Source organism: Podarcis tiliguerta (genome assembly GCF_965153285.1).
Source record: "Podarcis tiliguerta genome assembly, chromosome: 14".
Classification (NCBI taxonomy): Eukaryota; Metazoa; Chordata; class Lepidosauria; order Squamata; family Lacertidae; genus Podarcis; species Podarcis tiliguerta.
In genome coordinates this window covers 42,538,719-42,806,735 of record NC_139547.1, presented here as the reverse complement: position 1 = coordinate 42,806,735, position 268,017 = coordinate 42,538,719, and the positions used below count along the sequence as shown (strand labels likewise).

The window sequence follows — 268,017 nt, the reverse complement described above, 5'->3', positions numbered from 1 at the left end:
TAAGATGTCCAAGAAAAACCCAAAGGAAAATGATAGCAGTGACTCCACTTAAGATCTTAGTGGAGCAGGTCCCTTTGAAAGAGAGCTGTCCTTTAGATCTGTGGGGGCCTGTCCTTTGGGGCAACTGGGGTGCTGACCCATGAAACTCAATCACTGAGGTCCAGCTTTGAGGACCTTCTGGCGGTTCCCTCACTGTGAGAAGTGAGGTTACAGGGAACCAGGCAGAGGGCCTTCTCGGTAGTGGCGCACTCTCCCATCAGATATCAAGGAAATGAACAACTCTCTGACTTTTAGAAGACATCTGAAGGCAGCCCTGTTTAGGGAAGTTTTCACTGTTTGATGTTTTATTGCATTTTTAATATTCTGTTGGGAGCCGCCCAGAGTGGCTGGGGAAACCTAGCCAGATGGGTGGGGTATAAAATAATAATAATAATAATAATAATAATAATAATAATAATAATAAGCCTTCAAGTGGGACGTGGTTGGTGCAGTGGGACTCGGGTGGCGCTGTGGGTTAAACCACAGAGCCTAGGACTTGCCGATCGGAAGGTCGGCGGTTCGAATCCCCACGACGGGGTGAGTTCCCGTTGCTCGGTCCCTGCTCCTGCCAACCTAGCAGTTCGAAAGCACGTCAAAGTGCAAGTAGATAAATAGGTACCGCTCCGGTGGGAAGGTAAACGGCGTTTCCGTGCACTGCTCTGGTTCGCCAGAAGGGGCTTAGTCATGCTGGCCACATGACCCAGAAGCTGTACACCAGCTCCCTCGCCTATAGAGCGAGATGAGCACCGTAATCCCAGAGTCGGTCACGACTGGACCTAATGGTCAGGGGTCCTTTAATAAGCCTCCAGCCTGCCCTCATCCACCTGCCTTCTGGTCACTTTGAATCGGCCCCAATCCAGACCATTAGCCAGTGCAGCTGTTCTAACAAAGGAATCATATGCTGCAACAATATGGCTGCAGCTCTTTTGACCAGTTGACATTTCCGAGCTACTACTACTATGTGAGAGTCAAAACTAGTTAGAACTGCTAGTACCTGGGAAGAAAAATATAGACTAAAGGCAAAGCAATGCTCAAGTACCTGCTGGGAAGAGCATGCGGCAGAGGCCTTTTGTGATGAGATGACTCAGGCATTTCATGCTGAATCATTCCATCGCTGGGGTTTCTGGAGATTATGCACCAACCATCGCTTGAGGCCCCATCAAAAGCGGCAATGCAGCCTAAGTAATTGCGAAGGACTTGCAGCTGAGTCTGATACTCCTACAGCTTTTTCTTTCCTGACTTAACTAATGAAACTAATTGCCCCCAAACAACAAAAGTTCTTGTTCCCAAAAACTTGCGCTGCAATAATTATTTACTTTCATTTGCATTCTTTCATTTTTTAAAAAAAAAACCCTATGCTGTCAACATTAATTTTAAAATATAAATAGATGCTGACAGCGAAGCGCATAAAAAAATCAACAATACAGTTACATTAATTAAGCAAGCACAGAATACACCACAAATCAGTAGATTGGCTTAATACATTGTGCATAGCTGGATCACACCCACCCACCCACACCCACACACCCTAGAAAGCATGGCTGAACAGGTGAGTTTTAAACAGGGGGTCTACATGTCAGTAAACATAAAATGTGGAGCACGAAATATAAGACTGAAAAATAAAATAAGAAACTGAGAGAACCGGAATTGACAGATCCTTCCGTCCTTAACCTTGACATGCCGATCTGCTGCCCCAGCGATCAGCTTGACCTTTGCATCATTTGGAACAATGTGGGTTGAAACCAGATGGAACAAAAGGGGGCAGAAAGCCTCAGGAAACCAAATTGGCCTCTCTAGGTGTCCTTAGCAACTCTTTCCCAGGCTGCACACAACTGGAATCTGTCCTTGAGTTCTGATAATTTCTTTTGATTGCCTCGATATGGTGTCCCACTATATATTATTCACAAACTTTACTTGTGGATATTTCTTCAAAACAGAACAAAAAGCAGTAAATGATACATCCAAACAATTCCATATAATATCTTGTACTGTCCAGCACAGGCTCAGCATCTTAAAAATAAAATAAAATTCCAAACAGACCCAAATCAAAGGTCTCTCTCACAATCTCAATTTTCATAGAGCTGTTTTTCTGGACAGTCGTTTGCACATTCTTACTTTCACAGAGCTTGAGAACAAAGACTCAAGGCAATTCCCTTTCAGAATGGAGATTTGCAGCCAAACACCTTTGTCGCCTGATCTAAGGTTAAACACATGTTAGCTACTAGAGAACAACAGTAATAATTAACCCATAAAGGAAACCAGAGACCACTTCTTGTTGTTCTTTAGCTTCAGTGGAATCTTCCAGTTAAACCCTTTCAGCAATACACATAGGCATTCTTCATTTCAGTGTCAATTCAACAATTATACATAACAGATTGCGTGTCTAGAAACTAGCCTACTGTACAAAAGTAATATTTGCATTTGTTGCTCCACCCACTCCCACCCAACCTACCATTGGCTTGTGGCCCTCAGAAGGTTTTCCAGAAAGGAATGTGGCCCTTGGGCTGAGAAAGGCCCATTCCCACCCACCCCCAGGCCACCATGAAGAGAAATGAACTGGGGGGGGAGTGTATTCTGTGTCTACCTCTGATGGAAATAGTTGCCAATGCTGTTGACTGAACGTGAATCTTAATGAGTAATTGGGGTTGCTCTTGCTTATTGCTTTGATGTGTATTCCATCCCTGCGTCTCATCCTCCTTCTCCCTCCTGTTCTTTTATTGGAATTTAGCCCAGGAGTGGATTATGATGCTTTATCTATGTCTGGTCTTAAAAAAAATATTTTGATTTAAAGCTTTCAGAATACAAATTAATCTAGATGTACTCATAAATGGAGAAGCTGCGCCGACATCTATTTTTATGACACAAGAGAGAGTGGAGATGAAACGGTGATAATAGAAACCAAATATTTGCCTCCGTGAAAGGAAATTGCAACAGTAGAAAAGGGCATCTGTTTGCAGATGAGAGAGAGAGAGAGAAAGAGAGAGAGAGAGAGAGAAAGAGAGGGATTAATTTAGCCACCTCCATTTTCTCTAATTCTTCTGGAGAGCAGAGAAGGCACAGAGATAGAATAGAATTACATAATGATTTGGCCATAGCTGTCTTCCTGTTGGGGCTTCCTTGCTTTCATTTGGATGACACTTCATTCGAAGAGAAGAGGGACCCTCCCTTCTCCAGCTACAGTACTTGTTGGATCTGAGGAGTCAAGAACTCCCAGTAAGGACTTTGGGAGAGCAGCTGTCAACAGTGGTGGCTGGTGCCCATTGGCACTGATAGGGAGGAAGCCAGGGAGACCAACAGCTGGTGGCGCCAGAGACAGTGTTTTGCCCCCATCTACTTCCTCGCTGAGTTCTGTTGTTGTTTAGTCATTTAATCGTGTCCGACTCTTCATGACCCCATGGACCAGAGCACACCAGGCATTCCTGTCTTCCACTGCCTCCCGCAGTTTGGTCAAACTCATGCTGGTAGCTTCGAGAACACTGTCCAACCATCCCGTCCTCTGTCGTCCCCTTCTCCTTGTGCCCTCCATCTTTCCCAGCATCAGGGTCTTTTCCAGGGAGTCTTCTCTTCTCATGAGGTGGCCAAAGTATTGGAGCCTCAGCTTCAGGATCTGACCTTCCAGTGAGCACTCAGGGCTGATTTCCTTAAGAATGGAGAGGTTTGATCTTCTTGCAGTCCATGGGACTCTCAAGAGTCTCCTCCAGCACCATAATTCAAAAGCATCAATTCTTCAGCGATCAGCCTTTTTTATGGTCCAGCTCTCACTTCCATACATCACTACTGGGAAAACCATAGCTTTAACTATACGGACCTTTGTTGGCAAGGTGATGTCTCTGCTTTTTAAGATGCTGAGTTCTACAAAGGGTAATAATGAGGCTAAGGAAGAGGAAGCTGATAGCCAATGCTACAGGACGGCCTTTGGGCAAGCACCTTCCATGGGTCCGCCTTCCTTCAGTAAACCTACCTCTTCAACAGCATTACCACCAGCTTTTCCTCTACCACTACACAGATACCCCCTGTCTGCCAATGAGGAAGCAAGGAGAAACATCTGTTCCTCCTTCCTTTTGATTAATTTTGGCCCGTCCTCCTGCTGAGGTGTAGAAGAGGCAACCATGAGGCGAAGGAGGAAGAAGCTGATAGGCTGTGCCAGCCCCTTGCACTGGTTGTAAGAAAGAAGGCAAGCTGTTGGGGACAGAATGAGGTTGGTGGGGCAGCTCCCTATTCACTCTAATGGTCCAGCCTCCATGAACTGAGCCAGAGAAAGAGGCAGGTGATGAAGCAGCTGCAATGGTGCAGAGAAGCAGCAGGTCCATGGGGGCTGTTGTCAGCAGGTCCCTGTTGTGGTGCAGGCCCTTGGCAGATGCACAATTACCATATTTTTTGCTCTGTAAGACTCCTAAAAAGTACTTCCGGAGGCGGCGCGAAACCGTGATGGCGGACCTCTTCGAGCTCTGAAGAGGGGCACCGCAGAAAAGGGTTGTTTCGCTACGGCGCAGCGGCAACCCATCAAGAAAAACCACGGACAGAGAGAGTCCGTGGCCGTGGGACTCGGCGGGCACCTGGAGCGACCCCAAATTCGCGGAAGGGACCCCGTAAGGGGCTCCGGAGTGAAGGAGGGGGAGCGGTGCTGTGAGTTCATCGCTCTTTCTGCGGAGGCGAAGCCGCGCGGCTGTCACGGATGAGCGCTGACCTTTCTTCCAAAAAATACTATTCTGAAACAGCAAACCCGTGAGTAAGGACTTAAGATTTGTTACAATAACTTGAAGAAATTTGGCTGAAACCGGGAGACGAGAAAGAGGAAGTCCGTCTTCCGGCACTGCTTATAAGATCAAAGCAGACTGTTTAAAGAGCGGAAAGCGCTGTGAACAGGGAAGCTTTAAGGCTTTAAAGTGGGACTTTCGTGCACACTTGAAATTCTATTCTTAAAGGAAGAAAAAATACAGTTTAAATTGGACTTGGAGCGGTCCCCCATGGGGCGAGGGAAGACTCTAACCCCAAATCTTCGGGTGGCCGGGTGAAGTTGCTTGACTGCGGAACTGTTACAAACTTCCAGATACTTTTGTAACTGAAGTGCAACTTTTGGGCTTACTTAGTTTGAGTGGATACAATTGCAGGCACCTTGTTGGAACATTGTTAAACGTTTTAAAGTGCTCTGCAGGACTTTTTTCTTAGTGTTTTGGAACTAACTTGCTTTTAAAATTGTTTTTGAAAACGGAAACTTTAATGGCGGAAAAGTTACCTTCTTCTTACTAACTTTTGGTGGCACTCCCCCTAGAGGACATTGGATAACAAAGGCCTGGGAAAAGTTTTTTTGCTTACTTTCTTTCTCCAGACTGTTTATAAATTGGGACTTGTCTTTCCCATGGGATTACAACATCTGACCTTGAACATTGACTGATGAGTGGTACAGGAAAGACAAGAGCAGCCAAAGCTAAGGAAGCTAAGGAAAAAGAAAAAGCAAAAAAGCAGGCACAGCTTTTGCAAACAACTTTAACTCAGGGACGTAGACTATCAGTGCCTGCTGTGCTTGCAACACAAAAAGTAGAAAGTGAAAAGCCTGAAAAATCTGAAGAGGAAGATATGGCATCAGGAGGAGCAGAGGCAGCACTGAAACAAGTTTTGGAACAATTGTCAACATTAAATCAAAAAATTGATAACCAATCAACAAAAATTGACCAAGCTACATCCTCGATCCAGAAATTGACAGATCAGGTTTCCCAACACACCCAAGCAATTGAAAAATTGCAAGGAGCAACGGAAGAGAACCGTAAATTGGCAGGGGAAGCCGTTGAAATTGCAACATCAGCTAAAAAAGAGGTTGAGGAAGTTAAAGCAGAAGTCAAGCCTCTGCATAAACAGATAGGGGACCAACAAACCTATCTCTCTTTGGTGGAACTGAAAAACCGGGAGACTAATCTTAGGCTTAGGGCGGTCCCAGAAATCGAACAAGAAGATTTGATTGGATTTTTGACAACAGAATTTTCAAAGTTCTGGGGCTTAAAAGAAGAAAGTGATTTTAAAATAGTATCGGCTTTTCGACTGGGAAGATTGGTAAGAAAAGATAGATCTAGAGACTGTCTAATAGCTTTGAGATCAAGAGAGGAGAGAGACAAAATATTAGGCCTACACTTCAAAAACTCAATTGAGATACAAGAGAAAAGGGTGGAAATCTACCGAGATATTCCTAAACAGCTATTGGATCTGAGAGCCACCTATTCAGAATTGGCTAAGTTGTTGAGACTTAACTCAATCCCTTATAGGTGGGAGTTCCCACAAGGACTATCATTTACTTACAAACAGAAGAAGGTTAAAATAAGATTACCAGAGGATCTACAAAAGTTCCAGCACGACCACGGAGAAGATCTCCAAAAAGAAGCAGCAGCCCTTTGGCCTATACTTAAACCAGGACCCACTCTGCCAGCAGGCGGAGGGACGCCTAAACCCTCGGAATTAGAGGAAAAAGAAGATACACCGCTCTAGGTGTAACAGAATAGTTCAGGATGTCTCTGCAGCTACTCAGTTGGAATATAAATGGCGGAAATTCCCCGGAGAAAAGAAGGAAACTGTTTCATATATTGAAGAAAGAACAATTGGATATTATTTGTTTACAAGAAACCCATGTGACCAGGCTCCACAGGAAAGTTTTGGTCAACAAAAGACTAGGCCAAGAGTTTATTTCCTCAGACAAGGTAAAGAAAAGAGGAGTGGTGATTTATGCTAAGGAGAGCCTGATACCTAAATTTTTATTCAAAGATGAATATGGAAGAATTCTGGCAATTGAAATCCAGACCCAAGGAGAAAAAATATTGATACTAGGAATTTATGCTCCAAACGACGGGAAATCAGAATTTTTCAAGAAGCTGCATGAGACGCTGCTGGACTATCTGGACTATGCTAACATCATAATGATGGGAGACATGAATGGAGTGGTGTCTACACATATGGATAAGTCTTATAACCAAAATCTAACATCAGACGGCAGACTGCCTAAAACTTTTTTTGAAATGACTGACAATCTGGATTTGATTGATATATGGAGGACAAAGAACCCCCTAGGTAAAGAAGGAACTTTCTTCTCTGAGGCCCACCTGTCCTGGTCAAGGATCGACCAAATCTGGACCTCCAGGGGGCTGGCACCCAAGACTAAAAAGGTGGAAATCTGCCCAAAAACATGCTCCGACCACAACGCTCTGAAATTAGATCTCAGACTTACTCAAACCGGTTCCTTCAGATGGAGAATGAATGACACTCTTTTAAGAGATCAAGAGATTGTGAAAAAGGCCCAAAAAACATTAAAGGACTATTTTGAGATAAATTTGAATACTACAGTAGAAAAAAGAACGATCTGGGACGCAAGCAAAGCTGTCATGAGGGGGTTTCTGATACAACAGAATACAATTAAGAAGAAGCTCTGGAATGGAAAGAAAGATAAAATACTGGAGAAAATACATCAAGGAGAGAAAAAATTGAGAACTAAACCAAAGTCAAAGGATCTGTTGAGAGAAATTAAATTCCATCAAGCAGAATATTCAAAATTGATTAATCAGGAGATTGAATGGAAAATAAAACAGATGAAGCAAAGATCCTTTGAATCAGCAAATAAATGTGGAAAGCTGCTAGCTTGGCAGCTGAAAAAAAGACAAAAGTTGAATACAGTTACAAATCTAGAGATTGAAGGAAGAACGGTGCAGAAACCAGAGGAAATTAGGAAGTGCTTCCACAGATATTTTAAAGAACTTTATGTACAGGGGCCTCAGAAAGAATCAGAGATAGATCATTTTTTAAAGACAAATGGACTATCAAAAATAACTCAAGATAAAAGATCAATCTTGAACTCTACAATAACCACCCAGGAAATTGAAAGTGCCATTCAGAACATGCAACTAGGCAAATCTCCAGGCCCGGATGGGCTTACCTCCAAATACTACAAGACTTTGAAAGACTATTTAACACAACCCTTGTTGGAGGTATGCAACCAGATCATGGATGGGAAGAGGGCACCAGAAACGTGGAAAGAAGCGTTCATCACATTGATACCTAAGATAGAATCTGAAAAGACTCAACTCAAGAACTACCGCCCCATCTCACTCCTGAATGTGGATTACAAAATATTTGCAGACATTTTGGCAAGTAGACTTAAAAAAGTTTTAATTGAAGTAATTCACAAAGACCAAGCAGGCTTTCTCCCTGGTAGACATTTATATGAGAATACCAGAAACATCATCGATATTTTGGAACTTTTACAAACTAACAGGAACACAAGGGCGGTGTTAATTTTTGTTGATGCGGAGAAAGCATTTGACAATATATCTTGGATGTTCATGAAGAAAAACTTGGAAGGGATGGGAGTGGGGCGGGGGTTTGAAAATGGGTTACGAGCAATTTATTCAGAGCAAAAGGCCAAATTAATAGTGAACAATGTGGTGACGGAGGAGTTCAAAATTGAAAAAGGGACACGACAAGGGTGCCCTCTATCCCCTCTTTTATTCATTTCAGTCCTGGAGGTGCTATTGAACATGATAAGGGAGGACCGGCTGGTACAAGGGATAGAGGTCGGAGTGAAACAATATAAACTTAAAGCTTTTGCAGATGACCTAGTTTTGACATTGCAGGAGCCAGAATCCAGTACAAAAAGAGTTCTTGAACTTATATCTGAGTTTGGTCAGGTGGCGGGGTTTAAGTTGAACAAACAAAAAACCAAGGTTTTGACCAAGAATTTGACACTTACAGAAACAGAGGGGTTTCAGAGAGAAACAGAATTAAATGTGGTAAAGAAAGTGAAATACCTAGTGAAAAATGCTGGTTGGAAGTAAAGAAGGATTTAGAAATTTGGTCAAGATTGAAACTTTCCTTGTTGGGAAGGATTGCAGCAATTAAAATGAATGTATTGCCGAAAATGTTATTCTTGTTTCAAACCCTACAGATCGTGGACAGAGAGGAATGTTTTGGAAAATGGCAGAAGGATATATCTAAGTTTGTCTGGCAGGGCAAAAAGCCCCGAATAAAGTATAAAATATTAACTGATTCAAAAGAAAGAGGGGGGTTTGCCCTGCCGGATTTGAGGTTGTACTATGAAGCTGCAGCCTTCTGCTGGCTGAAAGATTGGTTTTTGCTAGAAAACACCGACGTCCTAGATCTGGAAGGTTTTGATAATGCATTTGGTTGGCATGCATATCTATGGTATGACAAGGTTAAAGTTCACAAATTGTTTAAAAGCCATATTGTCAGAAAAGCGATTTTTGCAGTCTGGATGAAATATAAAGACTTATTAGAGAGTAAAACACCGAGGTGGCTATCACCGGTGGAGGCCAAAGCTCGAAAAAGACCCAATATGGAGGCCTATTGGCCGAAATATTGGGAATTAATTGAAAAAATTGGAGACGGTTGGAAGTTGCAGAGCCAGGACAAATTAAAAAACAAGGTGCGAGATTGGTTACATTATGCTCAAATTCAAGAGGTTTTTAAAATGGATAAAAAGGTTGGTTTCCAGGAGGGGAAATCGAAACTAGAGACAGAATTGTTAGAACCAAAGACCAAGATTTTATCTAGAATGTATAACTTGCTGCTTATGTGGAACACACAGGATGAGACAGTTAAATCTGCTATGATAAAATGGGCACAGGATGTTGGACATAATATTATGTTTGAAGACTGGGAAAGGTTATGGAACACCGGAATGAAATTCACGGCATCTAGTGCCTTGAAGGAAAACATTATGAAAATGATATACCGGTGGTACATGACCCCAGTCAGGCTAGCCAAGATGCATCACCTGTCTGACAACAAATGTTGGAAGTGTAAGGAAGCAGAGGGGACTTTCTTCCATCTCTGGTGGACCTGCCCAAAAGTGAAGGCCTTCTGGGAAATGATTTATAATGAATTGAAAAAGGTATTTAGGTATACCTTTCCTAAGAAACCAGAGGCCTTCCTGTTGGGCATGGTGGACCAGAAAATGTCAAAGAAAGATAGAACTTTGTTTATGTACGCTAGCACAGCAGCAAGAATACTCATTGCAAAGAGTTGGAAGACACAAGATTTGCCCACGCTGGAGGACTGGCAGACGCAGTTGATGGACTACATGGAGATAGCTGAACTGACCGGCAGAATCCGAGATTTGGATAAAGAAACAATTGAGGAGGACTGGGGAAAATTTAAAGATTATCTGAAAAAATATTATAAGCTATATGAATCCTAAGAAAGTGCATGATTAGGAAACGTTAAGCTTCTGCGAATATGATTAAGTAAATGGTAAAATTAGTGACAAAAGAGAAAAGGAGACAATTTAAATTGAATATGTTATGTTTATTTTAAAGGTATTGAAATTGAGATATAATATATTGTATTTGGATACATAACATTCGAAAGTTACAACAAGGTATGAAATAAGGTAACAAAATGCTGACATTGTTAATGCAAAGAACGCAGAATCGGAAGGGGTGGGGAAGTCCAAGTTTTATTTTGTTTTTGTTGTTAAAAAAGAGAAAATTTGTTTCTTGTAACTACTTTATTTGTTTATAAATCTATAAAATTATGGAAAGAAACGCAATAAAAAAATTTATAAAAAAAAAAAAAAGACTCCTAAAAAGTAAGGGGAAATGTGTGTGCGTCTTATGGAGCGAATGCAGGCTGCACAGCTATCCCAGAAACCAGAACAGCAAGAGGGATTGCTGCTTTCACTGCGCAGCGATCCCTCTTGCTGTTCTGGCTTCTGAGATTCAGAATATTTTTTTCTTGTTTTCCTCCTCCAAAAACTAGGTGTGTCTTGTAGTCTGGTGCGTCTTATAGAGCGAAAAATATGGTACTCTGTTCCCTGACGCAGACACATGTCAGCAACTGAACGTACTGCAGGCAAAGTATGTGCTCTGCCGGTGAGTTATGGCATCATGGTAACAGAGACAATATTTTATTTATTTATATGAATATTGATAAATCTCTCTCTCTCTCTTACACACACACACACACACACACACAGAGAGAGAGAGAGAGAGAGAGAACGCTGTATACCATTCAATTGATATATGGTGAACTACAGTTCCTTGAAAAGTTCCTTGAGAAGAAGGATTGATTGTTAAACCACACTGTATAGGAATTGCATTTTTTCAACCCTCAAATGCTTGGCTGAACAGGAATGTGTCAGAAGAGAAGCGCCGAAAATTGTGTACAAAGCCCCATACAGCTCAGGAGCAGGTTAGCTGAAAGATTGTCTCACCCATTATATACCCAAATAATCACTGCATTCTGCAGGATAGGGGCTCCTGCAGGTATCATCTTATCACAAGGTCCATTACACACCATATAGGAACTGGGCCTTTGGTGTGGTGGCCCCTATCCTATGGAATTTCCTTTAAAAATTAAATATTACACAGCTGCTGTGTCTGTTGTCTTTTCGGCACCTGCTAAAGACCTTCCTTTTCTGACAAGCCTCTTAAGTAGTATGTATTGAAATGGTATTTAGCTGCTTTTACGTATTTCATTTGATTGTTGATATTCACATGTTTTTACACTTGTTTTATAGTTGTATACTTTATTCTCGAAAGTTGTCCTGGTGCTTTACCGTAAAGGGAGATCAAGAAATCTAATAATATAAATAAAAATAAAGGAGGGAGACAGATGCATCCTCACCAAGGAGGGCATTCCCCAAGTGGGGGAACACCACCAAGAAGGCCCTGTTGTGGGTCAGTCCAAGAGAGGCACCAACAGGGCCACTGGTTCAGGGGAGCATGGGGTTTCCATGGAATTTTGGACTGGGTCAAAACATGTCTTGGACTGGGTCAAAAGATTCTTCTGTTTCCCTGTTCTCTTTTGCTATGGTTATCCTAAAAAGTTAGCAGACGTTTAATTATGTATGATGAACTCTCCTTTTTCCACTTAGTGGCCTAAATTGTATTCCCCCCCCCCCCCATGGGCTTGTTTGTTTTGCCAGATGTCAGCCTCGCTCAATTTTTCTGTGCTGGAATGTTGCATTTGAGAGCAAACACATTGCTGTGTTAAATATATATATAGGCAGTGTTCTCCTTCCATGGATTCTTTTGCAGAACTTTTCACAGGATAGCCTCAGGAGAATGGGGTTAGCTTGGGCAGCTTTCGATCTCTGCGTGGTGGAGAGGCAAAAGGACTGGAAGAGAACTGAACTGCAAGAAGAGAATTGGGAAAATGAGAGAACGGCCCTCAAACAAAAAGTCAGGACAGAACGTAAGCAAAATGAGCCAGAAAACAGCAAACACGAACACAAATCTATAGAATTAATGGAGTTCTTCAAATCAAGGGTCTCAGCAACCATTATCAAGTTAACTACATCTTGAGGTAGTTTGACAATGTCAAAGGAACTTCTTTCCTAAAAGATCACTCTCAGTGGTGAACTTGAGGGTTAGTAAACTGCAGGCAGAAATTAAGTCAGTGGAGACTGGTCCATGAGAATAAGTCTGCACTTGCCTGGTTTCCTACTTGCAGTTAGTCCAGAGCATCGCCCTGCCTGCCAGATTAACTCTCCCTAGTCTTAGTCATTCCCTTGTAGACCTCAGAAGGGGGGAGGATGGGTGCAAAACTAGAGTGAGTTGGTTCTGTCTGTCATTGGCTTTGGCTCTGCCTACTGTTTGGGCTCCCTGCCTTTTGTTGGTTTCTGTTTGTGCCACTGTGCAGTGCTTGGAGTCACAAGACTGTTTACATTCCAGACTGTTGGAAGTCTCACGGGAGACGGGAGACAGATGTTGATATTACTGGTTTCCTGTTCCTTTGTTCCAGTTGCCTCTCTGCTTTCACAGAGAGAGGATGTATGTTTTAATTCTGTCTGCGTAGTTAGAAATAAAACCTTTAGCAATGTAGCTCATATTTCTCGTCCTCTTCTGCTGCTTGGACACTCTGTGTAATGGGAACATGCCTGGAGCCTCATCAAAGGCTCAGGTCATTAATCATCATTGGAGGACTCGACCAGAGGAGTAGCTCAGTTGAACGCAAGTTCCGATACCTTCTGCCCCTCCAGTCCAAACAAGCACTCCATCCCTGAATGAAGTCACAGCAAGAGGACCACTGAAATCACAAGAGGAAGGCACCTGCATGCTCAGGGGCACCCTGGAGTTTTGCAGGAATGCAAACCATTTTAAAAAAAATCCTAGAAGCAGCCACAAGTCAGTGTGGACTGAGCATGCTCAGTAGCCATAGACTCAATTTCCTGGTTTGCATATCATGCTAAACCAAACCATGGCTTAGCACAAGCGAATGGGCTCCCAGAGAAGAGCTTGCAGGCACTTGCCTCCTCAGTATTTTTGCTGCTGGGTTACTCTGAGCTAAGGGCTTGTCTGCACTTTAGTTTGTCCTGGCAAGCACAGGCCCAAGTGGCTATGCTCTTGTCCCACCACTTTCCCAGGGAAAACTCACTCTTTAGCACTAAATCAGAGCAAAGGCCAATCCATGGGGAAACTGAGGGATATTTGCTGGGGTTCAGCACTAGAGAGCGAGTTTTTGCTGGGGTTCAGCACTAGAGAGCGAGATATCAGGAGGATAAGCAGAGCTTTAAATAATGGTTAGCATCTGTTCTCCAAACTGAGATTCACTGTTTAGCTCTCCTGGATAAACCACGAGACACGGACCATACAAAAACCTTGTTAACAACTCATTAAGTAAACCCATCTCTGTGAGAATGTTCAGGGTGGCAGGAGAGGATATATTGTTTATTAATATCCTTCCTAACTTGCGCTAGAAAGTTCCTTTACTTAGCAGAGTTACATTCCCCTTTTTACATGCACAGCAGATAGCTGGTTGCAGGCTCGTGTGAGCCTCTCACTATTATACAATTCAGTCTGTCTCAGATTGAATTGTACGTTCCTGGTAAGTTCCCTTGAATCCCTCTTAAAAAAATAAAGATGTCACGATCTTATTCAAAGTCAATAAAAGAAGTTTACTCACATCAGTTCACAGTTGGATTCCTGAAGGCAGACTTAGTTACAAATATGTACACGTGGAGCTACCCCATATGGGGGAATAATCCCAGAGAGCTAGCGGAGCAGTCCTAGCTAAAAGCTGACAAAACAAAGAAGGAAGTCAAAAAGAAGGAAGGGTGCTGCGTGACTCGTCCTTTTGATATCTGGACAGGTTAGGTCACGCCCACCTTCTATCACATGCAAAAGGAAGGATGCTCCAGCCAGGAGGAACAGGAAGTTTCGACTGGCTGGCCAAACACTCCCTCGCATGTCTTCTCTAGCATTACAAGGAATGTTGTACTTGACTGCCTCTCATGGTTCACATCCCACAATCTCTACAGCTTCCACCCTGCCCCATGCAAGCCAGCAGGTTGTTGAAGACAGTGGCTGACCCACGCAACCCACTTAGGATGGCACTGTAAGAGAAATAAAGAAATTCATTGCAAGGTTCATTGGAGTTTGTAAGCAGACCTTCCTTTCCTTGAGATTCCTGCATTGCAGGGGTTGGACCAGAATGGCCCCCAGGGTCCCTTCTGACTCTACAATTCTATGATTCCATGAGTCTTTATAAAAGGGGCAAGAGGACAATGTCATGTCCTCCTAGTGTTTTGGACCACAGCTCCCATCAGCCTTGGCTAGAGCTTCATCATACAGTGGAAGTTCTTAGCCAGCGTTGCCAAAGGTCAGGGTTGATGGAAGGCACTGCATTCCGTCACAATGGATGTGCTTCTGGCACGACTAAAGTAAAACTGCTACAGGAGAAATCATTGTACACCTCATGTAAGTTATATAGAGAGAAGACGTAGCCAGAGAAAAAATATATAGGCATCTGTACTTTATTGGCATTTGTTCAGAAGCTCAAAAGGCTTCCACACAGGAATCCAACAAAAACCATGGTGATGATCTTTTAAAAAACAGTTTGCTGCACTTGGTGAGTAAGTTTCCACATTGTCATCGTCTCCTACATTTTATTAATCCCCTTCTGTTCAGATGTCTGCTTTTGGAGGCTTCCGAATTCTGTGCTATGCGTGACTTTGGCAGTGCATACAGTGACTAAAGAAGATCTTTATATAGGAATCCAGAGTCATTCGTTTCAGAGTGCGGAAGAAGCATTTGAACAGGAGGCGGGGACCTTTTTCATACACTTGTTAGCAATGCTTCTGGGTGCAGGGGGCATGCAGGCGAGTGGTGGGTGTGAGCAGCAGCAGAGGTGGTCAGGACAATGGAAACAATTCTTATCCTTCGTCTATTGGCTACATTACAGCTGCAAAGGAGTCAGAGGCAGGGATGGGGGAGAAATTTGCTTCAGTCAACCTTTAAAGCCGAACCCATCAAATCCTCACTTTCCAAAACCGGAACTCACCCATCGTTTGAAATTCAGACTTTTTTTGTGACGCAATTCCCCAGCCAACTAATATTTTTTTAAAATGCATACACTGGTGGAATGGGTGCATAAAATGAATATGTTTGGGGAAACAACACCCTAAAATGCACAAATTTGGGGTAAATTGCTTGAAAACATGTGTATGTTTGTCAAAACTACATACAAAAGTGTTTTAGTTAGGAGGGATTTGCACTAAAATCCTGAAGAAGTTTCATAAGTTTATTTCAGGTTGGTCCGATTTTTTGACTTATGTCAATATCCATGATCACCGTCACTCTCTGCCATTGGCTTTTAAACAGATCTGCTTAATTTGAAGTTTACTGATTTATTGCTTTTCTTTCTTTTTGTGTCTTCTCCCTTTCTCGTACCCTCATTCCCCTCCCCAAATTATTTTTATTGTTTTTCCAAAACAATACAAATCAAACCTATTTAATTTAATTAATACAGTTTTTTTTAAAATAAGGTTTCCCACTCCTGTTGCCAACATATGTCCATCTTTTCTGTTGTTGCCACATCCTTTTTTCTTGAAATCCACTTAAAATCTCCGTGAGATGCAATCCATTCTCACCGCTGCCAATATATCCTCTTTACAAACAGCATTCTTTTTAATTTCCATAGGTGTAAATTCATTTTCTTTTCACATGTGTAGTCATTCAAATCAATATTCTCAGACCTGTTGTGAAGGGATATTGGCTCACTGTTCCACATTTTTATAGTTTCCCACTGTTGGCTCTTTGTATTTCTTCTCTCTTAGTATGATATTATTATTTTTACTTGATTGTGTCCAGTGTTGTTATTAGGCATGCCACTCCATATGGCCAGGATTATTCAAGTGGCATTTCCTGACTTCATCCATGGTCTTCCATTTATTTATTTATTGCATTTTTATCCCACCTTTTCCTCCAAAGGAGCTCAAGGTGGCATACGTGGTTCTCCCCCTCCTTATTTAATCCTCACAACAACCCTGTGAGGTAGGTTAGGCTAAGAGGCTACAACAGCCCATGGTCACCCCAGTTTGTGGGGATTTGAACCCTGGCCTCCCGGGTCCTAATCTGACACTCCAACCACTGCAACACATTGGCTCACTAGGCATCAGGGCCCAGTCATGGCCTCTGAGGGAAGCAGGTGGGACTGAGCAGCTGGAGGGAAGTCTTTCATTTCTGGTAGCTGGAACCACAGACAAGAAACAGTCTCTGTGTGCCTGAATAAAGTTGTGTTTCACTCACCCATCAGTCTGTCCACGTGGTCTGTATGCACAGTTATTATTGCCTGCAGTTTCTGGCTGACAGCTCAGACTTAGATTTCAACCAAATTGACAGTTCAAAGGAGGCAGCGTTAAGACAGGAGGGTTTTGCTTTGAAATCCTCAGCCTTTTCTCGTACGTTGATGGAAAGCAGTGGTTCCAGGTGTGGTGGCTTCCAAGACGTCATTTCTCTGCATTTCTTGACAGCTGATAGGAAAATGTAGCTGACAACACCTGTGATTCCAGTCATTGTGACCCTGGAAGATCTACAGCTGGCCTGAACTGTCTGCCTCCTTCACTATTTGCTTAGGATACAAACAAACAATTGGTTTAGATATTCTTTGCATTTTGATTTTCATATAGTATATATGAAATGTGCATAGAAACACATAGTGAGGAAAACATACAAAAAGGCATTATATTAGGGGAAATTGACCTAACATGGGTGTATAATAATATATATCAGAGATTTGGGACTCAGCTACACAGCTGCAATTATAACGTTATAAGTGCATTATAAAAATGTGGCACCAGATGGCACTGTAGAGCTCAATGGCAAATTGCATATACATATACTATAGTGGTTTTTATATATGTGTAGATGTGCTGGCCCCGTGGGTAAACCCGAGCAATGCAGTCCAGGTCTGGTCCCGAATCCAAGGATTCTGCGAGGAGTCAGTCCAACAGGGCCAAGGCAAGTCACAAGGCAGGAAACCAGGCTAGGTCAGACACAGCAATGTTGCTCCCGCAACCTGGGGCGGGGTCCGACAGCCTTTTATCTCTGTCGGGGTAATGGCCGGTCCTGATCCCCCAGTGACTCACCTCCCTGTCTCGCCTGAAGGCGAGCACTCCTCCTGCGAGTACTCAGGTCTCTCCTTCTCTCAGACCTGAGTGTCTGCAGCTCGGGAGACGTTGGTGGGTTACTAGACCCAGAGGCTGCCTCAGCCTCTTCTGACCCAACTGGTAGTGGAGCATCTGTAAGTGATTGCCCAGCTGGAGGCAACGAGGTAATCCCCGCATCTGGAGCCAGGGCAGACTCAGGCCCCTGACTCGGCCCAGCTGGAGCTTGTTGCAGGGGAACCTGTGCAGACTGGGGCTCTTCAGAATCAGGCCCCAGGCTTGGTTCAGATGCCGCCTGAGGCAGAGGATCCAGTGCGGACTGAGACTCCTCCGGGTCCGAGCCCGAGCCTGAGTCCCAGGCCATCACAGTAGATCCAGCCCTGCCCTGGTTGCTCTTTTGGTACTGGGTCACATTCAAGGTATATAAAGCCTGTATCAGCTTGGGACCAGCTAACTTGCAAGCTTGCCATACATCAGTTATGCCAATTCAACCACTCCCATCTGTGGAACTGCCACTGTTACAGGTGCCACATAACACCCATTTGCACCTGGAAGAAATCCATCTTCAGCCACTACAGAGGCCCACCAAACTCCTTCTTGGCCGCTTGGAGACCTCTTCAGCAAAGTCCTCACTCTGGTGAATCCAGTGCCGACTGAGGCCAAGTGAGAGGCACAGCTGGCTTATATAGCCAGGGAGCAGACCAGAGGGCTTATATAGCCAGGGAGCAGACCAGAGCCACATCTCCAACTCACCTGTGATTGGCTGTAATCATGGGCAAGCACTAGCAGCCTAGTGCCAGAACTCAGCCTTGCACCATTGCGGCCACACCAGATCCCAGCCACTGCTTCGTTCCAGCAGCTGGTAAGTGGTCCTTGTTTATATCTGTATCTAGCTGACTTAAGCGATAGAGTTGTGTATATATATGGGTATGCATGTATGTATGTACATTGAGGTTATAGTCACCAGTCCAGACAAATCTAGAAATTAGGACCAGTATGAATTCATTTATGCTCCTGGTGTAAATAGGCAAAAGGGAAATATTTGATTTGGGTTATTAAGGCTGATGTTTAAATATGTAGTAAGGAGTGTTGCCAAATATGCTTACCGATCTAAAATAATATGTGTGCATTACTATATTCTGCTTTTGTACTATATGTATAAAATGTATCTTGGACTGAATTAAATAATATTAGGTTTCTTCTAAGTGTGTGTGTGTGTGTGTGAGAGAGAGAGAGAGAGAGAGAGAAGTTCAGTTGCATGGCTTAGCTTGTCTTAGTTGGCACGTGTCTGCAGAGGTCTGGAGTCCGATTTTTCACTCGCTGCAGGACTCCTGAGGAATTCGGAATAATTACCCAGCAGAAGAAACAAATGGAAATAGAAAATATGGTTACGGTTAGGCTGCCTTGTGCCAAATTTATTACAAACTCAGCGTAGCTTGCTACTTCAAAAGGGTCATTGATAGCTTTATTTTTTTATTTTTTGCCAATCAACAATATTCTAAGCTTTTCTAATGCAAGCCACACCTCCCTGCAAGACTGGGATCTCGAGAAATGTGTGTGCAGGGAGAGTAAATGGAACTATATGAATTTGACTGGAGAAAGAAAAGGCAGTTCTCAAGTTTGGGAACCAGTTTGTGGGAACCAAGGCAAAAAATGTCTTATACTGACTGTTGGAAGGAATTTTTTTTGGTTGGGGTTGGGGTTGTTTTTGCTCTCTTTTACTGCTTTTTGCTAGTTTTAATAATTAAATTTATATTTTTATTGTTTTGTTTCCATGCCACCCAGGAAAAATTTAATGATGAGTGGATATAGAAACGTAATGAACTGATAAAGGTGGCTGCTGTTGCTGCAAACTGACATTGCCCTGGGAGTAACACTGCTTTCCTTTGGGGCTACTCGGTTGCTACCTGCTCAGCCTATATATTGGCAATAAACAGATATTACAAACTTTTTTTTTATTTTTGTAGAAATGCATATCCCAGCTGTATGCATATTTCTTCAGATGCAAAATCCTCTTATCATCCCCAAGTACACTTGTTTGGGTCTGCAGCCCTAAGACTGCAATAGCTGCCAGATTACAAGGGAAAAGAACCAGATGAAATGTGTCCACGTTTGGCATGTTACATAACCTGGTCAAATACTCAGGGCAATTCATTGCAATGAAACTATAATTAAATGAAGCTTTGTATCCGTGAATGGAACAATGGTTTTGCAAATATTTAGAGCTGTTCGGCATCGTGAGCATTCACTGCAATAGCAACCAGCTTCGCACCAAAGGCTTTTGTCTTGTAAACTGACCTGTTCTTTTTAGCTCAAGCGCTTTTGCAATAACCTTTTTCCAGGCTTAGTAACATGCATTGAACTAGGGATTATAACTGCTGGTTGGCATTGCTTGAGTTGTATGTGCGTAAGCCAAGCTCTAGGTGCTTTTAACCCGAGGCAGAGTGGATTTGCTGACACCATGAGAGCCAGCGCACAGTGTGGCATGTGAGTCAGCGAAATCCAATTGTTTGAGCCGAGTCACATATTCAAGGGCATCCCTTGATGTCTCATCACACGCTGACTCATTGTTGGATGTGTCAAGTGCCTCCAGGAAGCAGAAGCGTGGAAAGGAGCCCCTGGTTTTAGAACTCATAATTTTGGGCAGCAAGAATATTACTGGCACAAAAATGGAAGCAATAAGAATCACCGATGAAAGAAGAATGGCAAATGAAATTAATGGACTATGCAGAATTAGATAAACTAACAGGAAGGATTCGAAAACTGCGGAATCAGAGATTCTTAGAAGACTGGAGTAAATATTTGAACTATTTGAAAAGCAGTTGTAATAAACAGATTATGCTAGTAGGATTGCAAGAAGTTCTGTATGGAGGACTTTGTAAAATATTGCAAGGAAGACTTTGAAAAGAATTATTAGTTAACGACAATTAAAAGTAATAGAGAGATTATGAAATGCAGAATAAGTGATAAAGAATGGAAAATCTTCAGAGGTTGTTGACGGAAGTCTAAAATATTGTATAAGATAAGAAGTTATGTTAAAAGACTGTTGGAAATGATGTGTGTGTGTGTGTGTATGTATAATCTCATAACTTTTGGTTCTCTGTGCCTTTGGTAGTGAGGAGTCAGGATTCTAGTTTGGAGCATCTTCCTGAGAGTGAAGAATTCTCTGCCTCTGAGAGGACCGCCCCCCCCCCCGGCTGGTCCCTGGTCACTGATAAACAGCAAGGGCTATAAGAGACTTCCTGTCTGGGGCGGGACTAGCCAATGATGGACAATTCAGTTCAGTCCATATTTAACAAAGAACCCACCTCATTTGCACTTTCTGAAATAATATGCAGACTGAAGCACAGTCATCCTTCAAAAATCACACTTCTCTGAATTTTGCAAGGCCAAGTAATGTGCACAGCAAAGCACATTCTAGGGCATGAGTAGGCAAACTAAGGCCCGGGGGCTGGATATGGCCCAATCGCCTTCTTAATCCGGCCCGCGGACGGTTTGGGAATCAGTGTGTTTTTACATGAGTAGAATGTGTCCTTTTTATTTAAAATGCATCTCTGGGTTATTTGTGGGGCATAAGAATTTGTTCATATATTTTTTTTTTCAAATTATAGTCTGGCCCCCACAAGGTCTGAAGGGCAGTGGACCGGCCCCCTGCTGAAAAGGTTTGCTGACCCCTGTACTAGGGCAAAGTGTATTGGTGAAAACAACACCAAAAATGTATTGTATCGCAGAATCAGAAGCGTAGAGTTGGAAGGGAGCACATTCAGATCTAAATTCCAATCTTGTTACTATGTCTTTTTATGGAGGGGGGGGGGAACTAATGTTAAACGACAACTCTTGCCATTTCTATTGCTGTGAAATCCACCTCCCAGGGCGCAATCCAATAATCTGCATGCATCTGGATCCATCAATACACATATAAGAAAGAAGCGAATGTTCAGAAGCAGGCAAGCTCCCCTCCCCCATTTTCTTTTGCCAAGGATGTGTCAGGAGAATTGCTGGATCTGTGTGCAGCTCCCCCATGTGGCAAATCACTGAATTGCAGAGGAAACTCAGTGAAGAACCTTCTGCATCGACTCCACCCATAAAGGATGGCTATGGGATGCCTCTTCAATTATACTTTTGGCTTTGTGAAAAATTCAGTTTTGGATATCAAAATGGTAGCCCACCTTCTGGCAGCTGTTGGTTTTTCACAAATTGGAAGGAAACAAGAACTCCAGCTACGGAAGAATGGATGTAGTATATATGGTTAACTTAAGCAAAGTATTAAGGATCGGAGAGGGTAGGAGATAGAATAACTTGTTTATGCAAAAGTGGAGTATGTTTGCTGTATGCTGGAGCAACAAAGTACAAGGAGATATACAGACTTTCATGTTATTGGGCTTATTGTAATACAGTGGTACCTTGGGTTAAGAACTTAATTCGTTCTGGAGGTCCGTTCTTAACCTGAAACTGTTCTTAACCTGAGGTACCACTTTAGCTAATGGAGCCTCCTGCCACTGCCGTGTGATTTCTGTTCTCATCCTGAGGTAAAGTTCTTAACCTGAGGTACTATTTCTGGGTTAGCGGAGTCTGTAACCTGAAGTGCCTGTAACCTGAAGCACCTGTAACTCGAGGTACCACTGTATATATTATTTCAAACCAGGGCTTTTTTTCCAGGGGGAACTCACCGGAACTCAGTTCCGGCACCTCTTAAGCGGGTGCCATTGCCATTCTAAGAGAACAAGGGAGGAGGTGTTCACGGTGAGTTCTGGAACCTCTTTCTCTAGAAAAACAGCCCTGCTTCAGACTCATGTATTTTATTGCTTCAGAACTTGTATGTTGTACAGTGGTACCTTGGTTTACAACCATAATCCGTTCCGAATTTGGTTGTAAACCAAAACAGGTTGTAATCCAAGGCACGCTTTCGCCAATGGGGCCTCCCTCCCCCCAAAAAGGGGTTGTAATCCCAAAAAAGGGGGACACACTTCATGGGACACACTTCCGGGTTTGACATGGTTGTAATCCAAAATGGTTGTAATCCAAAATGGTTGCAAACCAAGGTACCACTGTATATGTAAATGATGCTTAATCAACTTTTTTTAAAAAAAAATCCATTCTGAACACACAGATGCCTACAAAGAAAAAGAAATCGGCTCAACTATTTTATTTATGAACTGCCAATTCAATTTTTAAAAAACGACAGTATACAATGAAGCCACAAAAACATAAAATTATAAGATCATAAAGTATAGAGCAGATGATGAACACTATGTGTTTAGTAGCAGAGAGACAATGACTCTTCTGTCTAAATGTGAGTGGTGGATTTATGGAGGAAAAGGTCAAGTTATACCTCTGCGGTTGGAGGCAACCATACTTCTGAATACCAGATGCTGGGAATTGCAAGGATCTAGAATGTGCTTATGTTCTGCTTGCAGGCTTCCCGTGGGCGGGGTTGCCATATTCCCCAAAGTGGAAATCAGGACAAAGAAAACCCAGCCGTATGGCAGCCCTGTTAGGAGCTAGTCCTACACTCTAGTACGACCCTGGCAGAGACACATGCCCAACTGGCATGTTCTCTCCCTCCTGGTCGATCGTTCAGGAGATTCAAAAACTTTCTTCTGCCTGAGCATCGCAGCAACTGACGCCAACAGACATTGGCACACTTAGGGATCTGCAGTGTCTTCGCAGTTTGCGTAACAGAACTCAGCAACTCAGCATTTTGGCTAATCTACTTTATTTACATATAAACACACATGGAGCACTGCAACATGGCTCCCTCTCTCTCTAGCATCAGGCAGTAAACAGAAAGAACAAAGGACAATAGTCTCACTTCACGGAACAGAGTACACAAACATCCTGTCTCTGTCACATCCCACACTGTGGAGTCAAAATATACACCGTCGTGTGATAAACAAAAATCCCATGACTGCAATCATGGAGCAGGAACTGGCTGGCTAATGTGAGAACAGGATGCTGGGCTGGAAGGGCTTTTGGGCCTGATCCAGCTGAACTCATGTTTTTAAAGGCAAAAAAAAGTGGTAGCTTCCACAAAATGGCCTTAACTATGGCCTGCCATATATCACACACCTATATGCCGCTCTGGGGATTAGGACCCGAATCAATGGATTCAAATTGCAAGAAAGGAGATTCCAGCTAAACATCAGGAAGAACTTTCTGACGACAAATGCTATTTAACAGTGGAATAACCTCCCTCAGGAAGTGGTGGCCTCTCCCTCCTTGGAAGTTTTTTAAGCAGAGCTGGATGGCCATCTGCCATGGATGCTTTAGCTGAGATTCCTGCATCCCAGGGGGTTGGACTAGATGACCCTTGGGGTCCCTTCTAATGGTACAAATCTATGATTCTATATATTGATGAGAAAGTTTTGCTTTCATCCATAACTAGCTCAGGAATGGGGAATCTGTTGGCCCCCCAATATTGTGGGACTGCATCAACCATTATTATTATTTGGATGCCAACAGGTTCCCCATCCTTGCTTTGAATATATCAAGACCTTGAACACATATGGAGGAGGAGGAGGAGGAGGAGGAGGAGGAGGAGAAGAAGAAGAAGAAGAAGAAGAAGAAGAAGAAGAGTTTGGATTTGAAATCCCGCTTTATCACTACCCAAAGGAGTCTCAAAGCGGCTAACAATCTCCTTTCCCTTCCTCCCGCACAACAAACACTCTGTGAGGTGAGTGAGGCTGAGAGACTTCAGAGAAGTGTGACTAGCCCAGGGAAGTGAACCTGGTTCACCAGATTACGAGTCCACCGCTCTTAACCACTACACCACCCTGGCTTTAGGAGATATCTCCTAAAGCAAACTTGCCTATCTTTTGAAAACCAGCCCTTCCTCAATATAGTGTTATGAAACAACATACTACAATGAGCAGCCCTCTGTCCCCCCCCCCACCCTATTACAGGAGGCTACTTGAATGCAGGAACTATTTGAAATATGCCTCTGTCAATTGAAGACTTGAGCTTTAAAAGCTTCCTAAGTGGCCAGAGGGACAAGCCTGCATGCAATGAGATCAAAGCTTCCAGCCGGGAATCCACACAGGACCCTGCAGAAAGCTGAAGTTGGGGTTGGGCATGTGGTAAGCACACATTCTATGACATGGCCCAAGCATGAGTAGCTTGAGAATATGTCCTGTAAATGTGCCAGACACTCTGTCAAGAGTGAATTAGGAAAGAAGATGGTGATCAGGTCAGGAGATGTGACTGGGCTACACAGAGGAGAAAAACAACACTTGAGGCCAAAGGCATATCAGGGAACAGGCTGCATATGGTTCTGAAATGGTTTCTGTAGTTGTTTAAAATGAAACAACAACAACAACAACAACAACAACAACAACAACAACAACAACAACTGCATGCAGTTTCAGACTGCCAGGCATTCCATTTCCTTGCCAAGTATTTATTTGCCCATAGTGATTTCTCTCTAGTTGCTTTTTCATCTTCTGAAGAAACGATTCAAAGATGTTTGGGGAGAAAAGCATCTCAGAGGACACTTTTTTGGGAGGCCAAGTGTGAATCAGGAGAGGGATGCCAAATGGGCCTCAAAGATCCCATAGAAGTGAACCAAGCCAACTGACACTTCTTTACACTAATAACTTTCCTTGCATTCATTTCATAAGTGCTTTCAAAAATCCTATTTCTGTATCAATTTTCTTTTTGTAAAAAAACAAAACTGCATGAAAATGCACATTGTATGTCTTTCCCCATAAAATATGCCTTTCCCTCTAAACTAATACTTGCTTGTACACATAAGGGGTTATTTTTCTGAGCCAAGGAATTTCATCTCAGAGCTGGGAGAAATGCAAAAACGGAAGGGTCACAGGTTTGCTTCATCTTCTGTGTGAAAGCCCTTCAGATATTTGAAGGTTGCTGCCTTGTCTTCTGTCCTTAATCTTCTGTCCACTGGGGGTGGAAATATCCAGCTCTTTTAACTGTTCCTCATAAGTTTGGTTTCCAGACACCTCACTATTCTGGTCACTATTCTCTGGGCACACTCCAGTTTATCAACGCCTTTCTTAAAATGTTTCACTCATAACTCAGCACCGTGTTCCAGAGGCAGGCTTATACTTCTTTACTTTCCATGATTTGGGCACTATGATTATCTTCATGCAGTCTAAGAACAATTTCACCTTGCACTGCTGGCTTATGTCAAACAACTTCAGGCTTGTTCAATACTTGGATGAGGAAGCACCTGGGAGACCCATGTTAGGGATGGATGAAAAGGACTCCAATATTTTTTAACGCACGCTTTCCCCATATATTTTCAGTCTCAGTTCCTTGCAGTTTCTAATTTCTTAAACTCAATTCACATCTCTGGAACAGTTTTTGATCTTTATTTTAAAGTCCTGAGGCAAGAGAACAGCATCACAAGATGCGGAGAAGTGAAAATTCCGAAGGACAGCTGTGTTTCAGTTCACATGTTGTTTTGGGACGTGCAAATATAATACAACATTAAGTTTTGATCTGAACTGCTTCTCTATCTCTACCCCACGTATATCACCTTGACTTCGATGAAAGAGAATCTGGGATTCTTCCGTTTCTCTCATTATCCCCATCTTAAGCTCACCCTTTTTCTGCATCAGTTTGTGATTTTTTAATTATTAAAAAGCCAACATGAAATTTCACACACACTTTTGTGGTTCACTTCTTCAAATATACGGTACACAGTTCCTGATGCAATATTACCTCATGGATACACATTTTGAAAGCGATTTCTCCCAATATTTTTTGTACAGTGGTATCTCGAGTTACATATGCTTCAGGTTAAAGACGCTTCAGGTTACAGACGCTTCAGGTTACAGACTCCGCTAACCCAGAAATAGTACCTTGGGTTAAGAACTTTGCTTCAGGATGAGAACAGAAATCGTGCTCCGGCAGCGCGGTGGCAGCATGAGGCCCCATTAGCTAAAGTGGTGCTTCAGGTTAAGAACAGTTTCAGGTTAAGAATGGACCTCCGGAACAAATTAAGTTCTTAACCCGAGGTACCACTGTACTCTGTTTTCACTACTATAAGAATATTTGTGTGCCCTATTCACTGACATACACATTTTGGGTTGGAGAACTAACAGCTTTCAGAGCTTTCAGCTTTTGAAGGACAGCTCAGTTCACATATATGCCCTTCCCAACTATCCAGCTAGGATAGTTTTGCATTAAATGCAAACCAGGCGATTTTCTCTCACTCCCCATAAGAAAAGCTGGGGTGTAAATGTAATAAATAAATGCACATCTGTTCCATTCTCTCCTCTCTTCTCTACTTGGTCAGTGCCTTGTTTCCATACAAAACCAGGCCAAGCTTTTCGGGTCCTCCCCGAAGGATGCTAATATCTCTCTCTGCATCTCAAAGCTATCCTTGCATATCAGTGTCAAGGTTTGCTTTATGCTGTGCTGTGCCATCTTAGCTGAGTACCGTGTGCCATTTCCTTGACAAATTCTCCCAGGCTGCCGCAACCGTGATCACTCCCCAGCCTCAAAAGCCGCCCCGGTCTTTCGCTCTTGCTCCCCAGCTGCAAATTCTCAGATCCCGAGGTTTTGTGAGATTGTTTCTGATCTCCCCGTAGGGAATTTGCGGCTGCTCTGTCTCCAGGCTCTTTCCCCCTCTACTTTGTTCCATATTCATGATGGGAACATGAGAAGGTTAAAAAATAAAAAATCTGCTAGAGATTCTTCCTTTCTCTTTTCTTCTCTCCCTTCATCTTCATTTCTCCAATAAACTCATTATTATTTTGCCAGAGCAGTTTCTTTCCCTCCCCTAAAGCTTCCTACTTTTCTATTGGCCTGGGAATAATAATAATAATAAAACCCCACACTTTTATTGATAACAAAAGAAAGAGCATGTGTGTCATTCTGACAGTCCTTTCTTGAAATGTGTAAGAAGTTCTCTGTGGGGGGGGGGGGGGAACGATCAACAAATTGTTTGAGGCAATATGGAGAAGAAAAGAGGCCAAAGTTGCAGGTTGGGGAAATCTCATGCCATTACATAAATGCTGGGGCTTATCATAGAATCATAGAATCATAGAGTTGGAAGAGACCACAAGGGCCATCGAGTCCAACCCCCTGCCAAGCAGGAAACACCATCAGAGCACTCCTGACATATGGTTGTCAAGCCTCTGCTTAAAGACCTCCAAAGAAGGAGACTCCACCACACTCCTTGGCAGCAAATTCCACTGTCGAACAGCTCTTCCTGTCAGGAAGTTCTTCCTAATGTTTAGGTGGAATCTTCTTTCTTGTAGTTTGGATCCATTGCTCCGTGTCCGCTTCTCTGGAGCCGCAGAAATCAACCTTTCTCCCTCCTCCCTGTGACATCCTTTTATATATTTGAACATGGCTATCATATCACCCCTTAACCTCCTCTTCTCCAGGCTAAACATGCCCAGCTCCCTTAGCCGTTCCTCATAAGGCATCGTTTCCAGGCCTTATGCTTTTTCCAATACCATGTCTTCCAATCTAAAAGCTCTTTCTTCCTAATCATTGATGATAGGAGAGGATTGTGGCTATTGCATGCCGAACAGCACCCTGCACATGATCCAGAGACACATCCTCAGAAGCATTCCTCTTTGCTCTGCCTATCTATGCTAAAAGGCACTCTGCACATGCTGCAAAGGAGATCCTCAGTGGCATTGCTGATGGCTTTCAGTTTATTTAACAAAACTTGTATGCTGCTTAACCGTACATTAAATATCTAACCAGTCTTACCAAAAAGATGTGCGTTGAAATTGTCAGCGAAAATCAACATTTAAAGCAAGTTTATATAAAAAAGTAAAATCCATAAAACCAACAACTGAAGTATGCGTTAAAGCTAAAATTACAGATTTAAATGCATTGCAGCTTCATGTGTCTTGGTAGGTTTGCCTAAACCAAAAAGCTTTAGGCAGATACCAAAAAGAATACATTGACTATTGAATGTACATCTTGCTTTTCCTCTGAGGAGGAAATAAACAATTTCATTCTCATAACAAACCTCTGCGGTGGGGCAGACCAATGGCATGTTTCTCAACAACACCCAGTAAATTTGAGCTCATTTTCTCCATCAGGCACCATGATGTTGTGGTTACGACTGGTGAGGCTTGGGTTCAAATCCCCACTCAGCACAATCACTGCAGGTCTGCTTTTCCATTTTTTCCATTTTTGAGTATAAATTGTGTTAAGTTGTGGGTGAACATATCAGACGACACAGCGATTCTTCAAACAGCTCTTCTTTATTCAGAGGCCAGAACAGAACTGAGCTGAAGAGCTCAGTCAGCCTGCTTATATAGAGCTCCAGCACAACGAAACTGTAGCAACTTTCTAAAACTATCCAATCACTGAACGTCACTTTCGATCCTTCATTTGCATACAAACTATCCAATCACTGAACGTCACTTTCGATCCTTCATTTGCATAACTATCTACAGTATCCCCCTGCTGGCCCAGGGTGAGAACTTCTGTACATAACAAATTGTATATGGTTCCAGTTGTGCAGTGTCCCCATGTGAACTCTACTTTGGAGCAGCGAAGGTGGGTCCATTAGTGTGAATGGGGTGCTGCCCCACCAGCCTCAACCTGCCCTCTGCCTGCCTTCCTACCTACAACCTGTCCAGGGGTTGTCATTGCCAGTCAGCTTCTTTATCCTAGTAATGCCCTCATAGAACCAAGTGAAGAGGAACCAGAATTGGCTCTACCTAACATTGAGCTTGCTGCCTTCTGTCCTACCTGTCTCAATGAGCACCAGTTCCCACTGCTCGTGAGGAAGAATGGTGACCATATAGGTTTGGTCTGCATCAGGGGCCCATTAGTATTCTACACACCTAGGCTGAGAGTTTCCTGGTTGGGGCCAGTGTGGTGTAGTGGATAAGAGCTGGGGACTCATAATCTGGTGAACCGGGTTCGCTTCCCTGCTCCTCCACATGCAGCTGCTGGGTGACCTTGGGCTAGTCACACTTCTCTGAAGTCTCTCAGCCTCACTCACCTCACAGAGTGTTTGTTGTGGGTAAGGAAGGGAAAGGAGATTGTTAGCCGCTTTGAGACTCCTTAGGGTAGTGATGGGACGCGGGTGGCGCTGTGGGTTAAAGCCTCAGTGCCTAGGGCTTCCCGATCAAAAGGTCGGCGGTTCGAATCCCCGCGGCGGAGTGCGCTCCCGTTGTTCGGTCCCAGCGCCTGCCAACCTAGCAGTTCGAAAGCACTCTCGGGTGCAAGTAGATAAATAGGGACCGCTTACTAGCGGGAAGGTAAACGGTGTTTCCGTGTGCTGCGCTGGCTCGCCAGGTGCAGCTTGTCACGCTGGCCACGTGACCCGGAAGTGTCTTCGGACAGCGCTAGCCCCCGGCCTCTTGAGTGAGATGGGCGCACAACCCTAGAGTCTGTCAAGACTGGCCCGTACGGGCAGGGGTACCTTTACCTTTACCTTTTTAGGGTAGTGATAAAGCGGGATATCAAATCCAAACTCAAGTCAAGGTGCCTTCTGCCTCTTGTCAACTGCTCCTCAGCACTACAGTCATACCTCATGTTACGTTTGCTTCATGATACGTTTTTTCAGGTTGCGTCCTCCGGCGACCCAGAAAGGCCGGAAGGGTTGCTTCTGGGTTTCGCTGCTCATGCATGTGCAGATGCGCAAAATGATGTCACGCACATGCGCAGAAGCGGCGAATCACAACCCGCACTTGCGCAGACACACCGCTGCGGGTTGCGTTCTATTCATGTTGTGAACAGGCCTCTGGAATGGATCCCGTTCACAACCAGATGTACCACTGTAGTTCCTGAGACTGCTGGCCTGCTGGACAGCTCCGCTGCTGGGCTTGGGAGACAGGAATGCCTACTGCTTCCTCAGCTCATCTTCTGGAGGTTTACTCTTAAAATATTGCTTGCATGTCAACGCTGGAAAGACCACCCGGTGACTCAGTGTGCTGGAGAGACCTACCTGCCTACAACTTCTGCTGCAAAATGTTTCCGGGGCCCACGAGGCATTATAATTAATTAGCTAGTGGGCTGTGCTACTTGCAAAGCCACCACGAGCCACAATCTGTTCTGTTTGGGATTGTTGGTAGCGGCTACATTTGCACAGGCTTCCTCAGATCCGGCCATGTGGAGAAAGCATGGGTGCCGCTGAACTTTCGAGGGGAGAGGCGCATTTAAAAATGGAAGCTGAGGGAAGCATATTTCGCTCCGTGGCATCTTTAGATCCAGTAGATAAGATAGCTGTGGGCTGAAGTGCACTGCCTCCCTCAAGCATATGGCTGAGTGTGGGGTTTGCGCTCTCCAAAGGCAACATTGGGCATGAATACTCCTCCCTTCTCCACTCCAGAGCATGATGTGCATGGTTGTTCCAATTTAAAAATAACAATGACTCATGCCCACTCAAGGGATGACTAATTTGATGTAAAGTTTTCAATGTAACGAACAAACCAAATTACAAGAGGTGTATGTGTGTGCAATCAGACAGGATGAGTGTTGGTTGGGGGTGTATGATGGGCAGGGCTGGATTTAGGTTTGATGAGGCCCTAAGCTACTGAAGGGCCCTTTATATGTCCAGTTGTCCTTTGTCAACAACAAATTGCCACTGTTTTTTTGTTGTTGAATATATGCTATATGGTAATTTATGGACCTAGGAGTGCCTGGCGTGCTCTGGTCCATGGGGTCACGAAGAGTCGCCCATGACTAAATGACTAAACAACAACAACAACAATAGATATCTAAAGCCATTTTCACATAACAAAATATATATTTTATCAAAGTAATTGTTATTTCTCTTATATTTTGGAAATGTACATCCAGTTTTCCCCCCTTTAAATTTTTTTTGGGGGCCCCCAAGAGAATGGGGCCCTAAGCTATAGCTTGTTTAGCTTATACATAAATCCAGACTGATGGTGGGCCTTTCTGAGATATCTGGTTCAGGCTTCCACAATCAATGATTGATTAATCAGTCAATGGCCAATTGATTACTTAATTGCAATCCATTTTTTTTTTTTTTGCCTGCCACCTCTGCACACGATTTATGCCCCAGGTATAATCTGATTTCAACCGATCAGAAGAGAACGATTCAAGACAAGGCGAAGGAGACATAGCCAAGAAACTGAACCGCAACGTCTTATTTATTTAGACATTTCGAAAGTATAAAGCAAATGTTTCATTAGCAGTAATTCATCTCAACGATATTGCAGAACAGAGTGTCCAACAAGATGTCCCAAGTAGAGGCAGTTACTTGAATACCAGATGTAAAGCAGTAGGGACGGGGAGGGGGGACCTGTAGATAAATTGTAGATGTATCAAACCATGCCATCACAGCAGCCATGAAAAAAGGAATCACCAAAATCTTCCCCCTGCCCCTCAGGTGGAATCTCAGGGTATTTACTCTGTCAGGGCTGGGCTGAGGGCAGCAGTCTGGAGTGAGTCAGGACTGAAGAGCAATTAGGATCGGAGCCAGGCAGGAGCAAGGGCAGTGAAGAAGTCAGGACCAAAGAACATAGTCAGAGGCACAAGACACATCAGGATTCAGGTAGACTTGAAAGACCCTTCGAGACAGGAAGCCCTCTTAAAATCCTTCCTGCCCAGGGGTAGCCTGAGAGTCAGGTGACCACTGGTCCTGCTAGTTAGGGATGATGGGAGTTGTAGTACAACAACAGCTAGAGACCCAGGTTTGAGAAACTCTGGAGAATGCTGAACTAGACGGACCCATAACATCTGGTTCTGTATAAAGACGCTTCCTAGGTTTACCTCCGTGGATTTTAGCTGCTAGTCCGTTCCACATGCAGGGACAGGTGACTCAGTTCTGAGCTAGAAGACAACAACCCTCTTAGAGAAAGCACAAGGCTGTAGCTCTTAGACTCTCTCGCCGTTGGGTAAACAATGAAGTTAAAAGGTGGCAGCGTTGTTTCTGAAAGATGCCTCTAGCAGGTCGCTGGTGGAACAGATGACAAAGAAAGTACCCGCTCGTGCTTAAAAAGAAGGCCAGGATTGACGTGCGTCATCCTGAACAACAGCAGCGGCTTCTTTCATGCTTCCAGCATCCTACTCTCCACTTTGCCGGGGTTTGGATAGCTAGGAATCAATGTCTGCACCACTCATCTAACAGCATGTACGGCCTTTTAATAAGAGAGTTGAAACAGAAGGCAGCGCAGTATGGGCTGCTGCTTGAGTCACGGTTATTGAATTTGTCCAGGGTACAAAGGTTCTGTTTGCGGCGAGATGCAGCAAAGTGATGAAAGCGATGCCTGCAAAGAACAAAGAGGTGGGAGAGTGGCGTTCATCTTGTCCTGCTCTCAGCCAGCTTTTACTGCTCTGTATACCTTGCCGACAAAGGTCCGTACAGTTAAAGCTATAGTTTTCCCAGTAGTGATGTGTGAAAGTGAAAGCTGGACCATAAAGAAGGCTGATCGCCGAAGAATTGATGCTTTTGAATTATGGTGCTGGAGGAGACTCTTGAGAGTCCCATGGACTGCAAGAAGATCAAACCTATCCATTCTGAAGGAAATCAGCCCTGAGTGCTCACTGGAAGGACAGATTGTGAAGCTGAGGCTCCAAGACTTTGGCCACGTCATGAGAAGAGAAGACTCCCTGGAAAAGACCCTGATGCTGGGAAAGATTGAGGGCACAAGGAGAAGGGGATGACAGAGGACGAGATGGTTGGACAGTGTTCTCCAAGCTACCAGCATGAGTTTGACCAAACTGCGGGAGGCAGTGGAAGACAGGAGTGCCTGGCGTGCTCTGGTCCATGGGGTCACGAAGAGTCGGACACGACTAAACGACTAAACAACTACTACTACTACTACTACTACTACTACTACTAGTTTTACAGCTGCCCATCACTGCTTGATAGATGCAGGCTATGGGAAGGGCTAGTGGTGAGCTGCTGGGTGACCTTGGGCTGGTCACACTTCTCTGACGTCTCTCAGCCCCACTCACTTCACAGAGTGTTTGTTGTGGGGGAGGAAGGGAAAGGAGAATGTTAGCCGCTTTGAGACTCCTTCAGGTAGTGATAAAGCGGGATATCAAATCCAAACTCTACTTCTTCTTCTTCCCATTATTTCCCAACTTTCCCCCTCATCTGCCTCTGAGCTGTGACCTCCCACAAACCACTGTTGAAAACCTATAATGTCTTCCTCTTCCTCTTCCCTGGAAGGGTCAGGATGGGGAGGCGCTCTCCACCATTCCTCCTCTGCCCAGTCCCTGACATGCTGCCACCTTTTCCCCTTGGACAGCTCACAGCGACTGCCAGAGAGTGGGTGAGGAAGAGAGGCCACCACCGCCGAGGTATTCCACAGATATCTGACTGGCCACTGTGACAACAGGAAGCTGGACTAGCCTTGCCAATGGCCTGACCCAGCTCTCCTTCCGTTCTCACCAGGTGTGTTGTCAATTCATTAGCTTCTCTGTGTGAGGAAGAGCTGGAATCTGTACTCAGCTGCTCCATGTGGTGAACGGCAGGGTGGTGCCCTTCTTAGGGAAGAACCTTCCAAATTGACTTCGCCTACCTTGGCTCGCTATTGGACCTTTCTTGGCAGGAAGGCACGTAAAGAAGGTCTTGCTCCAGCTGAGCCCTTGCTTGAGCTACAAAGTGTTCCTGAACTCTCCAGTCTTCCCCGTGTTCTGGTTTGGTCTTTAGCCCTTTGCATCCAAAGTTTGCCCCTATTCAGATAAGCATATTGAAATCAATGGGCATGACTAACAGGTCTATTAATTTCAACAGGTCTACTCTTGAGTAAAAATTAGTTGGCGGCAACCCCACTGTCCCAGCTAAAAGGAAAGGCCAGGCAATGATTAAACTTCCCTAGGTCTCTCAACAGATCAATAAACCATCAGAAAGGAACGGTACCAATGAAGAGCAGAGATTAAGAACAATTACCTTTTTGTCTCTTGTAGAATCCCCTTTTGTGGCGAGAGTTGTCATCTCTCATTAAGGCACAGGTGGCTGCCTTTCTGCGCTGCCAGCCCTCTGTTGCCAAGGCTACATAATGGGATCCCATGCCTTTGAATGAAGGAAGGATAATATTTTTGTGGCCTGCTATTTAAGAGTCACTTTGGCTTATCGCTTCTCCCGTAGCTGCCAAATCCTATTTCCACCTTTGGTGTATTGTCTCTGATCACAAAAGTCCCGATCAGCTGGCTGTCAAATGGCGCTCAAGATTCATTCCATGAACAGAGAGTGATGGCAAAGATTGGGGAGGGGGGGGGGTCTGGGGATTAGCAGCAGGATCCTTGTAGGGATGTGGGCCCTGGCAGTTGCCTGGTGATGCCCAACTTGTAGCGCCATCCTTGGCAAGAACAGAACATGCACGGAATGCTTCAATTGATGGACGGCTAAGAGAGAAAGAAAAATCCTCCAAGTGGAGAGTTCTTATTAGCAGAACTGCCCACTGTCTCTGGTGGGGTCCCTCAGCAGTTGTATATGGTGTGGAGAAAAGGTATATTAACAAACACCCTTGCACTGGGTTGGTAGCATCAGAGTTTCTTCCTGCATAGGATCATAGGAAGCTGTCGGTTTGTTTCTGGGTCCAATTCAAGGTTGCTCATGCCAACATTAAAAGCCCTAAATGACTAAGACCCCAAATACGCAAGAGACTTCCTCCTTCCCTATAGACACTCCTGGGTGTTAATATAAAGAGAGGGGGCCCTTTGGGTAGTTGCTCCGACTTCAGAAGTTCAGAGTGCTGGTGACCCAGGAGAGGACATTGTCTGTGGAAACCCCTAAGTCATAAATTCAATAAATTTTCTTCATCAACATCTGACTTCCTGTTCATTGTACAGCTTTCATTGTATGCTGAAGACATGTCTCTTTACCTTTCAAGAGACCCTCTATTCCCATGAATGTAATTTGTTTTAACTGGTTTTAATTTCTGGGTTTTATACTGTTGTATTCCATCCTCTGATCTGCTGGAAAAGGAAGGGTAGGAAATTATAATGATGATAGCAAGCCAGACCAGTATCATCTACCCTGACTGGCAGTGGCAAGGGTCTCTTCCAGCCCCACCTGGAGATACCAGGGACTGGAACCGGGACTGTCTACATATACAGAGCCCTTCTAATGAATTATGCCTCTGCATTGCCACACTATTGCAAGAAGTCCCTGGGTGCATGTGAGGAGCTCTTCCCTACAGAGAAGGGTGACTAAGATAGGATGGGGGATCTGGAAACCAAGTCCTAGGAGGAATGCCTGAAGGAGCTGCATATGTTTAAGCCTGGCGTAGAGAAGATTAGGGGGAGGTATGCTAGCGCTCGTCAAATATCTGAAGGGCTGTCCTGCAGGCGACGGAGCAGACTAGTTCTCTGTTGCTCCAGAGGGCATGACTGGAACCAGTGGGTGGATGCTGCAAGGAAGCAGATTTTGACTCAGCAGAAGGAGGGACGTCTTAATGGAAAGAGCTGTTTAGCAATCAAAGGAGGTGGTTGCCATGAGCCCTGTATCCAGCAGTGAGCTGGACACAAAGTCGGAAGTTGCTGGGGTACCAGATGAAGAGCTGGGTCTGGGTTAGGCCTCAGATCTAACAACAGAAGAGAGGCAGACAATTGCAACTCAGGCAGTTGGACAAGAAGTCCTGGAGGAACCCCCAGAGCCTATAGGGTCAGATCCTGGACCCTCATGGGCACTTGAGCCTGAAGAACCAGATGCCTCTCACCAAATATCACCAGCCCAGCAGTGCTGGGTATGCACCAGGAGGTTGGCTATGGAACGGTGGAGAAGCACTCATCCTCAGGCCAGAGGGTTAGCCTTTTCAGGTTCTGAAGTTCTGTCAAGGGGCAGTTCTGCCTGCAGGAGGAAATCTGGAGGCATAAATGGCCTCAATCTGCTTCCAGCCTTTCTTGAAGCATGTTTCTCACTCGGAGCTGTCCATGGTCCAGCAACCTTTTACTAGCCTTGCTGTTTCCTACATGAGTTCTGGCATTGGACCAGAACACAACTGTGGTGGGCACACACAGCTGTAATGCGTACTGAAGGTGCTTAAACAGAGATTCAGCAGCCATTTGTCAGCCATTTGCTGTAGATGCAAGGTGCATTGGTTAGGATGATGTCCAAGGTTCTCTTCCAATGCTAAAGTTCTATGAGTCTAAATCAGTACAGTAAGCCTGCAACTTACATATGGATTACAATCTAAGGACAGTGGCTAAAGCCAATGTCGTTCTCCCCTCAGACACCCACCTCCTTTCTGCTCCCTTTTTAATTTCTTTTATTTTTTGCCAAGCACTTAAAGCTGAACGTGCACAAGTTAAATGCACGTAAATTTGCGAGTGTACTCTTTCATCCTTCTGGAAAGCAGGGTAATAATATTCCTGTGTAGGGGAAATGTAACACGAGACCCTTCACTGTGATCTGGGGCTTCTTTGTGCTACCTTGGTGGCATGGAGAAATGTTGTGTTGCAATATCTGATTAAACAAAGCCATTTGTGGATGTTGTTCGTGTAGGATAGATGCCAGAAAGTTCCTTGCCCTCATTACTGAAAGTTAGTTGTTGGAATTGTAGTAGCTTGCAGTCACATTTTAATTCTTGTAAACTTAAGGCGTTGAGCTGCTGTAAGAGCTCACAGAGGCAGAAGTGTGACATATTTTTTTGGTATAAATAATATTTTTTTTTTAAATGATGCTAGCATCCTGTGTGAAAGCAGGCTAGAAGAAGAAGAAGAGTTTGGATTTGATATCCCGCCTTTCACTCCCTTTAAGGAGTCTCAAAGCGGCTAACATCCTTCTTTCCCTTCCTCCCCCACAACAAACACTCTGTGAGGTGAGTGGGGCTGAGAGACTTCAGAGAAGTGTGACTGGCCCAAGGTCACCCAGCAGCTGCATGTGGAGGAGCGGAGACGCGAACCCGGTTCCCCAGATTACGAGTCTGCCGCCCTTAACCACTGCACCACACTGGCTAAGATCTGGCATACTTCTGGGGAGTGCCCATAGCACAGCAGGAGATCCATGCATGTAGCATGGAGAAGGCATGCCTCTATGGCGACCAACCACGGTGGCTATGTTCTGCATCCACTTTCAGATGCTGTATATCTGTGAATGAAAGTTTCTGAGAATCACAAATGGGGAGATCACTGTTGGCCTGTGTGAGAATAGGATGCTGAACTAGATGGCCTGATCCAGCAGCCTTTTCTTATGTTCTTAATGCTCCCAGTCTGCTCAGTGGAAGAGCGCATGCTCTCCGTTTTAGCAGTCCTACTGAATGTTGAGCAAAGATCTAAAAATTAATTGAATTCCTCCCACTCAAGACTGATGGCCGATCATTTATTTGGGGTTTCGAATGCCCTTGCTGTGAAATAGTTGGAGAGTGGGATTTTTTTTTACAGCTGCATTAGGGAGTTAATAAGTCTATTACTCACGGAAAATTTAATTTGCCTCAATAATCCCATCTGTAACCATATTTCTGTGCAGTTTCTGCGTAATTGCTTCTCCCAGTGACTGATGTCGTCCTGAGCAACTTGTCTGGGCAGTGAACACTTGGTTAACACAATCGGAGGTGCCAGAGTTGGATTTCAGGTTTACTCTTCTAAGTAATGATGGGTGAGGTTGCTCATGTGGGATTTGGAAGAGACTCACATGAAACAAGCTGAAACCGGATAGGATTGGCTGGCTTTAAATACTGCAACAAGGGGAAGGACTGCAACTCTTAAATGCAGGAGGTCCCACATTGAAATGCCAGAACCTTCAAGTAGGATTGGGAATGCCCTTAGTCTGAAATCCTGGAGTGCCCCTGCCAGGCAGTGTGGATAACACTGAGCCAGATGGTCCTGATTTGGGGGAAACTGCAGACAGTGAAGCAGATTAGATGACTTCAAAAGCATTTATAGTGAAAATAGTGCCCGTCTGGCAGAGCTGTGCCAAGTGGGTACAGGAGTTGTTAACAAACATATCTACTAATGGATTAAAAAGGTAAAGGGACCCCTGACCATTAGGTCCAGTCGCGGACGTCTCTGGGGTTGCGCCGCTCATCTCGCTTCATTGGCCGAGGGAGCCGGCGTACAGCTTCCGGGTCATGTGGCCAGCATGACTAAGCCGCTTCTGGCAAACCAGAGCAGCGCACGGTAACGCCGTTTACCTTCCCACCAGAGCGGTACCTATTTACCTACTTGCACTTTGACGTGCTTTTGAACTGCCAGGTTGGCAGGAGCAGGGACTGAACAACGGGAGCTCACCCTGTTGCGGAGATTTGAACTGCCGACCTTCTGATTGGCAAGTCCTAGGCTCTGTAGTTTAACCCACAGCACCACCCGTGTCCCTAATGGATAATTTGAGTTATATAGTGTCAGGAGTGAGCTAGCAATACATCATGTGCAGTAAGTGAAGTAAACTCTTTATTAGAAGAAATAGAATCTGCCCAGGAGTGTCAGATCTAATGAGCACAGCAGCTATTCTTTGGTAGGCCTTGTCCCGAAGTGAAAGGTGTGGGGACTGAAGACCTTCCCACAGCTGCCTGTCTCCTCCTCTCCGGGGGTTTTCCTAAGGAATCTGAGACTATGCTGCCATGCCTGCCTTTGCTCCTCTCACTTCATGCCTCTCCTGGTCCTGGGAGACCAGGGGGGAAGGGAAGCTTGTCATAGCAGGGGGATGAGAAACCATGCTTCTTCATTAACCTGACTCATCTCTGCTTCTTGGCCTCCCTCCTCTCCTGCTTTAGCTTCTGATTCTGGGCTCTCTGATTCACAGGCTCTCCCTGCTCACTAAACCTGGTTATCTCTTCAGTTTCCAACATCTCCTCTTCCCAGTCTTCTCCCGCTGACCACTCTTTGCCATTCCACCACCACTCCCCAGGCTCTGAGCCTTCTTCCCTGGTGGTTCACAAGCTGATTCCTCTCACCATTCCTCTGTTTCCAACCAGTCCATGACATATAGCTGAAGTGGTGCCACCTGTACATAGGAGGGAACTTAGCAGGAACCCCAGGATTTGAAAATGCAGCCCTGCTTCTGGATTCAGAAGTGCAATAATAATAATAATAATAATAATAATAATAATAATAATAATAATTTATACCCCACCCTCCCCAGCCAGAGCCGGGCTCAGGGCAGCTAACACCAGTAAAATTACAATAAAAACATAATGGGGGGGGGGAACACCCCAGTTTAAAATATGGGTTAAAATACAATTTAAAATGCAGCCTCGTTTTAATGGTAGCCCATAGATCAAAACCATAAGGGGAGGGAAACATAAAGATCAGACTGTGTCCAAACCAAAGGCCAGACAGAATAGCTCTGTCTTGCAGGTCCTGCAGAAAGATGTCAAGTCCCGCAGGGCCCTGGTCTCTTGTGACAGAGCGTTCCACCAAGTTGGGGCCAGTACTGAAAAGGCCCTGGGCCTAGTTGAGACCAGTCTAACCACCTTGAGACTTGGGCCCTCCAAAGTGTTGTTATTTTTGGACCTTAAGGTCCTCCGCGGGGCATACCAGGAGAGGCGGTCCCATAGGTATTCCTGTCTGGAGGACTGTGCCACACACTTCCCCTGAAAAACTTTGAACGGGTTCCTGGGGTGAGAGGCTAGAGTTCCTGCTCTGGGAAGAAACCCTGGTTTGAGGTCACATGGCTTGGATAGAAACTTTATCAAGAGCAATACAGCCGCACCGCTGTGTGTGTGGTTTCCTCTCATTACTATTCACAGGAGAATCTCGCATTCCTCCTTCCATTGCCTCACGGCAGGTGTCTCCCTTCCATTTTTATCCAGGAGGATTTTCCATTCAAGATGAAAGCGTCTTTATCACTCGGCGCAATGTGTGGAGCCTGCCAACATTTTAATTAGAGCATTCATTGTAGTGTTAACCAGCTTTCCAAGGAGGCATTTAACAACTTTAAAAAAGAGAAGAAGAAGAAAGAAAAGCTGCTCACTTTCGCCTTAATTGTATTAGCTGGGCCGGCTGATTAAAGTTAAATTAGCTCATATCTCCAGAGGCAAGTAACCCTTTTTGAAAGAATGATCCTGGAAGCTGCTTTTATTCCCTACTCACCCGCCCATAAGCTCAGTCGCCTTGGCAAGGCACAGGCAATCTCACACTGCCATCTCAGATAGCTAATATTGCATAGAGGCGGGAAAGCAAGTTCACAAAAAGCTGGCTTCTGAGGTTCTGAGCCAGTTTGGTGTAGGGGTTAGAGTGTTGGACTAGGAGCTGGGAGACCAGGGTTCAAATCCCCGCTCAGCCATGAAGCTCACTGGGCGATATTGGGTGGGACACTGCCTCTTAGCCTAATCTACCTCACAGGGTTATTGTGGGGATTAATTGAGGAAGGGGAGAACTATGTATACTACCCTGAGCTCCTAAAAAGATGGGGTAGAAATGGGATAACTAAATAAATAGTACTGCTGAGCACACAAAGGGTAGGACTCAGGAAAGAGTGTACAGGTCTGCCCCCTTGCTGATGTTTTTGTCACCTGACTTGGAAGGTGACTGTGCCGCCTCCTGGGGATCCTCCTATTTTAGAACCCTGGAAAATCCTCCATCTAGGCAAGGCCCATGGGCCACAACAGAGAATATTTGGTTTTGGTTGGCTTCTGGAATTTGCTGAAGGATATTTTCCTACGTGCATATTTTCAATTGTTGAATTGTTTCTTTAAATGTAAAGGTTCATCATTGTTTCACCCGATGTGTATATCTTTAAGGGGCCAGAGCAAAATAACAAGATCCAGCTTTACAGCTGTGAAACATAGCAGGTGCTGCTGAGTTGCATTGATTAAGCTGTGTCAGGAATTGGGTGTAGTATATAAGGAGCAGCACCTAGCTCTGCCATAACCCTGGGGGATGGGTTGGTGGTTGGGTCTGGTTTGTTGTTGATGTATTTAGTGTAAAAGGAGTTTTTGTTTTTGTAATTAAAGCTTTGTTTAAATTATTTTTGAGTCCCTTTTTAATGCATGGTCTCCCCAGCAAGCTCTCTGCAGCGCTACCATACTGCAAAAAGCCAACATGAACCACTTGAAAAGAACTTCCAGATTTATTGCATTGTATCAGCGTTGATGGGACGCGGGTGGCGCTGTGGGTTAAAGCCTCAGTGCCTAGGGCTTGCCGATCGAAAGGTCGGCGGTTCGAATCCCCGCGGCGGGGTGCGCTCCCGCTGTTCGGTCCCAGCGCCTGCCAACCTAGCAGTTCGAAAGCACCCCTGGGTGCAAGTAGATAAATAGGGACCGCTTACTAGCGGGAAGGTAAATGGCGTTTCCGTGTGCAGCTCTGGCTCGCCAGAGCAGCGATGTCACGCTGGCCACGTGACCCGGAAGTGTCTTCGGACAGCGCTGGCCCCCGGCCTCTTTGAGTGAGATGGGCGCACAACCCTAGAGTCTGTCAAGACTGGCCCGTACGGGCAGGGGTACCTTTACCTTTACCTTTATCAGCGTTGATGTGGTTTTTATTATAATGGGTGGTATCCAACGCACACATTGCATTATCACAAGGACTTTGGACTATTCAACAGGACTTCTTCCCCTCCCTCTTCTTCCCCTGCATGCTCCTATAACCTCTGTGTGAGTTCCCCTAATTCTCCATAGCAGATTTGGGGAGGGCATGGGGTGTGCATGCGGAAAGGAAAGGGGAGAGTTTTGTTGTGCAAACTGAAATTCTTGCAGCAATGGAGCGAGTGCATTGGACACATCCCCATGTATTTTATAAATATTATTATCATTTATTAAATTTGCATATCATCTGCATATCTCAGGGCAGCTCACAACACATTTTACTCATCCTTATGTTCTTCAACATGTTGCAAGTCAGCTAGAGATCCTTTTGAATAACAAGTGGCCAAGCAAATCATGACGATGGAAGAATGTGTTTCAGAATTGTTGGGTGCTGGCATACAGAAGACCACTTCTCCTTTTCCTTTTCTCCACCTTTGAGGTGCCCCCTGACACACACGCCCTTTTCTAGAGAGAAACTAAATTAGAAGCAGAGATGTTACAAAACTCCAGCAACTGAATGATTTACTTGACCCTGAATTTCTCTCTCTCCCTGTGTGTGTTTTGAAAAACATTGTTTCTGTTTGAACTCAAGATGCTAGACTTTGTATAGATTGGAGTATGCTGCCCTCCTTTTTCCCCAAGGGGAGGCAAAAGCATTGCCAGGAAAGAGAAAACCCAATTTGTGGATCTCTGCTGCAGGGAGATGAATGTGAATTGGTTCCTTCGCCACTTTTCCCTGTGTCCTGGAATTAAATGGACTGCTCTCACTGCTAGCTGAGAAAGACCCCCTGATTCAAAATTTCTGCAAACAGGAATGTGTTCTTCTGTGTGGAGAACAACTTGTTGGATCTCTGCTGCAGAAGTGACACACTTGTTCGGGTGTGGGTGTGTGTAATTCTATTTATATATTTCATTTAGATCCCTCCTTTTTCTCCAATAACTTCAAGGCGGCATATATGAACCATACCCTCCTCATTTAATCCCCGTAACAATCCTGTGAGGTAGGCTAGGGTGCCAATTTTGGGCCTTGCATAAGGTGCTGCTGAAATTCCAAAGACCAAAGTCCACCCCGATCCTGTTTCATGGGTCGGTGGGATGGGGGCAGATTGAGTTAGGTTACATTTTGCAGGTAAGATTGCAGCCCTAAACACATTTATTAGGTTGGTAGCCACATCGAAGACAGTAGGAGTTACTGCTGAGTAAACCTGCCCAAGATTACTACTGTAAATGCATTTATATGTTTTAAATTATTTTCTTTCCCCTTGTTGTGTGGTGCAGACTTGTTCCTTTTCCTTGAGCCTGGCAGGCTAGAACAGGTCATAAATAATAAGAATAATAAAAAGGAGCTATAAATAGATACTCTGCTCTGAATATTTGGCCCAGTATGCAAACACCTGTCTATGCAAAAACTGCCACAATGGCTGTTCCAGCCGGAAGCAATAAAAGTTTGGGAGGATCAAAATACATCTTTATTTCAGCAATGAAATGTGCTGCATTGCCCCTGGTCTCTTTCATCTGGAAAAGTCCAAACTACTTGCTGTAAAAACACTAATTAAATGCTGTAGCATCCTTGCAGTGATTCATAAATATGGTCAACAGATGGCCACACTGAAATACTCCAGGCCAAAAATTATTCAGCTGCGTTTTACCAAAATCACATCGGGGCCATTCAAATGTTACATTCAGTGAATGTACAAGCTGTGTATGCAAATATACCTGGGCTGTACACTCGTTCAGTTCTTCACATGCAGTGTTCAATGAGCGCACAATCCCTGAGCTGCACAAATTGATGAGTGCAACCTCTTTCACACAAACACACTTGTGTGTGCGCGCAGAGACAGCTTGTATCTGCATTTGGTGTAATGCGTGAAGAAGCACATGCCATGTTGTAAGGGGGTTGCTGCTAGATATTTAAAAGCCTGTAACGCAAATTTGCATACGGTAATTGATATGAATTTATGGATTAACTCATTCATTCCTAAAATGTATATAGCGCTAGACTGTTAAAAAACTCCAAAACAGTTTTTTTAAAAAAAAAAATATGATCAAATCATGGTGACTTTTTTTGTTTTCAGGGCGCACGTTGGGTTGTATCCAATGTTAGTTACATTCAGGAGTAGACCCATTGAAATTAATGGGCATGACTTACTTTGGTTCATTAATTTCAGTTGGGTCTGCTTGGAGTAAAACACAGTTGGTGACAACCCTGTGAGTGGGTTGGGCCCTCTGCCCCACCTGCCAGCTGTTGGCAGGAGCTGCAGCTTATGCACATTTTAAAACTAGCACAAGTCTTGCCCAACATCTGGAATGACCTCTCCCTCCCTCTCTTTATCCTATACACAAACACATCCTTCCTCACACAATGACATTGAGAAGAGGAGGTTAAGGGGTGATATGATAGCCATGTTCAAATATATAAAAGGATGTCACATAGAGGAGGGAGAAAGGTTGTTTTCTGCTGCTCCAGAGAAGCGGACATGGAGCAATGGATCCAAACTACAAGAAAGAAGATTCCACCTAAACATTAGGAAGAACTTCCTGACAGTAAGAGCTGTTCGACAGTGGAATTTGCTGCCAAGGAGTGTGGTGGAGTCTCCTTCTTTGGAGGTCTTTAAGCAGAGGCTTGACAACCATATGTCAGGAGTGCTCTGATGGTGTTTCCTGCTTGGCAGGGGGTTGGACTCGATGGCCCTTGTGGTCTCTTCCAACTCTATGATTCTATGATTCTATTCTATGATTCTATGATTTACCTCTATGCATATTAAATATAGTGGCTGGGTGGCTTTCACTGCACTCGTGTGTGTGTGTGTGTGTGTGTGTGTGTGTGTGTGTGTGTGTTTAAGTGTGTGTGTGTGTGTGTGTGTATAATTTTTTAATTTATTTTCCATTTAATATTATACATTCACAACATCATTATCCACTTTACCACTTTGGCTCCTTAGAGCCTATATCGACTTTCTCCCCGTCCCCCGCCACCTGCCTCATGGCTTTCAAAATTAACCTTTATATCATTGCATTGTGTACGCTTTCCCATTCTACTTACACTCATTACAAAATAGCTCAAAATTTAAATAAATATAGAAATATAGAAAATTTCTCATCACAAGTCTTCAGACAACCCTGCCAGTGATGTTAATTGCTTACAATAATCTTTCAGATGTTGTATAAATTTACTCCAGTCTTTTTGGAATACTTGATCATGCTGGTTTCAGATTTTTCCTGTCAGCTTCACCAGTTCTGCTAAGTCCATCATCTCCATCTGCCACTCTTCTTTCATTGGTACTTCTTGTTGTTTCCATTTTGGGGCTAAAAGAGTTCTTGCTGCCGTTGTTGCATACATGAACAGGCTTTTATCTTCCCTTGGTATCTCTTCACCCACTACACCCAGTAAAAAGGCTTCTGGTTTTTGCGTTTTTAAGTTTTAAAGCAGGAAGCAGGATGGTCCCAGTGTGAAAGACTCATGGTTCAGTCCCCACGGCCCACCCACTTAAAAGCATTCCTGTGTTTGGGAACTGTTATAAGAATATTAAGGTCAAAATGGGAAACCTCCCCATTGTCTCTTTCCTCACAAATTCAGGTAACTTGCCAGACAGGAGATAAACAACGCACTCAGATTTCTGTTGTAGACCGCCTTTTCTGTGATGTAGGTATGATGTATTGGGGGAGGTGGTCCTGGGCTACTACACCCCTTCTGTGATGTATGTAGGATGTTTCTGGGGGTGGTCTGGAGTTTGAGAGTAGGCAATTCCAAAAATCTATATAAGGGGGGCACCCCTTTGTTCTGGGTCCTCCTCCTCTCTCCTGCATGTGGGGGAGCACCCTGTTGCATCGGTTAATAAAGATCAGGCTTACTAGCTGCTTTGCTTCTCAATACAGTGGTACCTCAGGATGCGAACGGGATCTGTTCCGGAGCCCTGTTCACATCCTGAAGCAAACGCAACCCGCGACTGCGCATGCCGCGATTTGCCGCTTCCACGCATGCGCGTGACATCATTTTGAGCGTCTGCGCGAGTGGTGAAACCCGGAAGTAACGCGTTCCATTACTTCCACGTCGCCATGGAGCGCAACCCGAAAAGGCTTAACCTGAAGCGACTTCAACCCGAGGTATGACTGTATTCTCTGGTTGGTCTCTGTTATTTCCTCCTACCGATAGAGAACCTAAAAAGAGGACTCTATATGGGCTCTTGGGTACCTCCATAAGGGAAAAAGAGCAGGGTTTTTTTCTTATATCAGGAACTAGAAGCTACAATGTCCTCCTTTGCTAAAGCGTTTGGTCACTGACCTCTGCGTGACCTTGAGTAGCTCTTTGGTTCTCCTCCTTTTGGTCCTCTACTACATTACATCCCACATCAAAGCAGCCTTTCTGGATCAGACAAAGGGCCAGTTTTAATGCTACCTTGCTGTTTGGAGCTCCCAGTGTAATTAGGGAACAGGGGAAACTGGTAAAGGTTAGTGGCAGAGACCCCAATGTGGATGAGAGCTACAATATTGGGTTGGGCAGATGGTCTTTCCTCCATGCTGCAGCAGAGTAAGGGCTATACAGTGGTACCTCGGTTTACATACGCTTCAGGTTACATAAGCTTCAGGTTACAGGCTCCGCTAACCCAGAAATAGTACCTCGGGTTAAGAACTTTGCTTCAGGATGAGAACAGAAATCGTGCTCCGGCAGCACGGTGGCAGCGCGAGGCACCATTAGCTAAAGTGGTGCTTCAGGTTAAGAACAGTTTCAGGTTAAGAACAGACCTCTGGAACGAATTAAGTTCTTAACCCAAAGTACCACTGTAATTCAGTGGCACAAAATCTGCTTTGCATGCAGGAGGCCCCAGCTTCAATCGACAGCATATCCAGGGAACGTCTGCCAGTGTAAATACGGAGCGAAATGGCCCAATGGTCTGGCTAAGGTAGCTTCCTATGTCCTGTGTCTTCATGCATTCGTCCTCCGGGCTTGAGATTCCTCTTCCCTGCCTTAAATGCAGCTTGCAACCTCACTCCTTCGCCCCCCAAAATACAGGGCTTTAAATAGCTGCTACACTACAGTTCGGCCCGCTATCGCTGGCATCTTGACAGTTGCTGCTGTACAAACAACAACAGGAAATTAAAAGGCGGAGGAGATGACATTGAGCAAAACTGGCAAGAGGGGCAAAATCTAGCATAAAAAGCTCTCCAAAATGCCTCGTTTTCTGTTTTTCTGAGCAGCGTCGAAAGTTGCCAGCAGCTCTCTCTCTGCTCCCTGTTTCAGCCAAGGCTGAACTGGCAACTCCAGGCGCAGGGAGGTCTCCCTGGGACTCATTAACGTGGTGCGGCTGCTGCTGTAGCTAACGGTGGTGTCAGCCGCCGGGGTGAGGAAGTGTCAGCTAGCGACAATATCCATGCAGCAGCAGACCCTTGAAACAAACAAACAAACAGAAACCTGCAGCTTTGTATATGTATATGTGTGTGTAGGGGGGTCTAATCGGCAGCAAATGAGCCTTGTGAAGCCAAAGAACCCAATTTTTGTGCTGAGCGGTGGTTTCTTATAAAACGCCATTCAAACGCCCCTCGGGGAGTGTTATGATATTGAAGAGCAGTTGAAGAGGTGGAGGTTGGTCACATTTTCTAATAACCCTTAATGTCATTACAAGGCAGAGCGTTTCAAGGCAATTACATCTCTAATCCCTGGAATAAATGGATTAGGCAGAAGCTGTCTGCATGCAGGATTTGACTGTTGCCGGAAATGCAACTAATGTGCTTGGTTGTGTGTGTGTGTGTGTGTGTTCCCTTCTTAAGCACTATTGACATTTCTTACAGCTGCCTTACCCAACCTGGAGGTCTGGGGTTTCCTTTGCTTTCTATTTTATTACAGTTGAATTGTCGTTTATTATATTTCAGCACATTTGTTTTCTTAGCTGCTTTTGTGCACCGTTAAGTGAAGAGAGGTGATTTTGTTTATTTGGAGAATTTTATCCTTCCTTTTTCTCCCCCTGCCCCCCAAGCCTCCCCGAGTGGCTTATTTACATTCAAATCAGCCTCAGACAGCAGGTGAACAACCAAGAAGACATGATGAAAAGATTCCTGCATTGCAGGGGGTTGGACTAGATGACCCTCGTGCGCCTATGATTCTATGGCACAAAAGGAAAAAGGGATGAGGAGGGGAGAGGAGAAAAGCAGCCCCAGGTGTCCCTCCTCAAAGTTAAAGGATAGTTCTTACAATGACCAGCATGAATGACAAGAGGAGAAGCCTGATGGTGCTGGCCTTTCGCACCGGCAGGAGGCTGATTCGGACCTCCTTTCCCTCCACAGCAGCAGCAGCAGCAGCAGCAGAAGAAGAAGAAGAAGAGTTTGGATTTGATATCCCGCCTTTCACTCCCTTTAAGGAGTCTCAAAGCGGCTAACATTCTCCTTTCCCTTCCTCCCCCACAACAAACACTCTGTGAGGTGAGTGGGGCTGAGAGACTTCAAAGAAGTGTGAATGGCCCAAGGTCACCCAGCAGCTGCATGTGGAGGAGCGGAGACGCGAACCCGGTTCCCCAGATTACGAGACTACCGCTCTTAACCACTACACCACAGCAGGAGGAGGAGGAATCAGCCACTGGAGCCATGATGTGCTCAGCTCCTTGCTTTACCTTTATGGACATTGGGGGGGGGGAGGCACACCTACCCCAAAATATTCATGGCCCCCAAAAGGGCTTTGCCCCCAGGAGCTAGTGCCCTGGTCTCGTGAGATTCTTCGCCACTCCTTGAGTTCCTGCTATGCTGGCCAACATGTCCCCTGCCCAGATGGAGCTCAGAGCTGGACGTGAGCTAGATAAAGTTATAGTGACTTTTTAGTATTGGATCAGATTGTTGCCATTAATGTTAAATGTTTTATTATGTTTTTATATGTGTTGGAACACGGGTGGTGCTGTGGGTTAAAGCACAGAGCCTAGGACTTGCCGGTCAGAAGGTCGGCGGTTTGAATCCCCGCGACAGGGTGAGCTCCCGTTGCTCAGTCCCTGCTCCTGCTAACCTAGCAGTTCAAAAGCACGTCAAAGTGCAAGTAGATAAGTAGGTACCGCTCTGGCGGGAAGGTAAATGGCGTTTCCATTTGCTGCTGTGGTTCGCCAGAAGCGGCTTAGTCATGCTGGCCACATGTCCCAGAAGCTGTACGCCGGCTCCCTCGGCCAATAAAGCGAGCTGAGCACCGCAACCCCAGAGTCGGTGTCCACTGGACCTAATGGTCAGGGGTCTCTTTACCTATATATGTGTTGGAAGCTGCCCAGAGTGGCTGGGGCAATCCAGCCAGACGGGCAGAGTATAAATAAAAAAGTATTATTATTATTATTATTATTATTATTATTATTATTATTATTATTATTTATTACAGTCATACCTTGGATCCCAAATGCCTTGGTACTCAGACGTTTTGGCTCCTGAATGCAGCAAACCTGGAAGTGAGTGTTCCAGTTTGCAAACATTCTTTGGAATCTGAACGTCTGACAGGGTTCCGTTTGAATTCCGAGGTACAACTGTATTATTATTATTATTAGCCCTGCACCCTATCCTAACAACTATTTATGCTAGGCCCTCTTTTCCTGTGCATGCTGGTGTGTCTCAGGGTATGTGGACGTATTCTAGCAAGGATTGTGCTTACAGAAAAAATGGAACTGCCAGCTCTTCAGATGTCGAATTCACTTGACAGTCAAGTCTTGGTGCTGGCAGTGATTACGTTTTCTTTTGATCACATACACACATCTTCTTTGTGCTTGAGTGTCATCGAGGGTCAGACTCAGACTCTTGTAACTAATGTGAGTTTTTCTAGCTAATAAGCAAGATGTTAGATGTCTTTTCTGGGTTTTTTCTCGGTGCTCTTTGAAGTATTCCCCCCCCCCAATGAGTCTGACTTGCTTTCTAATGGCTTGGGAACTTAGGAGCTGCCCCCACCCTGTCAATAAATTGGTCTGCAAATCCATCCCTGGGGGGCACTGGACCCACCCACCATTGATTTGCAACAGCTGGCCTTGACACCAGACTTTTGGGTCAGTGGGGAGGTTAAATGGAAAAAATTGTTGGTTCAGTGTGAATGACTTTTGGACTAGGGGGAGATTGATGTTTTGTTTATTTTGCTCAATCAGTGGTTCAGAGCATTACTTCGTATATTACTTGAGTATTGTCATGATGTTACATTATATGAAATATTAATGTATTATATGAGTATATTTGAGTACAGTCGTACCTTGGAAGTTGAATGGAATCCGTTCCGGAAGTCCATTCGACTTCCAAAACATTTGGAAACCAAAGCGTGGCTTCTGATTGGCTGCAGGAAGTTCCTGCAGCTAATTGGAAGCCGCAGAAGTGCCGTCAGACGTTCAGGTTCCAAAAATAGTTTGCAGGCCGGAACAGTCACTTCCGGGTTTGCGGCGTTCAGGAGCCAAAACGTTTGAGAACTAGGCTGTTTGAAAACCAAGGTACAGTGGTACCTCGGGTTAAGAACTTAATTCGTTCTGGAGGCCCATTCTTAACCTGAAACTGTTCTTAACCTGAGGTACCACTTTAGCTAATGGGGCCTCCCGCTGCTGCCACGCCATTTCTGTTCTCATCCTGAAGCAAAGTTCTTAACCCGAGGTACTGTTTCTGGGTTAGTGAAGTCTGTAACCTGAAACGTCTGTAATCTGAAGCGTCTGTAATCTGAGGTACTACTGCACGACTATAAATGGCTGGTATGTTCCTTCCCCCCCCCCCCATAAGGGTTTTATGTCTTGCATATTTTCCTTTTCTGTAAGTCACCTGAACACATTAGACGAGACAAGCAACTAAGAAGTTAAATATATAAAACTAAACAATAAACCAGTCTTCACTTTGGAAAGCACCGAAGCAACTCCACATCCCCAGCTTTCATGGGGATGCTACCAAAAGCAGATACTCTGCCACTCTCCATCTCCAGTACAGTGGCACCTTGGTTGTCAAACTTAATCCGTTCGACTCCTGGAATGGTTCAAAAACCAAGACGCAGCTTCTGATTGGCTGCAGGAGCTTCCTGCACTCAATCGGAATCTGCTGAATCCGCGTCGGACTTTAGCTTTCCAAAAAACGTTCGCAAGCAGGAACACTCACTTTTGGTTTTGCGGCCTTCGGGAGCCAATTTTTTTGGGAACCAATCTGTTTGATAACCAAAGTACCTCTGTATATGGGAGTTGTGGAGCAGAGACGAACAGAGAAAGAGGTCAAGAGTTAGGTAGAGGGCTATAGTTCAGTAGTAGAGCATTTGCCACTCAGATGCCCTTGGACTGCTACTTCCGTCCTCTCTCACCACTGGAGCTCATGGGAGATGGAGCCCAAAACATCTGAAGGGCCACAAGTTCTGCCATCCCCTCATATCCAGTGGCGTAGCGTGGGGGGTGCAGGGGGGACCGGGCGCAACATCTGGGGGTTAGGGTTAGGGGGCGCAAATCCACGGGTTAGGGGGTGCAAATTACTTGCCTTGCCCCGGGTGCTGACAACCCACGCTACGCCACTGCTCATATCACAGACGCCGGCTTGGGCCCAAGATTGGGGGGAGGAGGCAATATTGCGTACCTGCAATGTCACATGTGCAATGCGTGTGCTTCTTCGGGAGAAGTCCAGGCACGGAGCCCAGCGCCACACTACTTCAATGTGCTCTTGCACTCTGGAGGAGCCCGTCGCTGATGCTGCACACAATCAGCTCTATGCTTGGCCCCCTCCTTCCCCCCCCTCAATATTGGGTGAACTGAGCCCCCTGCCAAAAAGTATTGAGGGAACTAAAGACACATCTGCTCTGGTGGACTTTTAAAAGGGTAAAAGAGTATTGGGAAATGATCCACAATGAATTGGGGGGGGATGTTTAAAAGTACTTTCCCAAAAAACCCAGAGTCCTTTCTGTTGAGGATAATTCAGACTGAAATTCCCAGGTGTCAAAAAAGGTTATTTATGTATGCCACTACTGCGGCCCGTGTTTTGTTAGCCTGAAAATGGAAAACGAGCGAGGTTCCAACCAAAGAAGAATGGCAACTTAAGTTGACATAATATGCGCAGCTTGCAGACTTGACATATAGAATGAGAGAACAATAAGAACATACGTTTAAAGAAGATTGGAAAACGTTTATTGAATATATGGGAAATAATCATGTACAGCTGAAAACGCTGGCAGCATTAAGATAAATTCAACAGTGTAAATGAGTTTTGAAGGATGCAATAATGGAATATTGAATGATATACGGTAGTTTAAAAAATAAATATGAAGGGATATATGATATGCAAAATGAACCATGGAAAGATAAGAAGGGAAGTCATTGATATCTTAAGGATGTAAAAATGAGTACCGTACTTTAAACTGTAAAACAGAAAATTTAATAAACATTATGTACAAAGAGAGAGAGAGAGAGAGAGAGAGAGAGAGAGACCTCTGCCCCAGGAGTTGGCGCCTATACCTCATCTATGGTATTAGGTCTTTAAAAGTGGATTTAATGTTCTCTATTGGAAAACCAAACACCCTGAGCTACCCTTCCCCCCCAAATGTCTGCTGACGATACATGATTCTCCCAATTTGGGGGCTCCTCTCATATGTGTAGGAGATACACACACACACACACACACACACACACACACACACACACACACAGAGTGATCTATTATTGATTGCAATCCTGATCCGTTCTCTTCCCACACCCTGCGATTACCATCCCCGAAGCCCCACCCCACTGTTCACTCCCTGCTCTTTTAATAGAGTAGCATCTTCAAGTGTGCAAACACCACATTAAACATGTATAAGATTGAATCAAATCGAAAACGCTTCCCTTCAAGCCGGGGCATGCCTGATAAGCATAAAAACAACGGTGCTCACCAGACTTTGGCACATTAACACGACACATCATGAAAGATGCATTTTCTTCCCCCAAAATAAGGCTAAGCACTAATTAATGAACATTTTTGAAACTTTTTTTTCTCCTTGCCTCTTGCCGCTATTGCTGCCCTCAAAGCTGCTGCTGTCTGGAGTGACAGGCGAGGGGGAATCTCCTTCGGCAGCAGCAGGCTGCCATAGACTGCCTCAAAGTCTGCAAACAGAGCCATCCCCTGTCTAGGGTGACATTTGCCAGCGAACGAGAGTCTCTGGTTGGCCGTGGCTGGCTGCATTTGAAATGCCAGCCAGGCAGGGATGCATTTGTCAATTACATCTGCATGTGAAATGAGCACAGGAAAAGGACCTGCCAAAAGTGTATTTGAGCCAAATATCTCAGAGCTGACTAGGGGAAGCGCGCGATACGCACACACAAGGTCCCAGATGGAAATCTCCAGCTATAAAGGATCAGATCAGGCCCCTGGGGAGAGGGGAGAAAGGGTTAAAGTGCCTTACCTCCCACAGGTAGGGGGTGTGCCAAATTTTAGTGTTGCACCCCTGAAATATGAGAGCCCAATGTCTGCCACTGCAATATTGCTGGGCTGAAGCTTGCAAGCTGCACACCAAGTCTTGTTAACAACAACAACAACAACAACAACAACAGCTTGCTTGCTTGCTTGCTTGCTTGCTTGTTTGTTTGTTTGTTTGTTTGTTTCTGGGTTTCTCCAGCCACTCTGGGTGGCTCCTAAGAGAAGATTAAAAACATGATAAAACACCAAACATTAGAAACTTCCCTAAACACGGTTGCCTTCAGATGTCTTCTAAAAGTCAGATAGTTGTTTATTTCCTTGACATCTGATGGGAGGGCATTCCATAGGGCGGGCGCCACCACTAAGAAGGCCCTCTGCCTGGCTCCCTGTAAACCTACTTCTCGCAGGGAGGGAACTGCCAGAAGACCCTCGGAGCTGGACCTCAGTGTCCGGGCAGAATGATGGGGGTGGAGATGCTCCTTCAATTATACTGGGCCGAGGCGATTTAGGGCTTTAGAGGTCAGCATCAACACTTTGAATTGTTCTTGGAAACGTACTGGGAGCCAATGTAGGTCTTTCAGGACCTGTGTTGTATGGTCCCAGTCACCAGTCTATCTGCCGCATTCTGGATTAATTGTAGTTTCAGATCACCTTCAAAGGTAGCCCCACTTACAGGGCATCTTAAAAATTAAAATTAAAGGGATTCTTGCCCACATTCAAGCCAACTTAGAGCCTTAAGGTCAGTCTTGGAGGTCTGGCTGCCCTAGGCCAAAGGATGAGGATCACAGTGGGGCACCAACCCTTTTGAGCCAATGGGCACATTCAGAATTTTGAGAGTACTGTGGGCACTGGCCACAAAATGGCCGCCATGGGTGTGCGGCCTAACCCAAAATGGCTGCTACCTATGTAAAAGAGACAGAACCACGTAAAGCTACAGGCATGCCCCAAATTATCCTCCCAGTTATGTGAGGGGAGACACCTACTGTGCTTGCTCACAGAGGGAAGATTATTGTGCCCCTCAGAATAAAAGTGATAGGGGTGTCCAGTCCTGCCACCCCATGAAATGTGGGCATGCTGAAGGGGATCTGTTCAGTGTAGGAGAGGCTGAACCAGTGCAAACAGGAACGGAGCAGCAAGAATCATAGAATCGTAGAGCTGGAAGAGACCACGAGGATCATCTAGTCCAACCCCCTGCAATGCAGGAATCTCTTGCCCAGTGTGGGGCTCAAACCCACAGCCCTGAGATTAAGAGTCTCAGGCTCCACCGACTGAAGAGCAGTCTCTTGTGCATTATGGATTTTTGAATGGGTATTTACTGAGCGCTTTCGTGAGTGCCAAAAGATTGACTGGTCGGCGCCATGTTGGTGTCTCCTGATAGTAGAAGTTGATCAAGAAAACTCTCTGCAAGAGCCCCTGGATTGCTGCTGCCAGTCAGAACAGGCACCACTGGCCTAAATAGATAAGTGAGCTGTTTAGGTTTAAGGCAGCTCTTTCTATTTCATATCCACCTGTCCCCTTTTGCTTTAAAGCATGGAGCTCTTTATACATAATTGGGTAAGATTCAGGCTTCAACAAATCAGGCTGATGCTGTTACATCTGCTTTCAGCCTTGCAGAAGTTGTTGATGGTTGCTATTTTCTAGACAGCATTTGTAAAATTCCTTGGAAAGCCGTTCATTCGCTCGGTGCGCGGAATCATTACTATGGTAACAAATGCAGAAATCTACTCAGAAGTGGCTGCCGTATGTGTAAGCCCCTGTGTGTGTTTGTGTCTCTCACATTATATCACGTGATGTTATCGCAGGGAAAAAAGTGGGTCATACATGACAAGCGCATATCAGGTAGGCTTGCAAAAGAATAAACAATGCAATAAAACCTTGGCACGCTGACTTCAGCTGACTCAGCACAGAAGGAAAATAGAAGGCAGCAATTAACGGAGGGCAAACCAGTGGCGTAGCGTGTGTTGTCAGCACCCGGGGCAAGGCAAGTAATTTGCGCCCCCTAACCCTTTGGATTTTAGTAGGGGCAGAGAGCTGCGAGTGCGAGCGCCCCCCCCCCAGATGTTGCGCCTGGTGCGGCCGGCCCCCCCTGCACCCCCCACGCTACGCCACTGGGGCAAACTCTTGCAAAAAATGCAAAAGCTTTTCATTTCATAGTGGAATTCTCCCTTTCCCCCTTTACTGGCAATGGATGCCAACCTAAGATTTGCAGAAAATAATCTATTTATCATCTATCTATCTAATGATCCTGTGTATGTTTACTCAGACATAGTTCATAGTGCATTTAGTGGACCTTTCTCCAAAGTGGGTATAGGATAGTCTCTGTGGAGATTCAGATATACAGTGGTACCTCGGGTTGCATACGCTTCAGGTTACATACGCTTCAGGTTACAGACTCCGCTAACCCAGAAATAGTACCTCAGGTTAAGAACTTTGCTTCAGGATGAGAAAGAAATCATGCTCCAACAGCGCGGCGGCAGCGGGAGGCCCCATTAGCTAAAGTGGTGCTTCAGGTTAAGAACAGTTTCAGGTTAAGAACAAACCTCCAGAACGAATTAAGTTCTTAACCCGAGGTACCACTGTATTTCTATACTAGGGGCTTGCCATCCCTGCCTATCCACTTACAGCTTTCCCCAAGTGCCACCCCCTTTTAAAGGAGCCTGGGAGGAGCTTCAGAGGGCAGTTTGGTAAAGCACTTTATGAAGCACCTCTCCCCTCTATAAAACAGCTCACCAGGGTTGCCTGCCACTCACGCTGCTTGCCTGCCTACCTGCTGCAAAGCCACCTATTGGCAGCCACACAAACTGCAGCGTGCTGACAACCTTACATTTTTATGTATATAGGAAGATGCACTAAAAATGTTGGCTCTGTAAGAATTTTACAAGAATAGGGGTTTTACAAGAATAGGGGTATTATGGTATTATCCATGGAGGCTTGTTGACAGATATGTAATATTTTTTATTGAGATAAAATATACAACAATCTTTTTAAAAGACATATTTCTGGAATATATAATCTTAAGTGTTATTTCACATGGGTTTTTTTTTTAAGCACCAGTAGCTATTTTGTGCTGGCAGCATTATCATTGCTTTAATTATGTTTTGTCAATAGCTCCTGAAGGAGATTTCTCCAAAATGCATTGAGCCTAATAAGCTGTGAATTACTGGAAGCACTGAAGCCTGCCTACTTTTTGGTTCTGTTTCCTCTGCCTACTGTGGTGCAGATGATGATTTATATGTATTAGTCACTGTACTCATGAAAACGACTCAAAGTGACTTAGCAACAGATGTAACGGCAGGAGCACCAGATTGGCTCTGCTGCTGCATTTGCACCGCACCAGCCTCTCTTCTCCCTCCCAATAAGCAGCCACCATGCATCTGCTGGGAAGCTGGTGGGAGGTATCTGCCCCACCCAGTTAGCTGCTTCTGCCTAAAATACACTTTCCTCCCTGAAGTTCTGAAAAAGTATTGCACACCTATTCTCTTCTGGGTCCCCAAAGGAGACAGGAAGTGCTGAAATGACTCTTAAAATTCTCAGGCTCATGACAATGTTCTGATAGATCCCACAAGCACCGAGGCAGCGTCTGAACTTTGAGCCTTGCTTTTTTCGCAGAAATTCCGAATCCTTTGAGTATTACCCATCAGGGTTTGATCTTTCGTAACTAGCCCCTGAAGGGGGAGGAGAGGAAGTTATAGATTTTATTCAGCAGGGGAATCCAGACCGAGTGGCAAACTTTTCTCTGCTGCAGTATTTTAGGATGCTCTTTTGTCTCTTTAGGGACGCGGGTGGCGCTGTGGGTAAAAGCCTCAGCGCCTAGGGCTTGCCGATCGAAAGGTCGGCAGTTCGAATCCCCGTGGCGGGGTGCGCGCCCGTTGCTCGGTCCCAGCGTCTGCCAACCTAGCAGTTCGAAAGCACCTCCGGGTGCAAGTAGATAAATAGGGACCGCTTACTAGCGGGAAGGTAAACGCCGTTTCCGTGTGCTGTGCTGGCTCGCCAGATGCAACTTGTCACACTGGCCACGTGACCCGGAAGTGTCTCCGGACAGCGCTGGCCCTCGGCCTCTTGAGTGAGATGGGCGCACAACCCTAGAGTCTGTCAAGACTGGCCCGTACGGGCAGGGGTACCTTTACCTTTACCTTTGTCTCTTTGACGTGCCCAAATGGCCTAATGTGAAGACTGAATCCTTTTGTCAGTGCTGGGCAGTGGGCAGCAGTTGGAGGTGAATTGGGAACAAAGCCAGCAGCCAGGGCCAAAGACCAAGGGCTGTATCCAGGTAAGTTTGACTCAGAGTAGACCCATTGAAATAAACAGACCAGATTTAGGCATGTCCATTCATTTCAATACTGGTACTCTGAGTAAAACTAATAAAAAAATTCCGAGCACAATTCAAAGTGTTGGTGCTGACCTTTAAAGCTCTAAACGGCCTCGGCCCAGTATACCTGAAGGAGCGTCTCCACCCCCATCATTCTGCTCGGACACTGAGGTCAGGCGCCGAGGGCCTTCTGGCGGTTCCCTCACTGTGAGAAATGAGGTTACAGGGAACCAGGCAGAAGGCCTTCTCAGTAGTGGCACCCTCCTGTGGAACGCCCTCCCGTCTGATGTCAAGGAAATAAACAACTATCTGACTTTTAGAAGACACCTGAAGGCAGCCCTGTATAGAGAAGTTTCTAAAGTTTGACATTTTATTATGTTTTTAATCTTCTGTTGGGAACCGCGCAGAGTGGCTGAGGAAACCCAGCCAGATGGGCGGTGTGTGTGTATATTGCTTGTTACAACTCTAGTGTACAAATCCATAAATAGCTTGGGACCCAAGTATCTAAAGGAGCAACTCGTCCAGTATCTACCAGCCTAAGCACTACAATCAAAAGTGGAGGCCAGCTGGTGCTGACCTATGACAGGGCCTTCTCAGTGGTAGTCCCATTTGTGGCATGTCCTCTCTGGTGAGGCACGTCTATCTTCCTCACTATTGAGGTGAAGGAGAAATGTAAAGGCATTCCTCTTTACCCAGTTATTTGATTGCTGAGAAATACTGGCCACGGCAAATGTGAAATCAATAATGGTATGGGTATGCTATTGCTTTAATATGTTTTTAGATACAGGTTAAGTACTTAATTCGTTCCGGAGGTCCGTTCTTAACCTGAAACTATTCTTAACCGGAAGCACCACTTTAGCTAATGGGGCCTCCCGCTGCTGCCACGCCGCCGAAGCACAATTTCTGTTCTCATCCTGAAGCAAAGTTCTTAACCTGAGGTAATATTTCTGGTTTAGCGGAGTCTGTAACCTGAAACGTACGTAACCTGAAGCGTATGTAACCCGAGGTACCACTGTATTGTTTTGTTGTTAAATAGATTTTTATTTTATTTTAAATTGTGTTGTTCTAAGATCTTGAAGTTTGCCCCCCTGGGCTCCTTTGGGAGAAAGGGCTGGTAACAAACTTAATAAATATCCCCAAGAATGGAGCTCAGAAAGACCATGTTGCTTCAGCAAGGCTCAACTGAAACAGGAAGACCGCCCCCACTTTTTTCCAATGCCTTTCTGCCCAGGACGATCTAATGGCAAGTCTGCATGTTTGGAGTCAGTCCAGGTCCTGAGGGTTCTTTGCTGAGAGGCTACTACCTGCAGTTCAGCAGATCACCACATGGGGCAGTGGTCCACATAACTGAGCAAGCAGCATGGCACCTTTCTAGGAAACCACCAATTGGCCACAGATTAGCTTCCGTTGGGCTAAACTAGATCATAGAATTGTGGAGTTGGAAGGGACCACGAGGGTCGTCTCGTCCAACCCTCTGTAATGCAGGAATCTTTTACCCAATGTGGGGTTCAAACCCATGACTCTGAGATTAAGAGCCTCATGCTCTAACCAACGAGTTGTGAGACAATGGCACTTCACAACTGAAGCTTCTAACATTGTAGGAAAATACAACAGGATATGGGTTGGAGCTGTGGTACTGGTACAGACTGGGTTTTCAAGATCTAATCAGCTTTTAGGCGTGCATTTGGCAGCGAACTGCACACAATGCAAAACTACCAACAGAGTTGCACCTTGGAATGAGGTGGTGTCAGGCTTCAGGGACTCAGCTACCTCCCCCGCCCCCTTTGGTAGTAGATAAGCAGACCAAAGCAAAAGGAGTCTCTTACCAGTTAGAGATTTTAATGATCACAGAGAGACAACAAAGAATCCATTCCTCATGACATACAAACTGTGGGACAAGGACAGCTGTGACTTTAAGGAAGAATGGGAGCTTTTTACAAATTATCTAAAATAATTAGATAATTATTTTAGATAATTTGTAATAATTAGATAATTATTGGCAGGTTTTGAATAAACATACAAATTTATTGGTTGATAACATGATAGACAAGGCAAGGATATGTATAATTTTATAACATGCAGAGAATAATATGTGCAGAGAAATCAGAGAGAGGAGCTGAGGGAATTCCCTGGTGGGGGGGGGGAGGGAGGGAGGGATGGAAGGGGAGAAAGGGGGGAAATGATGCATGTGATTATATGGTTTGATAATTTGTTATGATGAAATTGTTAAAAAAATTTTTAAAAAAGAATTCATTCCTCAGAATGAAGGTGCTCCCAATTAAGGGTTCCACCCACTTCCTCTGTAGCCACCCACCTCATTACTGCATCTTGTAACCTGATCTCTCAACCACTGTGCTTTCTGTGCTGCCACCTTATCTGCCCTCCTTGACCTTGAGTCTGTTAGCTCTCTCTCTCCTACTTCTTCTTCTCCTAACTGTTCACCACCACCACCACCCCGTTCTTCCTAACTTCTGTCGTCTGAACTATGTCCCTCTGCAACCATTGTTCCAAATCTATGCTGCCCCATTGCTACTGGGAAGATTCAGGATCCTGATTAGGAGCAGGGGGAGGGGGAGGCTCCCACCATTCCTCCTCAGTGCCGCCCTCCCTCCGCACGGTCCCTGACAGGTGGACACACACACACACGCTTTGGTTCTGTGCAATAGTTTAGTTTGCTTGTCCCTGCCAATTGGAGTTGTGACCTTCTTCCCCACTGACAGCGCTGTGTGATGCTGCTTCGGCGCTTGGATTCCCGTGGTGCCCTTCCCTGCCTGTTAACTGGGATGCTTCTAAAGGAAGTGGCAGATGCTGTTTGGAGAGCGTTCCAAAGCCTCGTAATCCTTCAAGGCTCTCTGCTCCATTTCCCCAAAGAGATCCATCACGATTCTGCTTTTGGCAGCCTCTGCTTCTCATTATAGCCATCCTCTTTGATTATTTAAAGCTTTGTTTCTGAGCAGCTTCTCTTTCCGATAGTTCTTCCTGGGAAGATTTTGGCTGGGGTGGGGGGTGGAGAGATGTGAAACATCTCAAAGCAATTTTACAATAAAATAAGTACTGTGTGCGCAACAATGGCACCTGTGTGTGTGTGTGTGTGTGTGTGTGTGTTTAAAAATAAAAATAAATAAATACAGACATACACTGGGGTGGAAATCTGCATTTAGAAGGCAAGTTGAAAGAGAGACATCTTCAACAGGTGCCGAAAGGACAGTAAAGGTGATATATGTTTGATAGAGCTGGTGTAGTGGTTAGAGTGTCAGACCAGAACCCAGGAGACCAGAGTTCTAATCCCCACTTGGCCATGAAACTGACTAGGTGACATTCAGTCAATCTAACCTACGTCACAGGGCTGTTGTTGTTTAGTTGTGTCTGACTCTTCGTGACCCCATGGACCAGAGCACGTCAGGCACTCCTGTCTTCCACTGCCTCCCACAGCTTGGTCAAACTCATGCTGGTAGCTTCGAGAACACTGTCCAACCATCTTGTCTTCTGTCATCCCCTTCTCCTTGTGCCCTCCATCTTTCCCAGCATCAGGGTCTTTTCCAGAGAGTCTTCTCTTCTCAGGAGGTGGCCAAAGTATTGGAGCCTCAGCTTCACGATCTGTCCTTCCAGTGAGCATTCAGGGCTGATTTCCTTAAGAATGGATAGGTTTGATCTTCTTGCAGTCCATGGGGCTCTCAAGAGTCTCCTCCAGCACCATAATTCAAAAGCATCAATTCTTGGTCTTACAGTCAAAGACCAGCTCTCATAACACAATAAAAACAGCATTCATAAAGATAAAATATGCAATCAGAGCAGATTGCAGTAATAGCTCATGAGTTAAAATTGAGATATATACATACACCTGTACAACTAAGATCTGGGCTACTATAAAAAATGACCCTGAGGCACCCCAAAGGGCGACTTTAGCATTTCCCTAGTAAGCTATTTTATTCTAGAGGATGATCTGTGCCTACAAATCTGAACGCAGAATCTGGCTACCAGCCAGGTCGTCTTGTGATCTTTGCCTAAGAGGAGAGAATTAAGTTTAGACTTGTCTGAAAGATTGGCGAGCCTCTTCAGCAAAGGATCAATAGTGTCCCTACGAATCTCAATATAAAAAGGACATCTAAAAAATATATGTCCGGGGCTTCCTATTTCCCCTAATGGGCAGGCGCAAAGTCTCTGTGCGTACGGGACTCTTCTATAGGAGCCTTCCAGAACTGGTAAGGGCAAGGCCGAGCTTCTAGCAAGAGTGAAAGCCCTTCTTGCGTAGCTAGACTTGTTTTTGTCTCTTGACTCCCCTCCTCTCCTGACTTGGCTCCAGCTCCAGCTTCTGAACTTCCCTCTAGCACAGACTCTCCCTGCTCACAAAGTCCTGTTACCTCCTTAGCTTTCACCACCTTCTCCTCCCAGCCTTCTCCCTCTGACCACTCATTGTCGTCATCCCCCCCCCCATCATACCAAAAAGGCTCCCATTGCTGCTCTTAATACCATGGGCGGTTTGCAAGGAAGGAGATGGTCTTCCAGGGATTTGAGTTATTTAAGACTTTAAACACTAACATGAGCACTTCGAATTGGACCCAGAAACTAACCGGTAGCCAATGCAGCCATTTTAGAACAGGGTGTTACATGATTTCTGAAGGCAAGCCCCGCCAGCAATCTGACTACTGCATTCTGCACCAGCTGAAGGTTCCAAGTTGTTTCCAAGGGCATTGCAATAATCCAATCTGGAAGTACAGTGGGCAAGCCATCTCTCTCCGGTGACTGTTGAATCTAAGAGCACCCCCCAAGTACCCTGCAACTGACAGGCATAACAGGATATTGCAGCAGCAGTGCATCAAAGCACACCTGTAATTAACATGTTGCAACATATGCCCAATAGACTTGCATAGCAGCTGAAAAAACTCCCTACATAAAAAGCTGGATACCATGAAGTGAATGGGACCTATATAATGTCTTGATTCATTTCAATAGATACACTCTGAGTAAGATTGAGGCTGGATATGGTCCATTGTGTATTTGTGTGTTTCGATATTTCTTAAATAAATTGCACCTATGAATGTTGATTTTATGTATTTGGATATGCTCCTGTTAAAAGCTGCTTTGAGATCTGTTGGGTGGCAAATAGCCTTATAAATGGACTGATTGACTGACTGAATAATGTTCCCTCCAGAAGGCGGTCCAAAACACTGACCGCTAGAAGCGTCCGTGGAGATGGAACCCCATCAAAAGGAAGGAAAAATGAAACACATACATCGTGTTCCTTAGCACAAGTGCCAAGCCAATGCAATGCAATGAATGGAGATAAATGGAGCTCCCATTCATTGAAAAGTGGGCCGTGTCTATCGCTGACTCATTCTGTGATGCATTCTTAAGCAAGGGAGACATCTAGTGCTCAAAGGGTAGAGCGCGCACACAAATGTTGGAAGAATGGAGCCCAAAGATGCATGGTGTGGCAAGCCAAACTTGTGAACAATTTCTCCTGTCATTCATGTTCTTTTGTGAATGTGTAAATATCTACCATTCTGTTCTCTTAGTCTGCCTTATGCTTGTTCATCTTTCCCATAGGCTCTGGCCTGGCAGGTCACATTGTTATCTGGCTCCATCCCACAAGCCAACTTTAACTGACGGCTGGGGCGACCCACTGCCTGTCAATCACCCAGTGTCCGGTGGGTAGGTAGTCCCACCCACTTGTCAAATCCCATCGCACAGCAATGCCCAAGTGCCTGGCAGCCAGCCGCTGAGATTGATGCATGCCCAGAGGTGTGTGCTTAGCTTGCATTGGAAACTGGGCTTTAAGTGTTGTGGCTCTGGCCCTCTGGAATAAGTTGCCAGCTCAAATGACCAGCCTACTGAAGTTTTTGTTAAGAAGGCTTTCCCAGAAATGTGACCCAGTCATATAGGGAAAGTTAATTGCACAAACCGTGCCTGCTAGTATACTGGCAACCAATCCAGCTCTCTCAACAATGGTGCCACATGGTGTTGTTGTGATGTCCCAGTCAACAACTGTTGCATTCTGTGACAAGCTGCAGCTTCCCAGTTAAGCCCAAGGGAAGCACTACATATAGCACGTTGCAGTAGTCCAGCCTGTTAGAATTCCTGCTCCATGATTGCAGTCATGGGATTTTTGTCTATCAGATGACGGTATATGTTTTGACTCCACAGAGTGGGAAGTGACGGAGATAGGATGTTTATGTTACTGTGTTCCGTGAAGTGGGACTATTGTCCTTTGTTCTTTTCTCTTTGCTGTCTGATGCTAGAGAGAGAGGGAGCCATGTTGCAGTGCTCTGTGTGTGTTTATATGTAAATAAAGTAGATTAGCCAAAATGCTGAGTTGCTGAGGTCTGTTACGCAACTGCACAGACTCTGAGGATCCCTAAGTGTGCCGATGTCTGTTGGCATCAGTTGCTGTGATGCTCAGGCAGAAGAAAGCTTTTGAAGCTCCCGAACGATTGACCAGGAGGGAGAGAACATGCCAGTCAGTCATGTGTCTCTACCAGGGTCCTACTCGAGTGTAGGCTGAGGTTTCCAATTGGCCCACAATAGCCAAAATAAATTTTTCCAGGACAACAAAACCCACTGGTGACCCTCTGAGGCAAGGGAGAGGGGCTGAATAGCTGCAATTTACTCGGCCAGTGATGACACATCTGGGAAGTTATATATTTGCTCTGCATGCAAGATGTTTTGTGGAAGGAGCAGGCCCATGACAGTCTTTTGTCTATCTAGTTCCCTTTGTGTAGGCCTGAAAAGAAGACTATCCACATTGAGAAACTTCCTAGCCAAGGATTGCAAAGATACGGCTTTCCTCTTATTTCATTAAACATTCCTCCTGGCAAGAGTGCTTGTTTGTTTGTGGGTTTGTTTCAGGGAAAGGCGGAAATTAAATGGGTAGCTGTCATCTGACATTTTGTCAACTGTACAAACAAGATCCAAATAGCTCCTTGTTGATTTGAGAGACTGATAACAAAGATGTTGTGGCCAGCTTCCAGCTTCGGGAGGCCTGATGTTGTTGACCTTGAAAGAACAGGAGCCGTTTCGACAGTTTCTTTTTATGCATTGTAAAGAGATCTTCACAGAGGCTAGATCAACAGGGGTAAGTTTGCAAACTCCTGCAAACACCCCATCATTCCCATGATGGTGGACCCGGGTTGCACAATGTGCCAATTAACTTAGAGATCAAATGGGGCAACCCCTAAAATATGGTTCTGACACATTCATGGGACTCTGTAGCTATGCAGTCAACTATGTAAACAGAAAGAGAGAGAGACAGAGAAATGAGATCCTCAAAACATATACTTACAAAGACCTGTGGTCTTCCAGGATTTACAGAATGTTGAGGGGGATTAAAAAGAAACCAGAGCTGTGGGGAGGGGATTGAACTGCCCAACCCCTAATGTCCTTCAGAAAGCATCCTAGAAGGAGTTGCTGGCAGGGGAGATTTCTGACCCTTTAATGTGCAGGGATATTCCCCGGAAGGGATTCACTGCAAAGGTTTGTAAAATTTCAGCTCAGTGATTTAATCTTAATGGTAATGCTAAAGGTAAAGGTAAAGGTACCACTGACAGTTAGGTCCAGTCGCGGATGACTCTGGGGCTGCGCACTCATCTCGCTCTATAGGCCAAGGGAGCCGGCGTTTGTCCACAGACAGCTTCCAGATCATGTGGCCAGCATGACTAAGCCACTTCTGGCAAACCAGAGCAGCCCACGGAAATGCCGTTTACCTTCCCGCCAGAGCGGTACCTATTTATCTACTTGCACTTTGATGTGCTTTCGAACTGCTAGGTTGGCAGGAGCTGGGAATGAGCAACGGGAGCTCATCCCATCGTGGGGATTCGAACCGCCGACCTTCCAATCAGCAAGCCCTAGGCTCAGTGGTTTAGACCACAGTGCCACCTGCGTCCCTAATCTTAATGGTAAATACCTGCTAATTGTGATGAAGTATTCCAGCTATTTTTCTTAACAACCATTGTGCACTGCTCTGCTGTTTTTAAGCCATGTCCTTGGAATATAGGCTTCCGTCCTAAGACTCGTTTCCTCATAATTTTGCTCAGAGCGTTGCATAATAAAGCACTTATCTTTATACTTGGTGCTTATTATTTTGGACTGAATTGCTCTCTTGCCTGTACTCCTGCAACCCTTGGTTCCAAATCAGCAAGTTTCATCTTTTCTTTCTTTCTTTTTTAGAAGTGAATGTTCCTTTTTTCCAGGTCATTGATCTGTAAGGTTAAAAAAAAAATCAGTTCTCTGGATGACTTTTTTCCTCCTTTATCTTTTCTGGGCACAACCACTGCTCGCTTTGCCTTGCCTCCTCTGTTGCTAGATTGTCCTTTGCTTTCAAAAGGTAGAATGTCAAGAGTCTTCAACTGCAAATTAATGAATCCACAGATTAATTCATGGAGGGTTGTTTTTTTTTAATGTCAGAGCAGGAAATAGCTTCTTGGGCCACATTCAGAATGACACTCTTACATTTTCTTTGACGTCCATAAGGTGGATTTTCGAGGCAATCGTTCCCTCTATATAATAGCTAACTAGGGCAGTTGAGTGCCTATCAAATTGGCAGCAAAATGAGGTTCTCAGGCCTTGTGAAATGAACAGATATATACAGATCTGAAATAGAAAACTGCCCTATGCAGTGTTGAGCACAGAAAGAGAACCAAACTCATGGTCATCCAATGGAGATGAATGCTGGAAGAGTCAAGATAGATAAAAGATAGTACTTCTGCATTTAGTGTAAATCGCATGGTCTACCATGGAGTGATGGTCCATCTCTAGATAGTTATCCAAAAATATGGCCCTCTTCCCCTGATTGTATGGGCTTGTCTGGGAAACGAACCCTACATTCAGAGCCAGAATCCCCAACCTTTTAAGGCCATGGGCACATCTGGATTTTGAAGCAAGTCCCATTGCTTATCGCCACTTCTCACTGACTTCTCCAAATCAGCCCGCCCACCCCAAAAGAGAGAAAGAAGACACACATAAACACACTTTGCTTATCCAAGGAATCCGGGTACAAGTCGGATTCAGTAAGCCGGACCTGGGCTTTGAAAAGAAGCAAAGAAGCAGAAAAGGAAGTGGGGAAGAACGTCGTCTTTCTAACTTCCTCTTTAAGCTCTATGGTTTCAGCTCAAGGGAGGAAAAGGTAACAGCCCCATCTACCACATGATGAAGGAGGTCCAAAGGCTTCAGAGGCATCAAGGTAGACCTCAAGGACATCAAGCCCTAAACCAAGAAGAAGAAGAAGAAGAGTTTGGATTTGATATCCCGCCTTTCACTCCCTTTAAGGAGTCTCAAAGCGGCTAACATTCTCCTTTCCCTTTCTCCCCTACAACAAACACTCTGTGAGGTGAGTGGGGCTGAGAGACTTCAGAGAAGTGTGACTGGCCCAAGGTCACCCAGCAGCTGCATGTGGAGGAGCGGAGACGCGAACCCGGTTCCCCAGATTAGGAGTCTACCGCTCTTGACCACTACACCACACTGGCCCACCAGTGAAGTTAAGAGCGATATTCCCCCTTCTGGTAACCTCTTTCTGCCCAAAAGTAACTTGCACACAATTTTTTAAGGGCACCAGAACTTGCTTTACTGAGGCAGTGAGTAGTAAAACAGAAGTGGCAGAGCCTATTCTGTTTTCGTTTGTGACTGGTGTCAGAGGGAATCTCTGGTGGGTGCCTTCCTTGCTGGAAATGCACATCCCAGAATGCACTTCAAGGTCTTCTTTTGAAATGTGACATCTCTATGTTAAGTATAAACAACATTTCGACAGCTTGCAGGCTTGACAGCCATATAACATCCTCAACACAGCCCTTGCTTCCTGCTACAAGGAAGTAAGTTACCAGATGGTGGCTTTCCCCCTCGGCTCTGGTACCATTTCCTTTTCTTTCTTTCTTTCTTTCTTTCTTTCTTTCTTTCTTTCTTTCTTTCTTTCGCAATGGACCTCCTATCCCTATTCTGATTGCAGCAGTACAAACGGACGCCTGCCAATATGCCTGAGGAGAGGCGCAGTAGACTGGCAGAGCTGGTGGTAGAAGTGACCTCTTCATTGAAGTGCCTTCTGATTTTGTGCCATTATCAAAGCAGTGTCTGGAAGTGCCCTTCTTTTACAGTGAGATCTACCAGTGAAAATATAGTTGCTATATGCCTTTTATTTATACAATTAATAGAACTGAGGCAAAAGGCAAGGTAAGAAGCAGGATGTCTGGTTTGTTGGGAAGAGGAAAATGAGGCCACCACCTTGCTAAAGCTACGCAGGTCTGGGTCTGGTCAGTCCCTGGATAGCTGACCATCCGGGAACCATGCCACCTTGGGTTTCATGACAGAAGGAAGGAGGGAAATAGAAGTTTCCTTCAGATACGTAGCATGTCAACACAAGGGGGCTTGTGAAGAAGGCGCAGCAGAGACTGTACTTTTTGAGAATACTAAGGAAAAACCATCTTCTGCAGAAACTGCTGCTTGCCTTCTATCACTGTGCCATTGAGAGCGTGCTCACTTATGGCTTATGTGTGTGGTACGGAAGCTGTACTACCCAGGACAGGATGGGGTTGTGCAGGGTTGTTAAGGCAGCAGAGAGCATTGTTGGCTGCCCACTCTCCACCTTAGAGCAGATTTATGCCACAAGGTGCCATAGGAAGGCACTGGACATAGTAAAAGATCCATCGCATCCTGGTCACTGTCTCTTCGAGCTTTTGCCGTCGGGACGGAGATACAGGACGATGAAGACAAGAACGAGCCGTCTTAAGAACAGCTTCTTCTCCAGAGCGATCTCGGCCCTGAATGGGAAGCCCGGACTTTGAAAGTCAACTAATCTCCTTTGCTGTATCATACTGTATTGTTTAATTAGTGTTTTTATGGAGCAGTCAAGCAATTTCGTTGTCCCCGAAGGGGGCAATGACAATAAAGATATATTATTATTATTATTATTTTGATTGGCAATCCAAAGGCACACATGTAGAAAGGCAGAGGGGGTGGTGGGCACGGTCCCCCTTTAAGATTTTGGCTGAAAATGGAAAAACCAAAACAAAACATGATGGTCAAGTATATCTCCTGGGTTGCAGAGGAACACATGCAATAGGGATGGATGGATCTGTCAGTTTTTGTTTCCTTCTGTTTCTCAGTATTCCAGTCATACTTTTAGTTCGTATCTGCAGCCATTTGCTTTTTTTAAAAAAATTCCTCATGAAAATTCAGCAGCATTTTACGTGCGAATTTACCCGAATAAACACATCCTTGTACGCAACTTTGATTAAGCTGCACGTCTTCTTTTTTGAAAAAAACTCCCTAACAGAATGCATTTATATATGCTGTTTTCACTGTTGTACACACTTCTTTGTTGCAGAACAGAGCTGCAAGATTTGGAGAAACGCAAATTCCAAAGGGCAGCTGTGTTTTAGCTGGCTTCTCCATTCAAAAAGTGCAAATTAAAATGCAAGCAAAATCACATTTCTCACCCCTCCCAATCCTACAAATAAAATCATTCGAAGTTCTGACTGAAGTGTAACACTTACACAATATGAGTGCCATATATATATGTGTGAGAGATAGAGCATACATTTATTTTCTTTAAAAACAAACAAAAACAAAACCCGCCATTTTAGACTACAATCCTGAAAGCACCTCCTGTGGAGTATGTCTTATTGAGCTCAGTTGAACTTGCTTCTCAGTAAGCCTGCATATTAGCAGTGGGTAGGACTGGGCAATATCTAGTTTTCAATATCGTGATATATTCCCAGCCAAACATCACGATATATACCGATATATCATGATGTCTGAAATAAGGATGGAGCTACATAGAGGCATTGGTTGGCTTCACAGTTTTTCCCACATTGTGATTTTTGCATAACACACACACACACATTATGTTTCGCGATAGATTGCCAACCCAAAAGTTATGAAACCGGTTTTGGACACTACAGTGGTACTTTGGTTCTCAAACGCATTGGTACTCAAACAACTTGGAACCCAAACACTGCAAACCCGGAAGTAAGTGTTTCGGTTTGCGAACCTCTTTCGGAAGCTGAACGTACTCCGTTTTGAGTGTTACACTTCCGATCTGAGTGCCACACTACTGTTTTGATTGTTATGCTTCCATTTTGAGTGTTACCCTGAGGTCTGTCTGTTTTTGCTATTTCTTTTCCGTTTTTGTTTTTGCAGCTCTTTTTTGTTTTGTTTTTGTGACAGTGTGGAACCCAGTTCAGCTACTGATTGATTGATTGTGTGACCGCAGTACATTGTTTATTGCTTTCATTTTATGGATCAATGGTCTCGTTAGAATTTTAGGGTTACCACACGTCCCTGGTTCCTGGGGAAAGTCCCCGGATTTGCTAATCTGTCCCCGAACAAATTCCGTCCCTGGAATGTCCCCAGATTTGCAAATCTGTCCCCGGGAAATGTGGCAGTGGCAGCCTCAGCAGCCCGGAGCCAGCCTGGTAGCACAGTTGGCTCTGTCTGGCTTCAGGAGCTGTTCACTGCCGCCGGCCACTGCATGAACTGGGGACGTCCGGCAGTACAGATATCCTGCCCCCTTTGTTTTGACAGATCAGGGGAGGCTCGGGCGGGCAGGCGTTGCCCAGTTTTTAAAAAACTCTGTGCATTTATGTTTCACAGTGTGCGAAAGAAGGGCTTTGCACCTTTATACAATATGCATGTGTGCTTGGCCCCAGAGTCTTTTGCCTCACCATCCCCACTACTGACTCCCTGTTGCTACTCAGCTTTAAAAAGAAAGAAAGAAATAAAGAAAGAAGGATTCATTGAAAAAAATCTGGTAACCATACGTTAGATAGCAAAATTCATGTTACATTTCTGTTTTAGGGGTTGTTTTTAAAAGTCTGGAACAGATTAATCAATTTTGCATTACTTTCTATGGGAAACCATGCCTTGGTTTTGGAACGCTTTGGTTTTGGAATGGGCTTCTGGAACGGATTAAGTTTGAGAACCAAGGTACCACTGTATATCAATATATTGCCCAGCCCTAGCAGTGGGGAACCTTTTTCAGCTGCAGGGACACAGTCCCTTGTGGACAGCCCTTCCAGAGTCTGCATGTCTGGGGTAGCTGTGGCCAGCGGCAAAAGTGGGCATGACCAGAGGTGGAGCAGCGCAATGGCTCTTACCATCTGGCAACAGGATACATTTCAGGCATGCTTCACACACGCAAGCACATCTCTTCATCTAGGCAAGCAAGAGGCATTGTGGAAGTTCTAGGGCAAAATCCAGCAAGGCAAAAGCACTTAAGGAAGGTGCGGAGCAGTCCCAAGGGCCAGACAGAGGAGATACCTGCAGGGCCACATTTGGCCCAAAGGGCTGAGGCTCCCCCATCCCTGCTGCATAGGAATGCATTCTCAGTGCAGATCCAAGTCTGCTCTTTTTGGGTGACCTGGTGAAATAATCTGCAACCCAGGGCCCTAGCACAGATGTCAACTTTTCATGCACCAGCAAAAGATACGGATTGTCCATGCAGCACCCTGCATGGAGACGAGAGGAGGCAGACAGGAGAAGGCCAAGCCAGCAGCAGTATATGACAAACAAAGCTCCTGTTCTTCACATGGTGTACATTTTCACTGGCTCACGCAAAGGGCGCAGGAGGCGGTGATGCTCTCGGATCGTCTCGCAAGACTCCTGAGATGGCCAGAGGCAGCAGGTTTCGCAACACATTTGACGGCAGCTCCACTCGGAGCCAGAAGGTGAGGTGTCGGACGTTGGGGAGAAGTCAAAATCGGCAACCTGCGTTTCGACAATGGGGAAGACAAAGCCGGTTCCAAGAATGTCCTCGGGTGACAAACCAACCCTCCCCGTGAAGGCTTAGAGAAGTTTAAGTATACTTGTAAGTTTGCATTTTTGGAAAACAGCCAGATGCATCTAATTCTGTGAAGAATTATGTAGGGTGGTGGCTATTGGGCTGGATTCGAAACCTGGGAGACCAGGGTTCATATCCCCACTCGGCCATGAAGCTCACTGGTGACCTTGGTCTAGTCACTGCCTCTCAGCCTGGCCTGACTCACTGTTGGTGGGGGGTGTTAGGATTCTTGCTCCGTGTTTACAGTCATGAGATTGTTGTCTATCACATGACAGTGTATGTTTTCATTCCACAGAGTGGGAAGTGACGGAGACAGGATGTTTTGTACTACTGTGTTCCGGAATGTAGGACTATTGTCCTTTGTTCTTTCTCTCTTTGCTGTCTGATGAGAAAGAGGAAGGAGCTAAGTCAGAATGCTCCGAGTGTATTATATGTAAGTAAAAGTAGATTAGCCAAAATGCTGTGCTACTGAGTTCTGTTACGCCAATACTTTGCAGGATCGTAAGTGTGCCGATGTCTGTTGGCATTGGTCGCTGGGATGTTCAGGCTGAAGAAAGCTTTTGAAGCTCCCGAACAACCGACCAGGAGGGAGAGAACATGCCAGTCAGGCATGTGTCTCTGCCAGGGTCCTATACGAGAGCAGGATGATCCTAACAGGGGGGACATCCAGGAACATGGGGTGTCAGGACCACAGGATCTAGCAGCGATCAAGGGTCAGAGTCAGGGGCTGCAGTCTCCAGCTATGGAGTCATAACCAAGAGACCACTGAGCGTGGGACTGATAAACAGGAGCCCATGAGAGCAACCTATCATGCCTGAGCCAGGACCTTTGAGGGTGTGTTCCCCCAAGCTTGAGGAGCCAAATGCCTCCTGGTGCACATCACCAGTTGGGTGGCGCATAGCCATAGAAGGCTATGGAGTGGAGGAGGAATGACCTGCCTTCAGGCCAGAGAGTTGGCCCTTTAAGACTCTAATGTCATGCACAAGAGGGTGGAGCCTGGAGGTGGTGGTCTGGGGGGCAGATGCTCAGTCTCCTCTCAGCCTTTGGAGCTAGCCTGGGGTCATACAGAGTGTGACCTGGCTGCCTGCTCTGTGGGATCTTGCCTCGGACCCGAACATGATTCGAGGACTGGAACAGAGTGGCAGCTGTGCTCCACGAGGCAACATTTCGTTGCAGGCCCCGCTTGTGATGCAAGTAAGGTTAAATTCGGCTTGGGTTCCTCGCCCCACAATGTGATCATAGCAGCCTTTACGGAAGTACCTCCACAAGATCCTTTTGCTGTGCGCTGCTCCGAAACGTCACGTAGGCAGCTAATCCCAGCATGGCTGATAAGAGGGTGATGCAAGGCAGCACTAAGAAAGCTGGGTGGATGCCTGGAGAAGAGGAGAAGGAGGGTGCTTAGATTGGAAATCTATCCGGAAACATCTCAACGCCATTGTACGTTGTGTGTGACGACACTTGGACTTCTATGTCCAGCTCCTGTTGCCACAACTCAAAAAGGAGCAGCATGAATTTTTTTCCAGCTTGAGGGTTGCATTGCCTTCTGGGAACCTTCTGAGGGCCACATGCCAGTGGTGGGGGGCGGGGCCAGATGCCAGAGTGGGTGGAGCAACCCATGCACATTTTACTTTGGTACAGCAGGGCAAGTTTCTACACATACAGTGGTACCCCGCTAGACGAAACAGCCCTGCCTCTCCTGTCATGGCGATGGTCACTGCACGCACGCACGCACGCTCGCTTCCCCGCTCCTCCGGCTCCCTCCCACCTTCCGGCTGCCGACTCCTCCGGCTCCCTCCGATCTTCTGGCCGATGGCTGACCTTCCGGCTGCCTCGCGCCGCTGCCCACCGCCCTCACGCGCTCCTCTGAGAGAGCCGTTGCCGCCAGCAGCCAGCGTTGCAGCCGGAGTCGCGCTCCTGAGCCCCGCCGCCCTCCAGCAGCCGCGTCGCGCGGTGGCAACAAGGCGCGGGTGAGTCCGAGGTACCGGCTGCGGCAGCTGCCCTGCTTCTCCCCGCCCCTCCTCGTCGTTGTTAGTGTTTAACTGCAGTGGTGCTTCGCAAGACGAAAAAACTCGCTCAACGAAAAAACTTGCGGAACGAATTAATTTCGTCTTGCGAGGCACCACTGTACTCACACGCCCTTCTCTAGCTGCTGTCCAGAGAAGCGTAATCAGAATTTGGTGAGGAAGCATAATCAGAATTCAGGGTATGAAGCAGGGCCTGTGGAAAGAGTTCTGAGGGCTCAGGTAGAGAGGCATGGAGGCCACATTGGCTCCTGGGCCTGAGGGCTCCTTGCACTCCTGTTGTAGATCTGGGAAAGGTGTAGGAAAGGGGAACGGTTGGGCAGTTAGAGCAACTCCCTCCCTAGGGAAGCTTATAGAATTACAGTGGAACCTCGGGTTGTGGACATAATCCATGACGGAGGCACGTCCGCAACCCACAGCTTTCGCATCCTAAAGCACCACGTCTGCGCAGGCGTGATTTGGCGCTTCTGCGCATGTGCAAGCAGCAAAACCCGGAAGTAGCCTGTTCCGGTACTTCCGGGTTTCCCGCAGTCCACAACCCGCAAACGTAACCTGAAGCGGTCGTAACATGAGGTATGACTGTAGTGGCTTTGCACTTGAGGGAAAAGTGTGTGTGTGAGAGAGAGGGGGGAGGGAGAGAGAGAGGTGTGTAGGATTACGCAAGGGGTGGAAGAAGTGGATAAACCTAAGCCCCTTTTCTCATAATATTGGAACCCAATGGGGTCACCTAATTACGCTGAGCAATCCTGTGCAGGAGGAGAAAAGGTGAAGGAATGTAAAGGGCCCAGTCGAAATGGAGCAGGGAGCACTGGTGCGCACACCAAAACTTATACAGCAGAAAATACTATTTATAATCTATTAGACTCCTTATCTAATGTAGCTCTTTGTTGGAGATGTAATATGGACAATGCTTCCTTGAAACACATGCTTTTAGTGTGTCCCACACTAAGTTTGGGGAGAAAGTGCTGGTCAACATAAACAAGACACTACAGGAAAATTTAAGATTTTCAGAAGTGAATAGGCTCTTGAACTATATACCGATTGTATGGAAATCGACAACAATTGACAGCGAAAATGGATTCTAGGCACCCTAATGGTGTCCAAGAGACTTTTTATAAATGACATTCTCCATATATATATATATATATATATATATATATATATATATATATATATATAACACCTGCTTTCCAACTGTGGAGTAGCTTTTCTCCTAACTCTCACCTGACGGCCTCACTTGAATCTCCTGGTACGACTGCAACATGTTGACCCCATTCTCCACTCGCACGCTAAGGCAGTACTGCCCAGCGTCCCTGAAGACGTGGCTCAGATTGTAGTGCGTAGCATTCATCGCCACCAGGTGGCAGTGGTCCCTGTCGAGCGGAACGCATTCGGTCTTGATTAACCAGCACAAGTGGAGAGGCAGGCTGGGAAGAAAGAAGGACAAAAGCTCTATTCTGCTTTAGGTGGCTGGCGCTGCAATTTTCTGCGTGCCAACTCAGAATCAAGCTGAAATGGGACTTACTCCCAGGTAGGGATAAAGGATAAATTTGATTCCTCTCCCATTTCAAGACAAGGCTACCAAACGGGGAGTTTCCAAAACAATGCGTGAACCGAAACACTGGGATCTTTTGGCATGTGCTGACTCAATTTTCCAATGCAGCTCTCCAGCCAAGTAAAATGTGTACAGAAAAGATCACAATATATAAAATCAAAACAATAACCTAAATAACACCCCCCCCAAAGAGCCACATTTTAAAAGGGTAAAAGGTAAGGGTACCCCTGCCCGTACGGGCCAGTCGTGTCCGACTCTAGGGTTGTGCGCTCATCTCGCTCAAGAGGCCAGGAGCCGGCGCCATCCGAAGACACTTCTGGGTCACGCGGCCAGCGTGACGAAGCTGCAGCTGGTGAGCCAGCACCAGCGCAGCACACGGAAACGCCGTTTACCTTCCCGCTATAAAGCGGTACCTATTTATCTACTTGCACTTAGGGGTGCTTTTGAACTGCTAGGTGGGCAGGAGATGGGACCGAACGACGGGAGCTCACCCCGCCGCGGGGATTCGAACCGCTGACCATACAATCGGCAAGTCCTAGGCACTGAGGTTTTACCCACAGCGCCACCCGCGTGGGTAAAAGGGTTTAGGGTGTCAATCAGGTCAACCAAAGGCCTGGTTAAAAAGGAACATTTTTGCCTGGCACCTAAAGGTGTACAATGAAGACGCCAGGTGAACTTCCCTGGGGAAAGCATTCCACAGATGGGGAGCCACTGCAGAGAAGGCCCCGTTCTTGCCTTGCCACCCTCCGGACCTCTCACGGAGGGGGCACACGAAGGAGGGAGTCAGAAGATGATCTCACCTGGTTGGCCACTGTGAGAACAGGATCCTGGACTAGATGGGCCATTGGCTTGATCCAGCAGAGCTCTTGTTATGTTCCCCTACGCACACATTCTACTACGTATTTTCTTGCCTCTGCCAAAGCAGAAGCGTAACAACCCGGCTGGCAGTGCAAATGGATAAGAGAGCCAAAAACAGCCGCCGCTCCAGATTCATTAGCTCAGCGACTGTTTTTAGAGATGATGTGGCAGATTTTGGCCGGCAATGTGACTGTTGTGTCTTGAAGAAGAGTCAACAACAGACCTTTGTCCTGCTGCGTTTCGGGACAGATTCCTGCTCTTTGGACCTCCGTACAGACAGCAAACACCAGCTATCTCATCCTTCAGAGGTTAGCTGCTTGCTTCCCGGGGCGTAGTCTACCCAGTGAAAGCAATGCACTTGGCCGTGTTTGATCTAATAATCCCTTGATTTCATAGAGATGAAAGGGACCTCTGAGGGCCATCCAGTCCATCCCCCTTGCAATGCAAGAATCTCAGCTAAATCATCCATGACAAATGTCCATGCAACCTCTGCTTAATAACCTCCAAGGAAGGAGAGGCCACCACCTCTCGAGGGAGACTGTTCCCCACTGTTGGACAGCTCTAACTCTCAGAAAGTTCCTCCTGGCGTTTAGTCAGAACACCCATCGTTCTACCCGGACACTGAGGTCCAGCACTGAGGGCCTTCTGGCAGTTCCTTCACTGCGAGAAGCCAAGTTACAGGGAACCAGGCAGAGGGCCTTCTCGGTGGTGGCGCCTGCCCTGTGGAACGCCCTGCCAACAGATGTCAAAGAGAACAACAACTACCAGACTTTTAGAAGACATCTGAAGGCAGCCCTGTTTAGGGAAGCTTTTAATGTTTGATGCATTACTGTATTTTAATATTTTGTTGGAAGCTGCCCAGAGTGGCTGGGGAAGCCCAGCCAGATGGGCGGGGTATAAATAATCAATTATTATTATTATAGTCGAAAACTCCTTTCTTGTAACTTGAATCCTCGGGTCCAGGAACCAAATCCAGCCTCTCTATCTGGTGCTTGGGATGCTCCTCAAACCACACACTCGCCAGAGAATTCCTTAAGAGACAACTGATACACATTTCAGTTCCTGTTTCCTATGCCTTCAGGAGGTGCCTGTTGTCCTAGGAAACCCCAGAGGAGAATGCAAACAGCAGATCAGAAGGGAAAGTAGAATGATTGATATAGGTGTTTTTGTTTTGTTTTTTTGCTGGCTGCTTACCTGCCTTGGATATGCAGCGACAGATTTAAGTTTTCCATCACATGAGCCTCTGTGGATCCGACAATGTTAATACCTCTGACGGCATCTGAGGTAGAGAGGTTAAGAACTGTAAGTTTGTGCTTTGAAGGGAGAGAATTCGTTGCTGGTCTTAATGTAATTAGTATTTTGGGCAAATCTGAGAGGGATAACATTGGAAGCACAACAGCGGGGATCATTCGGCTGGCAACTTAAGGGTTAATTCTGTTGCCAACAGAATTTGGTTCAAGCTGTGCACAACCACCTATGCACAACCTCTGCATCTGCAAACAAATGCAAATACTCCAAAATGTGCCACAGACCTCCTTACAAAGGGAACCCAACCTCCCTGCTCAGCAAAGTGAGCACAGTTAAGCATGTGCAAAGTGCTTTTCTCACATCTCAACCAGATCCTCACAGCTGAGATGAGGGGAAGAATGCCCAGGCTAAAGAATGTTTTTTTTCCTTCCCGGTGGGCCTGAGCTTAGACACGCTTTGTTTTAGCGATGGGCAGAGATAACTGGTATCCAGCAAGTGAGAACATCTGAGGCTAGTTTGGGAAGGACACACACAAGCATTGTGTCTTTCGATCTCTGCCAAGCTAGACTGGTGACTGGGAGCAGCTGCCGAGACCATATAACACTGGTTCTGAAAGACCTACATTGGCTCCCAGTACATTTCCGAGCACAATTCAAAGTGTTGGTGCTGACCTTTAAAGCCCTAAACGGCCTTGGCCCAGTATACCTGAAGGAGCATCTCTACCCACATCGTTCAGCCTGGACACTGAGGTCCAGCTCCGAGGGCCTTCTGGCAGTTCCCTCCTTGTGAGAAGTGAGGTTCCAGGGAACCAGGCAGAGGGCCTTCTCGGTAGTGGCGCCCGCCCTGTGGAACGGCCTCCCACCAGATGTCAAGGAAATAAACAATCTGACTTTTAGAAGACATCTGAAGGCAGCCCTGTTTAGGGAAGTTTTTAATGTTTGATCTTCTATCGTGTTTTTATTGTTCTGTTGGGAGCTGCCCAGAGTGGCTGGCGAAACCCAGCCAGATGGGCGGGGTATAAATAAAAAAATATGATGATTTCTGAACCAATCCGGCATTACACTGAATGCTGCAGACTGTTCCTGTTCCATAGCCTACTCAAGAGTCTGTAGCTGCCCTGCCAATTTCAGGCTGCCCTCGGCCAGCTCCTCTTGTCTGACCTCTTACAACAGTGGTCCTACCTGCCACCTTCCTCCTCTGCCTCAGTGTCGCCCTTGTAGAACTCCGCAGGGAGGAGGGGGATGGGGACAAAAATTGAATTTGTTGGCTCTGGCTCTGCTCACTGTTGGTTTCCCTGCCTTTTGCGCTGCCAGTCCCAATAGGAGCCAGTGATCACTGATCTGTAGGAAAGGAGACCAAGCTGATCTCCTGAACTTGTGTTCCTCACAGACCAAAAGGGATGCTGAGTATAGCACTAGCTTTTCCCTGCCATTACCCATCAATTCCAAGGCAGCAGAAAAATGCCCTGTTTTCTGGACCATCTTTCTTCGTTGCTCCAACCTGCTCCCATCTTGTCTCCATTCTGCTGCCACCTCCAGGTGCACGGTGCAAACCCCAACAGTAGGGTAATTGTGGTAGACGGTGGGGTATTCTGTTGTCATCTCGGTTCTGCAGGTGATGGGGAAACAGTGGAAATCAATTGTGTTTGTGTAGGCATATTATTGGATGGTTTCATTCATGAATTGCTTCCTATGCATCTTTAACATCTGGGTAAGAAGAGACTATGCGCCATCTGGACTGTGGCCTGGATTCAGTGGTGGACTGGATCAGGGCCAATAAACTGTGTTTGAACCCTAAGGATACGCGATGAGCCTCCTGGATCAGGCTAATGACTTATCTAGCCCAGCATCCTCTTCTCCCAGTGGCCAACCTGTGAGAAACCCTCAAAGCAGGATCTGAGGATACAAGGACCCTCCCATCCTCTGGCCTCCAGCAGCTGGTATTCAGAAGCATTAGGGTCTCTAGCTGTGGAGCCTGAGCATAGCCAGCATGGCTAGTGGTCAGAGGCACTGTGGTTGAGTGGCTCTTATGTCAAAGAAATTGGCCAGCCGTCTATTCTAGACATGTTCCAATCCCTCTGAAATGAAGATCTAGGGCAAGGGCTGGGAGATATATCATCCAAAACTGTTTTGAAGTCCATATTGTGCTATCGGTTTCATAATTTTTGACCTGGCAATATATTGCAAATCATGATGTGTGTGTGCGCACCATGCAAAAATCACAATACGGGAAAAACCGTGAAGCCAGCCAAAGCCTCTTCATAGCTATATTCTTATTTCAGATATTGTGATATATCAGTATAGCATAATGTTTAGCTAGTGATATATCACAATGTTGAAAATCAGATATCAATTACAACTGTTCTTGGCTAGGGGTAGTCTGGTCACAGTGACTCATGCCTGGTAACCTCAATTCTTAATAACTGCAATGCAATGCTCTATGTGTGGTTATCATTCAGTGTGATCTCAGAGGTCCACCTGGTGAGAAATGATGTTTGTGGTGGTGGTTCCCTCACTGCGAGAGGCCAAGTTACAGGGAACCAGGCAGAGGGCCTTCTCGGTAGTGGCACCCGCCCTCTGGAACGCCCTCCCATCAGATGTCAAAGCGATAAACAACTACCTGACATTCAGAAGACATCTGAAAGCAGCCCTGTTCAGGGAAGTTTTTAATATGTGACATTTTAGTGTATTTTTCATCTTTGTTGGAAGCCGCCCAGAGTGGCTGGGGAAACCCAGCCAGATGGGCGGGGTACAAATAATAAAATAATAATAATAATAATAATAATAATAATAATAATAATAATAATAATAATAATATATTAGTACAGGCATATAAATAATGGTCTCTGCTAAAATCTGTATAAATAAAGGGAGGGAAAGAAAAAATAGGGACATACCCATCTCCAAAATCCCATTTGTAAGTGAATGAAGCTGACTTGAAATAATTACTTGGGTCATGAAGTAAGAATGATACCCGGGTCAGGGCGCCTGTTGGAGATCGGGAGTCAAGTTTGTCATGGTCCTCTGTTTGGGTAATGGACAGATTCCCTACTATAAACTCTGTCGGGGGGGAAAAATACAAAGAATATATTTAGTCATCTGAAGCTCTCTCAAAGACCTTCCCATCTAATGAGAAAATCTCTCATTTATTCTTTTTGAGGATAGGCAAATACTGGGATTTCCCCAGCTTTGATCAAGTTTAATTGGTACATGGTATCAACTAAAACTTTAAGTTGCTCATCAGGGGGAAGTACATTTTAAAGGAGAAAAAAAAAAGATCTGAGTATTGGCTGAGACTAAAAAGTGGCAGAATGGAAGCCAACCTCAATAAGTAGCTGCACAGACCAATTCTATATCTCTGTCCACCCTTCCTCTTAGACAGGAAGGAATATAAGAGGACTTCCTGTTCCAGCTGAGCGTTGCTTATGCAACAGTGTCATCCTTAGCTCAGCTGTGTCTTCCAAACTTAGCTATGCAGTACTTTAGTCCTGACATGGCTTGCTGCTTCTTTGTTCACCCTGTGGTTCTTCTGTGGTCCTTATCAGTGGCGTAGCGTGGGGGGTGCAGGGGAGGCCGGCCACACCGGGCGCAACATCTGGGGGAGGGGGTGCTCGCACTCGCAGCTCTCTGCCCCTACCTGGCTCACTCTCTCTCTCTCACTGCAGTGCTGGCTGTGCAAATCCGATCCGAGCCGCCGGGTCGCCGCCCACTGTGGAGGGGAGGGTGCCAGGCGTGCCGTGCGGTGCGGAGAGAGAGCGAGGAACTATCTGGGGGAGAGACAGTGCAGCGGGGGGGGGGCGCAAATTACTTGCCTTGCCCCGGGTGCTGACAACCCACGCTACGCCACTGGTCCTTACCACTGGTTGGTCCCATGATCCCTGGCTCACCCCAGCCAAGGCCTGGCAATGGCAGAGGGCCCTCGTCAATTATGTGGGTGACCAACAGAGATGAGCTTTGGCGTTGTATTGAGAAAGTATTTTTTTAAAAAAAGGCAACGGTCACAGGGGAAGGCTGTCCCAGAGTCAGGAAGGATTGAGAGGTGTCTGAGAAGTGATGAGCCTAGGAGAACCAGCATTGTAATGTTCTTGGACGTAGTGGGAGTTCAACATGGCCAGTGGCTTCCCAGGTCCAGCCACTGCCATCAAGGAAACCCTAGTCAGGTGAGTCATGGACAGGTAGACAAGGTCACAGGCAAGGGTGGAGAGTCCACCACAGATACTGCCTCCCTTCAACCTAGAGCTGGCCCTGTAGGACATCTTCAGAAGCACTGTACGAGACCCCCTTCTTTTACAGGAAAACATAATAAAATATGCACATTTTACCTGACACCTCTAACACCGTTAGGTTTCTTGCAATGGTCTGACAGAGCCAGCAGTCTGTGTGCATCACCTGAACGGAAACAGGAAAGACTCCTGGAAATGGGCTGGTCACTATAACTGTGGAGTCCGCACCATGCCCGGAGCTCTCTACCAAAGTCAAAGGGGCATAAACCCAGTTGAAATGGTACTTCCGGTCACTAACGGGTGAGTTGCCTCCATCCTTCATACGCAACGTTGAATGAATCGTAGCCTGTGCTTCTGTCGTGATGGGGCCGTCATTGGTAATGTCCAAGTCATACAGGACTGAAGAAATAAAATCAATGCATACAATTTCAGAAATTCACAGTGCAATCCTAACCATACTGACTTAGAAGTAAATTGAAGCCCTGTTGAATTCAGTGGGATCCCAGGTAAGACTGCAGCCTTAGCTATGGCAATAACAAAGCCAGGACCACTATCTGTTTTCATTTCCTAGGCACACCATAGAGGAACTCATAGTTGCTGTTTGTGGTCCCCTGTGGCCAGTGGCGTAGTGTGGGGGGTGCAGGGGGGGCTGGCCACACCGGGCGCAACATCTGGGGGGGGCGCGCTCGCACTCGCAGCTCTCTGCCCCTACCTGGCTCACTCACTCTCTCTCACTGCGGTGCTGGCTGTGCAAATCCGATCCGAGCCGCCGGGTTGCCGCCCACTGTGGAGGGGAGGGTGCCAGGCATGCGGTGCGGTGCGGTGCAGAGAGAGAGCGAGGGACTATCTGGGGGAGGGACAGTGCAGCGGGGGGCGCAAATTACTTGCCTTGCCCCGGGTGCTGACAACCCACGCAACACCACTGCCTGTGGTTCAGATGCACAGCTCATATCTATTAGGAGCTGTGTACTCAGCATTGCGGGCCCTGTTTTGCAAAACTTCCGCCGTGCAGCAAACATATAGGACCGCGCCCTGTTGAACTCCCAGGACTTGGGGAAGACTTCATGATTATTATTATTTCAGCAGGCATTTAAAGTTTTTCTTTCTCCTAGTTTTGCTCTTACTTTTAAGTGACTTTTATGATGCATGCTCTATCCCTACTAAATGCTGCTTATGCAATAGGGCATTAAGCTCTGCATGTACTACAGTCGTACCTTGGTTCTCAAATGCCTTGGTACTTGGACGTTTTGGCTCCCGAAAGCCAAAAACCAGGAAGTAAGCGTTCCGGTTTTCAAACGTTTTTCGGAAGTTGAACGTCCGACACGGCTTCTGCTCGAGTGCAGGAAGCTCCTGCAGCCAATCAGAAGCTGTGCCTTGGTTTTCGAATGGTTTCGGGAGTCGAACGGACTCCAGGAATGGATTAAGTTTGAGAACCAAGGTTCCACTGTATTTAAATAAATGAATGATAGATTTTTCTTCTGAACCCAAAATATTTTCTGGGCAGGTGACAACTTGAGAATGAGCATCACTGGTTAGATATTAGTTGGATGGATTCACCTTGCTTTAAAACTGCAAACGATAAATGCGACTTCGAGCCTGGTGTTAATTTTGTGTTGATACTGATCTGGACATCTGGAGGGCTTTTATTAACTTAGATGTTAACCTTAAGACATATGTGCTGATAACTATTGTATCTGTAATGTGAACGAATGGTGGGGGGTTTTTTTGTTGGTATTATTTATATATTATTTTTGTTTTTTATTGCCTTTAATTCTTTCACCCCCCCGCCTTCCTTTTCTTTGTTAAACGTTAATAATAAAACATGATAAATTGGATCCTTGAGCTTCTAAGACCTTCCGCAAAATGTTCTTCTGGAGACCAGCAGGCCAGTTCTTTGACTCAGCAGAGTTTTCTCTCTCACCTAAGGATAAATACACTGTACCACATTGCCTGGATTCCTAATGTTCCTTTACCCTGCCATAACTGATGACAAATGTTAACACACCAGTGTGATGAACAAATCCAGGAGTGTGATAAATCGCAAACTATTTAAAGCCAGCTCTTCGAGAAACTGTACTTTCTCCTGCCACTTGGTTCCAAACCTTGGAGGGTGAAAAATGGGCAGGGAACGTAACGTATTGGTATATGGTATATGGATGCTGCTTTTTGCTGATTTTATTATTACCGTATTTTTCCATGTATAACACGCCCCTGTATATAAGACACCCACTTTTTTGGGGGGGGGACACTCCAAATTGAGAAAATGGGGGGGATACACTATCCATGTATAAGACGCCCCCAATTTTTAACATAACTTTTTTTAAAAAAAACACCTAGTCATATACATGGAAAAGTACGGTATATTTTTTATACTGCCTTGACATAGTTTGAAGATGGGAATTATAATATCTACATGGTGCCTAGGGAACAACTTGTACCTTAATATCAGCAAGACAAAGGAGATGGTGTTGGACTTTCGGAGGAAGAGAGGAGAACTAGCCCCATTGTACATTGGGGAGGGCTGTGTGGAGAGAGTCTCTTCCTTTAAATTCCTGGGAGTTTATCTCAGTGAAGACCTTACTTGGAAAATCAATACAACCCAGGTGGTTAAGAAAGCCCAACAGAGACTCTATCTCCTCAGAGTATTGCGGAAGAACGATGTCAATCAACATCTGTTGATCTCCTTCTACCGGTCCACAATAGAAAGAGTCCTTTCATACTGCCTCACGGTGTGGTACGCTGGTTTGACATCATCCGATAGGAAGTGCCTACAGAGGGTGGTGAATACCGCACAATATATTATGGGCTGTCCCGTGAATCCACTGGATGAAATAGTGGAAGATCGTTGCGTCAGGAGAGTGAGGAAAATTCTCAGGGATGATTCACACCCTGGCCGGCACTTTCTGGATCTCCTGCCCTCGGGCAGAAGATATAGAAGCATGATTAGTCGCACCAACAGGGTAAAGAACAGCTTCTATCCATGGGCTGTTAGGCTGCTGACTGAAAAGATAACAACAGGGCTTGGTGTGTGTGTGTCAGTAAACGAGGGGAATTAAGACTAAGAGAGCTGAGTGGGGGGTGCTTGTGTGGTCTCACTGTATACAAGTTGTAAAGTGACAATAAAGTATTTCAATTTCAATTCCAATAAACACATGAATAAATAAAATGAATATTGGACCACTATTTCCCCTGTCCTCTGTGCAACGGGGGCAGGGCACACATTTTTTAGCCTGAGGGCCACATTCCCCCATACATAACCATGTGGGGGCCACATGTCAATGGTGGATGGGGCCAGATGTCAACATGGGCAGAGCAAAGTGATGTGATAGTCACCTTTGTACAATAGATTACATACCAGCCATGCAAAAGCCAGAGGTGTTCTCTCTCTCTCTCTCTCTCTCTCTCTCACACACATCACACACACACACATCACACACACAAACACACAGCCTCTCTTTGGCTTCCTTCCAGGCAAGTGAGAGCCACCACAGTTCACAGACATATTCCAGCCAGGTGAAAACATTCAAGGGGTGTAGGGCCTGTCAGAGCGGGTGTAGCCCATGAAGAATTCCAAGGGCCACAGAGAGAGGCTGCAAGGGCCGTATTTGACCCCAGAGCTTTATCAGAGCAATATCCTGCTGACCTGAATGGTGATGACTTTGGAAAAGAAACGAACATCTGCCCATCTGTACGTACAGCAAATTTTGTAACTGTAGAGTTAAAGCCATCAGATCTGTTCAGCGTGTTAACAGAGTACGGACTCAGTGACCGGGCTGTTTCCAAATGTTTGCGTTAGCTTAAGAATACTATTAACAATTCCAGCAGCAGCAGCAGCTTCTGGAAAGAGGTCATTTAACAAAAAGCAAGCTAATAAAGAGTTACAATCAGGAACATCTTGTGGATTTGGCCGGGCTACTGAACCAAACAAACATTGCCAGGACAATCAATTTTCAAGTGGTGACTGGAAATTTTTTCCACAAAAAGGCCAGAAAAGCATTTTTTAAAAAGTGAATAGTAAGTTTATCTACCTTTCTAAAACTAATACTACTGTCTTCTGATGGCCTGGTCTGCATTGCAATATAAAATAATGTTTCAGTGTGAATTCTTTCTCCTCATCTGTATTGCAGATGTTCAAATCAAACATTCAAAATTCCTCTCAGAGGCCCTGTCCCTAGGATTAAAGTTTCTGATGTAGAACTGCTGTTTTTCGCTCTTTTCCCCCAACGGGGAAATGTCCTGGGTGAGAGAAGCTCCTGCCACGCCTTCTTCCATCTTGCACAGAAGCAGAACATAGAGCCATCAACCTCAGAGCTGTGAAAAGCCATCTCTTCCTCCAGACAGTCACTGTCCACCAACTCAGATGCCATTTATTATCTTTTAACCACACCGGACCCTAAGATGTAAGATGTACATCTAAGATATACCTGCCCTTCTTCTAGAGGTCTGGAATATAATTGAAATGAACGGTGCAGTGTGGAACCCTAGATTTAAATGCAGCCCCTTGTATGCCAGCCATATATTTATAGCCATGCTCTTGTGCTGGGATGCTGGCACAATAAAATCTCCGGTGCATGTATGCATCTCAAAGTATACAAATCACATTGCTTCCCTTAGACATAAAGAGCTGACCAGTCTTACCTGATGCTGATCTGACATGGCAAAGGAGAAGCACACTGCAAACTACCTTGGAGAGGCTCAGAGAGGCTAGTGTCTGGGCCATTTAGAAAACAGCTTCCAAAGGAAATGTCATCGGCTTGGCTCCCGCAATTGCTTAGCTCCGGCAATCAGGCTTCATCTTCAATTGTGCTAGCTTGCCTTAAGGAGGAGACGGCCAAGTATCAATGGCAGGTGCTGCCCCCTAAAGGCAAGCTGGTTGTACTTACACATTGTTCCTGCGCTGCAGATGCGGGTCACATCCCATCCCTGCAGAAATGTTATTCCTAGGTTTGTTTGTTTTTGTTTTAGATTAAAAACAAAACAAATATGCAGAAACGACAACCCCCAGAATATTGTGGCTGGGGAAAGCTGCTGTTCTTTCTTTCTTTCTTTTAAATAAATTATGTTTACTGAGTTTTAGAGAACATACAGGAAGCACAGAATATAGGCAAAATCTGAAATCAACAGATTCACCTGTCCCTAAAATTAGGGGTAGGAAGGAGGAGGAATGAAAAACTGGATGGCAAGTATCAGGAAGAGTGGATTAAATTTAATGATTATCTAGTTAAATTTGTTAAGTTAAATTAACTGAAAACAGCTTGCAGTTACTTAATTGGCTTAGGAATTTATTTACGTTAAGTGATGAATTAATATGTTTAATTCCATAAGGTGAAGATTTAAGGATGTTAATGTTTAAGTTAAATTTCATAAGAATTGGGATTTGGAAAACTGTTAAAAGGACATGCAATGAAATTCAACCAAGGGGAAGCGAGGAAGTCACTTAACAAAGTTAGTAAGTGTAATTTTCAATAAGGCTATGATTTATGTTTGTTTGTCTTGTGTGTTTGTTTGTTTATAATATTGTGAAAACGAAAAAAAAATTAAAAAAGAAAAAGAAAAATTGGATGGCAAAGACGAAAGAATGGAAGAGGGCAGGGCTGACTGAGTGGAACATTGAACTGCTCCGCTACACTGCAACATTTTGTTGCAGGTCACATCTTTATTTCCAGTATGATGCAGAATGCAGCTTGCTAGCACTGCATCCTTAAGAAATGTTTTCAATACCAAATATTCAAAAATAAAAAATTTACATTCCTATGCATATTCCTTTTCTAATTGATTTCGGTTTTTAAGTTGTAGCATCCTTCTGTCCCCCCCCCCATTTATTCTGCCACACAACGACCTTATTTGATACAATTATGACTAAATATGAAAGTTAAATAATATTCTAATGCTTTAGGACAGATGTTTTGGACTACCCATCAGCCCCAGCAAGTCAGATTTGGAGTCCTGCTCTGGGTTGCTGAAAGCATCACATACAGTAGCTTTACAGTCATCCACACAACAACCCTGTAAGGCTTGTCAATATTAATATCTCCACATCGCAGGTGTTAGATTGAGGGTGACTGAGCATGGCGTGCCTAAAACAATCTGATTAAAGGAAAGCAGTGAAATTTCAACTGGGCTTCTATGGTAGTAAAATTTATCGTACTTTAGAATTATAATCCCTACTCTTCCTTTCCCCATGTATCGCTAGCGTCATATACACATCTACTTAGAAGTATGGCATATTGAATTCAATGGGGCTTACTGATCAGTAAGAGATGTTAGGATCGCAGCCTTACTTTTCTTGAAAATTAAGGAACTAATAACGTTATTGCTTGTGGCAGCCGGACAACTGATTGCACAAAACTGGAAAAATTGAGGGTACTTGCAACTTTTCATATGGAGACAAAATGTATAGACAGTGGTGGCATTAATGGAGAAATTTAGAAAATATATGTAAGCTCCAAATGGAACTCAAAACTCCCAACAATTGTATGGAATTATGGTTTCCTTTCATTACTTTCCTGTCTGACAATCTATAAAACTGGCATCTTTCATCTACGCATGGACCATAGTTGTTTAATGTACTTTGTTAAATACACGGGTGAGAGGTGGGGGCGAGTTTTGTTGTTGTTGTTAAGTTTATTGATGTATAGGAATGATTTTGATGCTTAACACTGAGGGAAAAAAGGAAGATAAGGTCTACGCAATCACTTTGCACAACCCTTATTACAGAGCACGCCCTATTGAATGTAGCAGCACTTCCCAGTAAAGATCTATACAGTATAGGATTGCCCTGCGCGCCCCACTGTTTGCATAGGATTGCCCTGCGCGCCGAGGGAAGCGGGGAGGGGGAAAAAAGACAGCAGCGCGCTGATTGGTGGACGAAGGGCTAGAAGATTGCCCTGCGCGCCCCACTGTTTGCATAGGATTGCCCTGCGCGCCGAGGGAAGCGGGGGAAAAAGACAGCAGCGCGCTGATTGGTGGACGAAGGGCTAGAAGAGGGACGGACATAAATATAGGAAAAGTTGGAGAGTGACCATGCAACCTAAACTTCCGGTGAACAATTGAAGGCTCTGAATCTCTATGGCGTGAAGCGGCGCCGCTCTGGCTCTCAGCCGCTCATTGATGAACCCCGCCCCTTTTTCTGACATTCCTTTTGCCCGGAGAGAGCGGAAAGCCAGTTTTTCGACGGGAGGCCGGAAGTAGTAGGAACGCTTCGCTCTGCTTCTTTCGTATCTCTATAGCGAGGAGAGCTAACCGGAAGTGGCGCTTGGTGTGCTTCCGCTTTGGGGTGGGCAAGCAGCAGGGGGAGGCAGGCGGGCAGGCGAGGAGAGGCGCCCATGCGCCGCTGGTGCCGCCGTCGCTGCTCCGGCCACAGCTGCTACGCGGAGGCAACAAAAGGAAGGCATGAAGGAGCCGCGCGGCCTGGACTGGTGAGGGGAAAGTGGGGGGGAAACGGAGAGGAAACGGGGCGAGGAGAAAGGGGAGGGGGACAAGAAAGGAGGGCGAGGCGAGTCCCCCTCCCGTTCTGAGAGGAAAGTGGGCGTGGCTGCGGGAGCTTCTGAGGGAGGCCGGAGGAGGCGGGGTTTCTGCTGTGGAGGGAAGAAAGGGGCGGGGCCGAGCGCACGGCAGCCGAGGATTGGTCCGCCGCTGCGCGCGTGGCCTGCGAGGGGGAGGAGTCAGCCGAAGGGGCTGAGGGGCCCCTGACGCCTCGTAGAGGTTAGAGTGGCTTTTCCCTCACCTGCTCTCCCGCCTTCTGGGTGGCTGCTGGACTACAGCTCCCATCATGCCTCGCCGCTGGCCACGCTGGCTGAGGCTGATGGGAGATGGAGTCCCCACGGGGGGGGGGGGCAGGAAGTTGAGGGACTGAGCGCCGAGGAGCTCCGAGTTCGAATCCCCACTTGCCCGTGACCCGCTGCCACTCGGCCTAACCTACCTCACAGGGGGGTAGTTGTGCAGATGACGTAGTACGTGCGTCTTATGTGAAAGGAGAACGGGGTGGGGGTAAGGATGGAAGGGTCCGGCGTAGCAGACTTGGTGGCCGTCACTGCCTCCTGTGGGAGCCAGTTCCATAGCTTCAACTAAAATAGTGAAGATCCGGGTTCAAGTCTGCACTGGTTGACTTTTAGGCAAGCAGCTCCTGCTCTGCATAACTTCCTTACAGGGTTGTTGTGTGGATAAATTGTGGGCTTGTGCGTGCGCATGGGTGGTGGTAGAACCATGCATACTCACTTGGGAGTTCAAGGAAGTCCAACCAGCTGTGCTTCCTTTTAAGACCTGGCACATTGTGGTTGTAAGATTCTGCAGGTATGATCTAGTTGAGATTCTTGCATTGCAGGGGGTTGGACTGGATGACCCTTGGGGTCCCTTCCAACTCTGTGATTCTAAGAAAATTTATAGCCTGAGGCAGAATGGGAGGGGAAATGGGTTGCTCCTTTGGAGAAGTGAAGTGAGAGCAGTTTAGGGGGCTAAGAACATAAGAGCTTTGCTGGATCAGGCCAGGGGCTCATATAGTCCAGCATCCTATTTGTATAGTGGCCAGCCAGGGGCTGGTGGGAAGCCTGCAAGCAGAACCTGAGCTTGACAGCACTTTTACCATCCTGCCATTTCCAGCAACTGATACTTAGAGGCATACTGCCTCTGACAGCAGAGGTTTTGTAGATTGTATATGGGCAGGGGGTCTGTTTGGCAAACAGTCCAAAACAGAGGCAAGCTTTCATGTGGAAGGGGTTTGTTTGTTTATTTACCACCCTTCAATGTAAGATCTTACGTTGAATTGGAATGGAGCTGGAGAGAGGAAGCATTTACTGGATATCCTTACTTGCCAAAATTTGTATCCTGGCGAACAGGGGATGTGTCTTTCTCCATTTATCCTCCTTACAGCACTAAGGTTTGCCTTAGACCAGACACGTTACTTTTGAATTTCAGTGTGTAAATTTCAGTGGCAAAAATTTGTCCCAGTGCTGAAACATATTTGTTTAAATGGCAGGATTTCTCCTGCATTAACAACAGCAATTGCTGTCATGCTGCCATGCTACTGTGTATTGTTTAAAACCCAGCGCCTAGGACTTGCCGATCGAAAGGTCGGCAGGTTCGAATCCCCGCGGCGGGGTGCGCTCCCGTCACTCGGTCCCAGCGCCTGCCAACCTAGCAGTTCGAAAGCACCCTCGGGTGCAAGTAGATAAATAGGGACCGCTTACCAGCAGGAAGGTAAACAGCGTTCCGTGTGCTGTGCTGGCTCGCCAGATGCAACTTGTCACGCTGGCCATGTGACCCGGAAGTGTCTGTGGACAGCGCTGGCTCCCGGCCTCTTGAGTGAGATGGGCGCGCAACCCTAGAGTCTGTCAAGACTGGCCCTTACGGGCAGGGGTACCTTTACCTTTTTATTTTAATGCATGTGAACTGTTACCAATTGAAAACATCACATGTTTGCCCTGGTTGTGTTATGGCCAATGACTGAAATTGGGGAATTGAGCCTTTACAAGTTTTCCAGTAGTCTTTGAGGTTTTTTAAGGTTTTTAACAACAACAACAACTGATTTAGCTCCAATAATACTTTGCATGATGGGTTGTATCCAACAAAGTCCTACTCAGTGTAGACACAACTGAAATTAATGCACTCAAGTTAGTCATGTCCATCAATTTCAGTGGATTGATTCTGAGTAGGACTAACATTGGCTACAGTACAGCCTTAATATATTTTATATAGAACAATTACCCTGTCACCTAATTAAATAAACATTGATTGAGCAATTGCATGGAAATGTTACTAAGTGTAATTAGTTTTCAAGTAAAGAATCCCACTGGCTTTAGTTCTAAAGATGATACACAAATGCACCATAGCAAGCACTTTAGAACAGAAGTGGGCATCCTTTGTGGCACGTTTGTGTTCCTGGGTCTAAGCCTGTGTGTTTTTAAAGCAGCCTTTCCCAACCTAGTGCCCTCCAGACATTACAACTGCCATAATCCTTGACCACTAGCCATTACTTGGTTAAGGATGATGGGAGTTGTAGTTCACAGCACCTGGAGGGCATCATGTTGGCTGACTGTCTTGTCTGGCCAAACACTGTAGCCCTAAGAATGATTAATGAAGGACTTCCAACTACTGCAGTGGAATGCCTACAAAATAAATATATGGCAAACTGAAGTCATTTCCTTGCAAACAAGCCTTTGCCTTTGTTGTTGCTTGATTTGATATGTTTATTATTAGTTTTGGCTTTTTGTGTCTTTATTCTTTTGCTGCTGCTTTTAGGCCGGTGATGGTCTTTTTAAATAATTGATCATTGCTATTTTTGTTCTTCTTTTTATCTCTCTAAAACTGCTTCAAGCAACTTCTTTTTGGAAGAGAGTTTTTGATATAAATAATAATTTATATAACAAATATTTTGAGAGGAAAATTAAAACATCTTATTCAGATGCACATATGCCCCACCCTCAAAACTTTTGTCAGTCGTATTTGACAACAGAAGGGGCAGAATTCATTTCAGTCCCCAAATAATTATTTCAATGTCACACATGCAAGGAAGGAAAACATTAGCTCATTCCATAAGTCGAAGCGCAGGAAGTATAGTGCATTACGTCAGTCTGTTCTGCAGTCACATTTTGGCTACTGCTTAATCTCAGAAAAGTACAGAAAAGACACTTTTACATCTAAGCATGTTAGCTTAGAAGTCAGTCCACTTTCTACTGTGGTTCTTACACCTGAGTCAGTGTGCATAGGCTTGGAGTACCTTCTTAGGAACATAGTTTGCATCCTTGAGAGAATGCAGATCTGACTACGGTTCAACATGCCATGGTCACATCCAGGTTAGATTACTGCAATGTGTGGAGTTGGTTGTCTTTGAAAAGTGTTTGGACATTTCAGCTGATTGCAAAATGTGGCAGTGGGAGCTTTGGGTCCTTATACAGCAAAACTTGAGTTGCCGTATTTTTCGCTCTATAGGACGCACCGGACCATAGGAGGGGGAGAACAGGGGAAAAAAATTTATCCTCCCCTCTACTCAGCGCCCCGTCAGCGAAGCGGCAGGAGAAACGGAGGCCCTGCCATTTCTCCTCCCGCTTCACTGAAGGGGCGCTGCGTAGAGAGGGAAAACTGTGCAGCGCCTCTCCAGTGAAGTGAAGCCTGGAGAGCAAGAGGGATCTGTGTGCACCGACCCCTTTCGCTCTCCAGGCGGCTATCCACAAGCCTTCGGAGCATAGCAGGAAGGTTTGCGGATAGCTGCCTGAAGCCCCTGGAGCACAGTGGGAGTTCCCGCTGCACTCCGGGAGCTTCAGGCGGCTTCAGCGAAAGCAACGCGAAGCCAAGGAACGCGGGGGGAGCTCTCCCTCTGCGCTTCGGAGGCTTCATGTTGCTATTGCTGAAGCCAAGGAGCCTGCATTCGCTCCATAAGACGCACATACATCTCCCCTTAATGTCTGAAGGGGGAAAAGTGTGTCTTATAGAGTGAAAAATATGGTATTTAGATAGTGTGCCAGAGGCCTGCTCATGTTGGGACCTAGGTGAGCAGTTCCTTATGCAAAGGTGAAATTCAATGCATGAACGGCAATTGAAGCATCTTATGTGGGTGGTTGGAGTGATCCTGGTATCCCACTATGCGTGTGTTTACACCGGGCTTCAGTATAGCTGAAGGAGCTTCTGTATATCTGATGAAGCGTCTCCACCCCCATCTTTCAGCCTGGACATTGAGGTCCACCTCTTGAGGACCTTCTCAGCGGTAGCACCCTCCCTGTGGAACACCCTCCCATCATATGCCAAGGAGACAAAGAATTACAAAACTTTTAGAAGACATCTGTATCGGGAAGTTTTTAATGTTTGTGACATTTTATTATTTTTTTATATTTTGCTGTAAGCCGCCCAGAGTGGCTGGGGATACCAAGCCAGATGGGTGGGGTATAAATTATTATTGTTTGATAAAGTAGCGTTGCATTTTGTTTTTAACAGGCTGACTGATCCTTGAGGTCTTTAACTCTTCTTTGTAAGTGATAACTTACATTCAAACGAGGGAAAAATGGCATTTGTTTCAACGCAAGGACCCACTGTGGTTGACCAAACCACTTTAATGAAAAAATACCTCCAGTTTGTGGCAGCTCTAACGGATGTCAATACACGTAAGTTTATTTTCAGTTTTTTTCTTCTATTTTTGCTTCCTCTGCTAGACGAGTTATTCACACTGGCCTAGTGCAGGTGTATCACTGGCTCTCGCAAATTGCAGCCTGCAAATCGGAACCGAAATTTGGGAATGTGCTCAACCTTCATATTTCTTGTCCTATGTGAATTCTTATTGGTCTTAAGCACAATTTTGAATTTTATCTGTACTAATCCTCAGCATTCTTGATGCTAGCAGGAGTCCCCATCTTTACCGCAGCGTGAAGTCTTAAGTTTGAAGTGGGTTTGCAAACCTTGGGTGAAGAGTGAACCTGGTTAGCATTCACTTTAGGTAGTAGCATTGCTGTAGAGTGAATGCTAGACTGTGATTAAGGTCCTCAGGGAGAAAAGGAAATTGTTTTGTAGAGTGAAGGGAATATGGGCCCGAGGTTGGTTCATGACCAAGAAATCAGGATTTGGAGAGAGCCAGAGTTGTGTCTGCACCAGGCCATGATTCAGTAAACTCCACCGTCACTTTAAGCTTTGCTTTAATGAAGAAGCAAAATGATGAAAAATATTTTCTTGAACCCTTAAAAAGTAACCTTGTGTGTGACTGAGTGGAGATGGACGAGTGCAGGTGTGTTTGAGTGAGAGTTGTGATTTGTGGAATTCACAATTTGGGTCATGAGAGCCAAACTGATAAGATCTGACTGCTTCTTGGAGTGCGGTCAAAGAGCATTTCTTCAATATCTGTCAAACATGTCGTTAATTTTTTTCCCCTTTTTATTATTCCATTCTTGATTTGTAGCGGATGAAACAAAGCTGAAGATGATGCAGGAAGTCAGCGAAAACTTTGAGGTAACGAAAATCAGATCGCTGTCTTACTGATCTAAACATTGTAGACCTTTGTGGAGAGATTTCCAACAATAATTATGTAAGGTGGCTTCTCTGCTAGAGACCCACCCAACTGAAATCTGATCAGGACAGTTAAAATTGTCCCACGCCCCAAATCTACTTAGGCTTGGTGCAGAGACACAAATCAAGCCAGCCTTGAATATAACATGTTTGCTGTGAGCTCATAGCCCACCAGGTATACCATATAGGTGAGTTTTGATCTGGTGGAGGAGGGACAGATTGTTCCATCTCTCCTTCAGCAGTCTGCTTGGTTTCTGTGCTGGCCACAGAGGAAGGAATTTTTTCCCCTCCTTAACCAATCCAGAACCACAGTGAACTGGTGGAGCAGGGGTGGAGCCCTCCATCATTCCACTGCTATCCTGCTTGGTAGGTTTTGTTTTTGTTTTAAAAAACTATTCTGCTAAGAGGCCAGTAATCTGCATTTCCAAGCTGGCCACAGTGGAGGGGGCTTCTTCTTTTTGCAGCCAGCATTGCAATGCAAATCACAACTATGCTAGCAAATTTTATTTTGTAAGAGGGGCAGGCTACTTACTTTTGTGGGCTTGCTGAAACACACTGAAGTTCAAGTATTGGGAAGGAGGCAGTGGGATTGCAAGTTTGTTGGCCATTTGCACAGCGCTCTATTCCAGCCTGGCAATATGTATGCGTTGTCCTCAAAACGAGCGAAATAACAGCTTGAAGAATTTTGGGCTTGTTTTGTTTTATTAGCTGCAGCAGCTTGAAGTGGTTGGCTATGAAGCCTTTGACTGCCATGCTTTCACTAAAGTACTTAATTCCACATCGCGTACATGTTTGAAATAAGGATCCTTGAAACGTTTTCTCCTACTAGAATGTGACGTCATCCCAGCAGTATTCCACATTCCTGGAACACATCATTCCTCGCTTCCTTACTTTTCTCCAGGACGGAGAGGTTCAATTTCTGCAGGAAAAGCCAGCACAGGTATATTTTGAAATGAACTCTTCTCTTTCTCTCAGGCGTTGTCTTTCAATGAGTCCTTTTGGCAAACCAGAAGGAAGCTTTGTTATTTATGCATATTGGGATTTTATCTGTGTTTTTCTTTAACATGTTCCTCAAGCTGTTAGGGCTTTACCGTATGACTTTTCACTGATCATTTTGATTTGATGACCCTCCTTTTTTTATCCCTCCCCAGCAACTGAGAAAATTAGTTCTGGAAATAATCCATAGAATACCAACAAATGAACATCTTCGACCCCACACCAAAAATATCTTATCTGTGATGTTCAGATTTCTAGAGGTACTGTACTTTAAAAATATAATCTTATCAACATTTTTTTTTTTTAGAATTACTCTTGTTGTGGATTTACCTACCTTTGAAAATTCATAACTGGAAAGATAACTAGAAGTGATGGAGTACTATTTAAATGTCACGTGTTGTTCTGTTATTCCAGCGTGCTTGTATATGAGACACTTAATGCAGCGAATGAGAGCCCTTAGGGACAAGTGAAAAATAGACCGTTTTCATTTGATGTGGCATAAAAAAAAAATCCTTTGCCAACTCAGATGTGAATGCACCAAACCTCCAATTTTCCAGGTTACTTGTGTGGAGAGGTTTTGTAGAAGATTAACCTACTTTCTTATTCCTCTCTATGATCACTGTGTAAAACTGCATTGCATGTTTTTGCTACATCCTGATTTTCCCCTCCTCCTTTCCTAATTTATTATGTTTTATTGTTGTGAAAAGTCTCTATGTTTTTTATAATTTTATTTATAGTTTTTATTTATATACATTTCAATAGTTTAACAATAGTTCTAACATTTCAAACCTCGACTTCCTTCCTTCCTTCCTCTTTCTGCAGTTCCTTAATTTTATTTTATCATTTCCTGCATATTCTAAATTAACAACTTAATTTTTTATTCATCTATTTTGATTATATGTTCTTTTGAAACTGCAGGTTATTACAGTAATTCTGCCAGTGTCTTTATCTGTTTACAATTTGTTTGTAAATATTCAATAAACCATTTCCCATCTTTTATACATAAATAAATTTCTGTACTGTTTGGGTAGTTCTACACCTATAATTCCCAAGAGAAAAGCTTCTTCTTCTTCTTCTTTATATTACAAATGCTACCTTGAACATCTTTTCCAGTTCATTATATATCATTTCCCAGTAAGCTTTAACTTTACTACAAGACCACCACATATGATAAAAAGTACCTTCTTTTTCTTTGCATTTCCAACACTTATTCGATTTTGATTTATGCGTTTTTGGCAATCTGCTAGGTGTTAGATACCATCTATATAACATTTTCATGTAATTTGTGAAAAGTCTCTATCTACCTTGGGCTTCTTCACTCATAACAAAATGACAATAAAGATTATTTTCAAGGAATTACTGTTTCACATAAGCAAATACACTTTTCTGAATAATTCAGAAACTATGATAACTGTAACATTATTTTAAAAGTTCAGGAATTCAGTCATGAAATAATAAATCTGTTCTCTTTCCCCCTACACTTAGACTGAAAATGAAGAAAATGTACTTATTTGTTTGAGGATAATCATTGAATTGCACAAGCAGTTCCGGCCACCAATCACACAAGAGGTAAATTACTTTCTCCTGTACTATTAAAGTTTTGTTTTTGTATTACTACTTGGATATGTTTGATTTGTGATTTTGTATTGCAGAGGGTTGGACTAGATGAACCTTGGTGTCCTTTCCATGCCTACAGTTCTGTGATTCTGTGCTGTTATATTAGAAACATAATCTAATAATAATTGAAAATGCAATGGAAAAGAATTGTACCAGTGCTGCTGTCTCCTTATGAAATCTCTGGGAGGTTTCAGAAACCTTAGAATATTGTAATGAAGTACTTAAGCTTCAAGTTATGAGAAAAAGTGCATACGGTTTTGGATTTTATGGATAGATTTCATAAATTATTAGAATACTTGTAAAGGAATCATTTGCTTTCTGTTTTACTATTATAGTACACGCTATCTTATTGGATGAGTCAACTTAGGCTGCAATCGTGTACTCAGTAAGAAGGCCTATTGAACTTCATTGGGACTTCCTTCTCAGTAGATGTATATAGGATTGTGCTGTTAAGTTCACATAAGGAAGGGTCTTGTCCCCTCCTTTTACCTATGCTCCCCTCTGTCTCTCTGGAGTGAGGGGTGTGTGTTATTCAGCAGGGGTGGCCAATTCCCAAAAGACTGCGATGTACTCACAGAGTTAAAAACTGGCAGTGATCTACCCCCTTTTCTGGGGTTCAGGTCAAAGTTGTTGAGCTTTTTGGGGGGGTTCAGGGCAAGGTTGCTCCATCTTTCATGTGACAGCGCTTTAGATATTTGAAGATGGCTATCATAACTCCTCTTATCCATCCTTACTGGTGGTCTGTTCCTTTTGAGCAGGTTATACCCCTCTAATTCTTCTTTCCATTTATGAGTCTCCACCCACCAGGTTTCAGTAACGCCTATTAGGTCATATTTGCCATCCTGCATTAAGGACTCAGGGACGCGGGTGGCGCTGTGGGTAAAAGCCTCAGCGCCTAGGGCTTGCCGATCGAAAGGTCGGCGGTTCGAATCCCCGCGGCGGGGTGCGCTCCCGTCGTTCGGTCCCAGCGCCTGCCAACCTAGCAGTTCGAAAGCACCCCAGGTGCAAGTAGATAAATAGGGACCGCTTACTAGCGGGAAGGTAAACGGCATTTCCATGTGCTGCACTGGCTCGCCAGATGCGGCTTTGTCACGCTGGCCACGTGACCCGGAAGTCTCCGGACAGCGCTGGCCCCCGGCCTCTTAAGTGAGATGGGCGCACAACCCTAGAGTCTGTCAAGACTGGCCCATATGGGCAGGGGTACCTTTTATTAAGGGCTCAAATTCATCTTGCTTGTTTCACATACTGTGCTTTAGTATTGAGACAATTCAGATCACTTGTTGGAATTCTAAGTTCCCAAATTAAACTTAGGCATGGCCAATGCATAAAATAATTGAGCAATGGGTTCTGCATCCCTAAAGGACTTGGGTCTGAGTTTCTTAAACAGCTCCATCCTACATATCCATGAATACTGTTGTATCGGTGTAAGTTGGCAAGAGAGCGGTAATCCTACTGGGCATGCTAAATCATTGGATGCCCTAAAACTAGTTACTTAGAACCTGCCCAGTTCATTTCCTTTGCTTTTAAAGTTGTTCAGTGTGAATACCTAAAAATAGAATGGCTTAAAAAAAAGTTTTTTGGAACATAGACTCATACTTTTTTCCTCTCCCTTTCCACAGATACATCATTTTTTGGATTTTGTGAAACAGATTTACAAGGAGCTTCCAAAAGTAGTGGTAGGTCTTAATTATTTTTTTTTCGACTTCTGAAATCCACATTCTTGACCCATCATGGATAAAATACCCCAACCTGGTGTCTTTCCCTTTATGCCTTCTGGAAGACTTTTGATTATTATTATTTTGCCTTGCAAAATTGGCAGGAGCTTGCGGGTCTGGTAATCGCCCACCCACCAGCTCCAAAAGATCTCAATCTTGTCAGGATTCACTTGGAGATTCAAAGGCCGGGACAACAACAACAACAACAACCACAACCACCTTTACACCACCTTTTTGTATAGTGCTTTCAAGTGTTCAGAGTACCTTATGGTCCTTGCAAGGGGCTGTATTAGAAAGATGGGATTGCAGTAGCCCTGAATGTATATTGAGAGGGATGCTGAATCGCTTGGTGTGGGCTTTGTAAATGCCATATTATAAGAAAATATGTTGGGAGCAAACATTTAATCATAGACGATCAGCAGTGCCTATTATTGCAGCAGTATAATCATGTGATAATTGTATCCAGAGATAGCTAATAGCTTATTAAACTACTCTTAGTACGATAGTCACAGTTCTGTATTAATTATCAACAATGAGTTTTGCCAAAGTTGCCTTTTGTCAGAGCTCATTGCCAAAGCAGTCGCTCTCTTCCTCTTTTCTGCCCACCCCATCCCTCGGCAACCACGGAGTCTGGTAGAATTGGCTTTCCCCTGTTTTATTCACGATTCACTTCCGTAAGCTTATCAGCGCTTGTGAAGTCGGTGAGATCTGCAGCTATTGTTAATGCTTCAAAATCTCTTTGCTTCTTGCCATAGAATCGTTACTTTGAGAATCCTCAGGTTATCCCCGACAACACTGTTCCTACGCCAGAAATGGTGGGTATGATCACGACGATCGTAGTGAAAGTAAATCCAGAACGGGATGACAGCGAAACGAGAACGGTATGTATAATACATGACTCCAGCTTGTAATAGAACCCTGTGGTTTACGGTGCATCTGCGTTGGCATGAAGTGAATATGAACCTTGGCAGTGCCAGGATGGGAGACTGCGGAGAGCCCCACCTGAGCAATACATCTAAAAGCAATAAATATATGTCGCCTCCTGTCTGCCACCTGGTGGAGGCTTCATTCCAAGAGTTTGATTACCTCTTTTCATCACTGGACACCACTCCTTTTGTTTTTACTTATTTAGCATTTCTGACCCATTCAGTCTCTCACTCCCCTATACAGCATCGGTTTCTGTCCTTTCTGCCTCTCCTTCCTCTCTCACTGACTTCCCATGAGGGTTGTGAGTCCTCCTAGAATCATAGAGTTGGAAGGGACCCTGAGGATCATCTGGTCCAGCCCCCTGCAATGCAGGAATATTCAGCTGTCCCTTATGGGGATTGAACCTCCGACCTTGGCATTATCGGCACCATGCTCTAACTTACCAAGCCAACAGTCTGATGCTGCTCTTTCATCTGAAGGATGTTCTCCTGCATCCTCCGCTTGCCCAGCATCATTAAGCTGTTTGTCGGGTCTTCAGCAGGGTCACGTGGACCAAGTTGGAGCTTGAGAAAGAAAAAAAACGTCGGTTAAACCTTGCAAGCTATATTGAAACAAACTGATCCAAGAAAGCAGATGTCAAACTGTGTTTCATGCTAACAGCTTTTAATTTTTTAAAATCCCATTTTAAAAGAGACATTTTGTGGAAATGTTTGCCCTTTGCTTCTGTTTTTCCCCCAGCATTCAATAATTCCTCGAGGCTCGCTCTCCTTGAAGGTGTTAGCTGAGCTGCCCATTATTGTTGTCCTTATGTATCAGGTGAGTACTCGAACACTTCATATAAATAACCTGCTTGTGTCTAAATTTCTGCCCTGTCTTCTAGCCAAACATTAGTGCTTCCCCCTCCCCTTATCTGGCGTATGAATGGAGGGCGGCTGTAACTTTTGGGGCATCAAGCTGCGAACTTATTTGGGTTGCAGGTTTGTTCGAAAACCGCCTTGTAAGCAACAATCATACATCTTTCATCACACATTGTTTTCTTTTCTTTCTTTAGCTGTACAAACTGAACATCCATAATGTGGTGGCTGAATTTGTACCCTTGATTATGAATACAATTATTATTCAGGTGTCCACACAAGCAAGGTAAGGTTACATAACTAAATCTCCCGGCGAAGCCTTTTTACGTTAGCCATGTAAATGGTAATGTTTAAGCTTTAAAAAAAGAAGCACCATTCATGAGGTAACTTTTTTTTAAAAAAAGGAAAGGCAAGACTAAATCACTGTTTGACGTTCAATTTTCAGGCAGCATAAACTTTACAACAAGGAACTGTATGCTGACTTCATTGCTGCACAGATAAAAACGTTGTCGTTCTTGGCCTACATAATAAGAATTTATCAGGTAAGTTTCATTCAAGAGGTTTGAGCATTCTTAGACAGGTGGAGGCAGAGAGTCATGCGTTCCACTAGTTAACAGAACTTTTTTCGATGGGTGCATAGGCTGTATCAAAAGAGAAGAAAATAATAAACCTTTAAACTCCATGTAAAAGTGAAATACTTTTGGAAACCCCACTCAAAAAGTATGTGTAAAAGAATGTTTTGTATAACACGGGGTGGGGAAAACGTTACTGAACTACAACTCCCATCAGCCCTAGTAAGCATGGCCAATGACCAGGGATTATGGGAGTTTTTGTTCAGCAGCACCTGGAGGACAAATGATTCTCCACAAAGCCATATAACTGGGGATTTCTGAGGATTCGTAGGAGGTAGAAGAAAGCAGGAATTCCCTCTCCTTGCTTTCCTTCTCACCCACTCCCCAATTTTGGTTTTTGTTTGGATTCCTATCCCCTTCTCAGCTTAATACAACCACTCCACCACTTCTGTAGATGGGGCCTCTGTATACACAGTGGGAAGTAAGCTTTATTGATGCCTCTACCAGGGTGTGATTCAGTTGAGATTTTAACCTATATATGCCATAAATATAGCTGGAATATATGCATCTATATTTTTACTTTTATTAGGAATTGGTGGCCAAGTATTCTCAGCAAATGGTAAAAGGCATGTTGCAGTTGCTGTCAAACTGTCCTGCAGAAACAGCTCACCTGAGAAAGGAGCTTCTCATCGCAGCCAAGCATATTCTGACCACAGACCTGAGGAGCCGTATGTCCCTTTTGCATATTTTAAATAGTTGGAATATGTTGGTGGGAAAATGGTGAGAGGTGGGTCACAAGGTATGGTTCTGTGTTCTCAGTGTTACGAGTCCTCTCTGGTTAAGGTGGCTTTATGATTGCTGCCAGAGTCAACTGGGTGCAATTAGCACAGCAGTTTCAGAGCTAGTTTGAGTTCGCTTCACTTGGCGTGAAGTGGATAGAAAATCAGCCATGCCTATGAACTGGAACCGGTCAAACAGGTCAAATCAGACTGCTGATACCTGGGAATTTAATATCTTACATTGGTAAATGTAAAATCAACTGGAATCTGCCAAGTTAAATGCAAAGTCCTCGCCCCCCCATAAGGTGCTGGTGAGCCTATAGAGTGGGAAAAGAAATTTTTTGAGTTTACACTACTCTTCCACAGTTACTTTGTACAGCAGAAATAGGGGATTGTATACAATGAAGTCATTCTCTGTTCTCCACCCGTTTTCTTATGGTGTGTGCTGGATAAAACTTGTTTTTGGATTGTCTAAATAGATCTATAAAATCGTGATTTAACAAAGGTATAGCTTAGCTTAATTCTGCACATGGGATCCAGCTCTACAGACCCCCTAATCTTGCACTTCCCTTTAAGGATTGCAGTCTTGATTGTAACTTAATTGCTAATTAAGTGTGTTTATCTCATTAACAAAAGCATAATGATATGGAAAGGAACGTCTATGTTTGACTCTTGAAAGGGGCATGTTAATCTCCTTATGTTTCTTGCTTTCATGTTCTCAGTCAAACCTAGCTGACCTCACAAGGCTGTTGTGAAGTGAAATGACATAAAGTAAAATGGCATGTACATCACCCTCAGCTCTTTAAACCAATGAGCGAAATTAACGATGTAGAAATACACGGTTTCAGAAGCACATCTTTGTCAGATCTTTCTGTACTAGTGTTCCTTAATACATTTAATATAATTTCTTAGGGGAGTATTTCTGCTGATCTGGAGAGGGATGAGAAGGCTCTAAATGTTTGTACCACTCCAGTAAACTTGGGAAGGGTGCTCAGAATCAGTTTAAGGAAACAAATATTTGCAAGCTAAGTAAATACATGCAGCATTTTTTCATTGAGGAGAGCAGCATGTTAAATTCACTTTGGGCAGAACTGCCACTTCCCGAGGATTAAAAGTCATGCTTGGTAGGCTAAATTTTGCAGGAAATGTTTGATTGGTGGCCCAGTAGTTGGACTGCCTTCTGCATTAATTAAAGCTGCTTAATAATTCTTGTTTTGTTGCCTCCATCACGACAACTTTCTCTTGTCACTTTTCACTACAGAATTTATTCCGTGCATGGACAAATTGTTCGATGAATCCATACTAATAGGCTCTGGGTACACGGCCCGCGAAACCCTGAGGTGCGTAATGAAGCTTGTTCTCTGTCTGTTAACGTTGCCAGTGCATGGGATGTTTTAGCGGGTGCACAAGATCATAATCAGGTCTTGTCCTCCTATTTATTGGCTGAAGAAGGAAAAAAGGCAAAAGGGCTGCTCACTCATTATCCCTCCGTGTGTACATTATACCTAAGGAGGCTGTTGGAGGACCACACCTATACACCCTACCCATGACAGGCTCCTGGCATCCCAGTCCCCTGGTGTCCATACATTAAGGGAACTGTCAGAAAGGAGAGTTTGCAGCTCTGTGCATTTTGAGATCCCCAGTCATGTCCATGCATATGCTCTACTTCTCAATGGTCCCTGAATGTGCAGATAGTTTGGCATTGCTGGCAGGTGCAGTCCCTCTCTTCTCTCCATTGTGTCTTCTCTACAGGTGGTCGGCTAATAAGTTAATGGTTGTACAAGGCATTTTTTCTTGCATGTGCCATGATGGCTGTTTTCTACTGTACTAAGTTTAGTCCCCAAGACGGTTGGATGGTGCCTTTTATGCCTTCTTTGGCAACTCCTGCAGCCAAGATGGTGCCAAACATGCTTTCCTTTGGACTGGTGTCCAAACTTTTTTCAAAGAGGGCCAGATTTGATGAAGTGAAGGGCCGTGGGGGCCAACCAAAGGGCCAACCAAGGTTGTTGACCTTTTTTTAGGATTGAAGTTTTTGATCTTTTTTTAAGGGTTGCAGGTGTTGAGGTTTTTTTTAGGATTTTACCTTAGGAAATAAACTACAGTGGTGCCCCGCAAGACGAATGCCTCGCAAGACGGAAAACCCGCTAGACGAAAGGGTTTTCCGTTTTGGAGGTGCTTCGCAAAGCGAATTTGCTATGGGCTTGCTTCGCAAGACAAAAATGTCTTGCGAGTTCCTGCGGGGTTTTTTTCCTTTCCCCCCCTTTTTACCAAGCCGCTAAGCCGCTTAACAGCTGATCCGCTAAGCTGCTTATCAGCTGATCCGCTAAGCTCGCTAAGCCGCTAATAGCGCTAAGCCGCTAATGGGCTTGCTTCGCAAGATGAAAAAAAACCGCAAGACGAAGAGACTCGCGGAACGGATTCTTTTCGTCTTGCGAGGCACCACTGTACCACAGTTTATTAGGCCCCCGAAACGGACTTTGGGCATGCCTGGACTACATCAATGAGGCCAGGAGTGGGTCCTTGCCATCTGGGCAGCCCAGGACCTCCATGCACACTGCCCAGGTTTGCTCCCTAGAGAGGTCACTTTGGTGCTTCTAACAGCGCTTTGACTCTATCCCCAGAGGTGTACTCCATTGTCTCTGTAGACAGATGGATGCCAACAACAACCTCCACCATTGGAGGCAGGATCCCTCTGAATACTAGTTGCTGAGAATCACATGAGTGGAGAGAGTTGCTCTTGCACTCAGGTCCTGTGTGCATCCTTCTCCTAGGCTGGCCACCTTGAGAACAGGATCCTGGACTGGGTGGCCCATTGGCCTGTTTATTAATTGCAATGGGTCTTCTGTGAGTAGGACTAGCATTGATTACCACCCTTTCGCTCCTCATCACTGTGTGTTGGACGTCTATGTTGGCTTCACACATATCGGCTCAACACATAAACTGGAGATATTACGCTAAAGTAACTAGTATATTTGTTCTTTGTGTGTTCCCAGGCCCCTTGCGTACAGCACTTTAGCGGATCTGGTTCATCATGTCCGACAGCATTTGCCGCTCAATGACCTCTCCCTTGCTGTCCAGTTATTTGCTAAGAATATTGATGACGAGTCATTGCCCAGCAGTATCCAGACCATGTCATGCAAACTTCTGCTAAATCTCGTGGACTGCATTCGATCCAAGAGCGAACAGGAAAATGGAAATGGCAGAGACATCCTCATGAGGATGTTGGAGGTACTGTGGCATTTAAAGTAGGGGTGCTGGAATGAAAATATTCATTAAAACCACATAGCTGCTCAGAAACGAGGCCTCTGTGCTGAGGAGGTGGAATTAACTATATAACTAAATGGAAAAGGTAGATTGACCTACTTGGGACCGGAGGCGCTATTCAACAAAGTTTTACCTGGAGCAGACCCATTGAAATGAATGAATGTTTAAGTTAGCTCCATTAATTCTAATGGATCTACTCTGAGTTAAAAGCTGAGTTGAAAACCACTCCTGGGCTCATGCATTCACTGCTTCTATTTTGTGCTGCAGTTTCCTCCTCCTGTTTAGGAGGCAAACCACCGGTTGTCGTTACATCTGAATGGACAAAACTATGTCTTACACTCACCCTTCATACAGGGAATGGCAAACCATAGTTTGAAGCTGCTTTGTGATCCCAGTTTGGAGGGCAAGTTCAAAACCATAGTTTGTTTGGCTCTAATGACAAGCAATGGTTTGCCTTCAAGCAGAGGGAGAGGTGTGTGTGTGTGTGTGTGTGTGTGTGTGTGAACACCAGTATCATTCCAGCCTCTTCCACTGGTTGTCGGATTTGGCTTTACACCTAGACTCAGATGATGAATCTTACTTTCTTGTGACGGTGCTTCTTGTCTTCCAGGTTTTCGTCCTTAAGTTCCACACCATTGCCCGCTATCAGCTCTCCGTGATCTTTAAAAAGTGCAAGCCGCAGTCTGAACTTGGGGCAGGAGAAGCCACTTTGCCCAGTGTGCCGGCTGGAGGAAATGCCCCTCCGGTTCCTGTTCCGTCCCCTGCTCCCACCACGCCCGTGGCTCCTGCCCCGGGGCCTGTCTTTGAGAAGCAAGGGGAGAAGGAGAAGGAAGACAAGCAAACATTCCAAGTCACGGATTGCCGAAGCTTGGTGAAAACCTTGGTCTGCGGTGTCAAGACGATTACCTGGGGTATCACTTCTTGCAAAGCTCCTGGTGGTAAGGTGGCATGATTCGAATTTTACCTGGGCTTTTTTCCTAGGGTGGTGCAACCTTTTTTTTTTTTTAAAAAAAAATACAATTTATCATATGGGTTTTAGTTACCCATTTATTTAAAATATGCATATGAGTATATCAGTTGCTGGAAACCTCAAGAGAGGAGCGTCTTCCTGTGCTCAGGTCCTGGTTGAGGGTTTTCCTGTAGGCTTCAGGTTGGCCACTCCTGATGCTGGACTAGATGGGACATTGACCTACTCTAGCAGGACTCTTCTTATGTTCTGGGTTATTATTTCTGAAACAAGAAACACACGTTGCACTTAGGTGATGCATGCATGTGCTGTAGGTGAAATTCCTCCTCTATGGTGATGTGAGAGAAGGGAGAATTGGCTAAGATTCTGCTTGCTGTTTGCAGTTTTTATTGCATTGGGCTTTGTTTGTGTACCGGTGAAAGGCCCCCAAAGCTGTGAATAGCGTATTATTACAGAAATACAAGCACCCATTTTAAAAATAATCATATGCATATTTAAATGTGATGCCTGATTAATTGGGGGTACCTTTTAGATTCAAAGTTTTGAAGCAGATTAAACTGGGGGGATCGATTAATTGTTGTGAGCAGCTCTAGTTTTTCCCATTTTGTTGCACAAGTGCACACTTTTTAGTAGTAAAAAGTAATTTCTCTTTCAATTCCTTTTCTTCTTTTTTCAGAAGCTCAGTTCATTCCCAATAAGCAGCTGCAACCTAAAGAGACACAGATATACATCAAGCTGGTCAAATATGCCATGCAAGCTTTGGATATTTATCAGGCACGTATCCTAACTGTTGTTTAATTGCTTTGTAATGTTAATCTCCATGGCTTATTCCAAATCGTTTTTAAATTTACGGCTTTTCAATCGCTTTGGATATTTTGAGACGGAAAGCCAGTACAAATGGTGATGGGGATGCATGTTGACTTGAACCCTGTCTTGTGTCTCCATTGCAAAAGGTTCAAATAGCTGGAAATGGACAGACGTACATTCGAGTTGCAAACTGCCAGACAGTCAGGATGAAAGAGGAGAAGGAGGTCCTGGAGCATTTTGCCGGCGTCTTCACAATGATGAATGCTCTGACTTTTAAAGAAATCTTCCAGACGACAGTTCCGTACATGGTTGAAAGAATCTCTAAGAACTATGCCCTTCAGGTAGTATGTTTCGTGTACTTGATAGTAGTGTGAGCCCTGACAAAAACTTTCTGTTGAGCTTGGGAGATTTTTTTGTTAACATGCCACTGTGTTGTCATTCTGTCGCCATTACGGCTGATCCAGCCTTTACCAACCTGGTGCTCTCCAAATGTTTTGGACTTCAGTTCCCATCAGCCCCAGCCAGCATGGCTGGGCTTGTTGGGGCTGATGGGAATTGTAGTCCAAATCATCTGGGGGGGGGCAGCAGCTTGGCAAAGGCTGGGTTAAGCAATAAACTATACTAAATTGAACTGACAATAGCTCTTGTCCTCATTGGAAATGGACAGTGGTTTGGAGGAGCTGTTATTTGACGCATAGCTTGCTACTCTTGTTTCCTTCTTGTGGAATCAAATGGGATGTCAGTGAAATGAAATCTGTAAAAAGACAAGCTACTTGAAAACAATTTGAAATCAACTCAGTGACCGATGTTAAGCAATTTTTTTTTTAAAAAAATAAACCATTGCCGGTGGTTATTCCTAATTGTTTCATGCTCTCCTTTTGACAGATTGTTGCCAATTCTTTCTTGGCCAACCCAACTACCTCAGCTCTGTTTGCCACAATCCTGGTGGAGTATCTCTTGGATCGATTGCCTGAGATGGGCTCCAACGTGGAGCTCTCCAACCTGTATCTCAAACTTTTCAAGTTAGTCTTTGGCTCCGTTTCACTTTTTGCGGCGGAAAACGAACAGATGCTTAAGGTAAATGTTGCAAACGGGTAAAAATGGTGAGTTCTCTTAATGCGCCCAGGGTTGACTTCTGAAATGTAGGTGTTCGTGTGTAAAGCTCAAAATCTCATGGGAACTACAGTTCTCACGAGATTTTGAGCTTTAGGCCGCAAGCCCATATACACTTACCTTGTAAGTCCTGCTGAGTTCGGTGGTACGTATTTCTGAGTGGATTTGTGTAGGATTGCATTGTAAAGGAGGTGCACTCTCTGTAACACATGACAACTTAAGATTGTCATGGTGGCTTCTTTGTGCATTCGAGGCTGCTTACGTTTAGGCATCAAGCTATACAGTTTTGAGTTCAATTTCATTGTATGCCATTGTCTTAACATACAGTCTAGCACAAAGTGATGACCCTGTGCTGGCCAGTTGCTGCTGTAAAAAGATTTTTTAAAAAATACATCTCTGCAACCCAGTTTACTACATGATAATGAGAAAACACTGCCTGAGAGTTCTCTAAAGCCAGAGTAAGTAAAGCCACTGTCTAGGCTCTCGATGTTACTGTTAGTAGATTTTATATACAGTCAAACCTCTTCTTATGTCCACCTCCGCTTGCATCCATTTTGCCCAACATCCGCAGCAAACCCGGAACAAACTAGTGGGTTTGCCGCTGGTCGCGAATGCGCAGGAGCAGTGATTGCCACCTGCGCACAACGGTGCCTCTCCCAGTGACCTGTTTCGACCTCTGGAACGGATTATGGTCACAGGTAGAGGTTCCACTGTATACATATGTATGCGAATTAAGGGGTAAACCAATCAAAAGCAGTTTGTGACATAAGATAGGAAAGTTTGCTATTCAAAGTGGGGGGAATAGAATTCATCCAGACTTACATTTGGATGAATGTAAGTTGTTATTCGGTTCCTGAGCAATGTTTACAAAGCTGCTTTGCTTCCGATGAGAGTTTATTGGCACTGTTCATTCCTTATTGGACTTCGACGGCTTGCTGTTTTAAATACACAGTGCACTATCTTGTTCCTCTGCCAGGAAGTCCTGATTATTCGCGGATTAATAATTGAACTCAAGCACTTCCTGTCTTGTAAAGGAGCCCCAAATGTGTAAGGCATCCTGCCTCTGATGCATTGTGTTCCCTTATTCTGCTGCCAGAACCAAGGTCACTTTCATTTTATAAACGGCAAATCCAATTTAAATGGTGTGATATACTGCCGTCGCCACTCCATGCCTGTTAAATTATTTGATTCTCAAGAATTGATGGTGTGGCCTTGAGTAGACAATTTAATTTGAGTGATGAAAGCTATTCACAGCAATTGTGAAGCAAGGTCTAGGGCCTTTAGATGTTAATAAAACCCATAATTATTTCAGAGTTTGTACCTGGGCCGAGTTGTCGATCTGTCGTCTTCTTTTTTTTTTTTTGTAATAGCTTGCACAAGGCTTTTAATTTCTTCTGTATTTCTAAGGATGCATTAATCCAAATTGTACTGTGCTAATCATGTTGGTCCCTTTGTGCATTGTGCGTTAGCTTGGTGCAGTTCTGTGTGAGAGAACAAGGAAATAGGATGACAAATGGTACGGCATTCTTCAGAAACTGGGGCAGAGCTCATTGGCTCAGCCCAATGATCCCCAGGACTTGGATTTTTGGCTTCCCCTTTCTTGTTATAATAAGCAGATCTCCACTTTATTTATTTAAGAAGATTCCACCTAAACATTAGGAAGAACTTCCTGACAGTAAGAGCTGTTTGACAGTGGAATTTGCTGCCAAGGAGTGTGGTGGAGTCTCCTTCTTTGGAGGTCTTTAAGCAGAGGCTTGACAGCCATATGTCAGGAGTGCTCTGATGGTGTTTCCTGCTTGGCAGGGGGTTGGACTCGATGGCCCTTGTGGTCTCTTCCAACTCTATGATTCTATTTAACAATCATGCACCTTCTGGAAGTAGTAACAGCTCTCCTCCACTGTTTGTCCCCTAGTGATTGCATTCAGTGGCACTCTTGCCTCTGGTTCCATGTAGTCATTGATAGCCTTATCTGCCTCCATGGATGCATCATTTGGTACCTTTTTATAGTTGGCCTTCCTTTCATAATAGAATTTTAAGCCATGTCCCTACAGTTCGTAGGCTGTCATCCATCCAGACACAGACCAAACACACACTCACTTGCTTTCAGCCAGGTTACTTTGCAAGCTTTCAACAGAACTCTTCTTCACATTGGTTATTAAGTAAAAACAAAATGGAGGGAGAAAATACAGTGGTACCTCGGGTTAAGTACTTAATTCATTCCGGAGGTCCGTTCTTAACCTGAAACTGTTCCTAACCTGAAACACCACTTTAGCCAGTGGGGCCTCCCGCTGCCACTGCACCGCTGGAGCACGATTTCTGTTCTCACCCTGAAGCAAAGTTGTTAACCTGAGGTGCTATTTCTGGGTTAGCGGAGTCTGTAACCTGAAGCGTATGTAACCTGAAGCGTATGTAAACCGAGGTACCACTGTACCCAAAATCTGCTCACATGATTTCCCAAAGTGCCATGGTGCAGGGCGGGTATGCTTCCCGTTGCTTGCAGGAGAATGAAATATCCTGGTTATATATTTACTTTAACTTCCTTAAGCTTGGTAATTCACCCACCGTAGAATAATGGGGGGGGGGGAACCCGAGGGTCATTTCGTCCAACCCCCTACTAAGCAACCTCTGCCATCCAACTTCTGGTTAAAAACCTCAAATGAGGGCTGTTTCCAGTGATCCAGGAAAAAGCCTTCATCCCTGGGAATTTTTTTGCTGATTTCTTGTTTAAAAAACTGGCAGTGTGAGTGCACCTTAAGAAAAACCTCTACAGTGGTGCCTCGCAAGACGAAAAGAATCCGTTCCGTGAGTCTCTTCGTCTAGCGGTTTTTTCGTCTTGCGAAGCAAGCCCATTAGCGGATTAGCGCTATTAGCGGTTTAGCGGCTATTAGCGGCTATTAAAGGCTTAAGGGATTAGCGGATTAGCTGCTAAAAGGCTATTAGCAGCTTAGTGCCTTAGAAAAAGGGGGTGGGGAACGGAAAAAAACCCCCAGGAATCGCAAGGCATTTTCGTCTTGCGAAGCAAGCCCATAGCAAATTCGTCCTGCGAAGCGCATTGAAAAACGGAAAACCCTTTCGTCTAGCGGGTTTTCCATCTTGCGAGGCATTCGTCTTGTGGGGCACCACTGTATTCTGTTTTTTGATTTTTTGATTTTCTTTTGCAGCCACACCTCCACAAGATTGTGAACAGCTCCATGGAACTTGCACAGACAGCCAAGGAGCCCTACAACTATTTCTTGCTGCTCAGAGCTCTCTTCCGATCGATTGGAGGAGGGAGCCACGATCTCCTGTATCAGGAATTCTTGCCCTTGTTACCAAACCTACTGCAAGGTCAGAGCAGATGCCTGGCGGGGTGGGGGGTTGGATATACATCTCCTTTTTATGTCCATGATTGTTGGTAGCAAATCTGGGGTGTTATTGACGCCACCTGTCACATTTCAGGACTTAACATGCTGCAAAGCGGCCTGCATAAGCAGCACATGAAGGATCTGTTCGTAGAACTCTGCCTCACCGTGCCAGTCCGACTGAGCTCCCTCCTTCCTTATTTGCCAATGTTGATGGATCCCTTGGTGTCTGCCTTGAATGGATCCCAGACGCTGGTCAGCCAGGGCCTGCGGACTTTGGAGCTGTGTGTGGATAATCTACAGCCAGACTTCCTGTATGATCACATCCAACCTGTGCGGGCAGAGCTTATGCAGGTAAAGATGCAGTTATCAGAAGGGACCTTTAGAGGTCAGTGTTTGCTCAGTTATCTGGGCTGCTTTGCTTTAGCCTTGGCCATCTCTTTGATGGTGATAGAACGCGGGAAGAAACTTTCCTATTAAATGGGGGTTGAGTCCTCCTTTCGACTTTTGTTTTATGTAATAGCAAAATGGCCGGTTAATGCACGTATGTGTAAAATATAGGGGTTTTGATTCATCTCTTCGGCTAGCTGTGCTACTTTGTGAGGTCCTGAACTTTCTGTGATACAGTCAAACCTCAACTCCCAAATGCCTCCGTTTTGGAACATTTTGGCACCCAAAAACCCAGAAGTAAATGTTCCAGTTTGCTAACGTTTTTCGGAAGCCAAACATCTGAGACGGCTTCTGCTAGAGTGCAGGAGGCTCTTGCAGCCAATCGGAAGCCGCATCTCAGTTATCGAACATTTTGGAAGCCGAATGGGCTTCCGGAAAGGATTATGTTCAACAACCGATGTTTGACTGTATTGAACTATGTCTTTGAGGTGGTTTGTGGGGAGTTTCACTTGTATTTTGAACTTTTCAAAGGCTTTCTGCACATTTTTTCTCTTACTGTTTGTCGCTAAGTTCTGCCCCCCCCCCTCAAAGAATGAAAATGTAGGTTGTTGTACCCTAGAAAAATGTTACTGTGAAATACTAATATTTGTCTTTTGGCCAAGGGTGGGAAACTAGAGAAAATCCTGAATTGTTTAGTCATGTTGATGTATAACAGGGATTATCTTTCTCTGTTTTTGTGTCTTCCCTCACTTTGCTGTGAAATGGAATTGAAAGTGCTCATGTTTATTTTTATTTGTTTTAATTGGGGCCATAAGAAGCTGCCTTGGGAAGCTTTAATTGGGACCATAAGAAGTCAGATTGTTGGTCCATCGAGCTCAGTATTCTCCACTCTGACTAGCTATGGATCTCCAGGGTTAAAGACATGTGATATTCCCAGCCCAGCCTGGAAATGTTGAGAATTGAACCCTTTTTGCATGCAAAGCGGACGCTCTGCCACTCAGCTGTGGCTCTTCCCCAAATTAATTAACAGTTAATTTAAAATATTTTTGTAATTTTGTGCAAATCTGAGTCCAGGGTGGCTTACAAAACATGTATACATCACAATTTTCCATAGTTCAAGGTGGCTTACAACATGAAAAAGATTCATAATTGCAACGTAATGAAAGTAATCAGAAGCAATGAATAAAGCATGAAAACGATACACAACCAAATTGAACAATTTCCACACAAAGTGTAAACTAAAGATACAAAGAATTAATAACAGAAACTACCCCCGCCCTCGGTCACTGCCACAAAGCCCCCTAAACAATATCCCAACTCCAGAGTCTGTTCAGCAGACTAGCTGAGTCAGTCAGGGCCCCACATCCCAGGGCAGGTGGGGAAAGGCCTGCAAGGCAGGGAGCAGGTCTTCCAGGATTCACTGTCAAAATTAAAAAAGTACAGCATACGGCATTCTTTTGAACCAACACTGTTCTGAACTACACATGGATGTTTTAAAACTTTTTCCCAAGGCTTTGTGGCGGACGCTGCGCAACCCAGCAGAGAACATTTCCCACGTTGCTTATCGTGTGCTTGGCAAGTTCGGCGGAAGCAACAGAAAAATGCTGAAGGAGTCTCAGAAGTTGCAGTATGTCGTGACGGAGATTCAAGGCCCCAGTATTACGGCGGAGTTCTCCGACTGCAAAGCATCGATCCAGCTCCCGATGGAGAAGGTAAGGTTTCATATTGATGCCAATAGCCAAGTAATTTCCTTTCCACAAATATTCTAGAAGGGCTTCTTCTGTAGCCTTTTCCAAATTGGTGCTTTCCCAATGTTTTCCGATTGCAATTCCTATCAACCCTGACCTTTGACCCTGCTGGGAGCAGTATTCCAAAGCATCAGGAAGGCTCCATCTTGAGGAAGTCTGTTCCATCGGCTGCCAACAACAGACTACTTATGCTACAGAAATTCCTTAAGATCCTGTTGGTGCCTGTTGCAACCTTTGTGAAACATGAAGGTGCTAAATGGAGCTTGCTTCTTAGAAAGTATGTTTAGGATTGTTGTATTAAGTCTGTGTGGGCTGCATGATGATTCCATTATACTTGAGACCCATCTAAAATCCATTGCTGCACAGGTGTGGAGCTTATGTCTGTAGCTCATCTCTTTCTGCCATCATAGTGAAAACTTGGTTCACAAATGATCCGCTCAGAAGGGCATTGTCAGATCTCATAATGGCGGTAAGAGGAGAATCCTGCTGTGGCCTATAAAATTTCTGAGTCTGTATTTAGGACATAGTAGACTAAGGCAAACAATTTCGTGTTTGTGTGTTGGTTGTTAAATACTTGCTTGGTTTGAGCTTTCTTGCAAATTAATCCAACAGAACCTGCCACTTAAATGATGGGTATATTTTAGTTTGCATATTTTTGTTGTTGGGCTCGCATCCCGGCTGTGAACTCTTGAATCACTTAACAGCATTTGGCAGGTCACGATGTCTAAGCTTTGATCCAATTTGGCCTCTTCTCTTCCTCGCCATTAATGCTTTTTATAAATAGGACTAATTATCTTGTTGCGCCAAGACAGGATATTTTCACCTCATTGTTGCCAGACAGTAAGTGAAACCTTTCTGGCTAAATTTTTCTCCCCCTTAGCATTACGTCTCTGCCATTCTGAATTCAACTACGCCATTATTTTACTTTGAATAAAGACTAGAAATCTGTCTTTGCATAGACAGCCATGAAACGAAAAGTGCTGTAGATACGCCCATACTAAATAAAATTCCTGCCAGCTTTTTCGGGTTGAGTAGGAAGCAATCTCTGTTTACACTGTGCATTCACAGAGCTGGGAGTAAAAACAGTTGATCTCTCCAGAATTGGAATGAAGTGCCAACAGAAGAAATCCATCTTTCGTGTTAGCCTTGTATAGTGAGAGAAGTTCCACCTCAGTGGTCTGTGGAAAACTCATTGGGTTTTTTTATTGAAAACTTGAGAAAGGTTGTGTAGGAGAGGCAAGCGACCAGTTTCATTCATGACTGGAAATACTATTTCCCCCTTCAAACAAGAGTGGCTCTGTTGTTTGGGGGGGGGGGGTGAGTCCTTAGCATTCAAAGGTCACTTTTATCTACATAATTTTATCTCCAGCATTTAAGCATGGATGATTGGATTTCCTTTCACAATCAGTTAGGCAATGAAATTTCTTATTTCATGGCTCTCAGATGAATTTTTCAGCTGGATTACATTTGATCAATGTCCTATTCTGGGCGCCTGCTTTCTTCATCTTGGAGCAAAAACATACTTGTGTGTGCATGTGTATTAAATCAGAGAGTAAGTCGAGATGATAACTTTTATTGGGTTGCCTTGGGTTGGCAAAACCATGAGCCCTGGAGCTTCACAGAGTGGTTGCCGTGAAAGGACTCCTATAAATTGTCATTAAGTTGGCCTCAGACTCCACGATGCCTTTCCTGAGTCTCATTTATAAAGTGCTTTTTTGCTGTCGCGCAAGGTTTTTTGTACGAAAGTTAGATTTTCCTTATGAGATGCTTAAAGCAGCATTTTGCCATTTACAGTTTGTGCAAAGTGCTTGGCTCACTTTCTCTTTAACTCTTCTGAGAAGGCTTGTAAGGGAACCATTTTGGAGAGCAAACCTTTGCCACACCACAAGGAAGAGCGTGAAGCAATTGCAGCTGAAGTCGGTGCAGAGGAGGAAGGAGCAAATGTTCCTAAGCTTCTAGATTCCTTTGTGGACCTTTCTGTACCTAAATAGAGAAAACAGCATTGTACGTTTTGTGTGTGTATCTCAGTGACTTTAGATCTCAGATTTATGTTTAATATTGCTGGATCAGATCAAAGGTCCTTCCAGGTACTTATGGGACAGACAAAAGAAAGCAGAGCGTGTAGTTAAACTATGAACCTTGCTCCCACAAAGTTGTGCCGCAACCCTGGATGCCTTTAAAAGAGGATTAGACAAATTCATAGATGATAAGGCTATCAGCTACCAGCCTGAGGACCGGGACATTTGCAGGGAAACCAAAATGCTTGTTTACCAAGCTATTGTACTACCAACCTTACTATATGCTTGTGAAACATGGACCACTTATAAACACCATCTCTAGCTCCTTGAAAGATTCCATCAACAGTGTCTCCGAAAAATTTTACACATCACTTGGGAAGACAGGCGAACTAATATCAGTGTACTGGAAGAAGTAAAGATCACTAGTGTTGAAGCAATGATTCTTCAACATCAACTTCGTTGGACTGGTCATGTTGTGCAGATGCCTGATGATCGTCTTCCAAAGCAACTACTGTATTCCGAACTTAAAAATGGAAAGCGTAATGCTGGTGGAAGGCATGCTTGGCAAATCCACACCGTGATCAACTCCCGCCCAGAAACTAATGTCCCCATTGTGGAAGGACATGTGGACCCAGAATTGTTAAAACCGTGTTTATGGAAGACGGTCTTACTCGGCTACGAGTGATCGCCAGAGAAGAAGAACCAGCCACCATGTTGATGCTCTTATCTCCACAGTCGGAGGCAGAAATGCTTCTGAATACCAGTTGCTGGAACCCGCAGGATTGGGAAGAGTGATCTTGTGCTCAGGTCTTGCTTGAGGGTTTTCCATCATGCATCTGGTTGGTCACCGTGAGAGCAGGATGCTGGATGGGCCATTGGCCTGCATCAGGAGGGCTTTTGTTACACTCTTAGGCAATCTACACTCAAAGCATGAAGGTGATGCCCCTCATTCAGTGTTGCTCTCTAGCAGCTGATATTCAAGCCTTATACATCTTCTAAACTTGGGGATTCCATTTGCTTGTCAAATCTTCTGATAGTCTTCTAATTTGTCTAATCCTCTTTTAAACAAACAAACAAACAAAAAATGCTGAAGGGCATATGACTGTGACAACAAGACATTGATAATGAGAAGACTTTACAATAAAGTACCGTATTTTTCGCTCTATAGGACGCACCCAACCATAGGACGCACCTTGTTTTAGAGGGGGAGAACAAGAAAAAAAATTCTCCCCCTCTCTGCTCAGCGCCCCTTCAGCGAAGCGAAAGGAGAAATGGAGCCCCTTCCATTTCTCCTCCTGCTTAGCTGAAGGGGCGCTGCGCCTTAGCTGAAGGTGCACCTACCCTTCAGCGAAAGGAACCCGAAGCCTCCGGAGCACGGTGGGAGTTCCCACCGCCCTCCGGAGGCTTCGGGCTCCTTTCACTGAAGCCAGGAGTGTCTTGCTCTCCAGGCTTCAACGAAAGCAACGCGAAGCCTCCGGAGCGCAGTGGGAGTGCTCCCACTGTGCTTCAGAGGCTTCGCGTTGCTATCGCTGAAGCCAAGGAGCCTACATTCGCTCCACATTTCCCCTTAATTTTTGGAGGGGGAAATGTGCGTCTTATAGAGCGAAAAATACAATAGACAAAATATCATTACACTTGCAAAATGTACGTCCCAGCAAGGCTTAAGCGAGCCCTACTGTACAAAACATACTTTATTATTATTTTATAATTATTGGTGCCATTTTTATTATTGTTGTGCCGAAGAAAGCTCTAAGCAGCTGAAACGTCAGCTGCTTAGAACATTCTTCAGTACAATAATAATTCTTGTGCAGTACGGTTTGTCACTGTGAAATGTATACTTTGCAAGTGTAATTATATTTGTCAGTTGGTTAGAGCATCCTTCAGTCATTTTTGTGCTTTGTGGTTCACTGTAAATGCAAATGTATTCATTATTTTGTCTATTCTGTTGTGAACTCTTCTCATTATCAATACATTGTAGTTCATAGTGCTGTGCTCCTCACCATTTTTTGTGGTTGCTGCCTAAAACGGTGCCCTTGCACGTGACTTTGCAGTGCAATCCCCTCTTAAAGATAGTGAAGTCGGGGGTTCCCAGACTGTGGTCTGCAGACCCTTCAGAATTCAAACTGTAGTACAATAAAATTCAATGTGCAAAACAAAGACACAATAAAAATACAATTAAAAATAATAAACACTGGCACAGCACATTGTAGTTTCTAGAACTGGCAGGCGGGAAAGAAAAGACGGTCAGCAATTTTCAAGTGGTCTGGGGGAGAAAATGTTTGGGGACCACTGATCTAAGCCAGCGAGCATCACAGAAGCTTGTGCAATTTTTTGGCTAGGCAGCTTCTAAAATGCATCACTTTTTTTGTTCTTATGGTTTACTGAAGCAAATTACTTCCATTGTTTTAGGCCATCGAGACTGCCTTGGACTGCTTGAAGAGTGCGAACACAGAGCCATACTACCGGAGGCAGGCCTGGGAGGTGATCAAATGCTTCTTGGTGGCCATGATGAGCCTGGATGATAACAAGCATGCTTTGTATCAGCTTCTTGCCCATCCAAAGTAAGATGATTTTATGATGGCTTGCAAAATTAAGGTTGGCAGGCTGCGCCTCTTGGGGGGTGGCATTCTACAGAGGGTTGTCTCTTAAGTGAGTGTTACTCGGAGTAGACCCTTTGAAATTAATGGGCCAACATTAGTCATGCTCATTAATTTCAGTGTGTCTGTTCTGAGTTGGAATAACATTGTACACAACCAAACATGTTTGGTGGTTTGGATGATTTGTAGTGTGACTCTGCAGTGTTGAGACAGAAGGAAATAGGTGGGGAAAGAGATGACAAACCTGGATGCAGACAAACCTACGGGACCGCCTCTCCTGGTATGCCCCACAGAGAAACCTACGGTCTGCAAATAAAAACATCCTGAAGGTCCCAGGCCTCAGAGAGGTTAGGCTGGCCTCAACTAGAGCCAGGGCTTTCTCGGCTGTGGCTCCAATCTGGTGGAACGCTCTGTCACAAGAGACTAGGGCCCTGCGGGACCTGACATCTTTCCGCAAGGCCTGCAAGACAGAGTTGTTCCACCAGGCCTTTGGTCAGGGCGCAGCCTGACTCCCTCCTCTGGCAACCTGCACAGAATTTTGCTTAACGGTTGCCATTAATTTGATTTTAATTAATTTTTATAATGGAATGTTTTTAGAATGTTGGATTATTTGATTGTTTGATTATTTAATTGTTGTTAGCCGCCCTGAGCCCGGCTTCAGCTGGGGAGGGTGGGATATAAATAAAATTTATTATTATTATAATTATTAAAGCACACGGGTTGCTGATCAGACACACTGATCAGGGGGCAATACCTTGGTCCTTCTCAGGTTCATGGTTGGGTGTCATGTCATGCTTGCCAGAGGGTGGTAAATGGATCCCTGGTGTTTAGCTTGAATCACTGTTAAAAGGAAAGAATAGGCCCCCTAATTCCCTGGAATTGATAACACTTGCCCATGGAGGACTTAAATGGCAGCCAGGGACAATGAACATCTTGCAGTACATAGGAACCTATACCTTGTACTGTCTTCACTGACTGGCAGCAGCATTCCAGGGTTTCAAGAAATCTTTTCTCCTAACCCTGCCTGGAGATGCCAGGGAATGAGCCTGGGGCCATCTGCATATGAAACAGATGATCTCCAACTGAACTATGTTACTGAACACTTCTCTTGCATTTTAGAACATTCAGAATGCTTAATATGCGTTATTAGTTCAGTATTCCTTACAACAGCCTTATGGAAAGCTCAACAACGCTGTCCCGTTATTATTATTATAAATAAGGGCCTGAGGCTGAGATATATTCCTTTGCCCAAGGCCATTTGTTGAGTTTGTGGTGGAGGCATGATTTGGATGGGGGATTTCCTGGTTCAAAGCTCATTCTGTTAGGCACTGAGCTTGCACTATTAGTAAACAGATTGATGTTTTTTATTGCAAAACTTGAGTTACTAGGGGAATTACTGTTCCTATTTAAAACCAGTTTCAGGCATTTAGATGATGCAGTAGACATTTTGATAGTAAATCCTCGGGATGAAATTAGCCTATCATGTAAGACTTCAGCTTGGTGCTCCTGTTAACCCTTTTGAGCTCTGGGTAAGTGAACACAAACTCTCTTGGCTGTATCCATACCATTTGGTTGCAAGCCTTGACACGTTTGCCATGGTTTTGAGAATCAGATTCAGATGGCTAGCATCAACTGTGGCCTGATCCTGATCCTGAGCTACAGTTCTACGATTCTTTGATTCCATGAGCTGCATTTCCTCAGTGCGACCTTGTGGCACAGGACACATCGGATGTGGTTTCAGATGAACTGCTCATCCCTCGATTAGAACAAAATGTTCTCTCTCAGTTAAAGTAAATCTGTAAAATTGTTGATTTGTTTTGCTTTTTGCAGCTTTACTGAGAAGTCGATTCCCAGCGTAATCATTTCCCATCGGTACAAAGCCCAGGACACACCTGCCCGTAAGACGTTTGAGCAGGCGTTGACAGGGGCGTTCATGTCGGCGGTGATCAAAGACTTGCGTCCCAGCGCTCTTCCATTTGTAGCCAGCTTAATTCGGCATTACACCATGGTCGCAGTTGCCCAGCAGTGCGGTAAGTAAATGTTGGGCCAGCCGTCACCAACCTGGTGCCTTCCAGATGTCGTTGGACTACAGTTCCCATCAGCCCTAGCCAGAACAACCTCTGGAGGGCAGCAGGTTGGTGACTCTTTAACAAGAAGCCAGGAGTAAAAGCACTGCAGTTTTGTTTTCAGGCGAAGATATCATTCTTTTTCAGGTCATTAAGTGCACGTTGTTGATACCCGGTTTTAATTACTTTCTGTGAATGGTGCCATTCACAGTATTGTATGCTGCCTGAAATTGTCATGATAAATGGCAGTTAAGAGGAATACAGTGGTACCTCCGGTTATGAATGGGATCCGTTCCGGAGGCCCGGCCGTATCCTGAAAACTTTGTAACCAGAGGTGCCCTTCTGCGCACTCACGGGGTGCAATTGAGTGCTTCTGCTCATGTGTGGGGCGCATTTGAGCGCTTCTGTGCATGCGTGCGTGGCAAAAACCGGAAGTATACACTTCTGGGTTTGCTGCAGCCATAACTTGAATATTCCGTAACCTGGAGGTTACGCAACACGAGTTATCACTCTACATAATTTTTTGGGTGGGTGGGGAGGTCTATGACAGTAACAGTTTATGGTGTTTAGGTATGGTTTGGAGGAAGTAGATGGAGCAGACTCCTTCCCCACTTCTTTACCATCTAAAAACTTGGGCTCACCCAATGAAATTGACTGCAGATTTGGGATGGGCAAGAAAAAGGGCTTCTTTGCACCGTGTGGGATTGCTTTGTGGAATCCACTGCCACAAGATAATGGCAGAGGCCAATGGCATCAGTGGCTTTAAGAGGTATTTACCCAGCCTGGCAACAACTCTTGGCCACAACGGCTAAGTTGGGCCTCCATGGTCATAAGCAGTATACCTCTGGGCAGCAGTCGCCAATGCCTTCACTCATTCCTTGTGGGCTTCCTGGAAGCATTTGGTTATACCCGTGGTCCAGGGAGATCAGGACACTGAACCAGGCGGACCTTTGTCTGACCCAGCAGGGCTGCTCTTTCCTTCTCATCTAATTGAAGCCTCCTTGTTTTCTGCTTCCTCCTCTTCCCCGCCTTACTATAAAACCCAGGTCCATTCTTGCTTCAGTGTTACCAGGTTGGAAGCCAGCCCAGCACGGCCATGTTCCACAGTGAAGAAAACGGATCCAAAGGCATGGATCCCTTGGTGCTTATCGATGCCATCGCCATCTGCATGGCCTACGAGGAGAAAGAGCTCTGCAAAATTGGAGAGGTGGCGCTGGCTGTGATATTTGATGTTGCCAGCATCATCCTGGGATCGAAGGAAAGGGTAATGAAGCTCGCTTCCAACTTTGCAGATGCGATCTTGCTTTGAACAGCCCAGCCCCTTGCTGACTGATGCACATTTGCTTGGTTCTTTCCTTAACCCTCTAGGCTTGCCAGCTTCCCTTGTTCTCCTACATCGTGGAGCGGCTGTGCGCTTGTTGCTATGAACAAGCCTGGTACGCGAAGCTCGGGGGAGTGGTGTCCATCAAATTTCTCATGGAGCGGCTGCCTCTCATTTGGGTTCTCCAGAATCAACAGACCTTCCTCAAGGCGCTGCTGTTTGTCATGATGGACCTAACAGGAGAGGTATTTAAGACTCATATCAATTATAGGAAGCTGCTTGGTTCATCTAGTCCACTGTTGACTGCATTGACTGGTAGTAGCTCTCCATAGTATCTTTTCCCGGTTTACTTCCCGGTGGTGCTGGGGGTTGAGCCCTGGACCTTCAGCATGTAGAGCTCTATGACTGAGTTTTGGTCCTTGTCCAGACAGCTCATCGCCTGCTTTTTTTCACCATTGCATTGAGCTTCTGTAATGACACTTCTCACTGAAAACTGGTGGAGAACTTGGAGGTTCTTACACAGATGCTTAATAGTTGTATGATTTTTATCATGGAGGACATGTGGCTCGTTCTCAGTAGGAATTCACCATGAGTGAAGTCAGCATCATTCCTGTTTCACAGGTGTGTTGTTGGGCCTGAGATTGCTTGACCAGCACTATGCAGGGGTGTGATACTGGCCCCCGTTTAACCCCAGTTAAGATATCAGACACGGGCACTTTCTTCTGTCTTGGGATCACATTTCTGTCTCTTACTTTCAGCACTGTTAAGGGGTATATTGCATTATTGTTAACCATGGTTAAAGGCTAAAAAGGAGTTGAAGTCAGCCTTAAGCTGTGCCTTCAAAATCTGGTTAAATGGAAAGGTTGGTCAGCCTTTGTGTCCCTCATCAGGGTTCAAAGAAGGCGAGAGGGAATGGTACTCCTGCGAGGAAAGAGATTTTACGAATCCAGATTAAAACTGGAGCACAGAATCTGCTGCATGCGGACCTGCCTTTTTCTCTTTCAACTTTGTATGTGTAATTACTATTTTTGGTTGCGTGGAAAACTGGGAAGCGTTCAGTTGCTAAATAGCAGTGTTTCAGTGTGACTAAACGTGGGGGAGAAAAACAGCATGGAATTGGATAGGCAAGACTTTTAAAGATAACTGAACTTCACTGAGTGAGGTTTTGTCTTGTGCTCAGCATCCAGACACTTTCCCTTTACTGACGAGGTATGCTTTGACATCTCACCTTGGAAACATTAAACCACCAATTCATTCTGGCTTTGGAAATGTATCTGTGCAGCCAGCACAAGCTGCTATCATTGGCCCTCTGTCCAGCGCCAGTCTGACTCCCCTGCCTGGTGCTACTGCTGCCTGCCTGGCATGGCTGCTTCCTGCTTCTTTTGTCACTGCCTCCTCCTTCCCATGTGTTTATCCAGCAGCAGTGGGCAGTGGCTTAGTGGAGCCAGATTGGCGCTTGGCTCCGCTCTGCAGGAGTGGCTGCCATGTTAAGATTTCCCAAGGCGTAGTGCAGATGTTGGGTATTGCATCTTGGTGAATTTAACATGGTAGCTGTGGCATAGAGCTGAGTACCAGCTTGGCTCCCATAATAATAATAATAATATCATGGGCACAATCTCCCATCATGATATGATGCCCGCGACCAATAGCAGATGCTGGGCAAACACAACTGCAGGCAGGAGGGGAACTGGGATTAATTGACTGGTGGTGGCAGCAAACAGCTGTGCTGCACCGTGGCTCTGACAGTGTCAGGGATGGTGGTCCTGATGGCGATGGGCCCTTTGAGAAAGTGGGTGACCACACTGGCCCGCTGTGTAAAGTTTCCAATCCACGTTCAAGCGGGAATGTTCTTGCAAGCTGGTCACTTCACTGTTGCATTTGCTACTCCAGCGTTGCTCATTAGTTTAACACTGACACTTCTGCAACCTGCATAGGTTTCGAACGGAGCAGTTGCTATGGCCAAAACCACCCTGGAACAGCTCCTGATCAGGTGCGCGACTCCTCTGAAAGATGAAGAGAAAACAGAAGACATCCTCTCGGCCCAGGAAAAGTCTTTCCATCACGTGACCCATGACCTGGTGCGAGAGGTGACCTCTCCAAACTCCACCGTGAGGAAGCAAGCGATGCACTCCTTGCAGGTGCTTGCCCAAGTCACGGGGAAAAGCGTCACTGTGATCATGGAGCCCCATAAAGAGGTGAGGCGGCCTGTTGACGTTTAATTGTCTGTGACCTGATTGACACATGCGGCAGGCTGAGATAGCAGTGTGAACTGTACCACTGCAATCTGCTGGTGAGGAGTCACATTTCACAACGCTTCTTTATTGGGGGAAAAAAAAACTCTCTGGAAATAGAAAACTAGCACATTTATAATTTGTAAATAGTAAATCACCACCACCAGAATGGGGGGATTGGCTTGGCTAGAATCTGTTTCTTGGATGTTCTCAGTGTTTTTCTTTCAGGGACTTCTCACAAGAGAGAGCATTCAAACATGAAATCTCCACGTTGCAGCTTTAAGGGTTGCAGTCTACTCTGCCAGTTCAGAATGCTGCTGCCTGATTCTGCTGTATTTTATTAAATATATTTATTTTTTAACATTTACATACCACCTTTTCCTCCAAAGAGCTCATTTTATCCTTTTAACAATCCTGGGAGGATTGTTGGGCTGAGAGGCTGTAATCGTTTCACATCACAGGTTGTACATACACAATGTTAAAGCCCTGTCATTACTGATCCTGTATTAATCTGTGTAATAACTCCTTGGAAAAGGTGATACAAGAACTGCAGCTGGGTAAGCATAGCTCCTAAGTTCCCCAGCAAGCCCTTGGCTGAGTCATGTTTTGCATTCAGGTCTCTCGAGTCCCATCTCCTTGGCCATGCTTGCCCATGAACTAAATATTCTCCATCGGGTGCTTATCCGAGCCTTCCTTGAATGAGCATTTGGCAGCACACATCAATTTTCCTTCCATATTTTATCCTCGCAACAGCCTTGTGTGATAAGTAGGTTGAGAGATACCGATTGGCTCGATATTTCCAATTGAGCTCGATGTTTTAAATGGTTTTTAGATGTTTGTATTAGGTTTTACTTTTACTTGTATTCTTTATATTCACTGATGTGTTTGCTGCCCTAGGTGCCCTTGGAAGGAAGAGGGATATAAATGCCCTAAGTCTTTGTAGGGGCTTGAATGGCTCATCCACGGGCACCTCTGGGTGTTGTTGGTCTCAAACTCCTATCCGCCCCAGCCAGCATTGTTTGGGATGATGGAAGTTGTTAGTCAAACAGCATCCGGAGGTGTACAGGTTCCCTAGCCCTGCCCTAACCACTCTGGCTTATTTTCTTTTCTTGAGATTTATCTTTGCACTGCACATTCTGGGAATCCTCCCATGCGATTATTTTTCAGGCCTTGTTTTTCTTTGGACCAGTGTTCCATTCTGCATATACTTCAAAGCCCTATACGGCCTAGGACCCTCATACCTACGGGACCGCCTCTCCTGGTATGCCCCACAGAGGAACTTACGGTCTTCAAATAAAAACATCTTGAAGGTCCCAGGCCACAGAGAGGTTAGGCTGGCCTCAACTAGAGCCAGGGCTTTTTCAGCTGCGGCTCCAACTTGGTGGAACACTCTGTCACAAGAGACTAGGGCCCTGCAAGACTTGACATCTTTCTGCAGGGCCTGCAAGACCGAGCTGTTCCACCAGGCCTTTGGTCAGGGTGCAGCCTGACTCCCTCCTTTGGCAATCTTTACAAAACTTTAGTTTATGGTTGCCATCAATTTTGAATTTGATCTTAATTAATTTTTTATAATGTTTTATAATGTTGCACTATTTTAGTGTTGTTAGCCGCCCTGAGCCCGGCTTCGGCTGGGGAGGGCGGGATATAAATAAAATTTATTATTATTATTATTATTATTATTATTATTATTATTATTATACTTTGCTATATCCACTTTTGTGCTGTGTCTGATGATCTTGTGATAACAGGAATTTTGAAAGATTAAAATACTATGATTAGTGCACAAAGGATTAGTCATGATTCTGACCTTATATGTCACGGAAGCAGCACAGAGGTTATCTAATGATAGCAATCAGTGAGAGACTTTGCGGGTTTAATTGTGGATGGTTGTATTGAGGGAGTGATGTTTACTGTGTGTCCTGAATTTGGGTTTGATAATCCTGCATATAAGAAGAGTCTGCGATGATTGAGGGAAAGAGAAAGGTGGCCACGCAAACCAAGACCCCTTTTCTGATGCTCTCTGCTATTTTCTAGGTCCTCCAAGACATGGTTCCTCCAAAAAAGCACTTACTTAGGCATCAACCTGCAAATGCCCAGATTGGTTTGATGGAGGGGAACACATTCTGCACCACCCTTCAACCCAGACTTTTCACCATGGATCTAAATGTTGTAGAACACAAAGTGTTCTATACAGAGGTACTTCCCTTTGGTCTTTATGTTCACAAATTTTAAAACTTGTCTCCATGGGTTTTTCCACGATGCAGTTTTGGGCTACCAACCTATGTACACATACTTGAGAGTAGCAGGATTATTTTTTTGGGGTGTGGGGGGTGGAACCATAGTTCTTAAACATTGCAAAACTGATAAAAGCGAGAAGTGTAAGTATGCTTAGTAAATCTGTCATTCACCAGCTGTAATTAATTAATGTTACTATATTTAGACATTCATAATGTGCCCTTGCCAGAATGCCTTGGCTTTTCTTCATGATGCCGCTATACTTGTTTATTTTGCGAAGTGTAAGTTTTTAAGAAAAATTCCCTTACAATGACCTCTTGTAAGGTGAAATGCATTTTTAAATGGGCAGATATTGTATATGCCACATAGTTTTAAAATAATTGCGATGAGCAGCTCTGATTTACCTTTTATATGGGTCAGATGCAGATAATTGAAATACCTTCACTGTGTTCTTTTTGACACCTGCTGAAGACATTCCTATTTAGACAAGGGCTACCCAGATGTTTAGAAAGGGGTTTTTTTTAGGACTTTTGATTTGTTTTACTCTATTTTATTGCGGTTTGAACCTCCCGTGTGTTTTAATTTATAGTTGTAGATGTTTTAGTGATAATTTTGTTTTATATTTTCTCTAAACTGCTTTGACGTTTTGCTACAATCAAGCAGCATATAAATTTTATAAAATAATAAATAAATAAAATTGGGACTATCAGACTGATCCATTGTTCGTAATAATGGTTCAAAATGGACAAAAAGGTAATGGAATACAATACTTAAGTAAACAATTTGGAGCAGTTATGTAATTACAAGGCAGGGTGCATTAGTCTAGTCAATTAAAACAGTGAACAATGATGGGAAAACCCTTCCAAAATGCAACACCTGGTATTTTTTTGTTAATGAAATGTAAATGGTTGTGTTTGGCTTCAAAGTTCCTTGTTTAAATGACAGGTAAACAATTTAAAGTGTGTTTAGAGCCCCACTCCCTGGCTCAAAACAAGGAGTCATGTCTTTTCCATCTCCACTTCCAGCTGTTGAATTTATGTGAGGCTGAAGACTGTGCTTTGATGAAATTGCCCTGCTACAAGAGTCTTCCGTCATTGGTACCTCTTCGGATTGCGGCACTGAGTAAGTTTATTAAGACTTTGAATACGGGTGCTATATGCTGCATTGTATAGAAAGCACTGGGGTTGATGCTATAGTGGGAAAGGATGGGACCCTGTAGATAGAAGGATGTCTGCAGCCTGCAGTAGCATCTGTAGCATAGTAGTAGGCTGAGCACCAACTTAACTATGTAAACATATGTTGCTCCCTTAAACCAAGTCACACTGTTGGTTCACCTAGCTCAGTATTGTCTCCTCTGACCTTGCTTCTCGCTGATACACTTTTAAAAACTGGTGCCATGGAACAAATCCAGGAACTTGTGCAGGAGTGAGGAGCCTTTGGCTTTCCAGTTGTTGCCGAACCACAGTTCCCATCATCCTGGCTCATTGGCCATGCTTGCTAAGGCTGTTGGGACTTGTAACTCGCTTTTGGAGAGTATTGGGAAACCTCCGTTGGTCCAGAATGCGGCATCAAGGATGTCAGTGGCTGCTCATTCCTTTTCCTGAAACAACAGCACTGGTTGGCAGCTTGCTTTGGGGCGCCTTTGAAAGTGCTGGTGATGGGCTTTTATGTCCTGGATAACTTGGGTCTAGGATATCTTGGGGATCGCCTCATCTTGTATCAAGCTGCTCACTGCTCAAAGTCTAGTAGAGAGACCCTTCTGTGCCATGACTATAGTGGAAGCGCAGTTGGGTGAGGCCTTCTCAGTGGCTGCACCCAATTGTGGAATACCTTTCCTGGTGATGTTCATTGCATCTCCCTTGCCTTCTGCTGCTATTTGCTGAAGACTTCTCTGTGCTAGCAAGCTTTTGTGTTGCAGGGCAGGTATTTATTTATTTTTTTGGTGGTATTGGAAGTTTAGCTAAGTAAATTAGCATGCAATACTAATTCCATTTCATTGGCAGAGCCAGGGGCCATGTTCACCTGCCAGGAACGGGTCACAGCCTGTTTCTCTTCGCCGCTTGTCATTCACGTTCTCTTCTCTTCTGGAACATTTTCCCTCTCTTCACACATGGTGAATGGTCCAGAATTCTAAATGTGCTTTGGAAATCGGCTACTTGTAAAACTACAAATGATTGCCACCACCCCCTTTTCTGAAGCCTGTTGCTGTTGGCAAAGCATGTTAAGCCGTCTGTAATTTGGGAAGAAATCAAAGAAGTGTTATAGAAATAAAAACAAAAGAGTTGTTTCTTAACCTTTTTGAATTTCCAGTTAATAAGGAAGCTCAATTTCCTTTGATTTTTGCAGATGCCTTAGCTGCCTGCAATTATTTGCCGCAGTCGAGAGAGAAAATCATTGCTGCGCTTTTCAAGGCACTTAACTCAACAAACAATGAACTCCAGGAGGCAGGAGAGGCTTGCATGAGAAAGGTTTGTGGCACTGAAACAAAGCAGCTTTGTACTGACTTTTTTTCTCTGCTCAAGAGCTGAGTAACAAGGAAGCTGTTTTGCCATTGGGATTAATGGCTGCTCTGTTTATATCTCTGTTTGCATGATGCCAGTGTAATTGGGGCGCCATGAAGTGGGTTATTTTTTAAATAGCTTGATCTTGGGCATAGAAGCTCTCTGCTGCCTCTCAAATGTGTACAACCACTTTCCAAAGAAAGAACAACGTTGTTCTGGGGTGCTTTATTGATGTCTTGCTGTGACGGGCCCCATAATCTTGGGAGTGGGCTGTTGATGTCATAGCTATAATGCAACTGAGTGTTTTTAATTATGGTACCTAAATAGCTAATGTAACTATTGATTGCTGCTTAAAACCTGCACCGTACTCGTATTGAACGGCAGGGCTGAAAATGCATTCAAATAGTAAGCAGGTGTTGGGTCCCCGTAGACTTTTATAGACAAAATATTGAAGCGGAAGTCTTTTCAAAAGATTTGGAAAATTGAGTTTACTGTCCTAAATCTTGATGGCAGGGTTTACATCGCTCAAGAGGCCACTATAACTAGTCTTGCCATCACCCAGATCCATTGTGATGCCCACCACCAAGGGGTGATAATGACCCATGCAAGATGGAGTCCAGTATGTCTAGGGTTCTGGAATAAACTGTAAACGCAGGCCAGGCAAGGGCCTTGGGCAAAGACCAAGGTGCTGGGTTGGTACCATAATGAGCAGTCCTGCAGTTGTGGCACATTGGCTGTCCACACCCAGACTTGCTTAGCTCCAACAAGCTCTGACACAAGTGCCTAGCTCTGTGATATCAGAAGTTTGTCCTGTTGGAAATATGGGTCTCTAAAGTTGCTTATTGCTTTATTGGAGGAATCTTCCTTCCACGTGGAAAACGTAATTGCCAGTGTGAAACTTTTTCATCTGTGACCCAATCCAAATGTATCACAAGCCATGGTTTGCTTTTCTTAACCACAGTTAAGGGTTTTTTTTAAACCCAAACCATATTTAAAGACTTGAGGCTAACGGTTTGATTCCCCAGCCATTGCAGTCTTTCTGCTTGCAAGTGGTTTCTCTGGTTATCTGCTGCTACATGCATTCTGGAATCAGCCTTTGTTTAACAATTTCAATCATGGGGTTTCACTCTGGGATCTTTACTAACATTAAGGCAAGAAACCATAGTTATGTCTGCACTGGGCCTGTGTACTTTATTTCTCAAAAGTCACAATTATTTCAGTAGGGTTTTTTTTTCCTTTCCGCTCTAAGGATGCGTTAAACTTGCAGTCAAAAATACCAGCTCACGTAAATGCTTGCGTGGAAATACTTTTATGATGTTGCTTCTGTTACTTCCTGTCAGTTTTTGGAAGGTGCTACGATTGAAGTTGACCAGATTCACACGCACATGAGGCCTCTGCTTATGATGTTGGGTGATTACCGAAGTTTGACGCTAAATGTGGTGAACCGCCTAACTTCAGTGACTCGACTGTTCCCTAACTCCTTTAATGACAAATTCTGCGATCAAATGATGGTAAGAACATGGAACCGCTTGAATGATTTTTAAGCAAATGTCACTCTGAAATCGAAAGTTTCAAAGAGGAGGCTTAAAAGCTATTTAATAGATTTGTACAAAGAATCTTCTTCTCTCTTTAACTGGATTAATTGGGTGTCGGATGTGCGGTGGGAGGAGGAAACTGGAGTACGTGAATCTTCAGTTGGAAGCTGAATGTGAACTAGTTGGCTTTAAAAAAGTGCTGCTAAATTGAAATGAAAGCATGCCCCCCCCCTTTTAAAAACAACAAACCACAAAATGTCAGGCTACTTTGGCAAACATTCATAGACTTGGCAACTTTATTTCTAATGCTATAATAAACATCCAGTATGCATTAACAAGAACATGTCTTTAACCATTAGAATCTGCTCCACCTTGTTATTTAAGTTGTTATCCAGTTGTGCCAAATAAAATAACATCCAAGGGTTTAGCAACCCAAAAACTGGAACTGGGAACTTGCAGCTAGGCTCCTAAAGAGAATCGGCAAGCCAGTCTCTCTGACCTCACCCCCACCTCCAAATTTGGTCTGTTATGTGTAGGATTTTACTGCTGCCAACTCTTGCTCAATTTTTGCAGCTCAAATGAGCTCTTCCAGCACAGCTTGAATACTGGAATGTCAAGGGTAGCTGGCGGTGGATTAGTAGCAGAGGTAAAATCCTGGCCAGGGACTCTAGGATGTTCTAGTCATAGGGGCTAGAGGCACAAACAGAATACACCAACTGGAACAGAATCCCTGTTCCTTGCTGTTCTGCCTAGGCGTCTGTCTTTCCCTTCAACTTTGGAAAAACATTGCTGGCTTTGGATGTGTGTGTGTGTGTACAATTACTTGTGTGAGCCTTTTGCAGTATTGCAAGAACTTAATGCTAAGCTGAAGCTGTTTGGTCTGAGATTTGTGGCCCCAAGTAGTGGCATGGCCGGGTGGCAGGCATTGAACTGAATGTTTCCACTCGCCTCCACCGCTGCTGCCCTTGCCACCCACCTTCATTCCTTCTTGCACCAGGCACAATGGGGAACTTAGATGTGACCTTGTTCACATGGCATGGCACAGCTGGAGACAACACGTGTTTGTCATCAAGCTGGAGGTTTCTTCATGGCTTTAGGATGTAGATCTTGAGGTGAGCTAAGGCCGCTTATTAGAATAAGTTCTGCATCAGGGAGCATGCAGCAATCTTCTCATAGATTCCGGCTGGACAAAAGATCTCATTGACTGCTTCTACCTGGGCAAAAATGAAAAATGCCTTGGCTGCAAAGCCCTCAGTGTCTGCAGATAGAAGTCTTGCCTCCTCACTTATAAACACCGCCCCCCAAAAATGAATACAACTATTATACAGAGTTTCTTTATTGTAAATAATTGCATGGCCATGCTTAGCTAACAGAGGTTGTAAGAAAGCGGGAAATAACACTCGATATTGGATTCCCCCACAGCAACACCTGCGTAAATGGATGGAAGTGGTAGTTATTACACACAAAGGAGGACAGAGGAGTGATGGAAATGTAAGTTGATTCTGTTCTTTTTCTGGGGCATGAAAAGCCAAAGCAAATGGGATGAAATGTTGGGGAGATTGTAAACGCTAGCTGCTTCCTTTCAGCGAACTACATACCTGCTTAATGATTGTCTTTGTGTGTGGTTTTTTTTTTTGTGTGTGTGTATAATAGACAAATTCTTGATGCTTTTACAGAATTGATATGGATGATGCTTGTTGTTCACCTACTCTATGGTAGCCACGCTCAATCTTGTGGGATGCTAGCTGCTGAACTTTAAGTGTGGAGGAAGACCTTAAGAGTGCACCCTGTTGTAGGGTGAATTGAGCCTGTGCTTTATATGAAAACTGTTGGTTGCACCCCTAGTGATTTCAGTGGCAATCCATCCCAGTTCATTGTATTCAGCAAGAAGCACAAACACTGTCATTAACAGAAATCCATCCTTAAGAAAAACACCTTGACCTGGTAGAGATTTCCTCCCACTCCAAATCAATGTTACTGGATGTTCCACGTCTCTTGCAAATGAGTAGCATGTACCATTCTCCCATTCTCCTTTTCTGCAGGCTAAATCTGTGTGTGTGTGTGTGTGTGTGTGTGTGTGTGTATATACAATACATTAAATCATTGTTGGAAATGAAAGCAAGACTGCTATTGGAATGAGATTGTGAAGAAAGCTGGGGAAACAATGCTTAAAAGGCCGAGGCTTGTTCAGTGTTGTGCCATCAGTTTTCTTACTTGTGTTGGATGTTAGGGTTACTCAGGTTACAATCCCTAGTGAGTACTAGCTTACTGGTACTTGAAAGTTTTCATTGTTAATTTCTTGATTTCCCGTGTGTGTGTGTTTGTTTAATTCACCCAGGAGCTTCATTGGCACAACTCGGTGAATGAGAAGGAGTTGGGCCAACCCGCCCCCTTTTAAGGGTGGGTTTTTGCAGCCTCTTTTGTCTAGTAGTAGTTGTGCAGTAGCAGCAACTCGCTCTGAACTATGTGTGCTCTTTCATGTAAACGAAAAAGTTCTGTTGCAGACTCTTAAATGTTTGAATATACATATTTATCTATAATTCATTCTTTAAAAGGGGGGAAAGAGGGAAGAAGCTTGACAAGGCAGTGTCCGAATACGGTTTCAGTCTGAGTGTGAACATTTGGCCGTTGTTAAAAGCATTGTATATGGTGTTGTGGGAATACAGGCGTGGTAAAACACCATTAGTTAATAAACACTTAGAAAGGATGCACCACCTTTTGAAGCATTGCCGCATTATGCGCTAGGCTTGCAATCTGCTCAGTCCCTTCGAGACTCCTGTGCTTCAACTGCGAAGTATGGCACAGTCTATTAAGCACTGTTCCACTTTAGCAAAATCCTTCCCCCCCACCACCCAAATATACCTGCAAGGCTTTAGGAAGACAGGAGCTTGGTAATTTGCCCCAACAGAGTTCAAAGGGTGCAGCTGGATGAGGCTAAAGGCCCATATATTCTAGGATCCTGTTTCTCATGGTGGCCAGCCAGTTGCTTCCAGAGAGCCCACAAAGAGGATACGAAGGCAGTAGCCCTCCTACATTATTCCTCCCTAGCAATTGATATTTCCAAATCTGTTTCCTCTGAACCTGGTATCCTGTATAGCTAGCATGGTTGATACCTGCTTTTCTGGTGGTGGCACTTGCCTGCAAACTGGCATGTTTTGATTTGGCTGTTCACTTTGTGCCACGGGTGGCCCACATCGTCCCCTGCAGATGTTGCCAACTCACCATTTGTGACCATTGCTAGATCTTGCTTGGGCTGATGGGAGTTGTAGTCCAAAACATCTAGAGGGTGCCATGTTGGCTACACTTGGACATGCCTAACATACATGATCTAATCATGTTGTAAAGGGCCACCACAGGTAAGTATTCTTTTTCCTGTAGTTGGCGGCATAAATGCTTGCCTGAGAGTGGCTTCCTGCTGCCTCAAGATGGCCGTAATCTGAGAAACGTTAGCAATGGTATTTTAACTCATGTAGGCTACATAGACTGTGCTATTCCTTTATATCTGGCAGTGTGCAACCACTTAAAAACACAAATTCTTCCATACATCGCAGTAGGTGCAACTGCTGCTAACAGCCAGGCTTTAACAGATGCACTTGCCATGATGAGGGTGACACAACCCTCTGGGGAGTGTGATACGCAGCCAGCCGCCTAGGGTGGAACAGGAAGCACTCTTAACCAACCTTCTGACTCTGGAGCAGGAAAGGCAGAGGAGGGAAACTGGATGCTCCTGCTTGGTCCTTTGTCCAGTGGTGTCCAGGCAACCCTTCTCCTGCCAGATGTCCTCCTGTTGGGAAAGGCCAATGGTGGGAAAGAAGGGTTGGGCAGTGCTGCTCAGGGCACTTCTTACCAGCGTTGCCCAGTCGGCTACTCTTCTAAACAGGAAAACCCAGCAGTGTGTGTTTGTGTCGGGTGACATTACCTGGGGTGACTTTGAGAAGCTTTGCCCAACCTGGTGTGCTTCCCCCCATTTCTGTTTGGTAGGGGAAAAGGGGATGCTGGTGCCTACAGCCTTGACCAGCAAGACCACTCAAAAATCGCAGATCCCCGTTAACAGCTGGGGCTTGAATCCTGTAAGCACTTGCCACCGGAGTTAGTCTGGCCCAACAGCAGTCTCGGCTACTGTTCAAATGTGGAGGTGTGTGGCAGAACTGTTCTAGGCATTATCACTTTCATCGCTCATGGTGAATCCCTTCCTAACAGCTATTGGGAATCAACTGTGGCTATCATAGTAAGTTCCTTCTGCTGCCACTAGTGTTGACTCTGGGGGAGGAGTAACCATTCGGAGGGGGGGGGACTGGGGGACTGGGCACTGGACATGGGGCGCTCCCCTTGCTCCCATCCCATGAGGTGAAACGCAAGTATATTTTAAGTGCTGCTCCGCCGTGTCCCTCCTGTTTTTGTGTGCAAAATACGGCTCCATGCTGTGGACAGCGAAGAAGTGACTCGGGGTTGCTTCATTATCGTGAGAAGTCTAGCAGGCGCTTTCCCTAGCCTTTCGCTTTCAGCCTTTCCACTAGCTCTTCAAGTGGAGCATCCCTCTGGGAGTTCCCCCAAAGTCTCAACATCTGAAGCAAAGCCACCCTGTTTGCAAAGCAATAGAAATACTGCGCTTTCAGGAAAACGTAACTTGAAATTTTAAGAATGCTGTTCTCTCTCTCTCCCCCCCCGTGTGTGTTTTTGTGTGTTGGGGCAGACTTTACCCAAATCCTTAATCTCCTTTCATACCAATTAAAAACAACAACAACAAGGTTCTTTATTGCTTTAATATGTATCTGCCTGCAAGAGGTTTGCATTCCCCGTGCTAATTAAGCCGTGCTTCATGGCTTCATGGATTATAAAGCTGGCACTGCTGTATTGGATACTGTTGACAGCATGATCATATGCATGCAGCCATTGTGTTTAGCTGCAGGCATGCATTAAGAGTGTCTCCTTCAAATCGGCTAAAAATGGATTGTTTGTTATTTGTCACTTTTTCTCCAAGGAGCTCAAGGCAGATCCCCATTCTCCCTATATTGTTCTCACAGCGATCCTCTGATATAGATTAGGCTTGTGGCTGTGCTTGAGCAGTCACACCTGAGTTTCATAAGATGTGATGTGAACAAGCTTTGTTCTATGCTATGGCTTCCTTCCTTCCTTCCTTTGTGCAAGCCAGGGATTGACCACCTTACTAGAGTCTTCTGCTATACTGAAACCAAGAAACTATGGTTAATGGTTTCCAAACAGGAGAAGGTATTTAGTGAATTGTACCATGACTTCATAGGGACGCGGGTGGCGCTGTGGTCTAAACCACAGAGCCTAGGGCTTGTCGATCAGAAGGTCGGCGGTTCGAATCCCCGCGAGGGGGTGAGCTCCCATTGCTCAGTCCCTGCTTCTGCCAACCTAGCAGTTCGAAAGCACATCAAGTGCAAGTAGATAAATAGGTACTGCTCTGGTGGGAAGGTAAACGGCGTTTCCGTGTGCTGCTCTGGTTCGCCAGAAGCGGCTTAGTCATGCTGGCCACATGACCCAGAAGCTCCCACAGCCAATAAAGCGAGATGAGGCCCCAGAGTTGGCCACAACTGGACTTAATGGTCGGGGGTCCCTTTACCTTTACCTTAACCTTTACCTTTACCATGGCTTCATATCTTGGCTTACTGGGAAGTCTTTAACTATGATTTCCTGGTTTGGATGTAACAAGAAACTAAAGTTAACTAAAGACTTCCTGGCTTATGCAAAGAGAAGAATGAAGCAACTGTATGTAGCAATCTTATCTTGTCTAATTCACCCAATATAGCATCTTCCAAAGTTAGTCAGTGACTAATGTGCATTTTGAGAGTCCCCTCCTCTTCAGGCTGTTTGATAAGCTGCCCTACAAATCTCAGAAGATCCTGCTTCCATCCTCTAACTATTCACAGGCATTTTATGACCTTGCCATGACTTCATGTTGAGAAGTGGTAAAAACGTGTGCCTGTTCTCTCCCCGGTGGAAATGCTACTAAGCGCTGCTGTTAATTATTATGACGCACATCAGTTTTACTAGGTTAGCCCCAAAACACCTCTTAAAGTTTCATTTTAATTTTCATTAAAATGGTTTGTGAGAGTAATCAAACAGCAAAATACAATAATACAGTATGATGTAAAACTATGGTTCTACTGCTCAGTTGCTCACACATTTTCCACCTGCTCAAACACACCCATAGCTCAGTCAGTCTGCATCAACACCCATTTGCTCACACTTCCACTCAAAACACACATTTCCTCACTCTCAACAATTACCTTTGCTCAGTACTCCTCTGGGTACATATGTTATATAGAAATCCCATACTACGACCTTTTTTTTGCCAAGGGTATTGTTTGTGATTCCGGTTTGTTCTGTTCTACTCTATTGAGCGTTGAAAGGTGGTTTGTTTTTCTGTTGTCTCTGTGGACATTGCCTGTCTCCCAAGATAATCTGAATGCCGCCTTTACTGTCTTGTTCATCCCTTAATATCCCTCCTCTTCTTCCTTGTGTGCAAGCTTTAAATATATATATAGATATATATATGGGAAGTTGTATGTATTCAGTGTGTGTACAAACAGCCAAAACAAAAAAAAGATGCTTTTCCTCCCCATCCTCAGGAGAGTATTTCCGAGTGCGGGAGATGTTCCTTGTCTCCATTCTGTCAGTTTGAGGTGAGAATCTAACCCTACTAAAGTCAGTTTCTGACTCTGCTCTGAAGCATAGCATATACACTTTTCTTTTGCATTTACGTTTTTGTGGTTGTCGTTGTTGTTCACGCTGTGAATTTTTGTTTTGTTTTGTTTCGGTTCAGCCTGCCATGGAAGGGGTAGAGGTGAGAACTTTCAGTGGAGGTGCCAGGAGGTTCTTTGTTTGGGTTTCGTTCCGTTCCTTTGTCTCTTTCTTTCTCTCCTTCTCCTCCTCTCTCTCTCTCTCTCTCTCTCTGTTTATGGTTTGTTTTGCTATGGTTTGTTAGCTGTATTTGTTATGTACTGGGCGAAGTGCATTGTGCCTTGAGTGCAGTGCTGTGACTTGTCCTCTGTTGTTTGTCTGTGGCGGAGTTGTATCAGTAGCATTTGCTGTGACCTGTGGAAGGACTTATAAAGCATGTTTTCTTTTTTAAAAATGAATAAATTATGAAGTTTTTGGTGCAGTTTCCCTCCCTCCCTGTACATACGTTGAGCGGAAGCCTTCTTGAGTTGCTAACATCTAAAAGGAACAGATTTCAAAGCAAAAACTGAGGCCCCACTCCTAATTCGAATGTCTGGCGGCTGTGCAGGCCTCTCTGTTCAAGTGGGGAGACTTGTGCTTCATTCAGTTCAGGAAATGCAACCACCTTGCTAGACCTAATGTACTGTGTGTATGCATGCACAGTTTCTTGCCCCTTTTCCTTCTATGGTGTTTGTCATAACCCTACATAAGAAACTACCCAAAAGGTCAACAGGAGGTTTGCTGCGTTGGGGTCTGTGGAAGAGCTCGGAGGTCAGTGGCTGATGACCTGTGGGACTGGTGAGGCAGAATGCAGGGAGTCCGAACCATAGGTGGAACAGAGCCAATGGGAAGTAGATCCAGATAATTCTAGTTTTGTCCCCATCCTCCTCCCTGCTAACTTCAGCAAGGTCAACATGGAGGCTAAGGAAGAGGAAGCTGGCCGGAATTCCGTGATCTCCTGGACTGTTTGTAACTTAGAAGGCAGATAGGTTGAGGCTGGATGAAGGCAGACTGAAGTTTGTGTGGCAGTGCCCTGCTTGCCCCAATGGACCGGCCTCTGCTGTAGGAGGATAGAGTTGAATTTTGAAGTTGCTAGCCCATATGAATTGAACTCTGACGCAGGCCAAACAGAACTCTTCCTTTATAGTTTTGTACAAGCCAGCTTTTAGCAGCAGCTTTTGCCTTTTGGAGAGACTCACACAGTTAGTGTGCCCAACATTGGACATTCACAAACCTCCATACCACTGTTGTCATACCATTTTTTAAAAAAAAATAAAACCCCAGAGTTTTAAAGTTTCACTATTGAAGCAAACTGAACCATCTAGCCACCCGTTGTCCCCCTCCCCCAGAACAAAACAGCTATCTTACATGCCCTGGGTAAGTAGTTGTTGTTTTAACTCCTTGCTTTGGTTTGCCAGCCATGCTAACACCTAGAAAGGGGAATAGAGTTCCCATTAGGATCCGTTGTGTGTTGCATTCGAACGCTGCCTTAAAGTAAATGGATGCTTGCTAATGTTTCCATTTTGTCTGTAGGAAATGAAGATTTGCTCAGCAATTATAAACCTATTTCATCTGATCCCAGCTGCTCCTCAGACACTCGTTAAACCCTTACTGGAAGTTGTGATGAAAACAGAACGGGCTATGTTGATAGAGGTAAAATGGCACTTAATTTCCTTAATTGCTTCTGCTCTTCCATTTGTAATACTTGCTTTAATTGTGTTTTGAATTGTTTCAACTCCCCTGTGGAATCCATTTGATTTAAAACATTGATTTGTGGACACCCCTCTTGTACTCTACTCCATTTTTAAAAGAGTTTGGAACTAGTTCTAATGGATTTTCAAGGTCCAAATGAGAATTTAACTGTGTGTGTGTGTCTCTGTGTGTGTGTGTGTGTGTGCGCGCACACACACACACACACGTACATACATACATACATACAGGAGGGAGATCGAACTTGTGGTCAGATTAGAATTACATGTAGAAATACAATGTTCCACTGTAGCTATATAGAAACGTTTTGCTTAGTTTGCCCTTGAGAGAAAGGGCCAGATAATGTGACATTTCAAACATTTCCCCACTGAAAACACTGAAGGTTCAGATGTGCTGGAGAGAAAACCATAATTCTAGGCTTGGGCGTTGCTGGCATGTTTGCAGTCCTTAGAAAAACATAACCCAAGAGTGCAACCCTAGCTGCCTTGAACTTGTCCACATGCTAAATGAAGCTTCTTTTTCTCTGGGATTTGTTTTCGCAGGCTGGCAGTCCGTTCAGGGAACCATTAATAAAGTTTCTGACGCGTCATCCATCACAGACGGTTGAGTTGTTCATGATGGAAGCAACCTTAAATGATCCACAGTGGAGCAGGATGTTCATGGTAACTCATGGTGTTTTGCTTTGTTTGATTGACTTTCAATGCTGGTGGATGATCAAGGTGCTTGCAAGTGTAAGATCTTTCTCCGCTGTCACCTAGCAGCAGCCATTGGGCTGCAGCAGAGGAAAAGAAGGGAAGCTGGGCTATTCCATCGTTTTTTGTTGGCATCCATCTGTCTTGAGAAACAATGGAGTGCACCTCCAGGGGTGAGGTCAGGCTGCTGTATTAGCAGCACCGAAGTGACCTTCTCAGGGAGCAAGCTTGGGCTGTGTGTATGGAGGTCCTGGGCTGCCCAGACCCCCCTCTTGGCCTCTCTGATGTGGTCCAAAGGAAAGCAGAGCAATGTACCAGCTTGGCTGCAGGAGTTGCCGGAAGAAGGAAGTCACTATCCCAACCATCTTAGGTTCTCCACTCCAGATATGTGCATAGTTTACTCCTTAGGCTTTTATTCTCCTGAAGATATCCCGCAAGGCACTAGAGGTTTAGGATCAGAGTTTTCCTTCTCCTAGACGCACTACCTTCCCAGGTTGTTGAGCCCCATGCAACAGCAGCCAAACTCCAGGAAAATGTTTTGATTGGTCGGCTATTTCATTGATTCTGCTGATACTCTATTTTGCTTTGTAGCTCACTTGTGTGCTCCTTACTTTACAGCTTTGCCAAAACACTGCCTATGGAAGCCACAGATGTCTGTGGCATCTCCCCAGTAACCATTCTACCCTACTTTGCCTTGTCTCCTCCTTGGCCTCCTACAGTGCTAAGGCAGAAACTTCATCATTGGCTGTCACAGTGCACCCATATAAGAGCAAGACAGTTGCTGGGGAGCTGCCCTGTCCTGGCTCTTCCTCTGCAGCTAGTCTGGACTGTCCACCTTCTCTCTCGCCTGCTGGGCAACAGTCTGTTGTTTTGTCATCACGCTGCCGTTCTCACGGCTGCCTATTGGAGGCTATGCAAACTGCAGTGTGAAAACATCCTTAAAATTTTATTATATAGTAAGAAATATAATTACCAGCATGAAGAAAGGAGGGAGCTGCATAAAGGAGGAGACGTAGGGAAGGGAGTGTACAGGTGAAGATTTAGAACAGTTCTTTCATCTTTATTTGCTAAATTAGCATTTTGTTGTATCAGGACTTGGACTTGATCAGGACCTGAAGTCTGCCCACTGCTCTAGCTCAGTCTTCCTAATTTGGTGCCCTCTAGATATTGTTGGACTCTGGCTTCCATCAGCCACAGCTAGCATAGCTAGTGTTTTAATGATGGCAGTTGTAGCCCATTGTCTCCTGAAGGGCACCAAGTTTGAGAAGACTGATCTAAATAATGTATGATATTTAAGTAAGCAATTTTAAGCGTAAGATTGCTCAGATATAGCTGACACTGCACCCATGTATAAAACTGCACAATGTATGTTGCTGGCAGACTTCTGAAACAATTCCTTGCCTTCATCAAGATTTTTCTTTTATCATTTCAAAACCAGAGCTTTTTAAAACATAAAGATGCGAAGCCACTGCGTGATGTTCTGGCAGCTAATCCAAATCGCTTCATCACATTATTGATACCCGTTGGTACTCAAGCAGCTGTTCGCCCTGGCTCTCCCAGCACCAGCACAATGCGCCTTGATCTCCAGTTTCAGGCTATCAAGGTATGGCATTCCACCTACCTAATTGCACTGAATAGTTCACACCTGCACCTTCTGTTTTGGTTTGAGATTGGTGGAATCTGTCCAAGAACAATTCCTCCTTGGTGTATTCCAATGGTAGTTCTCCCCCCCCCCCCCTCTGTTTGTCCCATCAGTCTATTCCTAATCCTTTGTTGTTGTATTTACTGCAAGGAGTGCCCGGTGCTGCCCAGGAACTTTTAGAAACCAGAAATTAATGTAATTTTTTTTAAAAAAAAGATAATGTAATTTGTGTGTTTGGACCCGTCATGAAAAAAATTGAGTGAAGTCACAGGTGTGCCATTTTTTTGGTCCACCATCTTGGTTCAAAATGACACCTGGCCCCCAAATGACTATGAAGACATCCTCCTCCAGAACTCTCATGCTGAGTTTGGTGATGATATGTTGAGAGGGAGCTGAACATGTGCCAGAAGCCACCAAAGTCACATTTTGGTCCACCATCTTGAATTAAAATTGTGCCTGGCATCCAGACATTGACGAAGTCCGCTGCTGCCTCCTCAGGAACCCTCATGCCGGGTTTGGCAATGATATCTCAAGAAGCATCTGAATACATAGAAAACAAATAGACAAACCGCTTTCCAAAGTATATAGTAGATTGGCAGCACTGTGTGTGTGTGTGTGTGTGTGTGTGTGTGTGTGTATGTGTATCTGACCTCCTTTTGAAATTCTTCTAAACTGGATACTCTCCTGTATTGCTCCCTCCCTCTCCCCCACTTTCCTCCTTTGATCCCATTTCCCTTATGGTTTGAAGAGATGAGAGCAGTTCTTAATGTCTTTCTCCAGAACTACTGGAAAGGAAACATTAAATGGACATAACTAATAACCCGCTTAGGGCTATTTAAGTACCGCGTACATGTCCTTGCTTTTGTTTTGACAGATCATAAGTATTATAGTGAAGAATGATGAGTGCTGGCTGGCGAACCAGCATTCCTTGGTGAGCCAGCTCAGGCGAGTGTGGGTCAGCGAAGCTTTTCAGGAAAGGCACCGCAAGGAGAACATGGCAGCCACAAACTGGAAGGAACCAAAGCTGCTGGCGTACTGCTTATTGAATTACTGCAAGTATGTCGATCTGCGAATGCAGAACGTTTCATGGCCAATGGAGAACCTTTCATGGTCAAGAGCACCACATTCCCTTCTGGACAACCTTCCAAAGGCCACATGGCAGTGGTGGGCGGGCCAGAGGCAAAAGTGGGTGGAGCAATCGATGCAAATGTTACAAGCGGCTCATTTCTATAGATGCTCATCCTTCCCCTCTCTGCTGCAACCTAGACAAGCAAGAAGGGCACGAAGCAGGGCTAGCAAAAGCTTTGTCCCGGGAGTGTTCTGAGAGAGAGAGCTGGAAGGCTGTGCTTGGCCCCCAGGCCTGCAGTTACTGATTTAGGCTAATAGCAATTCTCCAATTCTCCCAAGTGCCAGTCCTTATGCAGCCAAAATGGTGCCATCAGTGTTCCCTGGACCACTGGCCAAGCTGTCTGGGGCCAATGAGGGTTGGAATCCAACATCTGGAAGGCCACAGGTTCCTCATCCTTCCCCTAATGTATGCTCTGGTTAAACAGAGGCCTCTTGGGTAGTTGGGAAGCTAAGCTGACTTCACTTTAGCTCAGGTGTGGGGAAACCTTTTGCCCTCGAGAAGTTGTTGAGCTGCAGCTCCTATCAACTCTGACCATGCTTGCTGGGTCTGATGGGAGTTGAGGGCCAAGGTTCCCTACACCTGAGTGAACAAGTGATGGGGAAATACTTCTTGCTGGTGAGAAAGGAGAAAGCTAGCTGGTTGAATCTAGCTTTCTTTGTAAGGTGTCCACTGGAAATTTGGGCGCTTCAGTGTTATACAGAGCACGTCTTTTTCAGAACTCCTTTCTTAGCTTGATGTTGCTTAGCCTTGTATATTTTACTTCTTCCTTAGGCGAAATTATGGTGACATAGAGCTGCTCTTCCAGCTTCTCCGGGCTTTTACCGGCCGTTTCCTCTGCAACATGACTTTCTTAAAAGAATACATGGAAGAGGAGATTCCCAAAAATTACACCATTGCCCAAAAACGGGCACTCTTCTTCCGCTTTGTTGACTTCAGTGATCCCAACTTTGGTGATGAGCTTAAAGCCAAGGTAAAGCAAATCATTTAAATGAAAACGGGTTGGTATTTTTAGGTTCTGTTTCCGTGGGCAATGCAAGTTGCTTGCTTAAATGTCAACAAGGGTTTGATAATTGGCAGAACTGCTTCTGTGAAAATGCCAAGCCTAAAGAAGAGCAATAATGGGTGAAGTCAACAATTATTCAACTTCCATTTGATTTCCCCGATTCTTGAATATTGACATACCTGTTTGCCGGCAGCCTTTCTATTTTTTGGCGGAAGAAGCTTAATTTCCGGAGGGATCCACAGTGACTCTTGGTCCTAATCAGTCATAGCCCTGCCTGCTAAGTTTGCAATTATCTGGCACTTTAGAAGAGGACATGGAAGCTTCCTGCTTGCATTGTTATGCATTAAAAAAACCTTATCACTGAAATTTTAAAATAATTTAAAATTAATTGCCCTGGTTGTTAGTGTAGTATATCTTGCTGTAAGCATAGTTGCTGTGTTTCTGTATATTTACTCTGAAGCAGAGGCAACAGCTTGTTCAGTGCCAAAGACCACAATAAAAGCATAGAAAGCATAAGAGATCTGCAGCTGGTTTGCTAATTTGGTGGCACATAATTAACCTCTCTTGCACATAATTTGAACGAAGAAAGTGGATATCAAGGAGTTAAGCCTTAGTTGGCAGAAGCCTGGTACACTTGGAGTGTTTTCTCCATAATAGTTGAGGTTTTTAATTATCGGTTAGCATCAGTCATCAATTGCTTTTAAAAGCACTATTGTAACTTAGAATTGTGGGGGGTGGGAGAGGTGGGCAGGGGAGAAGAGACCTTGATGGTTACATTTTATTGATTTTTTAATTCATTTTATTGTGAACCACTTTAATCTTTTTAGGGAGGAAGACCGGGACAGAAATCATTCAAAATAAACAAATAAATGATTTCTCTCCCCCCCCTGATCTGCAGGTTCTGCAACACATTCTGAATCCGGCTTTCTTGCACAGCTTTGAAAAGGGAGAAGGCGAACAGCTTCTGGGGCCCCCCAACCCAGAAGGAGATAACCCCGAAAGCATCACCAGTGTATTCATAACAAAGGTAGTTCAGCCTAAGGAGGGGAAAAAAGCAAACAAACCCAACCTGGGCGTTGGGGTGGTGGTCAAGTTGAGATCAGTGAGGACTGTCATTTCTTTCCAAGGCAAGGTCCTAGCTTGATCAGGAAGCCTTTGTGGCATTTCCTGGTGCGAAGATTCTCTGTGGCCAGCCTTGGGTGGCTGGAGACATTCCAATACCTGGAAAACCTTTGCTGCCTTGAGAAATCCTCCAGCCCTTTGCGGGATTTAAGTGATGGAACAGCCATGTGCAAAGCTGCAGGTTCCCAGTTCTAGCCTTGGTAGCTCCTGGTGAATTGAGCCCCTTGCGCTTTGTTTGGCGATGCATCCTGAAATTCCTTTCCTTTTCCTGTTTTGGGGTCAGGTACTTGATCCAGAAAAGCAAGCTGACATGCTCGATTCGCTCAGGATTTACCTCTTGCAGTTTGCCACTCTTCTCGTGGAGCATGCGCCGCACCACATTCACGACAACAACAAGAACCGGAACAGCAAGCTGCGGCGCCTCATGACCTTTGCCTGGCCCTGCCTGCTCTCGAAGGCATGCGTGGACCCAGCCTGCAAATACAGCGGACACTTGCTCCTAGCACACATCATCGCCAAGTTCGCCATTCACAAGAAGATAGTCTTACAGGTAATATGTGTGTGTAGATTCATATTTAAAACGTGTCCACAATCTTTCTGCCTGTCCGTCCCCCCCCCCATTCTTTGAAACTGGACATTGGTTAAATAGCCATGTTAAGTGGACATCATAAGAGTGTGGTGTCAGGCCAAAGGTCCAGTTAGCCCAGCATCCTGTTCTTACAATGGCCACTCAGATCCCCGTGCGAAACCCTCAGGCAGGAGCTGAGCACAAGAGCATCTCACCTCCTGTGGTTTCTAAAACTAGCATTCAGAAGCACTGCCACCTCAACTATGGATTGTGGCCATGGATAACCTTGTCCTCCATGAATTTGTCACACCCTGTTTTGAATTCATCCAAGTTGGTGGCCATATATGTACATATGTACCAAATACATTACAGTGGTACCTCAGGTTACATACGCTTCAGGTTACATACGCTTCAGGTTACAGACTCCGCTAACTCAGAAATATTACTTCGGGTTAAGAACTTTGCTTCAGGATGAGAACAGAAATCGTGCTCTGGCGGCACGGCAGCAGAAGGAGGCCCCATTAGCTAAAGTGGTGCTTCAGGTTAAGAACAGTTTCATTTAGTAGTAATGCTAAGCTACACTGCTCTGTGAGCTGACATTTTAGGGTTAACAATGTGTATTATTAAGTATAAATCAAAAGTGCAAATATGAAAGTGGAACCCATGTGGTAGATTGTAAGTCAGAGGTGGGTTTTGGATCCAGACCAGTTAAAGATCACTGTGTATAATGGATAATTTGGCGCTTTTTGTAAAACTACCAGGCAGACAATATAATGGAGAAACAGTCATTTTATTCCCTAAAGAGGGCTGCCTTCAGATGTCTTCTAAAAGTTATGTAATTCTTTATCTCCCTGACATCTGAAGGGAGGACGTTGCACAGGGAGGGCGCCACTACCAAGAAGGCCTTACTTGGTCTAGATAGGCTTAGTTGGAATCCAACATGGCAGCAGCAACATTGGCATACTTCACCTGGTGTAGCCTCTCGACTCAGCTGTGGGTCCAGACCCCCGGTTGAAAACCTTTATTTCCTTTTCTGGATTTTATTTTATATAGTTGTGTGTGTTTTCCTCCTCTTCAGGTGTTTCACAGCCTCCTGAAGGCTCATGCGATGGAGGCGCGAGCCATTGTCCGGCAAGCCATGGCTATTCTGACGCCAGCAGTGCCTGCTCGGATGGAAGATGGCCACCAGATGCTGACCCACTGGACAAGGAAAATCATAGTGGAAGAAGGTCACACCGTTCCCCAGCTGGTCCATATTTTGCATTTAATAGTCCAGCACTTCAAGGTATTTATCTTTATTATTTATTAAAATTCTCTACAGCCCTCCATCTGAAGATCACAGGGCGGTTTACAGCATAGAAACACAAAAATACCTACGAAAACAATACCCCCCACCAGCACAGTTTAAAAGGCCATGGGTGGCTTAATTAATCAAAGGCCCAGGAGAAGAGGAATGTTTTTTCCTGGTCCTTAAAGATATGAAAGGAAGATGCCAGGGCGAGCCTCCCTGTGGAGAGCATTACACCAAAGAAATCCTGCTCACCAGGGGACAAGGTTGAAAATCGCACCTATCCTGCCCCACCAGTTCTCTTTCCCCTCCGTCTGCCATCACTGGGCTCCTCCCCTCTGAGGGTTATAAGACATTGATTGACTGGGAGCTTGCACCTTTCATCCGGTCTGATTCTGGTTGAGCTCCTTCTGAGCAAGTGGCCAGTCTAAAAGCTTCTTCCTCACACATTATTCCATAAAATGGATTAACAGTGTAATGAATGGATACGATGCCGGCCATAATGTTCTCTCTCTGTCTCTTACTAGGCGTTAAGATGTGTGCCTCCCCACCCTGCCCCAATATGCCATAAAGTGGCCATGCAAAGGGTTGGCCTTGACCCAAATAACTTCATCAGTGGTGTTTGCGTGACATAAATTTTCAGTGCACACAGAAACCCTCTGAGATGTTCTTAAATGCCAGAGAACACAAATCAAATTTGGAGTGGCTTGTTTCAGCACAGAACACTTTGTAAGGGTACTTTGTGTTGATTTTCAGGCTGGATTGCCTCTGAGGGCCCAGGGGAGTAATTTTGGTGCAGGACGAGAACTGTTGCGCTCTTGGTCCAAGTTTCTGGTCATTTGGAGCTACTGCGAGAGCACTTTTGTCACTTTAGAATAATACCCCAAAGATTTGCACTCTTTGTGGGCTTAAGAGAGAATTGCAAACCTGAGATGAAAGTGGCCTGTAATCCATCGGCCAGAGGCACTTAAAATACAGTATACAAACTAGAAAGCTTGGCTTTTCTCTTCCTTGTAATGCTTTGACCCTGCTAGGTTTCAAAGGCACTGGCGGAATCTGTGTGTCCCTAGGCCTGCTTTGCACAGCTTGAATTGAGGAGGAAGAGTTAGATGGCTCCCAGCTTCATAACCTGTAAAGCATATTTATCAGCTCAGTTAGAAAAACCTGAGGCTCCTGGACTGAAAAACAACATTGCCCCACACCTGATGAATGCCTAGTTGCCAACGCTGTTTAGCGCAGGAGTGGGGAACTTTGTACACTCCAAGCACAACTTTGCCTACTGCGCAACCTACCTTCCAGGAGATACCAGGGCCAGAGGCAAAAGGGGGCAGAAGGATGGATGTCTCTCTTAGCTTTACACAATATGCTACATTAAAGCCATGCAAAATCCATGAACTCCTCCCACTGCCCGCAAGCAAGAAGCATTATCAAATTTCAAGGGCACATTCCGGCCATTCAGAAGGTGTGGTTCAGGGTTATTCAGAGATTTGCTTGGGTGGGCGTCCCAAGGCTTGGAAATGACTGAAATGTGTTTTCTCTTTTTTGTAACTTGGAAAATATCTGGTATTATTTCTGAGCGTATATCGGATTCCTGTATCTCCTGATGTCATTGGAAGCACGATGATGGGGTCCATTCCTAATTCCTCCACCCTCCCTGGAACATATAGATTACATATTTTTCTCAGCCCTTTTAATTTTGCTCCAGTGGCAGGAGAATGGAGGAAGGGAGAGAAAACTCTCTTCCTTCTTAATTCTGAAGGATAAATCATATTTGTAGAAGGTATGGACGTTATATAGGGAGATAACCATTGTGACATGCTCCGTGTGGGGCTGCCTTTGAAAAGTGTTTAGAAACGTGAATGGGCTCAAAGAGCCGCAGACAGATCGTGGACTAGGGCTGGTTCTAGGGAACATATGACTACCTTGTTACGGCATCTCTACTACTGGTCTGTTTCTGAGCACAATTCAAAGTGCTGGTTATGTCCTAGAAAGCCCTATGCACACTGCTTAGGTCCAAGCTGTCCGACTGGGTTCTGAGATCTTTGGGGGAGGCCTTTCTCTCGGTCCTGCCACCCTCACAGGCATGCTTGGTAGGGATGCAGGAGAGGGCCTTCTCGGTGGCTGCTCCCAGACTTTGGCATTCCCTACCTAGAGAAATTAGATTGGCTCCCTCCTTGCTGTCTTGCTGGCAGGTTATGTCCTCCTTATTCTAGGAGGCCTTTGCAAACTGACTGCTTTTAATGAAACGACTGATGCCATGCTGTTTTCATTGTAATTATGTGTGTTTAATTGTGTTTAATGATTGTTTTTTCCCCTATGTTTTTACCTGTTCTTAATTTATCTGCAAGCCGCTTTGAGTCCCTGTCAGGTAAAAGGCAGGGTATAAATATATATGTTTATATCAATAATTGTGGGGGAAATTTCCACAGGTTTACTATCCAGTGAGGCACCATTTAGTGCAGCACATGGTGAGTGCCATGCAGAGACTGGGCTTCACTCCCAGTGTTACTATCGAGCAAAGGAAACTGGCTGTGGACCTGGCAGAAGTGGTCATCAAATGGGAATTGCAAAGAATCAAAGATCAACAGGTAAGAGGACTTCAGCTGTTTCGTTGTCTGGTATGGAATCCTTGGCCTTTCTATAGAAATCCCATATTGAGTTCAATTTCTTTGGCTCTTCTTTCTCCTCTCTCCCCACCTCCCCAAAAGCCGGATTCCGATATGGATCAGGGTGCCAGTAGCGAAGGAGCCAGTTCCGCCTCATCTGCTGTGAAGAGGGGGCTTTCGGTCGATTCAGGCCAAGAAGTGAAGCGGTTCAGGACTGCGACGGGGGCAATAAGTGCAGTAAGGGTCACTCTCCCCCCCCCCCCCCCGATTTCCTTGCAGACAAAATTTAACTATACCTGTACTTCTTTTCATATCTTCTTGGTGAACTGTGCATGTTTCAACAAGGACGCAGCAAATTGCCGTCCCTTTTTCACTTCAAATGTGCTATCAGATGTGCTGCTTTATTCTTCTTCTTCTTCTTCAGGTATTCGGACGCAGCCAATCGCTGCCTGGAGCTGATGCGCTCCTTTCAAAGCCAATTGACAAGCAACACACCGATACGGTCATCAACTTCCTCATTAGAATTGCTTGCCAGGTACTGTGCACTTCTCTTCAGCATGATTTGCTTGATTGGTGTGAAAAAGGCAGCATCGCTGTTCCATTCAAGGGAGATCTTCAGTGTTCCATTTGCTCTTCTCCTTCCTTGGACTTTTCATGGGCACTGTGGAGTAGGATTTCTTTGCGGGCTACGGAATGCATTGCTTTTCATCCCCACTGGGATGCCTAGCATAGGAAGGAGGTGATGAGAAGACTAGGCTGGGGAACTGTGTGTTAGCATTTCACTCCTCCGTTGCTGATGTGTGACTGTTACATCACATGTCTGTGTTTACTTTCTAGGCTTGGAAAGCCTGAGAACGGAAGCTAGCCTTATCTCTTCCGTTCTGTTGTGTTTTTGTACTTTTTACTTTGTGTTCTTTCTCGGAGCTGAAGTGAGAGGATGCCATGATCACTTTGTCCTGTATATACTGCTTTTAAAAAGCTTAGAATGAGCACACCAATCTTCACTTTGTTTCTGCTAATCTCATATTCTGACACTGTGATCTGTAATTAAACTGTAACCAGAGCAGCTGCAATTTAAAAAGAGTGCTTTCTCCGGTACCAGCCATCTTGTACCGTACAGTGAGGCCTTCTTGGTGGTGGTGCCACTGGGGGCTGCCCTGTGGGAGACGATTTATCCAAAAGGAGGTCCAGGGGGCTATTTCCTTCTATGCATCATAGGGGTTGCTCCCTGGCCAGGAGAAAACACAAAATGCATAAGAAGCATCCCAGGGCCCAGAAATGGAGGATATTTCACAAACCTTGGAGTAGGTTTGGGAGATCTCCTTCCACCTCCACCTCTAAGAGATCTTCTCCTACTTTGCCCCTTCTGTCCAAACAGACACATCCTTCCACCTCCTGTATCCTTTGGGCCACCACTGAAGCAGGTGTTGTGGGGTGAATCTGCTCTTCTTTTGGGCCCTGAAGTGCTTTTTATACATTTTGTGCCTTCTTCTAGTTGGGGAGCAACCCCTATAGCGCACAGAAGCAGGAATAATAGCTCGCTGGGCCTCCTTTCAGAGAAGTGTCCTCTGTTCGGATCCACAAACGATAATTCATAGTAACAATTGCCTTTTTGTTTGCATTTGCTATATGACGGGCTTGCCTGCAGGGAGAGTCTACTTCAGCATGCAAGTCTAGCTTGTCATCTTCTGGCCCTCTCTATACAGCAGGGATGGGCAGCCTAGGGCCCTGCAGTGGTTGGTTTCCAATGCCCATCAGTTCTAACCAGTATGGCCAGTGGGATGATGGGAGTTATAGTACAGCAACTTCTGTTGGGGGTGGTGGTATTGTTTTGTTTGTTACCATGGTATTTTTTGTGTTTATGTGTTTTTATATTGTAAATTGCCCTGTGGTCCTTAGAGGAAGTGTGGTATAGAAATTATTGTTGTTGCCGTTATAATATTGACAACAACAATAATAGTATTTGCTACTTAGTAATTATTCTTGTTAAATTTCTAGGTAAATGACAACTCAAACACGGCTGGCTCTCCAGGAGAACTGCTCTCTCGACGTTGTGTCAACCTTCTGAAGACAGCTTTACGACCAGACATGTGGCCAAAATCAGAGCTCAAACTGCAGTGGTTTGATAAGCTTCTAATGACTGTGGTAAGTTAATGTTTCAGCCTTAAACAACTTTGAGAGGCATCAGTAAGAAACAATATAATTAAATGCTTAATAAAGTACCCTGTATGTGTTACAAGTTGTCATGTTGCACCCAATGTATTGATTCATTTAAAAATATATATATATGAAGATCCTGAGAATGTGTTGAGGTAAACAGTGTGGTGCTTGCTGTAGAGAACTTGAAATGTCATGTTAGCCTATTTAATTGCCAATTTAATTTGATGTCATGACTTGGTAAATGTTCAGCTTAATGGAATTGATTTATAGTCTCAAATAATTACTCTTGTCTTTGTTCTTGACATCAGGATTAGGATAAAAAGTCAACCGCTGAGAATTGGAAATGAATGCTAGTTTTTGCATTGTAACACTGATGAGATGTTAGTATTTTACGCAAGTATTTTTTTCTTAATGTTGAGCTCCCGGAGAATTTTCCTCATCACTACTGTGAGGATAAGAGGAAGAAGATTCTACTACCCTTGTATTCCCTTTCCAACCATCTATCCTTATTGCTTACCCAGCCTTGCATTTAACAACTTCCTAGGCAATAAGGAAATAAAATACAGTACGAGTGAGCGAGTGCGATGCAACACTCTTTGTGTCCTCTAGTTTGGTGGAAGGAAAGTCATTCTTCCACCTCTGACCCTCCTCTGTTAGCACACTTCCTAGAATAAAATCATTATTATTTACCTCTGCTTAGTGACTAGTATCCCAGGTTTCTATGCTGGACACAGAAAAGATGGTTCCCCTCTTCTGTGTCCAACATGGCAATGCAGTAATCTAGCCTCTTAGCAGCCCAGTAACTTTGTGGCTTATTTACAAGGCTGCATTAATCTCGCTGCCATGCAGTTGTTGTCTGTTGCTGAGGTGGGGTGAAGGCTTGCTGGTTGCAAGTTCTCTGTGGACTGGGGAACAGTTAGCATATCTGTAGTAACTAAAAAACATAAATGGGGACATGCACAATGTATACTTTTCAGCAAGTGTGGAGGCTCTCAGCTGACAGTATAGTCTCTAGGTAGCCTTGCCCAACCTCCCAAAGAACCTCTTTAGGCATTCACAGTCGGTTTGGAAATTCACTTTGTCTGGTATAGTTTGGAAATAGGCTACTAGAAGGATCACTTGCTCCCATGTAAATTTGCCTACCGGTTAAGGACTATTTCTTTGGAGGCGAGGCACTTTAACATGCATCTGTCTTCTGAATTAAGGTTGGTGGAGATGCAGAAAATGGCTTTCTCTGTGGCACCACCTTCAAATTCTGGTTCAATTTCTTCCTTTCAATTTCTTTCAAAGTTCTTCCTTTCTGACATGTACAATGCCATTGTTGCTTTTTCAACTGGCTTTTGGCTTTTACTTCTGTTCAGATTATTCTGGCTTTTAAAAGTTGTTTTGGGGTTGTATCCAGTGCTAGCCCTCCTTGGAGTAGACCCACTGAAATTAATCAACATTTCTATCTCAGGTCCCTTAATTTTGATAGGTCTGCTCTGAGTAGGACTTAATTGGATGCACATTTATTTACTGCATTTTATAGGTTGGATCTTTGTTAGCCGCTGTTGAGCAGTATTGCCTAGAGAGGAGACAAGACGCTATAGATTTTGTGAAAGAACGAGTGAATGTGTCAAGAAAGGTGGCCTGGAGCCCTTGTGTTTCCTACAGGGATGTTGTTGCAGCTTTGTTCCCTTGGCTCTTTTTCTGTATCCTTGAGGCCAGCCTTGCCAGACACCTCTGTGGCAACAACAACCACCACAACAAAAACATTGACACTGCTGCTGCTTGTATGTGTGTAGAAAAGAGCTGGAAAATGGGAGAATTGGTTTGGGAACTAGGCTATGCGACTGTGGTGGGATGTGTGTGTCTGAAGCATGCGAAAGTAATCTGAAAATGTGGACAGCTGCAGGAGAGGGAAGCTGCTATCTTTAAACATCTATCCACACCAGTAATGTGTTCCATTAAACATGTTCTGCATCCAAATTGACCCTTAACAGCTGCCTAATGAATACCAGTGGTATGAGCAATAGCCTTACCCGTTGCTGTGTTTGGATGCTAATTGCCACATTTTACGTTATAAGCACCAGTCTGGAATATTTATTTTATTCATTAGCTGGTGTGTATAGCATAGAGCTTATACTATACATGTCTATTTAATGAATAAAATAAATATCTCTTGACTGCGGCTTGCATTGCAAAATGTGGCAATTAGGCTATAGATGAGTTCATAGTTTATTTTCAGACTGCATAGACATCCGAGTCCTGAAAACGCTACGAATCCGTTGACACAATGGTCTCTTTCACAGAGTACCAGCTATGGGTCTTGATATGCAAGGTAGGACTCCCTAGAGAGGTAAAAGGAGCAGCCAGAGAGAGAATAAGCTCTTCTACTTTGCTCTCATTAGCTACGTTTTAGGAAGGCGGAAGGCCCATTGAGAACTTGTCCAAGGTCCGGGATGGGAGTCTTGTTAAAATAATGTTGAAACTCGACAAACAAACAAACAAACAAACAAACAGCCAGTCACTGGCACCCCCCGCTGTTGCCCAACTTAGCCTTCCAAGGCCCAGAGCAAGTGTATAGTGGAACCTGGGTTTTCAAATATCTCAGCTGCCGAACATTTCGGAAGCCGAACGCCAAAAACCCGGAAGTGAATGCTTCCATTTTCAAACACGCCTCGGAAGTTGAATGCCTTCCAAGGCGCGTTTCTCAATTTTTTCCATTCACTTTGCCGACAGCCCTTTGATCCTCAGTTTTCGAACATTTCGGAAGTCGAACAGACTTCGGAATGGATTACAGATTCAAAAACTGAGGTTCCACTGTACTTGGCTGCCCCTCTCCCAGTCTGCATGGGACTGATTTTAGGTAAAAGCTAAGTGGTTCAAAAGTGGAGGCCTTGCTCTCCCACCTGTCCCCCTTTACTCAACAAATTGTAGTTGGGCATTGAAAACCTACGTTTTGGGGAGTCATTTGTGATATAAGGGATCTGTGCGGCATTCACCTTGGTACTTTTCATGTGTTTTCCTCCCTAATAATTTAACGGCATTTTATATCTTTATTACATTTTTGTCCCGCTCTTCCTCTAATGAGCGCTAAGAGTAATGTGGAAGATTATTCTCACAACAACCTTGTGAGGCAGGTGAGCAGGAGAATGACTAATGCAGGGTCACCAAATGAGCTTCATGACTGAGTGGATTATGGGCTGAGGTCTCCTCAGCTATACTCTATCACTCTTAAAAGGGTTGGGGAGCCTGAGGTCCTCCAGTTGTTGCTGGACTAAACTCTCATCAACTTTGACCACTAGCAGTTCTGGTTGGAACACAGGCGAGAGAGACCCTGCACTCTTCTCATCAAGTGGAGGGTAGTTGCCATTTCCCTCGCTTCTATTTTTGGGATGGTAGTGGTTGCTTGACGCTTGGAAGACAACCTGCAAATGTTTGTTCAGCAGTGAAATTGGGTCACTCAAACAAACAACAACTATATCACAGTTCTTTTCTTGGATATGTTTGTTTGACACTTTTTTTTTTTGTAAAGAAAGCAATTTTCATAGCAGGAGACGCATTCACATTTCCAGGTTGCAGTTGAGGTGGTTTTTTGAGCTACGATTCATTGTCCTGTGATGGATGCTTAACTTTTCAGCTTCTTCGTCTTACAGCAGCTGAACTGCTGGTTAACCTTTTCTTGCAGGTCACTGTGGCTGTGAGGTTTTTGTTCTGATTTTTTTGGTACAGTGGCTTTTGAGTTCAACCGTTTCCCCTATGGTGACTTTAGAAGAAAACCTACAGCTTTTTTACATGCTGTCAGGGGTTCAGGAGAAGAGTCGCAGGAGAGGCAGGAAACGGAGAGCGAGGGGGAGGAGTCTGAAGGAAATGTCAGCGACGACAGTAGTCCGAGGTCTCTGAGTCTCTCCAGTGACTCGGAGGATTCACAGAAAGGGGCCCCCATGGTCAGGGCAAGGGGGACACCTCGGGAAGAAGGGGCCAGAGGGGACTCAGAGAGTAACAGCTGGAAATCCGGACCAGCTTCCCCCCCAGAGTGCAGTAGGGGGGAGGAGTCCAAGGCATCGGGATCAGGGAGCGCGCAGGCAGAGGGAGAACGTGAGGCAGGAGTGGCCACACCCTCGTCAGGGAGCGAGGAAACGGTCATCAGGAAAGTTAAACGCGCGCGCGCGCCAAGTTCAAATGTACAGGAGGGCGGCAAGGTGAGCAGCCCGGGTAGGGAGCCAGGTCCTAAAGCCCGCCGAAGAGAGGGGGAGGAGTCAGAGGGGTCAAGCTCTGCGTCAGAAGAGTCCAGGAGGGAAGAGACACCGGGGGGTAGTAAGACCCAGAGGAAGAGAGAGAGAAGGAAGAGGTGGAGTAAGATTAGAGTGTTAAGCTGGTGCACAGGGGGCGGAGATCCAGATAGAGCTTCGCCGGTCTAAAGCTCAGACGTAGAGCTGGGACGCTGAGACTTGTAAATGGACACTATTCTTCAATAAAGACTTTGATACTGTACTACCGGCTAGCGTTGGTCCTTGGTGAGCTGGGACCCGGAGCCAGCTCTGACAGTAAGCTCTATCTCCCAAAATTTTAAAGTTTTGGCACCAAGAACCTCGCCACGTGAGTTGACGCAGCGAGGGCAGAGGAGGGGTGCTTCCAGCTCACAAAACTCAGGCAAGATGACGACGGAAGAGCAGATATCAGCCCTGCAAGAAGCTGTGACACGACTCAGCACGGAGGTAATTGCATCCAGAAAAAGAGAGGAGGAAATGAGTAGCGCCTACCGGGATCTCCAAGTAAGATTGGACGTGATTTCCAAACAGGGGCCACCTGGATCCAGAGCAGAGGGCATTGGATTGGGAAAGAGGGGAGGCAGCCTTGTATCCCATTTTGACGGGAGTTTACAGCAGTACCCCAACTTTAGAGCAGACCTGTTGTTTGCGCTGGATCTGCTTGACAAAGACTTTAGAGATGAAAGAGAGAAAGTGGGGTTTATCCTATCCCATTTGCATGGTGAAGCCAAAACGTGGCTGAGAAATTTATGGAGGGACAATGATCCGGCGCTCCAAGACGCGAAGGCTTTCATTAAAGCTATGGACTCGTGTTTTTTATCAAAGATAGACGTTGATATTGCCAGGAGAGACATACATGGACTTAAGCAAGGCAAAGCCAGCGTGCGTCAGTACCATACGCGTTTCTTCGGACTGGTTCATGCACTGGGATGGGACAAAGCTTCTGCGCCAGTGAGAGATCTCTTTTGGGAGGGCTTGAATGCAGAAGTAAAAGCTGAAATTGGAAGGGGGGAGAGGCCAAGGAGCACCCAGGAAGTGGTCCAGAGGGCTCTGGAGATCGGGGTGCATCTGGAGGAACGTCCTTACAACAGAGAAGAAGGACGTTGGGGAAGGGCACCAGCCAGAGCACCTCCCTTCTATCCCAAAGAAGCAGCGCGTGCGCAGTCCACGCCCTCACAGGGAGGGGGAGAGGAACCGATGGAACTCGGAGGTGCCAGGGCTCAGTCAGCTACCAGAGCCCTCACGCCGGGAGCAGTCAAACCGAAGCCTCCTAGAGGGAACAGGAAGTGCTACATCTGCGACAGTGCTCAACACATGGCGAAAGAGTGTCCCCAGAGGCTCCACAAGCATACTGCAGCATCGGCAACAGTGACAGAAGCAACGCAGCAGGGAAACGACAGAGTCTGGCTGGAGGAAGAGGTACTGGGGTCCAGCCAGACAAATCAATGAAACAATCCCCAGAGATTTTGCAGCCCACGGACCCCCTCCCACCCAAACCAGTGGTGCAGCTTACAGCGTCTCTCCAACTGCCCAACGGAAGCACTCTGGAAGTGCCGATCACCATTGACTCCGGCAGCAACGCCGACTTTATAGGACTGGATTTTATTCAGCAACACAATATACCACTGCTGCCAGCCACACTGCCCCTGAAGGTTGTCACAGTGGATGGCAGAGACTTGTTAGGGGGGCAGGTGGTGCAACAAACGCAACCAATGGTGATGCGGATTGGGAACCACCAAGAGGTCATCAGCTTCAACGTCACCAAACTGTCAGGCACGCCGGTAGTCTTGGGCATGAGTTGGCTGCACAGGCACAGTCCAGCATTGGCGTGGTACCAACGCCAACTGACCTTCGGTTCCTCCTATTGCGCGGAACATTGCATTCTTCATAGCCCGGAAGAAGGAGGGGAAGACACGCAGCTACAATTGAGCACGCTGCAAGCAGTGCCACGCAAGTACGCAGCGTTTTTGGAGGTTTTCTGCGAGAAGGAAGCGGACAAGCTGCCTCCCCACAGGCCCTATGACTGCCAGATTGACCTCCTGCCAGGGGCGACGCTGCCAGCCGGGAAACTGTATTCCATGTCTGAAGACGAGCTGCAGGAGCTCAAGGAGTTCATAGACCTCAACTTGAAGCGCGGTTTCATCCGGGAGTCGAAGGCAGCGGGGGGCAGTCCTGTATTCTTTGTGAAGAAAAAGGACACGCCCCAAAAAAGACTTGTAGTGGATTTCAGGCTCTTAAATTCAAAGACCAAGCCCACAGCCTTTCCAATGCCCAAAATAGATGACCTGCTTGCAACGGTGAGGAAAGGACGCGTTTTTACAAAGTTGGATCTGAGAGGGGCGTACAACCTGATTCGCATACGGGAGGGGGACGAGTGGAAGACTGCCATGTTCACGCCCCTGGGCACATATGAATACAGAGTTATGCCTTTCGGTTTACAAAATGGCGCCCACTGTTTTCAAGCGTTCATGCATCACGTCCTGGCGGGTCTTCTCTACAAGAAATGCGTCTGCTTCTTGGACGACATCCTGATATTCTCAGAATCTGAGGAGACCCACGAGGGGGACGTCAAGGAGGTTCTGCAGCGACTGCAGGAGCATCGGCTATACGCCAAGCTGGAGAAGTGCCAGTTCGACAGGAAGGAGGTGGATTTCCTGGGCTACAAGCTGTCGGACAAGGGGCTCGCCATGGACAGCGCCAAGGTTCGCGCGGTGTTGGATTGGAAGAGCCCGCGCAATCGGAAGGAGGTCCAGAGGTTTGTGGGGTTTGCCAACTTTTACCGCAAGTTCATCAAGGGGTTCGCGATGCAGACAGCGGCCATTACCGACACGCTCAGCTCAAAGAAGAAGAAGTTCATCTGGACGGAGCAAGCGGAGCAGTCCTTCCAGAACCTCAAGCGTCTCTTCTCGTCCGAAGGGCAGCTACTGCATGTGAATCCCGGCAAACCGCTGAGGGTTGAGACGGACGCCTCAGACAGAGCCGTGGGCGCCGTACTGTTGCAGGAGGACCCACAGGGGGACTGGCGCCCGTGTGCCTTCTACTCCAGGAAGCTCAGCAAGTCAGAGCAGAACTACACCATCTGGGACAGGGAGTTGCTGGCCATTCATGCAGCATTCAAGGCGTGGCGGCACTTCCTCATCGGGGCCAAACACACGGTGCAGGTTCGCACGGATCATAAGAACTTGGAGTACTGGCGCACGGCAAGGTTCCTGAACCAGCGGCACATCAGATGGGCGGAGTTCTTTGCGGATTTCGACTTCAGGATAGAATACATCCCAGGCGACAACAACATCATGGCAGATGCACTGTCCAGAAAGCCGCAATACCTCGAAGAAGCGGCGCCAGCAGCGGCCAAACACATTTTCGCCCAGAAAGCCTGGGCGTGCGCTTCTGCAACTGTGGACATAGAGGCGGTCCGTCGAGCACTGCAGGAGGACTCCTTCGCTCTAGCCAAGATGGAGGAGGTGCGCAAGGGCACGGTGAAAAACGACGAGTTCCAAATACGAGAAGGATTGCTCATCCGCAGAGGAGCACTCTATGTACCGGGAGATGAGCTCCGTGCGAAAGTGCTGCAACAGTTACACGACGCGCCAACCGCCGGGCACTTCGGCAAAGAGAAGACGGCGGAACTCGTTGCCAGAGATTTCTGGTGGCCCAAGATGAGGGGGGAAGTCGCGGAGTACGTCTCGAGGTGCGACACCTGCCAAAGGGCCAAGTCAGTACACAAACCTCCGGCGGGACTGCTCGAACCGCTGCAGACCCCGAGCGAACCGTGGGAGAGGGTGGCACTGGACTTTGTCACGGATTTACCCAGCTCGAGGGGTAAAACGGCAGTGCTAGTGGTGGTGGACATGTTCACTAAAATGGCCCACTTCATTCCGTGCGCGAAGGTGGCCACGGCAGAACAGACTGCCAAACTGTTCATAGACCACGTCTTCAGAGTGCATGGACTGCCACGGTCTATCTTGTCCGACAGGGGGCGCCAGTTCATTTCGAGCTTCTGGCAGAAGCTGATGGGTTTCCTGAACGTCAAGATCAACCTAGCGTCGGCGAGACACCCGCAGACCAACGGACAAGCGGAGCGCGTCAACGCCATCATGCAGCAGTACCTGAGATGCTATGCAAATCAACAGCCGACGACATGGGTGGACTACCTGCCGCTCGCTGAGTTCGCCTACAACAACACGAAGCACGTGTCCACAGGGGTGACGCCGTTCTTCGCCAACAACGGGAGGCATCCCAGAACCTTCCCGGGATTGGAGAGACTAGGGGAGGGGGAGCCACAGGCAGCGGAAGGCTTGGCGGCGGAATTGCAGGAAGTCCACGAGCAGCTTAGGAGGCAGTTAGAGCTTGCAAAGCACGCATACAAACTGCAGGCTGACAAGCACAGAAGGGTGGGGGAAGACATACAGGTGGGTGACTGGGTGTGGTTAGCGGCCCACGCAGTGCCGACCAGATCCTTAGCTAAGAAGAAACTCGGACATAAGCAGCTAGGACCTTACCTGGTTGAGGCACAGATCAATCCGGTGGCCTTCCGGTTGACACTTCCGGAAGGATCCAGAATGCACCCAGTATTCCATAGGTCGGTGCTCACGCCCTACAAAGCACCTCACCGATTTCAGGCGCAGGGCACGGCACCAGACCAGTATAGGGAGATCCCCCCAAGGAGGGAGTCGCCAAGTAGGGAACCCATCAACCAGGTCACAGAGATTTTGGACTCGAGATGGGGGGAAGAGGGAGTAGAATATTTTCTCGCAAGGGAAGGTACCCCGGCCAGCGCCAACAGTTGGGTGCCGGACTATGCCCTGGACGAGCCACTCCTCAAAGAGGAGTTTCATGCCTTGTTCCCACACAGGCCCATGCCAGCCGAGTATTTCGACGACTGGCTTTTCACACCCACGCTTTCTACCAGCACGTTCCAGGGATTCACCTCGGACGAAGAACCAGCATTAGAAACACGTTCACCGGAGGGCTCGCCCTCGGGGTTTGCCTCAGACCGCTCCTTTTGGTGGGACAATCGAGGTGAAGAGAGGTGGCTGAGGGGCCCTTGGCAGGCAACGGACCCAGAGGGGAACGAGGGGGAGAGGGACATGGACGTGATGGGGGAGGACGTGGGGTTTGAGCATGGCGGCACGGAGATGGAAGCAGAGGAGAACGAGGTCGGCGAAGACATGGAGGACGAGCCGGATTTCTCTAACTGGATGCACGCCACGGGGGACGAACTGTATCCACCATTCACCCCCACAACGACGGAGCACCCAGCACCCCCGCCGGAGGAAGGGGAGGGGGGAAGGGGGGGCTTCGAGGGGGGGATGGATGTCAGGGGTTCAGGAGAAGAGTCGCAGGAGAGGCAGGAAACGGAGAGCGAGGGGGAGGAGTCTGAAGGAAATGTCAGCGACGACAGTAGTCCGAGGTCTCTGAGTCTCTCCAGTGACTCGGAGGATTCACAGAAAGGGGCCCCCATGGTCAGGGCAAGGGGGACACCTCGGGAAGAAGGGGCCAGAGGGGACTCAGAGAGTAACAGCTGGAAATCCGGACCAGCTTCCCCCCCAGAGTGCAGTAGGGGGGAGGAGTCCAAGGCATCGGGATCAGGGAGCGCGCAGGCAGAGGGAGAACGTGAGGCAGGAGTGGCCACACCCTCGTCAGGGAGCGAGGAAACGGTCATCAGGAAAGTTAAACGCGCGCGCGCGCCAAGTTCAAATGTACAGGAGGGCGGCAAGGTGAGCAGCCCGGGTAGGGAGCCAGGTCCTAAAGCCCGCCGAAGAGAGGGGGAGGAGTCAGAGGGGTCAAGCTCTGCGTCAGAAGAGTCCAGGAGGGAAGAGACACCGGGGGGTAGTAAGACCCAGAGGAAGAGAGAGAGAAGGAAGAGGTGGAGTAAGATTAGAGTGTTAAGCTGGTGCACAGGGGGCGGAGATCCAGATAGAGCTTCGCCGGTCTAAAGCTCAGACGTAGAGCTGGGACGCTGAGACTTGTAAATGGACACTATTCTTCAATAAAGACTTTGATACTGTACTACCGGCTAGCGTTGGTCCTTGGTGAGCTGGGACCCGGAGCCAGCTCTGACACATGCCATCCTCTGATTGCTCTATAAGTCAACTGGAGAGCATTCCCATTAAAATTCAGTGCTTAGTAACGAATGTTAGTTGCGCTGGGGAAGATCAAACTGAATTACTTAACAGCTACTCTGCACATTGTCTTCCTTCTTACAAATGAAACAGTATTACACAGCGCCGTAAGAATTATCTTTGGCCTACCTTCCCCGCTCTGAATAATTGAATGCATATCTATTATTCTAGCACTTGTCAGAAGCTCTTGTGTCGCGCAACAAAGACAGCACACATTGGGAGCCAAATAAAAAGGGAGTCTTGCTTTCCTCTGCTCGAAGGGAGATCGTTTTGACTGGAGGCCTGTTTGGTATCAGGCAAATGGAATTGATTTGAAGAATGATCAGCAAGCTTGCTGAATAGAAGACGTCTGGGTTCAGTCATTCTATTGTTGGACACAGAGGACATAAAGATGCAGCGTGAATGTGCAGCAGCTATACAAATTTTCTTCACTCTCAGACTCAATGATACATTGCCCAGTGTGGGTTACTTGTACAGCCTGCTCCACTGTGGTTGACAAATGTGGACACTGAATTCTGTGTCTAAAGATGAGATGAGCAAAAACATCGGAAGCTGTTTTATACCAGGCCAGGCTCTTTGTCCCCCAAGATGAGGGACAACTGACTTACTTGCAGTACATGTGAAAAGGATCTAGGGGTCTTGGTGGACAACAAGCTTAACATGAGTCAACAGTATGATGCAGCAGCAGAAAAAGCTAAAGCTATTCTAAGGCTTCATCAACAGGAGTATAGTGTCCAGATCATGGGAAGCAGTAGTCATGCTCTGTTTTGCCTTGGTCAGACCCCACCTGGAGTCTTGTGTCTAGTTCTGGGCACCACGATTTAGGAAGGATATTGACAGACTGGAACATGTGCAGAGGAAGGCAACCAAGGTGATCAAAGGTCTGGAAACCAAGCCTTATGAGAAACAGTTGTGGGAGTTGAGTATCTTTAGCCTGGAAAAGAGGAGACTGAGAGGAGATACAATAGCTGTCTTCAAATATCTTAAGGGCTGTCACGTGGAAGATGGATCAATCTTGTTTTCTCCTGCTCCAGAGGGTCAGACTCGAACCAATGGCTTCAAGTTACAAGAAAGGCGATATGGACTAAATATTCAGAAAGAAACTTTCTGACACTGAGAGCTGTTAGACAGTGGAACGGACTCCCTTGGGAGGTTGTGGGCTGTCCTTCCTTAGAAGTTTTAAAGCAGAGGTTGGATGGCCATCTGCCATGGATGCTTTAGGTGAGGTTCCTGCATTGCAGGGGGCTTGGACTCGACAACTCTTGGGGGGTCCCTTCCCATTCTATGATTCCATCTAGCCCAGTATGTTCTGCTCTGATTGGCAGCTGTTCTCCAGGATCTTGGGTCCTTTCCATCACCTGCTACCTGATTCTTTCGCCTAGAAATACCAGAGAATGAACCTGGGTGCAAACTCTTGACTGAGCAATGGCCCCTCTGATAAAATCCCAATTGAATGGGGCCAATGTGCCAGTCTCCTTAAGGGCACATCAGAGGTACCATTTCATATATTGTTAAGGGGTGAAGAGATTTCACCCCTGTGTGGGGGGAGAGGACATAATTTCTCATCTGGGAGAAAGAAAAGCAGCAGAATATTTAGTATGGTTACTTCTTACATCTCACGTTATCATAGCAATGTCATCAACACGCGCTGAACAATTGCCACCCCCGCCGCTTTTTTAAGCGAAATGGATAGGTGCCGATTTAATAGTTGCTCAAATTACGGAGTTAGCCAGGAAGGGGCACCTGAAGAGCAATTGCTCGTAACCTGTGAAATAGTGGTCCTCTGCAAATTGTGCCTTAGCACACCCTGGTGTAAAGGTAGGGATTAGAAATGATTACGAATCATTTCACTCTGTCAAAGCAGGATCACTGAAACCCTCAGTTTGGAAAAAGTATTGCTATAAATTGTTCCATCAATGGTACTTAACACCAGCCCAGCTTAACGCGGCAGTCTTCCTTAATACATTTAAAAGTTGGAAAGGTGGAGCCCTTATGGCAGATCTTTTTACAGATGTGGTAAGAATGTCAGCTTCCATAGAATAATTGGAATATACATAGATCACAAGTAATTGAGTGTCCTCTGAATGTGGAGCCTTCATTTATTGTGTTATGGGCCACCCCAATCTCTGCCAAGGGATTCCAGGGGTTTTGGCACCTAACTAGGGGTTGTGTTGTGGCGCCCGCCCTATGGAATGCCCTCCCATCAGATAAACAACTATATAACTTTTAGAATACCTCTGAAAGCAGCCTTGTATAGAAAAGGTTTTTAATATTTGACGTTTGATTGTGTGTGCTTTTTAAAAACAATTCTGGAAGCTGGCCAGAGTGGCTGGGGCAACCCAGTAAGATGGGTAGTATAATAATAATAGTATGGTCTGAAGCTCAACATCAAAAAAACGAAGATCATGGCCGCTGGTCCCATCACCTCCTGGCAAATAGAAGGGGAGGAAATGGAGGCAGTGAGAGATTTTACTTTTTTGGGCTCCATGATCACTGCAGATGGTGACAGCAGCCACGAAATTAAGAGACGCCTGCTTCTTGGGAGGAAAGCAATGGCAAACCTAGACAGCATTTTAAAAAGTAGAGACATCACCTTGCCAACAAAGGTCCGTATAGTAAAAGCTATGGTTTTCCCAGTAGTGATGTATGGAAGTGAGAGCTGGACCATCAAGAAGGCTGATCGCCGAAGAATTGACGCTTTTGAATTATGGTGCTGGAGGAGACTCTTGAGAGTCCCATGGACTGCAAGAAGATCAAACCTCTCCATTCTTAAGGAAATCAGCCCTGAGTTCTCACTGGAAGGGCAGATCGTGAAGCTGAGGCTCCAATACTTTGGCCACCTCATGAGAAGAGAAGACTCCCTGGAAAAGACCCTGATGTTGGGAAAGATGGAGGGCACAAGGAGAAGGGGACGACAGAGGACGAGATGGTTAGACAGTGTTCTCGAAGCTACAGACATGAATCTGGCCAAACTGTGGGTGGCAGTGGAAGACAGGAGTGCCTGGCGTGCTCTGGTCCATGGGGTCATGAAGAGTCGGACACGACTGAACGACTAAACAACAACAACAACGTATCTGAACTCTTCAGTGGTGGGGGCTCAGAACATTAAACCCCCAAAGTGTATCTCATTGCTTCTCTCATAGCTTCAGCAAGCTTTGGTCCAAAGTGCAGCCGGTCATGGACCTGTCTTTTGGTGCAGCCTCTTCCAACCAGTGCACATTGAGTTCCATTTCCTCCATCTTCTTCCCAGAAGCCTTTGCAGAAAAGCAACACTTCCCCTTCTGCTTCCAGTATCCCCCTCCCCCATCACCCTGGCAACTTCCATTTCAAAGGCCTCTTGCTAAAGGCACTTTCTCCTGTGGTGACATCAAGCCCCTTGTAAACCTGGCGCTCTCCCTTTCTTGTCTGATGCTGAAAGTCTCATGTTTTGTCAGGGTAATGACTGTGTAATCACCTACCTTTGTCCTTTGATGGCGGTTCTCTAAGCCAAGCTCCTGAGGAAGCTGGCTTGACTTATTTTTTAAGGTAGAAGGTAAAGGGACCTCTGACCATTAGGTCCAGTCGCTGACAACTCTGGGGTTGTGGCGCTCATCTCAGCTTCCAGGTCATGTGGCCAGCATGACTAAGCCGCTTCTGGCAAACCAGAGCAGCGCACGGAAACGCCATTTACCTTCCCGCCGGAGTGGTACCTATTTATCTACTTGCACTTTTGTGCTTTTGAACTGGCAGGAGCAGGGACCAAGCAACGGGAGCTCACCCCCTCACAGGGATTCGAACCACTGACCCTCCGAACAGCTAGCCCTAGGCTCTGTGGGTCTCCAGCTTTTATTAAGGATTTTTTTATTATTAAGGATTACAACTCCCACCATCCCTAGTTAGCAGGACCAGTGGTCAGAGATGGTGGGAGTTGTAATCCTACAACAGCTAGAGTCCCAGGTTTGAGGAACACTGTCTTAACGCCTTGCTGCATTCGATGGTCAAACCCCACATTTACAAATTTCAGAGATTATGGGGAGAACCTGGCACCCAGGAATTTTAGGGGATCCTTGTCCCTTTCAAACCTGTAACAAAATTATTTAAGTTGACTTGCCCAGCATAGTGAAATCATCTACCTGTGAGGGTCTCCCCTGCCTCTCAAATCAGCTTGCACAGTTCAGGCCATGAAAAGTCACAAGCAGAGAGGAGTTGCAGAGAAAATAGCTCCAGATGGCTCATATAGGAGATTCCAGCTGCACACTGCAGTTGAAGACAAAATGTGGACAAGGTCACTCTTAAGCTACTGACCCAGATAAATTTTTATTTGATTCCTTTCTAAATTGTGTTAAATGGCCAGCTTCCATTCAAAGAGTATCGTCAAGGGGAACTTGACTTGGAGCCCAGTACTGACTATCCTATTTCCTTCTGTAACAATCTCTTGAAGTCCAAATGGAGGTGGTGGAGATAAAAATTAGGGCATGCATACATGCAGGAAAGAAAACAAACCTTTCTTGCCCAAGAAGTATACATATTTACATGTTTTAATTAAGACTGTTGCTGGAAAAATCTTTAAAGTCATGAATTTTAGCCAGGTATGTTAGTAAATTTGCAGAAGCAAGAAGTATACTGACCACGTGTGCCTATGTTGCAACTGGCATCTTAAATCAAGGGTTGCCTATGTGCTGCTGTCCAGATGTTGTTGTACTACAACTCCCATCAGCCCAATCCAGCATGGCCAATGATCAAGGATGATGGGAGTTGTAGCACAACTGCTGGAAGGCATCACACTGGCTACTCCTATAGAGGCATTCTGTCCTACATGGAGGAAAAAGCCAGGAAGGTCTCTTTAAATGGTGCTTTCTATCAGCAGTTACTAATACGTTTGTAAATTGAGAAAAGAGTAGTCTTTGCTTTTGCTTTAAATCTGATTCCTAACATCTTTTCAGTGATTTTTTTTTAATAAAAAAAAATCAAGTGAACAATATAACCCTACTTTTAATAGTGTATTATTCTTCAATATTAAGGACAAAAGAAAAGTTTTGGTTTTCCTATGTGGTTCAGTGGAACAGCTTCTTTTCAGAGAGTTCGATCGACCATAGAGAAAACATGTTGGTTAGTCGGAAGGGATGTGTAGGGAGTGTGATTACAAAGTGAGCTCTCCATCTCTGACCTCCAGGTGTCTCTCTACCTGGATGAAGACTGCAGTGCCTCAGACCATGTGACCACAACCGACAAATGTAAAGAGGTTGGAAATGGAGATCGTGGCGCAGTCCCACTCTCCTCCCTTCTATGTGTGTATTCTAAATGCGATTCTGACCAGGTTCAAAGAGCATATTCTGTTCAGGAATAGAGTGTATTTGTCCAAACACATCAGGGCTGAGCGGTAACGATTGATGCAAGAATTAAAACTCTCGCATTAAATCCTGAAGTCACTTTCTTGTGGATTTCTTGTATGTGGGGTTTGTGTGCATCTATGTGAGTATGGTAGAGACTGCTAATCTTTTACCTGTCCTTTGATGTCTTCTTCCAGGAACAGCCCAACCAGGCCAACTTTGCCAATATCTGTACTGGATTGGAGGTTCTCAGCTTCCTCCTTACCGTACTCCAGTCTCCAGCTATTCTGAGTAGCTTCAAACCTCTGCAGCGAGGGATTGCCTCTTGCATGACATGTGGAAACACCAAAGTTCTCAGAGCTGTCCACAGCCTCCTTTCTCGCTTAATGAGCAACTTTCCTACAGAACCAAGTATGTTGGGGAGGGGTAGCCCCCTGCTCCCTGCTTTATTTATTTAGAAAAAAAACCTTGTGTGATCAGGTGAAAAGGGTGAAACATCCCCAAATATGCGATCCTCTCATTTGTGCCGGTTTTTATGGACTGTTTTTTTTTATATTTGCACTTTCAACCCCAATTAAAAGAAAAAGTTGAAATAAGTAATCATGAGAAATACATCATTATCCAGTGGCATAAAAACTTAATAACCTGTGTCAGTTATTACTTTGGCTCAAGAAATGCATGTCATAAATTTAATGTCTTTTGCAATTACCATTTTTCTGCTTTGAAGGTGCAGTTTTTCAGTTGTTAAACATGGCTATTTTAATAAGACAAGAAAGGGAAATTGGGTGTAAAGCTAGACTTTAGCTAACGGGGGATGAGAGGGAAGAGGAAGTAAGAAGTCTTAAAATTGCAACTGGGAGAAATGCATAACAGTGGAGGACCCCCCCCCCCCCCGCTTGAGAGGTTGTAAACTCTTTACATTTCAGGTAGGAAATGTGAAGAGAAGTCCTCAGTCTGCTGCAGAAACTCACTAACAGAGAATTCCAAGCCCCACAAGAGAGCAATATCTTTATTAGGCCCACCAAAATTACACAAAGCAGTGGACAAGCTTTCAGGTTCTCCAGGAAGTCTTCAGCAGGCTTCCTCAACCTCGGCCCTCCAGATGTTTTGAGGCTACAATTCCCATCATCCCTGACCACTGGTACTGCTAGCTAAGGATCATGGGAGTTGTAGGCCAGAAACATCTGGAGGGCCGAGGTTGAGGAAACTTGGTCTTCAGCAAGCTTCATCAGGGATTGGAAACTTCAGGCCAGGGGTTGAATTTACTAGTAGCAGTGTAAAATCCAGGTATGGGCATTTCTATCCATGTGCTCACTGCTTGAATGAAAGTCAGCAGAAATAAATACATATGAATCTATCTTGTGTTCGGTTTATTGTTAACTGTGGCGTAGGTACTTCAAGTGTTGCCTCAAAGTATGAAGAACTGGAGTGTCTCTATGCAGCTGTTGGGAAAGTTATTTATGAAGGACTTACTAATTATGAAAAAGCTACAAATGCCAATCCTTCTCAACTCTTTGGTAAGTTCCTGGTGCGTTACCTTATTTGTTGTTGTTTAGTCGTGTCCAACTCTTCATGACCCCATGGACCAGAGCATGCCAGGCACTCCTGTCTTCCACTGCCTCCCGTAGTTTGGTCAAACTCATGCTGGTAGCTTCGAGAACACTGTCCAACCATCTCATCCTCTGTCATCCCCTTCTCCTTGTGCCCTCCATCTTTCCCAACATCAGGGTCTAGGGCTGGGCATTAGGCTGGTCAAAACAGATTCGGCCAATTGACTAATCATATATTGTTAAATATTTTTAAAGCTTGAGCATTATGAAAGCAGCAAAGAAGATATTCAGCTAAACTATTCTAGTATAAGTGATTTTGGCTGTGTAACAGAACTTCGCTTCCTCCTTTTCTTTCTGCGCATGCCCTAAATCTGCTCCAGAGAGTTAGGAAAAATTCAGGTGTGCTTGCGCTAGCAGAACACTGCCCATAATCTTTAAGAGATTTGATACTTACATTAATTACAATAACCAAATTTGATATCACTTGTAAAAACTGACAGATTTTGTTTTAAGCACGGGTTTTGTTAACATTCATGTTCTTACATTTTTAAAAATGTTGTCTTTTCCTGCAAGGAGCTCAGGGTAGTTTACCTAGTCCTCCTCCATTTTTATCATCACAGAAACAATCTGTGGTAGGTTAGATGGAATGTGTGTGTCACAAAATTGCCTGATGCGTTTCATGGCTGGGTGAGGATTTGAATGTGGATCTGGCCCTAGCATGGCACTCTGACCTCAGGGTTGGTAAATGCTGCCCTCCAGATGTTGCTGGACTCCAGATCCCATCAACTTCATCCAGTATGGCCATTGATCAGGGATCAGTGTTGTAGTCCAATGATACCTGGGAGTACCCTGCTCGTCTGCCCAGTAGGCAGCATTTTTGGCCACTGTTTTCCTGTTTGGAGATGCCTGCAGTTTCAGCAGATAGCCAGTGTTGGTTAGAGCGTGGTGTTGATAATGCCAAGGTCTCGGGTTTGATCCCCATATGGCTTGTCTGCATGTTCCTGCATTGCAGGCGGTTGGACTAGAGATTATACTTGAGGTACCTTCCAGCTATATAATTCTATGATTCTTAGATTCATTTTGCTTCTAGGGTTGTCTCTGGGTTCTACAAAGATGGGGGGCAAGTTGCCCTCACGTCTGCCTTTACGAACAAATGGCGCCATAATAAGATAAACTAAAAAAGGAAGAGATAAGCTGCCGTCTACACATTGAATATTGCAATCTGACACTTAATGGATCATAAGTGGCTATTGAAATGTGGCTAGAGCATTCATGATCCTCTAGCAGATGGCTCAAGAAAAATAACGAAAGCAGATGTTGTTTGTAAAATAGGCTTCTCCTTGGGAATCTGTGTTTTTTTCTGAATGAAGCCATCAAGTGTTAATGAATAAAATATTTATTTATTCTGTCCAGCTGCTTAATAGCTTCAAATATATTCATGTCAAAGACAGTTTAAGCTTTTTGACCTGCTTTATGTTCCTTTTGAACTGTTCAAACCTGCCCCCTCCAGAGCCTCTCCACCAAGGCAACCCCTGCTTTAAAAAATGAACTCTTTCCAATATGGTTATCTTGCCTTGGCGCGGCTGACAAGATCCATTTTCTCCCGTAGGAGTGTGGTCTCCTTTTTCAGCCCCCTCCCCAAAACATTTGGTCAAGAATTGCATCACTTCTATAAAGTATTTACAAAACCCATGATTGATAAGCCAGGACAATGGTTTGAGTGTAATGTACGGGTCTCTTGTAGTGAGGTCTCTGGCAACGATTGGCTGAGCTTCTCTCGCTGCCATTGGTTGAGCAGCTCTGATGCTTTACAGGGACAGGGCAGGCAGAAGGACCAAGAGGTAGATGGACCAAGAGCCTTGGGCAGGGATAGCCAACCTGATGCCCTCTAGGTTCTAGGACTACCACCACTCCCTTACCATCTGCCATGCTGGCCTTTGGAGTCTTACAACCTCTGAAGGGTACTAAGTTGTTTAATTTTGGCATCATGGAAGAGCAGACTTTAGAAGGCAGCTGGCCAGTAGATGCAGGATAGCTAGGAGAATGGAGCTGGAAAGGTTATAGTGGTTCCATAGCCCAGAGGAATGATGAGAAGAGGAGAAGACTAGGCTAGCTGGAGGAGCCACAAAGGAGGAGATCCTATAGGAGAATGAATGAGCAGAGAGAAGTGCTTCACGTGACCAAGAGCTACTAAAGTAATAAAGGCTAAAATCCACCCATTGGGTCAAAATAACCAACACGATCTTTAGCTTCATTCCTCTCCTTTGTTTCAAAAGCACTATTTAAGCTAATAAGCTTATATGTTGGCCGCAAGTTGCACACGATCGCCAGACCTATTCTGTTCCTTTGTTTTCCAAAACAATAGACTCGTTTCAGAGACAATGCTGAATGTATTCTGTTCATCCTTTGCATCCGCAATAAGCTTCTCCTCTTTCATTCACATATTAACTTTTTGATTAAACAAGCAGGGGGTGGGTTTCTCTTTTGTCCCTTGTCAAAGTGCCTGAGCGGGCAGCACGGATGTGTCGAAATGATTAAACAATTTGGCAAGTTGGGTCTATCCTCAGCTTGCCACAGAATTGCTTCTGTCAATAACGCGGGCCTGGAATTGCAACGGCTTGGAGAGCTGGCTGCTTTAAATGGCAAATGTCCTTCACTATCCTAGCCTGTGATCTGGGTAGACAGATGTAATTTCACTTTGGGAATTGCCTATTTGTCAGGTGTCAGGTTGTGCTGTAGAACACACTAACCGAGAAAGATACTTCTTATCATTTGTCCAGAACACTCCAAGGTTACAGAGCCTAGTGTTGTTGTCCCCACCCCACCCCAAGGTAGTACACAATGTTACTGAGGACACCTCTCTCCCCCCCCCCCCCGAAAAAAAATCCCAGCAAGTCCATAAGCAAAGTGCAGACCCTTATAAGATGCAAAATGACAAGCATGCTTTATTGAGAGGGAGGCAGGAGCCTGAGGTGTAGGGGGAAATAAGAAGAATAAGTTATTTAATCTCTTGGCTACCAAAATTGGAGTGTCTAAATCATTTGGGGGGGATTTCTGCAGAATTACTGAGTTATGGCTTGATAGCAAGAGCCTTGGAGATTAAGTGGCTGGGTTTTGACAGCGGAAGCGTTTGACCTGCCGCAGGTGTGAAGGCAGGAGGTGCCCTGTAGACAGCAGTCTGGCTGTTTTGCATTCAGCAGAGCCTCGTCAGTTGTCAAATGCAAGACCTACCCTGGGAAATGTTCAGAAGTCATTTGAACATTCACAGAGAGCGCTTGACTTGTTTCTACTGGTGATTTCTTGGTCCAACATTTTGGTATATACTGTAGCGAACAATCTGCCACCATTCATTGGGCTGGAGGATCTTGTTATATACCGGCCTACAGGTTGGGTTGTATCCAAACAAATTCTACTTCGAGCAGACTCCATGAAATTAATGGACCTGTGTTAGTCAGGGATGTTAATTTCAGCCAGTGCACTCCTGAGTAGGACCAGGATTGGTTACAATCAGATGACAATGACTTGACTAGGCATTCGGCTTAATAAATTGTCGTTAAAAGAGTAGGAATGGGCAGGTGAGATTTGAACTAGCCAGGGGAATCTGGAGCCATGGGAAAGATGGCATCTCATGAAGGGATGGGATGCTTGGATGGGAGCAGTCATCCAGTGCAAGGGAGGTCCAATCCCTATATTAGACTGCCTACAGACTAGGCAGTAGTTGTTGGGTTGAGTGGGAAGAAATAAATTTAGCGAGGATAGAGGAATATATGTTTTTATAGTGTAACACCAGTTGAGGTTGGGGTGTGGGTGTGGGTGAAGTCTGCTTTGATGTGAAGTAGACAGTGGAGGAGACCTTGGAAAAGAGCTGAACCCACATTGAGCCATTTGACTGTCCAGTCTGTAACTCTGTTAGAGAGGAGTCACTCATTGGAAGGAAAGATGGTTGCCAGAACTTACCCACCCTGTTAAAAGTTTATATCAGGCATAGGCAAACTTGGCCCTCCAGATGTTTTGGGACTGCAACTCCCATGATCCCTAGCTAACAGGACCGGTGGTCAGGGATGATGAGAGTTGTAGTCCCAAAACATCTGGAGGGCTGAGTTTGCCTATGTAAAAAGTAATGCTTGGTTGCCTTGTTCAAAGTAGGACAGTAACAAATGTTTCTCCCCTCTAATTATTATTATCTTCATTAATGTATGGGTTTTGTGTGTGTACGTGTTTCAGGTACTTTAATGATTTTGAAGTCTGCATGCAGCAACAATCCCAGCTACATAGACAGATTGATTTCGGTCTTCATGCGATCTCTCCAGAAGATGGTGAGGGAACACTTAAACCAACAGTCCCAGGCAGGGGCAGCAGAAGCAAACACAGGTAATAGCTTGCAACTCCCTGTTGGCAAGGCTAAGCCGAGTGTTACAGTAATGTTATTCCTGGATATAGGGATCGGACTGCGTTTTGAAGGCTTTCCGTTTCAAAGTGTGCCCAAAACTAGGGAAGATTCAGACATGGGTTTCAATAGAAAAACCCCCAATCGTCATGTACATGATCAAATAATGCGTGTGGCTCAATTCTGATTCTGTCTGCAGCTGGTACAAGTGAATTGGTCATGCTGAGCTTGGACTTGGTGAAAACCCGCCTTGCTGTGATGAGCATGGAAATGAGGAAAAACTTCATCCAAGCTATTCTGACATCCCTCATTGAGAAGTCAAACGATGCCAAAATCCTCCGCGCTGTGGTCAAAATTGTGGAAGAATGGGTGAAGAACAACTCTCCAATGGCTGCCAACCAGGTAATCTAATGAGAGCTTCCTGTAGAGAGAGCAGAAGAAACTTCCTACTGTAGCTTTGTCTTGTTAGATGTTAGCTCACCTAATTTGACAGTCACATGTTGTAGTAGTTGAAGTTCCAGATGAGGGTTCAAATACCACGCCAAACTCACTTGTTGTCTTCAGTCCAATTAACTTCACCAGCTTGTTGTGGGTGGGGAACCATGCATGCCCCAATTTTATTTCTTCTCCCCTCCCCCTCAGGGCAAGATGGCCTAGTGGTGGCAGTTAAAAGAAAACATTGAAAGTTGAATGAGCACAGTTCCTTACTGGGTGGGGTAGGGAGCCTTTGGCCCGCCAGATGTTGTTAGACTACAGCACCCATCATCCCTGACCATTGACCTGACTGGCAGAGAGTGATGGGAGTTGTGATCCAAGGCATCAGGAGAGCTACAGGTTCCCTGGCCCTTGTAATAGGGTTTGCTTTTAATTGCATTTTCCTATCGAAAGGACGTGTTCCAAAAATAAACATTGGCCCTGGGATAACATGTCATGCTTCTTTAATGCTGCGTTTTACAGTATTTATTTGAAAGAGGGATAGAGAGCATAATGGACCCCAGTAGCCACTGCTTGTGCTCTTCCTGTTTGGGTTTTCTCTGTTTAGGTCCAGGGAATGCTCCAGAGTGATGGCATCAAGGGATTACAAACACACACACACACACACACACACACACACACGCACGTGTGCTGTAACATTGCTCACATTCTCTTTCTTGTGTGTGTACAAGATGATTTTGTATCAAATATCACCCCCGTTTTTGTGTGACTCCACAAGCAAAGCAGTTCTGAGATTTTGTGGCTGTCAAGGACGGCTCAAAGCCAATCCTGCTGTAGAATTCTCCCTGTAACGATTTGGCTGACGTTTTACATTAATCCTGCAGTTGATAAGCAGGCAAGAACATAGTTATCCACACATTTTGCAGTATGTAAGCCCTGTGGTTTTTCACTCTTAAAAAAATTCAAACTCCCATAAAACCTCTAAATCTTGCTGTAGCTTTTGAACCATACTCTTTGCTGCTTTGTTCATATCCTTTGTTCTTTGCATTTTGGACTTAAATTGTAGTGGTTTTAATGTTTCACTCTTATTTATTGTGTTACTTATTTTACTTTTTTTTAAAAAAAAACCCTGTTTTGTTGTGTGCTTCCCTTTAAACTTTTTGCTGCAGGGCAAAATGTAAATAAGTGTGAAAGCAGCGTTTTATGTAGTCTGAAGGGACGCGGGTGGTGCTGTGGGTTAAACCACAGAGCCCAGGACTTGCTGATCAGAAGGTCAGCGGTTTGAATCCCCGCAACGGGGTGAGCTCCCGTTGCTCGGTCCCTGCTCCTGCCAACCTAGCAGTTCGAAAGCCCGTCAAAGTGCAAGTAGATAAATAGTTACCGCTCCGGCGGGAAGGTAAATGGCGTTTCTGTGCGCTGCTCTGGTTCGCCAGAAGCGGCTTGGTCATGTTGGCCACATGACCCGGAAACTGTACGCTGGCTCCAGGTAAAGCTGGGGGAAACTACCTGAAATCGTAGATAGCTGCTGACAGTCAGGGTAGACAATACTGATCTGAATCAGTGTAAGGTAGCTTCCTATGTTTATAAAGAGAGGAAAAGATATAATTGCAACTATGTCTGCATGCTAGGACCAACACCTGGAAATCACGTATAGTCCATAGTGTTATGAGGATGCCAGAGCTCCACAATTTCAAAGGCAAAGTGAAAAACTAATTGCTTTCTTCTTTTTCTTTTCAAACAGACACCTACGCTCCGAGAGAAGTCCATTTTGCTAGTAAAAATGATGACCTACATTGAAAAACGTTTTCCAGAAGACCTTGAATTAAATGCCCAGTTTTTAGACCTTGTTAACTATGTCTATAGGTAATTATAGCAATTAATCAACTGGTTCAGCTTACTGGTTCATAATTTGGGCCATGTATGACCTTAATAACATACCATCAATCTCTTAAAGCTAATCTAGATGAGTTTTTAGGTGGCAGGGACAGGTTAAAGTAACTATTCTTCAAAGTTTCATAAATTTTCCTTGTTCATACCTTCAAATCCTAGGTCAGTCTGCATTTTCTTTGCTAGGTGAAATCAATATATACCATGGCACACGGTGTTCCACAAATAATCAGGGATTGCAAGAGTTCAGAATTTTTTATTTTATAATAAAATATAATTAAATTGAGGGTGTTTTTTTGCAATTTGTTAAATCTCAAACTCTTCCCTATAAAGCATGTGAACATATTTATTATTGGATTTATATCCCGCCTTTTCTCCAAGGAGCTCTAGATCCATTTACATGCAAAGCATATCCTCTAGCAGCAAGCTATTACCAGCCCATATTCCTATATTCTTGTTTGTCCGTGTGTATATTACAGAAGTAAGACCTAGGCAGTTCTCCCTAGGGTGTGTCTTTGCCTCTGAGAGCATAGTCTCTGTAGGTCAGAGCTTTCCAAACTTTTCATGTTGGTGACACACTTCTTAGACATGCGTCATTTTGCCACACAGTACTTCAGTTTAGTCATGCTGGCCACATGACCCGGAAGCTGTACGCCGGCTCCCTTGGCCAGTAAAGCGAGATGAGTGCTGCAACCCCAGAGTCGGTCATGACTGGACCTAATGGTCAGGGGTCCCTTTACCTTTTTACTTCAGTTTTGCATCATTTCACGACACAGCAATTCAGTTCTACTAGCAAACCAGAGGTTAAGCTAACCCCTTTTCAGCCCCAAAAGGAGCGTTCGTGTGACACACCTACACACTGCAGCTGACACACCAATGTGTTGCAACGCATAGTTTGGAAAGCTCCTCTCTAGGTATTTGCAAGTTCTACTGTGATTGACCCGGCAAGTGCCGAGTACAAACTTTCATGTTTAAAACGGCACCGGGTCGTTCAGAGGCTTCTGAGCAGGTTCAGCTGAAACCCCTTTCAGATCTTTTTGCTTGGTGAGTTAAGGCCTGAGACAAGCCCTGAGACTTCACCTGTGGGGACATAGAGGTGGACAGGGCTTAGCCCTGTACCGCTTTAAACATTGCATGTTCAGGAGAATGGTTGAAGAAGGGCTTTGTCTACCTGCAGTGTTGGAAATAGGGCTGAGAAGTATTCTGGGATTCCCCCAGCGCCTTCCAATGTATGTCGGCAACACAGAAGCAAAGCGCACACTCCAGAAAAAGATGGATCCTCCTACCGTCTGATTTCCTTCATGCAAACTCATCTTGTGATTCATACCCCTCTACCTTTTGGCACAATGCCCGCCCCTCTCTGCTTTGCAAGTTCTGTATTTTTAAATGCTGCTTTTTTCCTAGGGACGAAAACCTTTCGGGCAGCGAGCTTACCGCTAAACTTGAACCAGCCTTCCTTTCGGGACTCCGTTGTGCTCAGCCGCTCATCAGAGCCAAATTTTTCGAGGTTTTTGACAACTCCATGAAGCGCCGTGTCTATGAGCGCCTGCTTTATATCACCTGTTCTCAAAACTGGGAAGCCATGGGAAGCCACTTTTGGATCAAGCAGTGCATTGAGGTAGGAGTGTGTGTGATGTGAATGTTTGTAGCATTATAAATGCATGTGGTCTGCCTAACATCTTGAATATCGTTAGAATGAAATTTACGCATTTTCAGTAGGAAATAATACATACCCTACTAAAGTCCCAAAGTGATTTACAATCAAAGAATACAATAAAAACCACAAAATTATAATCAGAATTTAAAATTATAGTATCGTATCACTGGTGCTGCCCAAAGGCCTGGGAAAACAAAAACAAAAGTGTATTTGCCTTGTACTGAAACAGTGTTGTTGTTTTTTGTAATTCACTTTGATTTTTTTCTTGTAATCAAACCGTATATAAATTTTATGAAAAGAAAAAACAAAAAGACAAATACATCCTATTGGTTTCCTATCCATGAACTGCTAAGATGCTGTATGAACTTCAGTAAATGTTGATAAGTTGCAGAATGTGCGTAGGGCAGCACAAATGAAAGTGGGCAGTCACCTGCTAGTCATTTGTCATTGTTCATGAGTGTAACCTGAAAATCTTTGAGATTATGTAGATGCACGTAGGATCGTCCTTGTTCTCTTGCGATAGTTGACAACCTCCACCTTCCATATATTCACTGTAATATATGCATCTGTGTTGAACAATGAAGGATAAATCAAGTTAATAAGGCGAAAGCTCAAAAGCTAAGAGGAATACAAAGCACTTACTGATTGAAGATGAAATAATGTGGATTCAATACATAACCTAAATGCTTGCTGTGTGAATACTAAACAATTACTTAAACACTAAACAAGAGAACTGAATGGGAAGCAATTACTTTAATGTAGCAAGCTACCCCCTACCCCTCAAAATAATTAGTGCTCATAACCGCAGGGGGGTTAGGCGGGGAATAGCCAGGCACGTAAAAGAATTATGTGCTTTAGCTTTTCATTCCAGCTGCTGTTCAGCTACTTTTTGGGGGGAAAGAAAAAAAGAAGTATGGTTGCGTTTTAGGTGCAAGAGAGAACTGATCTAGGCATCCTGACTATATCCTCCTTTCGTTGGTTCAGTCATTTTTATATTCTGCCCTTCCTCTCATAGGGAGCACAGGGTAGTTTACAATAAAAATAATCCAAGGACAATTTTAAAGAGGCCTTAACATCCCTTAAGGCCAGGGTTTTCCTTCTCCTAGAACCTCCTTAAACCTAGAACCTCCTTAAACCTCCGCTGCCTTGTGGGTATACTCATTGGTGAGAGAGGCTTTGAGAATAACCCTTGAGAAATAATCTTTTATCTGCTGCCTTGTGGGACAACTCTGGGAAAAGTAAAGGCCAGTGAATAAACCCTATACAAATCCAGAGTGGAATCCCTAACACAGTTGGACGGCGCCTTGTACGCCTCCTCCTGGCAACTCCTGCAGCCAAGCTGGTGCCAAATGTACTGTTCTGCTTCCCTTTGGAGCACATCAGAGAGGCCGAGAGAAGGGTCTTGTTGTTTGGGCAGCCCAGGGCTTCCCCATATACTAGCCTTCAGTCAGAAGGGCAGCCAAAACTTTGCTTTTTAATCGTGCCTTTGAGCTGCCCTAGATATTTTGAGTGCCATGTTACCGACTATTGCTTTCTACTGCCATCTTGTGCTCTTTTGTACTGATCTCCTTAAGGAGGAAGAACAGGATATAAATGATTTCAAACAACCAAAAATAAACAGCTGCCTAAGCGAGTGAATTAAAAAATGGAAGCAGATGCTTCCAATCCCCTCCTCGCAGCTGCACCAGGGGAGGAGAGGGTCACAAACATCATTTTTAGCATTGCATCTGAACTAGTCCAGTAAGTTTCACTGCTCCCCAATGGAATCTGCTTCCAGGAATAGGCAGGATTCATGCGACAAGTTCTACTGATAGCAAGAACATAAGAGCCCTGCTCAAATCAGGCCAAAGGCCCATCCAGTCCAGCATTCTGTTCTCAAAGTGGCAAACTAGATACCTGTGGAATGCTTGCAAGCAGGGCCTAAGTATAACAGCCCCCTCCCCACTTGTGATTTCCAGCAGATGTTATTCATTGACCTAATGCCTCCAGTAGCATAGCTTTGCCCTCCATGAATTTATCTAATAGTCTTTTGAAGCCATTCTGGTCAGTGGCTGTCGCTCCCTCTAGTGAGAACAAGTTCCATACTTTAACCAATGCACTTTGTGACGTCCCTTTTTTTTGGTCCTAAACGTTCCCTGAACTCAAGCAATCTAGCCAAGGAATGTAAAACTCCCCTCCTGGATATGGGTTGCCTAGACTGGCATGGAATGTCCTGGGACAGGCAAACACCTGATTGGTTCTTAGCCAGGACTTGCAAACCCTGGGCAAGATGGGAAATGCAGTTCATCATTCCTGCAGATGTGTCACTAAACCGTGATTAAAGCCAACAAAGGAAAGGGAGACTTTGGCCCAGAGGGAATGGGAGGTTGCCTGTAGCCTCCTCCCAGTCATCTTGGCCATGAGAAGAGTTCTGCACAAGGGCGCTTACTTGCAAGTGGTAATAAAATAAACATGCAGGAGTTATTTGGTATGTTAGTCTCAAAAACCAAATAGTTTCATTACTGCTCTTAAAACATATTTAGCTCTTGCTGGCTGTATGCGAAAGAAACACCACAATTGGGACCAGCTGCCAAGGTGCCATGCTGCCATCCATCACAAATGTCATCAACCTAGCTGACAGCCACGACCGGGCAGCATTTGCTATGGTGACCCACGTCAAGCAGGAGCCTCGCGAAAGAGAAAACAGTGAATCTAAGGAAGAGGTAACTCGGTTTTCATATTGCAATATGCCTTTTTTTTGCCTTCGTTTAAAAATATTCCATTTCACATGTGAGCCAGTCTCATTCCAAGTTTATTTTGCTCAGTACTGCTCAGACTGGCAGTCACTCTAATAGTCTTGGGCAGGAATCTTTTTTGAGCCCTGGTCATTTTCATTAGGGATTGAATCTGGGACCTTCTGCATGCAAAACAGGTTTTTTACCCTCTGAGCTATTACCCCCTCCCCTGAAGGAACAGCCCTTTCCCACCAAGAGCAAAAGTCATGACCCCATCAGCCCTACACCAATTCCTATCTACTCTGACTGATCTCTGCTCTCCAAGGTCTCAGGCAATTACTTTTTCCCCAGCCCTGGCACTCGAGATCCTTTTACCCAGTAATGACGACAATTGAACCGGGGGATCTACTGCTTGTAAAGCTTCTGCTTATCGCTTAGCTATGGGCCTTCCCAAAATAAATGTCAAAATATTTATTTCAAAGAAAGAAGGAGGGGGGCTCCTCCTCCTCCTTTCTTTGAAACTAAACAAGTTGGCTTCAAAGCTCATGCTTTGATTGACGTGTTCGTTACAGGCCATGATTGCTGGTTCATAGGACTAAGCAAGCCAATGTTCTTGGAAAGCAAAACATCTCTGCAGAAGCCCCGCTCCACCTCTGCCAGCTGTGCAGGAGGAGGAAAGGGAAGTTTGCTGTGTAATTTTAGGTCTGTGGCTTTCCAAAGGTCATTAGATTCAAAGTCTTATCAGCCCCAGCCAACATTGCCAGTGGATAGGGATGGTAGGAGCTGTTCTCCTGTAGCATCAGTTGGACCACAGGTTAGCCAGCCTTGCTCTCAACCATGATTTAAAGTTTACATTCCTGCCCAAATTGCCCTCTTTGAAATTCACTTCAAAAGAGGTTTTGTCCTGCAGCATCATTGCTCAGCCAGCACAGGTCTGAAGTCATGCATTTGTTCCACATGTTGAGATCTTTGCACTTTAGTGTCTCTTTATATCATCTCAGACCTCATGTCCTTTTTCTTTTTTCTTCTTTTTAGGATGTGGAGATAGACATTGAGTTGGCTCCAGGTGATCAGACTAGTACACCCAAAACCAAAGAGCTTTCTGAAAAGGACATTGGCAACCAGTTGCACATGCTAACCAACCGGCATGATAAATTTCTTGACTCTCTTCGAGAAGTGAAGGTTGGTCCTTTGCTAGATGCCTTGGGTTGTTCCTTAGGAATGGCGGTGTATACCCATTTAAAATTAGTTAATAACCATGCATAGGATTATGTAGTGTTTGTCATAGTATTGCTGCAGCTATGCCATAGCTGTGCTGCGGAATAAGACTATGAGGGATGACTTGCTGGTCTTTATACAGCTATGGCTATACATAGAGTCATGGCCTGTGGGGGGCGGGGAGGCAGGCGAAGGAAGCTCCTTCATCATTCAATATGCCTAACCGTATTGATTTTATTTCAAGACTGGAGCCCTGCTAAGTGCCTTTGTGCAGCTGTGCCATATTTCCACGCCCTTAGCTGAAAGGACTTGGATCCAGCTGTTCTCCAGATTGTGGAAAATCCTATCGGATAGACAGCAACATGTGAGTGTGAATTTTTTATTATTACAACAAAGCACATTTTGAGAAAAGGTGTGAAAAAAATCTGAAACATTTTAAAATTACTGTTTTTTTGGGTCGCCTCTCATGCTGTATATTGCAACTGCAGAAAGCATGTAAAACTTTGGAGGAATTAAGTGCAGTTGGTGAAAGGGAGAGATTCAAACTTTCTTGGGAATAATCACTAGTTCAGCATTTCCCAAACTTGGGCCAGGACATGTATTTTATAGATGTAGGCAACTAAGAAAACTTTCTTCAGTAATAGTTGATGATCTCCAATTTTACTTGGTTTTGTTGTATTTAGCAAACTGCTTGTTTTTCCCACAATACAGGCACTTTTATAAATAGTATTTCTGAGACTAGAAGTACACATTTCAGCAACTTTGCTATTTGAGATCATTGCATGTGAACTGTCCCAATATATTGATGTTTCTGTGTTGAAATGACTTGATTGCTTTAACACGAAGATTCAGCAGTTTTTCCTACCCACCATTCTCTCCTCCCTCAGGCCCTTGCAGGAGAAATCAGCCCATTCTTGTGTAGCGGGAGCCATCAAGTGCAGCGGGACTGCCAGCCTAGTGCACTGAACTGTTTTGTGGAGGCCATGTCTCAGTGTGTCCCTCCCATTCCAATCAGGCCCTGTGTGCTGAAGTACCTGGGTAAAACACACAACCTCTGGTTCCGTTCGACTCTGATGCTGGAGCACCAAGCCTTCGAGAAAGGACTGAGTCTCCAGATTAAGCCTAAGCACTGCACTGAGTTTTATGAGCAGGAAAGCATAACTCCGCCTCAACAGGTAGGGAGCAACGTTTGCAGGTTGCAGGGTTCAAAAGCGATAGTAGTCAAATTCGCTATTTCTTTTACATTTCACCGGTTTCCCATACCTCAGGATCTGCAGCCCAGAGTGGCTTCAGATCTTGGCTAAGAGAAACCTTGGTTGCTTCAGCTGTGATTAAAGCTAGTGGATTGTTTTAACTGTATTTGTGTGCTGGGAGGGAAGAATTTGTGTTAAGAAATGAGGAAAACCCTGTTCCCAAGCTTGGCTTTATAAGTTTGTGAACCAAGGTTAGCAGTACGTCTTTCCTGGCCCTTGGTGGCTGATTTTTTCCTGCACACTCCATTGTTCAAAGTTGAAACAGCAGATCTCTCTTCCACAGACACCCGGGGGGGGGGGGTAAAATAGAATATTTTTCAGTATGTACTTGAGCTTGGCAGGATGTGAAGGAGAGAGAAAGAGAGGGGCAGAGTAGGCTGGCCATGCCCACCACTGTCATGTGACTTCTGGAAGTTTGGCTAAGGGTGTATGTATATGACCCACAAGGTAAAAACGTCAACTGCCCTTTGGTGTAAGCGATGGTTTTCTGTGGGAATGCTGGCAGTCTTCTGCAAAGGTGGATCCTGGCCTGCCAGCCTCCAGCATTTCCTCGACATGGCTCTCCCAGCAAAGCTCGTTCCTGACCGGGTGCGGTAGCGTATCTTCAGTCAGCTGATAAAATGTTCTTAGCCTTGATGGAATCAGGCACTCATCATATTGTGAACTGCAGAAGTATAGGCCTATTCCAGAAGTTCCTTTAACGGAGTAAGCCCAAGACACTAGAGCTGCCTGTGTTTGTTTGGCCAGCTGCCTGATTATTCCAGTTCCCGGCTCATAGCTTTATTGCAGAAAATGTCTGCTTCATAATGGGTCAGTCATAAACTTTGCGCCGTAGCAGCAACATTTATTATATTGTTATTGTTGTTCTTTTTGCTTTTCCTCTCCCTCTAAGGAAATACTCGATTCTCTTGCGGAGCTGTACTGTCTATTACAAGAGGAGGACATGTGGGCTGGATTGTGGCAGAAACGCTGTAAATTTCCGGAGACGGCAACTGCTATTGCTTACGAGCAACACGGCTTCTTTGAGCAGGTAGTATATTAGATTAAAAATTGACCATATAAATATGGCAAGCACACAGAGTGCAGGTGCGTGATTGTACTGGAAGCATTATATAATGTCCCTGTATTGAAGAACAGGGGCTGCCGACAACCTTGATATAGCATGTCTTACAAGCGGAGCTACAGTCAGGCAGCGCATGAGTGAATTTAATTGAAGGGCTTTTTCATGCCTCTTCAGACAAGCATTCCCCTGAACTTGACCTTTCTGATCTAATTGTTTTAGTTGTTCAACTTTTAATTGTTATGCTTTTTAACAGGCTTGCTTCAACACATGTTCCAATAGTAGATGTTTTTAACCTTTTGATGGAGTTTGTTTTATTGTGTATTTTAAAGACATGTGGATATTTTATACTTGTAAACCACTTGGAAGCCCATTTTGTGCATGTAAGTGGTATAATCACTATGCGCTGTAGAGGGAAGTGAGGGGCAGATGGGGCTTGTCAACCTGGGAACATAGCCCACCTAGGAGAAGGAAAACTGACTGTAAACAACCTCTGCCTTGTGGGACATCTTCGGGAGAAGAAAAGGCTAAGGGGAAAACCTTACACAAATCCCGAGTGGAGTCCCCAAGGCACAAAAATGCTCAGCTAAATGTAGTATGAGAGACATGATTGTCCTGGCTGTGACAAGCAAATAATAATAATAATAATAATAATAATAATAATAATAATAATAATAAAAAAAGATTACATTGATGCCCCACCCTTCTTCTCAAACACATTTGTGATCAAGCAATGCCATTAAAAGGGATGCGGGTGGCGCTGTGGGTTAAACCACAGCATAGTCTCTGTAGGTCAGAGCTTTCCAAACTTTTCATGTTGGTGACACACTTCTTAGACATGCATCAGTTTGCCACACAGTACTTCAGTTTTTTGGGACGCGGGTGGCGCTGTGGGTTAAACCACAGAGCCTAGGGCTTGCCGATCAGAAGGTCGGCTGTTCGAATCCCTGTGACAGCGTGAGCTCCCGTTGCTTGGTCCCAGCTCCTGCCAACCTAGCAGTTCAAAAGCACATCAAAATGCAAGTAGATAAATAGGTACCGCTCCGGCGGGAAGGTAAATGGCGTTTCCGTGCGCTGCTCTGGTTCGCCAGAAGCGGCTTAGTCATGCTGGCCACATGACACCGGAAGCTGTACGCCGGCTCCCTTGGCCAGTAAAGTGAGATGAGCGCTGCAACCCCAGAGTCGGCCACGACTGGACCTAACGGTCAGGGGTCCCTTTACCTTTACCTAATGCCGTTAAAAATAAAATGCAAATATATTTTAAGCGCCGGGGGTGGGGAGCGCAATTAAAACAAATTCAGAAAGAGGTGTCACCAAATCACGTGCTTGGATAGCCTGATGAAATAAAGGGGTTTTCAACAGGCATCTAAAACAGTAGTACAGTGAAGGTACTTGCAATTAATGCAGATGGGTGATATGCACATTCCCCCCCCCCCAACCATATCCAGGAGCGAGGGCCATACATGCACATCAGTGGCACCAGTCCTCTGCTTGAGGAAAGAGAAGCTTTACTGAATGCAACTGTGGATCTTATTGACTACAGTCTGTTGCACAGCCTTAATTCTGGCTTTTCAGATCAGGAAATAGTGATGCGGCATCTGTGTGCCGCCTCCTGTAGGATCCCGTGAGAAAATAAGCTTCGTCAATTTCTTCCAGGCACAGGAAACCTATGAGAAAGCCATGGAGAAAGCGAAGAAAGAACATGAAAGAAGCAATGCTTCCCCTGCCATTTTCCCAGAGTATCAGCTCTGGGAGGACCACTGGATTCGGTATGTTAATTGAATTTGTTCTACTGCTCGGTTTTGATGTATCTTAAAAGATTTGATGTGAGGCTGAACATAAAATTCAGAAGATATTGAGGAATGGGCAAATTTTGTTGAATCTCCTGTTGTTTAACTGATGCCTCAAGCCCATCAGTGGCACCGTTTGCTATTGGTTGAACAAATCTCATCATACTTATTCCAGATCAAAACTGCTATACAGGAAAAAAAACACCTTGCTTTTTTTAAAAAAAACAACCTTTCATTGGCCATAGTTAAAACCTCTTTTTAACCATGCATTTTAGCAAATGTTTTGGCAATAAAAACTAAAAAAACAATTTGGAAGCTTAAAAATTCGGCCCCAAACCAGGAAAACCTGCCTGGGTTGTGTGTGCTCAGATGTGCAAGTATGGTTCAGCCAGGAACATCTGGGTACAACTACCGTATTTTTCCATGTATTAGGCAAGGTTTTTTGACTCAAAAATCATGTCAAAAAACAGGGTCGTCCTAAACACAGATAGTGGCGGGGGGGGGGGGGGAGCTGTGTGTGCCTGCCAGCTGCTTGGCGGGTGCACAACTCCCCCCCATGCTGCTGTGGGAGGTGTGTGCTCTAGGGAGTGTTTCCCGCAGCAGCGTGGAGGGGAAGCCGCCAGCCAGCTGGTTGGCGGCCTGCGCTCTAGGGAGCTTCCTGCCCACAGTGGCATGGGGGAGTGGCTGCCCACTTTGCCAGCCCCCAACAACGGTCTTGCTGGGGTAGTGGCACATGTGCAATTCCCCCTTTAAAAAGCTCAGAAACTTTGGGCCATTTCCCCTAATTTTCTTTAAATTTAGTCCCCCAAAATAGGTCCCGTTGCTCGGTCCCTGCTCCTGCCAACCTAGCAGTTCGAAAGCATGTCAAAGTGCAAGTAGATAAATAGGTACCACTCTGGCGGGAAGGTAAACAGCGTTTCCGTGCACTGCTCTGGTTCGCCAGAAGCAGCTTAGTCATGCTGGCCACATGACCCGGAAGCTGTACGCCGGCTCCCTCGGCCAATAAAACGAGATGAGCACAGCAACCCAAGAGTCGGTCACGACTGGACCTAATGGTCAGGGGTCCCTTTACCTTTACCTTCTTCCTTTGTAACAGTTGTATGCTTGACTTTGCATTTCGGTTGTGTTTTACATATTTATTGTAAGCCGCCCAGGGGAGTTTGGATGGGCAGCATTTAAATGTCACAAATATGTTCGTAAAATAAACTCCCTCTATTAACTACTTGAAATGGGCAAAGGTACTCTTAACCAGTGAGATCAACATTGTGTTTCCTTTTTCAAGGTGCTCCAAAGAGTTGAACCAGTGGGAAGCTCTGACAGAGTACGGCCAATCGAAGGGTCATATAAACCCCTACCTAGTCCTGGAATGTGCGTGGCGCATCTCCAACTGGACCGCCATGAAGGAGGCGCTGGTGCAGGTGGGTGTCCTTCCCCTTTGTCCCGGAGGATCCGGTTTAATCCACGATTGTACAAAGTGCAACTGTAGGAAGGTGGGCCTGCAGCTCCTATCAATGGAAGCTGCACCCTATGGGGTGGCGGTGTGCTTCCTTGTGATGGAGTGAGCAGCCAGCGAAGCTCGTGCTCTGCGTGCAGGTTTCCCAGATTTTTGTCCTAATTATTTCTTCAAGGGAAGAAGATGCTGATTGAGCATCTGCAAATGTAACACGGACAACTGGCTTCTGCTTCCAATCATTCTTGCCCTGTGTCTGGGGAGCTTTTTTAGCAGACGAGAGGAAAAGGGAGGCAAGTGAAGTGCACAGGTATGCACACTGCAGTCCCCTGGTTCTCAAGAAACATCTGTCAGTAGGACAAGATGAAGAGAGTCAGGCTACTTTCCCTGGCTGCAGTGAAGACAAATACCTAAGGAGGAGCTAGCTGCACTCCTGCCTTCACAATCTTGTTTATAGGAAGGTGCGACCTCCCAGCTCCATTCCAAGTACACTGGAGCTAAAAGTGAATACTGCTAAGAGTTTTTGTTGTTGTTGTTTAGTCGTGTCCAACTCTTCATGAGCTCATGGACCAGAGCACGTCTGGCACTCCTGTCTTCCACTGCCTCCCACCGTTTCGTCAAACTCATGCTGGTAGCTTCGAGAACACTGTCCAGCCATCTTGTCCTCTGCTGTCCCCTTCTTGTGCCCTCCATCTTTCCCAACGTCAGGGTCTTTTCCAGGGAGTCTTCTCTTCTCAAGAGGTGGCCAAAGTATTGGAGCCTCAGCTTCAGGATCTGTCCTTCCAGTGAGCACCCAGGGCTGATTTTCTTCAGATTGGATTGGTTTGATCTTCTTGCAGTCCATGGGACTCTCAAGAGTCTCCTCCAGCACCATAATTCAAAAGCATCAATCCTTCGGCGATCAGCCTTCTTTATGGTCCAGCTCTCACTTCCATACATCACTACTGGGAAAACCATGGCTTTAAGTATATGGACCTTTGTTGGCAAGGTGATGTCTGTGCTATGAGTTATGGGCAGCCTATTTAGTTTGGTATGGCTCTTTGCCTTACTTCGTGTTTGAGCCACCTCACACCAGGTGACCTCCGGCAAATCCATTCTCTTCTCTGTTTATTCTCTCACTCACAGGAAACCAGTGAAGACTATTTCTTCTCTTCCTTGGATGATTGTGCTCCTCTTTGTTCTCTGTGAAAACAGGGATGGCGAACCTGTGGCCTTCAAGATGGTGTTGGACTGCAGCTCCCTTAGCCTCAGCCAACATCACCAGGGATAATGGGAGTTGACCACGGGTTCCCCATCTCTGATGTCAAACCTAAATAAAAAACTACAGGTTATGAGCTTGTTCTGATGTAAAATTGTTTTTTTTTAATCATTTACCTGTGGTTGAGCAGTTTAGAGTGGGCTTTGAGATCACTTCCCCACCCCCTTCAGGAACACCAATTCCCTTACTAAGTAGCTACGTTAGCATTTATATGAACTGATTTAACCAGGGTTCCTGCTTAAGCAATAATCTGAAATAGTCTCACGTTGTGATTTCAGATACCAGGTTACAGGTCCGGTTGAGGCTTCTGTACATCAATATTGCCCTTGGCTTCAGGTAGCAAAATGTCTTGGGCTGGTGCTGGTTCAGTTGGTACCCTGGTTAGCTCTAAAGTCACTGCTTATGCGCCTGATAACTTAGGCACAGTGGGAGAAATGCATGTTTCAGGAAGGTGACAATGGTGGGAAGGAGCATGTGATTGGTCAGCCAGTGCCCTATAGGAATAGCTGCCAAAATATCCACATGTAAGTAATACTGAGAAGAGAGCAGAGTCATTGTCTCTTTCATGACAGGGCATGGTTCTTTCAATAGTTCTGAGCTTTCATTTGTTTCATTTTGGCTCCAGAATTTGTGCAATAAGCTAAGTGCAGCATGGTCTGATGTACTTCTTCCTCCTTCTGAGTCTCTCTGTTTACTTTCTTAAAGCCAGCATTGGGAACGAAGGCATAAAACACTCCTGATGGCTAATTGAGATGTATTTCAGTTCGGGTGGCATAATTTCAAATAAAAAATGCGTTAGCGATGGATCATCCACTGCTTTATTCAAAGGCAAGATGCCCTGCGTTAGTCCTTAATGGCACTGCCTTGCAGAACTTGCACGGCATAGCTCAGCAACCGAAAGGACAAGAAATCAATAAAACATGTTTTGAGGCTTTAGTTAGCAAATGGCAGAAGTGGAATGGCTCGGACTGCTCATCGTTCAAAGTTCTTAGTCAAAATAATTGCAGCCTGGGCCTCCAGCAATTAATATTGCAGCTGGGCATGTTAAAATAGTGCAGGTGATGCACCTGTTTTTTTTAGTTTAAAATCACGCCTTAACATTTTTTCTGTTAATGAGTTTATTTTTCATTTTAATTCAGAGGGGTAAAAATAAACATAATATGGATGCAACAGAAGACATGTGAGAAAAACTGCAGTTAGGAGGAATGGTTCCAATACTGCGCTTGACTCTTAGTTGAGCATGTGTTTCACTGGCCCCAATTCAAATATTATGGTTAAACCATGTCTTGTTCATTGGCATTGTGCCTTGAGCTTGTGTGCTACCTTCCTCATTTTCTGTTTTGCAATAAATATAGATTGTTGGGATGTCCAAATCAGGCAAACTGTGATGATGAACAGGCTGATACAGACATAATACGTAAGCCATGGTTCTTGCTAATCATACTTCAGACTCCAAAGCATGGTTTATTTTCCTGATGCACAGGCAAATTAGAGTTTGTATGATTTCCCTCTGCCTCTTCCTTCCCTGAAAGTCCCTAGATGCTAAACCATGGTTCATCAGATTGCCTTAGTTTAGGCATCAGAGCAGAGCATGACTTGATTTTACACCCGAATTACATCGCAGCCTTGGGATTTCTTCTTAATAAGTCAAGGTGCAGAATAGGTTAAATGCCTAAATGTATTTTGAGCTGCAATTTTGTTTCCTCTATTGGAGTAAAGAGAGTTGGAGGATGTAGTTGTTCTACTGTAGTAGCTGAAAAACAACAGTTTTCAAATAGGTGAGCTTTGCCCTTTATGACACACCATGTAGTTACCATATTTTTCGTCCCATAAGACGCTCCGTCCCATAGGACACACCTAATTTTTTTTTGGGGGGGGGGGGGAAATAAAGGAAATTTTCCCCCCTTTATTTCCCCCCCAAAACCAGATCGGGGAACAGCGGGATGGGGGCGCTGCGCCTCCCCGCTGTCCCCCGAGCTTGTGGGGCTGACCGATGTCTGTCCGGCGCACGGGGCGCTCTGCTTCAGGGCGCCCCACGCGCTGGGCGGCAGGCTGCTATCCGCAGCGTGGGGAGCCCCGCAGGAACTCCCGCAGGGCTCCCAGGCTGCGGATGTCTGCCCGGCGCGCGAAGCGCTCTGCTTCAGGCACCTTGTGCGCCGGGCAGCAGGCTGCTATCTGCAGCGTGGGGAGCCCTGCGGGAACTCCTGCAGGGCTCCCCAGGCTGTGGATGTCTGCCCGGTGCGCGGGGCGCTCTGCTTCAGGGCGCCCCGCGCGCTGGGCAGGAGGCTGCTATCGCTCTCCAAGCTTCAGCAAAAGCCTGTATTCGCCCCATAGGACGCACACAGATTTCCCCTTCATTTTTGGAGGGGAAAAAGTGCGTCCTATAAGGTGAAAAATACGGTACATCCCGTCTCCTTTGCCATCTCTACTGAGCAATGTGGATTTGTATTCTGATCATCCTTGTCCTTTCATAGGAACCACTTGAGAATATATGAGCTAGAACCACATACGTGTGTGTGTGTGTGTGTACCTGATGAGTTAGTCCTTCATAAAACCGGGGCTGCTGTAGAGCATTCAAAATCTAGTAGATTGCTTCAGGGCGCTCTGTTTTTCATGTCTAAAATATCTTGAGTGTGTGTTCGGGTTGAGTGAAATTCATGCTGTATTAAACATTTATAAAGCTAAGTGGCTGCGAAGAAGGGAGGACTGGTTTCAATATATAGCTCCTTCTTGTCTCACTGGTTAATCCATAATTCAGGCATGTGGGGGGATATTTGAGAACTTTTCTACCTTGATGCGATTTATTTCTTTAAAGAAATAAAAAAAGGCTCAGTAAAGCTTACTCAAGTATCAGCATCAGCCACATAGTAACTTGTCTCTGATTGAAGCTTTCCCAAGAATCCCAGCATGAATCCCAGTGAAGTTCATATTTAAGTCAAACGACAGCTCCTTGCTCAGAATTCTGTGTTCTGTCTTAATCTGGTGTGCTGAACTCAGCTGTACTCTCCCCCACCCTTTTTGTTTGCATAATCTTTCAGTTCTTTGCTGGGTTTTAATGCAAAGCTACGGGGTGTGTGTAACTAGGAAGGTTAGTGGTTACAGCATGAGAAAAGAGATGAGCTGTGTATGAGCACTCCTAGACGGGAGCTTTCAAATGTAGCGAGAGACCAGTCAAAATCTAACCTGAATGTGAACTGTATTCTGCAGCATTGTACCCTTTGAGCTTCCCAACTACATCATCATCATCATCATCATCACCATCATATTTTTTTATTTATACCCCGCCCATCTGGCTGGGTTTCCCCAGCCACTCTGGGCAGCTCCCAACGGAACAATAAAAACACAATAAAAGATCAAACATTTAAAACTTCCCTAAACAGGGCTGCTTTCAGATATCTTCTAAAAATCAGATAATTGTTTATTTCCTTGATATCTGATAGGAGGACATTCCACAGGGCAGGCGCCACTACCAAGAAGGCCCTCTTACTGGTTCCTTGTAACCTCACTTCTCACAGTGAGGAAACTGCCAGAAGGCCCTCGGCACTGGACTTAAATGTCTGGGCTGAACGATGGGGGTGGCGATGCTCCTTCAGGTATACTGGGCGGAGGCTATTTAGGGCTTTAAAGGTCAGCACTAACACTTTGAATTGTGCTCAGAAATGTACTGGAAGCCAATGTAGGTCTTTCAGGACCGGTGTCGGCAGCCACTCCCAGTCACCAGTTTAGCTTCCGCATTCTGGATTAGTTGCAGTTTCCAGGTCACCTTCGAAGGTAGCCCCATGTAGAGCACATTGCAGTAGTCCAAGCGGGAGATAACCAGAGCATGCACCACTCTGGTGAGACAGTGCGCAAGCAGGTAGTGTCTCAGCCTGTGTACCAGATGGAGCTGGTAGACCGCTGCCCTGGACACAGAATTGACCTGCGCCTCCATGGACAGCTATGAGTCCAAAATGGCGTAGTTGCATTGTACAGTGGTGCCCCGCAAGACGAATGCCTCGCAAGACGGAAAACCCGCTAAACGAAAGGGTTTTCCGTTTTGGAGGTGCTTCGCAGGATGAATTTCTCTATGGGCTTGCTTCGCAAGACGAAAATGTCTTGCGATTTTTTTTCACTCCCCACCCCCTTTTTCTAAGGCACTAAGCTGCTAATAGCCTTTTAGCAGCTAATCCGCTAATCCCTTAAGCCTTTAATAGCCGCTAATAGCCGCTAAACCGCTAATAGCTCTAATCCACTAATAGGGTTGCTTCCCAAGACGAAAAAACCGCTAGACGAAGAGACTCGCGGAACGGATTCTTTTCGTCTTGCGAGGCACCACTGTATCTTGGAGTGGTGGGTGCTGGAGTTGCCACATGACCTCAGCACTATAGTTCATCATCCTCCCAGCCTGCCACACGCTGCCATTTCTGATGGTTTATGCTTCTTGACATGTGTGGGAGCAGGCAAAGGCTAGAGTTTACCCCGAGATGGAAATGCAGTAAATAAACAAATTCAAGGGCTGTGTAGAGTGAATCCGTTCCTTTCAAATCAATAGCAACATTTTCATGGAATTTGAGATTTGGATTATCTGGAGACATCAGTACTAGGGTGGATGCTAGTGGAAAATATGACTCTGTGGGGGCATCCTCATGCCCAGGAAAGCCGTTTTGCTTCCTGTGAAATATTAGCAAGAAGCTTTGCTCTCAGTGTCCAAGTGCTTCTATATATTGTTTCATAACTGTGGATTATGTTTGAGGTAAAGGTCCAGAATACTCTGTACTTTTAGCATTGGTTAAGGCCCTGAAGGACAATTTGGGAAATATACACAGACACACATAATATCGAGGAATTTAGCATAGGAATGAAACGGGCTATGTATTATCTCACTCAGCTGTGAAATAGGGAGTTGAAATAAACATGTCTTGATAAAGATTGCTTCCAGGATGAAGGAGTCCTTTTATCTTTGAAGGGGTGTCCACAACTTGAGTGCAGCCATAGGAAACATAAAGTTTTCTGCATTATTAAGAAAGGAGGTCTGGCGCTCTGAGGACAGATACCTGCTGCAGTCCTCTCTCCTGAAAACTCTACTCAGCTGTTGGGTATTCACTTTCAATAAAGTTTTAACAGAACCACGATCATGGAAGCCCAATCCCTTCAATAATTATGGAATCATTTCATAATAATGATCATCATCATATTTTGGTCCTGTTTCCACGTCCCCCCTCCCCCTGCAGCTGTGCAATACTGAATAGATTGCAGGGTAGAATTGAAGCCTTGAATTGCAGCCAAGTGAATTGATCATGTCTGACAGCTTCGCGTTGTGAAGGCTTGCAGGCTGAATCGACGTGACAGCCACCAGCAACTGCGGACATGCCATAGCTGGAGCTTGGATTGAAAGAGAGATTTTCAGTAATGAGGCCTATACTAATGAAGTAAAGAGAAAATAAGTGAAGCTGTAAATTGAGCTGCTCTGGATTTATTTTTTTTAAGCCAGAAAACATGTTTTTCATAAATACAAGGATGTTGAGGCCTAATTGCCTCCATGCTGCTTCTACATTTATGCTTACTGTCCACTTTCCACTGGAGGTAAATGGCGCTGGTGTTGCTTAATGCGACAATTTTGAGCCACCTATATAAACTCAGTGCAAAGAACTGGAGATCTTGACAATGGAAAACTGTGTTAAGTTCTATAACAGGTGTGTCTCTGGACCTCAAATTGAGACTCATACAAGCAAAAATAATATTTAGAACATACTGGACTCCATTATGCTGGTCATTGACAAATTTAACAATACTTGGAATTCATTTTTATAAATGCCGTATTAGGTTACGGTCTGGTTAACCGCAGTAACAACTTTTTGTAATGTCTACAAGTTTTTTTGTTTGGTTTTGTTTTCTGTATGGGTGCTATTTCTTCTTCTTTGCATCTTATCTTACTCTGTGCACTTGTAATTATGTACTTTTTATCTTTCAGTAAAGAATATAAAATAAGAAACTCCCACCTGCTCCCACCAACATGGTAAATCATTGGGCATGATGGGAGCAATGTAGTATGGAGGGCCACAGGTTTCCCTCCCTTATTTTAATGTCCACCAATTTTTTAAGCTAAGACACATTTTGTTTTAATGCATGTGTGTCTGCCAACAGACCTTGGTTTGTTTGGAGTTCACCGAGTCAGGACATGAAACCATAAGTTGATAACTAGTTTGCAGTCACAGTTTTCTAAATGTGGTTAACTGTTACGAATCTTGCAAACCATTGTCAAGCAACAGTTTGGACCCCTGCATCACAAGGGCAGCATCATGGAGACAGGTGTGAACTTAGGAACTTGAATCCTGGGCAGATGGACAACGAAAGTGGGCGAGCAATTTTGCAACCCGTGGTGTGAGTTTTTAACCACGGTTAGCAGAAAGCACGGTTTTGCGTTGTGTCTGAAAACCCAGCCGCTCTTTTTTTTCCCTTTGCAGTGTTTTCGCCTACAAAAAGCATTGTAATGTCTTGTTTTGCCCCAAGGTGGAGTTGAGTTGCCCCAAAGAGATGGCATGGAAAGTCAACATGTATCGTGGATACCTGGCAATCTGCCATCCCGAGGAACAACAGCTCAACTACATAGAGCGTCTGGTTGAAATGGCCAGTGGCCTGGCTATCCGGGAATGGCGAAGACTTCCTCAGGTGGTTTCACACGTTCACACGCCCCTTCTTCAGGTGAGCCAGAGATTGCTATGAGTTGTCAGACCCTCCTTTTGGGTGGGGGGTATTGTTTTGCTGATTTGTTTTTAATCATAGGCTTGTTTTTATCCTGTATTTTATTCTGCAAACTGCCCTGAGAACTTATGATGAAGTACCGTATTTTTTGCTCTATAAGACTCACTTTTTCCCTCCTAAAAATTAAGGGGAAATGTGTGTGCGTCTTATGGAGTGAATGAAGGCTGCGCAGCTATCCCAGAAGCCAGAACAGTAAGAGGGATTGCTGCTTTCACTGCGCAGCGATCCCTCTTGTTGTTCTGGCTTCTGAGATTCAGAATATTTTTTTCTTGTTTTCCTCCTCCAAAAACTAGGTGCGTCTTATGGTCTGGTGCATCTTATAGAGCAAAAAATACGGTATATAAAACTAATAAGTAAATCTAGGACTCTCCTAAGCACAGAGAACTTTTTTGTCGTTGCCGCAAGAGGTGCTTCTGAGAAAGCTGGTCTTTAAAATCAACAGGCAGGCTCTCTACGGAAGTTTGTTCCTAGGTTTCCTGTAAGGAACCGTGCAAAGAGCAAGGTGTATACACACGCATGCACACTCATCTTGATATGCCATGCCTGTTTTTACCCCCATGGCACTCAGCGAACAAAAAATATTGCAGGACATGTTATTCTATTTGTTTATTAGTTCTGTTACCTGTCCTTTACTGTAAGGCCCCAGGGTGGGTTGCAGCAATAAAATATACAATTATTAAACAATTGCAATCATAAAATAAGCAAAGTTTTGAAACAGTTCCATACATAAAACCATTTAAAATAACCTCACGAATGCAATACAATATCTATCTATATAAATAGTTCAAATAGAGATGGAGACTGGGATAATACTGGAGGTTGTCTATGCATCCTTGCATCCCTTTTGTGGCATTTTCTGCCTTTTTGTTTTAATGACTTGATAACAAACTTCAGCCTTTCCACATATTAAGATGAGAGCATGTCTGAAAGAGTTAAGATGAATAATAGGCAAAGTGCTGCATCGACCTCTTTCAGTAAGTAGGAGCTACCATTTCAGTTTGCCACACGCGCACGGCTGTAAGAATTAATAGTGATAAATACATTCTCAACACTTCCATGTGCATTGCGTGGCGTGTCGAAAACCTTCGTATACATTCTCATTGTCAAATTGCTAAAATAGGCAGTGAATGACAAAGTTGCCAGCATGGCAATGAAGCTACTCAGCAGTAATTACTTTTCCCTGCATCAGATAGTGAGTGATTAAATACCTGCTAGAAAATTAAATTTGCATGATGAATGGGAGTAGGATGAAGGTTAAGCTATTGTGAGCGCTGAAATTCTGGTGATTGTGTGTGTATGCCTCTGTGTTTGCAGGTGCTGGTGGTGTTTCTCTCCTTAATTTATTCTGTTCCCAGAGATTTGTGTGTACGTGTAGACAGATTTTTTTGGGGGGTGGGAGGCAGTTATCTTAGTTGATTAATAGCTAAGACAAGTGTTCATCTCTCAAGAAGCTGCTTTGTAAATGGTTACATCTCTACAAAGGATTTGAATTCCAGTAAAGTTTATAGGCCTGCCCAGAGCTTATCTAACTCTGTGCCACTTTTTGGTGGCTATCAAAAGTGCTGCTGCATTGCATTTGTCCTGCATAAGGTGAGTACATATTGGATTTGCAGAATATGTTTGAAGGAAGGGCTGTTTGAAGTAAGCCAGAGTGGGGTGACCAGGTGTCGCCAACCCTTTTGGATCCATAGGTACATTTGAAAACTTGAGAGTGTGCTATGGGCACCATCATAACAGGTTGGTTCTCTTACCCCCCCCCCCCCCAGTCACACAGAAAAAGTTTATGCACTCCTTTCCATCCTCTTTTCCAAGGCGTCTGCATAAGTCATATCCAGTAGAATTAAAAAGGGTCCTCTTGGATTTGCATGATTTCACACACACACACCTCAAATAACCCCTAAAACAAATTAAAGTTTACAGTGGCAGACTGAAAAATATGTATCAGATGCTTACTAGCACCACAGAAACATTGATCTAAGGCAGCTGGAGGGCACCACGTCCGCTGCCTGTATCCTAGGCTGTCCTATTTTACACATGCTGTTGCATCTAGTGCATCTGTAAGCTCTCACCCATTTGTAAGCTGAGTTGTCCCAGAGTAGAAAGGAACAGTGATCAGTCTAGAAGCCAAGAACCCGGTTCTGAGTCCCTGTGATGGTCAGTTTAGCTTCCTGGCCTTTGCAGTACTATTTCCTGGAGAAAATAAAATAATTTTATCAGCTTCTTCTTAGCTATGAACAAAACTTTCATAGACCCGCCATTTTACTCTTCTCCAAAGCAATTCAGAGACATGTCACCGTCTGTATAATGCCATATGGCCAGTGAGTGGCACTTCAAAAACAGCATGTTATATGCCGTTGGAGACAACAGCTGTTTGGTGTTGGTGTTGGGTTAGCAAGACCCCTGCCATGATCTTAAAGCAGTTTTTCTGTCCCAGGGAATGTGTGTTGTTTTGCATTAATGGTTATTCATGGCCCTGTTTGTTTCCTTAGAAGAGGGTGGATAATGAACCTTGATAATCTGATCAACAGCATTAAAAGAAATCAACCAACTATATTGTGACGTTGATTTCAACATTCTTCATTGTAATGTGCGAATGGTCTTCAGTGGGCAAAACAAATCACTCAGCTGTTGGTGCTGCATGTGGTTAAGACAGTTCCCCTCCCTTCCCCCCCCTTCCTGATGAGGAACCAATGACACATGTGCTATAACTTTTACAACCTTCATCCTCCTAGGCAGCACAGCAAATAATTGAACTTCAGGAAGCAGCTCAAATAAATGCAGGGTTACAGCCGGCCAATCTTGGGAGGAATAACAGCCTGCATGACATGAAGACTGTTGTGAAAACTTGGAGGAACAGGTTGCCAATTGTGTCGGACGACTTGTCCCACTGGAGCAGCATTTTCATGTGGAGGCAACATCATTACCAAGGTAAAAACACCCCAGTCCCATTATATCCTATTTCGGGGAAGATACTCTCCCCTTTCCACCCCTCGCATAAAAGGTATGAATTTTTCGCAAATAAGGAATTGTGATCTAATTCTTGGTTGGCAAGGTGATTTTATTATTCCAGCCTTTTAGAAAACTATTTCCTAAAACTGTTGCATCTGAGACCTGTTCCTGGGACAGAAATAAAATGCAAAAAATTGAGGGCGAGTTTAAATTTCCATTTTCATAAGCAGGTCTGGGGAGAAAAATCTCCAGGCACCAAAACAGTTGATGCTGGTTGATTTAAACTCCAGGCTCTTTATAAGGCTGGGGCTTAGGTGTATGAAATGTTTTTCCACTCTGTTGATGAGGCACAATCATGTATATTTGACAATGTGCATCAATCTGGGCATTGAAGCATTCAGAGCCAAGACTGGGTAGGTGGGTGAGTGAGTTCATATGTATTTTTATCCAGCTTTTTAATCAAAATATTTTCTGAGCAGCTTACCAATAGATCAAGTCACATAGTACAATACAGACAACAACAAAACTCAATAAAAACAACAAGACAAAGCAAGTGGAACTAGCATAGCACAGGCCAGCAAGATAAGGAAAGCCTGGGTACATAAAACGATAGTCACCTGGTGACTGAGAGCTGATGGATTTGGTGCCAGGCACATTTCCACTGATGCAGGACATCTGAAAAAGTCATTTTCCTGGTGTTCCTGGTATTTAATTGCTGGTGGCTAGGAGCACCCAAAGAAGGGTCTAGAATAATTAAGATAATCTGACAAGTTTGCATGGGAAGACAGGTCCTTCAGATGCCCAGTTCCCAAGCAGCATGAGGTTTTACATGCTTAAAACCAGCACCTGGGATTGTGTTCAGAAATTCCCCAGGATCAGTAACATAGCTGCTGTTTTGGGACCAGCTTAACTTTCTGAGTAGCATTTAGATGTCCGACTCTGGCGGAAGGAATACATTAGCTGCTCTTGCTGTGATACGAGTTGCTTCCAAGACATGAAGGATTGGATCACTGGTGCCGGGAGAAAGCAACTGCTTGTGGAACTCATTTTGTGTTATAGGTGTAGTGAGATACGAACAAGCCAAATCTCTTCCCAGGCTGACAAGTCCCACCCCCTCCTATGATGTGGCTGAGAGGAGGTGTTTCAAAGCTTCTGCTTTCGTTTAAACAGGCCCATGTCAGATATTTCCAGCTGTGGGGAAGGGGGAGCATGTGAGCCTTGGAGGAACCTGGGTTCATTCATGTCCTTCCAGGGATGTCCAAACTTTTCTCAAAGAGGGCCAGATTTGATAAAGTGGGCATGCATGAGGGCCAACCAAATGACACAAGACAGGGGCTGGATTAAACTGACCAGGCTGGATTAGGCTGGACTTTGGACATGCCTGTTCCAAGCCATAGTTTGCTTGATTTCTCAATGAGCCATAAGGCATTGAAGAGATGGCTTTGTGGACTGAGGCGATCCACTGATCTTGCCGAACCGTCCGCAAGATCCCACCTTAAGGATACAAACGTAATGAATCAAAAATGAACATGTGTCAATTCATTTAACATAATTTTAAAAGTTTTGCTCTCTCGGGTTTTCTCAGCCATTGTCAGTGCATATGAGAACAGCACTCAGCACGATCCTAGCTCCAATAATGCCATGCTGGGTGTCCACGCTTCAGCCTCTGCCATTATCCAGTATGGGAAGATCGCTCGGAAGCAAGGGCTGGTCAACGTGGCTCTGGACATCTTGAGTCGCATTCACACTATCCCAACGGTGCCAATTGTGGATTGCTTCCAGAAGATCCGACAGCAAGTCAAATGCTACCTCCAGCTGGCTGGAGTCATGGGCAAAAACGAGTGCATGCAGGTATAGCAACGGCACATGTTACTATGGGGCGTCATAACGCAGTGGAAGGTTGATGGTGATAGGACTCTGGTTATGTAGGCCCTGTTAAATGGGATCAAGGAGTTTAGTGTGTGTTCTGTTTTGGATGGGCTTCCCTTGAAAGATTAGGTTGCCACTTGCAGGAGTGTGTGTGTGAGTGAGAGGGGCGGGGAGGAGAGAGAGATAGAGATGCTGGAGCAGGGGTAGTCAACTGAAGCTTGCCAGGCAGGAACTCCTCCCTTCTTCTGAAAAGATGCACCTGGCCATTTAGGGCCCTCCTACTCTTAAGTGGGACGCGGGTGGCACTGTGGGTAAAACCTCAGCGCCTAGGACTTGCCGATTGTCAGGTTGGTGGTTCGAATCCCCGCGGCGGGGTGCGCTCCCGTCGTTCGGTCCCAGCGCCTGCCAACCTAGCAGTTCGAAAGCACGTCAAAATGCAAGTAGATAAATAGGGACCGCTTACTAGCGGGAAGGTAAATGGCGTTTCCGTGTGCTGCGCTGGCTCGCCAGATGCAGCTTGTCACGCTGGCCACGTGACCCGGAAGTGTCTTCGGACAGCGCTGGCCCCCGGCCTCTTAAGCAAGATGGGCGCGCAACCCCAGAGTCGGACACGACTGGCCCGTACGGGCAGGGGTACCTTTACCTTTACCTTACTCTTAAGTCATTTCATGATTTTTCTCCTTTCCCCCACCCAATGCCCACATTTCCTTCCTGCTCGACCCCCTTGCCCCTTGACAGTGCAAAAGGGTAAAATATCAGTGCACAAATTGCAACAGCGCTAGTATGGATATTATTGCCAGTTCTGGGTTCCTGATTCAGAACAAGAAAAATGGTTACATTTAGGTATGGACGGCGTGACACTTCACCATTTGGAAGCTCATGAAATATCCTTTTAAAAGTTTCGAGACTTCGTTTTCTTCTTCTTCATATGTTTCAATTTGCCCGTGATATATATTTTACAGTTCTTGCTGTGTAAAAAATCTATTGAACAGGGCCTTGAGGTTATTGAATCAACAAATCTGAAGTATTTTACCAAGGAGATGACTGCAGAGTTCTACGCGCTGAAGGGGATGTTTTTGGCTCAGATTAACAAGTACGTATGACTTGGGTTAGGTGTTGAGCACACATCTGGGAATGTATATGCCAGAACACAGTGATTCAGAGGCTAAGTAAAAAGCCACAGTTGAAAAAGTCACAGCTTCAGTGTGGGTGGGAGTAATTACGCTCATTATCTGTACCCCACACTGCATGGAAGAAAGATTGACTGCAGCTGCCCACCTGTGTGCTGAGTTTTCCAGTGGTGACATAATTATTTTTTAAGAGTAAGCCCGGATAGTGAGGGATCATTTTTCTTATTATTTGTTTTAGTTCATAAAATGTATACACCGCTTGATCATTTAAAAAAACCCCTCAAAGCGGTGTACAAAAAGATAACAGTAAAGTCAAGAAAAATTCCACAAACCTACTTTAAAACATATCAAAAGTTAAAACACCTAAGCAATAAAATCACCTCAACTTTCTAAGCATCTAGGTGGCAGGTGTTTTTAGCAAGGAGCTGAAAAGAGTACAGTGAAGGCTCCTGCTTGATCTCAGTAGGCAGGGATTTCCATAGTGTACACATTAAATGATTGAGTTCTTACAAATGTGGAACGTGTATTATGTGGCACCTGTAGCGGTGTCTATGGAAGCAGGCTCATGTGGGATGAGATGATAAATGGTAAATGGGGGTTCTCTGCCCTCTCTCTTTGGCAGCCCCCACCAGGCCTGTAATCTGATAGAGATGGAAGAGATCGCCACTGGAAGGTAAAGTGAGGTGGTTACTTTTGAGAGAGGGCCTTAGGACCATCCTTTTGCACAGGAAACCCCAGGACCAATCAACCTCTTTAAACCTATTCCAAACAACACAGTCCTAGATATATGTTCAGTTTGAAGCAAGTCTCATTGAATTCAGTGCGTCTTACTCCCATACTCCCCAAACCCCACATTTCTCTTAAGGTTTAGCCCGAAATGACCCACCCCAGATAGCAAAGGCAAAGAAAAGGGATAAAAACTCACTCAGAGACATGACCCTTCAGGAGGCTTTTCACACTCCTCTCTATTGGCAATTGTTTCCCCAATGCCATTAACCAATGGCACTTGGCGTCACCACGGCAACCAGAGGAGCAGGACCCAGCTAGTGTCCATTATTTTCATTTCAACATGAAGGGGGGAGGGCAAAGAGAGGGAAGGAGGGGAGGGGAAAGTGAAAGCGTCTCTGAAATTCCAATATAAAACTGAAAGCCTATACAACATTGGCAAAGCTTGTGACAACGATTTAGTGGTCCATATAGTAGAGAGACATCACCTTGCCAACAAAGGTCCATATAGTTAAAGCCATGGTTTTCGCAGTAGTGATGCATGGAAGTGAGAGCTGGACCATAAAGAAGGCCGGTCGACGAAGAATTGATGCTTTTGAATTATGGTGCTGGAGGAGACTCTTGAGAGTCCCATGGACTGCAGGAAGATCAAACCGATCCATTCTTAAGGAAATCAGCCCAAAGTGCTCACTGAAAGGACAGATCCTGAAGCTGAGGCTCCAATACTTTGGCCACCTCATGAGAAGAGAAGACTCCCTGGAAAAGACCCTGATGTTGGGAAAGATGGAGGGCACCAGGAGAAGGGGACGGCAGAGGATGAGATGGTTGGACAGTGTTCTCAAAGCTACCAGCATGAGTTTGACTAAACTGCAGGAGGCAGTGGAAGACAGGAGTGCCTGGCGTGCTCTGGTCCATGGGGTCACGAAGAGTCGGACACGACTAAACAACAACAACAATAGTAGAGAGAGATAGACTACCAGTCTTCAGCTGATGGATCGGGGCCCACAAGAGGCCCACAGTCTGACCCAAGATGGGCCACACCAGTTGTACAACTCTTGCTTTTCAAAACTATTCCAAACGGGGGAGAAGGAGAGGGTAGGTTTAGGGTACCTCTACATCTGTTCAGCAGTAGTTTGACTGTCAGCCGTTCCGCGCAAACAGATTTTCAGATTCCCTCCAGATTGAACTTGATGCACTGCGCCACTTCGCATGCTGAGAATGCAGGAGAAGCTGTTCGTTGGCACTCTGCTGTAGCCACTTCAGAGGCGGAAAATCAATGTGCTTTTGAAATGTATACCGCCTAGCTTCACAATCGCTTACGGCAGAAGGAATCACTGTCCTCTCTCCGGAGGAAATCTAGAGAGAATTTTAAATAGGGGAAAGGTAATTAATTTAGCAAGGAAGCACAATGTGCTCCTTTTGAACAGCCGCAAGTGCGCCTTTAGAAGCTTTCTCCATCAAGACGGCCGGGCTGAATAATTTACACTGCTTATCCGCCATCAAGGACTTTCAAGTGCCAACGTTACCTATCCTCTTGTCAAAAACGTGGTTCCTGTACAGTGTCGGAACTTGCACTCCCAATTTCATGTTTTCAAGCTACGTGCCAAAAATCGTTCTTTATTACCCTTTCCCAGCTATCGACTGAATTGGGACCCAAAGGTCACTTGCCCAGTCCCTCTTCTTCCCACTTGGCCTGCAAGGCAAAAGGAATAAAAGAGAGTCATCAGGGGTGTCAGTGATAGATAACCTGAGAAGCGAGGGAGAAAGGAAGTCTAAAGACAAATCCTGCTGTTAGCAGTAGAAAGCCGTAATAAGGCAAGCCATTTATCAGCCTTTTCCTTCAGTAATAAGTTGCCGCGCCGCACAGCCTAGGACACGAAAAGCTGTTAGCAAAAAATAAAGTGGCTGAGTAATACCCAGGCTAATTAGCTGTTTAATAAGCTATTTGACAGATAAGGTTATTTTCCATTTGCCATGTTTTTCTCCTGGTCCCATCAATTTTTTTATTGCCGCAGGCTGTTACTCCAGGTTATGTGGTCCAAACTTAAGTAAAACTGAGAGCAGCTTCTGACACTTGTGCTGATGCAAAGGAACAGGAAGTGCTGACACCTTGTGCTTCCTGTTTCTTTGCATTGTCATAATGTCTGAAATAGGTTTCTTGTGTCTTCCCCAGAAGGGAGCTGTGGATTTGTGCAGTTTCTCAGCGGAGGGGGGAGTTGCAATGTTGGGCTTTAGGCTGAGGAATAGGAGGAATGAATTCATCCAGCAGACACATAATTTGGGTGGGGAATTGGCACTGGCTTCCTCTCGCCTCTAGGATATAAAGTACAGCTACTTTCCCCATGTTATTATAAAGCAGCCTTTGCCAACCCGGTGCCCTCCAGTTGTTTGGACTATAGCTGCTATTCACTGGCTGGAGCTGATGGCAGCTGTCATCCAAAACATCCGGTGGGGAGCAGGTTGATGAAACCTGTTACAAAGCAACACAGGGATATTTTTATTTTTACTATGGAAAACTCCAGACGTTTCTAAGAACCGGCTTGATTGTTTTATTTACGGATTCTGCTGTTGCATTCCATTCTCTCTTTGTTGTTCCTTGCGCTTGTTAAAGTTCATCAAATATCCTGCCCCATCATGTTTCCCCCAGGTCCGAGGAAGCAAACAAAGCCTTCTCTGCAGCTGTGCAGATGCACGACGTTCTAGTGAAGGCCTGGGCGATGTGGGGAGACTACTTGGAAAATATATTTGTGAAGGAGCGTCAGCTGCATCTCGGGGTCTCGGCCATCACTTGCTACCTGCATGCCTGTCGCCATCAGAATGAGAGCAAGTCCAGGAAGTATTTGGCAAAGGTGAGGCCCTTTCCATCTGGCCTACGGGGCGAGGCCCAGACTCACCAGCCCTACTACGTTAAATATCTATTCTGCAGTTGACCTCCTTTGTAATGTCTCATTTTGAAATCTTTAAAATAATATTTTAGTTTTCTGTTGTGTTGCTTTGACTATACAGTGGTACCTCGGGTTACATACGCTTCAGGTTACAGACTGCAAACGCAAAAATAGTACCTCGGGTTAAGAACTTTGCTTCAGGATGAGAACAGAAATCGTGCTCCGGCGGCGCAGCAGCAGCAGGAGGCCCCATTAGCTAAAGTGGTGCTTCAGGTTAAGAACAGTTTCAGGTTAAGAACGGACCTCCGGAACAAATTAAGTACTTAACCCGAGGTACCACTGTATGCTCTATATTTGACTTACTTCAGATTGTTTTAGTGATTTAATATGCTGTAAACTACTTTGAGATTTTTCTTAAAAAGATAAAGCGGTATAGAAATTTTAAAAATAAAATAAATACTGCGAATGCAGAGGTGTTTGTGTATGTGGCTTATAAGAGGAGCTCCGGCGTTTCTGCCTGACATACAGATTATACCGTTGGGAATGGGCTGTTGTGACAAGGATGCTGATACGGCGCACAATTCATATGTTTTAAACACAGACTGAGGGCTTCAGCAGATGTTGGTGAACGTAAGCACTAAATGGCAGACACGTTGTCGGAGGAAGTCAACATGCACACTAGCTGTGTGGACAGTGGCCTTTTGCATTCTAGCACAGCTCACCAGAGTTTAGGGAAACGAAAGACTGGGTGTTGTCTTGCCTTCTTTTTTAGAGGATAGTCTTCCTTGAAGACGGGTGCACAACAGGTGTTGTCAGCTTTCCTGATCCTTTCCCAAGGCCATCTATCATGGCAAAGAAATGGTCTCCACAACCAGTTGGGAATTAGCCAGAGCTGGCTTAGGTTGGGGGATGGAGAGGTGAAACTATCCGTAGCCATCGACTATCTGCTTTCAAGGAAAGCGGGGGAAATTCAGTTGACTCAGATATTATCCTCTGATACATAATAAACTACCCAGATGCTCCTGAGGCCACATTCCCCCTCCTCCATTACTATATTCCTACTTTAAGAACCCTGGATGTACACATCCAAATGACTGCAAACCTGGAACAGATTCAGATTCAGTTTGCGTGGTTCCCTGGTTCCCAGTGCTTTTATTTTTATTTGAGGTCACTTCAGTGCTGCTTAATGCAGCGGTTGGACTTCACCTCCAGGGACGTTCTCCATTGTCTCCAGAGACAGTCGGATGCCAACATCAACAGCAGTTTGTGTGTATATGAAGTTCAAACATGTGGTGTGCTCCAGTTTGAGGAAAGCTGGGTTATTGGGGGAAAGAGAGGCTATATCAATTAGGAAAAGCTGGAGTAAGCAGCTGCTAAAGCAGGCCAATAAAAGGGTGTCTTTCTTTCTCAGTTCCCTCTAGAGCAGGGGTGGGCAGTGGGGTGGTCTCCAGATGTTGGACTCAGTTGTGGATAATGGGGGTCCGACGGTGTATAGAAGGCACGGTGTTGACTGCGGGACTGGGAAAGGGGCCAAGTGGAAGTTGGGTTAGTTAGACAAAGAGCCTTGCTTTCTCCCTGCCATATATTAAAATATAGCAGTTGAATTTCTTGACATATCCAAACTAGCTGTATATCACAATCGTCATTGTGGCCCCGGTTTCAAAAAATCTAAAGCGCACCCCAGAACATACCCAGTTCTATCTGCTGAAATGGAAGTTAGATAATGGATTATAGCTTCTAGCACCTGAGCTTCAGTTGAACTTCGGTTTAAGCCAAAAGGTTCTAAAATGGATTTCTCCCCTAATCTTTGACAAATGACTACTATTGTGCCCTGTATTTAAGAGAGAGAGAGAGAGAGAGAGAGAGAGATTTGTTTGGGCAAGTTGCCAAACTAATTCAAATGTGAGTTCCTAAATGGCTCTTGCAGTCTTTCAATACTGCTTTCGTTTTAAATGTAAAGTGTGCATAAACGTGACCTGCTAGTTATCTAAAAATAAAGAAAATGTACTGTTTTTACCAAACTAGATTTGCATTTGTGTATTAATGGGCATTTTGGGGTAAACACAGAACACTACACACTTTTAGCTGTGAAGCAGAACAGAGCTGATTTTAATCTTGCAGCTGTTGCACATTACATTTAATTCTGCCAGCTTACTTCTTTCCAAATATTACTATTTTGGGGATTTGACTTCATATTTTGCTTCTTTTTTGCATTTGTTAGTCACCTAATAACAATTCTCCAGCTTACAAAAGTATCTTACAGATCTGACATTTATTGTCTCCAGTATAGTTTGGAAGCTATCCCATTGTTTGTTTGTTTATTATTTTTATAGCCGAAGGTGGATTTCCCTGACAGCATTTGGCATAATAATCATGACCTCTTTAACCCTTTTTTTGGACCTGTTTTACATCTTTCTGGACTGGAGCAAGATACAAAGGGCTTATCTCACAATAGTATTCAAGTCATTCCAGTGAAGATAGTCAGATCACACTTTGTCTGATACCGGTTGCTCACTAGAGTGGTTTCCTGTTGAATGGAAAGGTCTTTCCCTTCATTTAGGACCTTGGAGCCTGTTTACCTGGCTGCTGAAATAAAGTTTTAAGTTATGGCAACTTAGAGGCATTGGACAGCTGAGATGCCTGCATTGCAGGGAGTTGGGACTAGACGAACCTTGGGGTGCCTTCCAACTATTACTGCATCTAGCGTTAGTCCTATTCAGAGTAGACCCATAGAAATTAATGGACATGACAAAGGTGAGGGGGGTGGCAGCATGCAAAAACCAGAACTTAGCCTTTGCCCAAACTCTCTTTCCATGTGGGGGATATTGAAATGTCATCTACCCATTCTCCTATGAAAGGACTTCATTTTCGCTCTTTTTGTTTAGGTCCTTTGGCTACTGAGCTTCGACGATGACAAGAACACGCTAGCAGATGCTGTTGACAAGTACTGCATTGGAGTCCCCCCTATCCAATGGCTGGCTTGGATTCCACAGCTGTTAACTTGTCTGGTTGGGTCAGAAGGGAAACTTCTGTTAAACCTTATTAGTCAGGTAGGAGAGTTTGCAATAACGCCTGATTCATTGTTTCTCATACTTTAGAAGTATAAGCTTTTTATCTATCCATTTTTTAAAGGTAAAACTGAAGGCAATATAATTGTGTTTTTAAAGGTCCCCCCCCCCCCGAAACTGTTACACTGTGTGTTGTGTATTTTCATATGTGGTGTTTAATGGGTTTAGTAAGGATAACATGGCATAGAATACCATGATTCCAGTAGGGATGCATATCTGTGAAAGGAATCACTACTTCAACTGCAGTCTTTAAATACGGATATTTTTAATTGCACATGAAGTCACTTGCAGATGATGAACCACACAAAATAGTGCTGAAATCTCAGATAAAACGGAAGATTACATGTAAGATTATTTATTTATTTTACTTGCTTACCGTTTTTTTCCGCTCCATAAGGCACACTTTTTTCCTCCTAAAAAGTAAGGGGAAATGTCTGTGCGTCTTATGGAGCGAATGTGTGGTCAATCGCTGGCTCCCTTTCTGGCCCCACCCCCATGCCCAGGCCTCCATTGTTGAATGTTCTGCAGATGGAGGCTGTTTGTTTCCCCAGCGACATGTGACTGGCTGATTAGATTATCTGTCTGGAAACTGTAGAAACGGCTCCTTTTCCTTTCCTAAAGAAGCTGCAGAACTGTGAGTTGAACCCCATAAAAACAGAATTTTTCCCCTTTGCAAAGTAAGCTCAACAACTTTGAGCTGATTCTCAAAAAAACGGGGCTTTTTCCCTTTGCAAGAGAAGCTGCACAACTTTGAGCTGATCCGCAAAAAACCGGGGCTTCCCCCTTTTCTTCCTCTAAAAACTAGATGCGTCTTATGGTCAAGTGCTTCTTATGGAGCAAAAAATACGGTAAAATATTTGTATATAGCAGTGTCCTTGAAACAAATACTGACGTGGTTTAAAGCAATCATAAATATATACATACAGTATGCACATTAAAAAAACCCTCCCATAAAAAAATCTAAAATTGAAGATCATGAGCTGATTACAGGATAAAGTTTTTCCTTTTTATTTATGATGTCCCATCTTTGGCAAAAGACTGAAAACGGTTTGCCCAGAATTGGCTTTGTTAAATCCCTTTTCTTTTTTCTTTTTTTGCGGGCAAAATGCAGATGCATGCTTTAAATCACCGTTAATTGCACCAAGACTTATTGTAACTAGGTATTGGAAATTCATGGAAGGAGCCTCTTTGATGAATTGGTATAACTAAGCTCTGGAAATTTAAGAAACTCTCCAATAAATTTAGAATGGCACAAGTTATAAAACAAAAGGGCTGCTTTACAATTGAGCAGCCTTCCTGCATTATGTACACAGGGAAGAATGACCATAAAAGCCTTCATATATGCATTTTTGGTTGCTTTGATTATTTTTTATGTTATCCTTACTTCGCCAAACCTTTATTAGGCATTGAGATATAGGTTACCATAAAACATCCATATATAAAAATATATGCAAATAAACAGCCATGTAAAAATACGTAATAACGGAGATTTTCATTGGCGTTTCTTCCTGCTAAATAGTGCCACTCACCACTCTGAGAGATACCTTTGATTAAAAACTCATCCACTCAGCTTCCAAATTATATTGCAGTTACTTCCGGGTTAATGTCAGTCAGATGGAATCTGATATTTTCATTTTGTCGTGATGTTAGACTATCCAAAAAAGGGGATAGCGTGTGTTTGCGTAGCTGGGGGGTGAACGAATTCCCATGCCCCACAAATAATCCAGAGATGCATTTTAAACAAAAGCACACATTCCACTCATGTAAAAACACGCTGATTCCCGGACCATCCGCGGGCCAGATTGAGAAGGTGATTGGCCCAGATCCGGCCCCCGGGCCTTAGTTTGCCTACCCATGGTGTAGGAGTAACAGACACCCACATACTCACTGCAAAAAAGGAGGAGCAAAGTGTTTGGGAGCTCTTCAGACGTGTGCAGTCCTGCTCATTTGTCCAATCCTGGCAAGCTATAGTATGTCTTTCCATGCTGTGCAAATGGAGTCAAAGAGTGATTTGCTTTTGCAGACCGTAGTCTCTGGTGCAATGGTGTTGGTATAGCACAAGCTAGGCTTTTATTTATCAGGAGTCTTTAAATATGTGAAATACAGAAACGAAATCCTCGCCATGATCAGACTGTTCCAGCTGTCATTACTGTACATTTTATGCTGATCTCAAATGGGCCATTACAGGTGGGAGTTAATTCATTGCAAACGTTTTAAAGTGACATTTCAGTTCCTTTGGAAGCCGGTGCGGTATATTTTTTGATAAAAAGGATGGCAAGAGGAACCTCCTGCCATAGCTTATCGTCTGCCTTGCCTCATAGAATCTGGTCAGATATATTGTTCCTATCATTTAATAGATACCAAGACGTATAGATTTAAAGGCAAAAATGGCACATTAATGTGTGTTCGCCGTTTCCCCCCCTCCTCTCCCCGGAGGAGTCATGAAACCTCTGCTTGGTGAAAGTGGTATCCCTTTACATTAAGTGGCTATTTTTCACCCAGTAGAGCAGCAATTTTGTGAGATAGGGTTACGCTCTAATGGGCCCAGCTAACACATCGTGCTGGGTTCATTGGGAATTGTGGTCTTATTTAAAGACTAAATGCTGTCTTTCTGTGCCTCTCTCTTTTTATCTGCATCAGTAAGATCTTTTTAGTGCTCTGTATGCTATCTCATTATGCAGATGTCTGGCTTACAAAGTAATATGATAGAATCCTTGTCAGCTTCCCTTTATAACCCTTTCGGAGCGGCTTTTATATCAGATTGGGCGATGCCTCTATCAGGATCCGATCCCTACGTTTAGTTAGTTAGTTTTCTTACGTGTCCCTTTCACCTTAAAGGTCCCAGGGTGCGTTATAGCAATAAGATAGACAACTTATAAAACAGTTAAGGTCTATAAACCAAAAAAAGATCAAAAGCACTTGCGTATAGAGTGGTACCTCTGGTTATGAACTTAATTTGTTCCGGAGGTCCGTTCTTAACCTGAAACTGTTCTTAATCTGAGGTACCACTTTAGCTAATGGGGCCTTCTGCTGCTGCCGCGCCGTCGGAGCACAATTTCTGTTCTCATCCTGAGGTAAAGTTCTTAATCCAAGGTACTACTTCTGGGTTAGCGGAGTCTGTAACCGGAAGCATTTATAACCCAAGGTGTTTGTAACCCGAGGTACCACTGTATAAAGCAATTAAGATGGTTCCATATATGAAAATGCAAACATTTAAAAACAAGTGTCCACATATAGAAACCCTTTCAAATAGTTCCCTGGAATAATAGCAGCCTGGAATAAAGATCTCCCCTCAAGAGGATGATTTGCATAGATGAAGAACTTCAGTATATAATTAAGAACAAAAACCCTGAGTGAGAGAGAGAGAGAGAGGAAAAAAAGAAGCAGCACAAAATGTCTAATTGTGCAGAGTGGACCAGCACACCAGGTGGGCAAGGGGGTAAGATATGCTATTGCTGGTTTTAAATAACTCGTGCAATGATATATAGACCTTGGACACAATGGAGAATTATAAATTAGATGGACTTACGATAAGCAGTTTGAAAGGTTACCCCAAGAACCCACGGAGGGGAGGAGGGAAGCCTTGAGATTCAGAAGAATCTTGTGTAGTCTTTATTATTTTTGAATATGAGTATGAATGAATTTGCAAAATCAAATAAAAGTTGTATAAAAAGATATGCTATTGCTCCCCACCATGTTCAGGACTTTCATTGAAATATTGCCCAGACGGGCCCTTTATTTGCACTTTCACCTGCTGTATATATCATTATTTAAAAAAAATATTTTTGAGTAGTTATGCTTAGGCATCAATCGGTTGGCAGATCTGTTTGGATCACAGTATTTTTCATGAGGCCGTTGAGAATTCACATGTATTTTTTTTTTTTTTTTAATGGCAAAATAGGTTGGGCGAGTCTATCCCCAGGCAGTCTACTTTCCTATTCGGACCCTCTACTTGACACTGAAGATAGAACAGCGGGAGCGCTACAAAAGTGGTAAGCAGCAGGCATGATGTCCTTCGCCCTTTCTCAAGTTGGGCAATTTGCCTCAACTTCGCTTCTAGAGTTGGCTGAAAGGCAGCTTCTTTGTTCAGCCTCCTTATGCTTACAAAAATGGACCCCCGTTAAGTCATAGGGGGTATTTGGGGGGGGGGGTGTTAAACAAATATATACATACATATGTACTGATGATCGAGGAACACGGGTGGCGCTGTGGTCTAAACCGCTGAGCCTCTTGAGCTTGCCAATTGGAAGACGGCGGTTCAAATCCCTGCAACGGTGTGAGCTCCCGTTGCTCTGTCCCAGCTCCTGCCAACCTAGCAGTTCGAAACCACGCCAGTACAAGTAGATAAATGTGGCGGGAAGGTAAATGACATTTCTGTGCGCTCTAGCTTCCGTCACGGTGTTCCGTTGCGCCAGAAGCAGTTTAGTCATGCTGGCCACATGACCTGGAAAGCTGTCTGTGGACAAATTTCAGCTCCCTCGGCCTGAAAGCGAGATGAGCGCCGCAACCCCATAGTCGCCTTTGACTGGACTTAACCATCCGGGGTCCTTTACCTTTACTGATGATCACTTGAATTCAATATTTTGAAGTGTAATTGTATTGTGGATTGTTATTACTATGCAAGGATAGCATCTGAGGTCTGTAATCCCTCCTACCCCATTGTTAATTCATATCAGATCTCACAGATCCCAGATTCATTTTCCTTCCATTCAAAATGTCCTGGAGGTATAATAATGAAAGGCGCTCCAGATGCCTGTGGTTTTTTTATATATAAAAAACTGCACCAACATGAGAGCAGTGGCTGTGTTAAATTAGAGTGTAAGTATTTTGGGGTCATCTAGACCCCTGGTATTTAAGGTGCAGTGCACCAGGAGGCTACAGTACTATTGAATAGTGGCTCCCAAATGGTGGTCCACATACCCAAGGGGTCATAACAAAACTACCATACAGATATCAAAATTTTCAAAAGTAAGGGATACACGGCTTGGCTTTTGAAAAACAGGGGTCCGCAATACTTGGCTAATTGGGAACCACTGCTATAGAATGATTGACAAATGCACACCCCTACTGTAGGAGAACATGTGGATTGTGCAGTGGCATGAATTAGACTTAAAAACATTTCATAACTGACCCTTTAGGTCATTTCCCTAACTCACCCCTTTATATTGTAAACTGCCATGTGGTCCTCATATGAAGGGCTGTATAGTAATAATAACAGCAATAATAATATAGGAGCATGAAAATATCCTAAATGCATAACAGGGTTAAAACAAATTGCTTCTAAGTGTTAGAGTCTGATAAAAATGATCAGAAATGCATAGCTTGTTTTTAAAATTTAGGCTTTCTCCCCTTTTGCTAGGCAGCATTTGGTTGCTGTTTAAAACAGATTATGATATTGCAGTATTCTCTCTGGACAGTCTTTCTCGGAAATGACTTGTTTCCTTGTGGCTAATGGTGACTTTGGAGCCCAGACACGTCGTGGGATTTTATGAATGGAAAGGCTACTCTGAACGTCTATTCTAGAAATATGTTTTAGCAGTTCCTGGCACACCAAAACCAAGCAGTTGGAGGGGAAGAAAGTTGAGGACCATAAAGCTATTTCTGTTTTCCAGTGTGGGTCTTCTATGAAATATTTTCTTTTTGTCAGCTTTATTGAAGTGGAAACAGGAAGTATTTGTTTGCAGCAGAAATTCTTGTAAACGTTTTGTGTTAATAATGTGCCTGTCGACGTAGCGGGATTGCAATTTCTTTTCTAATTTACAGAGAAATTGCAACTTATTTTTAAGGTTCTGGGGTGCTTTGTAGTGCTAATGGTGTTTTCTGGGAATCTTTCCATCCCCTGTAAGATTCCGGACAGCAGCAGCCAAGTTCAGTCGGAAACCAGTCCCATTCGGCTTCGGACCCTGGGCCAATCAGAGCCACAGCTCCCATGTGGCGTTGCAGCCGAATTATGCACATGCAAAGAGAATTGCACCCCACCCTCCTCTCCTCTCTGGAAGGGATAGTGGATCAGATGGTCTGGTTCAGAGAAAACTGGCACGAAGAGGTATGTTTCTTCCATTTAGAACTGGAATTTTAAAAACATGTACAGTGGTGCCCCGCAAGACGAATGCCTTGCAAGATGGAAAACCCGTTGGACGAAAGGGTTTTCCGTTTTGGAGGTGCTTCGCAGGACGAATTTCTCTATGGGCTTGCTTCGCAAGACGAAAATGTCTTGCGATTCCTGGGGGGTTTTTTTCGCTCCCCACCCCCTTTTTCTAAGGCACTAAGCTGCTAATAGCCTTTTAGCAGCTAATCCGCTAATCCCTTAAGCCTTTAATAGCCGCTAATAGCAGCTAAACTGCTAATAGCGCTAATCCGCTAATAGGGTTGCTTCGCAAGACGAAAAAACCGCTAGACGAAGAGACTCACGGAACGGATTCTTTTCGTCTTGCGAGGCACCACTGTACAGGGGTCTCTCCACTTACGCCGGGGTTGTGTTCCCAGGAACCCCTTGAAAAACTGTTTAAAAAACAAGTAGCACTGACCAGACAGGTGGCAATGGTGGCTAATAATAATAATAATAATAATAATAATAATAATAATAATAAATTTATACCCCGCCCTCCCCAGCCAAGACCGGGCTCAGGGCGGCTAACAACCAATAATAAAAACAAGTTGATTAAAATACAATTTAAAAGATTAAGGTACAATATTAAAACAATTAGGGAGCAATCTCATCATAGGAGGAGAAAGGAAAAAGAAAAAGGGGGAGGGAATCAAACTGATTCTGAGCCAAAGGCCAGGTGGAACAACTCTGTCTTACAGGGCCTGCGGAAAGAGAGGAGATCCCGCAGGGCCCTGGTCTCCTGAGACAGAGCATTCCACCAGGCCGGAGCCAGTGTTGAGAAGGCCCTGGCTCTGGTTGAGGCTAATCTAACTTAATCTAATCTAATCTTAGTCTTCCTCATCGATGGAGGGTGATGTGCAAAAGCTGCTGGGATTGCAGTTGCAAAGGCTCCTGGGATTGCTAGCCATTTTCCTGCTCTTTTCGGGCAATTTTTGCTCTTTCTGCAGTTTGTAATGGATTTATGTAATTATTTCCTGGGTTCCATATCAGATTGGGTGATACGTGGTCACCTGCGAGCAAAATGCACGTAGGTGGGGGGAGGCCTGTATATCACCATCCTGCTTCCACCTGCTCCTGGTATTGAGATCATTTCAAGCTTTTGCACCTTGCACACTGATTCAGGGGGGGCTTGCATTTCTTGGGACTGACTTGGTGCTCTAGGCCTTTGTCAAGCCTAGGCTCAGATACAGCCAAAGTAGCTTGTTGGGCAGAAGGCAGGGAGCCCAATAGTAAGTATAAGACCAAACGGGAAGCAGAGCCAGTTAATTTTAGTTTTGTCTCCATCTCCACCCTCTTGAGTTATGCAAGTGGCAACACTGGGACTCAGCAGCAGCAGGAGCAACCTGACAGGTCGTGCTACCACCTAGACTGGGTTTTGTCAGTATATGGAAACATCACCGCTGCAGACACACAGATTGTTGACATCCCATGATGCGCCTATGTGTGGGAAAGAAGAGCTTCCCAGGACATTCACAGGCTGGATAAGTCTTTGTGAAGAGTGTAACTTGAAACCTTCTGTGTGCGCATGTTCAGGAAGTTTATCTGACTTGCTAGAAGAACTGAACTGAAAGGACGTGTTTTTCTCTCGTGCTGTAATGTCAGAAATAAACATCATGTAAATAGATTTCTGACTTATTTTCTTTCCCCTGCGGAAGCAGGAGGGAGGGGTTGTGCATTTTACCCACTCTTGGGAAAATGTCGCCTATCAAAATCTCCCTGGTCTGTCTGGATATCAGCCAGAGGAGGTTACCGGTAAGCAAGCTCCGAGAACAGTGAGAGGGGCCAGCCTCTGTGGAGGGGGCTTGCAAACTGACAGTTTTGAGTAGGAAGGCAGACATGTGGACTTAACAATTATAATAAAAAAATTTTATTTATACCTTGTCCACCTGGCTGGGTTTCTCTAGGGACTCTTGGAAGAATAAAGGCTGAGGTTGGTGGGGCGGTGCCCCGTTTGCCTTAATGGACAAGCCATCCCTGCCTCCCATTGACTTCTTCCTCCTTTACTTCCCATTTTTTATTTAAGTACAGTGGTGCCTTGCAAGACAAAAAGAATCCGTTCCGCGAGTCTTTTCGTCTTGCGGTTTTTTCGTCTTGCGAAGCAAGCCCATTAGCGGATTAGCGCTATTAGCGCTATTGGCAGTTTAAGGGCTATTAACGCCTGTTAAAGGCTTAAGGGATTAGCGGTTTAGCTGCTAAAATCGTTTTAGCAGTTTAGCGCTTCAGAAAAAGGGGTTTTGGAGTGGAAAAAAACCTCAAAAATTTTCATCAATTTTCGTCTTGCGAAGCAAGCCCATAGGGAAATTCGTCTTGCGAAGCGCCTCTGAAAACGGAAAACCCTTTCGTCTTGCGGGTTTTCCGTCTTGCGAGGCATTCGTCTTGCGGGGCACCACTGTATGTATATAGCACTTTGCAAGTAAAGCAGACCTTTCAAAGTTATTTACCAGATGCTGAAAAGCGACAGCAGTTTCCGTGAAGGATTCGTGCAACCAAAGGGTAAAATATAGAACATTTCATAAATAAATGTGTGTCTAAAATTGTTGTTTGGACTTCCTGACAAGCAAAAAGCAGTGCAGGAAAGTTGGCTATATGCAGACAGGTTTGCGTCCAAAAAGCTAGGAATTGCAACACGCTGGTAATATGTCACATGTGTATTGATTTATTTTAAAGGGTTTTTATCCCACTTTTCGGGCAAAAGGGCTCCTGAAGCATTTTTTACAGATAAACCAACAAAATAACCCCAAGTCAGTCCCTGATCTCAGGATTGCAGTCTAGAATACATGACAGAAAAGCAAAACCGGCTGGGGAGAGGAAGAGCAAAATTCTTAGCACTGCTTTCTGTAACTCCATCTCAGAATGTTGCTGTACGGCGCCAAATGTGTACTTCATTATTCCCGTTGAAAAAAGTGCTGTTTTTGTGTTTGATGGCGTTAGGTCCTTCGACAGCTTCAGCAAGGCCTGGCCAAGTGCTACTCTGTCGCCTTTGAGAAGAGTGGAGCGGTTTCAGATGCCAAAATCACCCCCCACACACTGAATTTTGTCAAGAAGTTGGTCAGCACCTTTGGTGTCGGTCTGGAGAACGTCTCCAATGTCTCCACCATGTTTTCCAGCGCTGCTTCAGAGTCGCTAGCGAGGAGAGCCCAGGCGACGGCTCAAGACCCTGTCTTCCAGAAACTGAAAGGGCAGTTCACAACAGGTGTGTGGTTTTTATACAGTTTGTGGTTAACTTTCACCCTACAGATTGTGTGACCCAGACACTGAATGCTTTCTGCTCTGACTCATCTGGGAATAGTACTTTGGAGGTTTTTTAAGCAGAGGTTGGATGATAATGATAATAATGATAATGATTATTTATTTATTTATTTATTTATACCCCATCCATCTGGCTGGGCTTCCCCAGCCACTCTGGGCGGCTTCAAACAAAATATTAAAATACAGTAATGCATCAAACATTAAAAGCTTCCCTAAACAGGGCTGCCTTCAGATGTCTTCTAAAAGTCTGGTAGTTGTTCTCTTTGACATCTGGTGGCCTGAGGGTGCTCCACAGGGCAGGTGCCACTACTGAGAAGGCCCTCTGCCTAGTTCCCTGTAACTTGGCTTCTCGCCAAGGGAGGGAACTGCCAGAAGACCCTCGGTGCTGGACCTCAGTGTCTGGGTAGAATGATGGGGGTGGAGACGCTCCTTCAGATATACTGGACCGATGGATGTCCATCAGTAAGGGATTCTTTAGTAGCTGTGATTGCTGCAGCTTGGACTAGATGACCCTTGAGATCCCTTCAGCTCTACAATGGCTACGATTCCTTTTCTATCCAAAATTTGCATCAGAAATAATGATGCTTGCTACTCCTTCAAGAAAAGGTTTTTCTTTTCCTCCCTTCTAAATCAAAGCAAACTTCAGATGTAATGGGAAACTGTGCTATGAGAATGAGCCACACTGAACTTCAGGAATGCAAGTAGCCTCCCTCGCTGAGACCCAGCCGAGGCTGGAGCAAGTTGTTGTTGTTGTTTAGTCGTTTAGTCGTGTCCGACTCTTCGTGACCCCATGGACCAGAGCACGCCAGGCACTCCTGTCTTCTACTGCCTCCCGCAGTTTGGTCAGATTCATGTTTGTAGCTTCGAGAACACTGTCTAACCATCTTGTCCTCTGTCGTCCTCTTCTCCTTGTGCCCTCCATCTTTCCCAACATCAGGGTCTTTTCCAGGGAGTCTTCTCTTCTCATGAGGTGGCCAAAGTATTGGAGCCTCAGCTTCAGGATCTGTCCTTCCAGTGAGCACTCAGGGCTGATTTCCTTCAGAATGGAGAGGTTTAATCTTCTTGCAGTCCATGGGACTCTCAAGTCCTGGAGGACAAGTGGCTTGATGGGGAGAGGAAGCAAAAGCGAAATGATTGCTGATTTAGAGCAAGAAGGGGACAGAGGGCACAGGTGGAGATGCTTTCCCAGCTCATCCAAACCAGGATCGGATAGGCTCTTGCAGATAATTGGTTCTTTGCCCCTAGGCAAGGAACCACAGTGAAGGAATCACTGCCTTTCCGGTGTTGCTGTCTCAATATCTTGTATTAATATTGTCTGCTATTTTAATTAAAGCACTTACCATAGAACCAACCCCATGGTGGGACCCTCTCTCATCTCATTCCCTTTTATATCTACAAGGAGATTGAAATCTTCTGTTTTCAAACTAGCCACAGTTCCCTGTGGCATCCAAACTTGGGGCACTATGGTTTGTTTAAACAATCATTAGTGAGAACAATTGCATTTGGCTTGTTCTCACTAAGCATTGTTTAAGCAACAACAGCTTCCAGAATTCAGACATCACAGGGACAGTGGAAGTAGGAGCTTTTGCAATCCATGTGAATATGAAAAATGAGGGAGAAAGGAAGTGTTTAGCCCAAAGTTGGCCACTTTCCATTACTGTTCTGGTAAACCAAGGTTTTCTCTTATGTCTGAACTCAGCCTATTTTCTCTGTTGCCCTTTGGAATAGTATATGAGCATTTAGAAAGAATTAGGGAGCAGCCTAGTGAGTGAAAGAGAGTTGGGTAATTTCCTTTATCTGCTATAAATGTCACAGAATTATGTTAAGAATCCTTTTGTGGTATTTAATTCAGTAAAATACCTAATTCATTAACTGAGTAGGAAAACAATTATATCAAACCATTTAGATAAGAAAACAAATCTCAAAGTAGTCCAGGTTTACACCTAAAATGCACAGTGTGCTTGTTGGAAGAGTTATATGTTTATTTTTCCTAAATTAGAAGCATCTGGGTAAGTGATGTGATTTAAACTTTGGGGTGTCTGGTACTCATGAAATTATTAATTTTTTTGCCATTTGAGTTTGATAATTTAAATCAGTTGCTATAATTGGCCTTTAAGGGGGCAATTTGGGAAGTATTTTGCTACTGTTATTCGTTTTCTGTTAACCAGCTTTGCTTTCTATTATTTATAAATCAGCACTACGTGAAAACTATTATTTGTAAGGCGCATCTGTTCTTTGCCATTATAGATTCTAGCCTTCCTCTGGCACAAGGTGCATTTTATGAAAGGGAAATTCTGCAAGCTGAATCTGGGCATTCCTTGCTCTGCACACTCATGAAATGCTAAGGAAATGGGAGTTGGAATTAAGCCCCATTGAGCTTGATGTGATTTATGTCTTGAGTAAGCATGCTTAGGACTGCAGAATAAATGCAGCTGAGTCTCTGAACTGACTACTTTGATCTCCCTGCCAGTGAAAAGGGCAGCAGGCAGAATGTTTTGTTTTGTTTTTCAATTTCCACCACCCTCTTTTACTGACAGCAAAGAGGCCAACCTTGAAGGATGTGTGTGCTTGCCAAGTCATTGGCCCTAGCCTAGAGCCACCTTTCCACCTCATTTCAAATGTGTTTGCTCTACTGGAGAATTTGTGGTCCTGGGAGATGCTGTGCAGGGGGTGCTCAAGAATAGGCTAGGATCTTTAGACTCTCATTCCCAAGGTCCGAAGCTCTGAAAGTTAGCCTTCCTTTTATGTGGCTGGAATGATTACAGTACCCCTATAACTTTTTTTAAAATGTTCATTTCCTCTTCTAGTAGAGTTATGGGATCTATATATTTCATGAACTAAGTACAATTTGTTCTCTCTCTCTCTCTCTCTCTCTCTCTCTCTCTCACACACACACACTCTCTCTCTCACACACACACACAAAGCAAACCTAAATGTGTAAATCAAAGTGTGTGTTTTTGAAATCTCTAGGTGGCATTTAAGTTGTGGAAGTGTGAGGATCAGCCCTGGTACTAAACATTTGCATTGACCATTGTTTATTTTCTTTACTGAATATATTTATATCCCTCCTGTCTCCCAAGTTGGGATTCAAGGCAGCTTACATTTAAATGCAACCTGAAGCAATAAAAACAAACTAGTTAAAAACAATACTTGAAACACATCAAAACACACTTAAAACCAGCAATTAAAATAGCTTGCCCTGACAGCAGCCCTGTGATCAGCATCGTCTGTCTGCTCCTTAGTTTTCAAAAGCCTCTCTGAATAGGAAGGTCTTAGCTAGCTGGCAGAAGGGGAGCAGAGAGGGAGCCAGTCTCACCTCTCTTGGGAGGGAGTTCCACCATACGGGAGCAGCCACAGAAAAGGCTCCGTCTTGCGTCACCAGCAGCCGTGCTTCTGATGTTGATGGGAGCAAGATAAGGTGCTCACTTGAGGGTCTTAGCACCTGGGCAGGTTCATATAGGGGGACACAATCCTTTCAGGTAGCCTGAGTCGAAGCCATATGCCAAAGCACTTGGAGCAATTTACAGTTTGAAATAGTAGCTTGCATTCTTATGAAAAATGGTAGGAAAGGAGACAGGGAAGGGGAAGATGGGGATGAGCAAATTCACGTCCCCTCTGTAATTCTATTGTTACACGATGGCCAGTTGGAATAGTCATTTAGGAGGTTGTTCCGGCAGGGAAAGGGCCAGGTGGCAGCTGGGCTCAGCTGAGCCAACGGAGGAGTCTTTGCTTTTCCACCTCCTCCTCCAAAGCTGTCAGGTGAAATGCTGCTACAGGAAATCAAGCCAAATGGTCACAAATGAGCCAGTAGAGAGGACCTTTCTGTCTCACCCCTTCTTTGCATCTAGGTGGGATGACAATCTGAAGTAAGTCAAATATAGAGCATACAGTGGTACCTCGTGTTAAGTACTTAATCGTTCTGGAGGTCCGTACTTAACCTGAAACTGTTCTTAACCTGAAGCACCACTTTAGCTATTGGGGCCTCCCGCTGCCACCGCACCGAGGAGCACGATTTCTGTTCTCATCCTGAAGCAAAGTTCTTAACCCGAGGTACTATTTCCGGGTTAGCAGAGTCTGTAACCTGAAGCGTATGTAACCCAAGGTACGACTGTATTTAAGTACAGACTCCGCTAACCCGGAAATAGTACCTCGGGTTAAGAACTTTGCTTCAGGATGAGAACAGAAATCGTGCGGCAGCAGTGGGAGGCCCCATTGGCTAAAGTATTACTTCAGGTTAAGAACAGTTTCAGGTTAAGAATGGACCTCCAGAATGAATTGAGTTCTTAACCTGAAGTACCACTGTAGTTTTATCCCACTTGTCCATCAAATATGCTCAAGATAACTTCAAAAATAAAGGTTGTTTTTTTTAAAAAAATCATAATAAAAAGGATTGTTCTGATGAAAATATTAAGCATGATAAACAACACCATCAAAACCTGCAGCATTAATAGGAAGGGATCTTTATATCTTTGATGAAAAACCTTACGGGAAGTGAAATAGTTTTCACGGGAAACCTAAAAGGTGAAAGGGTGAAGGCGTATCTGAGAAGGGTGTTCCGTAGATGGGGTGCCACCACAGAAAATGCCCTAGCCAAGTTACCACCCGCCCCTCAGAAACAGGAGGATATTCAGAGGAGGGTCTCTGATGGCAGCTTTGTGCAGAGGAAGGTGACTCTTTGAGATATCTGGTTGCCTTGAGCATTCAAGTTCAGTCAGGGTCATAGCATTGCATGGTGTCACAGCCACAATCTGATATAATGATGCAACTTGTCTGTATTTCTTGAGCAACAACCCACAGCAAACTGGTTTTGAAACTGAGGGAAATTCTAAGGTAATATGGGATGCTGGCATTCTGAATTCGCAACAGGGAAATTGAGATAGTTCCTCAGAACCTCGCTTTAATGAGCATGGGGAAAGTGGCCTTACGGGATTCTTGTGTGTCACATCCATGCCCTGCACATTAGAGAGCATGTTAAGCTCTGCATGAAGTAATCTTTGCAGCACAACAGTCGCATGACAGTAGATAATGGAAGCCTTGAACCATATGATCAAATTTAATGCGTGGCAGCTACTAGGGAAGAAGAGAGTTGCCAGCATATTGTGCTTCTTCTGGGTTTTCTGATAAGTCAAAGGGATGCAGCTGCAGTTGATACATATGTGTTGTTTCTCCATGCTTAGAAAGAATAGACAATTTTTCCTGTATGCGATGGTACTTCAAAAACTCATATCCGTATTAAAATTGGTATATAGATAAAAAGTGTTTGTTTGTTTTGTGTTTGTTTATTTCAGAGTAGGGGAAAATTGAAGAGGAAAAAGGTTCCCTTTTAGCATATAAACTAAACAGAAGGAGTTGAAGTATTTTCTCATTCTAAACCGAGGTCGTGTGTGTGTGTGTGTGTGTTCTCCTGAGTAGTTTACTCCTCCCGCTGACTCCAGATAGAGGCAGGGTCTTGTGAATCCAACAGAGTAGATGTGTGGAGTCTATGGCCTCCAGTGCTGCTGGATTGCCTCTCCCATCTTCCCTGACTGCTGGACATGCTGGCTGGGGCTGATGGGAGCTGGAGTCCAGCAACATCTGGGTGGTACCAGGTCTCCTGCTTTAAAGAGCGCCTTCTTCATTCTCTGCCTTTCTGCTCTGCAGAGTTAAAGCACTCTTGCAACTCCAGCTCCAGCTTTTTGTCAGTCACAGCACAGGCTGAGCAGCTCTGTTCTCTTGGAGGGCTGGTTCTACCATCTCCATGCTTGCAGCAAAAAGTGGCCAAACCTGGGTCAGCCGTAAGGTGAACAGCTGAACAGACGAGGCAGGAAAGCATGTGGAAAGGTGCTTTGCACTGCCTCTGTTGAAGCATAATGTTGAAGCATTTCTGCACCAAATTTGAAATTAAATTTTGCTCAACTCTTTTTTTAATGCGTTTGTTGATGTTTGTTTTTTCAGGTCTTCAAATGCCAAATGCAGAGTTTTGGCTTTTTTGACTAAGTTCCACTTTTTATTTTTGTGTGTGTGTGTGTGTGTGTGTGTATTCAAACAAAGGATGAGATTTTCCCTCGACTTCCAAGATAAAGTAATAGAAGCAATCAGGATACAAAAGGGATTTGCTGCTTTCTAGAAGAATGAAAACTTTTCTGATATCTTCTACAGATTTGGAACATTTTATTTTTCAATTATGATTAAGCATGAGTAGTCACAGGATTACAACAGCACTTTTAGTTAGCGCAAGATGAGATTACTTTAATCTGTTAAACTTGGAGGTTGAATTAAAGTTGAAGGGTGGAGGGGGAAATGGCTGCAATTAGATTGGTCAGTACGCTTGCCTTTTGGAGTTTGGGGGATTCAATTCATTTTGCAGAAAATAAGTTTTTGATTAATTTGCAGCAGTAATAGAATTTATGCTTCTGAATTAATGGCGAGTTAATTACCATACCAGTCCTTAGCCGAGAATGAATCACCAATTTGTGCTGTCTTGGTCTTGAGTGTAGTCTTGTTTTAACATGCTTTAAACTCTTTTTCTTGAGTTCATGGCCCTTTGGCCCTTTCAAGGGTTTAAAGCTTTCTGAAAGTCTCACAAGTTTTCTCTACTAGCATATACAATTACTATTGTCCAAGCCTTTAGGTTCCCAAGGCATGATGGATTCAATATCTTCTAAATATTCTTGTATTTTCTAGCTTCAGGCTTACTTGCAAAAACTCAATGTTTTTGTAACCTGGTTTCCTTTCCTTTAGCCCGGATTCAATACAACAGTTGAATAACAGCATCCAGTTAAATTTTGGGCTGTAGGCCCATTTAAGGACTGAGTTTGCCAAGAGGTGTTAAATCTAAAAGAGTTGTTAATCCTGACTCACTCAAGCCAGTTTTCCACACCCAAATCAATGTAACTGTTTGACCGTGATAGCAGCTCACCTTCCCTGAACAGAGAAATGGGCAGGTTCTCCTCTTCCCAATTGATCAAGGAAGAGCAACCACTGGGGTGAATAAGAGAGAGAACCAATTCAGCAGTGTTCTCCTTCTCAAAACAATTACATATTATTACCGAGGATAGGAAAACAGTGGTGATTGTGGGCTCCTTTCTTGGGTAGACTTGACAGGCAAAGGAAGACATGGGAGCTTCAAGAGGGATCTCCCTCCATCATCATTTCAGGGACGTAGAGAGTAATACAGGAATATGCTTTGAGGAAAAGCATGAGATTTACCAGTCAGTGTAATATCTTTTTCTCCCCTCATCTTTCTCTGGTCCATATGTCCTAAATAGATACCTGGTCAATAAATGATAAAAGATGATTCCAGAGCTTTTACCAAGTTTGCCTGTATCATTAGGCAAGGTGCTTCATGTAGCAGATGTTTGGATAGAGCAGCGAATTGTCAATTATTTAGGTAGTGACTTTTTATTTTCATCATAATAATAATAATAATAATAATAATAATAAATTTTATTTATACCCCGCCCTCCCCAGCCAAAGCTGGGCTCAGGGCGGCTAACAACAATCAAAACAATCCAACATTCTAAAAACTTTTCACCATAAAATAAATCAAAACAAATTGATGGCAACCAGCAAGCAAGACCCTGTGCAGATTGCCAGAGGAGGGGGTTAGGCTGCGCCCTGACCAAAGGCCTGGTGGAACAGCTCTGTCTTACAGGCCCTGCGGAAAGATGTCAAGTCCCGCAGGGCCCTAGTCTCTTGTGACAGAGCGTTCCACCAACATCATCACAAACATACACCTTTTTTTTTTTATTTCCTGCCCTGAGCCATATTTGCTAACTTGTGTTAGTCAAGGTTCTGTAAAGAACTTTTTACATTTGAGTTAACGGTCTGTAACGCATGGTTATTAGGCTTCCTATGCCACTTTAGAAGACACTTTAGAAGACAGGAGTGCCTAGCATGCTCTGGTCCATGGGGTCACGAAGAGTCGGACACGACTAAACAATAACATCCCACTTTATCCTATCCTTCAGTATTCTTATTCCTTCTGTCCAATAAAAGAATCTCAGTCCGTATTATTGCAATTTCCAAAGGAATTTCCGTGTGGAGTCCAGAATTCTAAAAGTGGACCTCCATCCTCTCGTTCAGTCTCTGGTGCTTAAACTAACGTAGTTAGTAAGTGTTGGGTTTTAGTTAGGATCGGTATCGCAAAGAGATTTCCTTTCTGCCTAATTAAGCTGTCTGCAAAGCAGGGGAGCCGGTGCAGAATGCCACATAGCTAGTAATTCTTTGGATGTACTTAGACAGGCTCTGTATGGAGCCCCTGTGACACGAAGAAAGAAAGCTAATTAATCGAGTGCTCTCTGTCATTCCCATCTGCTACCAAGAAGCAAAACAACGAAGGAGAAAGGGAAGTCTAAAATAGGTATTTTCAACAAACTGGAGTGATTCCTACGGTGAAGTGAATGGCTTGGTGTGTTTTATTTTAATTAACACTGCTGAATATTTTTGCTTCAGCTATTTGCATATCATTAGCAAGAATATTGTACTTGCCGTTTGGTGACATTTCCCTGCACTTTGGGGAGCCGATGAGCGGCAAACAATGCCGTATTTCATGTTTCTCTTTCTCACCCAGCGATTTGCTCAGATTGTGCACTAGAGGGTAGGCTTGGAATTATAATGAGATTTTTTACAAGTACGTTCACAGTAGATGCAAGAGGTGCTGGACTGGCTGCATAGAAATTAAAAGACAGCTGCCAAGAAGGGTGGCAGTCCTTTTTCATCTTCTTGCTAACACCTTTATGACCTGGAAAGCACTTTTTACAAATAAAGTTCCATACAGTAAATACATTGCAAAGTGAATATTAATTGTCCTACTGACAACTAGCCTCATGGCAAAAAACAGGCTTGTCTTCTCTTGGTATGATGCATCTCTCATTGGTCTTGGGATGTTGGTCCAGTAAGAGAGGTTAAGTTGTCATCCTTTGAGCACAGGATAATTGTCAGGGAACTGCCATCGGAACTGGAGGCGGAGAGGAGGCTTCAGAGGGATGGCGGAGAGGGTCCCAGCAGGGAGAGAGGTAGCCCATCTGCGGGGGAAGGAAATCAGCGTAACACCAGTGGAGAAGGGGGGCAGATGGGGGAATCGGAGAGGTGGCTCCAGGACTCTTCGCCGGAGACCAGCAGAGAGGGCACGAGTACTCCGCTGCCCACACCCACTTTGCGCAGAAGACTTCCGCGCAGGCAAAGTAGGAAGAGACTGGGCGTCAAACAGCTTCTATGCTGGAAGAGGTTCAAGAAACGCCCACTGACGGATTCTGCCAGCGACTGAGGCAGCCACGAACTTAAGGCTGTCCAGACAGAAAGGGTTCAACCAGGCAACCTAGCCAGGAGTAACGGCAACTTACGCACAAGCAACCCCAGAACCATTACAATAATGAAAGAACATTTCACAAGGCTTCACTTGTTTGCAATGTGTTTTAAAGGCTCCTTCCGGATTCAGGTGCCAGTGTGCCTCTGGTTTATGGTCCGATCCAGCACGGCTCTCTGTAACGTTCATAAGTGTGACTTGCAACTGGTACAAAAATACAAAATAAGTTGGGAAGAGGGGGTGTGAATGGCAGGGGGAGAGCCCTCCTTGAAAATGTAAAAAGAGAGAGCGACTGACTCCTAAGACTCAAAGGAGCAATGCATCCAGCTTTAAGCAATTTTGATAGGTTGACACCTTCACAACCTGGACACCAGAGAGTTTAAAGCATGTGGACAAGGCAGCTGGGACTCCCCCTGCCACCCACACTTGTCACTTCTCTCGTCAAGCACCCCCCTCACCTGTCCTGGTGAGGACATGCAGAACACCAGGTGTACCCAATAGCATGTGAAGGAGGAGGCAGGTGGCAGCAGGACTGGGCTGGAAGAGTCTTGTATGTGTCCCATTTAAGTGAGAGTTACAAAGAGTTTTGGTTTCTTTTTGCACTACTGAGGAGCATTTCAAACCAGTACAGTGGTACCTCGGGTTACAGACGCTTCAGGTTACAGACCCCGCTAACCCAGAAATAGTACCTCGGGTTAAGAACTTTGCTTCAGGGTGAGAACAGAAATCGTGCTCCGGTAGTGCGGCAGCAGCGGGAGGCCCCATTAGCTAAAGTGGTGCTTCAGGTTAAGAACAGTTTCAGGTTAAGAACAGACCTCCAGAATGAATTAAGTACTTAACATGAGGTACCACTGTACTTGATGCTACTTGGGTCAGGGTCCTTGCATTCAAAGCAAGTTAGCCTTTAAATTGTGCCTCGGGTAGCTTTTCAGAGTTTGGTCTGCAGGAATGACTTTTTCCATATTTGCCTTAAGCGGCTAAAGCTACCTGCCTTCGTAATTCCCTGCTTGTACACTTGGAAACAGTTGGCTTTCGTTGTTTTAAAAGAGTACATGTAAGCCATGTTTGCTTTTTTACTTTAATGATACTTGATTTACTTTAATGATACTTGATTTCTAAGTCACACTTCTTGGCTGAAGAGTGGGGAAAATAAATAAATAAATAAGAGCAAGTGGAGCTTTGTAGTTCCTCTCCTCCCCCCCCCCCAAAAAAAATTAGGCATGCTTATTTCACCGTATAAGTTCTACATTTAAAGGCCTCCATCTTATTGATAGGCATCTGAAGGCAGCCTTGTTTAGGTAAGCTTTTAATGTTTGATGTATTACTGTATTTTAATGTTTCTTTGAAAGCTGCCCAGAGTGGCTGGGGAAGCCCAGCCAGATGGGCGGGGTATAAATAAATTATTATTATTATTATTATTATTATTATTATTATTATTATTATTACTTTGCCTAATTGGGCCCTGCATTTAAATATTCTGTTTGCCTGTGTTAGCCTTCCCCAATTTGTTGCCCTCCATATTTTGCTGTAATACAAGTCCCATCGTATGTCTGGGGTTCATGGGAATTGTAGTTGAACGACATCTGGAGGCTACTGGACTAGGTTAGGAGGCTCAAATGTAGCTGCCATCCAGCGCTGTGCTAGTTTAAAAGAAGACCCTTTTGCTTGGGTGCAGCCCTCAGTTCTTTGACGCCAGTTTTTTATATCCCAATTCCTCCTTGCTATTGAACTCAGTGGACCGTGCTTGCTTTTGCTCGCTTCTGTCTAATAGATATTTTAAAGGTTGTTTTGAAGATTTAAATTGAAACGTGTTCATTGACATCAGTCTATGCACATTCCGCACCCCCCGGTCATATGCAAAGATTCCTGCGCAGATTTATAGGGAGTATGTAAATTGCTCTACTTTAATTTTAGGAAAGTACTTGAAAATGGCAGGCATCATTGTTCCATGTCAAGTGTGATAGAACAGTTTTTTATTGAAACTGCTAGGGAATTTTTGAGCACAGTTGAGCATTAAATCGGTCTTAAAGTTTTGAGCCCTGTAGTGCTGTTCAATATGTGTTATCTACAGATAACCACCTCTAATTTTTTTTCATGTTTAGCATATGAAAGCCGGTATGTCTTAGCACTACCTTTCTAATGAGCTAGCATGACTTGGGATGTACTTTAAATTTGAGGGAAGGGACTGGCTTTTTTTAATAGCGAATGCCAATGGAACCTGCAACAAAATGTTGCCGTCCTTACAGAACTCCCTGTTCAAGATTCCAGTCACTCCATTCCATTGCTCCTCCCTTCTTCTGCCCTCAGACCCCCAACTGATCAGCATTCCATTGTCATTGAGCATGCTCAGTCCTCATTGGGCTGTTTGTGTTTTTTTGCCCTCCCTCTGTGTGGGTTTTTTCCTTCACCAATTTCTTGTAGCTCTGAGAACCTCAGCATTCGTCAAAACCAGTTGATCGTTCTTTGTGGATAGTGCTGTTTTGGCTACATAAGAATTCACACTCAGAGAATAAAGATTGTTGTTGTTAAATATCAGGAGCAGCCGACACGGTGTCCTACGGATATTGTTGGACTCCATCTCCTATCAGCCAGCATGGATAGTGTTCAGGATTGATGGGAGTCATAGTCCAGTAACAACTTGAGGGCTCCCTGTTGCCTCCACCTGGTATATATTTTGATATGGACTTAGTGGTTTGCCACAGTTTCTGGATCCATCAGGAACACTCACAAGCTTGAACTCAGCCTGGCAAAAGCTTCTCCATAATATCCTCAAACAATTTGATTCTAATCATGGTACTTTTGAGGTATCTAAATAATCTTACAGGGCTTGATTCAGGTTGATATATTTTCAGCACCTGGCTTCCGTCTTGGGCGCATTCCTAGTGACATGTTGACAGAGCTTGATATGGAACCCAAAGTGGCCCTGTGTAGATGGAAGCTGGCTTGGTTCTTTATGGCAGAACGCCCTAAGATGTCCCCTTCCAGCCCTCAAAAGGGACCCTGCAGTTCCTAGAGCTAACATGTCCTACAAGACACAGCCAGGGTATAGGACAGGCATAGGCAAACTCGGCCCTCCAGATGTTTTGGAGCGACAGCTCTCATCATCCCTGACCACTGGTCCTGTTAGCTGGGGATGATGGGAGTTGTAGTCCCAAAACATCTGGAGGGCCGAGTTTGCCTGTGCCTGGTATAGGACAATAAGAGGTTCAGACTGGACACAAGGCAAGGCGGGGAAAGGCTCAGGTTTGAAAGTTGTTAGGAAACCCCCTATTGCCCACACAGAGCTATAGTTCACAGTGCGGTTTAAGTGTCAATCCCTCTTCCCAGGGCACTCTGGGAACTGTAGCTCTGTGGGGGAATTGGGGTCTCCTAACAACTCCCAGCGCCCTTAACAAACTGCACGTCTCATAATTCATGACAAAGTGGTATGATACTGCTTTAAATGCATAGTGAAGATAGGGCCTTACTTGCAAGGCTAATGTTTGTGCTGCTTAAATGGAATTATGTTGTCTGCAACATCGTTCTTCGGTAGATATTTAATTTATTTAGCACATTTGTGTCTATTTGAAACATTTCTACCCTGCCTTTTCTTCAGACAGAATCCACGTAAGCTCGCCCCCCCCCCCAAAAAAAATTCAGGTTTATGCAACGTTCTCAAAGTGAGTACCAGTAAAAACAAATTCTAAACAATAATACTGTAAATCATAATAAATACCAGGATGAAAGGAGGGGAAATCTAAAAAATGCAGAGATGGCCTGGAAGTCAATACTACATAGAACAGCAGATTAAAACCATTCATTGTGAAAGTAAGTTAGTCACTGTTTGGTAAAAGCCATTATTAAAATGCCTGGATGAATTGAGCAGTTTCTACTACATGATGCCTGACTCTTAGAAATGGGGATATCTGTGATTGCGTTTAGACATATCTTGCCTTAATATGCTGATATATGAACGATCCTTTTATCCTGTGCACAGAGCCCCTTAGCGCTTCTTTTTGCACAAGGCAAACCAAGAAGTCTTCCATGTAGTCCTCCAACTCATCCAAAAAGGAAACATTAATAGCTTCTAAAGAAACCAGGCTATTAAATCATGGTTTGAAGTTGGGTTGCTGTTATGGCTTTTTCTGAAACTATTAACCATTGTTTCCTGGCTTGGATGAAACGGGAAACTATAGTTAATTGAAAACTTTCCAGTTTGCCAGCCTACGCAAAGAGAGGAGACAGTTGTTTTTGCGGACAAAAGGTTTGTTCATATCTGAGCTTATTAAGGAGATAGGTTCATCTTAACTCTCCTTATGGAGATCATTCGACAAAGGGTGTCACCCTCTTTGGTTGTGGGCCCAGTTGTAGTAAGACAGAGTCATCAGGGTTCCTATTGCATAGGAAGCAATAAATGACATGACAACCTTTTTTGCGATTGAAATGGCCACAACTTTATTGATTGCAGATGCAAGAAGGCTTTGGCTTAGGCATTGGATATGTATCCTGGTTGCTGGATGACAACTTCATCAGGGTCAGTCTTGGGTTAAGCATCCCCACGTGACACATATCAAATACAGGTGACCCATGTTGTTGTTGTTTAGTCATGTCCGACTCTTCGTGACCCCATGGACCAGAGCACTCCAGGCACTCCTGTCTTCCACTGCCCCCCCCCCCCCCAGTTTGATCAAATTCATGTTCATAGCTTCGAGAACACTGCCCAACCATCTCGTCCTCTGTTGTCCCCTTCTCCTTGTGCCCTCCATCTTTCCCAACATCAGGGTCTTTTCCAGGGAGCCTTCTCTTCTCATGAGGTGGCCAAAATATTGGAGCCTCAGCTTCAGGATCTGTCCTTCCAGTGAGCACTCAGGGCTGATTTCCTTCAGAATGGATAGGTTTGATCTTCTTGCAGTCCATGGGACTCTCAAGAGTCTCCTCCAGCACCATAACTCAGTAGCATAAATTCTTTGGCGATCAGTCTTCTTTATACAGGTGACCCATAAAGAATGCCAACTGGGGAGTTCTGTGGCCTGTTAGCCCTTGTCTGGACATACAGACAAACCCCTTTACCGTGGGGTACCCTGATGCTTTGATCCTGGGGAGAGAGGGTAAGTCTCCCCCCCCCCCGCCACCTGATTAGACTAAAGATGCAATCCAACCGCTTTCCCCGCCAACAAGCTGTGACAGTTGCATGGAGGTAGGCAAAACCTCCAAACCAGCCCAATTGGTCTGCAGGCAAATTCCTCCCTGACCCTGAATGAGGCGACCAAGCCACTCCACAGCAAGGTCACACACGTGCACCACCTGCTTACCTTTAAAAAGGTAAAGGTACCCCTGCCCGTACGGGCCAGTCTTGACAGACTCTAGGGTTGTGCGCCCATCTCACTCACTTCCGGGTCACGTGGCCAGCGTGACATCGCTGCTCTGGCGAGCCAGAGCCGCACACGGAAACGCCGTTTACCTTCCCGCTAGTAAGCGGTCCCTATTTATCTACTTGCACCCGGGAGTGCTTTCGAACTGCTAGGTTGGCAGGCGCTGGGACTGAACAACGGGAGCACACCCCGCCGCGGGGATTCGAACCGCCGACCTTTCGATCGGCAAGCCCTAGGCACTGAGGCTTTAACCCACAGCGCCACCCGCGTCCCTCTACGTCTGCTTACCTTTAGATGAGGACAAAATTATACAAGGCCGGAGGGTGGGGTGTCTGATGCTGCTTGGAGGCTGTGCAGCCAGCTTTTATGATTTGGAGATGGACCTGAGTGGAAGCAGGCTTACCGAGGTCTTGTCTCCAAATTCCCACCCTGCAGCCTGGGCTCTAATTGGCCAGTTTAAATTCAAAAGAGGTAGAGGATTCCTATCACTCCCTGCAGCTAGCAGGGGTTGATGATGCCAGCCAGCCAACCACACAGGAACTTTCCCCTTGCCCACAGCCACACTGGGCTGCAGCTACCACTGCTGTCAAGAACGGTAATTGGTCTTTCTCACTTGCCTTGCTTCCAAGAATTTCCTCAGGCACAAATCTTAATCCTTAAGTAGATTTGTATGTGAATTAAGATATAAGACGGTTTCTATGAGAATTAAAACACATACGTGACTTGATAACATTTGTTGTTGTATTTTTGAAGGTGTTGATTCTGACCGATAGGTGGGTAAACTGCCCGACCAATGCTATGCGGTTAATTGTGCCAGTGTGGTGTAGTGGCTAAGAGCGGTGGACTCGTAATCTGGGGAACCGAGTTCACGTCTCCGCTCCTCCACATGCAGCTGCTGGGTGACCTTGGGCCAGTCACACTTCTCTGAAGTCTCTCAGCCCCACTCACCTCACAGAGTGTTTGTTGTGGGGGAGGAAGGGAAAGGAGAATGTTAGCCGCTTTGAGACTCCTTCGGGTAGTGATAAAGCGGGGTATCAAATCCAAACTCCTCCCCTTCTTCTTCCTCTTCTTTCTCTGTTGCACTGGTATAGAGAGAGGTGCTCAGGGACATTTTTAAAAAGGCAGTTTTAAACGTAGCCCAACAAGAAACAGCATCCACATAATGTGAAAACAAATGACAGAAACAAGTATGTTTAATGTGTAATCTCTGCCAGTGTAAATTGGAACAGATGAGCTTGAATCGCTTTTGCTAACAGCTCATCTATTTTATACATGGATTTCCTTGGCAATAATGTGTGTTAGGCTAAAAGTGACTACTATAATAATTTCTGTTGTATGCGATAATAATCTTTCCTGCTTTCCTTCATTTTACTATTGTGCAAACAGTAAAGAATAAAAGTAGCAGTTCCCTGGGGTAAGGCTCCAAAGCCCAGATACCTTAACTATGCAAGGTGTTTACACCAAGCAGAGTTTTGATTAAATACCTGCATCACATTTCTAACAAGCAATTTTCTGTTGGATTTATTTTGTTTTATCTGCTAGATTTCGACTTCAGCGTGCCAGGCTCCATGAAGCTCCACAATCTTATTTCTAAGCTGAAGAAATGGATCAAAATTCTCGAGGCAAAAACAAAGCAGCTTCCCAAGTTCTTCCTCATAGAGGAAAAGTGCCGATTCCTGAGCAACTTCTCAGCCCAAACAGCCGAAGTGGAAATTCCTGGAGAGTTCCTTATGCCAAAGCCGACACATTATTACATCAAGATTGCACGGTAAATCCGGGGTTGAAAGCTAAGGCTGGGAAGTGTACTAGTTATACGTACCAGAACTTCTTGGGTTAGTTCCAGGCTAAGGTAGCTGAACGTAGGTCACTAGTAGGTCACTGGCTCCCGGTGGAGTACAGGGTCAGATTTAAGGTGCTGGTTTTGACCTTTAAAGCCCTTCACGGCCTAGGACCCTCGTACCTACGGGACCGCCTCTCCCGGTATGCCCCACAGAGGACCTTAAGGTCCATAAATAGCAACACCCTAGAGGTCCCGGGCCCTAAGGAAGTCAGATTAGCCTCAACCAGAGCCAGGGCTTTTTCAACACTGGCTCTGGCCTGGTGAAACGCTCTGTCTCATGAGACCAGGGCCCTGCAGGATCTGATTTCTTTCCGCAGGGCCTGTAAGACAGAGTAGTTCCGCCTGGCCTTTGGCTTGGAGTCAATTTGGTTTCCTCCACCTCTTTCTTTTTTCGTTTCTCCTCCTGTGATGAGGCTGCATTTTAATGTTTTTAATGTTTTAATGTTGTGTTTTAATCTTGTTTTTAAGTTGTACTCATTCAACTTGTTTTTATTATTGGTTGTTAGCCACCCTGAGCCTGGCCTTGGCTGGGGAGGGCGGGGTATAAATAAAATTTATTGTTATTATTATTATTATTATTATTAGGAGGAGGGCTAGTTAGTCATAAATTAACTTCAGTGATTTTCTGGGAACCTAAGTTCAACTAACTTTATCTGGATCCAACCCAAAATTAACCTCTACATTTTCCTGGGCTTCTCTGTTCTCCAGACGCAATCATCTGGGGCCTGAAACAGTTTCTGCCACCATATTTGTTTGGGTTTACAGACAAATTCACGGAAGACGAGCTTGAGAGCCACGCCACACATCTAAAGCACATGACTTCCCCCAGAGAATCCTGGGAATTGTAGTTTCCTTCTCACAGATCTGCAGTTCCCAACACCTTTAACAAACCACAGCAATGTGTGCTGCACAGGAATTTAAAGTAACACAGGCTGTACTCAAAGGCTTGTGATCTAAAGATAGATTACAAAAGAAAGTAAAAGAATAGCATCACACATCATCTCTCCTGTTGCCAGGCTCCTAAAGGTGTGCTAACATTGTTTTACCTTAGTTTTTAGCTGATATTTTTACCAAGAAGTTTTAACTGCAGCCTTAAGTGTCAGTTTTGTTTAGATCTGTTGTTTTTTGTTGCATTTATAAATATACACTCTTTTTCCCTATCCTGCTCTGAGAGATTTTAGGTTGAAAGGTAGAATACAAATCCCATAAATAAATAGAAAACGCAGTGTAAACAAATAGCTACAGTTAACAGATCTAGCAAAAAAAGTACGATTTTGCCTTATGCTCCATGAGAAGTGTAATATTTCGGTTTTGGAGCATTTCTGTTTCCTGACAATTTCTTTTCCTTAGGAGGCAAAATTGCAGACTAACCTTTTTTCCTCCATGCATTGATTAAAATTTGGTGGATGCACCAAGGGTTGAACAAAATTGGCCTTCCCTGTCTTGAGCCATTAGTTTCCTACCTTTTTTCTTTTTTCTTTTCATTTCAAGGCCTGATTATCTACTTTGGTGTCTTGCCAGGGATTAGTCAGATGTTCCCAAGGGCTCCCAACAGCAGTGTGCATCTGCACGCTTGATTCTTTCCAAGGCGAGAGAAACTAAGCCTGCCAACAGGAAGGCATTCTGTCCTCTATAGAGTCCTGACTAACAAGCAACTACTTTCTGGTGTGTGGGAGTCAGTGTGTTGTTTTTTAAAATCCCTCCTACACAGTCATGAAAGCTGAGCTCGGCCATTTCCTGCAGGGGTGAAGACAGAGACTGCAGAGAGAGCATCTTTACGGAAGTCAGCATTTTATGGAGTAAAGGGTTCAGAGCCATTGATTTTAAGTGGTTGGTACCCAGCTCTCAAACCCTGTGCTAGACGTATCTCTTAGTCATTCTAGAATAGCATTTGTGAGATCCGGGTGCAAACTTATGGTTTGCTGGGGAAGGGCCATAGCTCAGTGGTAGAGCATCTGCCTTGCCAGCTGAAGGTGCCAGCTTTGATCCCTGGCATCTCCAGGTAGGGTTGAGAAAGGCTCCTGTTCATAATCCTGACAGCCACTGCCAGTCAGTGTAGGCGATACTGAGCTAGATTGACCAATGGCCTGACTTCCTAGATTGACCAATAGGCAGCTTCCTGTATTCCTACTTTGGGAGTCACAACGGTGATCTAAAGGGCCCTTTGCACAAATTGAAGCCACTTTATTTCCCCGCTTGTATGCTACCTTTCCGTGATGCAGTCAAACTTAAAAGGCGGCTTACAAATAAAAATAGCAAAAGAATCCCAACAGTAAAACAAAATAGCAGTGAAAGGAGCCTTAACAGCAGCGGTATCAATCATAATTTTGCATTTTGTCCTGGGTTTACTTCCCTGCCAAATAAACTTAAGATAGCTCTTTCTGCCATTCCTTAAAATTTTGAATATCATTAACTATAGGTATTGTCTGAAATAGCATCTTTGGAAGTACATTCTTTTTTATAGCAGAAATTTTGCCGAACAGTGACAATTGCATTCTGCTCAAAATTTGCATATCTTTTTTTATTTCTTTCCAAACCTTTACACAGTTATCATTAAAGATATTATGATTATTCGCCGTTAACCATATCTCCAGGTATTTCACTTCCTTTTCACACTTTATACTACTGAGTCTTTCTAGGTCTTTCATGAGTTAACCATCCATATTTTTGACTAACGGTGTTGTTTTTTGAATAGCAAGGACCCAGTATTATCTCTCTTGGCTCTTGAAAGAGATTTAAATCCCACCCTTGTTCCCAAGGAGCTGTTAGCTCTGCTGCTTGCAGCAGCCAGACTCAAAATTGCCTTACGCTGGACATCTGCATCAATTCCCTCTAGTGGAATTGTTTGGGAGAGTATGGGACACAGCCTTGGCCGAGCATTTAAAGCATCACAGGAGGGTTTTTAAAACAAGACCATTTTGATGTGAGATGGTGACCATTCATATGCTTTATAAATAAAAATAGTGCACTGCAACCCAAATTTTATCCTCTCCTGACTGGATTCCCCCCTCCCCCCATTGTTCCCAAGTTATGGAATATTGTTGGATTCAGGGTCGTGGGGTTTGTTTGTTTGTTTGTTTGTTGGCCAAAAAGAAAGCAAGGCTGTAAGATTGTAAATCTAACAAGAAGATCATACCATCTTGAAAAATAACACACAGACCTTAAAGCTTGAGTTTTCAAAGTGTCCCTTAAATTCACATTTGAAATGTTGAAATTTGAAATATTTTGCCAGTCTCACAGATATTTGTGCAATGGTGTCTTCTGGTTCCTTAACATTGATCTCTCTCTCACTTTTCCTTGTTTTTGGGGTGTTGCTGAGTGGGGGGGGGGCATAGACTGATGATTCCCCAGCTGGGCTCTGTTCCCCTCATGCCAGACCTGGAAGGCTTCCTCTAGGATTGTGAGGGATGGATTCTCTTGACAATAAAACCTGAGCTTCTCTAGTGCACTGCATAGGCCCACAACAATACACATCTCTCCGTGGCAAGGCTACCTTACCAGTATATGGCTCTTACTTCCAAACTGTCCCAATGCAGAATCTTATTTTATTATGATGTCTGCAGAAGTATGCTGAGATTTCTGTTTATTTTATTTCCAGCTGCAGTAATGTGCTCCACACCTTTTTTGTTTCTGAAAACTTTAAAAAGCACTTTTTTAAAAAGAAGAAGAAAAGCAGCAACAACAAAGTAAAAATTAAATAAATACTCACCTGAATGAAGCAGTCTTGCTTAAAAGTGAGATAAACGATCTTCCAGCCATACAGGACGGAAGGGGAGGAGAGGTCTTTGCCAGTTCCTCCCAGCTGCTGCCCATCACACGACAGCGCACACCATTCGGGAGGGTTCCCCCAGGCTGTTGAGAGCAGCTGGGGTGAGGGAGGGAGCAGGAAGGCTCTCAGCAGAACTTTGCCTGCGGTTTTTGAGGTTGAGAGCCTAAGAATTTTATTTTTGGCATGAGCAAGATCTAAAACAGGCCTGCCCATCAGTCCAAATGTACAGGAAGCTGCCTTGAACCTGGTTAGATGACAGCTGCTTTCATGGGCCCTGACTCCTCAGGCTCCCGGGCAGAGGTCCCTGTTGCCACCTCCTGCTCCCTGGTCCCCTATCTGGAGATGCCAGGGATTGACCTGGGAACCCTTTTTCACGCAAAACAGGTGCTCAGCCGCTGAGTTGGCTCCACCTCCACCACTGCTCAGTGCTCATATGGAGCAACGGGTTGGAAAAAGTGCTTGGAGTAGGTCCGTCGAAATTAATGGGCCTGACTAGCCTAGGTTCATTAATTTAGCACATCTATTGTTGCATGGAATGTAGTTAGATGCAGTCTTCAGTTCTGTGTGCTGCAGGTAGATAAATTGACAGGCTGGAAAAGGTTCAGAGAAGATGGTTCAGATGGTATGGAAGGTGCATCCTATGAGGAATGGTTCAATGGATCATTCAGGCTTGAAGAAGACAAGGCCGAGTGAGGGATAACATGGGATAACTTGGAGCATGAGACTCTTAATATCAGGGTTGTGGGTTTGGCTCTGTATATCTGAAGGAGCGTCTCCACCCCCATTGTTCAGCCCGGACACAGATTCTGCGCCAAGGGCCTTCTAGCTGTTACCTCGTTGCGAGAAGTGAAATTTCAGGGAACCAGGCAGAGAGCCTTTTCAATAGTAGTAGTAATAACAAGAAGAGGAAGAGAAAGAGGAAGAGGAGGAGGAGGAGGAGGAAGAAGAAGTTGTTATTATTTCTACCCTGTCCATCTGGCTGGGTTTCCCCAGCCACTCTGGGCGACTTCCAACAAAAGATTAAAAATACATTAAAACATCAGTCATTAAAAACTTCCCTAAACAGGGCTGCCTTCAGATGTCTTCTAAAAGTCATATAGTTGTTTATTTCCTTGACATCTGTTGGGAGGGCGTTCTACAGGGCAGGCGCCACTACCAAGAAGGCCCTCTACCTGGGTCCCTGTAACTTTGCTTCTTGCAGTGAGGGAACTGCCATTAGGCCCTCGGCACTGGACCTCAGTTTCCCAGAGATGCATAACTTTTAGAAGACAACTGAAGGCAGCCCTGTGTAGGAAAGCTTTCAATGTGTTATGTTTTATCATGTTTTTATATATGTTGGAAGCCACCTAGAGTAGCTGGAGGAACCCAATCAGATGTGCGGGGTACAAATAATGGAATTATTATTATTATTAAGCCCCATGTTGGCAAAGGATTCCTGCATTGGAGGTGGTTGAACTAACTGATCCTCATGGTCCGTTTCAACTCTATGGTTCTTTGATTCTACAGTACCTGTAGGGCTGTCACACAGAGGGCAAAGACTGGTGGTAGAGCAACTGCTTTTCTTGTGAAAGGTCCCAGGATAGCATCTGCTGGTTGGGCTGGGAGGGAGACATCTGTCTGTGACCCTGGAGAGACACTGCCAGTCAGTGTAGACAGTATGGAGCTAGATGGACCAGTTGTTTAAGGCAGCTTCCTATGCTCCCAGGGCAGGGCTAGATTTAATGGGTAAAATGTTAGAGAAATGTCTTTAACAGTAAGAGCAGTTCACCAGGGCAACCAATTGCCATAGATTCTCCTGCACCGGAGGTTTTGTAAGCAGATGTTGGGCAGCCATCTGTTAGGGTTTCTCTCTGGATTTTCCTGCATCAAGCATGTGGTTAGATTAGATGGCTTGCAAGACACACACACACACACACACACACACACACACTGCAGCTGGGTGATTCTTATGTTGGCCTTGTTGAGTATATGTTGGGCTGCAGGTAATGGGCCGGATTCAGCTTGGTGGGTTGAGAAGTTGTGCAGAATTAGAATTAAACCATTTTAAAAAGTGAATGGGTTTATTTTCTGCCTTTCAAGACCGTTTTGGATACATTTCAGTTTAGCTCTTCCATGTGTACTTGAGAGAGATTTTGGGGAAGGGGGTGTGTGTGTGTGGCAGCATCAGCAGCAGTGGATGACCTTTAAACTTCTGTAACCGCTCTCAAATCTGAAGCATCCCATTCCATGCTCAGTCTTCTGCTCTCGTCGTGGTTTCACTGACAGTAATCAGAAATCAGAACCCAAGCTACACCAAGCGACTTGGTTTTGTTGTTTCTGTCTATTGAAAAAATCATTTCTCAGTCAATTTGGAGAAGACAAAAGAAGCTGGAAGCTTTTCATACATAATACCAGTCTTGGCTGAGCTGCGTAATAGAAAATGTAGCTGCATCATTATAAAAATTCATAATGAGAATGTTAGTTTTACAAAAACTCAGCCGCTAATATGCTTCATTTTGTTAGCTTTAAGTATGGCATTTCAGGGTCTCCCCCCTCCCTTTTTTAAAAAAAATCTTAGCTTTCATCTTGGAGGAACGAAATGAAGCTTTAGACTTTGAAAGCTCAGGTGCTTTTATCTCTTTCTTTTTTTCTCTTCCCCACCCCCTTGATAGGTTTATGCCCAGAGTGGAGATAGTACAAAAGCATAACACTGCAGCCAGAAGACTCTATATCCGAGGTCATAATGGAAAGATTTACCCATATCTCGTAATGAACGACGCTTGCCTGACAGAGTCACGCAGAGAGGAACGAGTATTACAGCTCCTTCGCCTCCTCAACCCCTGTTTGGAGAAGCGGAAAGAAACCACAAAGAGGCATCTCTTTTTCACAGGTAGGTATGGGTGCAGCGAGCTGTTCCTAGGATTTCAAACAAGGAGCTCTAAAGGCTCATACGTCTTCAAGTGCCTTGAATAACTTTTTGTTATGCGCAACCTCAAGATGTGTTGAGAAGACAAGTCCTGAGTTCCGAAGGGTCCCCTGGTACGCCAGCTGTCAGTCCTCTGGCTGGAAGGATGCAAGGAATCCTTTCTCAGACTCTGGTTCACTCTGAGGTTTGAATACAAAAAGAAGCAGCGGGAGTTTCTCCAGCTCTTTGTTAATGGCGCAGAGAAGAGAAGACTTCAACACCCCAAGCCCTTTGCACTCGTCAGAGGGCTTGCTCAAAGGAGACGTGGAGTCTTCTTCCACTTGCGCTGCAGTTTGGAGCAGGAAAGAAACAGCAGGAGCCTTTCCTGCTGTTTTTCTCCATCCCTCCGTGCAGCTAAGAAGTCTTGCGCTCTCCAAAGCCCTCTGCAACTGTCCACAGACCAGGGTGGGCGTTGCTTGTGAAAACGAGTAAGAGCTGGTTTGTAAGCCAAGCCAATATTTGTGCACCTTTGTTTATTTGCCTCGATCCCTCTACCAGATAGTAGATAGGCTCCCTCAGAGGCAGGAGTGGGGGACCTGTGGCCCTCCAGATATTGCAGGGCTACAGCTGCTATCATCTCTGACCATTGGCCCATGCTGTCTGAGGTAACCATGCAAAGCCGCAATCATGTAACTCAGATGGCAGAGCATGAGACTCTTAATCTCATAGTTGTGGGTTCAAGCCCCACGTTGGACAAAGGATTCCTGCATTGCAGGGGGTTGGACTAGATTATCCTCGGAGTTCCAACAGTTCTATGATTCTAATTAAAGGAGCATAAGTTGCTACTTACCTGTACTACTGCTACTAATTATTGTAAAAAAGGTAAATGTCCCCTGGATGGTTAAGTCCAGTCAAAGGGGACTATGGGGTTGTGGCACTCATCTCGCTTCAGGCCAAGGGAGCCAGTGTTGGTCTGCAGACAGCTTTCCAAGTCATGTGGCCAGCATGAATAAACTGCTTCTGGCACAATGGGACACCATGACAAGTGCCAGAGAGCACAGAAATGCCGTTTACCTTCCTGCCGCAGTGGTACCTATTTATCTACTTGCACTGGTGTGCTTTTGAACTGCTAGGTTGGCAGAAGCTGGGATAGAGCAACTGGAGCTCACCCCGTCATGGGGATTCGTACTTCCGACCTTCTGATCGGCAAGCCCAAGAGGCTCAGTGGCTTAGACCACAGCGCCACCCGCGTCCCACTAATTATTGTATCCAATGTTAGTCATACTCGGGAGTCAACCCATCTGACTGAACGGACATGATGGTGAACATTGGTCCATTAATTTCATTGGGTTTTCCCTGAGTCCGACTTGGTTGAATATAAGAACGGAACGTAGAGCCTTTGGCTGGTGATACAGCAGGTATAAAGCGGAGCTAAAGGCACCCTGGCAGAGCCTTAGTGAAGCTGGAATAACCTTGTCGCTGAAGGTCGCTTCCTCTCTGCTTGCCAGGCCTTTCCTCTCTAGTTGCTGCCGTTCTCCCGAGCCTCCCATAGTTTTGAGCCAGGGTTGGGCTTTCTTCTTTCGGAACGAAAAATTGTGCTTCACGGCATAATCGGATAAAGCGAGCGTGTCAGCAGTAGGTGGATTTTTATCTGAGCAGAAATTATCCTTGTCTCTGACATAAAAGTGAGCAGAGTAGCCCACGACTCTCCAGATTTGCAGCTGGCGTGGTGTAGCAGTGGGAGGCTTGAAATCCTGTTCAGGGTAATACAGCTCTTCATTCAGAAATGCCTTTGTGGGGCCTGGCGTCTAGTACAAACAAATGGTTCTTTCTTGTGAGTCCTCTTTCATAGCAGAGCTCTTGAGTGTGCCGAGAGTGGACGACGAGTGCCACTTGACACACTTCAGGCCGAGCATCACGGCAGTGGGAGAACTGATATCTACATACTTTGCCAGTCCCAAATCTGCTTCGATGTAGAAGGCTTCTTCTTCTTGCAAACCCTTTTCTCCTTGTGCTTGTTGCTCATGAGGCACTATAAGTGAGCAGGGTATTTCAGTCCTGTGGTGGAGCCCAAGCTCAGGTTTATTATAATTATTCTTATTATTTATTTATTTGATTTATATACTCCTAGGGCGGAGTACAACATTAAAAAAATCTACTTTATGGAGCATAATAATAGTATACTCATAAAATAATAATAATAATAGTCATAGTCGTCCCCACATTTAACAAGTCATAGATTATTTTCGGGCCAAAGGCCTGGGTAAAGAGGAATGTTTTTGCCTAGCACCTAAAGACATGTAATGATGGCACCAGGCAAGCCTCTCTGGGGAGAGCATTCCACAGTCGGGGAGCCACCACAGAAAAGGCCCGTTCTCATGCCACCACCCTCCAATCCTCTCAGGAAGGGAGGACATAGAGGAGGGTCTTGGATGACAAACGAAGGGTCCGTGTCAGTTCATATGGGGAGAGGCAGTCCTTAAGATATTGAGGTCCTGACCCGTGTAAAGTTGTAACATCCCCCTCTGTAGAATGGTTTGCAGCAAAGAGAAGTTTTAACAGGGATTCCTCTGCCTAGATAGGGCCTGGTGTGCATCTTAATGTATGGCTGGGAAAGACTTGTGTCTGAAACCCTTGAGAGAGCCACTGCCAGGCTGCAAAGACAGTACAGTCATACCTCATGTTACGTTTGCTTCAGGTTGCGCGTTTTCAGGTTGCATCCCGGGGCAACCCGGAAGTAACGGAACGGCATTACGCGCATGCACAGAAGCGACGAATCATGACCCACGTGTGTGCAGACGTGGGTTGCGTTCAGGTTGCAAATGGGCCTCCAGAACGGATCCTGTTTGCAACCAGAGCTACCACTGTAGTCGGCTAGATGGACTGATAATTTGACTCCGCATAAGGCAGCTTCCAATAGTCCAACAATGGGTGGTGAACCTTTATGGCCAGATCCTATAACTGGTGGGGAATCCAGCAGGCCAGATATTTATTGTTACCCACCGCCGTTAGCCAATTTTGACAACCCACCTATCAATGCACTGCTGTTATCTGCTGGCACAAGGCTGGCAAAGCTTCTTTCTCCAGGGATCAGTTCCACAACCAAGCTCCCCAGGGAAATCTCAGTCACATAACCAATCCTGCAGGTTTGATTGGCCGTGCCTTTAAAACTGCTTTCTGCAGGATCGACGTCATGATCAAGTTCCCCACAGGGAACCCGGTTGTGCAGTTGATCCAGCCACATCTCTGCTTGCCCCACACCTGACATCATGTATGACATTGGGTGTGGGGCAGCTGCAAGTGGTTTGGGGGAAAACAGCTTGTGGGCCAAATTGAGACCTTTGCTGGGCCAGATTTGGCCTGAGAGTCAGAGGTTCCTATCCCCTGTCCTATGGCAAGATTGAGGAACATGTGAGCCAACTCCTACTAGCCCTAGCCAGGGATTTTACCATGGCAGCATCTGGGGACCATTTGAATACCTGGATTTTTGAACTTGGCAAAGGCAACAAAGGACAAACAAGGATAACAAGGGACTAATGTGAGCACCGCAGGTGGCGCTGTGGGTTAAACCACAGAGCCTAGGACTTGCCGATCAGAAGGTCGGTGGTTCGAATCCCCGCGACGGGGTGAGCTCCCGTTGCTCAGTCCCTGCTCCTGCCAACCTAGCAGTTCGAAAGCACTTCAAAGTGCAAGTAGATAAATAGGTACCGCTCTGGTGGGAAGGTAAACAGCGTTTCCATGTGCTGCTCTGGTTCGCCAGAAGCGGCTTAGTCATGCTGGCCACATGACCCGGAAGCTGTACACCGGATCCCTTGGCCAATAAAGCGAGATGAGATCTGCAACCCCAGAGTTGGCCACGACTGGACCTAATGGTCAGGGGTCCCTTTACCTTTACCTAATGTGAGCAAATGCAGTGATTATATGCAGTTAAGCTTGGGTTTCAGATAGCCAAAAGGGTTACACAAAGGTTTCACAGGGAAGGTTTAAGTTTTGGGTTAATCTCTTACTCAATTCAATGGTTGGTTGGTTGATTATTAAATCGGCAGACATTTGCATATGAGGAAAAAAGCCCAAAAGTTCTTTTAAAAAGGTGTCCCTCCCTCCAAACCTGTAACTCCAGATGTTGTTCAACTACAGTGCCCATCATCTATGGCCATTGGGAACGTTGACTGGGACTGATAAGAGTTGGAGTCCAACAACAACTGGAGGGACAGAGGTTTCCTCACCCTTGTGCTTAGCAGCGCATGCATGTGTTGCACCTTTTGTCCACTTAGGAGAGGCATTCCCCCCCCCTTTTTTCTCACACACAGAAGAGAGTGTCTTTTTGTATTAAATCATTTTAAATGCTTTAAACTCTGCTGACTGGTTTTAATGAGGGGAGCTTTTATAGGTCTGTTGAAATGTTTCCAGTCAATTTAATCGAACCGATTAATCACCTTAATATTGCGGCCAAAGTTTTGAGGAGGGACGATGTCAGTTTCCGCAGTTCAGGAAGGCTTGAAGCTCTGAGGGAGCTTTCGCTGCAGCTGTAAAGCATCTCATCAGCCTTTGGGAAACTTGTATGGAAAGTGGAGGCTCCACCCCTTCCAGGCTCTCAGTCAAGTCCCAAACCATGTCGGTGCTTGATCTACTTTACTCTCCTGCAAAGTAGCCTCACGTCTAGCTAGCCAGGTGCTTTGACAAGAGGTCTTAGAATCATAGAATCATAAGAGTTGGAAGAGACCACAAGGGCCATCGAGTCCAACCCCCTGCCAAGCAGGAAACACCATCAGAGCACTCCTGACATATGGTTGTCAAGCCTCTGCTTAAAGACCTCCAAAGTAGGAGACTCCACCACACTCCTTGGCAGCAAATTCCACTGTTGAACAGCTCTTACTGTCAGGAAGTTCTTCCTAATGTTTAGGTGGAATCTTCTTTCTTGTAGTTTGGATCCATTGCTCCGTGTCCACTTCTCTGCAGCAGCAGAAAACAACCTTTCTCCCTCCTCTATGTGACACCCTTTTATATATTTGAACATGGCTATCATATCACCCCTTAACCTCCTCTTCTCCAGGCTTCTTGCTGGCCATTTTCTCTGCTGCTGCAGCTCGGGGGGTGATGGGCATGTATGTGTGTGAGAGAGAGATGGCCAGGATCCCAGGCAACTGGTGTAGAGACCCCTGGTCTTAGGGTGGGGATGCCTGGATTCAGTGCCACCTCTGCCAGTGCAGGTCTCTCTTCAGGGAGGGGTCCTGCTCCCCCCACTCTTCCTCCAAAGAGACACAAGAATCATAAGAGTTTTAGAGCTGGAAGGGACCCTGAGGATCGATACCCCCCCCCCCCCGGCTATGCAAGAATATGCAGCTGTCCCATATGGGGACCAAACATGCAACTTTGGCGTTAGCACCACGCTGAATGGGCGATGTCTTCAAAGAACATAAGAAAAGCCCTGCTGGATCAATCTAATGTCTGCTCCAGTCCAGCATCCTCTTCTCGCAGTGGCCATCCAGGTGCCTCTGGGAGGCTTACAACCAGTACCTGACTGCAGCAGCATGTTCCCGAGGAACAAGCAAGCCTTTGAGAAGCTGAGGATGGTAGGAAAAGCAAAGAGGTTATGGATTTGCATGTCTCGGGAGAGAAGAGCAGACACGGAGGCTGGGGAGGCCTCAGGAGAGCTTTAAAAGCAAGGACAAGGCCTGATGGTTACGGCTGTCCTGGGGAAAGGAGGACAAATAATGTGTTGGGCTTGTTGGCTTTGATCCTTCAGGACATTAACTTTACGTTTTCCCCATTCTCCAGTCCCCCGAGTCGTGGCCGTCTCTCCACAGATGCGCCTGGTCGAAGACAATCCTTCATCTCTCTCCCTCGTGGAGATCTACAAGCAGCGCTGCGCCAAGAAGGGGATTGAGCACGACAGCCCGATTTCTCGCTACTATGACAGACTGGCAACCGTCCAAGCGCGAGGGACCCAGGCCAGCCATCAGGTATCGTAATCTGTGACGAATGTGTTAAGACGCTCTCTGCGCCAGGCCTGCTCTTCGCCTCCCTTTGCTTCCCTTGCCTCGTATTTGATGCATCAATCTCATCTTTTCACTCTCTTGCTCTCTCTCCCACCCCCTTCTTTTTATCGGCAAAACAACCTTTCAAAGTAGATTTGCCAGAGGACTGAGCGGACACCTGCATCGCATTAATATTGTGGCAAAGCTCCGAAAACATAAACCCTCAAAAGAGCCTTGTTACCTCTCCACCTTGTATGATTAATAGAGCGTAATTATGACCGGAAAAAGACAAGATATTCAACAAAGAAGTTTTGTTAGGCAGCTGTGGGTTGTTGGGTGTTTGGCATGGGTTGTTTTGCTTGTCAGAGCCATGAGTCCCACAAGAGGCAGTGATGGCCATCAACTTGGATGGGCTTAAAAGAGGATTAAACTTATCTCTGGAAAGATAAGGCTCTCCATGACTACTAACCATGACGACCGTGTTCCATCTCCACGGTCAATGGCATTCTTCTTCCTTGTACCAGCTGCTGAAAACCATAGGAGGGGGAGAGTGTGGGTGTGCTCAGGTCCTGCTTCCAGGCTTTCTGTGGCCATCTGGCTGACCAATGTGAAAACAAGATACTGGACTGGATGGGCCATTGGCTTGATCCAGCACATTTGAACCAAGGGAACCCGTGGTGCTGCAGATGCTTTTAGACTACAGATCCCATCACTTCTCACCATTGGTTATCCTGGCTAGGGGTGATGGGAGCCGGAGTCTTAAGAGCATTCAGAGGACCACAGGATCCCCATCCCGAATCCAAACAGGACTTCAGGAGAAGCTTGCTTCATTGAGAAGTTCTTCCATGAACTCACCGTGTCACCTTGGGCCACTGTTCCTCCACTTTGGTTCTGCAATGGAGAGGAATCATAGCTCACTTGTAGAGCATATGTGTTGCCCGCAGGAGGTCCTAGATTCAATCCTTTATATCTCCCTTTAAAAAAGGGGGGGTCAGGTAGCAGATGACAGGGAAACCCCTTTATATGAGACCTTCGGTCACCCCTGCCAATCAATGCAGACAGTCCTGGACCAGCTTCCTGATAATGCGACTTAACAATACAAAGCTGTTAAGGATGACTATAGTAATGTGTCTTAGTTGCTCCAGACACCCAGAAAGCCCTGCCCAAATGCTCTCACTGTTTTGTGTTTCAGTCCATAGACTGGTCTCTCCACCATTCTCTCTTTTCAAAAATGAAAACAAAAAGGGAAGCTTTTTCCCATTTGGCATTAAAAAAACCTGTCCGATATCTGCCATCCCCCCCCCCCCCCAGGCCAACTAAGACACAGTTTGAATCCCCCTGAAGTGGTGTAATTAAGGCTTAGTATTCCATTATCACCCTTGCCCATTTATAATAATAAATAGTTACTTTAAAAGCCTTAACACATATAATTAAGCATTGTGCTGTCCTCTTTCTTCCCATTGAAATTGATGCAGTTCCAGGTGTGTTGTGTCTTGAAAGTTGTGTCTGTAATAAACAACCTTTCATTCCTTGCACAGCATAAAATAAAATTAAGTGACATGGAACATCTGTCTCTCTCTCCCGTTTCCTTTTTTGAGGCTCTTCCCTTCTGGTTGTGGAAATTTAGTCCCTCTCTCTCTGAGTAATTTAATTTAAGCAAGTGTGATTATCATTCTTTTCTAGTGCAGTGGAGCAGGTCCCCACTTTATTTTCTCCTTCTAATTAATTAGGCCAGTCCACGCTGTAGGTAATTAAATATGGAGGTAGTTCACAGATGTTTACATGGGAGGCACAACTTGGCTGCGGAAAGTGTGGTAACATTAATACTCAGATGCTTGAAGTGGATCTTGATTGCAGCCAGAGCATACCAGGCCCTGTGCAGATTGCGGAAAGATAGTATTGCCTCTCAGTAGTTGAATGTGCGTAACCAACATTTGTGCCATGCAGGGAGGAGTAAGAAGTTCAGAGGCTGCTTGTGGAAACCACCGCCCAAAGCCCAGAGCCAGTGTGGTGTAGTGGTTAAGAGCGGTAGTCACGTAATCTGGGTAACCGGGTTCGCGTCTCTGCTCCTCCACATGCAGCTGCTGGGTGACCTTGGGCCAGTTACACTTCTCTCAGCCCCACTCACCTCACAGAGTGTTTGTTGTGGGGGAGGAAGGGAAAGGAGAATGTTAGCCGCTTTGAGACTCCTGAAGGGGAGTGAAAGGCGGGATATCAAATCCAAACTCTTCTTCTTCTTCTTCTTTAGTAGCCGGGCCTGCAGTTTAGGTTTGGGGAGCCTCTGGCCCTTCAGCTGTTGCTCAGCTCCCATCAGCCCCACCCAACACGGCTATCAGTAAGGGATTGTGAATGCTGTAGCCTGGCAACCTCTGGAAGACCACAGATTCTTTTGCCACTGCTTTAGTTACAAAGCTGGATGGAGCCATGCTAGATGGATAAAGTTTGGTTTGAAGTGGTTATGGGTGCACCAGTCTCTTATCATCCTACCCTTTTCTGCTTGTTTGTTTGTTCTTAAATCTTGCCTACATTGCATGATATAATTCCATCACATGGGTGAGCCATACAGCCCAATTTGAATAAAATGAAGAATAATACAGTATCATTCAGTGGCTGTTACACCTTCCTTCTGCTGGGATAAAGGCCTCATGGTTGTGCAGCCCAGTCTGATAATCATGGGTGATATTGCCTTTCGTCTAGGAACAAGCTAGACCTCCTTGGTTCAGCAAGGTTGCTTCATATTGTGCACCTGGACGGTGTCCCAGACTCCACAGTTTTAACTGTTGGCTTATTGAGCTCCTACAGTACACACTCCCTCTCCCGAAACCCAGCGGCATCTATTGCCACTAATGCAATATTGCCATAATAATAATAATAATAATAATAATAATAATAATAATAATAATAATTTATATCCAGCCCTCCCCAGCCGAAGCCGGGCTCAGAGCGGCTAACAACAGTAAAAATAACACAGTTTACATAAAATCATAATCAATGAATTGAAATACATTCTAAAATCAATTCAGAGTCAAATTAATGGCAACTATTGGGCTAGAGTTCTATGAGGATTACGGAAGGAGAGGGTCAGACTGTGCCTTGGCCAAAGGCCTGGTGGAACAGCTCTGTCTTGCAGGCCCTGCGGAAAGATGTCAAGTCCCGCAGGGCCCTAGTCTCTTGTGACAGAGCGTTCCACCAGATCGGGGCCACAGCTGAAAAAGCCCTGGCTCTGGTCGAGGCCAGCCTAACCTCCCTGTGGCCCGGGATCTCCAAGATGTTTTTATTTGGGTTACCATTTTATCCTTTCATTTCTATAGCAGAAGACCTGAAATATATTTTACCTCCCAAGTCCTGTGCATTCTAAAATACACTTCAGTCAGGCTTGCCTCTTCACCACGGGCAGTAAGGAATTCCATGCAGGCAAAACGAGCAGGTTGGCAAGGGAAGGACACGTTTGATTTCCACGCTGGAAGAAAATCCAGAGGAAGGAAAGCGCAGAAGCACAGAGGACTGATAGAGAAGGGATCCTTCTTTCACTTGCTGGAAGACAGGTCTTTGGCACTTTTAAGAGTTTTGTTTCCACGACAGACGAGGCAGCCAGCTTAGAAATGCAGGCTGCTGCTCTCGAACCAGGCTAGTTAAAAAGAAAAAAAACCTGCAGACTATAACTTTTGTGGGCTTACTTAAAAGCCTGATTTTTTTTAAAAAAGAAAATAATGTGCTAAAATATTCAAAGGACTTATCATTTTGCTTTCAGCTTTCATTAAATGAAGGTGTTGCTTTTTTTAAAAAACCCCACCCCAAAATGGTTAAAGGGAGCTTCTTCTTGAAGTAGCTTCGCTTGCAAGTGTAGCATGACGCAACTCTAAGGATTTAAATCAACCTGGAATAAATAAATACATAATGTATTTCTGTTGTCAACCGATGTAAATCTGTCCATCCCAATAGCTGCAGTCTTAAGTGCTTAATTATAGTTGCAAAGGCCCCTTTGAAGTTGTTTGAAACCTTATAGAAGTACATGATCCTGATGGCTTTCCTTTCCCTCCCCCGTTTTAGGTTCTCCGTGATATTCTGAAAGAGGTGCAGGGCAACATGGTGCCTCGGAGCATGCTGAAAGAGTGGGCTCTGCACACCTTCCCAAATGCCACCGATTACTGGACCTTCCGGAAGATGTTCACCATCCAGTTGGCACTGATCGGGTTCGCAGAATTTGTCTTCCATTTGAACAGGCTTAACCCTGAGATGCTGCAGATTGCTCAGGTATGCACTGGGACTAGTTTGCAGGTTGCATATAATCATCACGTGATTCCCTTCGGCATCCGGGGGCAACTTGCATAATAAATAGTAAAGGTAAAGGGACCCCTGACCATTAGGTCCAGTCGTGACCGACTCTGGGGCTGCGGCGCTCGTCTCGCTTTATTGGCCGAGGGTGCCAGCATACAGCTTCCGGGTCATGTGGCCATCATGACTAAGCCGCTTCTGGCAAAACAGAGCAGCACACAGAAATGCTGTTTACCTTCCCACCGGAGTGGTACCTATTTATCTACTTGCACTTTGACGTGCTTTCGAACTGCCAGGTGGGCAGGAGCTAGGACTGAGCAACGGGAGCTCATCCCATTGCGGGGATTCTAACCGCCAACCTTCTGATCGGCAAGTCCTAGGCCCTGTGGTTTAACCCATAGCGCCACCCGCGTCCCTAAATAATAATAATAATAATAATAATAATAATAATAATAATAATAATAATAATAATAAATATGACCTAATAAATATGACAACACAAATAGAAGTTTGTTTATAGCATTTGTGTCTTTTCATCCATATGGGTTACTAAGGCACCTCACAATTGTTGTTTTGCTTGTTTGTTTCGTTTAGTACATTTATATCCCACTTTATCTTTATGGCCTCATCTGCACTGTACATTTAAAGCAGTATCATACCACTTTAAGCAGCCATGGCTTCCCCCAGAGAATCCTGGGAAGGGTAGTTTGTTAAAGCTGCAGGAGACCCCTGTTTTCTCTATGTAATACATTATAGGAACAATATTTTTCCCTGCCCCTGATCCTCTACTAGCCCTTTATTCAAGATTGATACTTTATTGAGGATGTTTTGTCTGTCATATTTATACCCCTGCTAATAAGGAATACTGTAAGGTAAAGGTAAAGGGACCCCTGACCATTAGGTCCAGTCGTGGCCGACCCCGGGGTTGCGGTGCTCATCTCGCTTTATTGGCCAAGGGAGCCGGCGTACAGCTTCTGGGTCCTGTGGCCAGCATGACTAAGCCGCTTCTGGCGAACCAGAGCAGTGCACGGAAACACCGTTTACCTTCCCACCGGAGCGATACCTATTTATCTACTTGCACTTTGACGTGCTTTCGAACTGCTAGGTTGGCAGGAGCAGGGACCGAGCAACCGAAGCTCACCCCGTCACGGGGATTCGAACCCGACCTTCTGATCGGCAAGCCCTAGGCTCTGTGGTTTAACTCACAGCGCCACCCGCGTCCCCAAGAAATAGTGTACATGTCTGCAATTCTTGTTAACTGTTGTCTGTGCTCATAATCCCTGAGCAGGAGTCTGTTAACGTAAACATGCCTTTGGAATAGCTTATTTTTATTCTTTCCCCCATTTACAATTTGAATGCAAGGGAAGTCTTTCAGATTTGCATGGATACAATCAGTTTTGGATAGCTTTTTGTTTTTCTTCTGATTTCCATACTTATGGTTTATATGTGTGTCTTTAAAAAAATCTCTAGGATACTGGCAAACTGAACGTGGCATACTTCCGTTTTGATATCAATGATGCTACCGGGGATCTTGACGCCAACCGTCCCGTCCCATTCCGACTCACACCAAACATTTCTGAGTTCCTCACTACTATTGGCGTTTCTGGTCCACTCACTGCATCTATGATTGCAGTGGCTCGCTGTTTCGCACAACCAAACTTTAAGGTATGTACAGGTATGGGTGGGAGTTTGTGTGTTTAATACCAAAGAACTGAATTGCACTCCTTAGCTTTCATCCTCTGCGAAAGCCATCCGATCTTCCTACCTGGCTCTTCTTCTTTGCTTTCTCTCCCCCCTACCTCTTCGCAGGGGCGGAGAAAGGGGGGTGCAGGCCGCCCCGGGTGTCACCGGGGGGGGGGGGTGACAAGGTTGGAGGATGGATGGCGGCTAACAGATTGAGGTCGAATCCTGACAAGACAGAAGTACTGTTTTGGGGGGACAGGGGGCGGGCAAGTGTGGGGGATTCCCTGGTCCTGAATGGGGTAACTGTGCCCCTGAAGGACCAGGTGCGCAGCCTGGGAGTCATTTTGGACTCACAGTTGTCCATGGAGGCAAAGGTTAATTCTGTGTCCAGGGCAGCTGTCTACCAGCTCCACCTGGTACGCAGGCTAAGACCCTACCTGCCCGCCGACTGTCTCACCAGAGTGGTGCATGCTCTGGTTATCTCCCGCTTGGACTACTGCAATGCGCTCTACGTGGGGCTACCTTTGAACGTGACCCGGAAACTGCAATTAATCCAGAATGCAGCAGCTAGACTGGTGACTGGGAGTGGCCGCCGGGACCACATAACACCGGTTCTGAGAGATCTGCATTGGCTCCCAGTACGTTTCCCAGCACAATTCAAAGTGTTGGTGCTGACCTTTAAAGCCCTAAACGGCCTCGGTCCTGTATACCTGAAGGAGCGTCTCCACCCCCATTGTTCAGCCCGGACACTGAGATCCAGTGCCGAGGGCCTTCTGGCGGTTCCCTCATTGCAAGAAGTATGGTTACAGGGAACCAGGCAGAGGGCCTTCTCGGTAGTGGCGCCTGCCCTGTGGAATGCCCTCCCAGCAGATGTCAAGGCAATAAAAAACTATTTTACTTTTAAAAGACAACTGAAGGCAGCCCTCTTTAGGGAAGTTTTTAATGTTTAATGCTGTATTGTTTTTAATATTCAGTTGGAAGCCGCCCAGAGTGGCTGGGGAAACCATTATTATTATTATTATTATTATATAAATGCTGGGCCGTACTCTCCGTGGGGCCTGCAGCACACCCGAGCCACCCCAGGCGCCCAAGTGGCTTCCTCCACCACTGCCTCTTTGGCATAGAAACCATAAATAAACCTATCAAAGGGAGGGGGGATGTATGAGGGTAGGGGAGAACCGACTAGTGAGTAAAGAGTTTATCACCCACTGCCACTGCTCTTCTGATAATGCTCTCCTATAGGCAGGTTTCCTTTTCACCGAGGAACAAAAGTATTCTCTCGTTTAACATGTACCTCCACGCTGGCCTCTCCGCCTTCGGGCAGAAATCTCATATAAGCATAATATGAGCTTTTTATAAATAAATAATAGCCCTGGCTTTGCAGTCCTCTACGGAATTGGCCCCACTTCCGCGGCAGTACATTATAGCAAAAATGCCTGCACTCCTAGTAACTGTCCCCCCCCCCCACTTTTTTATAGAGTAGCTACTTACGATCGGTTTGAAAATGTAACTTGCAGGTATATGAGCTTGATCCTACGATGTCCCTAGAATTCGGCTCACAGATGATAACCTGCATCACCACAGTAGATTGTACACTGAGCTGAAGCACGTCTGAAAAGAGCTTTGCTGGTTTGACCCTATTTTGGGGGGGGGGGGGAATTTTCCAGACAATTAGAGAATGAATTAACTTTCCCATGTCTCACAACAGATCCGTAAAAAGTCTAGCTGATGCCTGTGCGGTCCTGTTTCTTGGGCAGAACTCTGCAAAGCGGACAGTAATTCTGCTCTCAGCTTGGCCTGTTGGGTTGAAATTAACGTGCCTCAGCAGTTGCCACAGCGTTCCATCAACAATGCTGGTGTCTGCAAGCCTGAGAACGGTGGCGCTGGTTGCAAATCAGCAGCATCGTTTAGGTTTCCCCACGAATCATGTCTCAAATAGGAATCTGTCTTGGCGGCTTGTTAAGTGGAAAAGGAAGCTCATGATATATAGTGGTTTTGATGGAGTTTGGCTCTTGGCAGGGTACAGTTTGCTCGAGGAATGGGCTTATTTCCGTTTTAAATTCTGCCGCTTCACCAAGGCGAAGCATCTCCTCGCAGCTGGTGGCAAATTTGCAGTTGCCGCGTTACACCAAACACGCCACGTGACACACGAAGAGCGCAGGTGTTATGCCTGTGTGATTTTCCTAATTAGGCATCTAAAGACTCAACCTGCAGTTGTGCTAAATCCTCTCTTAACTTCTTAAATGCAAGGGGGCAGGGGGGCAAACAGCCAAAAACAAAAGTGGGGAGGATCAAAATTGTAGAAGCGTTGGATTTTTCTGAAGTTGAAGGCTTGGGTTTTTCGGATCGATCGGAGCATTTATATTCTGCCTCTTCTGTTCAGGGCTTGCTTACAAAACACAGAAATTGCAGTTTTGCAGAAAGCGTATGAAACAACTACAAAAGAGACAAGTGACAGAAGTGAGGGTTTTTTTAAGTAGAAGTATTGTCTGCCTGATCAAATACAAGCTTCCTGAGTTGAAAAGGGCTTCAATAAACAGGAGGAAAATACAGCGGGGGAGAAAGTTAGCCATGCATCATGGGGCAAAGGGGTTCCATAAGGTGGGCGCAGCCAAAAGTAAACCGTCACAAATGGTTCTAGAAGGAAACATCAAATGCACAGCCTTTAATAACGCAGCTCACTCTAGGCTGCAGTGGTCTGAACATGCCACCGTAAAGAGTTTTGTTGTTGTTGCTAAGGTTTATTGCAGGAATGCCAAAGCATCGCGACGGTCCGTTTTCCTTGCAGTTTGGCTAAGTCCCTTGACAGTCCCTCCTAGTTAAACATAATTATTTTCCCTTCCTCCCTCCCTCCCCGCTCCTCGTAGGTTGATGGCATCCTGAAGACGGTGTTGCGGGACGAAATAATTGCTTGGCACAAGAAGACCCAAGAGGATACTTCCTCCCCGCTCTCGGCAGCAGGGCAGCCAGAGAACATGGACAGCCAGCAGCTGGTTTCACTGGTTCAGAAAGCCGTGACCGCCATCATGACGCGCCTGCATAACCTGGCTCAGTTCGAAGGAGGGGAGAGCAAAGTCAACACCCTGGTTGCTGCGGCAAACAGCCTGGACAACCTCTGCCGCATGGATCCCGCCTGGCACCCCTGGCTCTGACTTGGCACCGTGAAGTTCATACAGCCTGCAGTTGCGGTGGGGAGAAGGGTGGGGAAATGTGGACACTTCTTTGTGAACCATGCCTTGCTTTGCCGCTACATCTCCACCCGTCCTGACCCCACCTTTTCATCAGTCTTCGGTGTGATCATGTTTACAGAAGTACCGCTGCCTCTATGCCCCTCGAAGTCATTTTTGCATGCTTATCGTCCAAGGATCGCTCCTTTGAAGTGGCTTAGGGAAAGGAGAAAGTGAACCATCTCTTCCTTTGCGCTGCCGCGAGGATGTGCCTGTGGCTCGGAAGCTGCAGGCCTACTCATTCAAACTTTTTCTTTATTTCAAGAACACTTTTAAGGAATTTGTATCCCCCACGTTGTGGGTCTTCCTGCGTGACGTTCCTGTTTTTCATTTTATAAAAAGTGTTTTCTTTGTTGTTTACCTTCCGATTGGTGCAAACACTGCTGGAATGAATGCCATTTTAATCCAGTCACGTGCATCGTAGTGGGTTTGTACAGTGCTTTTGTAACAAAATGTATAGAGAAGAGGGGGGGATTGCCCTTTTTGGGTCACTACTGGGTGAGAAATGATCAAATTGTGCTAGTTTTCTCCCTAACTGTTGCAGTGCATTGTACAGATGGACCTATTTCTGAAACCTAGTTTAGAGGCTCACTTCTGTGTCGGAGGAGCACTGTAAAAGTGAATTTGTCATCCATTAAGTTGCATATTTGGATGGAACCAGTGCAACACAAGTCAGAAAGTATATGATAAGCTGGTTATGTCTTGAGCTTTGCCATCTTTAAATGTGTATCATTAAGTAGCTTCTTGAGGAAATGTTTTTAGTTTTTACCTTTGTAATTTAAAAGAAGGGGGGGAAAAGAAATGGCTTTTATTTGGGTCCATGTTAGCATTTTTTTATAAAACTTGCAGTGTTCAGAATGTTACAGTTCCAATTTGTACAGAGTGAACTTTTTCAAAATAAATATTTTCTAAAATGCTTTAACGGTGCTCGTTTTCCTGAAGTGGGCTCAGTGGCAGTGAATTAAAATAAGCAGCGGCAACACGAGGCTTCCGAAGTAGAGAGGGTTGATGGCATTAAAAAACTGTTCCCAACACAAATACACAGTGTGCAGATAATCATGTCACTTCTTGGTAATGCAGATATTAAATCAGCCCAAGAACAAGACCCATACATAACAAGAGCCTGGTGCAGTAATGAATTTGCTAGCCATTTGTGCCATTTTAAACAGGGCCTAGGACACCCAGCGCCTACTTGAATAATTAGCATTTGAATAATTAGTCCAGAGAGGTTGGCAGCAATCCTTCCTGTGGCTACGTTTTTTAGTATGGCATTAGGTGAGTTCTTGTTTCTCGTTGAATGGAGAACAGCTCTCGGTTCATAATGGCGTGTTCCAAGAACCTGCATCTGGCTCCTAAAAAATTTAAAACTCCTGGCTTGGTACAAGCTTATGAGGAAGTATGTTTGGTTTGGGACTTGCATCAGTATCTCCGCTGAGAAGGCTCTTCTGTTTGGTGTGTTGCAGCAGTAGCGGCTAAAGAGAGAGTTTCCTTCCATATATATTGCTGATTGTATTACCAAATTGCAGAACACAGTGCATTATATATATTTAAACACACATATTGTAAACATAAATGCCAAATATGGAGAGGGAACTCTTATAAACATTAATTTAGCACCTATTCGTAGTCGTAACAATTATATATAAATTAAAAAATTGTCCAGGAGCACCTTAGAGACCAACTAATTTTGTTCTGGGTATAAGCTTTCGTATGCATGCACACTGCGTCAGATACCAGATATTTATTTTGACTGTTTTAGACCGACACAGCTACCTACCTGAATTATATATAAATACACCTTCCGTTAAATTGCTTCGACCACCACAGCACATTAGATTTAGAAAGCTCGAACAGGTAGCAATAATAGAATGACATGATAAATATTCTGTCACGGGTCGGCAGCTTTCACATAATTGTTTATAGTAGACCTTTTGAAAAATAGTACTATCTCATAAGTGACCATAAATTGCAAACCTTAATAACCCTGGGTGATCTCTAAAAAAGTCATAGGCAAGAGTAGAACTATTGGGTTGTAGCCAGCTAAGTTCTACTCAGGAGTAGACCAGTTGAAATTAATGCACCTGTCAGTCACGTCCATCGATTTCAATCGGTCAACTCTTGAGTAGGACCAACATGGATACCAGAGTGGTCACTTTGGTGCTGCTACCACAGCGGTTTGACTTCCCCTCCCAAGGTGCACTCCATTGTCTCTTGAGAGACACACAGTTGCCAACAACAGACTAACGTTCCATATCACCGTAGGCTGCTTTTTGGAGGGACTGTTTCTAAATTTTCACCAGTATAATTCTAGCAATCTTGACCAAATGCATACTGTACTTTTCCGTGTATAAGACTATGTTTCTTTAAAAATCATGCTAAAAATGGAGGTCATCTTATACATGGGTAGTCCATAGGGTGGACGTTTGATTTGTTGCTGCTGCAGCTGTTAGCGGCTATTGTGTGTGTTATTGGTTGCTGCCCCCTAAAAATGCTCAACAACTCTGGGCCAACCCTTCACTAAAAAAGCTCAACCACTCTGGGCCATCTCCCCCCATTGGTTTAAATTTGAGTCCCCCAAAATAGGGGGCATCTTCTACACGGAAAAGTACGGTAATTGACCCAGTGCATTGTTAAAATATGGACCTCGCTGCCACAGGAGATAGGGATGGCCACCAATCCAGATAGCTTTAAGAGAGAATTAAATTCCTGGAGGAGAGGGGCCATCAGTGGCTACTAGCTGTTATGGCTACGTTCTGCCTCCATGGTGGAGGTAGAAATGATTCTGAATACCAATTGCTGGAAACCAAAGATGATGGGAAGAGCACTCTTGTGCTCAAATTCTGCTTGCAGGTTTCCCAGAAGTAGCATCTGAATGGCCACTGTGAGAACATGTTACTGGACTAATGGAGCTTTGGCTTGATCCAGCAGGCTGTTCTTACTGTGTTCTTACCCACCCCGGTTTAAAAATAACATTTGCCATACAGTGGTGCCCCACAAGACGAATGCCTCGCAAGACGGAAAACCCGCTAGACGAAAGGGTTTTCCATTTTGGAGGTGCTTCGCAAAACGAATTTCCTATGGGCTTGCTTCGCAAGATGAAAATGGCTTGCGAGTTCCTGCGATTTTTTTTTCGCTCCCCACCCCCTTTTTCTAAGGCACTAAGCTGCTAATAGCCTTTTAGCAGCTAATCCGCTAATCCCGTAAGGCTTTAATAGCCGCTAATAGCCGCTAAACCGCTAATAGCACTAATCCGCTAATAGGGTTGCTTCGCAAGACGAAAAAACCGCTAGACGAAGAGACTCGCGGAACGGATTCTTTTCGTCTTGCGAGGCACCACTGTACTTCCGTTTTGAAGTGTGTGAAACATTCCCCAAATAGAAAAGCTTTGTTTTTCTATCGCCCCACACAATTTAGCCTGTATGTGCATTTATGCGAGAACATTCCTGATGGAAAGTACTTTTAATTTTATCAGCTTGCATTTCTGGTCCACGCCCATCCTAAAATGGATTAAGTAATGGCACATTAAAAACATAACGTATCATTTAAATCCCATCTCCGTGTTGACAAGCTGTTTCTCCCCCCTCCCCATGCTATTCCTGCTAATGAGTCTTAATTCTTCGTAAGCCCCACTTCAAATACTTTCAAGTTCCTTTCTTGTTAAGACATCTCTTGGAGGATTTCTCCATTGCTGTTCATATATTTATTTACAACGAGCCGTTTCTTGAAACGTCCCTTTTGTTGCCTGCCTCGGGAATGGTGTCTTACGGCTGAAGGCAGCCATCCTGTGCACAGTTACTTTGGAGTAAGCCCTATTGCAAGCAATGACAAACCTAGACAGCATCTTAAAAAGCAGAGACATCACCTTGCCAACAAAGGTCAGTATAGTTAAAGCCATGGTTTTCCCAGTAGTGATGTATGGAAGTGAGAGCTGGACCATAAAGAAGGCTGATCGCCGAAGGATTGATGCTTTTGAATTATGGTGCTGGAGGAGACTCTTGAGAGTCCCATGGACTGCAAGAAGATCAAACCGATCCATTTTGAAGGAAATTAGCCCTGAGTGCTCACTGGAAGGACAGATCCTGAAGCTGAGGCTCCAATACTTTGGCCACCTCATGAGAAGAGAAGACTCCCTGGAAAAGACCCTGATGTTGGGAAAGATGGAGGGCACAAGGAGAAGGGGATGACAGAGGACGAGATGGTTGGAGAGTGTTCTCGAAGCTACCAGCATGAGTTTGACCAAACTGCCGGAGGCAGTGGAAAACAGGAGTGCCTGGTGTGCTCTGGTCCATGGGGTCACAAAGAGTCGGACACGACTAAACGACTAAACAACAACAACAACAAGCCCTATTGAGTATAGTGTCCACTACTTCTGTGCCATAATAAACCTCTGGCTAAGTTTTTCTCAAGTGTAGACTCACTAGAACTAATAGACCTAATTAGTTTCCATCAGTTTCAATGGGTATATTCTTGAGTATGTCTAACATTGGGTACAGCCCTTCTTGGTTATGCAAGCCTCCATGCATTCATTTTTAATAAGCCAATCCCAAGCATAGATACCAGAATCTGTAGGGGCACATATTTCAAACATACACCTAAGGGTCCAGTCTAGACCTGATTCCTGATTCTTTGAAGTCTTTTTTGAGTCCTGCTCTTTGACCCATCATTATTTAAGATAAGATTGGTTGCAATTCTGTAATTATCTGCCTTGAGCTGCATGTAGGGCTGCAGGAGAAAATGGATTTTGCTACCATTTTAATCAGAAAGTACCTAATTCGCCCTAACCAATATGCGCACCAAAGCACAGCTAACCTTTGAAATGATCTCTTCTCTGAATTTTGCAATGTAGTTTTCTAACCATCCAATATGTACCAAAATCTGTTGTGGGGGAAATTGCATAAAAATGCATATGAGAGTGGAAATGATCTCCAAAACTGCATTGCATTAGGGGAAATTGCAAAAATATACGAGTTAAAAAGAATACAAGAAGAATGTGTGTGTTAGGGGAAAGTCGCACTCCCTGCGGGTGAATTTTCTTAAGATTATTATCATTATTTAATGCAAATTGTTATGTAAATGTGGAAAACTAAAGGGAAAATGAGAAATTTGTAGAACCCAAGCTGGAAGAGTTGTCTACAATGCAGGCATGGGTGAAGGAGACCAACCTCTGGAGGAAATGGAAAGGATCGGATCCTCAGTTCTCAGACATCACAGCTGGCAAATGGAAGACTTTGCAAAACAACACATTTTCAGATAGGGGGAAAGTGATATTGGGATGGGGTAGGGGAGCTAAAATGTTGCTCTCATTCGGAGAACAGCCTTTTGGATTAAATATCATTGTCCCCCAAGTGAAATGGTGTAGCACTATCAGAGTGTTTTCAGTCGTCTTCTAAGACTGGTGCCTTGCTCTCCGTTTGCCACCACTCCCCCTCCCCCCGGTAATTGGGCTCTTTGTGAATTGTCAGATATAAAGAGAGAGAGAGAAATTAGTCTGTAGGTACTGGGGAAAGATGACTCAGAATCTGTCTGTAGCAATGAAAGATTTGTTTTTCTGATGGCAGCAAAGCGGGAGGGTGTTGCTCTCAAAACTATAATTGTTTCAACCCGATGGATGATGTGTGTATGTTTTAAAAAGGAACAGCAGCTTAATTCTCTGGTAGTCCCGTTGGAGACAGGGCTGTCTCAAGATATTTTACTGCTCTGGGAGAAAATAAATGTGTCCTGCAGAGGCCAAACTGAGAAAGGGCCAGCTGTCCCATTTAGATACCAGTCCCTGCCATCACCTTTTCCTGAGGCAACCCTCTCTTGTCTCCCAAATTTACCTTGGTGGGGTAGATGTTGGGAGGGAGACAGGACTGGGTAGTTCACCACTTGCAAATTCCGATAGGAACTGACTGATCAGGTCTGGCCCTACCGTTTGGCAGAGTGATGCAGCTGCCTCAGGGCAGCAAATGCTGGTGACAGCACGGAGCTGGAAGTCAGAGAGGTGTATGCCTGGCAGCCTGCTCTACACCCCCTCAGCAGCTCTGCTACCCTCAGATATAGTGGAGGCTTTCGACCCATCATCCGTGTTGAAGGAAGAGTCAGCTGCCAGTCTGGCCAGCTTTTATATGGAATTTGGGGAGAAGGTGAGACTCTTGTCCTTAGACTCAGGCGGAAAAATGACTTGGGCGAGTGTGAGTCCTCAAAGGATGAACCAAACATGCTAAAGGACCCAGGCTGTTGAGGAACAGGCAGGGCCACCTGGATGCAATGCTGAGGATCTCCTTGGGAGGGCCTCAACCTGATGAAGAATCCCTGGAACTGTCAGAGGGAGCAAGAGCCATTCAGTCCTGAAGAGTGTTGGTGCCAAAAGCTTCAGGTCCAAGCTGAAGAACAATGGCACTATACTTATCTACGAATCCATTCTCATTGGCCTACTCCTAAATAAGAGGTCTATGTGTGAGTAAGAAATTCCTGATACTCTTTCACTGCCTGCAGTTGTAGTTTAAGAGGACATTTTTTTATAAGGCCTCCCTCTTGGGAGTAGTACCTTTTGGCAGTAGGCACACGGCTGGCGTTGTGGTCTAAACCACTGAGCCTCGTGGGCTTGCTGATCCGAAGGTCGGCAGTTCAAATCCCCGTGACGAGGTGAGCTCCCGTTGCTCTGTCCCAGCTTCTGCCAACCTAGCAGTTCGAAAGCACGCCAGTGCAAGTAGATAAATAGGTACCACTGTGGTGGGAAGGTAAATGGCACTTCCATGCTCTCTGGCACTTGTCACAGTCCTCCATGCACCAGTAGCGGTTTAGTCATGCTGGCCACATGACCCAGAAAGCTGTCTGTGGACAAATGCCGGCTCCCTCAGCCTGAAAAGCGAATGCCACACCCCATAGTCAACTGGACTTAACCCTTCAGGGGTCCTTTACCTTTTACCTAGTAAACATGAGAAGGGTCTCAGGGTTGTATTTGTTCACAAGCTGAACATGAGCCGGTAGCATGATGCAGCTGCAAAAGAAAGGCTAATGCAATTTTAGAATCACAGTTTCCCAGTCGTAGGAAGGAGAGAAGGTTGAGAGGGGCGTGCAGTAGCATGGCTCCGATCCCAAAACAGCACTCATTTGAAAAAGGGAGCAGAAACTCAGCTTTCTGTTGCTCCAGAGGGCAGAACTACCTTTGCCAATGGGAATCAGTGACAGGGAATTAGGTTTCAGTTGAACGTTGGATGAAGCGCTTGATAGCAAGAGCGACTTGATGATAAGAGAATCGCCTAGAGGGTGGTGGGTTCTTCCTAGCCGGAGGTCTTCATGAAGAGTGTGGACAGCCGTCTGTTGAGCTTGGATCATAGCATATGTTTCATGCAGAAGGTCCCCGTTTTAATCTCCAGGTAGAGCGGGCCAAATTCCTACTGAGACCATGAAGAGCTGCTGCCAGTCAAGGTACACAGCACCAGGCTTGTTGATCCAAATGGTCCTATGGAGAGCCAGTGTGGTGTAGCAGTTAAGAGCGGTAGTCTCATAATCTGGTGAACCGGGTTCGCTTCCCCACTCCTCCACATGCAGCTGCTGGATGACCTTGGGCCAGTCACACTTCTTTGAAGTCTCTCAGCCCCACTCACCTCACAGAGTGTTTGTTGTGGGGGAGGAAGGGAAAGGAGAATGTTAGCCGCTTTGAGACTCTTTTTTTGTAGTGATAAAGCGGGATATCGAATCCAAACTCTTCTTCTCTTCTTCTATGCCCTGGCTCTGGATTCCCTTCTTAGAGTAAGGAGGGGGTTAGGCTATGTCATGGGCCGGCAAACTAAGGCCCACAAACCAGAACAGGCCCAGTTGCCTTCTGGATCCAGCCTGTGGACGGTCCAGGAATCGCAGTGTGGATCACCAGCGCACACTATCTTCCCCTCTCCCTCCCTCTCCCTCATACGGCGGCGCTGGCACCTCCTCCCTCCCTCCTCCTGGCTTCTCCCCATCCTGCCTAGAGGAGGGAGCGGGCTGGGCTTTGTTGGTGCCAGCAGCAGCAGCGCTTGAGCGGCCATCATTTTAAGCAGCCCCTCTCCGGAGCCCTTTCACATGCTACTCATCGTCCCGCCACCGCCGCCAGCCCCTGCCGCTCATAAGACACAGGTAGGCAGCCACTGGGGCTTGGGGTGCTCTTGCATCACCCCCCCCCCAAATATAGTCTGGCCCCCCCACAAGGTCTGAGGGACAGTGGACTGGCCCCCTGCTGGAAAAGTTTGCTGACCCCTGGGCTACGTGGTCTCCAAAGCCTCCTTGATCCCTGTGATCCTGACTCTATATACATAAATTAAGAGGAGGGCACAAGCCCCAACCCCACCTGCTATTTGAGTTTCTTGTTAGAATCCCCACCGGAGCAGTCCATTTAACCCAGGGTTAGGTGATCTGCTATCATAAGCAGCTGGCAAGGAAACTAGGTCTGTACATTCCTTCCCCGGAGAGGGGGGCAGGTGGTGCGGAGACGGGTCAAGGTGCCCGCATTTATTATTTTTAGAGGTGACATTAGCTTTATACAGCCAGCAAGGCAAGGGCTCGAACAATCAAGCCATGCTTCATGGCGGCTTTTCCTTTGAGAGAGAGAAAGAGGTGATATTTATCTGCAGCTGCAAAGGCGCTCTGTCAGGATCTGTCCGTCATCAATCAATCAAGGCCTGCCCTCGTTCCAGCCCCAATCTGCTTAGACTTTGTGGGTTATATTATTATTATTATTAAGGGAAAGCTTCAGTCTGTTATCTCGGAAAGGGCAGGGGGCCTTGGCAAGTGTTCTGCTTCTCTAAGGCACATTAATTCCTGTCTCCCTACGCTGCCCAGTGGTATTTATAAGACTTTGGCATTAATGGATCAAATCGCCTCGTTCAGCAAGATCTTTTGATCAGTTGCAGTTGCTCAATCGGGAACTTGAGGGTAGGGTCAAGATCACATGGAAAACCTTGGTGTCTCTCAACGTACCGCTGCAGCCGGTTTTTAAATTGAGGTCTGCATGTGTCACAGACGTTGCAGGCCTCTTTTAATATCGAAGCGAGCCCCTTCTCCCACCTGCGTTCCTTTCAACAAAGGAGAGCAATTATTCCATAAAACAGAGCCAGGAGATGATAGATGTATTATTTAAAAGGCATAAGCTGTGTGGGTGTGTATGCTTTTATTTTATTTTTTAAGGTAACTTTAGTTTGTATTACTATATAATCTCATCTCATTTTCTTCATTTCAGAAAAGCAGCTCGTGAAATAATGACACACACACACACCAAATTCCAAAACAAAACAGTAAGTTAGCAGTCATGGTCTCCGGGCAGGGCTCAAGCTGTGTAAATATTTAAATGTGCATTGCGTTTCTATCCCATCATTTTACTCCAAAGGAGCTCAAAGTGGTGTAAGTGGCTACCCTCCACTCATTTATTGCCCACACCAGGGGTCTGCAACCCGCGGCTCCGGAGCCGCATGTGGCTCTTTTAAACCTTTGCCGCGGCTCCAGGGCGGATACTAGCGAGGGGAGGAGGCGCATTGTGCGCCCCGGCACTCCCCACTGTGGCGGGTGCTGTACTGCCTGTGACATCGCATGGGGGCAGTGCGTGCGTTAGTCACGCACCGTCCCGACATCACTTTCCCGCCCGCCCGCTACATTGTAAGGGGCATGTACGCTGGCCACTGCATTGAAAGCGGGCATGTACGCTGGTCACTGTTTTGAAGGGGAGTGAAGAACACACACACACAAAAAGGTAACTTGTTAATTTAACGTTTATTTCTATGAGGAGGAGTAATTCTGTGGGATCAAACAAAGAAATAAAAAAGTGAAAAAGTGACAAAAAAGTTATTTTTATAATGACGAGTTTTGCGGCTCCCAGTTTTTTCCCCCTTCGGAAACGGGTCCAAGTGGCTCTTTTTGTCTTAAAGGTTGCAGACCCCTGGCCCACACCAAGCCTACAAAGTAAACTAGGCTGAGAGACAGTGACTAGCCCAAGGTCACCCAGTGAGTCTCATGGCTGAGTGGGTATTTGAACCATGGTTTCCCAGGTCCTATTCTGACACCCTGGCTCTTTGGGATATTCTAGGCCTTGCCTGGAATGTTCTGATTGCTTCAGTTGCTGGTCTTTTAGTTTCTAGAGATAGAAGGGAAAGTGTGAAGGCAAGATTTTGTCCAGTTGCTCAAAACTACAACCATAAGCTTGATTTCTGGTTCCAATCCCCTCCTGGTCAGTAAGTGTAAAAGCACTGATATAATGCACATCAACACTTACTGTATTTTTCGCTCTATAAGATGCACCAGGCCATAAGACGCACCTAGTTTTTGGAGGAGGAAAACAAGGAAAAAAATATTTTGAATCCCAGAAGCCAGAACAGCAAGAGGGATCGCTGCACAGCGAAAGCAGCAATCTCTCTTGCTGTTCTGGCTTCTGTGATAGCTGCACAGCCTGCATTCATAAGACGTGCACACATTTCCCCTTACTTTTTAGGAGGGAAAGGGTGCATCTTATAGAGCAAAAAATACGGTATTTTAAAATGTTATAATGCATGGGGGGACCTTGGAGTTGCCTACCTGCTCTGTGATTGGGGGCTCACCAATGTAGTTTCGGTGTATATTACTATTTGTATCTGAATATTTCTGTTGCCCCTTTCTGAACCTTCTTTTTTTCAACCCTACTGTATCCTTTTGGAAGTGAGGGGACGAGAACTGCGCACAGTCAGTAGTGAACTGACTAGGATGAAATGTGCATAAAATAGCATAGAAGAGCATGCAAGGGTTGTGTGCATTAGGTAAAAAGTGCATTTTGGGTGGGGTGGGGGAATCATACCAAAATGCTGACGAGTGTTCATGTCAGCTTTCTAAAATAAATAAATCACATGTGGTTGTGGAACGCTGGAGAAACTGAAACATTTATTTATTTATTCCCTGCCTTTCCCCGAGAACTGGGATTCAAACCTGTTCACACAAATTGAAACAAACACAGATAGCCAAAATAGCTATTACAGAAAATAGCCAACAAGTAATTAAACTATGAAGGGACACGGGTGGCGCTGTGGGTAAAACCTCAGCGCCTAGGACTTGCCAATCGCATGGTCGGCGGTTCGAATCCCCGCGGCGGGGTGCGCTCCCGTCGTTCGGTCCCAGCGCCTGCCAACCTAGCAGTTCGAAAGCACCCTCGGGTGCAAGTAGATAAATAGGGACCGCTTACCAGCGGGAAGGTAAACGGCGTTCCGTGTGCTGCGCTGGCTCGCCAGAGCAGCGATGTCACGCTGGCCACGTGACCCGGAAGTGACTGCGGACAGCGCTGGCTCCCGGCCTCTAGAGTGAGATGAGCGCACAACCCTAGAGTCTGGCAAGACTGGCCCGTACGGGCAGGGGTACCTTTACCTTAATTAAACTATAAGGGAAGTAAAATGATGCAAAAACAGATCTATTAAAATGCAGGTAGTAAAAACAGCACAGGGCTATTAAAAGCCCTTTCCTTAAAAGCAATCTGTTCCCAAAAGGCTGTCGGAATAAACCAGCCGACACCTCCTAGGCTGAAGGACAACAAGGAGGGAGACAAACTCTCTAAGGGAGGGATTTCCAAAGACTGGGGGCAGATGGCAAGAAAGTCTTCTCCTGCACCCCCACCAAACTTCCCTGTTCGGATGGTGCGACTGAGAGAGGGGTCTCTCCCAAAGATCCCACAGCTGGGGCAGGTTCTTATGGGAGAACCTGGTCCTTCTGATAGCCTGGGCCTAAGCCATTGAACATTGAACTTAATGGAACCCCTGAGTCGAAATGTATAGGAGTGTGCCTTAAGTCTAGATCCAATCCCTGGTTTGCCTGGAGCAGGTTTTTGGACATCTATGCACCAGATAAATGTGTAATTCCAGAGCTGGGTAAACGAAGGAATGATCCTGAAATCCTGGAGACAATGTAAGGGTTTTTATTTTTTAGGAAGAAGAAACCTTCTGTTGAAGGATATGGAATTGCATTCAGGAACATTGAAAGAAATTCTACTTGTAACACCAAAGATGAGCTGAGAGGGAACCAGGAAGGGAAGATCAGAGGGGGGCGGGTGGGACCTGTGCTTGAGCTTTGGTTTGAAAGGACGTGGATTTCATAGAATCATAGAATCATAGAGTTGGAAGAGACCACAAGGTCCAACCCCCTGCCAAGCAGGAAACACCATCAGAGCAATCCTGACATATGGTTGTCAAGCCTCTGCTTAAAGACCTCCAAAGAAGGAGACTCCACCACACTCCTTGGCAGCAAATTCCACTGTCGAACAGCTCTTACTGTCAGGAAGTTCTTCCTAATGTTTAGGTGGAATCTTCTTTCTTGTAGTTTGGATCCATTGCTCCGTGTCCGCTTCTTTGAAGAAAGCATGGGGGAGAGACATCTGTCAAGAAGACAGTAGCCTAGCTGCCTACCATGTCAGCAAGAGATGGATTAAGGGAGGCATATATTGTGCAATGGGCACAGTTTATTGGACAAATCTCCCACAGGCGAGACTGAAATCAGTTAGTGCACAAACACATGGTTCTTTAAATAAAAACTTGGATGCAAAGCAAGGTTATATGCCATTTGCTGCATTGGAGGGGGGGGGGACCGTCTTTCTGTTGGGAGGGAATGGGACAAAACTAGGGGCGGGGGAAGGAGATAAAAATAAGAGCATTGTGTCAGTCACCAAATATCAAACTGCCTTACACTAAGTCTCATCATTCTTCTGTCAAACCCAGCAGACATCTCTTGCAACTGGCACTCTTAACATCTTTCCCACTGGTGCTTTCTAAAAACCTTCAGTCAAAGACACTAGGGGTTGAATTTTTGACCTTTCTATTTATTATTCATCTACTGCATTTGTGTCCCATGGACTGCAAGAAGATCAAACCTCTCCATTCTGAAGGAAATCAGCGCAGAGTGCTCACTGGAAGGACAGATCCTGAAGCTGAGGCTCCAGTACTTTGGCCACCTCATGAGAAGAGAAGACTCCCTGGAAAAGACCCTGATGTTGGGAAAGATGGAGGGCACAAGGAGAAGAGGACGACAGAGGATGAGATGGTTCAACAGTGTTCTCGAAGCTACCAGCATGAGTTTGCCCAAACGGCGGGAGGCAGTGGAAGACAGGAGTGCCTGGCGTGCTCTGGTCCATGGGGTCACGAAGAGTCAGACACGACTAAATGACTAAGCAACAACAACAACAACAACTGCATTTGTACCCCACCTTTTCCTCCATGGGGCTCAAGGTGGTGTACATGTTTGTCCACTTCCTCACAACAACCCTGTGAGGCAGGGGAGGCTGAGAGGAAGTGACTAGCCCAAGGTTGCCCAGTGAGCTTCATGGATGAGTGGGGATTTGAACCGTGGTCTCCCGGATTCTGGTCCGACATTCTAACCACGACGCGCCCCCCCCCCTGGCTTCACAGGTCACTTTCATAACTCATTTTCCCACCACGTCTCCCTTGTTGGCTACCATCAGATTGCCAAACAGTTTGACTCCATCCCCTCGCCCAGCCAGGTGTCTGTGCAGTAGCTAGTAGCCACCAGCCACCAAGCGCCATTAGCAAGCCCATTCAGCTTGCAAGCTGTCCTAAAGGTCATTTTGCAATCTTTCAAACAGGAGGAGGTGCTTAAGGAGAGTTCCCTGGATTCTTGGGCTTAGCAAGCTGATTTTTTTCTGTCGGAGCCAAACTTACTGAGAATTAACACTTGCTGACAGGCTCCGCTAACCCTGTCAATTTGTTTTGCTCAATGATGCATTTTATGTTTTGATCTGGATAAAAACGAAAAAAGAAAGAAAAGAAAACCACATTAACAACACACACACACACACACACATCTCCCTCCCAGCCAAGAAATTTTCTTCCTTTTATATTATTGTAAATTTGAAGTATACTGTACCCCCTCCAACTTCTTTCACCCCACCCTTCACCTCCCAATTATATGGAACCATTTAGGTAGAAACGTCTAATGCCTTCCTGAAACAGGGGGGGAGAACCGACGCGGTGAATTTCTGAAGTAGCCCATTGATACGGGCATAATTAGATTTTTATCAGTTTCAGCTAGGTGTAACTGTTTCATTACCATTGACCCGGATTACTTTCCAGCGTGTCTCCCTCATTAAAATCTACAGCACCTATGCTAATAGGTTTTGTTTCCATCAAGACATAATGAGGGCTGGCAGATCTGCATATTCTCCAAGTGAACCCAGAAGAGAGACAAATATTCCGTTTTATTACCACCTGACAGAGACATAATGATTTCTGAGAATCTCATTACCATCATATTATGCAATGATTTAACTGGAAAAGTGTTCGCCTTGCCGCAGTAGACTTCTTTCTGAAAGCGACTGGGCTAAAAGAGAGGCGATCCATGCCTCTGTGTGGCGGCTCTGTTCCCTCTTTCTAAATGACGTTCATGTTTCTGCCTTTACATTTGCAGACAGCTCTTTGGGAAGGCCGGAGTGCGTGTC

At 45.1% G+C, this 268,017-nt stretch overlaps 2 protein-coding genes and 2 long non-coding RNA genes across 9 annotated transcripts; 2 read left to right on the top strand and 2 right to left on the bottom strand.

The window, feature by feature from the left end:
* Positions 1-66,921: 66,921 nt before the first annotated feature.
* Positions 66,922-85,992, bottom strand: TMEM130 (transmembrane protein 130). 2 transcript variants are annotated; one of them, XR_014504925.1, is made up of 9 exons: positions 85,696-85,992; positions 81,157-81,456; positions 79,732-79,894; positions 78,271-78,443; positions 76,782-76,866; positions 74,399-74,601; positions 72,414-72,526; positions 70,803-71,080; positions 66,922-67,098 (listed from the first exon to the last, which is right to left on the bottom strand). XR_014504925.1 is itself a non-coding variant. In XM_083413646.1 (8 exons), exons 1-8 carry the CDS (start codon positions 85,775-85,777, stop codon positions 70,898-70,900), a joined length of 1,302 nt encoding a protein of 433 aa, XP_083269772.1. In that variant the 5' UTR covers positions 85,778-85,992; the 3' UTR covers positions 68,888-70,897. The 2 variants fall into 2 exon arrangements, 1 of the variants encoding a protein (XP_083269772.1); XM_083413646.1 differs by lacking the exon at positions 66,922-67,098 and having other exon boundaries at positions 68,888-71,080.
* Positions 85,993-88,307: 2,315 nt separating this feature from the next.
* TRRAP (transformation/transcription domain associated protein) lies at positions 88,308-254,529 on the top strand. 5 transcript variants are annotated; one of them, XM_083413267.1, is made up of 73 exons: positions 88,331-88,475; positions 92,983-93,149; positions 93,935-93,984; positions 94,871-94,981; positions 95,193-95,297; positions 96,523-96,606; positions 98,274-98,330; positions 99,125-99,250; positions 100,035-100,112; positions 100,348-100,436; positions 100,596-100,692; positions 101,312-101,450; positions 102,763-102,841; positions 104,495-104,729; positions 105,376-105,703; positions 106,409-106,506; positions 106,686-106,880; positions 107,425-107,616; positions 110,814-110,979; positions 111,091-111,347; positions 112,895-113,095; positions 117,559-117,710; positions 119,577-119,776; positions 120,859-121,076; positions 121,181-121,378; positions 123,068-123,328; positions 125,399-125,560; positions 126,625-126,721; positions 127,946-128,067; positions 129,441-129,611; positions 131,058-131,126; positions 136,232-136,285; positions 136,426-136,446; positions 137,856-137,975; positions 138,575-138,694; positions 140,163-140,327; positions 141,241-141,422; positions 142,267-142,465; positions 143,397-143,525; positions 143,904-144,170; positions 145,267-145,473; positions 147,906-148,064; positions 148,185-148,319; positions 148,507-148,617; positions 150,081-150,227; positions 166,127-166,340; positions 167,321-167,446; positions 171,704-171,850; positions 172,066-172,268; positions 174,043-174,164; positions 175,593-175,806; positions 178,368-178,547; positions 179,595-179,741; positions 180,022-180,141; positions 180,665-180,952; positions 181,923-182,060; positions 183,747-183,859; positions 185,163-185,298; positions 193,078-193,269; positions 196,062-196,257; positions 197,864-198,129; positions 199,140-199,240; positions 202,651-202,852; positions 205,774-205,938; positions 209,858-209,948; positions 211,803-212,002; positions 214,997-215,258; positions 231,494-231,719; positions 238,212-238,429; positions 244,223-244,407; positions 248,473-248,676; positions 250,168-250,362; positions 253,248-254,529. In XM_083413267.1, exons 2-73 carry the CDS (start codon positions 93,050-93,052, stop codon positions 253,530-253,532), a joined length of 11,589 nt encoding a protein of 3,862 aa, XP_083269393.1. In that variant the 5' UTR covers positions 88,331-88,475; positions 92,983-93,049; the 3' UTR covers positions 253,533-254,529. The 5 variants fall into 5 exon arrangements, with proteins under 5 accessions (XP_083269396.1, XP_083269393.1, XP_083269394.1 ...); XM_083413268.1 differs by having other exon boundaries at positions 88,331-88,486; XM_083413269.1 differs by lacking the exon at positions 136,426-136,446.
* LOC310664592 lies at positions 193,196-200,251 on the bottom strand. The gene is made up of 3 exons (XR_014504984.1): positions 200,203-200,251; positions 195,399-195,519; positions 193,196-193,304 (listed from the first exon to the last, which is right to left on the bottom strand). It is a non-coding gene; the product is annotated as an uncharacterized lncRNA (long non-coding RNA).
* Positions 254,530-261,511: 6,982 nt separating the features above from the next.
* On the top strand, positions 261,512-265,657 carry LOC310664599. The gene is made up of 3 exons (XR_014504992.1): positions 261,512-261,704; positions 262,804-262,858; positions 265,500-265,657. It is a non-coding gene; the product is annotated as an uncharacterized lncRNA (long non-coding RNA).
* Positions 265,658-268,017: the final 2,360 nt, after the last annotated feature.

What these genes read in the sequence shown, in the direction of transcription:
- TMEM130 (XM_083413646.1), bottom strand. Translation starts at nt 85,777, where the DNA reads ATGGCCCAGACACTAGCCTCTCTGAGCCTCTCCAAGGTAGTTTGCAGT. An exon ending in CCATGTCAGATCAGCATCAG is followed by an intron (nt 81,457 to 85,695) that starts GTAAGACTGGTC and finishes TTATTTCTTCAG; the next exon opens with TCCTGTATGACTTGGACATT. An exon ending in AGCAAAAGGATCTTGTGGAG is followed by an intron (nt 71,081 to 72,413) that starts GTACTTCCGTAA and finishes GTCGAAACGCAG; the next exon opens with GTTGCCGATTTTGACTTCTC.
- TRRAP (XM_083413267.1), top strand. Translation starts at nt 93,050, where the DNA reads ATGGCATTTGTTTCAACGCAAGGACCCACTGTGGTTGACCAAACCACT. An exon ending in TTGTTGTCCTTATGTATCAG is followed by an intron (nt 100,113 to 100,347) that starts GTGAGTACTCGA and finishes TTCTTTCTTTAG; the next exon opens with CTGTACAAACTGAACATCCA. An exon ending in AAAACGAACAGATGCTTAAG is followed by an intron (nt 107,617 to 110,813) that starts GTAAATGTTGCA and finishes TTTCTTTTGCAG; the next exon opens with CCACACCTCCACAAGATTGT.